Source organism: Aedes aegypti, chromosome 2 (genome assembly GCF_002204515.2).
Source record: "Aedes aegypti strain LVP_AGWG chromosome 2, AaegL5.0 Primary Assembly, whole genome shotgun sequence".
NCBI lineage: Eukaryota > Metazoa > Arthropoda > Insecta > Diptera > Culicidae > Aedes > Aedes aegypti.
In genome coordinates this window covers 422,451,827-422,683,973 of record NC_035108.1, presented here as the reverse complement: position 1 = coordinate 422,683,973, position 232,147 = coordinate 422,451,827, and the positions used below count along the sequence as shown (strand labels likewise).

The 232,147-nt window shown below is 38.0% G+C and overlaps 6 protein-coding genes and 5 non-coding genes across 11 annotated transcripts; 3 read left to right on the top strand and 8 right to left on the bottom strand.

Moving 5' to 3' along the window:
- Window positions 1–8,087: 8,087 nt before the first annotated feature.
- LOC5568919 (brain-specific homeobox protein) lies at window positions 8,088–40,585 on the bottom strand. The gene is made up of 5 exons (XM_001658191.2): window positions 39,889–40,585; window positions 24,596–24,798; window positions 24,229–24,397; window positions 23,951–24,084; window positions 8,088–8,797 (listed from the first exon to the last, which is right to left on the bottom strand). Exons 1-5 carry the CDS (start codon window positions 40,380–40,382, stop codon window positions 8,373–8,375), a joined length of 1,425 nt encoding a protein of 474 aa, XP_001658241.2. The 5' UTR covers window positions 40,383–40,585; the 3' UTR covers window positions 8,088–8,372.
- A 10,691-nt stretch (window positions 40,586–51,276) lies between these two features.
- Window positions 51,277–51,348, top strand: Trnac-gca. Its single transcript has one exon. It is a non-coding gene; the product is annotated as a tRNA-Cys (tRNA).
- A 126-nt stretch (window positions 51,349–51,474) lies between these two features.
- Window positions 51,475–51,546, bottom strand: Trnaq-uug. The gene has a single exon. It is a non-coding gene; the product is annotated as a tRNA-Gln (tRNA).
- Window positions 51,547–54,316: 2,770 nt separating this feature from the next.
- On the top strand, window positions 54,317–54,388 carry Trnaq-uug. The gene has a single exon. It is a non-coding gene; the product is annotated as a tRNA-Gln (tRNA).
- A 416-nt stretch (window positions 54,389–54,804) lies between these two features.
- On the bottom strand, window positions 54,805–54,876 carry Trnac-gca. The gene has a single exon. It is a non-coding gene; the product is annotated as a tRNA-Cys (tRNA).
- Window positions 54,877–60,425: 5,549 nt separating this feature from the next.
- On the bottom strand, window positions 60,426–60,497 carry Trnaq-uug. Its single transcript has one exon. It is a non-coding gene; the product is annotated as a tRNA-Gln (tRNA).
- A 1,356-nt stretch (window positions 60,498–61,853) lies between these two features.
- On the top strand, window positions 61,854–73,270 carry LOC5568923 (E3 ubiquitin-protein ligase RNF123). The gene is made up of 11 exons (XM_021847502.1): window positions 61,854–62,201; window positions 62,291–62,531; window positions 62,929–64,119; window positions 64,175–64,484; window positions 64,540–64,630; window positions 69,316–69,679; window positions 69,744–70,511; window positions 70,567–70,755; window positions 71,935–72,427; window positions 72,485–72,662; window positions 72,812–73,270. Exons 1-11 carry the CDS (start codon window positions 62,104–62,106, stop codon window positions 73,011–73,013), a joined length of 4,125 nt encoding a protein of 1,374 aa, XP_021703194.1. The 5' UTR covers window positions 61,854–62,103; the 3' UTR covers window positions 73,014–73,270.
- LOC5568918 (splicing factor 45) lies at window positions 73,183–76,394 on the bottom strand. Its single transcript, XM_001658193.2, has 4 exons — window positions 76,143–76,394; window positions 75,137–75,657; window positions 74,676–74,994; window positions 73,183–73,585 (listed from the first exon to the last, which is right to left on the bottom strand). The coding sequence occupies exons 1-4, from the start codon at window positions 76,287–76,289 to the stop codon at window positions 73,313–73,315; spliced, it is 1,260 nt and encodes a 419-aa protein (XP_001658243.1). The 5' UTR covers window positions 76,290–76,394; the 3' UTR covers window positions 73,183–73,312.
- Window positions 76,395–86,799: 10,405 nt separating this feature from the next.
- Window positions 86,800–129,377, bottom strand: LOC110677032 (short stature homeobox protein 2-like). Its single transcript, XM_021847501.1, has 4 exons — window positions 129,049–129,377; window positions 110,510–110,567; window positions 88,128–88,381; window positions 86,800–87,213 (listed from the first exon to the last, which is right to left on the bottom strand). The coding sequence occupies exons 1-4, from the start codon at window positions 129,295–129,297 to the stop codon at window positions 86,971–86,973; spliced, it is 804 nt and encodes a 267-aa protein (XP_021703193.1). The 5' UTR covers window positions 129,298–129,377; the 3' UTR covers window positions 86,800–86,970.
- A 31,329-nt stretch (window positions 129,378–160,706) lies between these two features.
- On the bottom strand, window positions 160,707–188,237 carry LOC110675233. Its single transcript, XM_021839659.1, has 4 exons — window positions 187,693–188,237; window positions 170,816–171,600; window positions 160,819–161,109; window positions 160,707–160,756 (listed from the first exon to the last, which is right to left on the bottom strand). Exons 2-4 carry the CDS (start codon window positions 171,450–171,452, stop codon window positions 160,707–160,709), a joined length of 978 nt encoding a protein of 325 aa, XP_021695351.1. The 5' UTR covers window positions 171,453–171,600; window positions 187,693–188,237.
- A 17,530-nt stretch (window positions 188,238–205,767) lies between these two features.
- Window positions 205,768–229,784, bottom strand: LOC110677031 (coatomer subunit gamma). The gene is made up of 8 exons (XM_021847500.1): window positions 229,510–229,784; window positions 229,288–229,418; window positions 214,386–216,021; window positions 213,718–213,902; window positions 213,480–213,654; window positions 213,234–213,419; window positions 213,020–213,172; window positions 205,768–206,431 (listed from the first exon to the last, which is right to left on the bottom strand). Exons 1-8 carry the CDS (start codon window positions 229,547–229,549, stop codon window positions 206,301–206,303), a joined length of 2,637 nt encoding a protein of 878 aa, XP_021703192.1. The 5' UTR covers window positions 229,550–229,784; the 3' UTR covers window positions 205,768–206,300.
- Between the last annotated feature and the right edge of the window lie 2,363 nt (window positions 229,785–232,147).

The following is a 232,147-nucleotide window of genomic DNA, read 5'->3' as shown; positions in this document are numbered from 1 at the left end:
CCATGTACATATTCTGCATTGGTATTGGTGTCAGCTTTAGCTTCATTCATACGCTACAGAATGTGCGCGGTGTTGACATTCTGTTAGTTGTTGTTCGTTTGTTACGCGCGATGAAAGAGTATCGGGACTTCGTAATTAAGCGTTTTTTGAACGGTGAGCGACCCGGCGATATATTCCGGCTGCTGAAATCGCATGGGGTCAAGCGGAACTTTGTCTACACGACCATCAGGCGATACCGGGAGACGTCCTCGACCAATGACCGTGCGAGATCCGGTCGGCCGCGTTCAGCGAGGACGCCACGGGTCATCAAGATCGTGAGGGAGCGAATTCGGCGCAAAAAGAACCGCTCAATCTGGAAAACGGCTGCAGATCTCAACGTTTCCATTGGAACCGCTCACACCATACTCATCAAGGACCTTGGTTTCAGGCCTTACAAAAAACGTAAGGTCCATGGCGTTTCGGAGGCTACCAGCAAAAAGCGGTTGGATCGAGCTAAGAGGATCCTCTCTCGGCACGCTGGTCAGGAGTTTGTTTTTTCGGACGAGAAACTGTTCGTGCTGCAGCAGCCGCACAATGTGCAAAATGACCGGGTGTGGGCGCCATCGAGGGACAGCATTCCTGAATCCAATATAAACATCCCTCGGTTCCAAAGTGCCGCGTCGGTGATGGTTTGGGGGGCAGTATGCAAACGTGGTAAGCTACCCTTGGTGTTTATTGAAAAAACGTCAAAATCAACGCGGCGTACTACAAAACTGAGGTTTTGGAAAAGGTTGTTGCCCCCAGTCTCCGAAGCCTCTACGGCGATGAGCACTACGTGTTCCAGCAGGACGGTGCACCAGCCCATACGGCAAATGTGGTTCAAGCCTGGTGTCGGGACAATTTAACCGATTTTCTGGACAAAACTTTGTGGCCTCCCAGCTCCCCGGACTTGAATCCTCTCGACTTTTTTGTTTGGTCCTATATGATGGCGAAGCTGAACGAATACAAGGTCAGCACTTTGGACCATTTCAAGACGGTAATTCTCAAAATCTGGGACGAAATGCCCATGCAGTCCGTGCGTGCCGCTTGCGACGCGTTCGAGAAACGTTTGAAGCTCGTTAAGGAGTACAAAGGGGGGGTCATTCCAAGAGAAATGTTGTAAACGTTCCTTGTAAAGGGATAAGCGCTCAACCTTTTTATCACGGGACCGAAAAGTCGGGCTTAGCCAAACAAGCCGTTTTCATTTATAAGACTGAGAAAACCATAAAATAACTACAGGTCGGACTCGATTATCCGGAGTATCAATTTTTTTTTTCACTCCGGATAATCGAATCACTAAGAAAAAAATTAAAATCTTCGATAAAAGAACATACATATTATCTTTTTTCGTTGTTTTATCTACATGATACGGTGGCGTAGCCAGAAATTTTTTCTGTTCCTGTAGGGGTCTTCACAAGAAAAAAACGAATTTTTATCAGCATACACAAAAAAACACTTTTTCAAACCCTGCATTTCTTAAATACGTTCAAAACTGCAAAACCATTCATATTGTATGTTGCAATACCAAATTATCTCAGATTTATGCATAAAAATTGAAAAACAAAAATATCAAAAAACATATTCCGGATAATCTAGTCTAAAATTCCGGATAATCGAATCCCGGATAATCGAGTCCCCGGATAATCGAGTCTCCGGATAATCGACTCCGACCTGTACTATCCTCCCAGTCGCATCACCATCACTGTATATTTCGATCTTATCATCTCAGAAATTTGAAATTTTCTGCAATAAAACATGTTATAATTTAGGACTTTAGGGTCGATTTCACCCGAACATCGGTGTGTTGATTGATATCAGCTCTGTTAAGCCTGAAAGAAAAGCACACGTGTCTTTCTTGATTTCTTGGACACAGTAGCGACCATTAGCATTTGTAAATTTCTGGATGAGTTCCAAATTACTTGAATGAAGTTTGGAAAGAAAAATCACAAATTCTCATCTATCTCATACTGAATATGTTTGGGTTTTAATTATATTAAAACTAAATCTACTAATACTACTTTCCGAGTAGGACACAATTTTTTCAACTTAACTCTAGGTTTTGGTACAGATTTAATTTATTAAATTGCCAAGAATTTCGGTAAAAATCTCGGTAAAAGTTCAAAATTTAGATCGTACTGCAAAACTTATAAATTAAACCAACTGTCAAAATTTGACGACTATATCGGTAATCCATTTCCGAAAATCTCGGTACATGTACAAAATTCAGCGAAGGAATACTTATTGTTTTTGTTTTGAATGAATGAAAGAATACATACATATTATAAATTTTGGAGGAAAACAAATTAACACTAAAGAAATTACAGCGACACAAATGCATAAAGTATTACCACTCAAAATATCTCACTTTACCATCAATCGGATTTTAATCCTTTTCTATGCGAAGTAGATTTTGCCTGCTCCCATTGCCATTTTTACTGTACTTCAATGACAAGACGAATCATTTCATGAAAATATAATAAAACTTACTTCACCTATTGTTGGCTAGTCTGAATATATCAATTAGAGGTACAATTGTACATGTACTCGTCCTCTATAATTCTCCTATCCAAGTCTTAAACATTTCAGACACATATTGATTTCCGCAGCTCTCGATTTTGATGACAGATGCGCTTTGCCGAAATTCAGTGAAAATGTTTGTTTGCCGATATAATAAATTAAAACAAAATTCTTCAAAAAAAAAAAAAATACCACGATGGCCAAACAAAAATCTTGAAAACTTCAAAACACATCATATCGTAATTTTCAGATATCTCGAAGAATACTTAACAGATTAATATGATTTTTTTTTCAGAATAGCTCCTTATTACCTGGAATTTTATGAAGAACATCCGAATAACTGAGAACTTGTGAAAATGGGGCAACAATATTGAGAAACAAAAAAGTTTTTATTTTATTTTTGATAAATTGACCAAAAACAAAATGGCCGCAAAAGATATTTTATATGGAGAATGTCGGTCCCCCAAGGAACATCCGAATAACTGCAAAACCAGATCATCAATGATTGATATCGACACGTATTCTTGAACTAGAAGAATTTTTATTTTTTGAGAACTTGTGAAAAATGGTGTACGATATTGAGAAACAAAGAAGTTATCGCGATTTGAATATTTTTTGCGGTAAAAAATGAAGCTGCTGATAGAGAGGGATTAATAATAAAAAAATACAGACAGAATTTTTATTTGAATACAACAATTGCTGCAAGTACTTGATGATTCTCAATAAAATATAAAGACTTTCTCCAAATTATGTTTTATGAATATCGTTCATTGTATTTGTGTATTGTTCTGTGAGTTTATAGAAAAAAATGTGTCTCTCATCAAGACTAGTCCTAGATGAACGCATTTAAAAATTGTGAAAGTTGTTTTCGAAATAAAGTCTCTTTGTTCTTTCATAGCCTCATTCTTCACCACAACATTTATTCAAATCCCAAAAACTTTTTTGTTTTTCGATATGTTTGCACCATTTTCTCACAAGTTCTCAAAAAACACTCCTTTTTTGAATTTTGATCATTGGTCTTCTGGATCCGGAGATATTCATAAATTCCTTTGGGAGACCGGCGCGCAGCAATAACCCAGGTTTCTAGAAGACAACTTAATGATTTGTATGATTTTTTTTAGTGATGCTCTCATTACTTGGCATTTTAAAGGCCACATTTTTTTTTGACGAATTGACTAAAAACAAGGACCCAAGGAATAACGGAATATATTCAAAACTAAATGAATATTGGTCAATATCGACAATAATTCTGAAACTTCAATATCAACACAAATTCTCAGAACAACTTGTGAAAAAATGGTACAAGAATATTGAGAAATGCAAAAGATCATCAAAAATATCAATTGATTTCAAAATATTTGCAGTAAATATTTTTGACCCGAATAGTAAGGGTTAGACCGTAACAAAACTTATTTTTTCTTTGCGCATGAATATTATTTATCTTTATTTGAGTGTATTTCCGCCCTCGGCGAGTTCACCATGCTCTTTGCACTTGAGTTATCACAACCTAGACAACCAGAAGTCGCTTAAAAATTAATTTCTTTATTCATACAAATTATATCAAACCCGCAAAACAGTGGATAATATTGTCAGATTGATGAGTTTCTTCGCATAAAACGCCTTTTTCTGAGTTCATTTGTACATTGTGTCTCGTCCCTTACACTCGTACAAAGGAAGTCGAATCAATCCGTAGCAGCTGTCAGATCAAGATTTGTTATCATAAGTTAAGTCGCATAATATCATAGATTTGTTCGGTAGAAAACTTATAAACTCGCATTGTATACCATTATTCAGCACATAATATATGAACGCCTCCTCTTTTTACGTAGAAGGCCTGTTTGCGACATCTTATTCGTGGAACTTTGCACATGTAAGCCTCGCATAACACAAAAGGTGATTTAGTTATACGCACATTTTGGTTGACCGGTTAGTTAATATTATTGAGTCAATCTGTGTGCCGTTTTTATGCAATTGATAATATTTGGTGCGCAAGTTAAAATTTATTAGGAAATAAAGTTTCAAGTAAATTTATCATATCCGACGGGAAACTGATCAAATTTTTCATTCTTCAAAAATAAATATTTCATATCTCAACACATACACTGCAAATCCAATATTTTTAAACTACAAAGATTGTGACTTAGTATTTAACATTTTGAAAATCGAAAAAAAAAACACGTTGAAAAATGTTTAGTTTTACGATTTTGTAATTTTTTTGTAACTTTTATCACCAATATAAAACTCAAAAGTTTAAAAATATAATTTCAAACTAAACGCTTGATCTCTTATACGAAGGGTCCATGATCCCTTAGTAGGCAGTCCCTTGCAGCGGTTTTCATATCGTGCTCCGCGGAGCAATCAGCGAATTGAAAATCTCGAACACCCGTATGTTTTTTTACGAACACGTTCAACGTTTTCGCTAAGATTTTGTTATTGGATGGTTAAAAATATTCTGTCGGGGAAAATACGGCTCACAACAGCGTCTGTTCCACATATCAGGGGCGGCTGATCATCGTCCGAGTGCCAGAGAAGGACTCTAAGCTAAACTGTGCACTATGGTCCTCCGAACATTTAGGGGGAATGGTCCTCCGGAAATCTAGGGGGTTGGTGTCAGACCCTGCAAGCCAGCCGTAAAAAAATCAAGCAACGAATAATCAACTAGAGAATACGAACCGGAACAATCGGCGAAGACCTCAGCGACGTAAAGGTACTAGCCTTTGGAAACTCGGTACGTGGAACTGTAAATCTCTCAACTTCATCGGGAGCACACGCATACTCGCCGACGTGCTGAAGGACCGCGGATTCGGCATCGTAGCGTTGCAGGAAGTGTGTTGGAAGGGATCAATGATGCGAACGTTTAGAGGTAACCATACCATCTACCAGAGCTGCGGCAATACACATGAGCTGGGAACAGCTTTTATAGTGATGGGTGATATGCAGAGGCGCGTGATCGGGTGGTGGCCGATCAATGAGAGAATGTGCAAGTTGAGGCTCAAAGGCCGGTTCTTCAACTTCAGCATAGTAAACGTGCACAGCCCTCACTCCGGAAGCACTGATGATGATAAAGACGCTTTTTATGCGTAGCTCGAACGCGAGTACGACAGTTGCTCAAGCCACGATGTCAAAATCATCATAAGAGATCTAAACGCTCAGGTTGGCCAGGAGGAGGAATTCAGACCGACGATTGGAAAGTTCAGCGCCCACCGGCTGACGAACGAAAACGGCCTACGACTAATTGATTTCGCCGCCTTCCAAACTGATACACCTGGAGTCCACCACAGCAGACAGAATCACAAATCGACCACGTTCTGATTGATGGACGGCACTTCTCCGACATTATCGACGTCAGGACCTATCGTGGCACTAACATCGACTCTGACCACTATCTAGTGATGGTTAAACTGCGCCCAAAACGTCAACAACGTACGGTACCGACGGCTGCCCCGGTATGACCTAGAGCGGCTCAAGCAACCGGATGTCGAAGCGGCAACGCGCAGCACCTCGAGGCTGCATTACCGGAAGAGGTTGAGCTGGATAGGGGTCTCTCGAGGACTGCTGGGGAACAGTGAAGGCAGCCATCAACAATGCAGCTCGGATACGTGGGACGGAGTCGACGAAACGATTGGTTCGACGAGGAATGTAGATGTGTCCTACTAGCCACATTTTTTTCGTTCTATGGTATTGAGGAACAATCAATGGTTTATGTATCAAAACTAACCATGCGACTCCTCAATCTTTCTAGTTTGTCGACTATGTGCTCGTGGATTTCTACTAAGACATTTTCTAAAATATAAACATAAATGGAACCCTCTCTAGATTTTTTCATAGAATTATCCAGCCATAGATTTTAACAGCCATGGCATAAACACTTCCACAGAAATTAATTTAGCAATTAAAAAAAATATATGAGAAATTTCTACAAAAATTGCTTTTAAGATTTCTTTTGCAATTTCCTTTATATTGAATCTAGGGAATCACTGACATTTTTTTTTCAAGCATTGCTGCTGAAATTACACTGGGATATTCACCAGAAAAGTTGCCAGGATTTTTTCCCTTTCTACTCAAGTTGAGGGAAATTCATTGGAAAATGACACTATATTGTTCTCCAAAAATTTCCCAAGAAATTCTTCCAAATCATTTCTTCAGCGATAAGATACGCTGTTATTCTTTCAGGTATTCCTAGAATAATTCATCTCTCTAGTTTATTTCAAGAACTCTTTCGATGATTCGGGATTTGTTAAAGAAAAACACGGCTACAAGTGAAGTTACAATTCCTCATAGACTTTTAGACTTTTATAAGGATCCAAGATTTTAAAGAAGATGTGATACAGTCAACTCTACATAATTGGGACCCAGATGGCCGTAGCGGTAAAAGTGCAACAATTCAACAGGGTCGAAGTTTTGAATCCCACCGGTTGCGGATCTCTTCGGGTTTTCAATTTCTTCGACTTCCCATTGTAGAAAGAATCTTTGTACATATACGAATACGAAAATTGTCAGTTGACAAAGAATGCTCTCAGTTAAAACTGTGGAAGTGCTCAAAAGAACAATGAGTACACTGTCCCAATTTGGACGTGTCTAACGGAGTTCAAAATCGTATGAAATTGTTTTACTTGCTATACGATTTGTAAATCAGCCAAATTTGTGAATGTTGATATATAATTTTCAAATTTTCAATACATATCAATATCTTAAATTGGAACAAAAAAAGCTCCCTGCAATAGGAGCTTTTTTTGTTCCAATTTAAGATATTGATATGTATTACCATAACTAACAAAACTCTTCAATATTCTGAACAAGCCAGGCCGCTTGCTAGTCACCACATTATATGACCAGAACAGCTGGAACGACGCTATTCATTTCTCCCCACAACGGCCTCATCATCGATCCAACCTGCCATATCTTCATCAAGCATAATTGGACCTAATGAGCAGCAGCAGCATGTCCCCACGGACGGACAGAATCCAGAACCGACGACGACGACAACGGCGTTCAGAGTAAAAAAAAAAAATAAGAATAACATGACTTGACGACACTGATTGCTTGGTAAACGGTCGTGTGCTGACTTCCCCCTCTCGGACTTATCAAGCGACACAAAAAAATAACGACATAAAACAGTATAAATCCTCTTTGGAGTTTTTTTATATAAGCATTCTTACCATTATCCTTTCTTATATATTAACAGAGACATCAGGACTTGGCTCGCTTGTGTGGGTAGAAGTCTGCTTCGGGAACGTACATAGCCGAAGTCACATAGGAACGACATACGCATACGTTTGTAAATCCCGAGGCTCCGCCTCGCATCGATCCATTTGAATTGTAGTTGTGGTGAAAACCCCGAAAGGACGAGGGACCTATGCTTTTCCCTCGCATAAACGATACATGCAATGTATGAGAGTGGGAGGACAGATTTTCCATGGTGATGTGTCATCATGGTAGAGGCTCATCGCTATATACATTATCAGTTAGAGTTAATAAATTGGCCAATTTATCCGCTTTTGTGGTCGGTAATTATACGAAGCTACCAAGTAATGAATAATTAGTGTATTGAATAGGCTCTAAGTTGTGACTGGTTTATTTTAGAATTTCAGAGCTGATCTCTTTACATGCAGAAGATTTTATACAATGGCACCACTCTTATCTGGTTGGAAATTTACAATCGTAAAAATAGTAAAGTTGGCTAATCTGAGATCACACCAAATAACGATCGTTTTTGTACAAAATGGATTCTGTTTCGCTGTACATTGTTTTTCAAGAGAAAACACTATTAAACAAACCTTGATTGGGGACTAGATAATGATAGTATTTTTGATACTGAATTGACTATTGGTCTACATCTACGTCATGTAGCCTTTCTCGTCCCCGACAATATCCACGTCGCTGCAATCGTCTTCGGAATCATTACCGTAGTCATCGTCCTCGTCACTGAGCAGATCTCCCTCATTGATCGGAGCTCGCCGTACCAAGCTGAACGAAGAGTTTGCCGAGGCGTGCAGTCCTTTTAGGATACCTCCCATTTGTGGCGGTGCCGGACCCAGTGGTTTTCCCGGTTTTCCACCGTGTGGGTGGTGGTGAAGATGGTTGTTGCTGTTGCCGCCGTTGCTATTGCTATTGTAGACTGAAAATGCTTTTTCGCTGGCTCCGCTGGAGTTGAGTCGGTTGGCGGTAACTCCGGAGGACATTGATTGATTGGATGCATTCGGACCGCCAGTTCCGGATGCTCCACCATTGGTAGACTCGTTCCGTGAGAAGTCAACTGGTTCTGAAAAATATATATGTGACATGTTATCATTTTGAGTAGGTGTATACTAAAGATAGTGAATCATTCAAATGTGTTAACCCGTAAATTTGCAGAACGCCTTACGTTTGCAAAAAATGATGTAACTGTTTCAGTGCGCATCGTACCTTCGTGCTATGCGTACACGAATTTTCTCTGCTCTTGGAAGTTTTTTTTTTTAAAACTACATAAAGCAATAAAACAGTACTTTTCAGTGCTACAAAAACAGTACTTTTCAGTGCCAAAATTAAAACGGTACTTTTCAGTGCTACTAAAACGACTCTATGACACTACCCCGAACGCCACTATCGCGAAAGCCATTACCCCGAACGCCACTACCCCGAATGCATAACATTTTGAGACTTATTCTAGTTAGAGAGCGAGGAGATAATTGTACATTGTAATGCTCTGAAGGGTAAATTTATCATGAAAGGGATAGCTATAATATGCACAAACTTAGGATGTAGTCAAGTCTATTATTAGACGTCGGTACCCACTTCCTTTACGCATTTGTGTAAGTGTCGGTCTACTAGCATTAAGATCTTCTTAAAGATTTTGTTTCGTAAACGATGGTAATGGAAGATCACCCTGAGATAGTCGCTGCAAGTGTTGTTCTATGGACCCGCTTAAGGACCATCCTGATAGGTAACCATTCCGCTATAGCAAGGAAACGTTAATACACTTGTACATGTTACAAAAACGGCGGCCTCTGATTACCGCTACAGTAAAAACTTTCGTTGGTTTGTAATATCATTAATTAAAATTTCGATGAGATAACCACATTTTTTTTTCGAGCCAATGAAGAAATTATGAGGCAGAAAAGTGGTGAGCAAATCCATAAGCGACCAGTCTGTTTTAATACAAGTAGGTAAAAAAGGGAAAAATTCTGATTAGAATTATAGCAGGATTCACTTTAGTTAATGCTTTCAGGACATATTCCTTTAAAAAATAGCTGTTTTATATGGAAATACCGTGACCTGCTCTAATTCCGTGTGTTGCCTAATACCGTGCAGTAGCGTAGCTATGGGGGTGCGGTGGGTGCGGTCCGCACCGGGCCCCGGATTCTTAGGGGCCCCGAAATCATGGTGGAAATATCTCATAGCATTAGACATTGATAATAAATCTTCGAGCTGTTTAGTAGAATACCTATAAGTAGATGAAAAAACCGAATTTAGTACTATACCATTTAAGGCTCAAAAATCCATTATTCATCAACAATCATCAAAAATAAAAAACCAGATCCTCATGAAAATCTATCATTGCATTATAGATAGCAAGTGTAATGCAATGATAGATTTTCATGAACAACAAATCTGGTTTTGAAAACGATGATAGTTATTTTCCTCTTAATCCCACTAGAGTTTGTATCCTTTGACAGATACGCGTATTTCGACCTCAACTGTAAGGCCGTCTTCAGTGTCGTGTACTAGACTCGCCTTTTTTCATCTATTTATTAGAAATTGAGTTTTGACAAACTAACATGTATCGGGGCATGGAAAATCAGGTTTGGAGGGGCCATGAATGAGTTATGAGTAGAGGCCCCTATATCAGCTAGTATATTGGTAAAGGTAGTGTTCGTTTCAAAATTTCAGAACAGTACATTTAAACTGGGCATCATGGTTTTGGATTCAAAAATACATTGTTTTATTACTCATCGAATATCAGGGGGCCCTCTATAGCTTGAATCTTAGGAAGCCATAAACAGGTTGAGAAACATTTTATTATGAGCCATATGCTGAACGAAATGGGTATTTGTGAACAATATTTTATACACTCTTGAAAAGTACCAAAGCATATTTCGAAAACGCAAGCAAAGGTGAACAAAAGTCTGTAAAGTCTATTTTTTATGGAAAAGATCTAATCTATGTAAATTGTGCTTCTTATTTTTTCGCATTGGAATGATTTTTGATGTAAATACTTGAGGCTCCAGGTTTTACTACGCAACTACTCTATAGATTTTCATCCACAGGGATTTTTCTAGACATTCAATAAGGATTTTCTTCAGGTATACGTACATAGATTTATCCAGGGATTCCCACAAGAATTCTTATGGACATTCTTCTAGCAAATCTCCCAGGAATTTGCCTTGAAATTTCCATAGATAGGATTTCCTTCAAAATTTGTTCCAGAATATCCTTCAGCAGTCCAAGAACGAAATTACCACGAAAATATAATCTGAAATTGTTTTAACGATTTCTCCAGGTATTACACTGAGGTATCCACAAATCTTTCAACAGAAATTTTTGCAGGAAAATAACAAAGGTTTATTCTACGATTGGCGTAATTCGTATTTTTATATATACACTCTTAAAAATATGAAAATTACTGTGGACGTAATTCATAATATGACTGAATGACACATGATGTAAATGATAAAACGACACAAAAACGTGTCCATGAAGATGTATTAGCTTAGCTTAGCTTAGCTTAGACTGACTACACATATCAATGGTTGCTATTCCGTGATTGACCGAAGTCAGTGAAAATGCACAAAGAATCAACTAGAAGATCGGCTGGGGTTGGCCATAATCTTCTTCAGTGTGCATAATTCAGTACCTCTATTTATGCATGGTCAATAACGGCGCCGGCCACGTCCTTGCAGTCAGGTGGGATTGGGGGAAGGAATGTTACTGTGTAACCTTTGCTATTTGGATACCGTGTTTGCCTCTGCATCTCCACAAAGGTTACTGGGAGGGATATTTGTTAATGGGGAGGATCGTTGGGTCACAGGATTCACTTTGATAAGCGATTAGACCATGATAAATAATTATTGGTGAGATATAAGCATGCTAATATGTAAATAAAATATATTCATTTGATATGAACAATACCTATGTAGAGAAAAATTATGCCGACACTTGAGGTGACGAACCTTTCAAAGTTTGTTGAATAAAGTGAACCTTTCGCAAGTTTACATTCGTAGTGTCGAACCATTCATAGTTTTTTTTTAATTTTAAAAATAAAAGTAAAGAGAAAAAGGTGTTTTGAAAAAAAATAGACATAAATAATTTATGAATCAGAGTTTATGTCGACACGCACAGTGACGAAACTTTCATAGTTTTTTGAAAAATCATATTTTCATATCACCGTTGTAACGATTAAAGATGCAGTCATACATATTTTATAGATTGGAAATAGTAGAATGAAACGAGCTCACCAATTGATCCGTCATCCTTGAGCAGCAACAATCCACTTTCAGCTTCACTCGTTTGCTCAGCTATATAAAAGCACTCAGAGAAAATAGGCGCGCGACCCGAGAGGGAAAACAACTGACGACTTCTCGGGTTTTCTTGACGCACTGCCCAGGAGCAAGCGTCAACGTCGAAAGATCAAAAAGAACTAATCGAACGCGGCACTTTTTCACTTTACTCGACCGATGCGTGACATGTTCGATCCTGCTCTCATCGCCGGCCCCCGCAGGAGCAAGCGTCAAGGTCGAAGGATCAAACACAACTAAAAAAAAAACGTGTCCAGAACGTGTTGAACAAAAAATGTAATTTTACTCATTAAAGGACACGGAAACGATGTCACTATGATCGGCATTTCCCGAATCAGACGCTATGGTATTTGAAATGTGACATAAATTCACGTCAAACGGCTCGTTTCTTTTATGTGCATCCAAAAATAGGTAAAATCACATGATTTTTTCGGAGTGTGTGTAATCATAGAAGAGTTCTTCGAAATTTTCTCATGGCAATTTTTCAGAAATACTTCCAGCCATTTTCAGAGCCAATCCTTCAATAATTACCCCACTGATTATCCCAGGAATTGCTCCATAAATTCTTTCTGGGATTATTCCACAAAATCTTTAAGGATTTTTTCAGAGGATTTCACAATAAATCTAACCAAGTATTCATCATAAATTTCTCCATGAATAAGGATTGCTTTTAAAGATTTCTGGAATTATTAAAGAAGTAATTTCTACTTGGGTTCTTCAATTTAAAAATTTATTTGGATTAAATACAAAATCCACAAAATGTTACAGCTATTATTGATGCAGTTCTTTGAAGAGTTCCAGTCGAGATTTTTCAGGGGTTTCCTTTTGAAAATTTTGGTTGGGTAAGTTATGAATATTTGCATCAATATTTTTCCTGAATACTTATCCAAAATTTTCTCAAGAGTCCAGAAGTTATCCGGGAATCTTTGAATGATTTTTCTCTTGTAGGAATTTACCACGTATTTCATCAGTGATATCGATTTCGTTTAAAAGTATATTTGTTTTTTTTAAGGAATCTCCTTTAATAACATCTGAGAGCGAGTAATGGCGCTATAGCCTAGGCTCTAGAGCCAGGACATACGGGAAAATACCTATGTCCCATCCCAGGAAAAGGATTGGAAACAACAATGGAGTGCGCAATAACTTTCTTAGCAACGCCACTTCCAACGATTTTGCCTATCTCCCATTATGGAACGGTTATTCATTCGTGAATAATCTGATCGCCTTAATTTTTCGAATTTTCTTCAAAACCACAAGTCTGCACAGTGGGCCTGGCCATTTTAGTATTTGTATCAAATCACTGATATGTTGCAAATATTAATGCTGACAAGAAAATACTGGAAGCAATTTCAGTATTTCCAGGATGCTTTTCAATATTGGCTGTGCAAGCACTTAGATTAGATTAGATTAGATTAGATTAGAATCCCCTTTAATAACATCTGAAAAATGTCCTTAGCATCTTCTTTGACAAAATAATAGAAAAGTCTTGAAACAATTCCTTTGGAAAATTTTCTGAGGGAATCTTTAAAAAAAAAAACTGTGGGTATCTTTGGAAAAAGTTCTTGTTGAGTTTATCAATGTACCTCGAATGAAAATTCTGGAGGAATTCCTTGGAAAGTCTGCGAAGGAATCGTTCAATGTAATCCTGAAGAAATCTTTGAATTAATAGTTGAAGCAAACTTCTAACAAATACTTCAATTACATTCGAATGAAATTTCTGGAGAAAATCACTGAATCCCACAGAAACCTTTAGAAAGATGCTTTCAGAGTTGTCTGGTTGAATTACTTGAGGAATCTATATCAAAATGAGTTTTTCCAATCTCTTATTAGTTTCATTTTTCAGGCATGACACCTCTAATGTTCCTTTTTTTAGACACTTAGCCACTATCAGCCCTGAAGTGATCGTATCGGTATATTACTCTTCATTATTTGACATTTTGGTTACTAAACAAAAATCAAACACAATTTCATCAAAAAATGAACACAAGATCCAATATTTTCAATCCTAAATATTGATACTGATTGAAAGTATATCATTGTTTCGATTAATTGACTGTTCAACTGGTACATACCCTTATTTGGAAGGGCCCCCGAATTTAACTCCGCACCGGGCCCCGAAAACCCTAGCTACGCCACTGATACCGTGTATTTGGGAGTTGTGTGGATTTCCAGCATATTATATTACTTATTTTTTAAAATGATTATCATAAACGTTAGCACATTAAGTAGTATTTAGAAAGCCATGATAAACTTGAACTAAAGTTGCACACACAAACAAACAAAAATAATGTTAGAATGTAATCGCCTGGTGCCAATACACGGTATTAGGGCACGGTTGCTTATGTGTTCCAAATACCGTGTTTCAGTTATAATTTCAAAATGGCGAAGTGAAATATATATTTTATTTCCCGTATCAATCATGCACACCTCAATACGTTGTTTGATACAAAAGTTTTATTTTTGATGCGCTTCGCTCGTTCAATTGAGAGATGTTTCAAAATGTGACCCGGCAGTCGGGGTCAGATGCACGGTATTTGGAACACTGGTATGCTTGACAACATCAACTGTAACTATGGTTAAAATTTTCAAAATGGTTCAAGTCATATTTTTTATGCAAAGTATATAAAACGGTCTACTATATAAAACATGAAAGACTTGAAAATAATCATACGTTATTTTTATCTGATCGATTGAAACTTGAGTTTTTTTAACCTCACGGTAATAGAGCATGTCACGGTATTAGTGACTAGCTTATCCAACGAAATCTTGAAAGAACAGCCTATTTGAGAAAGAAAGGCAAATTTCTGGTGAAATGTTTGCAGCTATGACGTGAATGATCACTGTAACAACGTGATGCTTTGGCACAACCTATATTCAAGAGAAAGGAAAATATTTGTTTAAAAACAAAATTGAAATATGGAAACCACCAAGAAATACAAATACCGGTGAGCACGCAGCTGTTCAGCAAGACCATATTGAGGGTTATGGGCGTTGAGCATTGCCTTGGCAACACTGGGCATAGAGGCACATGTATAAGAATGGTAAATTGTCAAAGAATTCCCTCAGTCAATAAAAGGCTTATTTTATTAAAAGCCCATTCACAAATTTCGTAACGCTGAAGGGGGCAACAAATGCTGTGGGTTGTCCTCAAAATGTTACAGGCCATACATAACATGTGAAATTTCCATACCAAAAATGGTACGAGGGGGTGCGTAGGTGTAAAAAATAGCAATTTTTGGCGTCATGAAATTTGTGAATGAACCCTTGAACTGCGAAGGTGCCCACTGAGTTGATAAAGAGGCACTCTCTCAGAAATAATTAGAAGAAGGTAGTTGCTAACAAGATATTTCGAAAGAATAGCTGACATATAAAAGAAGGGAAAATATATGATGAACATTTTACCGACGAATTTTACGCGCCATTAATTACCAGTTTTCATTAGAGACACATTTTCGGCCGCAAAACAAGAAACTTCACTGTATCTCATATTATTCGGGGTAATGGCTCATTCGGGGTAGTGGCGTTAGGGGTAGTGATGTTCGGGGTAGTGGCGTTCGGGGTAATGGGATGGAGCCACTAAAACAGTACTTTTCAGTATTATTTTTTCTACTGTTGATCCCTTTACGATCCGTTTGGACCCGTGCCTTCGATTTTCGTTGGACCCGTTGGCGAAAGCTAGCGGTGGTAATCCTTCTTGGACACCGTCTTGGGAAAAAACCTCTCGAAGGTCACGTCTTCTTTCGTTTATTCACTAAACATGGTATCAACAACTAACAAAAGGAAGGGTGAATCACAACTTCTTTCCAAAAAAGTGGGGTTTAAAACTGTCACTGAACGTGGCAAGAATGGAAGAAAGGACGTTTCCCCGGAATGCGAACTTTCTTCCAAGTGTGAAATGAATAATTGTATCGAAATGAGCAATCAGTTCGATGCTCTAGACAAATTTTCCGAACACCAAATCGAAGCAGCCTTTAGCCCAGGCTCTTTGATTCAAGTGAGGAAGCAAATAGTACCGCCTATCGTGGTCAGTTTTTCCGAATTTGGGGGATTTAGGCAGGAGATCTTGAACTCCATTAGGGAAATCGCAAAGAAAGGAGACTGTCGCGTTTTGCCGGAAACTCTTAAAGATCGCGAACTTCTTCTCAAACATCTTGAAGAGAAGAAGCACAATTTTTTTACTTATGACGACAAAACTGAACGTTTGTTCAAAGTTGTCTTGAAAGGTCTCTCAAGTGACTATAAGTCACCTGAAGAGATCAAAAAATGGAATAAACGATTTACTGTGATTTTCCCCAGTCCAAGTAATCATTATGTAAAAGAGAACCCAATCTGGCATTGTTCGGAAAGGGCTTTCTCAAGAATATTATTTAGTTCACTTTAACAAAAAAGAACTAAACAATATTAAAGCTTTAGAAAAAGCAAAACTCATGTTCGATGTCCGTGTGACGTGGGAACATTTCCAGAAACCTGGAGGAAATAACCAGAACCCCACTCAGTGCCGTCGGTACTAAAAGTGGGATCATGGTACAAAAAATTGTCGCATGGATGCTAAATGCAGGATTTGCGGAGAGTCTTCTCACGCCAAGGACGTCTGTCCAGTGATGGAAGATACCGATAAGTTCTTATGCGCCAATTGCAAGGGCAATCATAAGTCAAATTTTTGGTTTTGCCCTTCGCGCAAGAGAGTCGTTGAGGCTCGTGCCAGGCAGATGAAAGATAATATCCGTCACGATAACGGTCGTTTCCGGAATTTTCCTGATAGAGTATCGAGCAAGGCTCATTTTTCAGTTAACGATCGCTTGATCATGAATCATACCCATCAGGAAGATCATAATCATGCTCATTCACAAATTAATTTTAATCCCTTGGGTAGCCGTTCGAATCTTTCAATCTACCCACGGAAAATCCTTTGCCGATATTGTAGCAGGTAATTTGAACTCCTCCCCTATTCGTACTATGAGTACCCATTCTACTTGTTTCAAATCAAAAGGAAAAAAACCCTACCGCCACAGGTAACTCCTACTCGGCTTCTTCGTCTACCGAAAATTCTAATGGGAAATCATCAGATAATGTTCCCACTTCAATTGATATGTCTGCCTCTGATTTTAATTTTCTAACTGAACAATTGAATCTAATGATTGATGCAATGTTCAAAGCCACCACTATGACTAAAGCAGTCCAAGTTGGTGTAAAATTTACAAATCAAATTGTTATTGGATTACGTTTTTCTAATGGATCCAAATAATAATTTAAATATTTCAAATTGGAATGCTCGTTCTCTGAATGGTAAAGAGGACGAGCTGTTTAATTTTCTTACAATTAATAACGTGCATATAGCAGTTATTATCGAAACGTATTTATAACCTGGATCTAAACTCAAAAGAGATCCTATCAGGTATCAGAAGGCCGGCTCCAAAGGCACGTTCCCCACCAGTTGGGAGATTTGTGCCATCGCCATATTTGAGCCTATTTCATCATCTACCCGATGGGAGAGGAAAGGGAAGGGAAAGATGGGAGGAAATAGAAGTGGGTCCCTTGAAGAGGGAAGATCGCATAAGCGAAATGAGAGCATGTAGCTCCATACCACAATGGGTTCGAACAGCGCCCTAAAAAGGGCACTGCAAAACGCGTGAGCGTAAAGAGAGCCTATAGCTCATTACCACAGCGGGTTAAGAATAACAGGATGTCCTGAAGATTCAGGCTTCTGTATTCAGTTTCACTTAATAAGTGTTTACCAAGTAATTGGAATCGCATTTGCGCAAAAACTGGACAGTTACATATCAGGTGATACGAAGTTCCATAATCGGAGTCACAACTATCACACACAAATGAGTCAGCACGCTGAATATTTGCCATGTGATAGTTGAGTCGGCAGTGGCCTGTCAACGCTCTGACCAAGAGACTGCAATTCTGCTTTGACAGATTTGTTAAATACTTCGCCACCTTTGGAGATGGCTCAGTAATATACAATTTTGTTTGACGACACGACTCCAAACTATTCCAATATTGCTTGTGCTGAGTTGCCGCCCAAGAGTTTATCTGAAGCTTCACCCAGCACTTCGAAATTGGAATAGCCGGCTCAGGGCCAATGAAGTCATGCGATGCTCCATCGCGAGCTAGCTCATCAGCCAATTCATTTCCAGCGATGGAAGAATGGCCAGGTACCCATACAAGGTTTACAGAGTTGACTGAATTCAGTTCCTCAATTTGAGTTCGACATGCGATAACAAGCTTCGACCTTGAGTTGGCCGAAGCGAGAGCTTTTATAGCAGCCTGACTATCTGAACAGAAGTATATGACTTTACCCATTACGCGCTGTTGAAGTGCTGATTGCACTCCACACATAAGAGCAAATATTTCCGCCTGAAAAACGGTGCAGTTTCTACCAAGTGAGTAAAACTGATTCAGCCTTAGCTCACGAGAATATACTCCTGCACCAGCTCTACCTTCAAGAAGGGAGCCATCAGTGTAACATACTATATTGTTTGATATACTTCTTTCCAAATAGCCAGACGTCCACTCTTCCCGTGAAGGGAATTGTGTGGTAAATGTCCTGTAAGGAAAGTTACAAGCAATTGTGAGATCACTTGGAGCAAGGACAATTTTGTCCCAATTCACCAAAAGTGGAAACAACGAAGTGTGTGTAGATCTACGATTCACTGGATTTTTCTCCAGTAGATCCAGTACCCATAAACGGTAAGAGCAAGAAAGTGCTTCTTGTTTAAGATATATGTGTAGTGGCGCAACGTCGAAAAGGGCCTCGAGCGCTGCTGTGGGAGTTGTAGAGAACGCACCAGACATCGCCATCAAGCACATCCTTTGGAGATGGCCCAATTTTGATTGGATTGTTCTCACTTCGCCCTTTTGCCACCACACAAGACATCCATATGCCAATATTGGTCGAACAACTGTTGTGTAAATCCATTTGATATATTTGGGTTTGAGGCCCCAAGTTTTACCAAAGGTTCGCCGGCATTGACCGAAGGCCATGCAAGCTTTTTTGACTCTGAAATCAATGTGAGGTGTCCATGAAAGTTTGGAATCTAGAATGACTCCGACATACTTTACTTGATCAGTCACATTAATCTCAGTGCCAAAAAGACGTAAAGGTCGAATTCCATCGCGGTTTCGTCTTTCCGTAAAAAGAACAATAGATGTTTTATTCGGGTTAACCGAAAGGCCATATTGGCGACACCAACTCTCGACTACCTGAAGAGCACTTTGCATCAGGTCGAATAGGGTGCTTATGCACATACCAACTATCAGAGCTAGATAGTCGTCGGCAAATCCATAAGTTGGAAAACCGCAATTATTGAGTTGCCTCAATAGCGTATCTGCTACGAGATTCCACAAAAGTGGTGACAAGACTCCCCCTTGGGGGCATCCGCAAACACTCAATTTTCGAATCGCTGATTGACGCAATGTCGAGAAGAGATGTCGGTTTTTGAGCATTTGATGAATCCAATTGGTAATCATTGTAGGTAGCCCATGGTTTCGTGCGGCTTCCAATATGGCATCGAAAGACACGTTATCAAAGGCACCCTCAATATCCAAGAAAACACCCAAGCACGATTGCTTCTGAGCGAATGCTTTCTCGATATCGTATACAACTTTGTGTAAAAGAGTCACAGTGGACTTTCCAGATTGGTAAGCATGTTGATTCACATGAAGAGGCATGTTTGCCAAATAAACATCACGGATGTGATGATCGATAATCCGTTCCAGACATTTCAGAAGAAAAGAGGTCAGACTGATTGGTCTAAAACTCTTCGCTTCCTCATACGACGCACGTCCTCCTTTTGGGATAAACTTTACAGTAATATCACGCCAGGATTTGGGAATGTACCCGGTAGCAAAACTGCTTACAAGTAGCTTTTTCAAAACATGTTTGATAAACTCAAATCCCTTTTGGAGCAGAACAGGATAAATCCCATCCGCTCCTGGAGATTTGAAAGGAGCAAAACTATTAAGTGCCCATTGAATCGATTCAGTAGTTACGATACTGCGAGCCGAGGCCAGAGACTCGTAACTACATGAAAAGACATTTGATTCATCCGTAGATGCTATGTCCACACATCCGGGGAAGTGTGTATTGAATAAACATTCTAAAACTTCTTCATCGGAAGAAGTAAAGTCACCATTAGGTAAGCGAATTTCGTTCACTTGGAAATCCTTAGATTTTGCAAGAATTTTGTTCAACCGACTGACTTCACTCAAACTGGAAACATTTGTACAAAGGTTTTTCCAGCCGGATCGTTCAGCAGAACGAAGAGCCTTCTTGTAAGCCTTGCGAGCTGACTTGAACGACTCTGATCCAGCTGAACGGCGTCTGTTCCAACTCCTTCTACATTGTTTCCTGAGTCTAGTCAGATCGGAATTCCACCATGGGGTCCCTCTTGTAGTCTTTACAGACCGCAGAGGACATGCTTCTTCAAAAGCTTCCATAATGTAGGATGTTGTAGTATCAACGGCATCATCCAGATCACTTGGATTTTCAATGGACGGAGAATATCCATGAAATTTGGTCGCAACCAATTCAATGTAGAGTTCCCAGTTTGTTGACCGGGGATTCCTAAAAACGCAAAGTCTGCGCAGTTACATTTGAATGTTCAAAGAAGATGTAGCGATGATCAGATAATGATTCCTCATCTGATACATGCCAATTCGTCAACTCGTGACTGATTCTATTCGAGCAGAGCGTTATGTCTAACACTTCTTCTCTATTAGAAACCATGAAGGTTGGGCGATTGCCTATGTTAAGTAATCCAAGGTCTGTACTACTTAAGTATTCCATCAGACTGGAGCCTCTCAAATTGATATCCGAGCTGCCCCAGATGATGTGATGAGCATTGGCATCACTGCCCACAATCAGCGGAAGGCCTTTTGTTACGCAGTGTACGACAACTCGTTTGAAGTCATCCGTTGGGGATGGTTCATCATGTGGTAAATATACCGAACAATAGACGTATTTCCTGTTGAGGTCACCAACAGAAACATCGATTGTGACAGCACATACATCTCTGGTAGTTAACTCAGAAATGAGTGTAGCAACGATTGCTTTATTAACGAGCACGCATGCGCGGGGCATGGAGCGCGAGTTTGCCATTTCAAGCTTGCTAAAAGTAGCAAAAACTGGGTCCACAAGGTTACCTAGATAGAAGTTCCCTCTACGAAAGTAGGGTTCTTGAACTAGCGCCACTTGGGCTGCACCATTTTGCATGAGTCTGCAAAGATTGATCGTTGCTGTTCTTTTATGCTGAAGATTGATCTGAGCTAACCTAACCGTAGCCACTACCCAAACTAGGCAGGATTGAGCTTTTTGCAATCTCAGCACGAAAAAGACCAGCAACGAAAAAACCAGATCGGTATCTATTTAAAGTCGCCAAAGGCGAAAGAGCACAGAATACACTGTGTAAAACGCATAATGCGAATCCATATAGGTGATAATTTAAATTAAATGTCAACATATTCATAATCCCACCCTTATTAAGCCTCAAGATAGAGACTGAAGAAGGGCAGCCGATTATCTCGGAGAAACACAAGGTCACCTGCACCATTGCTCCGGGTAGCACAGGAAGGACTCAATACTGTGGAGGGCGCCCTGGTACCCCACAGGCTCCGTTTGCGGTTAGGTTTTATTTAGACCCCCCTAACCATTCATTCTTAGGCACGGTACGCATCACACCATAAATTAGGGGTCACCTGTGAGGTGGACTTTTACCACCGGAACAGGCAATCCGTAGTGTTAATTCTTAGCCAGTTGAAACAACCGCTACCGACACTACGCGGCTATCTAGGCTGCTCGGGAAAAGGAGGTTAATATTGATGATTAACTCCTGACGTGCCCAAGCAGCCACTAACAAATTTTTGGTTTTGCCCTTCGCGCAAGAGAGTCGTTGAGGCTCGTGCCAGGCAGATGAAAGATAATATCCGTCACGATAACGGTCGTTTCCGGAATTTTCCTGATAGAGTATCGAGCAAGGCTCATTTTTCAGTTAACGATCGCTTGATCATGAATCATACCCATCAGGAAGATCATAATCATGCTCATTCACAAATTAATTTTAATCCCTTGGGTAGCCGTTCGAATCTTTCAATCTACCCACGGAAAATCCTTTGCCGATATTGTAGCAGGTAATTTGAACTCCTCCCCTATTCGTACTATGAGTACCCATTCTACTTGTTTCAAATCAAAAGGAAAAAAACCCTACCGCCACAGGTAACTCCTACTCGGCTTCTTCGTCTACCGAAAATTCTAATGGGAAATCATCAGATAATGTTCCCACTTCAATTGATATGTCTGCCTCTGATTTTAATTTTCTAACTGAACAATTGAATCTAATGATTGATGCAATGTTCAAAGCCACCACTATGACTAAAGCAGTCCAAGTTGGTGTAAAATTTACAAATCAAATTGTTATTGGATTACGTTTTTCTAATGGATCCAAATAATAATTTAAATATTTCAAATTGGAATGCTCGTTCTCTGAATGGTAAAGAGGACGAGCTGTTTAATTTTCTTACAATTAATAACGTGCATATAGCAGTTATTATCGAAACGTATTTATAACCTGGATCTAAACTCAAAAGAGATCCTAACTTTTTTGTTTATCGTAATGATCGACTTGATGGGGCATGTGGGGGAGTTGTAATCATCATTCATAGGAGTATAAAACATCAACTGTTTTCGTCATTTGAAACTAAAGTTTTTGAATCTTTAGGTGTTTCAGTTGGTAAATATACTTTCATACTAATATAATATACTATTTGCCTTTTCAATGCTCTGAACAGCAATAATTTGCTCCGAACTGACTTGCGAAAATTGACTCGCAATAAGTCAATTTTTTTGTCATTGGTGCCTTTAATGCCAAACATTGGTCATGGAATAATTCTCAAAGTAATTCCAATTAGCCAATTAGTTACTCATGCTGATTTTGATTCTGATCATGTACCTGTTACATTTCAAATATCCCATGAAGCGATTCTCAATCCTATCAGCTCCACTTTCAATTATTTTCGAGCCGACTGGAATATATATGAAACGTATATTGACTCTGATCTTGATGTTAACAATTCATTACAAACTAAACTTGATATTGATAATGCTTGAAACTTCCCCAGTTATTAGCTGAGAGCTTTCTTTGCCAAAGTTGCCATTTTCGTATTCGTATATCGTGTGGCAGGTACGATAATACTCTATGCCCAGGGAGTCAAAGAAATTTTCAATACGAAAAGATCCTTGACCCACCGGAAATCGAATCCAGACACCTTCAGCATGGCTTTGCTTTGTAGTTGCGGACTCTAACCACTTGGCTAAGGAAGGCCCCTCTCCAAAGGACTAGTAGTTGTAATACCAAGAAGAAGGTCCTACAAACGATTGAAAATAATTTTTAAGATAGTTATGAAGCTGCCACCTCGGTAATAAATTACATAGAATATTCAGAGGTGAAATATTGGCGCTAATGTCAAATAAAACTATTCATAATTTTAGACAAAAGCCGTTACAAATCTCTATTGCCTCGAAAAGTGTTCCATATGATTAGGTGGAGTTAGGCTTTTTTCTTACATGTTTTTGATGTTAAATTCACATGATTTTCTAATTTCGTAAAATAAGAAACATCAAAAGTATGTGATTAGGACTCCAGTTCCTAAGGAAATAACTCTTTTCTCTCTAGAAGAATGGTCAACTAGTAAGAAATTCAATTAATTATCGTCTTTTCTTAGAAATAACCCAGAAGCCCATTCAACTAAACGAAAACCAGCTTCTTTGCTTCGAATGCACAAAAGCCCGTCTACTAAAAGTCCCTTCCCACAACAATGGGGCCAGAACCAGTTTACAACTTTCAAGACGTTCTTCTTAATTAAATTACTGCCGCCTCCTGTTAAACATGAAAGGAAGAACTTACGATTCGGAAACTCACCAGCATTATTGATTTCTCGACGCCGGAGCTGCTTTTTGTGCTTCATTCGTCTATTTTGAAACCACGTCTTAACTTGGGTCTCACTAAGACCCAAAGCCGACGCCAGCTCCACTCGCTCGGGGGTCGATAAATATCTAGGATGAAGAGAAGAAAAATACGCACATATCAAACAACTCCTGCTCTGTGGGTTTACATATATAAATTGATTTCGATCATATCATAATTATAAACACATTATCAAATTTTGTGCGAAAAATAAAGAACACATCATTACTCACCGTTGAGCTTCGAATCGCTTCTCCAGTCCGGTCAGCTGGGGGTCACTGAAAACGGTTCGTGCTTTCCGCCTCCGACAGTGCCTCAGTGCGCTCATTCCCATGCCTAGGCCAAGTGCTATGTCCGGACAACCACCTCCCGGGAACAAAGGAGATCCGGCAAAAAGGCCCGCTGGTATGCAGAAGTAAAAATGAAAACCAAACCAAAAATCAATTTCGATCGTAATTGAATCAACACAAAACACTTTCGTCCGATTTGCACTTACTCTCGTTCGAGCATATGCTGACCTGTGCTTAAAACACAGGAAAAACTTTTCCAACAATTAAATTAGGCAGGAATGATGTGACACAATCAATTCCCGAGACTTACCCTGGGAAAGAAAGTATGGATCTACTGTTTTGTAGCCACTGGCCGATGGAGCCAGATAGGCACCGAGTGCCATTTGTAGATAGCCTGGATCGCCATACGGTCCTCCTGGATAGATGACAGTCGGGTTTGGGGTGCTGAACTGGGGCCCTGGTGGACCACTTTGTTGGGGACCACCTTGATTGTTCAGAGGAAGTTTGTTGTACCTAATTGGGAGAGAGATTTTTTTTTAATATTTGCTCTATATGAGTTGCTCCAAATTCCAAATGTCATTGATTTTATAGATTGATAACTTGTTTAATTTTTTATATGTAATATTAAAATTAAAATATCAAAGCGTAATAAAATTGTGTTTTAGGCATGACAATTAAAAAGAGTCATGGAAAAGGTACTGATCTAGGCAAATAATCTAGCTATATTCCTTCGAATATGAGTCTTGAGACCTGTAGGTTTCAGGGATTACTCTTTCTTTTATGAAAAACTTAAAATTAGAATAAATCCAATTTTAACTTCATATACGATCCATGAACATTATGGACGAAAACGGGTTACTCGGGAAACGGACAAGACTGATAAAGGCTTTAGTGGATCTCAGCCTTCTGGTGAAGCCCGTAGATACTAAGCAAAGCTATTATTTGCGGGTGTCTGGGTTCAATTCTCGGTTGGTCTAGAATCTTTTCGTAATACACAGCTAAAAATATGTTGTAAATTTCAGTTTATTTTCATGCACATATTTGGAGCATCAAAATAAACTGAAATGTCAACGACAAATCGCTAATTTTTCAATCGAATGTACTTTAATTTTACATGATCATGTAACATTCAAGCATCTTTAGTTGAAAATCAAACGTGATGCTGTAGCAAAACATGAATTTGATTTACTTCTACTAAGCTCTTCTGTTTACGTTACATAAAAACTTAAATATTTTTATCTGTGTAGAATTATCCTAGACTTCCCTGAGCATAGAAGACGAATTCCATCCAGAATGAGTCGAAAAAATAAAAATCGTGCTCGATAGTCTTTGATTTGGATTAAATTTTGCGCATGTTTTTGGCATGGCAGAATAAGTGCTTTCCATAAAAAATTGATCATTTTGACTCAAGTATAACTTTTGAAAATGGCCTATACATTTTTGAATGCAACTTATTTGAAAAATGCTAACTCCAAAACTGTTGATTTTAGAGACAAATGTTCTATGGTGCAGTTGTAGTGAACCGTTTGGACTATAAGAAAAAAATATGCACTGAAAAAATATTTTATTTATTTTCATTAAAAAATCAAAAATAAAACTTAAATTTTAAATTACACAAAAACCCCATTTTTAATATTTTTTAAATTTTTACCATAGAATCTTGAAAGTAAACATATGTTTGTGACAAAGTTTCATGATGGAAAATTTTTAATAAAAAGGTTTTCTAAGAACAACTTTTTAACGATTTTCAAAATTTGGATTTTTTGTCAAAATATATACGTTCTTTGGATACAGTAAGCATCTTGAATTGATTCTAAGCCATGATGATTATATGAATAATTTCTCTAGAAGTAGCCATTTTAGATTTATATCGAGTTTAATGCATAAAATATTATTTTAATATTAAAATAGGCCATTTTCATTGATTGATTGATTATTCTCGATTTACATCAAGGAAAATAAGTAAGTGGAAAGAAATATGGTCTTTACTCTCGAAAACGTATTATTATTAATGGAGAAACGCGAATAACTTATAAAAATGGCATATTTTTATCTTTAAATAATATTTTTTGCATTAAACTTGATATAATTCTAAAATGGCTACTTCTAGAGAAATTATTCATATGATCATCATGGCTTCAAATCATTTCAAGATGCTTACTGTATCATCAGAACGTATTTACATTGACAAAATATCAAAATTTTGAAAATCGACCATAAGTTGTTTTTAGAAAAACTTTTTTTTTTAAATTTCTCCATCATGAAACTTTGTCCCAAACATCTGTTTACTATCAAGATTAAATAGTGAAAATTTGAAAAATATTAAAAATGGGGTTTTTGTGTAATTTAAAATTTAAGTTTTATTTATTAATTTGTTATGAAAATAAATAAAATATTTTTTCAGTGTATATTTTTTTCTTATAGTCCAAACGGTTCACTACAACTTCTTCATATAACATTTTTCTCCAAAATCAACAGTTTCGGAGTTAGAATTTTTCAAATAAGTTGCATGCAAAAATGTATAGGCCATTTTCAAAAGTTATACTTGAGTCAAAATGATCATTTTTTCTATGGAAAGCACTTATTTTACCATATCGAAAACATGTGCAAAATTTGATCCAAATCTAAGATGGTCGAGTTCTGTGACTGACCGATTTGCCATGGAATTCGTCAGAAGTATATCGTGTCTGCTAGAGATGGGCAAAATGATCAAATTTTAAGAGCGAGTCGTAGGTGACTCACTCACAAAAGTGAATCGACTCTTTTGATCGATTCGGTGACTCTTTTATAAAACCAAAAATAAATCATGTATTTTACACAAGAAACAAAAAGTATAACAGTTTTTGAATGAGAATATTTTTCGTACAGTGGCTTTAATTACACAGCGTAACAAAAATGACACTTTCGCGTGTCTCAAGGATCAAATTATGTGTCTCTAGTAGATTTTGGGTCGCTGAATCTGATGCCGTTCTCAGAAATGTTCCAGCACGTCACAATTTTTAGCCACAGGTCGCCAAAGTTGTATGAAACACTGGTTTTATTGATGTTTACATGAAATTTAAAGTATGATTTATCAAACTTTTTTGTGATATAATCTACCAAACATGCTAAATAAGACTTGAACTTTTAATTTAGATACAAATCAGTTGAAATTTTACGATAAAATTTAGGTTAAATCTATTTTTTCAACATGTTTGCAGTCTTCATATAAAATTCTTCGTTTCCCTTATATGGCATAATACAATACTTTTCTGAACCACCAAAAAATAACATTTTACCATCGAAAATATTATGTACTTCGTTGATAATTATTGTTCTATGCATAAAGTTTGAATTCTGTGACAAATTGAGCAAACGAATTGCCGTACAAGTTGGAAAACTTGCATGCAAGTTGGCTGAAACAGTCAAATTTAGCATTTTCAACCGTCAATATCTCAAAAACTAGACGTGCCATGATATTTCTGAAAACGGCAATGGACTCAGCAACCCTTAATTTAGTAAATATCGGTATTTTGGTTCTTGAGACAAAACCGTGTTCCGCAGTGTTATTAATACATGTTCGAATTGTTTGACTATGACAGTTGCAACTCGAAAATTTGATTCCTAGTAAACTTTTAAGCCCTCTTCCAAAATATTAGGTACAAATGAATCATGACTCTTTTGAAAAGAACCGTGATTCGTTCACTCATTTTCGAGAGTCGACTCTTTTGAATGATTCGTGAGTGAGTCGCCCATCTCTAGTGTCTGCCCACTGAGTCGAAAAGAACTTAGTAACATTCAAGATATGATCCAAGCTTAACGCATCTTTTTGTATCCAAGTTTCTGGCAAACATTCTGTTGCGACGGATCAGCAAGTGTTTTTAGTGAAATTGGCGACACTGTCATCCAATAGTGTAAAGTAGTTTAAGAATTAATTGAGAGATTTATAGCTTGTGTGTAGTGTATACAATACATTTGGTTGGAGATTTTGTGTCATAAGACATTTAAAACGGTATTAGCATGTAGAGAAATCAATTAAAATATGTTATTACAGCATTGGAGCTGACGTAACATATACGCTGCTTTAACTATGAGTTTCATCGAACTAGAGACGAATATCTCCAACACATTCCAAGTTATATATAGTTTAAGATAGTACAATAAGTTTCTTAAGAAGATTTGTTGTATTGAAAATAAATTAAGTTGTGGTCACTTTCTTCATTTTTATTTGCACAAAATGTGATTTTTTAAACATTTTCGGGCAATTCATTTATTAAACATTTAGCTTTTACCTTACAAGGTTGAATGTGGGTATGTTTTAAAAAATAGGAGCTTCAAAGACCACATGCTTGAAAGAAGATACCAAGCAAACTGACCGAAAAGATACTAGGATAATTAGATTATTAAGATAATTAGGAACCAATGAAAGAAAACTAGAAACTAGATACCTAGAAAAACTAAAAAAGTAATTTTATAAGGATTTTGAAAAATGATTCGTCAAGAATTCAACTAAACCCTTCTCAAAGGGCACATATATTTCTCAAGATTTCTTCGAAAAATGTTGTCAGGGATTATTCTCGGCATTTTGACATGACTTTTTCCAGGAATTTCACCAGAAATTAATTTAGGAATTTGTCCGAGAGACTATTGGTAGTCTACAAGATTTCATTAATTTAATATTTCGCCGCGTTGCCTGAGAAATCTAGAGATTTTTGTTTAGGATATTAAGAAGAAAAAAAATCAAGAACGCCCTAATTTTTTTTGGACTGTGTTCAATGATTCTTCTATTGAATTTCGTATTATCCCTAGCTCAAAGGGGAAACAATAACCTCAGGTATTGGCGTAGCTAGGATTTTTTTCTGAAGGGGGCATAGGGGGGGCTTAGCAAATACTTGTTTTACAGAAGTAACGTCGGTCGCAATAATCAAGATTTTCACAAATTTCGTAATTTTAACAGATTTGTATTGTTTTATTTATTTGTCTCATTTCGTGGTACATCATTTATATTTATAAATTTCAATTTTCGCTACGGAAAAGATTCATTATTTCTGTAATCCAGTATAAAATCCTTTAAGAATTCTAACAAAAAAAAACTCACAAGGAATGTCTTTTGTGATGCTTCCACGATTTTTTCAGGTAATCAACCATGTGCTTTGAAAAGATTTCCCTGTGAATTCCTACGGGAATTTCTTCATGAATTATTTTCGTACTTTTCAGTGCTTTCTCCATGACTCCTTTACCAGTTTTCACTGAGTTCGCCTGGGATTACCACAAAAAATTATACCCAGACTTTATGATCACCAGAAAACTCCTCGAAAACTCAAACGGGGTTGGTGGTCTAATGGCTACCGCTTCTGCTTCATATGCAGAAGGTCATGGGTTCAATCCCAGGCTCGCCCCTTTCCTCCTACTTTGTAGTTGTATCGCTAGAACCAGAAACGGACAAGAAACCGTTTTCCTACGCTTCACTCTAACATCATTATAGCATGCCTTTCCTTACGCCTGATACATAGGCAGTCTGCTAACCAAATAGCAAACCTCTCTGCCATGCCTTTGCCCCAACCCCTCCCGCATGAACTGGCGTAGATGCAGTGGAATATACGGTCTACATGGGAGCCAGTTCAATGCATCATCAATTCCTCCCCCTTCCCTCATTGGTCTGCATTCTGACGTGGCAGGCGCTATTGTTGCCTCAAAATAGAAGATCGCCAGTACTTATACACTGAGGGTGTCTGTTAGTCCCAAACAGTCATTCGGTTGGTTCCTTGTGTAACTGCAGCTGATCTGGCGATACTGGAGTAGCAACCACGGGCGGCCAATCAAGCTCAAGCTCAAGCTCATATAAATTCTTTTAATATTTTCGACTGGAAGGTCCTCAACGTACTTGTTACAATTTACTTTTTATCAATTGTTACTTTAAATTATCCTCCAGTTGTTCATTAATAATTTGTTAATGATTTTCAGGAATAATTGAGGAGTTCTCCAAACAAAATAGTATACTAAATTCTAGAAGTCTCACCAAAAATGTCATCAATATCACCAAGCAAGGATTCATTCCACGAATTCTTCAAAGAGTTCGCCAAAAATTCATGCTAAAGTTTCTCTTCAGAAGTTTTTAAAAAAATCGCAGAAAAAATTATCCAGACTTCCTGCAAAAAAAAAAAAAGATTCTTCCAGGTGTTAATCCAAGGATTCCTTGTAAAATTCCACAAGTATTTCATAAGTAATTAAAAGAAATTCGATAGGAAAAATGTTTCTCAAAGAAGTTGTCCGCAGATCTATCAGCATTTTTTCACAGATAATATATTTTTTTTTTGATTTCTCCAACATAAATTAGCAACATCCAGCATTCCTTCAAAACCCTCTCGAAAACCCTGACTAAGAAATATTTATAGAATTCTAACTTTCCTATAAATTTTCTAGCGGAATATGTTCAACAGTTCTTTCGAAATCTCTTCTGTGAAAATACTCTAAGATTTCCGGAATAATTTGTTCAGGGATTTCTTAGAAAACTACATTATTGTTTCCTAAGATTCTCCCGAAAAATTTACCAGAGATTAATCTAAGTATTTTCCAGTGAATTTTAAAACACACTAACCATTCTTTTAGGAATTTTTGAAGAAATTTTACATCAAATCTACTAAGATTTTGCAATTCATTCTTGAACTTCTAAAAAAGAATTCTCCTATTCTATCAGGTTCAATAAGTAAGCCCAATAGTAATTTCAGATTTCTTCCATAAATATCATTTAAAAATGTATACACTCTTTATTTTTTACGCCAGGAAATTATCAATATTTTAAGGGATTGCTTTACAAATTCCTCTACGAATCACTCCATATCAGATTTCCAGAGAAATACATGTAAAAAAGGTTTGAAAGAATTTTGCTGGTAGATTTTTGGTTAATTGCAGCTTAAATATAATTTTTTTAAAAGTTAATAAATTCCTGCCGTAATATTCAAGAATTAAACCGTAGAATTTCTGAAACTTGTTGACAATGTACCTCACACAAAAGCTTAAGTGGTCCTTGTAGGATTTACTACTGTAGGATTTACTACTGTAGGATTTACTACTGTAGGATTTACTACTGTAGGATTTACTACTGTTTTTTTCATCTTCAAACAAATTTTTTTAAAGTGTCTATTATCGATTATTTTGTAGCACTGTAGAAGTTCAACGCGAAAATATTTCCGGTTTTTTAAGAGCACTACCAAAGTTGCATTGAGGTTATATTTGTAGTGTAAGATTTTAATCAATTTAAATCTTAGGAGAAACTTTTGAATTACTTTGAAAACTTTTTGAGGAATTCCTGATGGACTTTCAAAAATCAGGAATACCACTATGAGAAAGCCAGAAAGCCTCTAGAAATTCTGCCCTCGTATCGCACAAAAATTCAAACCAAGAATATGGATTCTGACAATAATTGGTTACATTATTTCTAGAGAAGTGTTTTAAGGAAGATCAAAACAAATTTCTTTATGAATATCTTAATAAATGCTTTTCCTCTTCCCAGTTATTTCGGTACACGTTTCTCTACAGATTCCTTTACCACTATGCTAATTTCGGAAGCAAAAGTTTTCCTGGGGTTTTCCAACAAATTTCCTCTGAAGATTCGAATGCAAGAGACATTTCAAAAAAAAAAAATTTCTTTCAAATTCTTAAATAAACCTGAAAAAAGCAAAAAAGTAGACATAGAATGAATGGATGTTCACCAGGAGGAATTGAAGCTTTGAAAGTATGAACATATCCCACAATATTATTTGACTAAGTTCCAAAAGATTTGCAAAACTTCTGAAGACACCTTTTAATATTCCTTGAGGATTTTGATCATACATATTCTATTAATAATAAAAAACAGGTTAAATTACTGCCATTCATCTGAAGAAAAGTTGGCCATGTCGAAATTCCTTGAAAGTTAAGCCTTATTATCGCGCTATGTATTGTCTGAGAAATTCCTTTAGTAGTTTTGTCTATTTTTTCGGACATTATACGAGTTGAAGTTAATGTACTTGTATTTGTAATCTTAGTAATATTCAGTGAATTCTCATAGGAAAAATCAACATCACCGAACACATGAGAAAGCACAATGCAGTGAATATGCTGCTTAATGCTGAATCAGCATTATTTGGATTATTCAGAAAGAAAAAATAATTTCAGAAATCAAATTTACAGGATATTGACGTTTTTTCGTACCACGGTATTTTAGCAACGAAGATGTCGAAAAACATGCGCTTATCGCATACAATAAGAAGCTACTTCTAATAGTAACCAATCGATCGACAGCCGGACGATTAAGCTTTCGGTTGTCGCGATATTCCAAGTCAGAACCGCCACGCTGATGTTGTGTAAGTTAATCGAGGTTTTCTCTTAAATAACGCAACTACTTACAGAAGAGATTTTTGTCAATAACAAGAGCCAAAAGTTTTTGATTCGTGTTATATTGTATTTTTTTTATTTTAATTTTTATTAGTATCAAAAATTCTTGGGGGGGCCTGGATGATCCTGGAGCGGGCCCCTGTTCCTACGCCAATGACCTCAGGTTCGGCATGCTTAATCTTTCCGGGTTTCACGAGGCAGGGAATGATCGAACTGCCATACGTAAAAACTCACGTCACATATCCTACTCTAACCTGTCCTTTTCCTCTCTCTCCTTCACTTCTTCCGGGCCCGTCTTCTTCCACCATCCATCACCATGACTTTCGTCGCCCGATTAAAGGATACCAACTACGTCCTGACCATCCCTCTGATGCTGGGTATAGAAAGCTCCTATAGTGTTGATGGTGGATGATGGCATAGTAAGGTTGACTGTTCTACTATGGCCTAACATGGGACTAACTGACGGAGAACAAAAATAACGAGCGCTACCTGCACTGTATTTTCACATAAATCCACGATATAATTGCAAACAAAACCACAAAAAAACACTCCACACTAAACTACGAACACTTACATCCATGCCGGGAATTTTTTCAAAAATACATCTAAAATTTACCCCAGAGATTTATTGAATTTCCTCCTGTCTTCAATCAGTTTATTCAGTGATTTTCTTGTTCATGTTCCAAATATTTCCTTCAATATTTTCATCCAGGACTTCTTTAATAATTGAACTAGTCATATCTCTAAAGATACCTCCAGAAGTTACTCCAAAGATTTCTTGATGAATTATTTCTAGAATTTCCACAGACATTCTTACATAAATTACGTTGTAAGTTTTTTTAGCTTCTCCGAGAATACCTCCAATACTTTGTTTATGATTTCTTTGAGATTTTAACCAGTAAGTTCTTTAGAGAAACCACGAAGGCGTCCTGCAGAGATTTTTTTTTCCAGAGAACTTCAACAGAATTGTTAAACAAATATATACAAAATAGAAGAATGCTATATCCTAAAGTAATTGCTGATAAATTCCAGCGAAAAATACCCGATGAAATTATGCAGACGAAAACTCGTATAAGAATCTCTGAAGAAATCCTTGAAACCCTTTCGGATCCTTGAGATATGGTCTTGGAGCATTCGTAGGATGTACTAGAGTGATTCCACAGACAAAAACACGTAACGGTGATTCCTCTCCATACAAAAAATGGAAAAAAAGTATTGAAAAATATTTCTCATTATCTAATGAAGTTTCTTTACACTGATAGACCAGATAAAGCATTTTTTGGAACTATTTATTATCATCGCATGGTAAACCAATTTTAGGTATTTTTCAAACATCAATATTCTATGTTATCAACGTGTGATATTGGCTTCATCAAGCTATAAGGCACTTGAGCCCAGCTAGTAAATGGTTTGAAAATAGAATCGTTATCTTAGTATCGTTATATTTGTATCTTATTAAATGATTTTTGAACAAAAATGCCTTTTTATGGGCACCCAAAACAGAAGTATTTATCACACTCATCAATATAAGATCGTACTCAGTATTGTCGCATCCACTCCGGTTAGTCAAACGACAGAAAACCTATGTTGCGCAAGTTTGCGCAAGATGAGGTTGAGATTTATCGAAACTTGACAGATAAACCTTCAAATTAAGACTAGTGTGGTATGTGTGCGAGTTTGTGCTCCTATTTCAAAAGTAAGTTGAATTTCATTTGGTTTGGGGACCGTCCAAAAATGACGTAGCATTTTAGAGGGGAGGGGGAAGTCCACGATTTTGCTACGAGCCATGTATTAGGTATTGGAAAATAGGCTACAATGGGGAGGGGGTTGTCAGCATTTAGCCATGGACGAGACGCTGCCTTTTCTCATATATTTTACAAAGGAGCAAAAAATGCAATTACATCGGTCATGTTCTTTAAAATGCTCTAATAAATTCAATTTCCACTCAATCTTCATGACATTTTAATAAAAGACTTTTAAATTATCGTAAAGAAATACAAATATTTTTGGAATAAATAATGAAAGTAAATTTTACGACTTTTTTCCACACTCGCATCACTGTGCATCGAATCACACTAACACGTTCTGCTGATTTCGTTGCTTAAAACAAAACAATACTTCGAGCAACATGCTCACCAGATGATAATGGTGTCAATTGGACGAGGGATTTTAAAGAAATTTGTTCTAAGAAACTCTGAAAATTTCAAACAACTATTTGGATCTCAGTCAAATATTTGGCCCGTGTACTAATAACTTACAAGACAATACTTTTGCCCCATTTTACTCTACTAGATTTTCTAAAAGGTTCTATTTCAAGAAATATAACATTCATGGTGGTAAGCTTCATCGAAGTTAATACGCCAATCGCGTATTATCCTCGATTTTACTATGGTAAAATCGAGGATAATACGCGATTGGCGTATTAACTTCGATGGAGCTTACCACTATCAGTATCACAGATAAAATGCGAACTTCAACCCCATAGTAGAGGCAAAAAATTCGCATTGTACAGGACAAAAGTTCGAGATGAGTAAACGACAACGTAATGACGTTGTTTATGATGGCTCTTTTCACACTCATTTGTTTTCCCTGAAGAGAAACTCTTGGCATTACGTCGCAAAAGTTACACAGGCTGTTTTTCGATCCCTTCCAAAATTAATTTGAAATTCCCCGCCATCAGTTTTGTAAAGTTAATCCATTTCCAGTAGTCAAATTGAAAGCGTTGAAAGGATTTTGATTGTTTTGCTTTGAAAATCTAGTGCAAACATTTGTCCCACGGCATCTGCGAACCGCAAAGCCGAGGTAAAAACTAAAATGTCTCCTACTGAAAGTACTTAAATGTTTACGTTAAATCAAATCAAGACCAACAATTGAAAAGGCCTCAAGTCCAAAATGTAAACAAATCGGTTTTCTGCTGATTTCAGTGTATAAGAGCCTATTCTTACTAAAACATGCAATAGTCATTTAAAAATATGCATAAAAGTTGAAAAAATTACATTTTTCTAAAAGGCCCCATCTCATTTTCCGCTAACCAGGATATTCATCGCAAATGCGGCCTTTTCTCAAAAAGGCCTCATTTCTATATCTGACGGAAACCAAGTTGAGGCCTGTTAAACAAACATCACAATTGCAATGTAGATTGCGAAAAACGTTCCAAATTCACTAAGTAGATGCAGGTTATACTACGGAGCGACTGCTCCTTGTATTATTTTATACAGTGGTTGTCTAAACGGCGAACATTATCGGGTTCCTGTAGACTGATGTATTTTGTATCATACTACCCAATAATACCTGTGTCAGCCTGTCTGTACTTCACAAATTAACAACAAAAACACGATTTGGTTTCAATTGCATGAAAAATAACGTTCAATTGCAATATTATTTCAATTGAACCAATATTTCCATACATTTTCTCGACGACAAACTCGCGTAGCACATACATACACGCAGCGAACTGGACTATCGAATTTCATACATTTTGCCTTATGAAAGGTGGAACGATTATTGCAATACGAACGCTTTATGTATCGTTTTAGCATCACTCCACATCAAGGCGTCGATAGGCGCGTGGTGTGCGCTCGGGCCTGTCGATCGCAAGGTTCTTGGTTCGATTCTAGGTTGCCGCGTAAGTGTTTTTTGTTTTCAAATTCTGGTTTCATAAGGCAAATTTATGAATTTCAACCCGATTTCTTGTGGCGAATTTTCATAAGGGGTTCCTATGTTTATCGATAGTCCATTTGCCTGAGTGTAATGTTCATGGATGACGAAGGGTTCAATCAATCACATATTTAATCGACCACACGAATCTTCTCTTGCTGTAGGGATCTCCATATACTTTACTTCACCACTTAACACTCTTCTACACTACAAATTTCTTATTTCATCATCAATTTTGAATGATTTTCAAAAGGCCACATCAGAAGATGACGAAAAAACAAGCCACAACTAGAAGGCCTCAACACATTTTAGAGTAAACAAAGGCGTCAACTCACAGGCCTCATCAGCGTCGGCCGGCGTCTATGGGCACAAATGAAAACTGCACAGCTTTTGGTGAAATAAAAGCCTGATTTCCTTTGACTCGTTTTTTTAGCAGGATTTTTTGCTAAAATGATAGTAATGAATATTCATAGCTATAAATCAGTTTATCCATCGACTTTCTGGACGATAAAAAAACATACAATGCTTAAATTCATAATTTAAATTTGATTTATTGATTGACAAAACAAGATTGCATTTTTCTCATTGTTTACTTTTTGGAGATGAGGCCTTTTGAATTGTTAGTCTTGAAATGCATCCTACAATCAATTATAATGAGCAATTCTCGCTGAGACCGGCCCAAATGTTTAAATTTATGCTCATTCGAAAGTTCCTGTCGAGTAAGTAAAGAAACTGCATTCGTTTGATCAAATGTGTAGACCCCTCGGTAGTTATAATGAAAGCATTCAATAAGAATTTTTTATGGTAAGAGATTATAAAATCTAAGAAATTATAGTAACTTTTTGGGTGTTATATGGTTATATTGAGTAATTCTCGCTGAGACCAGCCCACTATTTACATTATTTTTCCACATTTCATATGTGATGCAAGCATAAATCACTACTGCACCGTTATATGACCGCAAATTGCACCAGCGCAAAAATGCTCTACCTTTGTTTTTTTTTTTCATATCTCGTGTAAAACTAGCTCAGCTTTCCAGTGATGAGAAACTTTTTAAGTCGGTGGTTGCAAACACCATGAAATTAAGTTTTTCTGATAAACAGATAACGTTCAAATTTACACTCAAATCAACCTTATTCTTATGAAAATCCACCGGAGAACTTCGATTACATTGTTAGTCAGCAATTTCACAATATTTGGTTTGGGGCGCATAAATACAGATATTTGATCAGTTTTGTAAATGAAACTACTCATAATTAGCATTTTTAGGTGGGTCCATAATTAGCACGTCGGCAGCGAGCCGGATTACATGAGATTTAAATGGGGGGTCCATTATAGGAAACGTCAAATTTGTAAACATTTTATTATGGACCCCGGGAGGGTCCATAATAAGCTTTTGGACAACAGTTTTCCAAATGTACATTTCGCTGGAAAAATCGAATGTGTTTGTATGAAACGCGTACAATAAAGTAAAGACATTATACTTGTTATTACTTACTCCACAAAACGTATATCTGTCTGAGATATCATTGCGGAAAAGCATCGAGAATGAATTTAAACCTAAGGGGTCCATTACTAGCATTGAAACCCTACATGGATTTGCAAAATGTTTTAAAAAAACTGGTCCATTAGACAGCAACCATTTATTACGTAACGCTAAAATAGGAGGATTGCTGCCATTTTAACAATTCTTGACGCATTACTTTTATTTTCACACTATCAAATCGTTTAAATTTAGTTTTTAAGGCGAAGTAGGCCGTCATTGAAATTTGTACGCGACGTTGATGATTGTTGCTATTTCATCTCACAATTTCGAATCAAAGAAAATCAGTTGGTTATGCACTGACACAGCTGAAAAAGTATCAGCATACTTTATGTATGGTAGCGCGTATAGTAATACTTTTTCGAGTCAATAATAGTTCGAAAAAGGCTGAATTTTATCACTTTGAACTGCAAGCTGAAAAGTCATCATTGTTGCCAAAACGAATGACAGGCTACTTAGCCTTAAACGATTATTAGAATTGTAGAAAAGTCCACTGGTTTTGATTTATTCCGGTGGATCACTGGATCATATCGAATAAAAATGACCTAAACTTACTTTATCGTCAACTTTCACCCAAATAATTGAAATAAATCTGACTCCAAACGAACTTGTTTTTTATAGTTTCGACTATGTATGTCATGTGAGAACTCAACTAGGCAATGGGCCCAGTTTTGACATAGGGTATTTTATCAGTTCTTTGTGGGACCTTCATGGAACCGGTCCCAAATAGGTCAATTTCATTTTCTTCTAAACTGAAAAGTTTGGGTTTTGAATTTCATTATTTTCAAAAGCTAACTCAAATATGGTTGTGAAAAATCATTTCAAGTATGTTGGCCACCTAGATGACAGATTCAGTGTTTTTTTTTATAAAAGGAAGAGATTTCTAACTGAGGGCATGTTGTCAATTATTCTTCTATATGTAGATGTCCAACACACTACAATTAATTCTCCATAACTGGATATTGAAGGGAGTTATGGAGGTATCGAGTTATAGAACACAAAATTAGTGGAAATGCGATCCGAGGGTCCATAGAGGTAGCCATTAAATTCAATTTTTACTGTGGTTTTTTAACTCGATATCGAGTAAGGAAGATTAATCTATTTGTGATCGGTTCCACAGTTATCGCATAGAGATCCGAAAAAAAAATACGTAAGGCCAAATCTGGTCCCATATTCCAATTTGGCTCTTACATGACATCCATAGTCGTAAATTTGTAGTTAAGTTCAATTGAAGTCATGTTTTACAACTAAATGGGCAAAAGTCGACGAATAAGGGAGGTCATTGTTATCAGATATGACCCAGAAACTCTGAACCGATGGAATTTTTCAGTGGTCTTCGAAAACCTAGACATCCATACGATTTCACTCGACCTAATTCGCCAAAAATTGCCGCAATGCACTGTGTTATAGAGGTCTAAACTACCCCTTGAAAAAAGAGTAATTCATGAATAACTTTGTTACTTTAAAAGATAGAGTGATGATATGTTCAGCAAAAACACGGGTTTTTTTCATGACAAATAACTTTGTAGAAAACGCAAAAAATGTTAAAAATCTTGGAAAAATGTTATGATAAAAAATATGATTTTTAGGGGCTATTCACATACAACGGCATATATCTCAAAAAATATAAGAGATAGAAAAATCGTGTCTTCGACAAAGTTGTTTCAAATAGCCAATTCTACAACTTTGCCGAAGACACCATATGTCTATCTAAATGTTTTAAAAAAATAGTTTTTCTGTCTCACTGCTAGGTGGATTGATCACAAAACTTTTTTCGTCAAAAGTTGCGCTTCAATACACCAAGAAACTTCTCCGAACAAACTATATCGCTAAAATCAACGGTTTGGGCGCTATTCGAAAAGCGCATGAAATCGAGAAAATAATACACAGTGCAATGGCAGCAATGCGATTTTTGTTTTGTCATTTGCTGGGCGGATACGTATCAACACAATTTTCTGGTTAGGTTTTTGGGGTCAAGCATATTCCAAAACAGCATTTAAGACAGACAGAAGGTACGGTAACGTTGCTGTTAAGAGTTTTGAACGAACCTTTCTGTTGGCAACGGCTTTCGGTAATCCTCTTCACATCCACTTAATCCATTCAATACGGCTGGCCCATGGTTATTGTTTCTATTGCTATCACTGCGTATCACGTTACTATCACTAAATTTACTACTATTATTGTTGCAGCTGTTTCCGTTAGCATCACCACCTCTGAATTGGGGCACTTTGCGGGGACCTCCACAGGAGTCCGCCGAGGCATTGCTATTATTACTGCTGCTGCTTCTACTATTGCTACCCCCAATACCACTGTCGAGCACTTGCGACCCAGAAGGAGACCCTGGGGGTTTGGCCGATTTCACATTGAAATTAGCACTAATGTTATTGTTGTTATTCGTTTGAGTGACGGATCCATTTTGAAACAGTATATCCTCAATGGAGAATGGGACCTTGGATGCGATCGTGCCGCCGGGTGTCACACTACCGAGCACCGTCGGAGATTTGTTCGCCGTATCCTTGTAAGACAGCGGATGTAGGGCCATATTCCAAGTAATAGCTAAGAGTCACAACTATTTCACAACCGACCGATGCCTCTCCAATGGGACATTGAGCTATCAACGGAGAATAGTGTTGCTTCCGATTCAAACGAAGGACCTTAACGAACTGAGCGACGTTTCAAAACCGATAACCGTTCTAATCGATGCTTGCCGAAGGACGTTTAAAAGATTTATGAAGCCCGGAGAATTTAACGTGGGAAGTGCACCCATCGTGTGCCACATGCCCTCTTTCCAATCACGCGGAAAGGCTACAGGCGCACACACACATAGACAGCAAACGAGTCGTCAATCGCGGTGTGGCAAGGATAATGAGAATGTGTATCCCTGCGCCGCTTGCTGCTATAGTAACAATATAAGAGCACATAGAGCCAAGGAACGCGTCCCCGCTTGTTATCACATTGCATACTTGCAGCAGGAGCACGTAATGACCGTCCGGGAATGCTACGGGGCGGGATAGAAGCTGCCAGGGTGGGCAGGAAAAGACCGTTTATGTACAGAGATGGTAGCGACCGAGTGTCTCAACAATAGGAACTAGAGACTACAAGGAGATGAAAGTATGCATAAGAATTGTTCAGATTCAGAGTTTCCAGCCATTACATTGAACGGAATCCACGAAGAACTTTGTAAGCAAATGAAAAAGATATTTCAAAAAAATTGTATTGTATATAATCGCTTTTGGAACAGCATATCGTCGAAAAGTATTGCATTTTATTAATAATCATTTGATAACGAAAAACAACAATGCATTGAAATACAACTAGTGATCTAGTGAGGACATTGGTTGGTATGACCTGGAAAGTAAAATGTACGAAAGTTTTTGTTCGACCATAGATGGTGATGGTTCTCGGGAAATGTGGGAATCCCAGGAAATCTTATTTCCCGGGATCCCTAATTCGTAAGAATACTTCAAGAGGAATTTAATGAGGAATTCCTGGCCGAAATTATTGAAAAAATCCTATAAGACTTCTCAATAGATTTCCTGGAATAATCCCTAGATAAATATTCTAGCAAATAACAAGCAACAGACCAGCCGTGGATGAAAATATAAGAAAACGACTGGAAAAAGTGATGTAGGAATTTTTTGATGATTGCTTGTAAGGTTTCCTGAAAACATTAATTAAAGAATTTCTTTCAAAAATCTAGAATAAACCATTGATGTTTCTCTTTGAAAAACTCCTGCAGGAATCTTTGGAAGATCTGCTAGAGTATCTACTGGAACAGCAGTGGAAGAATAGATGGAAAAATCTCTAAAGGCAGTCCTGGAATAGAATCTTGAAAAATTTTCAGAGTAATTTTTGTGAAAATAACAAGAGATAGTTTCGTTGGAAATCCAAAGCGAATTGTGGTGCATGCATAGCATAGACTGACTGTACATGTCAATGGTTGCTACTCCGTGATTGATCGGAACTGGTAAGAATTGCACTACGATCCAAATGAATAAGGGATGGGAGTTTCCGCTTACTAGGGGCCCACATAGCCGTAGCGGTAAACGCGCAGCTATTCAGCAAGACCAAGCTGAGGGCCGTGGGTTCGAATCCCACCGGTCGAGGATCTTTTCGGGTTGAAAATTTTCTCGACATCGCAGAGCATAGAGTATCATCGTACCTGCCACACGAGATATACACATGCAAAAATGGTCAATTGGCATAGAAAGCTCTCAGTTAATAACTGTGGAAGTGTGCTCATAAGAACACTAAGCTGAGAAGCAGGCTTTGTCCCAGTTGGGACGTAACGCCAGAAAGAAGAAGAAGTTTTCGCTTGCTCTCGAAGTGCACTTTTAGCAGATCTCATATTATTGATCAATTACGGCGCCGGCCAAGTCCTTACAGTCAGTTGGGATGGGGAAGGATGTAAGGGTGTAATGATTGTTGCTTCTAGAGACCGAGAATACCTCTGCATCTCCACAATCATTACGGGAAGGACGTTTATTAATGAGAGGAAAGATATCTGGGAGTCACCTTTGGTCGGTGATGCGATCCATGGATAGGGAGAAAAAATACTATTTTTACTTAAAACTAGTTTTGTATTTTTGTCTTGTGAGTTTGAAGAAATACGTCGACAATCTAAATACCGAACTGTTCAAAGGTTATTTTTAGTAATAAAAGAAGCTATGTATAATAAAGCTATATAAAAAAAAAGGTTAATGCCGACACTTGAAGTGACAAACCGTCCATAGTTTGTTTGAAAATTACGCTAATGTGACGTTCCGACGATAAAAAAAAAATGCGTTATTAAAAGCATGGAACGAGCTCACCAGTTGGTAATCTATCCTCGACTGAACAGGTATATCTACTCGCACTCACATAACATGAATCACACATGACGCCACTAAAAGGAAACAAAAACGCAATTGCTTTGGCTTCTACGACGCACTGCCCAGCAGGACGCATGCAATTGGAGGAAAAGAAAATGAAAATGACGCCACGACAAAACAAAACAAAAACACGATTGCTTGAGCTCCTACGACGCACTGCCCAGCAGAACGCAACACGATTGCCTGAACTTTCACGACGCACTTGGATCTTTTCTTTATCGTTGCATTGTTGAATAACGTGTAAATCCTTTCGTTTGCTTGGTGACAACAAGCCACACACTCGTTTATCGATGGCCTTCAGGGCGAGATCACAAGTTATACGAGTTTTGTCATGTTTAATAAAATAATAGCTGAGCTAACTTCAATTTATTTCAAAGTTGCAGTGAAAAGTTCAAGCCAATCGGAACACTAGAAGCCGAGATCCAAGTATCCAAACTTGACCATTTTGTATGGAAAAATTACCAATGCCTGTTTTATATTCTGTGGACAAATTTTTAAAATATGGACCAATATTCTTTGAACAGAGCGTTACTCTTGTACCTTGAGCTTATTTTTTTGGGTAGTCTGATCTCTCCGTGTAATGGGAAGTGTTGAGAAGTTACCAAATTATTTGTGTGACGTAATGAATGGACGTTCCCTACTTGGCTGGGAAATTTTATGGATAAAGCTCACCTCTTCAACGCGCAAGATCCGTCGAAATTTTCTGTTTCTGCACCGAGCTTTGTATCATAGCTTTGTATACATCTTTGGAGTCCTATTTCAACTGAATTGCGATGGGCTCCCAAGACGACAATTCGTCCGGTGGGGTGTGCTGCTGTCGTCATGATGATGGTTGACGAGAGCAATGTCAAACCCATACATGGTTTCAAAACATTCGGAACAAAATATTTATTTTCACCGCTCAAGTGAAGATATGCACGAAATTGAATGAGATCCAATGGTAGAGAATTCATTTATCTACCCAATGATATTTTTAGGGGCAGCGGGGAATGTCCCGAAACGTGTTTTATTCAAGCGCAAAAATCGCTCAGGCGAAAGTTCCAATGAAACTAACCTCACATATCCTGGTTTTCCAACCTCAAACTAGTGCTCCTACCAGCCGGATCTCAATTTTTAAGAAAGTAGTGCAATAATACAAAAAAACAAACGTATGTAGAACATAGAGAATGGATATTCCTACCTTTTCCGCCTAACTATTTCACTGTTAACCGTCTTTAATCAGGAAAATAAAACATTTTTCCCCACAGCGGCATGTGATAGATGCGTGAAAAATCAAATCTCTCATCATCTGACTAGTTGCGCTACCAAAGTATAGATGGCTAACAGTATGTTGCGTTTCGCGATTGGGAGCGTATAGGCTAGAACGATCACTTCCACATCTGGTGGCTAGTAGGGAAACCGTCATAAAAGAGGTTGGGTTGAGAACGCACCGTGTGCAGCATAGGAAAGAGCACACATATTACACTTTTTCTCGGAATAGTTATGTTGTAGACGATCAGAGAGCATTGAAAAACATGATAAACATTTTTTTCCTTTGAAAATGTACAGATCCGGTCAGTGCTCATGTACGATTAGTGGGATAAAATTGGAAAATTGGTGTTTGGCTACATCGGTTATAAACTTCCGGATTCTTTGTTTGTGGTTAAATTTGTTATGAAATCACGCGTATCGCAAGAATAAAGGGTCGAAATGATTATGGCAATGGAAAATAGTTCTCGCATACTCTGAGATAACGCCCTAAAAGCCATTGGTAGCCACGAGTGTAGCTTGTTGTTTCTGAGCAAAAGAAAGAATAAGCATCCAAACCCACTTCACGGGCAGGTAGATGATAATGATCCTTTCTTCCCCATAGCGTTGTTAAATAGCATGAAAATCCATTCAAATGCTCAGAAACAACGAGCTACACACATTGTTACCAATGGCTTTTAGGGCGAGATCAGAAGTTATGCGAGAGTTTAATAATTAATTGATTATGAGCTAATTTTTGGGTCAAAAAATTGAATTTTAGACGTAAACAAACATTCCCAATGACATTTCTCTCCTTCTTCCCTAGCGACCTCTATACGCTTCCAATCGCAAAACGCAACATACTGTTAGCCATCTATACTTTAGTAGCGCAACTAGTCAGATGATGAGAGATTTGATTTTTCACGCATCCATCACATGCCGCTGTGGGGAAAAATGTTTTATTTTCCTAATATAAGACGGTTCACAGTGAAACAGTTAGGCGGAAAAGGTAGGAATATCCATTCTCTATGTTCTACATACGTTTGTTTTTTGTATTATTGCACTACTTTCATAAAAATTGAGATCCGGCTGGTAGGAGCACTAGTTTGAGGTTGGAAAACCAGGATATGTGAGGTTAGTTTCATTGGAACTTTCACCTGAGCGATTTTTGCGCTTGAATAAAATACGCTTCGGGACATTCTCCGCTGCCCCTAAAAATACCATTGGGTAGATAAATGAATTCTCTACCATTGGATCTCATTCAATTTCATACATAAGTGAAGTAAGCGGTGAAAAAAAAATTTTGTTCCGAATGTTTTGAAACCATGAATGAGTTTGACATTGCTCTCGTCAACCATCATCATGACGACAGCAGCACACCCCACCGGACGAATTGTCGTATTGGGAGCGAATTATGGTGGCGCATTAAATTTGCCTATTGAATTTTGTAAAACAGGTTTTCACATAAAAACATAATAATATTATGCATTATTATGTTTAAACTGTTTTCGCGTTTTTTTGCCGTTGGAAATCCAAAGCGAATTGTGGAGATATTATTCTACACATCTCTTGAAAAATGTATGGTGAGAAATCTTCGAAGAGATGGAAAAAAGCCTGAAAGTGTTTCAGAAGAAACCTCTAGCAGACTTTCTGAAACTTGACTTGCATCGAAATAGTGATCATGTCTCTGAAAAGAGAGCTGTTACCAGCCCTGTATGTACGATAGTCAGATTGCGAAGGTGGAAGCAGTGTGTAGTCATTGCTAGGTTATGATTTGCCTCTCCATCCGGTTAGTTCCAAGCGTCCTCATACAGGGGGAAGCATTCTGGCGCTGATTGTTGTATCCTTCATTTCTCAAGGATGCTATTGCATTACATAGACCATTTACTGAGCTCACAAATACATGTTGCTGCTGTTAGGAAAATGTTGGCATGACACCGGAGAAGGCAATTACATATTTTTCGTAATGAATCGTACACCATAAGCGCATAAGTTGTCTACCTTAATTGTGGCAATATCAGGTCCTTGTGTTATGTAACTAGGAAATTAAATTCTGGGAATTTAGCTAGTTAGATGTTTCTGCTAATAGTCAACATGATAATTACCAGAAAAATGAGATACCATGACAAATGAAGCTTCCATGTTACAACAAAGAAATCAATGTATCATATTTTCATACGATTTACTGGTATATCGGCGCTTATTTCAATCACCTACCATTGAGAGCAAACCACAAAAATTGGACTATCGGGGTCCAGGGCGGTTACATACAACCATTGTTTTAGCTCCTATGGCGTGCTCGTACACAGCTATAATGGAATTAATTATGGGCTCATTAAAATGGTAATGAGTTCCATTATTTTTCAGTTGGTAGTTAATGTGCTCCATTGGTCGCGTGGGGTTTCAATCACTGCCATAAATAGAATGCACAAATTATTCGTCGAATTGTTCACATCATGCTGGGCGTATGTCATTATCCAGTAGATCGCAATTTGTTCGGGTCATCAGTATGTTGCGACGGTAAAGTGTTCAATGTTGTAATCAAGTCGTTTCTGAACGATTGAAATAACTACTCCTAATCAAACAATGAGGACTACAAAAAAGAAGAAATCTATAGCCTTAAAAAACGGGTTTAGATATTTAATAACAGAAAATTGTGTCTAGAGGTTGTGGGTTCCTAAGTGACTATCTCCGGGAATGAATTCGATCCCAGGTCCTCGGCGTGAGAGTTTAAAAATATGCTCGAGATAATTTTAGTTTAACAACACATTACAGTTAGAATTAAAAAAAAAAAAAACAAATATGTAAGTTTTCTGAAAAACATTACTATTACTAAACTAGTGTATCCTACGTGGTCCTAGTCAAGTACGAACGGAATTGGGAAGCATAAAACCATGTCTGACGAAATATCTATATTCAATTTCGGCTGTGGTTTAGAGGATCTCTTCGTTTTGGTAATTTTGCGTTGCATGGATTTATGGCCCAAGTAAAAATGGAGCAAATGTCAAAACTGAAAGAGCAGTTTTCGGCGTTAAAATCGTTAAATAGAAAAAAATAAAAATACACGGCTGTTTTATTTCGTAAATAAATCAGTGTGTTTTTATTTTCTTGGATTTGACGTTTTGGAGCAGAAAACTGCTTTTTCAGTGTTTACATTGCTGTTTGCGTTTGACTTGCGAATCCACTCTAACTGGGCTTCAAAGTTACCAAAGGATTCTTAGCAACCATGATCCATGTCACCACCAACCTAGCAAAGAAAGTCAATCTTTGACATCGCCTTCCTTGTTAAAAATCTTACCGCGTTTGGTGTTCCTGCATTTGAAATTTGCATTTCAAACGCACACAGCAATATTTGCTCCATTTTTACTTGGGCCTTAACTGTTGGCCCTTGTTTTTGTTGGCTAGCCCTGTATAGATTACGTTTAACTGCTTCAAAAACTGTTGTAGTGCTCCTGAATTTGAACAGCTGTTGTAATGTTGTTCTTTTTCACATGAAGCTCTAACTATTTCTATAGATTAAATAATAATAATTAAATATGTCAGGGGTTATAATAACAACAATAATAATAATAGAATAAGTCAGCGGTTAATGGGTGATCTTGTATGATTCGAGCCAAATCTAGTAGGTAAGCACTTTACTTCACTTGCAAAAAAATCGGGTCTTGCGCTTTGGGTCTTTGGCATACTGTAACCCATACATATCTCTCAATGGTGTCCCTCCAGCGTTGACTTCATCGGTTAGGCCAGTGCTTCCCAAACTTTCTCAACTTTCGCCCCCTTGAGGCCCACATTTATCTGGAATCGCCCCCCTGATATTTGATTTCAATATTTTATTTTATTAAGTGCTGTACATCAAAAAATGTCTTCGACTCGCATATCTACAGAATCTATTCAATATCCACAATAACTATTATGTACATTTAAAAATATTTTCTTGCATATCGATTTCTCAAAATGGTTAGGAATGATTTACTAAATGCAATGTATAATAGCAATTTTAACAATATTTAGCTTGCTTTACAGGCTATTGAATCAGTTTTCGATACAAGTTCGGCCAAGTTTGAACTAATTGAGTGTAATATATGCATAGGCACCTACTTGTGGCGTAGTTGAGGGATGATTTGTTAATGGTGGTTTCATACTGATTTATCTCTTATTCCTAAAATTACTGCAATAATTTTCAGAATTTTTTTTTATTCAATCCAAAAACACCAAACAAATATATGACAATCCATAATGTTTTTCAACTCATATTTTTTGTAACAACAAGAAATTGATGTGTACCATTAGAAATGATAAGAAACCGTGAAACCAAAACATCAAAATGGGCACTGTAGATTTTATTTTTCTGTAAAAAAGCTGGATGCCAATGAAAGAAACATTAGCTTCCTAACCTCAGAGTTCCCACATGAAAAAAATCCTTATATAATATATTGGGCATTTGCAAAAAGTTCTAAAAATTCTCAGATTCATGTTTTGTACATTCAAAATATGTTGTGTTTTAAATGTTATCTGTGGCTAATCATCCGACCTTGTGAAAATCTCAAGTACCGGCCATACTTAAAACTCACATGATATTAAAAAACCTGAATGCATAACTTGTGCTTGACAATTATAAAGTGTAGTCTATCATTATTTTAAAATTACCCTGATTGGAAACATATCGATCCAAGGTAAAATATTCCTGGAATTAGTTAAGTTTTGAATTGATTAACCTTCAGATGTGTGTCCTTAAAAGATTATGAGTAATTATTTTCAAATACTCCCGTGTTAACCTTTTCGCCCCCTTTCTGGATTTTTCGCCCCCCAAATTCTGTTTTACAAATTTTCGCCCCCTTGGGCTTAAAAATCGCCCCCCGGGGGGCGAATTCGCCCACTTTGGGAATCACTGGGTTAGGCATTCCGCCATGTTTCGCATATCTTGTTCGGTATTACGAATCCCTTCTTCTGATAGCTTCGCCAAAGATTGCCGACATAAGCTTTGCAGCCGAAGGATGTTCTTCAAGTCAAGGTTGATTTAATCATATATTAACCATATAGCTGCATCCAGAACTATTCCTGTAGTAAAACAATTTAAATTTATTAAGTTATTCCTTATAATGAATAAAATAATCCTACCTCATCCATGAATAATACAAAACATAAATAGTATGATTAAAAACAAAAACTGATAGAGCTTCTAAAAACTGCAAAAACTTACATATATTTATTAAAAAACAGAATAAAACAATCACGATGAGACCATTCACTGAAAAAAAAAAAAAATACAACAACAAAAGTAAACAAGACAATTGATGTTCGCAATTATTGTTTAATATTTTCATCATCTGATTTCATACTTACATCAGGAGCATCATCTGGAATATCGGTAATGAATTTCCTCCATAATTTCGAATGGTGCTTGCAAGAATTTCTTCCCAAGTCTCAGCCAATCATCAGTTGCACTGCACAGCTGAATGTTAGTGTTTTTTAACCGTTCTTCCATTATAAATTAAATCAGTTCTTCATTACTTTTCAAGCTATCCTCGAGATCGTAATGACTATCGAGTAAGTTATGCACACTTAAATTATTTCACCGACCTCAGTAAAACTTTTCGCCGAGAACCCAACAGCTGAGAATTCGGTAATTTTTAATGCCGAATTTCGGTACTTATTTTACCGAGATTTCGGCAATCCAAATTTTTTGCCGAGATCTCGGCGAACCGGGATTCGGTAAACGATTGGTGATCTAACGCAAAGCTAAAATGCATAGATGGCGCTCTTCTAGAATAGGGATTAGTGCATCTTAATCGAAATTTCCAGTGATAACTTTGGAAGAAAAATTACCAAAATCATTTATCTGACAAGATTTTTGAAATTTAAGGTGACACGGGAGACCGTGCTATTTTCCCAATCTTTTGTCTTTCTCTAACAATTATCATCAAAACTTTGTGGAAGCAAATCTCGAGTTTTAGTGAACCGATGAAGCTGAACATTTATTGGGTTGTGCACTACATATGTAGAATCATAGTGATACATTTTTCGCATCGATGTATGGAGTGGTTCTTGGGATTTGCTTCTTAAAATGGATAGGGTGATTATGATGACGTCCCGTGCGGCCATCCCGCCCTTAATATCCCGTGCTTTTTGTGGTGTCGGACAAAAAGCAGCAATTTTGTTTACATGTTTATCTATGTTTACAAAATCCGAAAAATATTGACTTCGCAGTACCAATCTGGAGTTCGCCGGTTGGACTTCCGAAGCGAAGTTTTGAACAAACTAACTGTCATTGCTCTGCCGGCTAATAAGAATAAAAGTGGCGATAAACAGGCAACTTTATCGAAGTTCTGCGACCCGGATCGTTTTTCGGATTCTACGCCCGTGTTAAGACCAGAACGGGCAAAATTCTGTATGTTGACTTATGCTGCCTATGCTGTGGGCAAGTTAACGAGAAAACGGAACACAGTTAACTCCTTGAAAAAAAAGGCACAATAAATGTGTCCGAAACGTCGGATGAAAACTTAAAATCCGTTTTTGAGCATAATAGACTGAAGGACATAACCTACAACACAATCATCACAGTCGTATCCCCGAGAAAGTTATTACAAATCTATTTGATACGACATTGCAATAAACCTATGGGTTATCTATAACTGCGGGTGATTGTACTTCATTTTCTTTATTTCTGCAAATATATAGTAATGTAACTCAAACATTGAAATGGCACTTACGTAACTCCGTGAAATTAAGGTAGAATAACGACATTGCAAGTACCCCAGAACTTACGACATGTACAGCTTGAGTGGCTCATTAGTAGAAAGCCGTATAGTACACGGTGTGACCGCTCTTGATTAATTATATAAATTAATGAAACAATTGGTACAATAGTTAAACTTAGCTTCCAAGATGCAACATCGAGTTGTTTCAAACGATAGACAGCTCGGCGCTTTTTGATGACATAACCGAAACCAAAATGTAGTCTCATTAGCAAGTAAATAGTTAATTCACATTTCCTCATGCTATCCCCCCTATAATGGAAGTAAAACAAACCGCCATGTCGTCAGCTGCAATAAATTACACCTGCCAGCGTGGCAGTGATTGCTAATGCAAAAGGCCACAATGTTACAATTTTTTGTCCCAACCGATTTTCCCTACCTGCCTACTTTGTCCCCTGCAAGGCTTGAAATGTTTAGTAAATAAACTAAACCACGCCCATTTATTCGCATGTGCATCAGTGTAGGAATGCTGAAGCTGAGCAACGCATGCCCTGAATACCAATACATAAGCACCAATTGAATGGGAAGGGGAAATTAGAGTAAGAATGCTTTTGTATGTCTCTGAACACCGGTTTATCATCACGGGGGTATAGCTCAGTGGTAGAGCATTCGACTGCAGATCGAGAGGTCCCCGGTTCAAACCCGGGTGCCCCCTCTGAGATCTTTTTGTCGATGGTCAGGTTATAGTTCTTTTAATATGGCGCCGTCCACAAACTACGTATCAAAAATGGCCATTTTCGGCGTTATGAAATTTGTGAATGAACCCCTTCCCTAAAAAACGAGGTTCCACCGAGATTTGAACTCGGATCGCAGGATTCAAAGTCCTGAGTGCTAACCGTTACACCATGGAACCGTTGCATCTTCGCTCAAAAATTAAAAAAAAAAACTTAGATCAATCCACCTATAGGGCACTGCATGATATTTTGATTTTGTATTTTCGACTTTGTTTACAAATTTTAAGAAAGTGGGAAAGTGAAAAAAATATCTGTGAAACATTATTCAAACATAATCATGTCATACAATAAATTTTCGAACTGTACGATGGAATATGATGGAACTGTACGATGGAATACATATAAGTAAATGAAAACGGAATGTCAAATATAACCCGAGGAGGAACAAATAACTCCCCAATAACTTATGCATACCATTTTTTGGTATCATACCAAAATTAGGTATTGTTCAGTTGTTAATACCTCAATTTGGTATTATAATGGTATTGAAAAAAATCTTTAAAACAATTAAGAATACCTCATTGAGGTATTAAACAGCTATTGAGGTCTGCTGGAGGTATTGAACTCTAATTGAAAAATTTCATTTTTATATGAAAATCCATCAAGTATTATTGAGGTATTACAATACCTGATCTAGTTATCAGTTTGGTGTTCGTAGAATATGCTTGAGATATTATTTGAGGTATTTTACCTCTTATGCAGGGCTAATTCATACCTCATTCAGGTATGCAGTATTGGAAATTGTCTGGTATGGAATACCTCAATTTGGTATTCAGTAGTTATTTTCTTCTGCTCGGGAAGAACGAACACTGAGACATTCAGATGGAGACAAAGAAATATTTGGACTGCTGTCAGGCGGCATCCACAAATTACGTAACGCTCTAGGGGGAGGGGGGGGGGAGTAGGCTGAAGCTTTACGGCTCATACAAAAATTTAAGAATTTTCATACAAAAAGCGTTACGTAGGGGGGGGGGTCAAAAATTTCCAATTTTAGCGTTACGTAATAAATGGACGCCGCCTCAGATGCCAGTCAAATATTTCGAACCGGGTACTGATAGCTTACATTCCTTCAGCAAATCAACAATTTGATGATGCCTCAGTAATCAGTGTATTAAGGTGTAGGTGGACTGTCTCCATATCTTCGAATATTCTACTTTTCTATAGAGCAAATCAAACGATCTGGCACTATTCGGTTTAGTCGTCTTACTAGCATAAGCATTGATGACCGTACAATTATTAGTTGCTACTCCGTGATTGACCAGAATAATCGTTATTGTACAGGGAACCAACAGATGTAGTTTGGAAGTAGCATACCATCTTCAATGTACAGTTTCAAGGACTCTAAACATTGTTATGGCAATAACAGCGCCGGCCACGTCCTTACGGTCATCGGGGAAGGGAAAGAATGTTAATTTGACGTCCATTGTTACTAAATACCGAGATAACCTCTGCATCTACATAGTTTTCACAGGAAATAGTTTTGTTATTGGGATGGTTTCAAAGCTACATGATCAGAATTTACCAAGTGATACATAATCAGAATCCAGGTGAGCTATGCGATTTATGTAATCTCATTTTAAGAAGTTATCTATCTGTGCGTCGACATTTTAAATGTCGAACTATTCAAAGGTTGGTATCTCGAACTTGTAAAAACGTGAACAAGGCCTTATGCCGACACTTATATCGATGAACCATCCATAACTTGTTTAACAAATACATAAAAGTAAGGGTTGCCACATTAAAATCCATGTTTTTTTTAGGTTACCTGTATTTCTGTATCCTGAGCAAATTTTCTTTATTTTAAATTTACAGTATTGGACAAAACATACGCAACTTTTTCGATTTTCAATACAAAATGACCAAATTTGGTAAGCTAGATCTCAGTTTTTTATGGACCGATTAGAATGGAACTTTCATAGAAGATCAGACATAACTTAAATTCTAACATATATTTATGAACAAATTTTCCAACCACGAGATTAAATGTAATAACGATTTAACTAATGTGAAATTTTCGACGAAAAATTCAAAACCATTTCTCTGAAAATCTAATAGCCCTACACAAAAACTGTCTTCAGCAAACTTGTTCATCTCATCAAAATACCCTGAAGCTATTCCTTCAATGTGCTTAGTTATGTAAATTATAAAAAATCGTCAAAATATTGACTTTAGTCAAACCGTTACTGCTTTTGAACTCGTGATTGGAAAAATCTCAAAAATATATGTCAATATTCAAGTTATGTCTGATATTCTGTGAAAATTTCATTTCAATCGATCCTTAAATGGGGCTCTGTACTGTTTTGATTTTGTATCGGATTTTGACTTTTACTGGCCTTGTTGTTTACTAATTTTATGAAAGAGTAAAAGAGAGAGAAAGACTTTTGTGCAAAGCCCCATAACCGAGATCTAGCTTACCGAAGTTGGTCATTTTGTATGGCAAATCGAAAAAGTTGCATATGTTTTGTCCAATATTGTGTATCTCTAAAACTTGAAGTTGAAATAAGAATTTACAAAAAGGTTTCAGAAATACCAACTATAAATTGCAAAATTACCACATCTCAGTTTAAATTTTAATCTTTATTTTTAAACCTGTATATCTGTATTTTTCCAAAATATCTGTAATCTGTATATACAATTTCTTGGGCTGGCTATACAATAGAGAAGTACCTGTATATATGCAACCATGTGCCTAAGCGACTGAAGAAAACGGAAAAAACCGAGTTAGTTTAGTACACCAGTGGATAAGACCATATCTGCTGATTTGGCCACAGTGCACTGTTGCTTCTATTAAGGGCGCGTTAACCCTACCGAATTTATTGCCTCAAACTACTTCTATAAAGTAGTAAAGGCTGCAGAGGTACTAGCCCTTTGAACACCTAAACGTAACACGGTTCCATGGTGTAACGGTTAGCACTCAGGACTTTGAATCCTGCGATCCGAGTTCAAATCTCGGTGGAACCTCGTTTTTTTCGTGTCACTGCTTATTTTTTTCTGGTTTTAGCCGTTAGAAATAAATGCCACACAATGTGATAAGGGGTCGTCCAATAATTACGTAAGGGTTTATGGGGGAGGTGGGTTTGAGATTTCTTATGCACCATACAAATTGTTTTTAATTTTCATACAAAAAATCTCACTAAGGGAGGGTGGGAGATATTCTAAGCTGCCAAAATTGCCTTACGTAATTAATGGACATAACCTTTTATTGTATGGGGCTCTGCACTGTTATGATTATGTATTATATTTTTACGTTTACTAATTTCAGGGTGAAAGAGAGAGGAAGATTTTTGTGCAGAGCCCCATAGCTTGGTGCATATCAAAACAGTGCAGCATAGCCCCATATGGGACCAGCACAAAGTAATTCTCTCAAAAAATCAGCGAGGGGGCACCCGGGTTTGAACCGGGGACCTCTCGATCTGCAGTCGAATGCTCTACCACTGAGCTATACCCCCATATGTGGGGGACCTTGGGGAACACTTGAGTTTTTTATATGCATTCGGAAATGAATGAATCAGTGAATAATTTCGATTTAAGGAAATGGTGCATGCATTGCCTTTGAAAAGTTTAGTCACTAACTTTATACATGTTCAACTGCGATTCATGGTACAGATGAAGCACGCCGTAAAACATTGAATTAAGGTGAAAAATCTCGGAATCTAAAGATGACCGTCACAATGGCCGACTTGTGACCCTACTCACGCTTTCAAAGACACTAAACTGGAGAAAAATTCTCATTTTTATTCGAAGAAGTTACTTTTGATTCAAAAGTTTTGAATAAGCATGCATTGATTCTAGTAAGATTGTTGTCACGATGAATGAAATGCGAAAATATGTTTTGATCAATTACGCGTTTTATCTGTCCATTGTTTATTTGCTGTTACTGTGAGCAGGGCTCACTTTGACTGCAGAAATTTCGTATTGGTTTTTTCCGGATCGTGACTAGGAAACCCCTCTGAGACCCATAATACAGTGAAACCTCCATGAGTCGATATTGAAGGGACCATCGACTCATGGAAATATCGGGTCATGGAACAGCAATGCTATGAAAAGCTGTTTTAAGGGGCCATCATAGTAACCTTGAAATTTTGTTTCTAGTATGGTTCCATGAGTCGATATCGAGCCATGGAACATCGACTCATGGAGGTACAGGCATGTTCCGTTTTTATCACGTTCCGATTTTGTCACGCTCCGATTTTGTCACGTTCCGATTTCGTCAACAAATTATTCCGTTTTCATCAACACAAAAAAAAATTTTTTTTTTTTTACATTTTTTAAATGCTTCAAATATAAACTGAAAACTTATTTTGAAGCTATTAAATGTTTTTCAATAGCCTCAGGGTTGAATTTTCGACTTTATGTAAGTGTTGATCACCTACGATACATAATAGATGTCACGTCATATACTATTCAATAAGGTTTGACTGCTTCCTATCCGCTAATCAATTAGAGTTTTCATACTTAGCATGGGCTCTTGGACAAGATTACGCATCTTTCAACAGTCGAGAGTTGCTCTGGCCACGTCCTAGCAACCAGGCTTGACAGAACTCCTCTGCGATACAAAAATGAAGCGATTTTGATGTTTTAACACAGATCTTGATGATTCAACACAGATCCTCAACCGATTCGAGTGAGAGTGCAAAAAAAATACGAGGATTTTTTCTGTTACTCTTTCTCTCTTGTTGCTAAGCTCACATTTACTCACACTTAAAAAAAACTCTTGAGTGTCCCGCCCGAACAAAATAGCCCTATTAGAGTTGTATTGGCTCTCTTTTTTAATCGAATTTTGCTCTGTTCTGCATCTTCCTCGCTCTTTTTTCATTACCTCTCTGTTTATATGTTTTTCGCTCCCTCGCAAAGAGGCAAAAGCAGCACGCTATTTTAGAGTATGTCACCGAACTCTGATGATGTTGTGGAGTATTATCAAGCCTGCTAGAAACAACTGGAATTTGTGATACGTACTGAAGAGAGTTGTAGAGACCTCTCCTTTTTCTTAACATGGCATAATAGAATTTTCGATGTGAATGTGATAGACATATATCAATGAGTTATCAGTTTTTTGTTATATGGGTCAAGAGATGTTCCTGAGAATAAATTCAAAAATGTTTTAGTAATTGCAAGGGACATGATCGAGTTCATTTTATTTTTGATAAGGCTATCGACCCCGTCATATTTGGTACATCACCAATCTTTTATCTCTCAAACTCTATAACATTGTACAGATTATAGCAACAGCTATTGATTAGGTCTTGTTGCAAGGATAGGGGAAAAGGTCAAGCAAAACATAACAATCTATTGAAATATTTGGAATCTCCATACAATAAGCTTGCATCAAGAAGGAGGGAAAACGACTGAAATAAGTGACAATATGAGAAACTGTTGATACTGGATGGTCCCACGTCATGCACTTTCCATTCTCATTTTTTTTTGGAATCTTCGCGCGGAGACCAAAAGTTCAATAATGAGCTTATACCAACTGCAATACGCTTATTCATAAAACTTAACAAAAGAAATTCTAATTTGGTTATACTTGTTCAGGAGTTTGTACATTTTTGTGTTTTTGATAAATCTATTCAATATTGTTTTATTAAATAAAACACTACAACATTAGTTTAGTTTAGTGCTAGCCTATTCGTGATCTAACGCAGAGCTAAAAGGTGAAGGAAGTACTGTTCTAGAATGACTATTAGTGCATCCCAGTCGAAGTTGGTAGTGATAACATTAGAAGAAAAATAACCACAATCATTTTATAAAATAGATTTTGACAATCCAAAGCACATGAAACCGTAAATATTTATTCAAGCTTGCAAAACTCTTGCAACATAACCCCACATTTAATCGCTAATTGGGTGTCGAAAATGCAAAAAATGTATCTTGACAAAAAAAAAACTAGTTGATAACTGCGGAAGAGTTTATAAGTAAGCTGAGGAAAAGGCTCTTCCTCAGTTGGGATTTAACACCATAAAGAAGAAGAAGCAAAAGGATGATGATAAAGAGAAGAAAAACAAAGTTGTTTCTTGTTATGGTGATTATAAAACGAAGCCAAACTTTGAATTTTCAAGTGCACAAGACTGGAGAATCTGACAACAGTTCGCGTTGAAAATCAATCAAATGACTTGCTTGCTGGTGGTGACCAATGGGATAAATTTTCAACACGGAGCGCTGTTTGATTCTCAAGTCTTGTGCTCTTGAAAATTTGAGGCGTGGCTTCGTTCTATAATCACCTTAAATCTTTCTTTAAAAAAGCAATGGTCAGCGTGACCCACTTCCTTATAGTTATTTTTAAAAATATGACCTATCTCATGATGCAAAGTACATTTATGTGATTATCGTTTTATTATTCCATATTTCATACATTTAAATTGTAACCAAGAAAACTTAAATTATTATTAATAAATCGCATCAATTTACCATATTGATTGATTAGAGTCTGCAATCCACCTAATTTACGAACTTATACGAATGAACAATCTTAATGCTAATCAAAGCTCCTAAACATCAATACTGTCCATTATTATGATGAAATTGTGTATTATCCAGGCAAAACTGCAATTTTATTTTAAAATTTGTAAAATATTTTGTCTAAGAAAATTATTCCGTTTTTGTCACGGTTCCGTTTTTGTCAACTGAAAACTGCCGATCATGTTGATAAAAACGGAACATACCTGTATCACTGTAAATGTAACCAGCGTACTTTGCGAAGAGAATTTGCCCAGGATCACTTTTCAGAATGCCTTAAAGGTGATACTGGCGGCTCTTTATTGCTACCCCAACGTGTAGCTCAGGCCTGCCCAACCTTTTTGAACCGCGGGCCATAACTCAGAAATAATATTGTGCGGCGGGCCAAACTTTTTTAATCCAAAAATTTTGGCGAGATGAAGTAAAATTAACATTTTTTTTTGCAGAAAAATCAAGTAGTATTTGCTACTATGATAAACTAGATAATTCTGTGAGGATTGTGCTTATGATTACGCCTAAGCCCAGCGCAGGATTCTTTTAGAAATTCTTCACAATTTTGTAAGAATGTTTTTAGGATTTCATCATTCTTAGAATTCTATCTGAAATTTTCGTAACTTTCTGCCAGAATTACATCTAGTATTGTTTGAAAACCTTGACCACAGTTTGATAAGATTGGAGCCCTGGATTTTACGATAATTTAGTGAAGGATTCTGTGACAATTTTCCTTAATATTCCATAGAACACCACTCTAAAATTATTATAAGATCCTGATCTAGAATCTGGAAAATTATGTACTACTCAGAGTTCTGTAAAAAAAATATGAAGGAGCCAAGCCAATTTAGCATACTTATATCTATTATTCGGTGACAGTCATTGCTATCGTTCTGTGAAATAATACAAGGATTCTGTGATAAAATTGCTTTTCATGAGAATCTTGCCGTAAAATTTATCTAAGAATGATGTCTTCAATTTTAAAAGCTATTACCCAGCGTCTTGTTTTACCTTATATTGGTTATAATCTTTTTCATGTATAAAATTCATGCTCGACAACTTTTGTTCAAACATGATATAAATTCAATGTTGTCCATATAATAGTGAATAATTCGAGATTCCTCATACATTTTTAATCCTCATAAAATTTAGTATTTTTTCAAATGAAACATTTTCCACAATTTAAAAAAATCAAGAAAATTTGTATGGATAATAAACATGTATGTATCTACAAGTATATCTCAAAACAAAATTTAAGAAACTAAAGATTGAATAATCAGCGTTGATTGTCCAAATATCTAGTTCCAGAGTTTCTAGAGCAGTGAAGGGGCCAGATATAAGGAAAATCTTTACGCTCTTCGCGGGCCGCACAAAATGAAGCAGCGGGCCGGATGCGGCCCGCGGGCCGTACGTTGGGCAGGCCTGGTGTAGCTGGTTCTAAAATGTAAGCAACCATACAAAATTACGACCAAACAATGGTGAAGGCGTAATCAATTTTGGCGAAAACATCCATTTTGGGAATTCAGCAGAATTTTCTGATTAAATTGCCAACATCGCATTGTAATAGCACGTTGCAAATAATTGTTTGCAAAAAATATCCATCACGCGCATTTATTGCCTGTAATTTTCGCGTTAAGCCTTGAAACAGGTTCTGTACTTAGGTTGGCGGCTTTTCAATTTAACTCCCATTTGACAGCCGCCCTCCACCCTTGGCCCTTGGGTGATACAGTAGAGTGATGCAAATTTTGAAATGTTCGTTCCCCTTTGAAAAGCTAAAAGCTAAAACTAAAACGATTTTAGTTATGGTAAATTGCATCCTCCCAAAGTTTGAAATGATTCGGAAGAAATTTAACTGTGCACACGCCAATTGAAGTTTATATGGAGATTACTATGGAAAACGCCAGTCTTTTGTGTTCAGCTCACTATTTCTTCGTCATAATATTTGATGGCAAAATGAACAAATTCTTCCAATGCGAAATCCTCCCAGCTACAACTTTGCCAACAACTTTGAAGACCAATTTTTGATTAGAACTCAGGATAAATTGTTATTGATCATCATAAAAATGGTTTGCATGTAGCATGCTTCACCAACTGTTCAGCAGGCAACAGTGGTGCTCCTGGCGGGAAGCATAAATCAAAGTAGTCCAGGCTACTATGTTCTACAGCAGGGGTTTTTAGCCTTTACGACTCGTGGAGCACTTTTTGAAATAAAATAGCTACGCGGAGCACCTGTTCCTCATCACCACTTCGTTTGAAATCTGGTTTCTTTTACACTTGAATGATTATCTCAGCATGATTTAGACTTTGTTATCAATAATAATAAATTATCCTTACGTTCCATCGAATTTCATCATAATTGACATCGTTAAACATATAGGGGAGCAAAAGTTCAAAATTTGCATCAGTCTTGGAATCCAAACATGGCTGTCGCAATGGCCGGTTTGTGCCAGAGCGTTAATGATTAACGGGTCGCAATGATTGATTAAGTGTTTAATGATTGAAAATTCAAGCTGTTTCACCTTAACATGAAAATCAATCCATTTGCAAAAAAACGAGGTTCCACCGAGATTTGAACTCGGATCGCAGGATTCAAAGTCCTGAGTGCTAACCGTTACACCATGGAACCTATACATGCAAAGCGATTCTCAAAGGCTTTAAAAAATGCGGGCCATGTGTTGCGGTACTGGTGTGAGTATCGAAAAACGCAATGCTTTGCACCTTCCCATTGCTCGACAACACCGTGCATGCGGCGGTGTAAAAATGCGGAATGCACGGTAACGGTTAATAACGCACACGGAAAGAAAACAAATTTTGAAAATGAACCATTCACAAAATATGTCACGCCGGGCCAGCAGGGCCATATGTCCATATTAAAAATAATATTTCTAAATTGAAGTTTTGTCTTGTTTATTTCAAAGTTGCAGTGAAAGTTCAAGTCAATCGGAACACTAGTAGCCGAGATCCAAGTCTATAAAGTTGACAATTTTATATGAAAAAAAAGACCAATGCGTGTTTTGTTGTGGACAAACTATTGAAAGTTGGACCAACCTTGAACTTATTTTTTGGGTAGTCTGATTTCTCCGTGTATAGGATTGAAGGCAAACTATCTAGTGGGGACCTTGGTAATATGGACTTATCCACGGTCTTCTTTTATTGTCGATTTTCTTTTTCTTTTCCACTCTAAATGCGGGCCGTGTTTACATAAAATGACATCCGGACCAACATCCAATGAAGGAATGTTCATCGAGTGAACATGGAGTGGATGAATGTGTAGCAAAATCGTTCATTTTCTATAAAAACAGCCCGCATTAAAGGTTTTCTTCCCGCTGGAAGTTGCAGCGTGATGTCATTTAGATTAGTTCATAGTCCATTTTACGAAACGACGACACTGATGTTATTGCTGTTACTTTCACACGTTACGACACCGCCTTCTGTCAAAATTTCATTCATAAAATAAGCGATCAGCTGTTTAAAAACGTCTCGTAAAATGGACTATAGCCAAAATCGAGTATTTGAACTCAACTGCAGAATTGCGTCTTGGCGTACGAAATGTGGGGTGTTGAGAAATGACCAAATTATTTATGTGTGACGTAAATTATGGACGTTCCCTATTTGGCTGGGAAATTTTATCGATAAAGCTCACCTCTTCAACGCTCAAGATCCGTCGAAATCTGCTGTTTCTGCACCGAGCAATCATAGCTTTGTATGCACCTTTGGAGTCCTATTTCAACTGAATTGTGATTAAATTTTGTTGAACAGGTTTTTACATAAAAACTTAATATTTTCCATGGATGATACTTTTTTAACTGTTTTCGCGCTTTTCTCACTTGCATTACTATGCGTTTCTCTACGCTAACTCTTCTGGCGTTACAGAAATTTTTTTGTGCAGCATAACGTCTGCTGTATGTTTGTAGTGGTTATCATGCAACATAAAAGGCGCCGGTTTCTTCGATTTCGTTTTGTTCGATTCGTAAACAAATTTGTGATACGCAACAAAACACAGTCGCACTTTTCACTACGCGCAGGTGTAGCATTCTCCTCTGGTCTCCGCTCCCCGCGGGCCATCCATGAAAAAAGGCGCTGCTGATCTGATGGTCAACATTTTTCATTCATTAACATATGTGACCTCTTCGCAGTGGAAAGGCAATTTTGTGTGCAAAGTGAATTGTCAAAATCTTAAATAATAATTATTGAAGAAAAAATGTGACTGCTGGTCGATTTCGGCACAGGATATGGACTTCTCGAGTGTGTTGTCCAGCGTTTTCGGTGGGGAGTGTCCGATCAAAACGGATTCCAGAGAGGATGACGATTCCTCCACTTTGTTGTCGGGGTAAGTTCATCACGATATGAAAATAATATAGGTAATATCGCATCGTTCAATGACCTTGGGTGTTAAATTTTCTTTGTGTTTTGGTGAAGGTATCTGGTGGAAATCGGATCATGGTTGGAAGAAAAGCTACAGAGTCATCCCTTCCCGGAAGATAGCAGTGATTTGGATACGGCCATAGCGGGACGACTGGGTCCCAGGCGAACCGTATTCGATGCCACGGATGATGGGTCCATTTTGGTGTCCAAGGACAAGTTGACCCTGCAGTCACAGAATGCCTTTTCAACGGTGAAGGCCAACTGCTGCGTTTACTCCGGACGGTGGATGTACGAGGTATGGCTACCAGTCAATTCTCGATGGATTGTTTTTAGGGGCGAGGCTGTTAATTACGATATGGGGTTTATCGATTTTATGTTAAAGTGATTAGACGTCCCGCTTTTTGCGGGATGGATCCAATTGATTTCGCTAGAATTTCATCCAAAGAATTTGTGTAGGACATTTTTAAGAACGCAATAGTTTCTCCAGAGAAGTCTCCACTGATTTCTTACGATTTCCTCCAGAATCGTCGTTTAATTTTTCAAAGATTTCAACCAAGAATTTGAGCTAAACTGTGTGTTTGTAGCTTCCTAGAAATTATTAAAATTTCTAGTAAGTTGCTACCATTTTTGTTTTGTAAAATGTGAGTTTTATACCGCTTTGTAGCAAAATAAATCTGTTCACTTTATTTTAGGTCCAACTTCGGTCCAAAGGTGTGATGCAAATTGGATGGTGTTCGGCGCATTGTAAGTTTACACAGGATACGGGCGTTGGAGACACTCGATACAGCTATGGCCTAGACGGAAGCAAACAACGAATATGGCACGTTTACACACAGAAGTATGGCCCATTTTGGAGATCCGGTGACGTGTTTGGTGTGTGCGTAGACATGGATGAAGGGCGAATAGAATACTATAGGAATGGCGCTGCGTTGGGAGAGGCGTTCAAGGATATTGAAAGAGGACCGGGATTGGCCTTGTACCCAGCCGTTTCGCTAGCCTTCAATGATAGTCTTACTGCCAACTTCGGTGGATCTCCATTGAAGCATCCTGTCGAAGGGTATCGATGTCTACAAGATGCCCCAAATATCCTTCTGTACCAGGCAGAATGTCTTCTCAAGTATATCGTGAATCTCTCAGGTGCAATTTCTCGCCACACTCGCAGCGATCAAGACTCTCCCACAATTGACAACGCATTCCCCTCGTTCGAATCCATCTACATGCTGATCGCATCCATGTTGATCGAGAAAATTGCCCCTTTACTGGCCAGTTCTTACGTAGTGGAAGACAAAGTGTTCAAATACATGAAAGGAATGTGTGTACTACGAAGTAACACTATGAATGAATCCCCAATCCAGCCAGGATCTCCGGAAAGCACCTTGGGAACTTTCCTCACCCTGCTGTGGACCTATTTGGAACCGGAAGAAATGAAACTGTTCTTGAAAAAAATGCTCAACTTCCTGGCCAACACGTACAAGGAAACACCCGTTGATTTAGACTACGAAAAACAACGAAAGATCATCGTCATTCTAACGTGCATCTGCCAGCACCCACAAACGCGAAAGTATCTTCTGGAGTATAAGTTCTTCAAGAAAAACTGCCTACCGCTGTTTCTGTACACGAAACCACCGGATGAATCGACGCTGGAGCAACTGCTGCCAGATGAAGCCATCTGGACGGAGGGTTTAGGGGGCTCCAAGCAGGTTTACCTGCTGGCTTGCGAGAAGCTTAAGGCGCACACCGGCGTACTTTACACGCTGCAGAAGAACCTGATACACATCTTGCTCAACAACCGAGACGGCGAGGAAGGCTGCTCGCCTTCGAGTCGGATGATTTTCATGGCCAAGCTGAGGAAGTTTGTGATGGACAATAATGCGGAAATGAGGGTAAGAACAGTGGTTGTCTTGCGACATGGTCATCATCTTCGACCATCTTTTCTAGGGCTTGTATACGTCTTCAACCCAACCGGCGATTGGCCTTTCATTCCTTTGCACCTTGCTGGATGTGGCCCGTACGCTCTGGAATGAAGAAGTGTCAACTGCGACGACTTCGTCCACTTCGTCTCAGTATCCATTTATAGATTACCGTTACTTCTACGATGGTACTTTCAAATACACCAACATCGATCGCATTGGAGGTGTTCTATCTTACTTGAAGAAACATTTTCGACAGCAGTTGGTCGAGAAACTTGGCGAAGACCACGCTAGTCTGGCAGCAGTCGATCAGCAATCTGATTTGAGAAATGAAATAGGTATTTTTGTATGTTTCACGCGATGCAATTGAACTAAACATGGATTCTATTTCAGCTGCCTTCAACGTGTTCTTGGACTCGGCCATTTTCCTGGTATCTGGAGGTCCCAACTCTACATATTCGTTTATATCTAGAGCGGCGTCCAAGTTAGTGCAATTTGTTTATCTTTCATTTGTTTAGGTAACATCCATACAGACCACATTGAATCTACTCATTCAGAAAACACTAATCTCGGCCGCAAGGCGAACCTAGTCGCTCTCAGATTCGGCTTCTAGCATTTCGCCTTCATTTTGATTTTGATACATTCATCACGGTTATAAAGGTTTTCCACCTTTTTAAATGTTTGGCCGACAATGTTCATATCATCCGCGAAGCAAACAAATCAATTGGAGTTATAACACTAGCCCGAGTGACACATCTTTTCAGCAATACATATAACGCGAAATAATAGCATATGTTTAAAAAAGCTGACCCTTTAGTGGCTTGTGGCACCCAAAATATCCATTTTTTTACGAGCACTAAGCCACTAAGCACTAAGCCACAAAGAAGCTCGCTTTCTGGCAGGGACTAGGCGATCTGACATTTGACTTGGGTCGTTTGAGAGCAAATCGATAGAATCGATCAAAAAAGGATCGATTGGCTGTCAAACGACCCAACCCAAATGTTATATCATTTGATCCCTACCAGAAAGCGAGTCTGATTGTGGCGGCCATTGACGCTTGTAAAAAGCTGGATTAGGCCCGGGAAGCCGATAATTGAGAGAAGAAAAAAAAATACTGATAAAATTTAAAATCATTTTTTCCGGATTGTCCATTCAGATAAGTGGTATTAAGACTAGGGAGCTATGGATATTCAGCTTTACGTGGACGATACTATCGACTGTCGCTTTGAAACCGATTGATAGGTGCTATGTTGGCGTCTGGTAATCACAGCATTTTTTTTTAAGATTTTGCCGTAATCTGGAAGATGATCTTTGTATGTCGAGTTTGAAATGGAAGTCTCTTGAGAATTGTCACACTCCAGCTTGTCGCCTTTTGTAGATGTGGGATATAACTTATTCCTTCTCATCACTCCTCCGGTAGCTGTTATGTTTCTCTGATTGTGCCTATTAGCCAGTATATACATTTTTTCTATTACTGAACGGGCCACGAAAAGCCGCAATTATATAACTTAAATTTAATGGTACACGTCACAACTTACAAACATTTAAAAAATCAACAATAAAAGCTTTAACAAACGTTAACACACTAAGCCCAAAAAAAAAACTAGCTGATTCTCCTACGAAGCAAATAGCAAGACAAATTGAAATCAAACAATGCGGAAACTATGATAAAAATTCTCTGCATGCCGTTGCTAGCAGCGAGTGTGCTATAATTTGTCGCTGCAGCGGCAGTTGTAGTGTTGAGCTGTGCTTAAGGGCACTCAAGACGAACTGTTCTCCAGATAAATCAACTTGCAACGACTTGCCTTGACTGACACGTTCGTTTTTTATTCCTGAAAAACTATAAGTGCACTATCTGCTGTTTTTTGCACGAAAACGAAAAAGTTGTTCTTCTAGAAGATAACTGTCTTTGATGGATCCGAAACAAAAGTACAATTTAAGATCCGCAAACGATAACCGAAGTCTCTCAATTACCAGGTTCACATCATTGAAATAGATCAGGGAGATCAATGGTCCCAAATGTCTGCCTTGCCTGGAATGACTATGGCCAGTTGACTGAGAAATGACTGAAGCCATTGGAGAACACGGCCGTGTATCCCAAGTTGACCAAGTTTAGCGACAGTCAGATGTTGATTCAGCTTGTCGATGGCTGCAGTCAAGACGGTGTAGATTACGTTAGTTCGAAAGCGTTTTAATATACTCTCAGTTGATTGTATAACATTTTGCGGTAATCCACTTCGCAGTAAACCATTTCGCGGTATGACGTTTCGCGGTTAGTACCGTTTAGCGGTATGCCATTTCGCGGTTAGTACCATTTCGCGGTGTACCGTTTCGCGGTTTGTACAGTGATGTATGTTTCACATCACCAGTGTAATTCGAAGGAACAACCTGTGTTCAAAAGAAGGGAAAATCACTGATGAAAATGTTATCAGTGATATTGCCAACAAATAATCGTGCAACTCGTACGAAAATCCTTTGATCAAAAAAAGGCAAAATCATCAATTACCTGTATGTAAACTCTTGATGAAATTGTTAAAAACCTCAATGGCAATAATTATGTGAAAAGCAAGTTTTGGAAGAACAGCATATGATCAGAAGAAGGAAAAATCTCTTATGAAAATGTAAGCAAGTGTAATACAAATCATCGTTAAACTAGTATAACTACAAAAAGCTGCTGAGGACTTAAAAAATGTAAAATTGCCATTGAAATAAAGCGAAATTTTGCCTCAAAAACTCAAAAGAATAGCTTATGTTTAAATAAAAAAAATACTGATCAAGTTATAAAAAAAAAATAGTAGGATTACTCATTGGGCCAAAATAAATCGTACATATCAGCGTTGTAGCTATCTGATTAATTTTAAGTTCGCAATTCAAATTGCTGTCAAATTGCTGGACGTCATTCAAAATACAGTCCACTCTGCCTTACTCGATATCGAGTTAGATCCGAGATGAGTCAGCATCGGGCTGCAAATCTCGTTAATAAAGACAATAATAATAATCGAGTTAGAGAACCATAATAATTGCTGGTTTCACTACTAACTGCGATGGATCGCAGCTATACTGGTGTTGTGTTTTTTGACTCGATAGCTCCCTAACTCGATGGTCTTTTCAGTATCGAGTTAAAATGGCATACCGCGAAATGGTACAAACCGCGAAACGGTAAATCGCAAAATGATACTAACAGCGAAATGGTACACCGCGAATTGGTTGACAACGGAATGGTTTACCGCCAAATGTCGGACAATCCTCTCAGTTATGTACGCAGTTGGGGCGTTCCTTAGCCGAGTGGTTCGAGTCCGTGGCAGAATCATGCTGAAGGTGTCTGGGTTCGACTCCCGGTCGGTCCAGGATCTTTTCGTAATGGAAATTTCCTTGACTTCCCTGGGCATAGAGTATCATCGTACCTGCCACACGATATACGAATGCGAAAAATTGATTCGAAAAATGAGCATCAAAATATCATTCTTTCCACTTTTAATGTAACATACTACCCCGGGTGAGGCAAAGGTCTCACTTCTCCTTGGTCGTCAGTCGCTTGTAGATGCTGTTGTTAGTGCGGACCGTAACCACACGTACAACTCCGTCATTACCTGGATGTGTTTCAACAATGCGACCCAACTTCCAGGCCTTGGGTGGCATGTTGTCCTTTTTCAGAATCACAAGCAATCCAGTTCGCAGCAACGTAGGGTCTTTGTACCGTTTGCTGTGCTTCTGAAGACCCGTCACGTATTCATTTGACCACCGTTACCAAAAATGCTGCATTCGTTTTTACACCTCGATAAGCTCGTCTCCTTCAAATGTTCGTACTATGGTTCTGCTACCGCTGTCAATTCCCGTCCGACTAGGAAGTGTCCTGGGCTCAGCGCTTCGTAATCGAAGTGATGATACCTTATATTTGGATCAGTAAAGTGGTCAACTCTTCATAGATCAGGTAGCTTTCGTTTAAAGTCTTGCACAGATGGGACTTCATGCATTTAACGTTAGCTTCCCAAATACCTCCCTCGTGTGGGGCCTTGGGAGGGTTGAAGCTTCATTTGATTCCTCTGGACTAGCAGAACTCGTCCACTTTGTCGGCCAGCACATGAAATTGTAGCAGATTCAGTGGTTCGGAAAGTTCTCGGTTAGTTCCGTTGTCAGAGAACAGCTCAGATGGATTTTCTCGTCGGTTAGCAAATCGATGAAGCGCTGCCAGGAAACCATCAGTCGTCAATGAGCTCACCAGTTCGAGATGTATGGATTTGGTGGACATGCATACGAAAAGACACACGTACACCTTCAATTTAGCTCTCATTCGTCCTACCTTAATGAAGAATGGTCCTGCGGAATCAATTCCAGTCCTGGCGACAGGTTGAGCAGCAGTAACTCGGCAGCTCGGAAGATCGTCCATATACTGCTGTACGTCGCTGGGATTTGTCTGGAAGCAAACTACACATTTCTTCAGGACTCGGTGAATAGTTCGCTTCGCGTTCACTGGCCAAAATTTCTGTCCGACCACCGCACATGAAGACGCTCACGATGCAAAGCTTCTATTAGCACCTCCGTGAAGTGGTTGTTCTCCAGCAAAATCATCGGGTGCTTCTGGTCCTTCGGCAGGTCGGAATTCCTTATGCGACCGCCGACTCGCAGCAGCCTTTCGTTGTCGTCGTACCGTGATGCTACCATATTTCGCGAACGTTCCTGATTTCGCTCCCTGACATTTTACCCATATTTGTTGATACATATTGGACTATATAATTGCATGGTATAAAACCATGGCTGAAGTAGAATTATTTAAAATACAACGAAAATTTCTTACGCCAAACATGTTTAAAATGTCAATGAACAAAATTAGGAACGCACGCGAAATATAAGTACTTTACGATACATTGGATTCAAATTGCGCAGTTTTCCTTTCACTGGTTGGTTCGCCTGGATACAACCAATTTCGTCCTTATAGACCATTTAGTGGACAATGAGCACCATCGCCTTTTGTGCTTCGTTGTAGTCTTCACTATTTAGCGCACCACTTCTATGCGTCGTCTTGTTTCCCTTCAAGCGGCTGTTGTGTACGAAACGAGCCACGTACCCAAAAATACGCTGCAGCTTCCGATAGCTGCTGTACCTCGTGATCACATCGTACGACTCAATTTGTTTTCTCTAAGAAAATCTCAAATTGTTATCATTTTATAGCACTGGAGCCGAGTTACATCACCAGGAAGGGGACCCGTCGCTTGGGCCGAGTCGACCCGGGGGCAGCGGTGGACCCATCAAAGCCGGCAACATGGACGAACGGCAGTCGATCTGCGAACTGCTGGATTGCGCAGTAATTTTCTACTACTCGGTAGCGCACAAATACGTCGTCATGATTGCCGACCTGCGGGACAACATTTGCCATCTGTCGGATATTCTGCTGGAAACGAAAACCAACTGTGACGATGTGGTGCACAATTTGGAGGAGCTGAAGCGCTCGAGTACGGTTGGGTTCAGCAAGGCGCACGAAGAGCTAATGCAAGAGCTAGACACCCGCTTCGGTCAGCGGAAAAGCATATTCGCGGTGAGTGTGGTTGAGTCACAAACGTCCAAGATTTGATTCAAAACCGAATTATATTTCATTCCAGAAACGATCCATGGAACTGGCTCGCAAGCAAGCGTGGTACCGTTCTGTGGCACTAGGGTCGCATCGCAGGTCATTGCTCTGCTGGCTGATGGGCATCGTGTTCGAAACATTGCGACGCTTCAGCGACGAAGATGTTCTGTTCTCTTTCTTGCCGGAAACATACATCAACGTGATTCCGGTACTGTTGGACACGATTTTGGATTTCAGTTATCACGACACCGGTATGCAGCATGACCTGTCAGCAGATGGAGAACTCATCAATTTGGGGGCCAATTTCCTTGCCTTGCATCTTGCGGACACGCGAGTCATCCTCGCTTCTTGTAAGGACGCTCTTATCCAAGCGTTAGGGTCACTCACTTGCCATCAGGCAGGAATCTATGCATTAGAGCAAGCATCACCGAGGAGCCAGCAAGCTTTCGTGCGAGCACTTCTGCGACCTTACGAGAATCGAGCTTGGGGCCAGAGTAATTGGCTGCTCCTGCGCTTCTGGCTAGGAGACGGATTTGGATACAGAGAATCTCGTCCACCGTGTGTCTGGCAAGGTGGCAAACAAGCCGGACGATCCCTTGGCCTCTACCGAAGTCGGGCTAAGAACGGGTCCCACACCGGATTGCTTCATCTAGTTGCGCCAGCTTGCCCCTCGAAGCACTTTCAACAAATGATCAGTGAGATACTGAGCAAAGACGAACCTTACTGTACAACTTTCCTGAACTCGGTGCTGTCTCAGCTGAATTGGGCCTTTTCAGAGTTTATCCACATTCTGCAAGATGTAAGCCAACTCCAGTACTTTTTGAACATTCTTTATATTTTGCTTCGCCTTTCAGATACAAAATGTGTCGCAACGGGATGAGCAGCAGGTGATCGAAACAAAACAGCTAAAGATTTGCTCAATGTGCTTCGAGCTGACCGTTTCGTTGATGCGAGCCCTCGAGATGATCCTGACGATAACGCCGGGACTGTTGCAGGACGCATCGAGAGCGAACAGTGAAATTATTCTCGGTAGAATCTGCCAGGTGAGTCGTTTAACCCAAGTATCGCGATTCTTTAACATTCCTCAGAAAATACCAGAACCAGAAAAACTTTGAACCATGACTGCTCCCAAATCTGCGCAGTTTTACTAAAATACACAAAATTAAGTATAATACCTACGTGTAAAACCTATAATATTAACTTTATTTATTTTATAATATTGCGAAACAGTAGTCAAAATGTTTGCGATTTTTTTTCCAGAGGCTTCAGTAATACCTATGTGACTCCTCCACAGATTCTTCAGAAATTACTTCACTCGAAGAAGCACTCCACGAATTATGCCTGTGATTTCACCAGATATTGCTTCATGAATATATTCAGAAAGTACCTACTACATAGGTTTTTCAAGGGGTGCTCAATTGGATTTTTTCAGGAGATGCTATAAGAGTCCGACACTTTCCCAGAGATTCTACCGCTAATTATTCCACAATTATTTCCAATTCTAGGAGATCTTTGGGAAATTTATCAAGAAAGTTGTCGAAGACACGATTGGACTTCCGAAGTCGAGTTTTGTACACGACACCTAAGACGGCCTTAAAGTTGAGGTCGAAACACGCGTATCGCGTAATAATAATAATAATAATATAACAATACTTGGAAGAAAAACTGGGCGTAGGAACTCTTGAGGCAATTCTTGTAGGGTTGCCTGAACAAATACATAAACGAATTTCTTTAAAAACCTTTGAAAGGTCTCCTAGAGTAACATCTAGAGAAATCTGTGAAAGAGACAAGTGAAACATCTCTGGAGGAAATCCTGGAATAGTGCCTGGTAACATTTTCAAAGAAATTTCCTTGTGGAAATCACTTGAGGTAGTAGCGTTGAAGTACTCAAGTATTTCTTTGATTGAATTCTGGAGAAATTGCTCTAAGAGTTCATTGAGAAATCGTTGCGGGAATTTCTGGAAGAATCGGTGAAGGAATTCATAGAGGAATTTGTGGAGTAATCCCTGGAGGAATCCTTGAAGTATTCCAGAAGAAATTCTTAGAGAAATCATCAATTCCTTATGAAATTTTAAATAGCTTTTTGTTAATATTTACTATCGAAAACATTGATTTATAGATTTTAAAGAAATGGTCCATTCTGAGGAATGATTATTTGAATAATGTTATATTATCAGTATTGCAAACGAGGTACTATAATCTCCATGGCATGTTTGTTACAGCTTGCTATCCAAGTTCTATCCCGGGTGACGGTTCCCCCTGGTTGCTTCCAACACGTGATGGATCTCTGCTTGCCGGACTTAAGCAACGTAACTCATTTTGCCATCATCAGTGCTGCCATCGGAATTCTGTTAGCGCTGATGAAAAACGAACTGATTGAAGACGATAGCAACACTGCCAGTGTCAGCAGCACAAGCACCATCGGTACCAGCAATGGCAACGTTGTCGAAATCTCGAAGATTCCTCGTATTTCCAAGCACCTTCTGACTGATACCAGTTTTCACATAACTAGTTTGGAGTTTGCCTTGGGAGAAATCAAAACCCCGATTGCGGCCAGCAGTCAGCAAGCACCGAGGGGTAACTTCGATCCGAAGATGAGGGCGCATATCGATCCTCTGACGAATGAGGTTCGAGTACCGTCACCATTCCGGGCGATTATTGGCGTAAAAGAGATCGTACCGGATCCACCGATCATCAAGTTCAATATGGCGGATTGTAAGTTGGGAACATTCACTGATAAGACCCTTTATTAATGTATTCTAATCTTTCAAGATCCGAATCATGTCACCAAAGAGGAGCTGAACAAAGTTCGTCGTCTCATAGAAATTCTGCAGTTGCGACAAACTCTTCTCTCGGAAATTACGGTGCTTTCGGAGGATTCACTTTGCCCTATCTGCTATGCCAAACAGAACTCAGCCGTATTTGATCCTTGCCAGCATCAGTCTTGCGAGTAAGTATATCCACAATAAGATGTCCTATTTTTATACGGGTGTTTTTGGGGGTGTAACTTAAAAGTTTTGCACTTCAGTAATCATGGGCAACCCCAATCCACAGCTTATAACAACTATTGTAGATGTTACTTATTATTTTAACTTGCAGGAACTGCATCATCCAACATTTGATGAACAACAAGCAGTGCTTCTACTGCAAACTGTCCATTGCGAAAGTGGTACGTGCAGATGGAGCTGTGATCTACGAGAATAGCCTCCCGCTCAAGTTATCCTCAACGGTAGTTGGATCATCTCAAACAGACGATGTATCACAGGCAGTCGATGAAGGCGATGGACCCAGTGGTCTTTAGAATCAACATTTCAGTCAAACTTCTTCGCTTCTGCTTCATGAATACGCTCAAGCATTGAAATCCCTTTCGCATGAATCTAGTCACAATCACGAGTAACTAAGCACGCCAAATTGCAAGTATCTCGTATTGCTAACAGAAGGTGATATTACATAACTATCTCGAAAAGACATTTTTACATCACATTATTATATTTATGCTTTTGCTTACGATTTTGCTCAGGAGATAGCAACACTAAAATTAATCAAGTACACTCACAATTCATGGTACCCTTCACTTACATCCGAAACCACCGTGTCTACTCACCCATCGAGATCCATGCTGTCGAACCTCTCCTGGTTGTAGAATCCAGCGCGAACTTGACGACCACCGAAGAACCGACCATTCAGATCCACAACGGCCTTGATGGCGCTCTCCATGCGCTTGAACTCGACGAAAATGCGAACCGTTTCCTCCGGGACCACTTTCGGTATCTCATGGATCACCACGGTGATGACGTCACCATATTTGGTATTACATTCATCCTTGACCTCCGGTTCCAACTCGTCGTCCACATCTCCTGGACCGACCATATTCTGGAATAGAACAAATTCTTGGTTCAGCAATCACACTTGAAAACAGAGACCATACAGGAACGAAGAAAATAAAAAAGATTCCATAAGAATAATGAGGCAAGAGAATCATGAGATCCCCTTTTCAATCGGAATCTAATTCTAATTCAGATATTTGCACAAAATTTTGGCTCTAAGGGGGGGTTTTTGGCTGACAAAACGGAAGTCAGTTTCTCTCGGCCGCTTCAGGCATACCTTTTTGTATAATGGTTTACTTTGACCCCCCAAAACCCCCTTCTTTGGTTGCGCTACTGGGCTAATGGATTATGACCTCCCATCGCGGCAAGATCGCATAACCAAGGGGAGTACTGGAATTACTGGAATAATTACTTCAGTATTTACTAGTGTGAAATCTTAAATGAATAATTCAATAACAATTATTGTTGAAAAATCCATGGATTTCTTACTTGAGAAATGCTGGAGAAATTTATGGCAGAATTTAATTGAGGAATTCCTAGTAAAGCAATTTAATTCATTGACTCCTGGAGCATTGGATTTGGAGGATTTTTCTGAGCAATTCCTGGATGAAACCGTATATTATTTGAAGGAATCCACATGAAAATGTTTGGAAGAATAACTGAAAAAATCGGCGATAGAATTCTAGAACAAATCGTATATTAATTTCTTCAAAAACTCTGGAATAAACCTTTGTGAATTTTCTTGGAAGAGCTCTTGTAAGAATCTTCAAAAATCTCTTAGAGTAAGAATTTAAATTTGTGGAAGAAATAGTCGAACAATATATTGAAGAAATTTTGAGCAAAATTTTAGAGTATTTTCTGGAGGAAGTACCGTTGAAGTGCTAAAGGAATTCCTTGCGTTATTTAAAGATTGGTAGAGGGATCTCTAGACAACTTTCTGGAGGGATCCCTAAGAGAGTCCCTAAAAGTATCTCTTAATAATAACGTATAAGTCACTGAAGATTTGTGAAGGAGACAGACAGTTTTGTGTACAAAGAGATTTTAGAGACTATTGATTTTTTTATAGACTTCCGATAAAATATTGAGCAAGTCTCTAAAAATAGACCTGCTACCATCTTTGACCTTAATCGACCTACCCTGAGCAGTACCACTTTGCTTGGAGATTTCATGATTTCCGTTATCGAGGGTTCTGATGCGAACGACGAGGCCTGCGATGTTGAAGCCGCTGCCGGTGCCGCACCCGCTGTTGCTGCTGCTGGAACCTCACCAGGAGGAGGCATACTTATGTCCTTTTCGTGCACAATGCGACCGCCCCGTTTGGAAGTTTTCTCAACCTGCAAAGCCATGGACATGCCTTGTTCCTGTTTGCCCAATCCTTGGCCATCCCGGAAGCCGTACTTGGCCATAATCTTAGCAGCAACCGAGCTTCCACCGTAAGCGGTAAGATTTGGCATTCTGAAATGAAACAATTCTGTAAAATATATTCCATTCAATCCGAATCAATCAATCCTGAACCAGGGTGTTCATTCCAAATCACTTTTCGAATTCCCGGATTTTTTCCAGAAGCCCGTATGAATGGACACTCTGTGGAACATACTTTGAACCGTCCGGTATTTGTGCGACGGATTCCTGCAACGATGCCGGTGGGGCAATGGCCGCTCCAGAAGTCTTCAAACCAGGCCGGAATTCTTCCTCGTCGTCAGACGATGGTCGACCGGCAAATCCACTCTTTTTGGCTCCTGGTCCATCATCATCGCCACCTCCACCGCCACCTGCTCCTCCTCCCCCTCCAGCACCACCCCCACCTCCATGCATCTTGTTCAGATTGAGGCCACGTTTATATTCCCGTCTGCTCCGACCGCCATAATTGTTCAGCGGTTGTTTCGGGGGTTCCTTAGCCTTCCGGTCCTTAGTCAGCTTTTCGTACTCGTTTGGCCACAGTGGATTGTATTCGTCAATCACATTCCAGCTGTAGGCGTCTCCTCCACTGACACTCGTGGGAACGGATGTCGTAACGGTAATCGGTTTGTCATACGAAACCTGACTGCTGCTCGACGGTATTCCAAACAGATCGATATTCTCCTTTTTCGCTTTCAGGTTGACTACCGGTGTTAAACCCTAAAAATTATAAGAATACGTTACATCTACTATGAGAAACTATTTTTATTATACAATATAATGGATGAATTAAGAACTTTTTTATACCAATCGCAAGCTTTCGATCAACTCTTTAAAGTAAAAATATAAAAGTTTTGTTTAAATACGGTTTTGATTTGCATTTTGCCAACGCCTTGAAGCTAGTGCTACTATAGGAACACAAATTAGAAATAGTGATACTATAGGCACATGTGTCCCTATAGTGCCAAAAACGATATTGAATACAAAAAATGCGAGTTTTCGTAGTTTTCATATTTTTCCACTACTCAGATAAAAAGCTCTCAGATGAACAGATTGAACTTTTACAAGGCACTCCACGAATTTTGGCGCCCTCTTTGGTGGTGGCCAACTGTACACTACGCCTCTGCATAAACGATATTCAAGTTATTCTTAAGGTGGCCAAACTGCCCCACCTGCCTCACTTTCTCCTATTCCATTCAACTTACGTGCTTCCTCAGAGCGTTCTTCGGCTGAATGATGGGTTGCGCCGCTTTCTTCACCTGCAGCTGCGTCTGGAGAAGTTTAATTCCAGACGACCAGCCGGCGACCTTGTCCGGCCCCTGTTTGGTATCCAGGTCGTCGTAAAGGGCCATTCTGGAATTGATTTGATGTGAATTTTCGTAAAATTGTTGAGAGCGCACTGAAACGCGGTATCAAAACAATGAAATTTTTGATTATTTTTCTCTGCGACTGACAGCTGAACGCCAAAGTATTTTGATGATAAGGTTTGTACCAACAGAAGCGAAACAGAATTAGTACAACTTTAGTACATATACAAAAAAGTGACGTCACGATATTGCGCATTTCACTCTCGCAAGTCCACTCGCAGTAGTTCTGATAAATGCTGAAACGCGCATAAAAGTACACGATTACCAGAGTTGTTAAGCGATAAATTAACGTTCGATAACTCAACGTTAACTTGAAGTTTCTCGTTCTCTGTTGACGATAAACAAGCGATAAACCGGCACGCTGATGTTCAAATTGGTATATCGCTTTTTCACTTGTCAATACGATTATTGACAAGTGGATAAGGGGCCATTCTAAAATTTATAACGCTGGGTGTCCTTAAAATGTTACAGCTCATACACAATTCTAAAAATATTGATACAAAATGCGATACAAGGGGGTGGGTGGGTGTAAAAAATGGACATTTTTGGCGTTATGAAATTTGTTAACAAACCCTTTTGTATACAGCTCAACATGCTTAATTTAGGCTCTCTTAGTTTGAATCTTCTTCTTTCTGGCGTAACATCCCAACTGGGATAACTGGGTAGATGGATGAAAGTGTCATCCATTCGTGGAGAGTCACCGAGGAGTATGACTCTAGTTACACGCCTAATATATGTAACTCGTTTATTATCGCGCTTTACGAAAATATTCTATGCCCTTGGAAGTCGAGATAAGTTCCTTTACGCAAAGATCCTGGACCTGTGGGATCCAAACCCACAAAATACATTCGTCTGATAAGTAACAACAAGCTACACACTTGGTAACCAATGGCCTTTAAGGGCGAGATCATAAATTATGCCAAAAATGGGTAACATGATTGACCGCCTGCAGATGATACTCCGTTATTGCAAGAACAGCTGTACTTACACAGGGAAACTACAGACACTACTCGAGATCAGTAGCATCCTCAATGTGTAAGTACTGGTGCTCTCATTATTATAACAACAGTAGATAACGAAGAAAGTCATTTCATTATTTTTCCATATTCTACAAAACGTAATGAGCGAGTGTGAACGTGCTCGTTTGTCTTACTTATTGCGCTTCTTGAGATATATTTTAGTTTATCTCTTTTTTGTGACTGTCAATCAGTTATGCACCAGGGTGAATCTCTTATCATGGACAGCGCGCTTATTTTCCCTGCTAAGAGCAAATCTGCCCTTAATGGTAGGATTAGATCCACACAACACTGCGCGCAACTACATGGCGCACAATTAATAATACCACAGAAAAATTAAGAAAAGTTTTCGCAACGTTTGTATCACAGTCAATTTCTATTTAAACGGATCAAAATTAATACCCGTACCTTGCAGCATGCATAAACACTTCACAACGGTCAGCTGGTAGACCAGTTTTGACATTTGTCCTCGTTTTCGTTGGCCACACACAATGGATCTGGGCAGCGCGTAACCCTGGCGCGTAACTGGCCGGCGCGTAACTAACTCTACGAAAGTAAAATTTTACAAAATATTTACAATATTTATCACAGAAATAATGCTACAAAGCATTTACAATGTTAATCAAATGCATCATTGCTTGACAGTTCTTGAATAAATGCATGATAACATTATTAATGCAAACAATGTTGACCTTCGATCAAATTAATGCAATGGTATAATGCTTGTGATTACTTGGGATGGTCGATTGTTCGTCAGTTTACTTAAACCTAGTTCGAAGGTAGGCAATTGATACTTGTAACATAGAAGTTATTGCAAATTTTATTTTTGATGAGGAGTGACACACTTGACATCCTTGACATCCACATGACACTGTGGATACGAGTATCTGACACTGAAGAAGACTGCAAGTGGTAGGCGAAATACGCGTATCTGTCAAAGATAAGCATTTAGGAGCGGAATTTAAAGGTACACGGTACTCCATCTACTTTTGAGTTTCTCTATTGAGATTCTGCTCAGAGGATTCGAATACATTAATAAGAGTCAATCTTGATAGTTTATATTGACTTGAAAAAGTATCACCGTACGTGCTAACATGTATAAAGTATGCTGATACTTTTTCAGCTGTGTCAGTGCAAAACCAACTTATTTCCTTTAATTCGAAATCGTGAGATGAATTAGCAACAATCATCAACAACGCGTACAAATTTCAATGACGGCCTTCTTCGCCTTAAGGCTCAAGAATCCAACATTCAATCATCAGCAATGATCATAAATTAAAAAAAAACAGTTTTTTGAAATCCTGTCATCGTATTACAGATGGCACATGCTTTTGTTGTCCTTGAGGTCGTTGATCCACCTAGTTCTTTGACTTTAAAAACGTTAAGATCCTCATAGAATAAACAGTTAAAAAAATCTGTTATTCTCCTTTTCATTTCTTTCTAGGTTTCAAGGTTAATGTAAGTACTGGTGCTCTCATTATTATAACAACAGTAGATAACGAAGAAAGTCATTTCATTATTTTTCCATATTCTACAAAACGTAATGAGCGAGTGTGAACGTGCTCGTTTGTCTTACTTATTGCGCTTCTTGAGATATATTTTAGTTTATCTCTTTTTTGTGACTGTCAATCAGTTATGCACCAGGGTGAATCTCTTATCATGGACAGCGCGCTTATTTTCCCTGCTAAGAGCAAATCTGCCCTTAATGGTAGGATTAGATCCACACAACACTGCGCGCAACTACATGGCGCACAATTAATAATACCACAGAAAAATTAAGAAAAGTTTTCGCAACGTTTGTATCACAGTCAATTTCTATTTAAACGGATCAAAATTAATACCCGTACCTTGCAGCATGCATAAACACTTCACAACGGTCAGCTGGTAGACCAGTTTTGACATTTGTCCTCGTTTTCGTTGGCCACACACAATGGATCTGGGCAGCGCGTAACCCTGGCGCGTAACTGGCCGGCGCGTAACTAACTCTACGAAAGTAAAATTTTACAAAATATTTACAATATTTATCACAGAAATAATGCTACAAAGCATTTACAATGTTAATCAAATGCATCATTGCTTGACAGTTCTTGAATAAATGCATGATAACATTATTAATGCAAACAATGTTGACCTTCGACCAAATTAATGCAATGGTATAATGCTTGTGATTACTTGGGATGGTCGATTGTTCGTCAGTTTACTTAAACCTAGTTCGAAGGTAGGCAATTGATACTTGTAACATAGAAGTTATTGCAAATTTTATTTTTGATGAGGAGTGACACACTTGACATCCTTGACATCCACATGACACTGTGGATACGAGTATCTGACACTGAAGAAGACTGCAAGTGGTAGGCGAAATACGCGTATCTGTCAAAGATAAGCATTTAGGAGCGGAATTTAAAGGTACACGGTACTCCATCTACTTTTGAGTTTCTCCATTGAGATTCTGCTCAGAGGATTCGAATACATTAATAAGAGTCAATCTTGATAGTTTATATTGACTTGAAAAAGTATCACCGTACGTGCTAACATGTATAAAGTATGCTGATACTTTTTCAGCTGTGTCAGTGCAAAACCAACTTATTTCCTTTAATTCGAAATCGTGAGATGAATTAGCAACAATCATCAACAACGCGTACAAATTTCAATGACGGCCTTCTTCGCCTTAAGGCTCAAGAATCCAACATTCAATCATCAGCAATGATCATAAATTAAAAAAAACAGTTTTTTGAAATCCTGTCATCGTATTACAGATGGCACATGCTTTTGTTGTCCTTGAGGTCGTTGATCCACCTAGTTCTTTGACTTTAAAAACGTTAAGATCCTCATAGAATAAACAGTTAAAAAAATCTGTTATTCTCCTTTTCATTTCTTTCTAGTGGGAGTGCAGAAAAAATATATTTGTATCAGCCCCAGTAATGTATGTAGGGTTTGAAATGAACATCTCTAGATTTGCGATATGCAGAAAACAATTTGCCTTGAGTTGAATTGAATTGAGTGGTCGGTAGGACAGTTGTGTAAAAGTAAGCGATAAAATAGCAGTTGTTTTGCCGGTATGGCGGAATAAAGTTGAAGCCTGTTACTTGTGCGTGTTTGCACTGCTCTATCCGAGAAGTCATTACCAGAAGTCATGGCAGTTGTGGTCCAGGATCCCAGGAAATCAACAAATTGGGGGCTCAACCAGGATGCAGCCAAAGACAAATTAAAGACCCCCATGTCCCTTGCAGTTGCCCAAATTTTTATGGCTCATAAGGTAATCTAGAATGCCGTTCAAAGTGTACTGCGATCTGTCAAACTTGGGTACCTTTTGCACTACCGAGGGACCAAATGCAGTACTAGAAGTGGTACCCAATCTGAGCCCGAGTGGGACGGACCTGATGCAGCAGCTGCGTTATTCGGAAGAAAAGCTTGTAGTTCACGACACTAAGGATAGTGACATGGAAGTTATCAATATGTTGAATCCCTAATTAAGTGCAATGGTGCACATTGACTCCGTATGATCTAAGCTATATTAAAAGTGTTGTAGTTAATTATTTGGCCATTCAGAATGTTCAAATTTCGAAATTATGATGAGAATTAGTGGAAATGCAAAGAGAACTGTAGGAGTTAAAACGTTGTAATAATGAACTGAAATAGAAACTTAGTAGTTTTGGTAAAGATATACCATTAGAAAACCAGTCAGTGTGTGTGGAGCTTAATGACAATGGATCAATGCACGCGTTCACTCATTGACGTTTGAGCGGTGCCGTGTTATTTAAGTGACCATGGAAACTAGTGAATTCGGCACCGCTCAAACGTCAAATTCGTGAACTCATGCAGCGGTCCATGGACCGATGCACGAGTTCACTTTATTGACGTTTGAGCGGTGCCGAATTCACTAGTTTCCATGGTGACATAAATAACACGGCACCGCTAAAACGTCAAATAATGAACTCGTGCATAGGTCCATGGACCGATGCACGAGTTCACTAATTTGACGTTTGAGCGGTGCCGAATTCACTGGCTGCTATGGACACATAAATAACACGGCACCACTCAAACGTCAAATAATGAACTCGTGCATTGGTCCATAGGGGCAGTGAAAACAATGATTCAATTACCTCGCCTAACGACACCGTTCATGATCAACAAATAGCAGAAAACCAATCATCGCCAAAACCCGTACATCTGAAGAAGGAAATTTGTCAAAAAATGTCGATTATTAAGCTGGAGAAAAGTCGTAAATTAGAATCAACCAAAATCCCCAACCAAAGCCATTGGAAAAGCCACTCGAAAGGCAACAGAAGTCAACAACATACGTGGGAGAATAATCATTAGCAAAAAAGTAATAAGTATTTGAAGAGAGGTAATATGTACAAATCGTATGCAATACACAAATTCATTCTGCTAATGCCAAATGACCGTACTGCTGGATCTGCTGATGCTGTGGCCAAGGAAGAGGCGTATGAGGACGATTCACCATCCGAGCCGGATGGCGGTCAGGATGGCCGATTGTTGGGTTTGAAATGAACATCTCTAGATTTGCGATATGCAGAAAACAATTTGCCTTGAGTTGAATTGAATTGAGTAGACGGTAGGACAGTTGTGTAAAAGTAAGCGATAGAATAGCAGTTGTTTTGCCGGTATGGCGGAATAAAGCTGAAGCCTGTTACTTGTGCGTGTTTGCAATGCTCTATCCGAGAAGTCATTACTAGAAGTCATGGCAGTTGTGGTCCAGGATCCCAGGAAATCAACATGTATCAAATTTTATAATTTTTTATAAGTTAATTTAAAATATTCTCTATAACATAAAAAATAACAATAATCTGAAAAAAAAAACAAATTTTCCTCAATTCATGCCGGCGTCTTCGACACATATCAATCTGATGTTGCTATAACTTATTTCTGGCACATGTTAGGGCCTACTGAAGAGTTCAAGACAAATGAACAAGATATTAGATACCTAATGTTAAAAGTCCACGGTTTCAAATATTTGGCTGTTATCTGACAGCAGTCCAAACACTTGCTGGAAATTATCAAAATTTCTATAGTATCTAAAAATGTCAAATATTCGACACCGTGCACTACGAGTAGTAATAAGGACAAAACCTGCTTCTCAGCTTAATATTCTTTATGAGTAATGAATGAATTGTCTGTATTAATGAGACTTTCAGCCCTTGGCTGGTTCGTCTCTTACTCTTTATGAGTTTTTCCACAGTTATTAACTGAGAGCTTTCTTTGCCAAAGTTGCAATTTTTGCATTCGTGTATCGTGTGGCAGGTACGATGATACTCTATGCCCAGGGAAGTCAAGGTAATTTCCATTACGAAAAGATCCTGGACCGACCGGGAAGCGAATCCAGACACTTTCTGCATGGCTATGCTTTGTAGCCGCGGACTCTAACCACTCGGCTAAGGTAGGACCCTAGGTGCCATTGCCTGTATTTATCAAGGTCAATGTTGAACTTAACAGAACCTACTTTGTTTGAAAGTGATCCCTAATTGTGGAAAACTTTGTTCCTGGTTCATATTATGGATCACTTGTTGGAACTGCTAACATACAGATTTTAGAATCATGAATCAGGAGATATGCTGTTCAAAGATGAAATATTATCCGTAATTTTGGTTGTTTGGGTGGAAGATCATTTAGAGTAGATTTCCTTCTATGACGAAAATTGATTTCATCAAATTTTGGATGACGTGAAATAAGTATTAAGCATATTGCTATAGCGTCATGCGACTCGAAGGTAAAGAGAGTCTATAGAAGATTTTTGCAAATGATTGAAATGAATAGGTGGATAGGCGTCGCAAGGGAGCGACAAGATTTAAATTTTATTAGGTGGTGAAAATTGAGCAAGCAATTTTAAAGGCAGTAAGCGTCCTGTATTCTACCTAGCTTATTTACTGGAGAAGGGTTGGCTCAAAGTTTTGAGCTTTGCTACCAACTTTGCCTGTCTTGGTATAAAATGTTGGTATAAATGCATAATGTTAAAATATGACAATTTACATCGAAAATGAGCATTTTCGATATATTGATCTGATAGACCATCTAAAGATTTTTTTGATGTTGAATCAGGAGAGAAGTAAACTTTTATTTACAATTTATTTGAAAATGTACTTGTTGCAAGTATTATATTTTTAAATCCGTACTGGTTTGGACTGGTTTTGGACAAACAGGCGGATTAGGGGCATAATTAACACGGAGCGAAGTAGACACCTTCTTATTTTCCGAGTATATGCATATTTCAACAAAATTTCATGCATTGCATGAAATCTGTATTGTGGGTGCATTGTTTGACGGTATAAACTCTGTTTGCGACAATTGTACTTTGAAATTTGATTTTGAATTTCGTATTCTCAGATTCAAATTGGAATATAATCAAGGCGGTATATCTAACTCATTTTTGAGAAAAGTAACAAACCCATAAAAGTTTTTTTCCTACTAGGTAGTATGATTGTTGGGGTGTTCGTTTACAGTAAAGTGCTATTGACACAGTGTCAATGATACTCACTAATCACTGAAATCCATGACAGTGTTCTTTTTCCCCGATATCTTTTTACCAGCCGCGTTTTCGACCTAATTTTTTCACTTGTTTTTCTGACATTTGGTGTAATTTTTATCATCATGAATAAATGTATCAGGTCGTAGAACTTGAAAACTAGCCGAGGGAAACAAAAAATTGCCATTTTATAGTCTTAAATAAGTTTTTGCTTAAGTGTCCATTATGCCCTAATTCTCGAATTATTTTTTTTGTAGACTATGTTTTGCATTGATAACACAGTGTAACAAAAATAACACTTCTGCGTGTCTCAAGGTCGTCAAAGTGGTACAACTGGTACATTGATGTTTACAAATTTTGAAATTTAAAGTATCGAACATTTTTGTGATCTAACCTACCAAGCACAGTGCTGTTAAATGTCAAAATTTTGAAAAAAAAAAATAAAATGCTTATAGCGAAATATCACATAAGCAAATATTGGCAATTGATAGTAATTTGGAAAAGGTCACCCGGGAAAAACATTTTCCGATGACTTTTTCCACTAGGAGCGATGATATTAGCAATATCCAAATGTCAAAGTCAAGTGAAATTCATGACATTTAACAGCCTTGACCAACCATGCAAAATAGGACTCCAACTTTCTTTTAAGATATAATTTGGTTAAAATAGCACGACTTAATTAAGTTTACATTGACTTTTTCAGTATGCTTGGCGTCTCCATGCATAATTCTTCGTTTCTCTTATATGGCAGAATACAATATTTTTCTAAACCAATGAAAAAACCGAATTTAGTACTATACCATTTAATTCCACTCAGTAAACTGAATTATTTGGTATAGTACTAAATTCGGTTTTTTCATCTACTTATAGGTATTCTACTCAACAGCTCGAAGATTTATTATTTTCTAAACAATTACAAAATATATTTTGAGTATCGAAAGTATTGTGAACTCTATTGATAAATATTGTTTAACACATGTAGTTTGGATTGTGATGCAAATTTAACATATTAATTGCCGTGCATGTAGCTTAGTTGGCTGAAATTGTCATGTTTTGTATTTTCAAAAGCCTCCAAGTGACATTGGCAGTTGAATAATAGCTTATTCAGCTAAAATTCTGTTTATACAGCCTCTTTCCAGACTAATAAACTGTTATTCAGTTAACAATGTTACCTGGCCAATACCTCACATACTGGAGGTGCTAAGAGATTTTTAAAAAAGGCAATGGACTCAGCAACCATAAATTCAGTAAATAGCGACATTTTAGTGCTTGAGACAAAAAAGTGTTCCGCAGTGTAATTGTTCTAGCTGTTTTGTCTGTCAATTGCGGTTCGGTTATATTGAAAAAACAAAACCGTTTCTTATTGAAGCCGAAAATGAAAGTCAAACTTTTACAAGTCATTTAGTTTTTTGATTTATTCAAACATTAAAAACACCCTGAATTGCAGATACGCCCATTGGTATGGATTTTTTTTTTAAAGAAGATATTGCATTCTTTGTAGTACCGTTAAAAGTAGTATCTTTGATAATGCGGGAAACACAACATAAAAAATTAAATAACATAATTTCTGTTGAACAGCTAAGCAGAACGAATATAAAAGTAATCAGAACATCACAAAAGTAAGCAGAACAGAATAATTAAAACAGTAACATTTTCGTTCAAAAAACTATCAAAGCTACCCTGTTTCATGGTAATTTATAATTTTTGTCAAGAATTATGACAACGAATTCTTTTTAGTGATGTCATTTTCAGTAAAAACAGTATTTTCATTTCTTCTCAGAACCATCTTCGGTGCACATAAACAAATGTACGGTAAAAACTACCATTTTGAGGGGTTAACTTAAGCGCTCGCACCGGCAATTTTCAGCAAACCAGAAATGAACTTGATTATACCATGTCTGTAGTCGAAATCAAATTGATGAAAATAACTTCTGTCAAATGTACCAGTAATGCGGTGGGATGTACCATAAACATAGTAATTTGTTCTGAAATTCCATGGTAGTTTTAAGAATGGGCGTAGTCAGCTAAAATAGTAGTTTTAACCACAGATTTTTTTTCCCGTGTATTGCCATCCGTACACTGAGAACAGCGTTGCGGTTGAAAATACTATATCAGAGGGTTAAATTAAATACACAACGCCACTTGATTTGTGCAGACTAAATTCGCATTTATTTAGAATATTTTGTGCATTCAATTTTACCCATGGCACCATTTGTATAGTAAAAATTACTATGTCATGGTTAAAAACTTGCAGCAGACCAGAATCGAACCGAGGATCTGACGATTGTCAACCGCGAACGCTAGCCGCTCGGCTATCGACGCGGTTGGATTGAGAGGGAACAAAACGCAAATAAAAAGCGTTCATTATAGCTCAATCGTGGTTGGAATAGTAAATTTGAAAACACGTTCATGGTTCTCATTACTGCAACGCTTGTTTCAGTGTAGTCATGCAGACCATTGTGGGATGGTACACAAATTATGTCACGCTAAATTTCAACTTTTTTGACCAACTCCCCCCCCCCCTTTGTCACGTTTTTTGTATGAGTCCTCCGAAATTTTTGTAAGGCTTGTCACGCTTGGCTTGACCCCCTCCTCCCTCAGAGCGTGACGTAATTTGAGCATGACCCCTGTTTCGAAAAGTTGAAAAATTAACGCATGAACAAAATTTAATTTAGATAGAATTATTAATTAAGTTTCAAAACATAGGAGAGAGAAGCACCATTCATGCATTGAAATTATTTCAACGAAAAAAGTAGATAATAACTTTTAACGAGGGAGATTCATTCCGTTCACGATAACAAGATCATATTATACCAATAATTTCGGCTTCGGTGTCTGGTGAGGTACCTTGCCTATCTCAGCTCTCATTCAAGGGTTGAGCACCATGGTTCTTTGAACATTGTTTCTTGTGTTGGACACCCTAATCGTGATGTAAAACTACTAATAATTTTGTACAATTTCAAATTAGAATCAAAACAGAACGTTTTACTTGGTTTTAGTTTATTCTTTTTATTGAAGCTATCGACAACTGCATTACGCACTATGTGCCCCACATGGGGTCTATTTCTTCTTTCTGAAGAATGTCTATCTATACTTCCGACAACGTCCGTGGGTGGGGATGAATTTCTTCTTCCACCTCGGTAAACCGACCTCCTTTCCCTCTACACTTTTACGACGATACGTTATTCACAATTTTCTTTTGATTCTCTTTGTGCTTCTCCGCCTTCAGTCGCAGGTCTACGATGCTGGAATTTTTATCATGCGCAACGGTGAATCCGGGCAGGGAAACGGAAGCCGCGGCGGCAGCAGCTGTTGCGGCCACTGCTGCCGCCGTTGCCGCGGAACTCGGTCGGTACTGGGACAGCGAGAACAGCCCCGTCGGTACGGTTCCGGAGGAGAGCGCAGCCGCGTACTGTGTCGATTGTGGAAATGCATGTGGGGAGATATGAGAGAATGAGAGAAAATTAGGGATGTGGTTGTATGCAAATCAGTAGATTGGAAAGTGGGCCCCAACTTGTTGGGTGGTAACTGTCGGTGTAAGCAAAATTCAACTGCGATAAAGATTATTTTTAACTTGTACTATGGTTCTCTAACTCGATATCGGGATATGGAATATCGAGTAAGGGAGAGTTGTATGTATTTAAACATTTATAAACACCTTAGACCGCAGTAATACGTCTTAATGTAAACGATTTTTTAAGGAAATTCTGCATTCTTTGTAGTAATTAGCCAATTTGGGCAATCTTTTGAAATTTTTGATTGTGAAATAGTTTTCGGAAATTTAATGTTTAGTATAAATAGCATATTCCTTGACTACATCTTTTACAGAACTCATAAATCTTCGGTCAGATTATTGATAACCATACAAATCATTGCATAAAAATTTTAATAAATATGCATGAATTCGACTCAATTGAAAAAAGAACTTGTTTTTATAAGCAAATGATTATAAGATAGACAAACACTATTCATACGTTGAAATGATTCAACGCAAACTTTGATTCGAACATATTATGAGGCAGGTCATGCCGATCAATTTCCGTTGATCAATGATACTCCGTTTTACGGTAATTATATTTATATTGTATTCATGGAACATGCGTACCACGGTTTCTTTCTTTATTTAGTGCCACTTATAGAAGTAAAAAGCACTAAATACCAAATACCAAAAACGGTGAAAAAAGTTTGTTCTTCGCTTGCGCTAAAACATAATAAATAATTTGTTTAACATCTTTTCCATATACCTACAACTACTTAAGTGATTAAATTTTGTCTGTGATCAAACGGTTCAACTTAAGTTTTATGAATTACACCCACAATAATTACCTGATGCGCAGCAGCCGAAATGAATGCCGAATCGAAGGCGGAAAACGCTGCCGCCGGGAATCCGGAATGGCTAGCGGCGGCGGCTGCAGCAGCGGCAGCAGCTGCTGCACTGACTCCCGGTGGAGACGTCATGCTTCCGGCTGGTGGACCCACGCTTCCAGCACCTCTTAGCGATGGCACATTCACGTACGGTGCTATCCGACACGGTTCCAAGGGGGTTGTCACCGGTGGGCTGTGACTGGATAGAATTATACCTGGAAAATGGATGGAACACCGGAGACGGGGAAAGAGAAGAGGAAAGATTTATGTTAGTGAAACTGTGAATGATGGGTACATAAATTACTGTCCAAGTGAAAATATACTGAGTGTTGCTGTATAAAGTTCAGAGCTTCTGAAACCAAGACTGAAACAATGCTTTCTATTGGAATGCACAATGTCCTCAGAACATGATGGTGTGATTATCGTTATCAAAATTAGATTTTGTTTGATTTGATTTGATATTAATGCTTTAGAATTTAAAAATTGAAACTGAGGCTTCATTCTATTTTTGTTATGAATTTCCACCCAAATGTATCAGAATCTTGAAAAAATGTATAAAACAGAAGAACAAGATGACAAGCTTTGATTATAGTGTATATTTTCATACAATTGTATTTTACATCGTTTTGAATTCAACTACGCTTCAAGAAACTCTGAACTCCTTCAAATATTGGCCTTTAGATCTGATTATGCTTGAAGACCTCACAATCTATATACAAATGAGGTCTTGGATAATCTAGAACGGTTGATGAACTCAAACCTTGATAGAGTACGATTAAATGACCCTGTATGGGTATCATTCTTCTTCAAAATCCTTTGAAAGATCACTGGTTATACATTTAGAACGCGTATAAGTTAAATGAATTCAACGAACGTTTAAAACAATAATTTGAATGAACATTTTCCAGAAGCATTTATAAATGTTTTTAATAAGCCTCCTAGAGTTCATTGGATGTGCTTGTACACTGAGGCAAAAAAACTTAATAATTTCTTAAGGATTAATTATGATTTGGCGCCACAACGATTATTATTGAAATTTTTAAGTTTTACTTATGATTTTGGTGAAAAATTTCAGTAATAAATTTCATAAGTCAATCAATGAAATTCGGAATTAAACGCAATGATAATAATTTATTTCGAATTATCAATCGATATTACTGCCCATAAAAGCATAACTGTCCCATATGGAAAAAGTAGGCATTGAGAAAATGGCACTCAAAGTTCGAAGTTTGGCTTCTCATACAAATGTTCATAATTTTCTAGGTTATTTCAACATACCATATTCATTGAACACAACTGCTCAGATAACTCATATTGCTTCTATTGATCAGGTAAAAATATAAACTTGAACGAAATTCTCGTTTTGCAATTGTTATTAGGGTCGACAGTTCATATAGAGACTGTTATGCCTTTATTTTTCAATATGGGACTGCATCAGCTTCATATTTTTCCACAACATTTTCAAACAAAGTGTGTTAATTTTTATATGCATAGTAAAATATACATTAAAACATGGATATTGCGTCGAAAAGCGGTGTTGGCTCCAAAATCAATATGGGACAGTTATGCTTTTATGGGCAGATTATTCTTCGCCTTTTATTTCAGGCGTGCTCAAAAATTGACATGTTTTGATAACATGTGTTCTGTTTTCGATTAACTTGTAGCCAACATCGAAAGCGGAGTAGTTCTTCTAGCGATTGCTATGATAATTATTTCAAGTTATTCTTGTTAAAGAATTCAAAGCTCTCACTTATGAAACTTATGATCCCATTTTCGAAATGTTTAAGCGTGCAATGAAACCATAATTTGGCTGATTCATAAGTCTTGATTTATAGAAAACCTAAGTATTTTTATCTCAGTGTAGGTCTAAAGACATGCACTTAAGAACTTATTGGATTATCTTGAATGGTCGTTGCACGTTCGACATCATGGGTAGGACAAACTTTGGCAAATATTTTGAGCACAGTGAATATAAGAAAAATGTTAACCCTGAACTGGAAATTGAAAGTTATAATATTTGAGAAGCAAAGGGATGTGAGTGACATTTTGGTCCGTTGAGAAAAAAAGGAAAATTTTGATGATGCTTCCGTTCAATAGAAAAAAAACATAATTCTTAAAAGAGTGACTTTTTTACTGACTCCCATACAATTTGTATAGAATGAAAAATTACTGAAAAACCTTCAAAGTTTTTCTCAATTTTCTCTAAACTAGGTTTTAGTCACTTACACCTTTTAGCTCATTTCCATGGCAGTAGTTACCACAAGACTAAGAAAGTTTCTCGTCTTTACAAAGCTTGTAGCGACTGAGTGCCTTAAAAATAGGGAACTGAAGATGTTTTGCCTAAAAAAGATATAAAAAGAAACAAAATGAGGCCGGAAAGAGACTAAACCGGAACAAAGAAAACAAGGCGAAACCTAATAAAGGATCCGGGAAATAAAAGTTGGATTCTTCATAGCATCAAATTCAGCAGACATTTATCTAAGATCTATGACTTTTGTCCTCGTGACATTACAACAAGTTGTCCTCGTGACATTACGACAAGTATATATTTTTTTGAACGAACTTCATCAGAAATTGATTCAAGTATTTCCCATGAATTTTCTTAGGGAATTTGTCCAAAAATTTTCTTTAGGATACACAAGAATTCAACCTGATTTTTTTCCAAAGAGAACCATGGAAATAAAATTTCACCAATGATGACATAAGAAGTTATCTGAATTCGTCCTAAAATTCCTTGAGAAAATTTTCAAGAAAGTCCTGACTCCTCCAAGATTTTATCCAGTGATTCGATACTGTTGGACGTCTTCCAAGATTCCTGGTCAAAAAGTCTTCTAATTCAATCAATAACTTTTCCAGAAATATCTAAGGATTTATTTTAAAATTGTCTTTCATAATTTATATAAAACTTTGCATACCTTCTGCCAATGCTCCAGAGATTCCTTCAATGATTTTTACAAAAAATCATTCTGTAATTCTTTGAGATTTTCTCAAGTAAGTCATGGAAGATGTTTTTTCGGGAATTCTTCCAGGATTGTCTTCTGGTGAATGCCAAGGATTTTTTAAATAAATCCGTGAGGTATTTCTTAAGAAAATCCTAGAGTAAATTCTGATAAAACTTGGGTAAGTTTCACAGTCTCCCTTCATAAACAAGAAACTCTGAAATATCTCCTAGACTCTTGAGGAAGTTTAAGAAGATTTCCTAGATAATTTGCTAGGAGAATCGAAAAATATATATCTCGGGATAGTGTTCCGTAGGACTTTTAAAAGATTTTTTTCGAAAAGCATTGGACAGAATCTCTATAGAAATTTGTGTAGGAATGATTGGAAGAAATATTGGAAAAAATGCTGTAGTATAAATGCATGGGGATAATTTAAGAATTTTTTGGTAAAACTGCAGGAGTAATACTAGAATAAAATGCTGTAAAAAATTATAGATGAATAGATATATTCGAAACCCCTCTCAATGAATTTTAGATTTCCACGAGGAAATGTGGATGAATTCTTACAGGCGGGGGAGTTCCTGCAGTTTCTTGAAAAAAAAAAATCCTTGAGCTATTTTTCAAACGAGAAGAAAATCTATTGAAATCTTTGGAAGATCTTTTAGAGTAACAACTGGAGACATCGATTGAAGGATTAGTGAAATAATATCTGGATGAGAATTTAGGATAGTCTTGGAAAAAAAAATCAAAGTAACTGAGCAAATTACTAAAGATATCAGCATTGGAGTTCTCAAGGATTTCTTGGAAGAAAATCCGGAGATATTCTTCTAAGCATCCTTTTAAAAATCGCTGAAAGAATATCTGGGAAAGTTGGTAAAAAAAATCTCTAGAAGAATTTTTGGAGAGATCCCTGTAGAAGACCCTGAAAGTATTCTACTTAAAATCACTCTGGCAATTCCTGAAGCTAATCGAGTTAGTATGTATATTGAACGGATGATAAGTAGTTTAATTAATATTCCAAGCTTTCTGTTGATCTTATTTTTCGTTGAATCAGGAGTAGGACAATCCTTTGACTTTCCTAGCCAGGTGTGTTTGTGCGTAGTACATGTCCTACCTGTCCTACCCACTTCCCGCGCCACTGGCAAGAATATAATTAAACGAGCCAGTATCTTAATCAACCTTGAAAGATTACTGTTTACGATTGTAGTCCTGAAGTCTCATTCTACGAAGAGCTCAATAGCCTTAAGCAGCTGTTAAATGTTAAATTATATTATTATCATGTACATTTCCGCTACTTAAACGCATATAATTGAGCATGGAATCTCACCGATTACACGACACTTAGCACAAATTCATGAAGGTGTGTAATTTGACAAATTTGTAGTGTAATTTTGCGATGAATCTAACATTCTCTTGATGTGCATGATTCATGGATGGTTTTCGGTCTTCGCCAACGTCAATGTTTAACTTATAATCAGTTCTTACAAAAGTGGTTGAATTAAAGAAGGATTTTCTGGAACTATAGTATGCATCTCCGTTAAAAATTCCTATGAACTCAGTATAGTGGCTGAGTCTTTTATAAATCTGGTATTTCATTCGATCAATGGTTGGAATTCTGAAATAGAATTCGTAGGAATCCTACCAAAACATAGATTCTTAGAGAAATATCGTCCCGAAGGAACCCACAGAATTTCATGGGATTAATAACAAAAATCCCATTTCCAGCCTATTCCAGCTATTGGACATAACAATTCCAGAATTATGATATTGTCGAATTTACCCCAAGTTCTACCATCACAAAAATGTGCACGCTCCCTCAAAGTGTGATAGCAGCTCAGGGTTACGTCGAATTATGATGGTGTCTTCGGTGCACTTGTTCCTTGATCCGATGCAAGCGTGCACTCACACTTCTTCTGCACTTTTGTGAAAGTTCCATTTGGGGTAAAATGTGCAAAAAGTCGAGTCTAGTAGACGACATTGAAGACGGCCTTACATTTGAGTTCGAAATACGCGTATTTGTAAAAAGATAAAACTTCTAGTGGAATTAAATGGTACAGTATTAAATTTGGTTTTACATTAATTTAAATTTATTATCGGGATCCCAAAAATTCCTGCAGGGATTCTGGAATTCCAAAAGAAATCTAAGAATCCTGGAATTCACACATAACATTCAGAATTTATAAAAACCTGCGCGAAAAAAATGAAATAGGTACTCAAAAAAATAGGTTCTTCTTCTTTCTGGCGTTACGTCCCCACTGGGACAGAGCCTGCTTCTCAGCTTATCTTCATTTGAAACAATGCGAAGAAATACTTACAGACTAAGTTCTTTTTACTCAAACGGCAGATCAATTCACTCAACTTTCAGTACTATGCCACTAACTCAATTTTGAGTTAATGCACTAAGGTTAGGTTCTTGAATTGTTTTGCCTTCCGCAATAAGAGTGAAAAACAATTTAAAATTAAGTTAAAAATACTCAACTATGGGTTTTTCATTCAAGGTGTTTGTATGGGTATCGAACTTTATCATTATCTTCCGAAAGTTCATTTTTTAGGCTTGTAGATCTGAAAGCCTGTACTCAGAGATGTTTTTGCATAATCTTAAACGATCGTTGAGCTCAAGACTTAATAGAACATTATTTCATGAGGCCATATGATTTAAAATTTTGTTTAGAAGCCGTTAAGTGATAACTGGTTACACTTGTAGTTTTGAAGACCTACTTTCTACAGAGTTCGTGGCTGACCCAGAACACCAAGGCATTTTAGCATATAGTTGACATAGCTTTACGAAAGCCTAGTCTCAGTTTTAGTCTGTGCGATGTTAATTTTTAAAATTGTATACGAACTGAATTTGTAAGGTGAAAACTCCATTTAGATAAAGCAAATTCCATTTGCGTAATTATTTGATTTACTCAATGTTCCATTTACGTAACCCAGACCGATTACGCAAACAAAGGTTTCAATGCAATTGTTCACAGCTTACAACCAATAGGGTCCTAAAATGTTTAATGAAATCTTATTTTGATTTAATAACACGAAAGAGCATGTTACTGTAACAACTTTAGCAATTTTCCCGCTCAAATAACGGATATATCATATTATAACTTTAATTTAAAAATTGGATCCATAAATGAACCTTGATACTTGAGGTCATGTTTGACGTTCGCTTAGTCGATAAAAATACCACAGGGGTTTTAGTTTTAACACTGGGGTTGTTCCTATCTGACATTTCGGATGTGTCATGGAAAATAAAATTTTAGTTTAAACCAAGGGGTGTGACAAAGTATATAAAAACATAAAAAATGTTTTTTTGTACTTAAACAAATTAAAAACACAAATGAGGAAACATGTGTTTTTGGCCTAAACTTAAGCGTTTGGCTCCTAGGACCCTATTGATAGCAAATTCTGTCTAGCAGTGGCTAGCAGAAATATACAATTTACACGCGTCCCCTCTTATAGAACAACCAAGTGTGAGACGAAAAATAACACAGCCACCTAATTCAATTATGTGATTACATTTGACGTAATCCCATAAATCCGGAAGACGTTTTTTCCCGCTTCACTTGTGGACTGGGTGGACGAAAACGGACGAGATGATTCCAGCAATCGCAACAGTTATAACCTCTACTGTAAACCTTACTGCACTGACTGGTATAGAGAGGTACGTGTAGATGTGGTGGGTGTCCTTCTTGATGTGTCCAATTTGGTCGGCTCAAACAGCAGTCCGGAAGGGGAGTTTATTAAATTATCATTCTGCTCTCTTTATTTATTGCCGCCTTGTGAGTTTGTTTTTTACGTTGTCGGTCCTCCAAGCTGGGAGACTGTCGTCGCTCGTCCGATTTGTAAATCAAACAATTTCCCTGTTTGGTGTCCTTTTGAGATCGATTTTTCTGCATCGGTTAGTGTGCTTTGTTTTGCGGCGTCAGTTAGAGACTACAATAATTTACATGCATGCATATTAGTGTAGTAAAGCTATCGATTTTAAGTGACATTTAAAATTTCAGTCCAATTTATAAATTTCTCACAGTTTGAGTTTGAATCGAATTTGAATGAAATGAACGGAGCATAAGCATTGATGACCATGATACAATCCGTAGTTGCCACGCCGTGATTGACCAGAACAATCGAAATTGCACAGAGATTCAATAGATAAATGGGGCTTAAGGTGATTATAGAACGAAGCCACACCTCAAATTTTCAAGAGCACAAGACTTGAGAACCAAACAGCGCTCCGCATTGAAAATTTACTCCATTTTTCGCCACCAGCAAGCAAGCAATTTGATTGGTTTTCAACACGAACTATTGTCAAATTCTCCAGTCTTGTGCACTTGAAAATTTAAAGTTTGGCTTCGTTTTATAATCTTATAACCAAGATCAGCTAACCATTCTCAATGTGCAAAAGATAATGGGTTAGTGGGATAAGATACGGATCTGGGAGTAACTTGTGGTCATTATTTATTAAACAATAATGACTCTTTTACGTATTCGAACAGTATTCTCAGCAGAATCTCAATAGAAGAACCTACTAAGGACTGTACATTTTATAAAGTGGACACCTTGTACAATGAAATCGCAATCGGTTTTCTGTACATCGTTTGACTAATGTTGTACAATATTGCGATAATAAAAAATCCACCAAAGTAATTAAATTTCACACTAATAAGGCACAAAGTTTGAAACAGTCGATTTTTGGAGGTTATCAAAAAAAAAATGATTATTGGAAATAGGCTGGAAAATTCGACAGTCTATATTTTTTTATTTTCGAAAAATGCTTGTTCCTCAAACGTATTATCAACCAGAAGCCTGCTGAAATATATCAAGTTATTTTAGGAGCAACAATTTTCCAGATGTTATAAAATAATTTTTCATCGTTCTTTTTTGAACAAAAATATTTTAAATTTAAATAAAACTGATATCAGTAGAATTTTAAGATTTAAAGTACGTCCTGACGTAAGAACTTATATAGTATTAATATGACAAATAATCTTCGACTTCATAGAGTTGCTTAATTAGCCCCACGTCACATTTAAATCCCAATAGAAAAACAAATACTTTATTTCCAGAAGACCTTCCAAGGCACAATGACAATCATCAAAGTTAGGAACACTGCTGTGACGAAATCGAATTGATTTTCCATGTATAATCTTTATTATATGTTATTGTGAGACTACCTATTAAACTATTTTGCTTACAATTGATTGTAGATCGATAAACATGCGTTCAGAATTATAAAATTATGATATTTTTTGATAAAACGACCATTAAGTTCGACTCCCACTTCAGCCCTTGAAATTTTTCGATTCATTTTTAAATATATCAAATCTAGGAACCATTGTAGGTATATATGCGATGCCAATGAAACGATTTAAGGCTCAAGAATCCATCATTCAATCATCAGCAATCATTGCGAATCAAAAACCAGTTTTTTTGCTCAAACTTGAAGCAATACTCATGAAAATCTATCATTGCATTACAGGTTTCAAGTGTAATGCAATGATAGATTTTCAAAAACATTGCTTTGATTTTGAGCAAAAAAACTGGTTTTGAAAATTTGTAAAACGATGATGGTTATTTTCCTCTTAAAGCTAATTCTGTTTCGAACTGATCAAACACGCCTCAGTGATCATTTTGAACCACGATATTGGTAACCAATTTCTAGAATTTTGAAAAATACGTTTTTAAAATTCCACGTGGACAATTGGTGAAGGGGTAGGGTTGACGAAATGATCACGTGGGGGATTGGGATTTTCATGCATGTGGGCGTATTAAACGTATATGAACGGCCACTTGTAGACCAAATTCCGCTTTTTAGTTTTTACGTACTTCTGAGTTTCCATGCACATTTTACTCAGTTGTCCTCGTTATCCTACAACACCCACACTTCTCCAACTCGAATAATCAATTTGTACTAAAACAGCATTAATTTGCATAAATTATGCTTGCTGCTGTGCTTCGATTGTTTACATTTTATTTGTCTGCCAATTTGGTTCAGCAAACAGCAGCACAGCCCTTTGCCATCGCTGTAGACGTCTCTTTCCTCGCATAAACAACCTTGTCAACTATGAATGTCGCAGTCGTGATGAGGCTACAAATAAATTCATTGAAGGATGCATCCATAAGTTCCGTCGTACTCTATTCGTTGTAGAGTATCCATCCCGCGATTTTAGAAATTTCTGGATTTCCCATTACCCGGGATATAAATTATGAATGTAAAAATCCTGGAATTCTCACGATGAACGTAAAATTTGATGAAACCCACTAAATTTTAATGCAATGCGATGACATTTTTCTTTTCGTATCGAACAAATAGCTTGTTACAAATTCAGTCGCTGAAATGTTACGTCATCATTGTACGGTCCCTACTTCACCCTCGCACTGTCGCCCACCCAGAACACCAGTCCTGCTGTTGTGACGGGCATGCCACACTGCTACCACTAAAAATGTGGTTTTGATTTGATCCTCATGCTGGTAGTTGTATTGATTATTTTGCCACTTGTTCCTCTCGGAAGATGAATTCCCGTTCCCGGGGTTGTTGGAAGCGAAAAGTTGTCTGTTTAACGATTCATTAGATTATGTCTGCTGTTTCTTTTGGTAAGGGAAACGAAAAGCTTTAATTTGACCTTGCTTCGTCGATCGATCGACCCACTCCGACGAACATATTCGGAGGCTTACCAAGTTTTTTTACTACCTCATGCCAGTCAGCCGGAATAAATCACTTTAGTTGCAACAGCAACAGATTGAGGGATACGCCCAACTTCATAATGGGTCCCCAGGGGAATCTTCGCTATTGGATTAAGTGTTTTGACTTGGCGCTTACCAGTATTTTATTGTGACGGTTTGCTGACTTTGAAACATCGATTCAATTTTCGCTTAAATCTGACGAGCTGTAACTCTATTACCGTAATTGATTCTAAAGCGGATCATTCCTTAACTAATATTGTCGTAACAAAAAAAATAATCATTTTTTTGATAGAAACTTTAATGGTAATGGTAGACAAAAACGCAGATTTATAACTGTGGGAATTACTACGGTAATAACAGAAGAATTAGTTGAAGAGGCACTGCAAGTTCCAGTAGAAGCAAATAACCAGGAAGAAAGGGGAGACCTTCACTCAAATATTGATATTTATCACCACGGCACAGCACAAATGCATAAACATACACGGTATTGTTTCACAAGACGCAATATTAGCACGGGGGAACAAAATAACGATTTAATGGTTACGATATCACAACAAAATGATCAATAGATGGTTATTCTTCGATATAACCGATATGTATATCGATCGTCAGAATCAATTTTGACTTACGTGAGTTACCTCAGGGTTGTCAAAAATCTTTGTTTGCGGATCACACAGGCCTCTCCGCAAAAGGACAAAACCTGCGAGTCATCTGTAAGTATGTAAGTATGTAAGTACCGTAAAACGGGGTAACTTTGATAGTTTTTTCGAAGAAAACTTGAATATTTATGCATGCTGTTTCAAAGAATAATAATTTATATTTTTAAAACAAGTACTGGCATCCTAGCTATCGATTGCAGTCGATAGATTTCCCAAAGATTTGTTATGAATGGATATATATTTTTTCATATAGTCGAAAGTTGGTTTTCTGTTTTGGGGTAACTTTGATAATGGAGTATAAATCGAACAAAATTGAATGAATAACGAACATTTGTAGGGCATTGCATACCTGTAGGCGTTTAACGTTATATGGAAATTTCTGACTTAGATTATAAAAATGATCCCAGTTTGTGAAAATGCATTTCGCTAAGAGATTTGAGACCGTATTCAAGTTCTATGATAACTAGGCTGTCAAAGATAAGTGGCCAACTACGCAAAACTAAATCAAATAGTGATCGTAGAACAGATTGTTTGTAGGCGTTTCGAAAATGCTAAAATTGTGTCAATTTTTATTATTCGCATAAAATGCCTCAAATGCACTTGATTCCAATGAAAATAGCTTTGACATGAAGTGTCATACTACTACTCTTTACTTTTGTATTTGTTTTGCTTAACTGATTAACAGAAACTTCGTTATTTCGTTTAATATGTTGTGGGTCTCGCACTATCAAAGTTACCCGCATTATCAAAGTTACCCCGTTTTACGGTACTTGCAAAAATGGAAGATTTCTCTAGATGCTTCTAAAACTCAACTGAAAATATTCCCACATAAACCAAAAGCTCTTTATTTGAAACCTTGAAGCACATATTGTCACGATGAGAAGGATTCCAATAAATTGGTCAGATGAAGTTAAGTATCCAGGGCTCACGCTAGATACAAATTTAACTGTCAAAAATCACATTGGCATTTAAGCCAAATGTAAGGTACCGTTGGGTAAGTGGATACAGAAAAATCAATAGTTGATAAGCAGGTGAAATCAACTCACCTGTAAAAAAACTGAACTGCTACGGCAAATGAAATGTAATATGTTGTTAACAAAATGTTAATTAAATCTTAAATTTGTTTTACCAAATTAGGATGATAGTGTTGTCAAATAACACAGAACACCTAGATATAAGAAATGAATGTAATATTTGGAATGATACTAATAAAGAAATTAAAAAAAAAAAAAAAAAAAAAAAAAAAAAAAAAGATAAATCAATAGCCAACTTCATTGTTATTTTCAGCAAACGTGAATAATGAAATTCTAACTTTTTTCTGTGGATAACAAGTGAGGAACTAATATACTTCGAATCGTTATTTGTTTCGATTTTTCTGATTGTTATGTATTCAGTATGAGGGACTTGAAAATTTGCGCCAAATGATCCACTTACCCCATCATGGTGGGGTAAGTGGATCACCTATAAAAAAACTCTATTCTCAAAACAAATGTGATGTAATCATGTATAGTAAGAATGATATTACTGTCATTCTTGTTATAAGTGCTATCACACTAAGCTTCTTTTAACGGAAATCGATGAATTTCACCGTAATCTCAACAGCTGAACAGTTCGGTGAAATAAAACACCGTAACTTCGTCGGAATTCAACGGATTCCGGTGATTTTTTACCGAATACTGTAAAAATTTACCGTACTCTCTTAATTTATTTTACCGAACCGTTCAGCTGTTGAGATTTCACAGGAATCCGTAAAATAATGATATAATTTTTATTTATCATAATATTGTGAAAAAAAATATTTGTACATTACCCAAGTAACCAGCCAGCACTTAAAACAGCACTCGTTCAGCATTAGATGCACCTTCAAGGCAAATCATTTAATGCTCTTAAATCGTATAGCTGCTGATAGTGCTGCTTTAGAGCAGGTTTTGGCGAAATAACGTGCTACTCCAATGCTGCACCTTCAGAAATGTTGATTGTCGCTGTCAAAATATGTAACGCCTCCAGGAGGAACAAAACAAAACAAAAATATATTTCATCTCCTCTCGTCATTCGTCTGTTGTGGTCTGCGAATCATTTTTGCCTTCCATTAGGTTTTTGCGATTCAAACTGATGATCTGGTGATTTCCGATGGTGAGGCTCCACGCTGCAAGCTCGGCTACAGCTGATGTTGTTCCAGGCTCTGATTTCATATCCTACATAAGGTGTGTTCTGCTCAAAAGTTCACCCAATTAGCTACCAACGAGCAGATACGTTGCGGAAATTTCTTATGCGAAACAATCATACCAATGTCTGATAAATCTGGAATATGAAATCTAAATCATTTGCATCATTCATCTCAATAAAATCAGCTGTTGAATCTATCGCGCGTCGTTCAATGAAGCATAATATTATTGCTTCATTGAAAGAATATTGCTGCCTGATTTTCGTCGCGGAAATCATGTTTGCAATGTTTGCACGGGAGTATGAGAGGGACAACAAGTGAAGTCAAACGAGTAACACATAATCTGCACTATTCTTTCATTGCATTGGAATAGCAAGGAAACAGCATTTGGATTGCTTGGAAATAAAAGTTGCCCACGCAGTTGAAATGCAACAACAGGGAGATTTTGACTAGCATTACTTCTTCTGATTCATGGCAGCTATGCAATCAAACTGCTTCCATAAGGCAGCAAGCAGGTCAAATGCTGTAAGCAGTCTTTCGTGCGGCTTATTTTAGTGCTTGGTGGTTACCTGGGTAGTTTACACCTATTTCCACTTATTCGAACAAAAACAAACACTGTAACCAGAATATTTTGGAGAAAATTCATCCATTTTATACACCTGAGTTGAAAAGAAGGTAACAATTATCAATTTCAGGCTACTTGGGAACGTCAGGAGTTAATCATCAATATTAACCCCCTTTTCCTGAACAGCCTAGATAGCTGCGTAGTGTCGGTAGCGGTTGTTTCAATTGGCTAAAAATTAACACTACGGACTGCCTGTTGCGGTGGTGAAAGTCCACCTCACAGGTGACCCCTAATTTATGGTGTGATGCGTGCCGTGCCTAGGAATGAATTGTTAGGGGGATCTAAATTAAATCTAACCACAAACAGATCCTGTGGGGTACCCCTCCACAGTATTGAGCCCTTTCTACACAACCAGGTGCAGTTGACCTTACGTTTCTCCGAGATAATCGGCTGCCCTTTTTCAGTCTCTATCCTGAGGCTAAATAAGGATGAGATTATAAAAATGTTGTTATTTGAATTAGATTATCACTCATATGTGTTCCCATTATGCGTTTTACATAGTGTATTCTGTGCTCTTTCGCCTTTGGCGACTTTCAATAGATACCGATGTGTTTTTTTTTTCGTTACTGGTCTTTTTCTTGCTGATATTGCAAAAAGATTAACCGTACCTAGTTTGAGTAGTGGCTACGGTTAGAATAGCTCAGATAATCTCCAGGATAAAAGAATAGCAACGATCAATCTTTGCAGACTCATGCAAAATGGTACAGCTCAGATTTTCGAGAGGCTCCAGTCTGATGGAATACTTAAGATATAGAATATGTATAATTCGTTTGTTGATAAAATTGATTTGAAGTTTGCTGCTTGTGTAACTTGACGGATTTTGTTTAGGTTAGCTCCACCCAAAAGAAGTGATTCTGATATTATTACTAATTGAGATACAGAACGTGTAAAGGTAATGTCGTGACCAAGAGGACAATCCTGAATTGCGACATGCCTTTTCCTTTAAATAAATAAATAAATTTGAAATAGTTATTCATCTTTTATACCGTTTTGACTCATATTCCGAACACTTAAGGAAAACAGTGACTTTAAATGCTTCTGATAGGCTTAAATTACCTGATATTTGTGAAAATTTTAATTTCTTCGCAAAGTCTAACTGTTAGCTGCTAGGTGTACTGATAAAAATATTATTTTAACTTGTCTAGTATTGTTTTTACGTAAAAGTATGGAACAACATTTTGATACAAATGCCGAACACAGTGTTCATTCTGTCTCATATTCCGAACACCTTGACTCAAATTCCGAACAGCATGAATAAATCACTCAGGCAAATGGACTATCGATAAACATAGGAACCCCTTATGAAAATTCGCCACAAGAAATCGGGTTGATTTTCATAAATTTGCCTTATGAAACCAGAATTTGAAAACAAAAAACGTTTACGCGGCAACCTGGAATCGAACCAAGAACCTTGCGATCGATAGGCCCGAGCGTACACCACGCGCCTATCGACGCCTTGATGTGGAGTGATGCTAAAACGATACATAAAGCGTTCGTATTGCAATAACCGTTCTAACTGCTTTCATAAAGCAAAATGTATGAAATTTGATAGTCCAGTTCGCTGCGTGTATTAAAATAAGTTATTTCGCAAATAAATTTATCTGAGCTAGTTCTACTGGTCTCGAACTAAATAATCATCACTACTCCCGAGCTATAAAATAGTTTGGAAGATGTTAAAACTGAATTCCAATTGACTGCCATTTCCTTGTAACTTTATGACATATTTCAGCGAAATATTTCAACCAAATCGTCATACAAAAAGCGAGTGTTCGGAACATGAGTCTGTTCGGAATTTGTGACAAAACCGTATTTCCTTCTGTCTCCTATCAATATCGTCACAAAACTGACTTATTTTTCTTTTCACCTCAAACCAATGCCTACTTGCCTAATCTTAATTCTGTCTATCAAAATGTATGTTTATGTACCGTTTTGATTCATATTACGGACAGCCTCAAATTCCGGACACTCTACTTTGTATGAGAAACATTTCACACGAAATGTTTCAATTTTTGCCGTTCAAAAGTTCTCACTTTCAAGGCTCGTTTTAATAAGCATTTTCCATAAATATTTATGCATATTTATAATGCCCAACAGGCTTAGATGTCTCTTTAGTGGATTTATGATTTCAATTGATGATTTGACTTTTCTATTTATGATTTTCATGAGCTGTCCGGATTTTGAATCACAGTGTCCGAAATATGAGGCACAAGTAAGGAAACGTCCGGAATAAGAATCATGAAAAGCCCACATATTTTCATTTATTTAAAATTATCTATGCTGCGGGATCAAAATCTTCAGCTACCATTCCAAAGTTTAATGTTTTGAAGGCTTGATTACGCGGAGAAATCGTACAGAATGATTTATTTTATATGATTTCTGATAAGCTATATTTCACTGAGGCCTTAAGTGTCCGTAATATGAATCAAAACGGTAACAGTACTAAACTTCTTAAATATCCTGATAATCCATTCATCTCATTCTCTACGGGTAATTGATGAAGAGGATTTCAAATTTTCCGGTTTTGTAAAAAAGCCTGATCAGCTCCTCTCTAGAAAAGTTATGAAAATCAGTTAGTGTTACTTATTGATTATGAAACTTATAAAAATCATTTTCTTAAAAAGTTATTTGTAATTTTGTTGTTGTTTTTTCTTGCATAAATAAAAGTTTATAGTGATAGATGATACTTTAAATACATAATTTGATTTTATATTTAAAGTTGATTTTACAAATAAATTACTACCTAGTTCTATATGGAATATTGACGTGAAGTTAAGTGTTCAAAACATGCAATGGATGTTGAACAACTTTGGTCACAACAGTGAGATTAATATGAAGAAGTAAAAAAATATATTTTTTCAGTATTTAGCATAAAAGATTTGTAGTGATACAAAATGTAAAAATTGGATTAAAAAAGTATCTATTTTCTTTTAACAAAACAAAAATAATTACTTGAAGTTTGATCTGAGTTTATAACAATAAAATGTAATGTTATAAAATTTAAATAAATATATATATATATAAAAACCTTTTTACATTAAAGAAATTCACCTTGCTAAGAATATTAAAAAGGAATTGAAATATGTAGTCAACCTTAAGTGTTGTATTTTAGAAATTTATATAAATCTCACATTATTAGAACCTTTTATTGTACCGCTTAATTAACACTCTTCAGGTATATGTGAAATTGGTAATGCCAATTCTAAAAAAAATACTTGTCTATTGTAAATGTAAAATAAGTGAAAAACTTGAAAAATTGTTATTAATGTTATTAACTAGTGGAAATCGACAATTAAAAAATGCTTACTGTTTAGCAGATTATAAATTCAACATTGAAGTGAAATGGCAGTCGATTGCAATTCAATTTTAACGTCTCCAATATAATTTATACCGCGGGAGTAGTGATGATTCTCTAGTTTCAGACCAGAAGAACAAGCTTAAGTAAATTTATTTGCGAAATTGTTCATTTGAATACGATTTATTCGTGCTGTTTGGAATTTGAATCAAGGTGTTCGGAATATGAGACAGAATGAACACAGTGTTCGGCATTTGAATCAAAATGCTGTTCCGTACTTTGACGTAAAAAGAATATTAAAGATAATTAAATCAACATTATTATCGGTACACCCAACAGCTAACAGTTAGGTTTTGCGAGGAAATTGAAATTTACACAAATATCTGCCAATTTATGCCAATCAGATGCATTTGAAATCACTGTTGGCCTTAAGTGTTTGGAATATGAGTCAAAACGGTACATCTAAAACAAGAAGCACTATCTTGCTCTTACCGTTCATGGGTACTGGATCTACTGGAGAAAAATCCAGTGAATCGTAGATATACACACACTTCGCTATCTACACACAATTGCATGTCACTTTCCTTACAGGACATTTATTACACATAAACATAATTCCCTTTACGGGAAGAGTGGACGTCTGGCTATTCGGAAAGAAGTATATCAAACAATATTGTATGGTACACTGATGGCTCCCTTCTTGAAGGTAGAGCTGGTGCTGGTATATATTCTCGTGAGCTAAGGATGAATCAGTTTTTATCACTTGGTGGATACTACACCATCACGGACAGAGCCTGCTTCTCAGCTTAGTGTTCATTGAGCACTTCCACAGTTATTAACCTTCCTTATGCACTAAGAAAAAGTTACACATTATGCATTAAGGGTCAAAAATGACCCATGACTTTGAAACGCTCTCAAATATTCATTTTTGAACGGATTTTCGTTCTTTTAGCTTTATATGAAAGGTATGACATCCTACAATAAAACTCTGGACAGTTTTTGTGGATGTGGCCGTTCTGGGCACAAGGACACCTGGAACCTGTTTCAGAAGGGAATGGTACATATCACATTTATACACATGTATTGTACGACAGTCCATATTTCTTGGTTTTTCATCCCGACTTTCAAGTGTATCAAGAGGACCAACAACTAGATTTAGCCGGATTTGGTCGGAGTATTCCGGAACCGGTTCCGGCAGGGGTGATGTGGACATTTCCAGAATGCGACAGCTCAAAATTCATGATTTTTCATTCAGATCTAAATAGGCAAAAATCAAACATAAAATTCTTGTTCTTGTTTCTGGCGTTACGTCCCAACCGGGATAGAGCCTGCTTCTCAGCTTAGTGTCCTCAAGAGAACTTCTATAGTTAGTTATTGGGAGTTTTCTTTGCTGATTGACCATTTTTGCATGTGTATATCGTGTGGCAGGTACGAAGATACTCTGACCAGGGATGTCGAGAAAATTTCCAATCCAAAAAGATCCTCGAAATTGTTGGCCATTCTTGGCACAAGGAAACCTGGAATCTATTTCAAAAAGAACTGGTACTAAACAAAAACTTATATGCATGTATGGTACGACGCATCAATTTTCATGATTTTTTTTTTTATTGCGTCACGGACCACTGAATGGTTTTGTCTGGAATATTCCGGATCCGGTTCCAGTAGGGTTTGGTGTGGACATTTTTGAAACATGACATGATGACAGCTCAAAATTCATGATTTTTCATGCAGATCGAAATGGACACTACACACAAACTGTAAATTTATTAAGTTCGGATAACCAGTAGCGGATTTTATACGAGCAATTCTGGAGAATTACATATTATAATAAATAACAGTCGGCGAGTAAAAATTCAAACCTATAAGAAAACTAGCTTACCCGACGTGGCTAGCCACGTTCCAACGAAATTTTAGAGCAAAATGCTACGTATGATCTTTCCTATCGCATGATACTGATGACCGCAAAATCGCCTACATTTATGTTCTGGCCATACTCCATCGAGAACGTGGGTTCAATACTGTTGTAGTGTTCTAATCTGAAATAATTATATCCTTATATGCTGTTGTAGTGTTTCATCTGATGTGAAATATTTCAAAAGTTACAGAATCTTCTAGCATGTTCTCCCGAATAGCTGCTACAAAGTACACTGAAACAAGCGTTGATGTAATGAGAACCATGAACAAGTTTTTAAATTTACTATGGACCGATGCACGAGTTCATTATTTGACGTTTTAGCGGTGCCGTGTTATTTATGTCACCATGGAAACTAGTGAATTCGGCACCGCTCAAACGTCAAATAAGTGAACTCGTGCATCGGTCCATTCCAATCACGATTGAGCTATCAAGAGCGCCTTATATTTGCGTTTTGGTCCCACTCGGTCCAACCGCATCGATAGCCGAGCGGTAAGCGTTCGCGCTTGACAATCCCAAGATCCTTGGTTTGATTCTGGCTTGCTGCAAGTTTTTAACCATGATATAGTAATTTTTACTGTCGAAATGGTACCATGGTAAAATTGAATACACAAAATATTTGAAATAAATGCAAATTTAGTCTGCACAAATCAAGTGGCGTTGTGTATTTAATTTAACCCTCTAACATAGTATTTTCAACTGCAACGCTGTTCTCAGTGTAGTATGATTCATTGATATTTTTCAAAATCACAGTTGTGGTGAAAAGACCATCGACTCAGGAAAATATCGAGTCAAGGAACAGGAATGTTTTGGAAATCTACAATTTGTTTTAAGGCGAAGTAGGTCGTAGGGGCCCAGATAGCCGTAGCGGTAAACGCGCAGCTATTCAGCAAGACCAAGCTGAGGGTCGTGGGTTCGAATCCCACCGGTCGAGGATCTTTCCGGGTTGGAAATTTTCTCGATTCCCAGAGCATAGAGTATCTTCGTACCTGCCAAACGATATACACATGCAAAAATGGTCATTGGCATAGTAAGCTCTCAGTTAATAACTGTGGTAGTGGTCATTAGAACACTAAGCTGAGAAGCAGGCTCTGTCCCAGTGGGGACGTAACACCAGAAAGAAGAAGAAGAAGAAGGTCGTCATTGAAATTTGTACGCGTCGTTGATGATTGTTGCTAATTCATATCACGATTTCGAATCAAAGAAAATCAGTTGGTTTAGCACTGATACAGCTGAAAAAGTATCAGCATACTTTATGCATGTTAGCGCGTACAGTGATACATTTTCATGTCAATATGAACTATCAAGACCGAGTTTTATCACTTTGAAATGCAAGCTGAAAAGTCATCATTGTTGCCAAAATGAATGACGGGCTACTTAGCCTTAAGTATGCATCTAAGAGTCGATATCGAGTCATTAAACATCATTGAGATTTCGCTGTAAATTAATAAAATCGTATATTTGGCGAACATTCATCTCATTCATCTTCATCTTGCTTTTAAATTTGTCAAACTCGTTTTTGAATCTGAGTTGGAACTGGAGAAACCCGTTTCACATTTTCAACTCCAATCCGATTCAAGTTCGACCAAATTACAATTTGCTTGAAGTTGATTTGTTCACGTTATAGGCACCAACCAAATTCCTATACAGACGACAATGATGAAGTGTTCGAGAATATTCCATGAATTGGAATGAACAAAGTTCCAGAGAACTCCAGAATATTCTGTCAAAAAGCTGTTGTAGTGCTCTACAATTTGCATTTGTAATGTTTCGATATTAAAATTGACCGTTGTAGTGCTCTTAAATTACTGTTGTAGTGTTCAACGAAACTTTTCGATGAAACATTTCAAAGCGTTACTGACAGACAGACAACGCTGGGATTTTATATATATTATATATATATATATATATATATATATGATACATAATTTTGGACAGGGTATCAGGAATATCTCCAGGAATTTTACCTGCTATTCCTCTTGGGATTATTCTATGAGTTCCTCTTTGGATTCTTCCAGGAATTCCTCCTGGGATTGTTCTAGGAGTTCCTCCTGGGATTTCTATAGGAGTTCCTCCTGGGGTTCTTTCAGGAGTTTCTCCTGAGATTCTTCCAGAAGTATTTTCTGGTACAGCAAAAAGAAGGGAAAGATGGGAGGAAATAGTGGTGGGGTCCCTTGAAAAGGGGAAAATCGCATAAGCGAAATGAGAGCATGTAGCTGCAGAGCAATGGGTTCAAACAACGCCCTAAAAAGGGCACTGTAAAACGCATGAGCTCAAAGAGAGCCTTTCATCATTGGCTCAATCATACGCTCAAATATGGTAATGGCACAAATCTCCCAATTTGCGGTGGGCGTACCTCTGCAACCGGCTTTCTGGTACACAAACAGACGTAACGATTATCAATTGAAAACATAATCTCGCGAACGTTAACGCCCAATGCTAAAAATACTGTGTTTTTTGCCAACCAGGAACTAGGTGGCGATAGTGCACAAACGTCAAACTCGAACAAAATCGATACGAGCGCCACAAGTGACCCGTCGGCCAACTACCAAATAATAGAATTGAGCGTTATTGTGCTGTACGATGAAAATAATTCGAGTGTTTCGTCTGTTTGTCTGTGTGTTTAGGATAAGTTAGGTTAAGTAAATTGAAAGCGTTTTTTTTTTTGCTCTTTCTGAACTGCTATGGCAAATGAAATGTTAACAAAAGCCTAATATACTTTTACCAGATTAGGATGATAGTTTTTTTAACATGTTATTAATGTAATGTTTGGAATGATATTAATAAAGGAATCAAAAAAAATGTTTACAAGATGAATAATTTTATAACAATTCAAGTCATTATCATTGAATAGTTCTAAAAACATTATTTTTTACCGTCACTGTGAAATTAACTACTGAGAATCATTTGAGTCGATAGGACAACAGTTGAACTATTTCGGTGGGAATAAAAGGCAATGAGAATATATACCAAGGTGTGGAAAAAAAGCAACGGCTATGTATTAATAAAGAGAAAATACGTAAACAAAAATAACTATGTCACTAATTTACACGACTTGGAGCTCGCTTGCTTATAGTTGTGAAACATTTTGCACCATACACAGATGTCACACACACTAAATGTCTTCTTCCTCACCTCGGTATATATTCTCATTGAATAAAAGGGGTAGTAGCGTGTAATAGGAGACCTGACTGTATCTCCTATTCAATATTGTGTTAATACAGCAACTGTAACAGAACCTATCCGAAGAAGATTTGCATCTTAAATCATCGATGAAATATGAAGGGTAAAATTCAATAAAATTTTCATAGAGCTCGAAATTAGATTACGCTTCAGAATACTGAACACTCAGACACACGCAGTTATTTGTGACTAAATCCTTCAACGACCGACTACAACTCTTCGAATTCAACATATGCCATTATGCGGCAATGGCATGAATGAATGTTCGCCGATGAGGGGCCAGTTTTCATTTTGGGTGTTAGAAAGTGTTATTTATTCAATCTTTCTGCGGTTACCGACACTGGGCGATACTCTGAAGCGTGAACCGAAAAGGAAACCCCTTTTCTTTCGATTTGATATGATTGCTTTCGCAATGTATAAAACGCAAAAATGCCCAAATCTAGCCTTTCGGAATGTATATTATCCTCCCTCGATTTTTGGGATAGAGTTTTGAGGATGGTGCTGGCAGCGAGCAGGCAAAATTGCCGTGAAATTCGAGTGGTGTTCAGATGAATAAACATAAATTCCGTTCGCTAATAAATTTATCGAATTCGAATATTGAATGTTTACATTTGCAATCTGGCTTTTGGACACGGTTTTGCACCAGGCAAGGGGCCGACGCGTATCGTACTGACATGGGCACGTGCAAAAGGAAGCACACCCCTTGTGTGTTCTCGGCGCGTTTTGATGTGATCAGTAAAAGGGGGAGAATGTTGATGTTGTTTGAAAATTTACGATTAACAAATCACCGCTTGCAAATCGAATTAGGCTGATTATTTAAATACTTAATGAACTGATTTGGAGCATGCGTGTCTTTTTGTGCTGTTTTTGCATCATATAGTTAGGGCTCACCTTTATGCAGTTGGTTCTCATGTTTTCGACATTTGGCGCGTCGATTCTGAAACCAGACCTGGAATGGAAATAGATTCGTATTAGATTAATGGACAAGTGTAAAAAAATGTGGGTTCATTTCGAATAAAGACGTTTGGGCAACAGGCAATATTTTGGAGAAGACATGCGGCTTTTGTCGTAATGTAATGTCGCGTCTAATCAAATGTACGCTTACGTAAAGTCCATTCACATTTACGACCCGTTACATAAATGCACTTAATTTTATCAGAGCTATGCAGCATTGAATCATGCATGTAATAATAATTACATAAGGTACCGTGAGGAAAGTGGAAAAGAACATCGCAATATAATTAAAGACTTTAAATTATATCAAGGGTCATATTTTAGATTAACTCCCACCAATTATATGCGGTATTCTGGAATTTCTTCTCTCATCATAGGACAGCAATTGCATTTCTGTGTTGTAGAATTTCTACCACTCGTATTTTGTTATTAAGAATATCGGATGTGACGTTGGATAATCACTCTGGAGAAATCATTCCTCGGCACGGAAACCTTAAATAAAATATTTAGAACTTTCCATATGGGGATAAACCAAACCCTCCTTTTTACATTTTTTTAGTAAATCGTTTTTTGTCAAAACATTAGAAAAATCGATCTATTAAAATGTCTAAAAGTTATCACGACTCGAATTTGGTTCCAAGGCACAGACATCATGACTTTTTACATAAGGTTGCAAACTAAGCTGGCATGCATTTTCTGTCTCAGTTAGCATTGAATGCTTTAAAAAGAAAAACATTAACTGATGTGCATTAATTTCATAAATCCATGCAAAATCGAATTCAAAGGAAGCATTCGGTATACATTACATGTCTTACTTCCAAAGCGCACAAGATGTTCCATAAACAAAATAGCTATAAAGATGTCACATTAACACTGTCGCTCTCTTACAATCCCATTATCGGTCTTATGTTGCACATCCACCGTTCTCCCCCTGGAACAGAATAAACAATCCAACTCCTCCTCAGCTTCTGCCAAATCTCAGCTCGTGTAAAAAGAGCCATTCAATTAAATTAATTTGCTGAACATTATGTAGTGAATTTAGCGCGTTACGTAAATCGGACATTAATTTTCCACTAATTGATTGGATTGCTTCTTCCATAGCTTACGTTCTCTGCTTTCCACTTCCATTGGTGTGGCTATGCTATTTATCTGCTGCCATTCTTGAAAACACTTTTCTATCTGCAGTCGACCGTTGGTTGTCCTTTTTTTCTGCACGGAAAAATGTCACGGGACTTGTGCTAAGCGTGAATCCTCATGCCTATAGCTGGAATCTTTATACGGTTAATGCTACTTCGAAGTTGATGTGTGGAGGATTATTTATTGTCCAGTGATGAAATGGCTATTTTCTCGTTTCGATGGAGAAATCTATTCCCTTGCCGTTCATCTCAAAGTGAGCAGGTCGTTTATCTTCGCAGATTTTGTTTCTCGCAATTAGCTGAATTATAGTGACCACTTGACGTTGCTTCTGGCGAAGAAGTTTAGTCATACTAGAGCGAAAAAAGGGAACGAGCATACGAACGGTGGTGGCCGACCGATGATGAACAAAGAAATCGAGTTTGAAGCAATTTATATCAATTTTCGTGCTAGCTGTTAAATTAACTGTGAGTTATGGGTCAGCGGGAATCATAACTCCTGAGTGGGATGCAGTCAGTCCTAGCCATAGGGCTCTTAGTCTTTCGTTGCATAGCTTCGTGGGAGGAATCGGAAAGTTATGTGGATGGAGATGGAAAACTGACTGCCGAAGCATCCACCACTCATTCCAATACCATAATAGGAGGGCAAATGAACTTGAATGAGTTGAAAAATTCAGCTCTAAAGAGCTTGTGTAAGAGGATTTATGTTCAATTTGAAGCTAATAAGTGGTCAAAAGTTAGGAGCATTTATTTTCTAACAAATTGAAAGAAATATAGATGTTTAGACTTGAAATATAATTGTGTCATGCTCGTTTCCTATACCCGATGCAATAGCATTGATAATCCATTGTAGAAACCTAGAAACAAAAAGTTAATCTTAAGTAAACTGAAACACGTCTAGCTTGAAAGTATTCAAAATTTTGGATTTCAATTACTTAAATCTTCAAGTATATATACACGCACGTTCTTCTGACTGAAAAACTAAAGATTAGACCTGTTCATATTTGAAAAAAAGTCTGGAAATCTTCCGGTCAAGCAGTATTCTGAATTCTCATGCTAAGAACAATGTCTGGTCAAATTTTCAGCTCATTTGTTAGAGATTACACTATGCTTCAAGTTGAAAATGTGTTTTTAGGCTTATTTTAAGATTTGAAAAATCATAACTCAATACTCATAAATCAAAATCACTTGCTATTACCACCTATTGAAAGCTAATTCTATTTTGGTAAAGTTTGTCAAACACGCCAATAAGATTAAATTAAGTTTAAACATTGTTTGATTGAGATTTGTTCTCCACGGTACCCAGCAATCACGGTTTTCTAAATATGTATGCTATAAAAAAACATATAATGGCATTATTTTTCCAGGCGTTTGTCAACAGGAAACAAACATAATAAATCTATGAAATCATTAACCATTAACAGCTTACATGTTGCTTTAGGAAATAAATTACAAAAAATGCCCAAAGATCCAACAACCCATCCCAACCTGATGATAGTTAAATCGTGCCTGACACATGTACAGTCGAATGAATGAATTGAACAAGTTAGCATTGCTTTTTCTTTCCGAGCGATGATTGTTTTGATCGTATTTCACTGACCATTCAGAACGATTTGAAAACAATCATTATCATCGACTGAGAAAAAGCAGTGCTAACATGTTCATTTTTTACGTTCCTAGTAGCTCATGGTGGTGTTCTTGGCTCACCTTCAGCGGATTTACGAATGTGCTTCCTAATAACCTATTTTTTACAATTTATTTTCGTAAGATAGAGGGTATCTTTAAACGGGATTGAGTTTTAGAAATGCATAGTCATCATGTTCTGGAAAATCAAAATCCAAAATTTTCATACAGGTATGTTTTTCAGGGAGAACACTCCCCAAAACTAGTGATTTTCTAGAACCTTGAAGCACAAACCTCAACCAAACTATGTTTAAACTTGCTCCAATCATAAAACCGTGTTCGACAAAAGTTCGTAGAATTGAATAAACTACTATGTAGAGGTATTTTCGAAAATTTTTATTGTTTCGTTCAGTAGTTTCGAATTTTTAAAGCTTAAAAATAGTCACAAACACATAATTGATTTGAAGCACATCTAAATTTTCTCCAAATTGACTGAAATTTTGACCAGAAGTTCATTTTGTCACGAAAAATCAAAATATTGGTTGACTGAGGAACTTCCAGACATTTGAATAGGTCTACTAAAGATTCATCTGAGAATTTCACCAGAAGTTCCAAGAATTCTTCTGAAGAATTGGTTACTAATTCATCAACAATACCATTGCCATCTGCAATAACATCAGAAATTACATTGTATAAATGAACGAAAAATCGATTTTTTTTTCCTGTTCGGATGCGCCACTGCGACCAGTATTTAGATCTAGGGTAACCAATATATTTTGGACCCCTATATATTTTGGACCCCCTTGGCCATTTTCCTGCAAATTTCCCAGTTTAAATCGAAAGACCAACTCAATTTGCATGCCATTTGGAAAGATAGGACTATTCCGCACTTGCATCAACCGTTTGTACAAAGAAAATGTGTTTATTTTATCTGAAATTAATTTAATTTAATCGGTGCATTCATGCAACCGTTACAACCCGTTACACACATAAATTGAAGCTTCAGAAATTTTTCAAATGTAAACAAAAACTTTTTTCAAATTTCTGGACTAAAAGCGTAGAGTTTCTTCGCTTATCCATTGTCAATCGATTAATTAGACTATGAGCAAGCATATTTTACAACCAGTATAGTAGACTTTGTCCCCAATCGATAATAAATGCCGGAGGTCCAAAATATACACTTTGAGGGTCCAAAATGTATTGGTGTGTCCAAAATAATGAAAAACAGTGCATCACAATTGAATTATTTTCGACGTTTTTTGGATCCTACATGACCGTTTGGGCATTTTTATCTTGTAGAGGAAGTCTTTCTCTACATTTTGACATGTTCTTTGACTTGGGTACGCTGTGCAATTGATTATTTGGGACACAAAACTAAAATCACTTCCTTAGGGGGTCCAAAATACGACCGTTACCCTATTGTGGCATTACCCGTATGTTTAGTGTATAGGGTAACGGTCGTATTTTGGACCCCCTAAGGAAGTGATTTTAGTTTTGTGTCCCAAATAATCAATTGCACAGCGTACCCAAGTCAAAGAACATGTCAAAATGTAGAGAAAGACTTCCTCTACAAGATAAAAATGCCCAAACGGTCATGTAGGATCCAAAAAACGTCGAAAATAATTCAATTGTGATGCACTGTTTTTCATTATTTTGGACACACCAATACATTTTGGACCCTCAAAGTATATATTTTGGACCTCCGGCATTTATTATCGATTGGGGACAAAGTCTACTATACTGGTTGTAAAATATGCTTGCTCATAGTCTAATTAATCGATTGACAATGGATAAGCGAAGAAACTCTACGCTTTTAGTCCAGAAATTTGAAAAAAGTTTTTGTTTACATTTGAAAAATTTCTGAAGCTTCAATTTATGTGTGTAACGGGTTGTAACGGTTGCATGAATGCACCGATTAAATTAAATTAATTTCAGATAAAATAAACACATTTTCTTTGTACAAACGGTTGATGCAAGTGCGGAATAGTCCTATCTTTCCAAATGGCATGCAAATTGAGTTGGTCTTTCGATTTAAACTGGGAAATTTGCAGGAAAATGGCCAAGGGGGTCCAAAATATATAGGGGTCCAAAATATATTGGTTACCCTAGTGCTCGCTTTACTCCATTTCCATTGATAGGTAATGAAGCATCGATTTTGTACAGTTCTTGTTTTGATTCCTCAGATATTGATAAAAATCGACTATGATGAAAAGGTTCCACTATTTACACCCTTCATAGAAATTTACATCTCAGCGAAGGCGCGCCCCTTAGCAAATATAATAGATTAAATTTCTGAGGAACCAAATCCGTACTACTGATATTTGACCATACAACGGAACTCTAGTCACATAATTGTTTCGCTTTCAGTTTAGTCCCAGAAAAATACTAGAAAAAAGGGGCAGCAAAACCGAATCAAGCTAGAAAATTTGTTTAGTATTCAAAATTCACGTGAGTCCTTGAATTACCAAAGCTTAACAGTTCTTGTTGAGTTAATACTCATGATAGTTATCCTGGCTTCAAGTGTAGTCTCGGGACTGACCAACTCCGAGTCTTTAACCATCTGCCAAGTAAAATAGATTAATTTTCAGAAACTGTTGCCAGTAACAAGGATTTTGTACCGCGAATCCTTGAATTACCAGAACATATTACCTTAGCCCGACAATCAAGATGAGACTAGGGTTGAAATTGGTAGATCTTGCCCTGTAACGCACCACGAAAAGGTGATCTACCCGCGTTACGAAATTAGTACTATACCATTTTATTCCGCTCGAATTACTCTAGTGGAATTAAATGGTATAGTACTAAATTTGGGTTTTCATTCATATATAGGTATTCCACTAAAAAGCTCGAAGATTTATTATACATCGTTGATTATTTCAGGAATTTCGCACCTGAGTTTCACAGGAATTCTTTTAGCGGTTTTTCCAACAATGTTCATAATTCGATCATTTTTTTTAATTCCTTCTAAAATTAATTAAGCACGCATCTTGTAGATGCTCTAAGATTCCTTCAGTAAAACAGCCAGTGATTCATTCGAAATTTACTACAAGTATTTATAGTATAAATTTTGTACATTGGTGTAACGAAGCGTTACTAAGCTTGGAGAGTCCAAGCCCACCTGGAAGATTAAAAACTTAAGCTAAGTATGCACGTATGCGCAAGAATTTTAGGATCGAATTTGACAAGCCTCCTTAACTTTGAACTCAAGTTACGCTAATGTTTTTTTTGTATAGAAAGATGCCTCTGAGAACAACTCCATGAATCATCTCGGATTTTTCAATGAAATGCCTTATTAGTGAAAAGATTAGTTTATGTTTTCTTCCAGAATTCTAGCAATGATAACTCTTTCGAATTAAGGATTGTACTCGAAAAACAAAAGCATGTCTGAAAAAGGTGAAATTTTGCGTTAAACTAGTGTCCGCCAAACCCACCAAAACTTTGCGGAGTATTCATAATCTGGACGATATTATGAAGGATAAACAGAAGAGATCTTCATAAAATACAAGGGTTTGGAGAAAAAGAATATGAAAGTGTGTAAAAAAGAACGCGCTAGTGCATATAATTTGATGAGTAATGTCAATTTCAAGGTGTGTCCTTTAAACCTAGTAGAAAAGGTTGAAAAAAAAAAAAACAACTTTCCAAAAACATAGCTAACATGTTTTTATTTATTCCCTAAAAGTTTCAAAAATCTTCGACTTTAACCCTTCAGTCGTCGCGCGGTTTGCCACCACCAGAACCGCCACGCTGATGCTGTGTACGATGAGCGAGGTTTTTTCACCACTGTTGTACAAAATACAATAGCGCGACGACTGAAGTGTTAAATTAGAGAACAGTCCGATGTACAAACGATCACATTTTTGTGGCGAAATTATGGGCATGTCCAAAAATATCGTTTCTTTTAAATGTCCTAAGATAGGAGCTAAGAATTTCTTCTAAAGTTGCGAACCACTAGGGGAAAAGCACCAATTTTCGACCCATTTTTACGTTTTTGGCCAACTTCGTATGAAAATCCGAAAATTGGCACAGATTCCTTGTGGGTCGAAAATTAGTGCTTTTCCCCTAACAGCAATGGTACAATTTCGACTGAGGTGACGTCACGTCGGAAATAAAGGATGTTACGCGATCCTGTCAATAGTGCAATCCAGTTCATCGGAAATGCAAGGGTAGTTGAAGAAACTCGAAGCGGAAAATAAGAAGCAGAACCGTAGGATGGACAGAGAGAAGATCTTGGACCGGAAGCGACTTGAGATGCAGCAGGAACTGAACGAAATGCACGAACAGCTCGAAAAGGAGAAACGGGAGATGAAACTGGAGTTCGAAAGGGCGCAAATAGAGAAGAAGATCGCCGAAGAGCATCAGAAGAAGCTTGCTGAGATGCGGACGAAGATGGAGGAAAGGCTGAAGTAATTGAAGCTAAAGTGAATTGAAGTGCCAATAGAGGCTGAACGTGTCAACAGAGGCAAAGAAACGGTCACTGAAGACGATGAGACCTGAGAAAGCGAAGCCAGGAAAAATGCTCGAGAAAGTAAAGTCGGGAAAAATACAGCCTGGGAAAGCAGATCCGGCAAAAGTCAGTCCAGTGATCCTAGATGAACCTAACGCAAACATTCGACGCCGAAAGTCACCAAGAAGCTCGCGAAAAAGTCGTTGGGGGATGAAGGTCGATCAAGTTTCAAGAAAGTTTCCTGATCGGGCGCGATGCGGATGAAGCGTCATTCGGACATCTGTAGATTCTTATGAAGGACAAGAGAAGCACGGTAAGACGATGCAGAAGCTGGTAGAAGTTAGAGATTCGGAAAGTGAAGAGAGTTGCGAAGAAGAAGAAGAATGAGAAGAGTTATCAAGAGAAGCTGAAAGCAGCGAAGAAGAAAAAAATTTCGACGAGGAAGAGCTCCGAGGAGGAGGAAGATAGCTGACAAAAAGATAGAGTTGCGAGGAATAGTGTCGTACTGCTACGGTTGCGTCCGGCTGATAGGATCTGTTTGTTTTTCCAGCAGGTGTGAGTAATACTACCATACGAGGATTGATGCAGACGATATACTGTTTAATTCTGCCAGAGATACTTGCTATCACTGTGGTCAAGTAAGTGGACGTTATTCGTTGTATACACATTGGGGGATGAGGTTCTTCCGGATATAAACAACGACGTGCAGATAAACCGAAAGTCGTGTATCATGATGAGTTTTGACAGACATACGGCTATATCAATGTGCGTGAGGGATTTATCTTAGCAAATAGTCAGTATAGATCAGCAAAGTGGATTGATTATAAAACCTAGAAGCTTTTCGTAAGAAAGATCAGCACTACAGACTATGTTCTCTATAGAAACCGTTTTTCTTGGTACGATCTCATCCAGTCTGAGTTAAATGATTGTTTGTTGGGTGTTGCGCCAGTAACCGTTAATCAAAAATCATTTTCAATTATTTCAAAGATCGAGAGAATGAGTTTGATCTGCGTTAGGTATAACGTGATCTGCAGCTGCTCAATCAAAGGTGTGCTATTACTCTATTCGAGAAAATAATTTTGTATAAGTTGAAGAAGCCAGAAGTACACAGGAAGGAGTATGTTGGAAATGATTTCCACTATTATTTAGTGTCTACTTATTTATTAGCGTTGGTCTATTTTGAGTATGATGAGCTTGAGCTTGATTGGCCGCCCGTGGATTCTACTCCAGTATCGCCAATCAGCTGCACTTACACAAGGAACCAACTGAATGACTGCTTGGTACTGACAGACACCCTCAGTGTATCACCCTAAGTGCTGGTGATCTTCTATTTTTAGGCAACAATGGCGCCTGCCACGTCAGAATGCAGACCAATGAGGAAGAGAGAGGAAATGATGTTGCACTTATACTGGCCCACTGTAGACCGAGGAGTCCGACTGCATCTACGCCAGTTTCATGCGGGAGTGTATGGGTTAGGGAGGGTTAGGCATGGCAGGCATGCGAGGTTTTGCTCTTTGGTTATCATACTGGCTAGGGTAGATGTACCAATAGTGGAGGTACTAAGCACGACTGAACTTTATTTAACCGCCTTAATTCAAGAAGCACAATTAATGCACATGTTGATGTTGTAACGGGAAGTAACGACCTTTAACTTAATGAGAAAAATGATTTCATCGTAGTAATCCACGGCATGTCAGTGAAAAATAATACCTCCACTATTGGTACACTGTTCCTTTAGTTGCGGTATATTTTTAATTTGTGTTCCTATAGTTGCGGTATCCGTTGTTTGCTTATGGGATCCTCCACTATAGGAACACTTTACCGCAACTATTGGTACAGTTTTAGCAATTTTAGTGATATTTCATCAGTTTCAAAGCAATTTGAACGCTCTTTTCAACTATTCCGTGTATCAACAAGCCAATACGTCGATTGACAGTGTAGGTTCTGTGGATAGTGCAATAAAATCAGTGAAACGGCACTACCGCAACTATAGGAACACCCACAACTAAGAGAACACTTACCCTATGTATCAGGCGTAAGGAAAGGCGTGCTATAATGATGAGAGAATGGAAGCTTAGGGAAACGGTTTCTTGCCCGTCTCTGGTTCTAGCAAATGATGTGAACGAATAAGTGTGGGATTGTGAAAGATTGAAAGTGGAATATAGAACCAAGTGAAAGAAACAGCTACAAAGTACAAGGAAATGGACGGGCCTGGGATTGAACCCATGACCTTCTGCATATGAAGCAGAAGTGGTAGCCATTAGACTACCAACACCGTCATTCTTTGGTCTTTTTAGAGTATGATGATATTTAAACAGAATTTAAACAATCGAACTGTGAAACTACGATAGGTATAGCTTTGATCAGTGAGTTATGTAACTAATAACATAGGCGAAATTAGGGAAAATGTATCTCGGAGAGATAGCCGTGAAACTTAAATGGAAGTAAAATGTAATATATTGTATTATAAAGAAATTATGAAAAAAATATAGTCTTGAACAGGCGTTGCAGAATTCGCTCTCATTTGAGAATGAAGCACGATCAAAGCAAGCAAAGAAAAACATCCCATCTGTTGCGGTCCACGATCGTCATTGTATCGCAAGGTGTAACAAGTCTGATAAATGGAAGCAGCGAGCGAGAGCCCCAACGAGAGAGCGATGATAAAATCCATTTTTCTCGCTTGTTTACCGTTGGGGATAGATGTTTTTCTTTACTGGCACGATAAACAATCCACGAACTTCCAATAACAACAGTGTCCCCCAGGCTTGGAGCATGTTTAGAGGGGTTTTATCATGCACTAGTATCCCCCCAATCTGATCAAACTTGTAGCAGTATACGATAAACAGTCTCTCATAATGTGCAGCATGTTATGATAGTTACAGAGAGCGATACGTGAGCGATTCTCTCAATTTTCTCAGGATTCAATCCCTGGTCTTGAAGCTGCTGGATATCTAAGCTGCTACCGAAAGGTTTCCATTGCTCCCGAGAAAATAACATACATAACAATATTTTTCGAAGAAAAGACTTTGCTTTGCTCAAATGTAGAAATACAGTCCAATCTAAGTTTTACATAAGCTTTATAAATGGGCTTTACATTCAATTTGGAGTTCAATTTAAGATATATTATCAATGACGACATACCGATTAATTTGTGATACTTCTAGGGTAATTTCTTGCAAACAATCGACAGAATTGGTGATAAAACGACTTTTTGTAGCGTTCTTACATGTACATTAGGGTGCCAATGGAATGTATGGGAAAAATTTTGCCATCGAATTTCAAAAAAAGGTAGTGCTCAAAAGTTTTGTCTCCTCGAAAAAAGTCCCCATGCAAAATTTGAGCTCAATCGGACTTCATTAAGTGGACCCCCAAAGCGGTCAAAGTTTGGCTTTTTTGACCCATGAAAAATCTCCCAAGGGGGGGGTACATGAAATTTCCGAAATCGAATTTTTTTTTTTTTGATGCCAGATGTCTTAGAAATGCATGAAACGTCGAGATCTGGTGTTATCTGGAAAAATTTTTTTTTGAAAAAATCGAACTTTTGGGACTTAGAAAATTTTTGAGTTGGGGGAGTGAATTGAATTTGAAATGAACGATTTGAATTCAATTGCTGAGAAATTCAAGGCAATAGTACTGAAACGTATCCTATATCATTGTTGGCCACTGAAAGCATATTATATGTGATATTTCATTAGGGTGGTTCATTTACTTTCCATTAGGGTGGTCCTTTTTGTTGAAAAATTAAAAAAAAATGAATTTTAATTGAATATTGAAGACAACAGTATTGGAACATCTCTCACATTATCGTGAGCCATTTTCTACATTTGATATGTGGTATTTTATTAGGGTGGTTCACTTTTTTTCCATAAGGGTGGGCCTTTCTGTCGAAAAATCATAATTTGAATGGGATATTAAAAACAGAGTAAAGTGGGGCAAAAGTTCGAGTAGGGCAAGAGTTTCTTTTCAAGATTTCTAGCTCAATTTAAAACAAAACTTATAAATGTCATGGTGGTTCGAATGCTATTCAAGTAAGAGACTTTCACACCAAATATCATAAAAATCGATTGAGATTTGGAAAAGTTATGGCTATTTGTTGTTTTTCGATTTGAATGTTGTAATTTTTAATCAAACTTTCGTTGCATGGAACCAATTGAAGATAAAATCTTTTTCAATATTTTATGTAAGGGCGTTTCTAGGCCTATCATAAGGATGCTTTGAGGTGTATTAGTTTTTGCATAAATGCTTGGAAACAATTTCTGGCCCATAGTGGGGCAAAAGTTCGAATCAGAGGGGCAAAAGTTCGACCCATGTATAAACTCACGGAAAAATGTGCAAATTGCCTAAAATCCACATATTATCTTCAAATTTAGCAACATTTGTCCGATCGTGCGAAAAATGTCACCAAAATTTAACATTTCCATTTAGTTTTGCGAAAAACTGCTATTTTTGAGTATACTACAATAAACCCTGTTTTGAGCAATTTTTTGATGAACATTAAGTGTGTATTTTTCGTCAAACTTAAGTTTACGGCTGGTGTAAAGTATGCCTGTCGTAAAAGTATCGATATCTTGTGTTTTAGTCAGCGAACTTTTGCCCCACACCGGTGGGGCAAAAGTTCGTTTAAGACAATCAATTTTGAAACTGTTATAACTAAAACTGGATAAATATTTTTGCACAAGTTTGTTCAGCAAAATTACAGCCAATATGTTGAAGGTTCACTGTATGGTATTTGTTTTGTTTTAACTACTATTGTTTTCCTGGAAACTTTGATTATATCACTAAGGTCGAACTTTTGCCCCACCTTACTCTAGTATTTTATCACCTATTTCATCATCGTAGGCCATTTCCTTCATAAGATTCGTGATATTTCATTGGGAAGGCTCACTTATATTACATTACAGTGGTCCTTTAAAAAAATGAGAATTTGAATGGAATAGTAAATACAAGAGTAATTAAACATCTCCTATGTCATCGTAGGCCACTGTTAACATATAATATGTGATATTTCATTAGGGCTTTTGTCCTCGGTTTTGCATAAGGGTGATCATTTAATTTGCAAATTAAAAAAAAAATATTCTCAACAGATCTAACAAATCAACTTTGTTTGTATAGTTTTGAATCATGATTCTTTATTGGCATGCAACTCTTCGTTAAGATATTTTCATTAAGGTTTTCTTTTGAATAGTTAAAATAAAACGTTCCACTAACAATAATCAGTGAATTCAGTGAAGCACAACCCTAACTGCCATTATCAAAATACAGATAAAAAAGGAATGAAATAATTTTTGACGTATTCAAATTATGACAATAGCTTGATGGGCGACGATGAAGGGCAACAAAAGTGTTTACACGATTACACGATACACGGTACACGATTATATTTTCAAAAGAGATTCTCAGCCTTGGGCTCCTTTATTCCCGAAACAAAAGTACGTTGCCTTCTGCTTGCTATAGTACACGCGATTCGGTTGTGACAACGTAGGCAATTCCAGTTTTAACAATCAGTTCTCGTTTATTCTTTGTTGTAGCGAAAAGCTCCTGCTTTTTCTACCTACATAGAATATAAGTTATACCTAAAGTGAAGATAATCAAATCGGTAGATTTTTGTCTATACCTAAGCGTGTTAAAAATAGAAGTTCCAAATAAATTGTATTTCAGTGGTGAATAAGAAAAGCAATTCGTGTGTCAAAAAAATTTATCAAGGCGTGTGCAAGCGTTTTTTGTTAAAAATGGAGGATATTCGGCTAGTTGGAAAATATCTACCTTTGTTTCCCGAATCTGCAAATTTGCCGACATACAGTGAAGTATTCCGGAAATTCATGTTTCATTTGCGAGCAGAGAAGCAAAAGCCTAGAGCTAGCGCCCAGTTAACAACACAAGCTTTGAAGACATCATGGAACAAAAAGCATTTGAACCATTTGATCGACGACGTGACAGTGAAACAAAAAATCTTGCGATACTATGAAACTTGGAAAAGCTTGCAGAAGCACATACTAAGGATGTCGGCGAAAGAAACTGAAAAGAGAAATGAATTCTCTCATTCATTGCGGAACCTTTTCGACATCGCGAAGAAGTATAAACCAAAAACTAAAGAGGAGAAAAAAGCATCTCAGTATTTGCAAGAACAACGAGAACAATCCACTCTTCCAACAAAAACTGAGACTGGTCCAACGGAAACTATCTCATGTAGTGATTTTGAGGAGGAAGCTAATCTACAGGCAACAGAAGAGTCTAATCCACCAACTAGTGAGCAGAAAGAAGCAAGTCTACAGCAAAAGAAAACATTGACTGGTAGTGATTTTGAGTCCTCATCTCAAACCCAGAGTGAGTCCTTTACTTCGATCGGTACTATCGGCTAAGATTTACAGATACCAGGTAAGTGTGAATTGAATACATTGCAAATATGTTTTAAAATGTTTTTCATGGATTCTTATATTTTTGATTTTTATATTTTCTTCTAGGTCCTTCAAAATCATCTTCAACTCCTAAACCACAATTAAAAAACGTTATTACTGTCGATGTGGCTGCTGCTTTGGACCGCTGCAAAGTGAGTGATCGAAATGCGGTATTTCTAATTTCATCTATAGCGAAATCTTTGGGGCACGACGTTTCAACATTATTGTTGAACAAGGAGTCCATTAGTTATTCAAGAAAAAAAAATCGTGAGCAAAAGCACCATGAGCTTAAAACACCATTTAAGCCACAGGTTAACTTAACAGTTCACTGGGATTCAAAGCTGCTTCCTAGTATATTGTCGTCTAAAGCTATCCCCAAAACTGAACGATTGGCTATAGTTGTATCTGGTGATGGCATCCGTAAGTTGTTAGCTGTTCCCCCCATCCAAAATTCAACAGGAATAGAACAAGCAGTAGCAGTTTATAATACAGTTGTCGATTGGGGTCTTGAAGACAGGTAAGTTTTTTTAGCTTCAATTTTATTATTGATAATTTCTAAAATATAACGTTCGTTTTTTAGGGTTATGTTTACATCATTTGATACCACTGCATCTAACACTGGTCGAAAGAAAGGAGCGTGTCAACATCTAAACAATATGTTTAAAAAACAGCTTATTGGACTTCCCTGTAGACATCACATACACGAGCTGTTAGTTGGCAAGGCATTCAAGGTACTGCAATTTGAAACAGCACAATCTCCAAATGTTGAGATCTTTAGGCGGTTTCAGATGGAATGGCACCGCTTAGAAAAGAGTTCATACCATTCTGGTTTGAATGATGCATTCGTTAAATCATCAATAACAGACAACGAGAGGGTGATTCTATTAGAATTTTTTGAGCGGCAACTAATAGAACATCATCACCGCGAAGATTATCGTGAAGTTATTCAGCTTACGATTATATTCTTGGGTGGAAAAATTAATGAAAACTTTAAAATAAGAGCTCCTGGTGCTTTCCATAATGCAAGATGGATGGCTAAAATTATTTATTCTTTAAAAATGTTCTTTTACCGATACACTTTTGCGTTACCTAAGGCAACTAAAGATGGATTAGCACGATTTAATGTATTCATTGTGAAACTATATCTAAGAAACTGGTTTCTTTCTTCGTGTGCTGCAATGTCTGCAAACAATGACCTCAATTTGTTAAAATCGCTTGAAATTTACGAGGCTGTTGACAAAGAAATTGCCGAAGCAGTACATAAAGGGTTCTTGAATCATCTGCAGTATTTGGATAGCAATCTCATCGGATTGTGTTTGTTTGACGAAAAGTTGGATGTAGCAGATAAAAAAAGAATTATGGAAGCCTTACATACATCAGGTAAATACTTTGTTTAATTTGTTGTACAGAGATTATTATTTTTCTAACAATATTTTGATTTTCAGATACCCAAAATATTGTACCTGCTAAATCCATAATCGAATCAAACGATGTTTCAACACTCGAGCTACATTCGTTTGTACAAGGATGTCAGGATACTAAAAAATTGTTCCATGCTCTAGAGATTCCGGAATCCTTGTTGGAAACTGATATTACGCAGTGGAATTGCAAAAAAGTATATGAAGATGCCAAAAGACGTATTCAAAGTTTGGAAGTAGTAAATGACAATGCGGAACGAGGTATTGCATTAATTAAAACATATAATTCGAAATTGTCAACCGATGAAAATCAGAAACAGTACATTTTGCAATTAATCGAAGAACATCGAAAAATGTATAAAAGTCCAAACAAATCAGATGTAATTTAGGAAATATATGCGATGTAATGTACCAAAAACAACCAACATGATATTTTTTTAATATCACAATTCCTTTCCTCTCCCTTTCGTTGCTTACCTTATTGCTACTAGAACCATTGCAAAATCTAACAGTTCCCCATCTTAAGGGCCCCGGGGTTACAGTTCAGAACCTTCTCACCAATCACTCTGATTTTTTTTTATCTGAGCTTGCACAGATGGTACAAAACTGAATTGGAAAGGTCACTGAGGCTCAATGCTTGATCTCTGAGATGAGTGCATCTGAAATCACGAATTAGCAAGCGGATTTTGTATGAGACGAGGACTCCGAACTGGTTCAGCTTAGTGAATTGTTGCATTCCAAATGAAAATCACGCAAAACTTTTCAAAAGGACCTTTCTGACAATGAGAGGCTTTCTAGAAAACTCTTTTGTTGTTAGCTAAGTTACCTTTACATTTTTCGTCGAACATTACGCAAATATTATGTAGTAGTCCACACCATAATCTTTCGGTCTGTAGATATTAAGGTTGAAATTTTTACAATGACACCATAATTAAGGAAAGTGGACGAGACTTTTGCGAGAAATCATGGTTTCAAACTATACGAAAAATGATGCACCCTAATGGAAAATGAGAGAAACTCCCTAATGAAATATGTTAACAGTGTCCTACGATGATGTCGCATATCAAATGGAACTAGAGGTGAATGAATTCAGAGGAATTTAAAGCCTCTCTAAACAAAAATGATGACAATGGCCTACGATTATAAAAGAGGTTTTAAAATACTATTGTGCTAAAAAAGGATCAAATTCAAAATTTCTTGATTTTTTTTATTTAATTTTCGGCAAACACCAATGGAAAATAAGTGAGCCACCCTAATAAAATATCACGAATCTAATGAAGGAAATGCCCTACGATGATGAAAGAGGTGATAAAATACTATTGTTTTTAATATCCCATTCAAATTATGATTTTTCGACAGAAAGGCCCACCCTAATGGAAAATAAGTGAACCACCCTAATAAAATACCACATATTAAATGTAGAAAATGGCTTACGATAATGTGAGAGATGTCCCAATACTATTGTCTTCAATATTCAATTAAAATTCTTTTTTTTTAATTTTTCAACAAAAAGGACCACCCTAATGGAAAGTAAATGAACCACCCTAATGAAATATCACATATAATATGCTTTCAGTGGCCAACAATGATATAGGATACGTTTCAGTACTATTGCCTTGAATTTCTCAGCAATTGAATTCAAATCGTTCATTTCAAATTCAATTCACTCCCCCAATTCAAAAATTTTCTAAGTCCCAGAAGTTCGATTTTTTCAAAAAAAATTTTTCCAGATAACACCAGATCTCGACGTTTCATGCATTTCTAAGACATCTGGCATCAAAAAAAAAATTTCGATTTCGGAAATTTCATGTACCCCCCCCCCCCCCTTGGGAGATTTTTCATGGGTCAAAAAAGCCAAACTTTGACCGCTTTGGGGGTCCACTTAATGGAGTCCGATTGAGCTCAAATTTTGCATGGGGACTTTTTTCGAGGAGATAAAACTTTTGAGCACTACCTTTTTTTGAAATTCGAAAAATCGATTTTCATTGGCACCCTAATGTACATATGAACAATATGTAATCCTCCATATAGGATAATTTTACTTATAAAAGTCATAAGTTTGCTGATAACATTCGTTGAACTATTCATAGACGGACACTTCATTTTTATGGATCTTATGCCACCATCCAAGGTATTATTTATCGCTGTAGATTTATACATGGATTCCTACAGGAATTCATCCAGAGATGAATCCAGGAATTCCGATTGAAAATTCTGTAGAATTCAGACTGATATCAATAAATCGGTTGCACATTTTTCATTATATTTAAATTTTATTTTTCGATAAATGGAACTAAAATTAATTTTGAAATATGTGTTTGTAAAAATATTCCTTTTAAAATGAAGCGTACAATTTCTACACAAATCCCTCCAGCAACAATTCGGGAGTTTTTCACGGTTTATTCTAAACCATCCATCATGATTTTGACATCATACAAAATCATCGTGCTACGAGATGAGGAGAGAGTGGGCAGTTTAGTAAATGGCTGGGAAAGCCCACAATGCGAAGGAAAACATCCAGGTTTCATCAGTGAAATGTATTTGAATTAACATGAAAAGTTGCACGAAAATAACGATACTGCAATCTAACAACAATGTATTGCAGTTTGGAGCGATTCGTTTAACTTGGATTCTTATTCTAAAATGAACCTGCAGTACGAATACAGCATTCAAAACTGATACAACAAAATCCCTTCTCCCTCATTTAAACGATTCACAAATCTGCCATTCAATTTGTTAAAGTGGTCTATAAAAAGTACAAGCATTTCTCACCCTTTTCCACACCCCGAAGCTTTTAACCCCGTCATGTAATCCCCTCTAATAGTTATAGCCAGTCAATAAAACTCAATTACCACCTTCCTGACAACCAACCGAGGCAACCCCCTCGGTAAAGCTGATCAGTAACTGGTACCGTTTTGACTCATATTCCGAACACTTAAGGCCAACAGTGACTTCAAATGCATCTGATGGGCATACATTAGCTGATATTTGTGAACATTTTAAATTCTTTACAAAGTCTAGCTGTTAGCTGTTAAGTTTGCTGAAGAAATTGTTTATTTGAACTAGTAAATTACTGGTTTTACGTTAAAGTATGGAACGACATTTTGATTCAAATGCCGAACACTGTGTGCATTCTGTCTCATATTCCGAACATCTTGATTCAAATTCCGAACAGTACGAATAAATTGTATTCAAATGAAAAAAATAACGAATAAATTCATCTGAGCTAGTTCTACAGGTCTAGAACTAGAGAATCATCACTACTCCCGAGGAAGAAAATAGATTGAAAGACCTCAAAACTGAATTGGAATTAATTGCCATTTCCTGGTAATTTGATGACATATTTCAGCGAAACATTTCAACCAAATCGCCATACAAAAACCGAGTGTTCGGAATATGAGTCTCTTCGGAATTTGAGACAAAACGGTACATTGTGTGAGCCTGCATTCTGAATTCCACTTACTTGCACCCTAGCCTCGCTCAGTCCCAGCCGTTGACTAAGTTCCTCCCTCATGAAAGCATCTGGATAGTGCGTCTCCTCAAACAGTCGTTCCAGTTCGTTCAGCTGCTCCAGTGTGAAATTGGTTCGCGAACGACGTTGCTTGTTGTTGGCCAGACTGCCCAGTCCTGTTCCTCCGATGCCACCGTTGAGAAGCGAATCCACCGATGCCGATGGCCCCGGGGACGACTTGAGCTTGTCGTTGTAGTCCATGGTCGGGTCGTTGGAATCCTGGTCCTGATCTGCACCGCGGTCATCGTCCGCTCCTGGCGAAATTGAGTCACGTTTTTCTGTGAGGGGAGGACGTGACAGAGATTGAGATATAGATGTTTGAAAAATGTTTGTTCCTTGGTGGAAGATTTGATTAATGATTGTGTCGGCGGTATAAAACTGTAATTTTTCTGGAGTTGATAATCTTTCATTTCATGAGTACACGCAGTTATGACCTTTGACCGCAAAATTCAGGTCGTATCAATATAATCATTAGTCATGCATTTCAGCCAGTTTGTTTTTGAAGGTATTAAAGCAGGAGTTTTCAGACTTTTTCACTCGTGGACCGGTAATTTGTTGCGCTAAGCACCTGTTACCATCTGAAATAAGGAAATTTTGGACACGCGTCTATAATTTCAACGGAAATTATGAAATGTAAAAATTGTTCATTATAAAATAATAAGTATATCTGGCAACACTGTCATTTTACATTTGGTTGGAATAGCGTTTTTGTTTAATAAAACACACGGCTAGTCTGAAATAATATATAATGTCTTGTGAAAATATTATAAACTGGCAACACTTGCCATTTTTTAATCGTTGAAAGGTTGTGTAATTCTTTAATACATTACGTTAACTTTGCGTAGAACTATAATCTTTTTGTCAAAATGCAATATACTTTGAGATTTTCAATGGAAAATTCGAACTTTTTTTAAATAAAAAAAGTACTCATTCGAAAAAATTTGATTTGGAGTTTAAAAATTGAAAATAATTTTATTTATTTGGAAACATTGTATCTAAAACATATAGTCGTTCAGGACTCCTCAAACGATTTTAATCAAACATATTAAAGGTATTTTTCTCTATGTCTAATAGATTTGAAGATTGATATTTAAAAAGGTGAGAAAATAACAAGTTTTGTCAAATTTGCAATCACTGGGGTGGCCCGATAGGTGTTTTTTTGCCTGTTGTAACATTTTGTCGAAATCGGTGATGGTAAATAAGATGTTTATTCTTCTTTTTTTGCGGAGACTTGGTATGGAACGATTATTAATACAATCTCCTGTCCTAATAAGATTCTGAAACGGTATGGTATGCATACCGGCATTAACTAAATTTTATGTAAATTCAATAAATGAACACCAGCTATACGTTTTCCCTCTTCATGGTTATTGCAACATAAAAAAGCATCCCTCCCCTCTCAACTGCACGAGTAACCTAATCAAATTGATTACAGTCGAGTTCATAAACGAACCCTTCCGTACCCCGCGTAAACCCCTTTCAAATCAGGAAAGAAAAAGAAAACGAGTTAAGTGTTGCAGTAAATCCCCGGCCCATCCCCCTCCTGGTGAACCAATTTTATTTGAATGCCGACGGAAGCTGGAAATCACTTCTTTTACCGCTGTACTTCCTGTGTACCTTGATTTAGGGGAAAGTGACTAAAATGCGCCTTTGAGAGAAAACTTTATGTCTAAGGAATAATTCGTCTCTTTATTCTGCCTTCATCATTTTTGAAGAAATAATTATTTTAATGGCGTATAATAAGATAAGGTATCAATTTATCAACCCCTTCTCCTAACTTCATTATAAAGCGGAAAGGCATGGTGCCCCGCAGGCGATCAAAGCCAAACACCGACTAACTCTGGGTGTGAATGAGGAAAAGTCTTGGATACAGCGACAAGCACACCGGTCTCGAAGAAATTATGTCGATTTCTATCTTCTTCCACTTGCTACTTAAGTGAAGGTTTTAGCCAAAGAAGACGTTCAATTTGCTTAATTAATTAATTGGTTGAACCGTGTAAGATGACTTAATTAAATGAAGAGCTACGAACTCTCTGCTGCAGAGCGGAAGTGCTTCTAAATGAGACGGAGTTTGAAAGTTTAATATTTTTCAGATAATTGTAGAATATTCTGAGTTTATTCAAGACAGCGAGGGTATTTAGGAAGGCAGAAACATTGTTAGGCAAAAACTACACGTTTTTCATGGTCATGGGAAGTAACTGAAGGTTTACAAATATCTTTGGTGAAATGTTTGTGCCTAATCGTCGAAGGCTTAGAATTGAGGGAAAGTCCAAGCAAAACGGTGCGTTTTCGGGATGCCGAGAAGTTTCGCTGTTTGCGTTGTGCGAGTGTGAAAAGATATTCGTATTCAGTCGAGGATGGTTACCAACTGGTGAGCTCGTTTGTTGCTTATGATAACACATTTTTTTATGAACGCGTTACTTTTATGTAATTTTTTTAACAAAATATGTATGATTCGTAGGGCGATCCAAATTTGAAAAATGTTGTAAATTCCAAGCTCCCATATGCTGCTTACCACCCTTACCATAAAAATAGTGTTATGTGAAATTTTCAGCTTTCTAGGTGGTGATTTAAAGGCAATGTAGGTTTATCTGGAAATTACTATGGAGGAATTTTGATAAATGTTCCAAACACGTTAGTACTGTAGTACATATAAGTAGAAACTTATCATCCCATATTGAAAACTCATTCTTCAAATCTTTATGAAGTATGTTGCTGAAGAAACAAATCTCTTTTGAGCTAATTTAGATTGGGATTTTGTACATGTTTGCAGGGCTATAATCCCATATTAAGCTAAATAATAGCAAACTAACTCATGAATATCTCTTCTGCTATCCTTCGGATTGAATTTCTCTCTTGAGAAAATTTCTTTATTATGGTTTTAAGAATGAGTTTTTACTATGGGATAATAAGTTTGTACTTACATTACAGTACTAGCGTGTTTTGAACATATCTCAAAATTTCTCCATAGTAATTTCCATATAAACCTACATTGTCTTTTTGGTAGAATTAATTGTCAGGCAGAGATGATACTGCACGCCAAATCTCTTAGGCGTCATCCATTTATTACGTAACGCTAAAATTTTAAAATTTTAGACCCCCTCCCCCCTTCGTATCTGCCACAGCTCATTTCTTTTAACTAAAAAGATGATGAGTTTGCAAGTTTTACCCTTGGAATTTATCTAGGGTCATTCGCATGGTAATCGTCTGGTGCGTTGTTGGACGGCCCTCTTGTCGACGAAGGACTCCTCGAGTAGCCCTCAGTCTGTTAAACAGGATGCGCGACAGAATTTCGTACTCCGAATTCATCAGGGTAATTGGCATACTCCAGTTTGTGTTCTTCCATGTAGATAGGGCGTATGAGGCCATCTAATCAGCCGGTGGGCTTTTCTTTGTCCTCCCATACCTTCAGAAGTACTCGGTGGATCGACTGGTAAAGCTGCTCACTTCCGTGCTTGAGAGCTCGATCGGGATCTCGTCCTTCACAGCAACTTTACAGTAATTCAGCTTGCTGATAGCCATTTTAACCGCATCTCCTCGGTGGGTCTACAGTATAATGATGCAAATTTTGAAATTTGGGCTCCCCTATGCTTAAACAATTTTTATTATGGTAAATAGCATCCTCCCAAAGTTTGAAGTGATTCGGAAGAAATTTGACTGTGCACACGCCATTTGAAGTTTATATGGCAATTACTATGGAAAACGCCAACCTTTTGTGTTCAGCCCTCTATCTCGTCGTCATAATATTTTATGGAAAAGTGAACACATTCTACTCATGTGAAATCCTTTCAGCTACAACTTTGCCGCAGACCACATTTTGATTGGACGTCTGTACTGTAACGTACTGTAATATAAGTTAATCAAATTTTGGGAGAATGATTTTTATCGTAATTGACATAGTTTGAGCATTGAGGTGCGGCTTATTTTTCAAAAGTTCTCAAAACCAAAAATTCGTATGCTCTACTGAATTCTAATCACATTAAAAGAGAAATCTCAAAATATGAACCAAAAATATTAACATTTAGAGGTGGCGCAAGCGTCTTGAAGGTGAATTTTCAAGTTATGAAAAATGTCCTTCAGTGAAATTAACATAACTTTGTAATTTTTCAACCAATTTTGAAACTTTTAGCATCAATACCTTAAAAATTAAATTTGTAAAAACTTTGTACAACATCGAATTTGCCTAAAATCAAAAGTAGTTTTAGTTAAAAATACTTTTATCCAAATTTTTCCTCATTTTACTAAAAAAATCATTTTTGTTTGACCATAACTTCATAATTACTCAATCGATTCCGAATCTTTCTTCATGTTTCTGAAGCAAATTTATTTGTTTTTAAATTGTTCATACAACACATTTTTCTAAAAAATGGTTTTGACTTAGTAATTCAACAAGAACTATCCAAAGACATGATTTTTCAATGAAAAAATCAAATTTTTTTATTGATTATTTAAGTTTTTTTTCGACGTAAATTGCATTTTTTCTATTAAACTTAAATTTATAAAGCATCTTGCCTTAATTACGAGTTGAATTGTGCATATATATTTTAATATACGCAAAAATATTTTTGTTGCAGAATTTCTTAAAAATTATTGCAAAGTCATTCACAAAGGTTAAACAAATGAGAAAAACCAGTTTCAGCTTTAGAGATAATATTTAACTGGCAAAAAATTAAAAAAAACTGGCATTTTTCGTTAAAAAATCATGTTTTTGTTCAGTTTTTGCTAAAAAACTTGGTCAAGACATTTTTTTAGTAAACTGTATTGTATGAAAGGTTTAAAACCAATTGAATTAGCTTCAAAACCATGTAAAAAGATTTGGAATCGGTTGAGTAATCATGAAGTTATGGTCAAACAAGGTTGAAATTTTTAGAAAAATGAGGAAAAATTTTGAATAAATTACTTGTAACTAAAACTATTTTTGATTTTAGACAAATTTGATGTTCTATAGAGTTTTCATAAATTTAATTTTGAAGGTATTGATGCTAAAACTTTCAAAATCGGTTGAAAAATAACAAAGTTATGTTTACTTCACTGAAGGTCATTTTTCATAACCTGAAAATTTACCTTCAAGACGCTTGCGCCACCTCTAAATTTTAATATTTTTGGCTCAGATTTTGAGGTTTCTCTTTTAATATGATTAGAATTCAGTAGAGCATACGAATTTTTGGTTTTGAGAACTTTTGAAAAATAAGCCGCACCCTATTGAGCATAGGGGAGCAGAAATTTCAAAATTTGCATCAGTCTAGTCTACAGCTTGTTCCTCATCATCAATGTTCATTCTGTTTCTGCTGCATTTCAATTTTCACCGTTCAACAATTGCCAAAAGTGCTCCTTCCATCTGGCTGCCATCGCCGTTTTATCGGTCAGCAAATTCCCATCTCGATCATTGCACATGGTGGGCACTGGTACGGTACTGTGCCACGTCATTGGCCGTTACATAAAATCTCCCCATATCGTTCCGGTTCATGCTATCTATCCTGAGCGCCAGCTACCACACTCTCTTCCTGCTGAGTTCTCTTTCTGTGACGGATTCGCTTTTCTTCGGCTTTCTCTGCCGTGTACCGCTTTCTGTTCTGTCGACATTCATCATTTCTGTCACTCTCTGGCACTCTTCATCGAACCAGTCGGTCGTTTCGTCTTCATCGTTGATCAGTGCCAATAACTACGCACGCCGTTGTTGTCACAGCTTTGTTGTTAGGGTCCTACAGGCTGTCAACATCTCCAAAAACGTTGATTCTACTGCCAACTGCTCGTCTAGCTGCTGGTGGTACTGTGCAGCTACCCAATTTGTCGACAAGCGTTGGATATTGAAGTGTATATCGAAGTGTATAAATCGTAGAATAAGTGCGCTGAAGACATCAACAAAACGGGCGTATTTTCTTAAGTTTTATGATATTAAGGCGATCGTCTAATGGGTTTGAGCGATTTGAAATTTGTATGGGAGTGAAGGCGTTATGCTGACTTTAGACCATTGGTCTGCTTAAACCTGGCCGAATTTGGTCATATAAAACCTTTCACGCTACGAGGGATCATGTTTCCTTCAAATCGTGGAAAAAAGTTTTCCAAAATTTTCCTTGGTTTTTCCAGCTTACTTCGGCGAAACAAGCAAAGTCGGGAAAATTTTGCCATTGAATGACTTTCCACGTGTATTGCTCAAAAATTATCGCGGTGACCTATATATTTTTGGACATGAAATAGTTTGTATGAATCATTGGAAGCTGATTGATGAGTTTTCTAGAGAAATAGATATAGTTTTCCCGGAAAATTCATGGTTTTCCATTGCGTGCCAAAACGAGAAAATACAGCATATATTGATACTAAAAAGTTTAACACAATTGCCCAAAACAGAATTTTGAAGTATAAGCATTTGATATCAAATGAAAACTGAACTGTATTTTCAGCTTTCCTCGTGGTTTTCCACGATTTTCCCAAATAAGAGTAATATTTTTTTATCATAACTCCTGCCTGTTTGTATATGTGAGTAGTGGTACATGGTCTTTGTCCATTGATTTCTCTGAGAAAATACGATATTTGATCAAATTTTTTTCGATGTTTCCATCGATCATAATGTCCTCCACAAGATTGTGGCGAAAAACCTGTTGGTTGCATATAAAATATAGCTGAAAACAGTAATCATAATATTGTGCAATTTTTTCGCCCATGAATTTATTTACGAATGGGAGAATCAAAGCTGAACCATAAAGTAACGCCCGTTTGTTGCGCGACAAACCTCACATGTATTGGTATATACGAGGGGATGCCTGATAGTATTGCGCTCTGAAACAAATATTTGGAACGTCATGACTCTTTCTATGCAATACTTGACATGCATAAGAGATGCTTTATTGTAATCAGACTCCTATATCAGGTTGAATTGAATTGTACTTTGCAGTCATTCAAATAGTGGATCGATATTGACCTGAACATAACATGTAAAACCCAAATTTTTGTCAAATTTTGGTTGATGGATTTCTGCTAAAATATTGCAGGTTTTGACTGCCTTATCTTTCACAATATGATAACGAAAAATTGATGGACTGGTTTTGTACGTATTGTACGGTTACATTAAATACATTGAAATAAATTTGTCATACATAGTCACATGTTGTTGTTGTTTATGCTTGTGATTTGTGTCAAGCCAGGAGCTAATGTCATTGACTCAACGGAAACTCGTTTGTAAAGATCAAGAAACACATGTTTTTGATATGTAATTCTTTGTTCGCCAGTATTATAAATAATCCATCAACTCACCCCTCATATGCTGCATTATGTTGCATACATCCGCTGCAGCATCTCGATGCAACGGCTTTTGTCGCACGCAAACAACCATACAAAAGAAAGGCATCTCCTTTCATATGGGCCTGACTCATTTTGTACAATATAAGTTTGCTATATTATGAACAATTATTTTTCGGAAATTGTGTCGTAAGAGTGAAACAATTGATAATTATTATCGTTAGTGATGTTTACAGGGTTATTCTTATCAGATGAGATAATTTTGTATAGGCATTGACAGGAAATTGTTAAAATAAATTACGTCCTATTCATATTAGCTACTGTAATCGTGTCCTGTGCTCTACGGTATGGCAATGGCACGGCATGGCACCGCGAGATACATCGCTCGTTGAAGCTTATTCGTACTTTCGAAAACATGCTTTCATTTTCATTTCAAACTATACGCTTAGAAAAATATACCACCGCGTTTGTTATTTTCGCTCAGAGATAAGTAAATCCATATTTGGGGTCGTGATGTGAAAGAACAAAATAATTAGCCTCGTTCTGAGTGAAAATTACAAACTCGATGTGTATATGTTTGAAGGGGGTGCAAAATTCAATTTAAAATATAATGTTTCTTGTTAAAATAGCAACAGAGCAATAGAATTGACAAGCTTTTTTTCGATTGCTTTAGTGTTTCTTCACCGAGGCAGAACCACCTTCGCAGTTATTGATTGAAACCTATCTGTTACAAAGTTGCCTTTTTTGCGTTCGTTCAACGCTAGAAACTGATTTCTAGGAATTGCCATTACCAAAATACTCTAGGGTATAGACCATCCGGGGATCGAACCCAAACACACTTTGCTTTGCGATATATCCACGAGCGTAGACTTTTAATTACTAAGGAAGATACTTTAATTATTATCAGACTTCTAGAATTTATTCAACTATTTATCAATCGAAATCCTTATAGAAAAGCCAGTGTGTCAGTAAATTGGATTTTGTATTAAAACGTATACCTATCTCCGATGAATACGACATTTTTTGTCGCATAGATAGCCTCTAGTTTAGTCAATTTGTCAAATTTCAGCTTCAAAGTGATAATATTGAGAAGTCAAATAAATAACTAAGTTTACGCAAAACAAATAGCTCCCTTATATTTTCCTATTACCATTGATATCATGGTTTTTATCTGTTTGTTTCCATTTCTACATCGACGGAAATATATCTTCCGAGGATTTCTGGAATACTTTCATTGTTGCGGACTTCCACTTGCATATTCTATATTCATGCAAACAGTATTAGAGGGTCTTGTCCCGGGAATCCCGGGACAAAAATCCCGGGAAATCCCGGGATCTAAAAAATCCCGAATCCCGGGATATTTACGAAAATCCCGGGATTTCCCGAAATTTCATGTTGTATCGATGTATTGATTTTTTTTTCTGGTATGTTAGGAAAGTAATTTTCAATAAAATTTGGCAGGTTTCTCAACGGTTTATTTCATTTGTCAACAAATGCTTTGGTGGTTGAATTTTTCATTATGTTAAAATTTTACCGATGCCATTTTATCTTCCCGTAACCGTTTTAGTTTGCCCGATGTACCTTACATTTTTCCAGGACTTACATGCCAAATAAATAAAAAATAAATGAATAAATAAATAAATAAATATATAAATAAATAAATAAATAAATAAATAAATAAATAAATAAAAATAAACAACAAGGTAAATAAGTTGCATAGTCATTGGAGTAGATTTTAGTAGAATTTGTAAAATTAAAGAGTGATTGGTATCATCTGTATCTTTACTTTATGCATTACGTTTCGTTTCAAATTACTTTAAAAAAAAATGCCCATTGACTTCAACTGTAAATTGATAAAATATTGTTGAACGAAATCTGAGATAGCATTGGTTTTGTCTATTATAATTTAACTTAACCTTCAAAAACAGGTTTGGTTATTATGACTCTGCTCTATAAAACTAAACATTGCTGCAATACCCGCTCCGGCCGTTCTAAAGTCGTTTTGGAAGCATTTGATTTTTGTCCCGGGATCCCGGGAAATCCCGGGATTTTGAAAAATAAAATCCCGAATCCCGGGATTTTTTCGAGCCCGGGAAACAAGACCCTCTAAACAGTATATTTCTATAACGAAGTATGAAGAAGGACTGCTGGAGATCTTCACAGCCATATCTGACAACAAAATACTGGTGATATTCACAAAAATGTGGTATTGAAATACCCATCATTTTTTTTTCTCTTTTCCTGAATTTACGAAATACTGGTAAAAGCTGAAGAGTTCTATAACATATTTGAGCAGGACGGGAACTTCTGAGATTATTGAAGTTTTTTTGGCAAATGGTCCGTTCATTAATTACATGTTTTTTTTTCTATATTTAGACCCCGTGGTCTATTGTACTTACGAGTAAAAAAACAAATGTGTATGGAACGCGGTCTTTGGCCAGATCCCTCCCAACCCTTCTCTCGAGAAAAGGCCGAAATTGGACTGCCCGAAATTGAATTTATCATTTTGAACAATCATGACTGTAGAGAATTTCTCTGGGCATTTATTTATTTGAGGATGTTTATAATCATGAAGAATATTTGACTCTACGGAGTGCATTTTTAGATGCTGAAGAAATCGTGTTTAGTTTCGCAAACCTTCAAAATGTTCTTCAGTCTTCAACCTTATTCTATATTTGATCGTGTGTGTTGCTGAAAATTTCGAAAGTGGTTTGTGGCTGCTAATTCTAGAATGGTTCCTCAACTGATGAGTGTAATTCATGCTTTAGTTTCATATGAGTGAAATATGATAAAAAAATATTTAAACCTGATAGAATGATCAAAGTATTTTGGGCAGACATTTACGCGTATATAATTCGGCCATTTACAGCAAAATCAAATGCAGGTGGCCAAATTATGTACGTGTGTAACACCCCAATGGTACCAATATATTCCTCACGGGGTTTCCAATGGTTCGACACTACATGAGCTGACATGTTTTAAATTAAATCAAAATATACATACTTTTCTCCTAGTAATTTTATATATTTTGTTTTTACGATTTTTTTTTTTTGATTTTACGATTTTTTTCAAAGGCTGATGAATCGCGTTATCTACCATGGTGAATCCATATGCGTGTAACTTTTGATCCCTCTCCATATATATTATATAAAAATATTAAATTGGGGGAGATTTCATTAAGAAATTCCTTCGGGGATTTTATCCAGAGATTCTTTCGGTGACTTCCTCCAAGAGTTCCTCCGGAGATTTCTGCCAGGGATTTCTTTCAGGAATTCCTCTAGAGGCCATTTTTATTCTGGCGATTTGCTCCAGGAATTTTTCTGGAGATTTTTAAGCAAGATTTCCTCCGGGAATTTCTTCAGGAATTTCTCAGGAATTTCCACTTGCAATTCCTCCAGGAATATTAAGAAATTTTTCCGAGGATCTCTAGCAATTCCTATTTCCCTGGAGAGTTGAATCAGGAATTTCTCCAAAAATTTACTCTAGGAATTTCTTCAGGATTTCGTCCGGGAGTTTTCTCCATAAATTCCACCAGAAATTCCTCCGAGGATTTTATCCGGAAATTTCAAGAACTTTACCGGGGATTTTCCTTGATAATATATAACATATTAGGAGGATTTCGTGCAAGAATTCCTCAGGGGATTTCGTTTAGAAATTCTTTCGGGTATTTCCTACAGGAGTTCCTCCGGAGATTTCCTTTAGAAATTCCTCTGGGGATTTTCTCCAGAGATTTCTTCGGTGATTATTCCAGAGAATTTATCTGGAGTTTTTCTCCAGGAGTTTCTCCGAAACTTCCTCCAGGAATTCCTCCGGAGATTTCTTCCAGGAATTTCTTGCAGGAACTCCTCTAGAGGCCTTTTATGTTTTGGTGATTTGCTCCACGAATTATTCCTGAGATTTTTTCCTCGATTTCCTCCGGGGAATTTCTTCAGGAATTCCTCAGGGGATTTCCAATAGCAATTCCTCCAGGGATATTCAGAAATTTTTCCGAGGATTTTCTTTAGAAATTTCTTCGTTTATTTCAAAGATTTTATCCTGAGATTTCCTCCAGAATTTCATAGAAGAGTTGAACCAGGAATTTCTCCGGAAATTTACTCTAGGAATTTCTTCAGGATTTCCTCCGGTAGTTTTCTCCAACATTACCTCCGGGGATTTCCTCTGGAAATTTTAAGAACTTTACCGGGGATTTTTTCTGGTAATCCCTCAGGGTATTTCGTCCAAGAATTCCTCTGGGGATTTTGACCAGAAATTCTTTCGAGGATTTCCTACTGGAATTTCTCCTGAGATTTCATTATGAAATTCCTCCGGAAATTTTCTCCAGAGATTCTTTCGGTGACTTCCTCCAGGAGTTCCTCCGGAGATTTCTGCCAGGGATTTCTTTCAGGAATTTCTCTAGACGCCATTTATATTCTGGCGATTTTCTTCAGGAATTTCTCAGGGGATTTCCACTTGCAATTCCTCCATGAATATTAAGAAATTTTTCCGGGGATTTTCTCTAGAAATTCATATTTCCCTGGAGAGTTGAATCAGGAATTTCTTCAGAAATTTACTCTAGGAATTTCTTCAAGATTTCCTCCGGGAGTTTTCTCCAGAAATTCCACCAGAAATTCCTCCGAAGATTTCCTCCGGAAATTTCAAAATCTTTACCGCGGATTTTCCCTGGTAATCCCTTAGAGGATTTCGTGCAAGTATTCCTCAGGGGATTTTGTTTAGAATTTCCTCCGGGGATTTTCTCCAGAGATTTCTTCGGTGATTTTTCCAGAGAATCTATCTGGAGTTTTTCTCCAGGATTTTCTTCGAAGCTTCCTCCAGGAATTCCTCCGGAGATTTCTTCCAGGAATTTCTTGCAAGAACTCCTCTAGAGGCCTTTTATGTTCTGGCGATTTGCTCCAGGAATTATTCCTGAGATTTTTTCCTCGATTTCCTCCGGGGTATTTCTTCAGGAATTACTCAGGGGATTTCCAATAGCAATTCCTCCAGGGATATTAAGAAATTTCTCTGAGGATTTTCTCTAGAAATTTCTTCGTTTATTTCAAAGATTTTATCCTGAGATTTCCTCCAGAATTTTAGAAGAGTTGAACCAGGAATTTCTCCGGAAATTTACTCCAGGATTTTTTTCAGGATTTCCTCCAGTAGTTTTCTCCAAAAATACCTCCGAGGATTTTCTCCGGAAATTTTAAGAACTTTACGGGGGATTTTCTCTAGTAACCCCTCAGGGTATTTCATCCAAGAATTCCTCTGTGGATTCCGTCCAAAAATTCTTCCGGGGGTTTCCTACAGGAGTTCCTCTGGAGATTTCATTAAGAAATTCCTCCGGGGATTTTCTCCAGAGATTCTTTCGGTGACTTCCTCCAGGAGTTCCTCCGGAGATTTCTGCCAGGGATTTCTTTCAGGAATTCCTCTAGAGGCCTTTTATATTCTGGCGATTTGCTCCATGATTTTCTCCGGAGATTTTTCAGCAAGATTTCCTCCGGGAATTTCTTCAGGAATTTCTCAGGGGATTTCCACTAGCAATTCCTCCAGGAATATTAAGATATTTTTCCGAGGATTATCTCTAGCAATTCCTATTTCCTGGAGAGTTGAATCAGGAATTTCTCCGGAAATTTACTTCATCCAAAAATTTCTCTGGGGATTCCGTCCAGAAATTCTTTCGGGGGTTTCCTACAGGAATTCCTCCGGAGATTTCATTAAGATGGGATTTTATCCAGAGATTCTTTCGGTGACTTCCTCCAGGAGTTCCTCCGGAGATTTCTGCCATTGATTTTTTTTTTAGGAATTCCTTTAGAGGCCATTTATATTGTGGCGATTCGCTCCAGGAATTTTTCTGGAGATTTCTTCAGGTATTCCTCAGGGAATTTCTTTAGGATTTCTTCCGGGGGTTTTCTCCAGAAATTCCTCTGGGGATTTTCTTCGGAAATTTCAAGAACTTCACCGGGAATTTTCTCTGGCAATCCCTCAGGATATTTCGTCCAAGAATTCCTCTGGGGATTCCGTCCAGAAATTCTTCCGGGGGTTTCCTACAGGAATTGCTCCGGAGATTTCATTAAGAAATTCCTCCGGGGATTTTCTCCAGAGATTCTTTCGGTGACTTCCTCCAAGAGTTCCTCCGGAGATTTCTGCCAGGGATTTCTTTCAGGAATTCCTCTAGAGGCCATTTATATTCTGGCGATTTGCTCCGGGAATTTTTCTGGAGATTTTTCAGCGAGATTTCCTCAGGGAATTTCTTCAGTAATTTCTCAGGGGATTTCCACTAGCAATTACTCCAGGAATATTAAGAAATTTTTCCGAGGATTTTCTCTAGCAATTCCTATTTCCCTAGAGAGATGAATCAGGAATTTCTCCGGAAATTTACTCTAGGAATTTCTTCAGGATTTCCTCCGGGAGTTTTCTCCATAAATTCCACCAGAAATTCCTCCGAGGATTTCCTCCGGAAATTTCAAGAACTTTACCGGGGATTTTCTCTGGTAATACCCTAGAGGATTGCGTGCAAGAATTCCTCAAGGGATTTCGTTTAGTAATTCTTCCGGGGATTTCCTACAGGAGTTCCTCCGGAGATTTCATTTAGAAATTCCACTGGGAATTTTCTCCAGACATTATTCCAGAGAATTTATCTGGAGTTTTTCTCCAGGAGCTTCTCCGAAACTTGCTCCAGGAATTCCTTCGGAGATTTCTTCCAGGAATTTCGTGCAGGAACTAGAGGCCTTTTATGTTCTGGCGATTTGCTCCACGAATTATTCCTGAGATTTTTTCCTCGATTTCCTCCGGGGAATTTCTTCAGGAATTCCTCAGGGGATTTCCAATAGCAATTCCTCCAGGGATATTCAGAAATTTCTCCGAGGATTTTCTCTAGAAATTTCTTCGTTTATTTCAAATATTTTATCCTGAGATTTCCTCCAGAATTTCATAGAAGAGTTGAACCAGGAATTTCTCCGGAAATTTACTCCAGGAATTTCTTCAGGATTTCCTCCGGTAGTTTTCTCCAAAAATAAATCCGGGGATTTCCTCCAGAAATTTCAAGAACTTTACCTCAGGGTATTTCGTCCAAGAATTCCTCTGGGGATTTTGTCCAGAAATTCTTTCGGGGATTTCCTAAAGGAATTCCTCCGGAGATTTCATTATGAAATTTCTCCGGGGATTTTCTCCAGAGATTCTTTCGGTGACTTCCTCCAGAAGTTCCTCCGGAGATGTCTGCCAGGGATTTTTTTTCAGGAATTCCTCTAGAGGCCATTTATATTGTGGTGATTTGCTCCAGGAATTATTCCGGAGATTTCTTCAGGTATTCCTCAGGGAATTTCTTTAGGATTTCCTCCGGGGGTTTTCTCCAGAAAATCCTCTGGGGATTTTCTTCGGAAATTTCAAGAACTTTACCGGGAATTTTCTCTGGTAATCCCTCAGGATATTTCGACCAAGAATTCCTCTGGGGATTCCGTCCAAAAATTTTTTCGGGAGTTTCCTACAGGAATTCCTCCGGCGATTTCATTATTGCTCCGTTAAATTTCTCCGGGGATTTCCTCCAGAGATTTGTCTGGAGCTTTTTCCATGAATTTCTCCGGAACTTCCTCCAGGAATTCCTCTGGAGATTTCTTGCAGGAATTCCTCCAGAGGCCTTTTATATTCTGGTGATTTGCTCCAGGAATTATTCCGGGGATTTTTCCAAGGGACTCTTGCAAGAAATTCCATTAAGGATATCGTCCAGGAATTCCTACGGATATTTCATTGAAAAAAAAAAAAAAAAAATCATGCGAGGATTTTCCGCAGAAATTCCATCGTGGATTTTTCGTAAAATTTATTCGGAGATTCCCTTCCATGGACTATTGCTTAGAATCCGCGACTACAAAGTCATGGCTGAAGGTCGGTCGGTCCAGGATCTTTTCGTAATGGAAATTTCCTGGACTTACCTGGGCATAAGGTTCATTCACAAATTTCATAACGCTGAATGAGGTGGTTGGGTGCCCTTGCAATTATACGACTCATAAAAAAAAATGTAGAATATTGTAACAAAAAGCATTACGAAAGGGTGGGTGGGTGTCAAAAATGGCCATTTTCGGCGTTATAAAATATGTGAATAAACCCATAGATTATCATTGTATTTGCCATACGATATATGAATGCAAAATGGCAAATTTGGTAAAGAAAGCTTTCAGTTAGTAACTGTGAAAATGCTCATAAGACCACTAAGCTGAGAAGCAGGTTCTGTTCCAGAGAGAACGTAATATCAAGAAGAAGAAGATCCAGCATCTCTCCTGGGGATTTCATTAAGAAATTCTTCTGGACATTTTCTCCAAAAAATCCTTCGAGATTTTTTCCAGAGTATTTATCCGGAGATTTCCTCCAGGATTTTCTCCGGCAATTCCTCCGGGGGTATCCCCCAAGAACTCCTCCGGTAATTTTCTCCAGGAATTCCTCACAAGATTTCCTCCAAAAATTGCTCTTGGGATTTCCTGCGGGATTTTCTCCATAGTTCCTACAGGATTTTTTTTTTCGGAGTTTCTATAAAAACATATTGCTGGAGGAATTAGCAATTGCTTCGGAGTCCCTGTAGGAATTCCTTTGGAGAATCTTCAAAACATTTTCCTGAGATCCTCGTAGAATTTCTCCGTAGTTCATCTGGGAATTGTTTTGTAACGCCACCGCTATTTTTTTCGAATTTCCTCTGTAGTTCCTCCTGGATTTTTTTCGGAATTTCTGCAGGAATTCTTCAGAGTTCCTCTAGTAATTCTTTTGGGATCCTTCAATTACAAATTTTCCAGGAGTTACTTCTGAAAATTCTATACATTTCCTCCGGGTAATCCTCCAGAGTTCTTTAGGCAATTTCTCATTAATTCCTCCGGAAATTCCTCTAGACGTCCTCCTGTGATTCCTCCGAAGTTCTTCGTGGTATTACATCGGAGTTCCTCCTGGATTTTTTAAGTTCTTCGAGAAATTCTTCTGTATTTCATTAAGCAATTCCTTGGAACTTCCTCCAGAAATTCCTGCATGAATTTATTCGATGTTTCTCTAGAAACGCCTCTGGAGTTCCTACGGAAACGCACTCGGAGTTTCTTCAGGAACGCATCGGGAGTTCCTCTAGGAACTCCATCTAGAATTCCTTCGGAATTCCTCCGGGAATTCTTTTGGCGTTCATCCGGGTATGCCTTCGGAAGATTTTTTCCATGAAATTTTCCGGGATTTTCTAACAAGAGCTCCTCCGGGGATTACCTCCATGAATTTCTTAGGGGATTACCCAAAGGATTCTCCCGATGACTTTTCCAAGAATACCTTCAGAGATTTTCCTTCAAAAAACATTCAAGGATTCTCTCCAAGAATTACTCTGGGGATCTCACCCAAAAAATCTTTCGGGGATTTCCTAAGAGGATTTTCACTAGACATTCCTTCGGGATGTTTTCAGAGAATTCATCCTGAGTTTTCCTTTAGGAATTTCGCTGGGAATTTACACTAGGAATTTCTCCGGAGATTTCCTCCAAGAATTCCTACGGAGATTACAATGATTCCTCAGGGAATTCCAGTAGCAATTGCTCCGGAAATTTTCGCCAGGAATTCCTCAGGGGATTACCAACTGCTATTCTTTCTAGCAATTCTTTTAGGAATTCCTCGGGAAATTTCTTTAAGAAATTCCTTCGGCATTTCCTCCGGGGATTTCCTCTTCTCCAGGATTTCCTACGGGAATTTCAAGGATTCCTTCGAAGATATCCCCCAAGAACTCCTTCGGACATTTTCCCCAGAAATACCTCAGGGGAATTGCAGTAGAAATACCTCCTGGGATTTCGCTCAAAGCTCCACCGTGAATGCTTCGAAGTTCTTTCGGGAATTCCTTAGGAGCTCCACCGGAAATTTCTCAGAAGTTACTTTCAAAAAATTCATCCGGAGTTTTTCACGGATTTTTTTTCCGGAGTTCCTCCAGATACTCCACCGTACTTCCTTCAGGAATTTCCCCGTGAGTTGTTCCAAGAATCCCGCTGGCAGTTGCACCAGGAATTCTACCGGAGTTCCTCCAGGAATTCCCCCTCCATTAATTTCTCAAGGAGATCCTCCAAGAATTTCTGAGGATTTCATTCGCAGGAGATCCTCAAAATTTTTTTATCGGGAATTCCATCAAGTATTCCTAAGTCCGTCTCCTAGGTCGTAATTCCTCCGGAAATTATTCGACAAGTTCCACCACTACGCAGAGATAAATACGCAAAACGTCAAGAATTCCTAAGTCAGACAATTCCACAATGAATGAACTCTGCCAGGAACCGCATTCCCTGTGTTCTTTTGATCACACAAAGCCTTTAAATTTATATGAACCGTGATCTTTATTCAGGCCCCAATACCCTTTAAATAATCACGTGGTTTATGGATCACCTCATTGACAAATGATAATTTCTGCATTTGTATTCCGAGCGACAAGTACAAATATATTCTCGAGGAAATTGCTAACCCGAAATGATACCCGGCTTGTGGAATTAGAACCTTTACGAAATTTCATCCGAGTAACGTTTGTTTTCCTGTGGATTCAATATAGAATTGAACTTTTAGTCGTAGATAAATTAGATATAACGTAAAATTTGATTCAAAGAATCTCATACCAGGCCATTGTCGTGAATTACAGGTACAATTTATGTCGAAGATATGACATGTAGATTGGGATGACCAGAGCTGGGTTTCGTCAAAATATACATTGACAAATTCAATTTCGGTCATTTATCGAGAGAAGGGTTGGGAGGGATCTGGCCAAAGACCGCGTTCCATACACATTTGTTTTTTTACTCGTAAGTACAATAGACCACGGGGTCTAACCACTGACCACTGACCACCTGTTTGTCGGTTGTTCAACCTGTCGTTGTCGGAAGCTGTTTTTCCGGATGCTTGGAAAGTTGCTGCCATAATGCCCATTCACAAAGCCGAAAATATCCATGACGTGAAAAACTATAGACCCATCTCGATTCTCTGTTGCTGTACGCTGCGGCTATGCCAGTAATATCGCAATATCAGCACGGCTTCGTGAAGAATCGCTCAACAGCTACTAACCTCATGGTTTTTACTAGTGCTGTGAACTCTAGCTTGGAAAAACGCTGCCAAGTGGATGGCGTTTACGTAGATTTTTCCAAAGCTTTCGATAAGGTGCCCCATGAGTTAGCAATGCGTAAACTTGAGCGGCTAGGATTTCCCGACTGGTTGGTCAAGTGGCTACGATCATATCTACGAGACAGAACCGCCTTTGTTAATCTACGATCCACCAAATCAACTAGTTTCGCTACTCCATTTGGCGTGCCGCAAGGTAGCCACCTCGGTCCTTTGATTTTCATTTTGTTCATCAACGACTTGAGTCATCGACTGAACTCGAAGCACCTTATGTACGCAGACGATTTGAAATTATACCGTATCATCAGTTCCATGGTCGACTGTGCTGCTCTTCAGCAAGACATCGACGCTGTAGCACGCTGGTGCGTAATGAACGGGATGGAAATGAATGCGTTGAAGTGCAAAGTGATAAGCTTCACTAAATCACGGTCGCAATTGAGCTTCAACTACACTGCAAATGGTGTCAGCTTTGAACGTGTAACGTCGATAAAAGACCTGGGAGTGATAATGGATCGTAAGCTGAATTTCGCTGAACACATCTCAAAGACAACAACGAAAGCTTTCGCTATGCTGGGTTTCATTCGTCGTAATGCATCCGACTTTCAAGATGTGTACGCCCTGAAGACCGTTTACTGCGCAATTGTTCGCAGCCTTCTCGAATATGCTGTTCAAATCTGGGCACCATATCAAGAAACGCATATTACTCGCATAGAAAAGGTGCAACGTTGTTTCATGCGTTTTGCGTTACGGAGACTACCATGGAACGATCCGCTCAGACTGCCTCCGTACGAGAACCGCTGTGAACTTATCAAGCTCGAGCCTTTGCGAACACGTCGTGTATTTCTCCAAAGAATGTTTGCTTTCGATGTCTTGACGATTCGGATTGATTGCCCTGATCTTCTGCAACAAGCGAACTTTTTTGTTCCGGCTCGGAGATCCCGCCCACGTTCGTTGTTCTGGACCGCAAGACATCGTACGGTATTTGGAAAAAATCACCCGATGGAAAGATGTTTTAACTTGTTAAATGTTGATGTTTTTGACTTTGATGTGAGTAGAAATAAGTTCGAAGCTAGAATAAGGTTATTGCATTACATTAAGACCAATACAGTCTGTACAGCAATGCTGAAGACGAAGTAAATAAATAAATAAATAAATAAATAAATAAATAAATAAATATAGAAAAAAACATGTAATTAATGAACGGACCCTTTGCCAAAAAAAACTTCAATAATCTCAGAAGTTCCCGTCCTGCTCAAATATGTTATAGAACTCTTCAGCTTTTACCAGTATTTCGTAAATTCAGGAAAAGAGAAAAAAAATGATGGGTATTTCAAAACCACATTTTTGTGAATATCACCAGTATTTTGTTGTCAGATATGGCTGTGAAGATCTCCAGCAGTCCTTCTTCATACTTCGTTATAGAAATATACTGTTTGCATGAATATAGAATATGCAAGTGGAAGTCCGCAACAATGAAAGTATTCCAGAAATCCTCGGAAGATATATTTCAGTCGATGTAGAAATGGAAACAAACAGATAAAAACCATAATATCAATGGTAATAGGAAAAATATAAGGGAGCTATTTGTTTTGCGTAAACTTAGTTATTTATTTGACTTCTCAATATTATCACTTTGAAGCTGAAATTTGACAAATTGACTAAAGAGTTCTTTTTGATCTTTCGACGTTGACGCTTGCTCCTGGAGTTCTGTTTGATCTTTCGACCTTGACGCTTGCTTTTGACGGAGCGAGCGACGAGGGCAGGATCAAACATGTCGCGCGTCGATCTCGTAAGTGAAAAAGTGGCGTGATCGGGGAGTTCGGTTGGAGTAAGTTAGGAAGTGCCGCGATCGGTTCGTTCGTTTTGATCTTTCGACGACCTTGACGCTTGCTCCTGGGCAGTGCGTCAAGAAAGCCCGAGCTGTCGTCCGTGTTTTTTTTTCGGGTCGCGCGCCTTTTTTTTCTGAGTGCTAGCCGAGCAAACGAGTGAAGCTGAAAGTGGATTGTGGCTGCTCAGTCAAGGATAACGGATCAATTGGTGAGCTCGTTTCATGCTACTATTTCTAATCTATAAAATATGTATGACTGCACATTTAATCGTTACAATGGTGGGATGTAAATATGATGTTTCAACAAACTATTGATGGTTCGTCACTGTGAGTGTCGACACAAACTCTGATTCATGATTTATTTATGTTTAACATTTTTTTTTTTCGGAACACCCCTTATATACCTTTATTTTTGTAATTAAAAAAACTTTGAATGATTCGACACTACAAGTGTAGACTTGCGAAAGGTTCACTTTATTCAACAAACTTTGGATGGTTCGCCACTGTAAGTGTCGGCATAAGAATAAGAGTGTTCTATGATGTCCCAACCAATTGAGTCTTTTGTTTCTTTTCAAATGAGTAAAATATAATAACACATGCTTTCGTACTGACAGCTGTAGGAATGTTACATTTAGGTATTTGTTCAACAAACTCTGAATGGTTCGTCACCTCAAGTGTCGGCATAATTTTCCTCTACATAGAAATTATATGAACAATTATATTTACGTATAAGCATGTATATATCTCACAAATCATTGTTTACCATGGTCTAATCGCTTATCAAAGTGAATCCTTTGACCCAACGATCCTCCTCATTAACAAACATCCTTCCCAGTAACCTTTGTGGAGATGCAGAGGCAAACACGGTTTCCAAATAGCAAAGGTTACACACTAACATTCCTTCCCTCAATCCCACCTGACTGCAAGGACGTGGCCGGCGCCGTTATTGACCTTGTATAAATAGAGGCACTGAATTATGCACACTGAAGAAGATTATGGCCAATCCCAGCTGAACTTCTAGTTGATTCTTTGTGCATTTTCACTGACTTCGGTCAATCACGGAATAGCAACCATTGATATGTGTAGTCAGTCTAAGCTAAGCTGAGCTAAGCTGAAATTTGACAAATTGACTAAACTAGAGGCTATCTATGCGACACAAAATGTCGTATTCATCGGAGATAGGTATACGTTTTAATCCAAAGTCCAATTTACTGACACACTGGCTTTTCTATAAGGATTTCGATTGATAAATAGTTGAATAAATTCTAGAAGTCTGATAATAATTGAAGTATCTTCCTTAGTAATTAAAAGTCTACGCTCGCGGATATATCGCAAAGCAAAGTGTGTTTGGGTTCGATCCCCAGATGGTCTATACCCTAGAGTATTTTGGTAATGGCAATTCCTAGAAATCAGTTTCTAGCGTTGAACGAACGCAAAAAAGGCAACTTTGTAACAGATAGGTTTCAATCAATAACTGCGAAGGTGGTTCTGCCTCGGTGAAGAAACACTAAAGCAATCGAAAAAAAGCTTGTCAATTCTATTGCTCTGTTGCTATTTTAACAAGAAACATTATATTTTAAATTGAATTTTGCACCCCCTTCAAACATATACACATCGAGTTTGTAATTTTCACTCAGAACGAGGCTAATTATTTTGTTCTTTCACATCACGACCCCAAATATGGATTTACTTATCTCTGAGCGAAAATAACAAACGCGGTGGTATATTTTTCTAAGCGTATAGTTTGAAATGAAAATGAAAGCATGTTTTCGAAAGTACGAATAAGCTTCAACGAGCGATGTATCTCGCGGTGCCATGCCGTGCCATTGCCATACCGTAGAGCACAGGACACGATTACAGTAGCTAATATGAATAGGACGTAATTTATTTTAACAATTTCCTGTCAATGCCTATACAAAATTATCTCATCTGATAAGAATAACCCTGTAAACATCACTAACGATAATAATTATCAATTGTTTCACTCTTACGACACAATTTCCGAAAAATAATTGTTCATAATATAGCAAACTTATATTGTACAAAATGAGTCAGGCCCATATGAAAGGAGATGCCTTTCTTTTGTATGGTTGTTTGCGTGCGACAAAAGCCGTTGCATCGAGATGCTGCAGCGGATGTATGCAACATAATGCAGCATATGAGGGGTGAGTTGATGGATTATTTATAATACTGGCGAACAAAGAATTACATATCAAAAACATGTGTTTCTTGATCTTTACAAACGAGTTTCCGTTGAGTCAATGACATTAGCTCCTGGCTTGACACAAATCACAAGCATAAACAACAACAACATGTGACTATGTATGACAAATTTATTTCAATGTATTTAATGTAACCGTACAATACGTACAAAACCAGTCCATCAATTTTTCGTTATCATATTGTGAAAGATAAGGCAGTCAAAACCTGCAATATTTTAGCAGAAATCCATCAACCAAAATTTGACAAAAATTTGGGTTTTACATGTTATGTTCAGGTCAATATCGATCCACTATTTGAATGACTGCAAAGTACAATTCAATTCAACCTGATATAGGAGTCTGATTACAATAAAGCATCTCTTATGCATGTCAAGTATTGCACAGAAAAAGTCATGACGTTCCAAATATTTGTTTCAGAGCGCAATACTATCAGGCATCCCCTCGTATATACCAATACATGTGAGGTTTGTCGCGCAACAAACGGGCGTTACTTTATGGTTCAGCTTTGATTCTCCCATTCGTAAATAAATTCATGGGCGAAAAAAATGCACAATATTATGATTACTGTTTTCAGCTATATTTTATATGCAACCAACAGGTTTTTCGCCACAATCTTGTGGAGGACATTATGATCGATGGAAACATCGAAAAAAATTTGATCATATATCGTATTTTCTCAGAGAAATCAATGGACAAAGACCATGTACCACTACTCACATATACAAACAGGCAGGAGTTATGATAAAAAAATATTACTCTTATTTGGGAAAATCGTGGAAAACCACGAGGAAAGCTGAAAATACAGTTCAGTTTTCATTTGATATCAAATGCTTATACTTCAAATTTCTGTTTTGGGCAATTGTGTTAAACTTTTTAGTATCAATATATGCTGTATTTTCTCGTTTTGGCACGCAATGGAAAACCATGAATTTTCCGGGAAAACTATATCTATTTCTCTAGAAAACTCATCAATCAGCTTCCAATGATTCATACAAACTATTTCATGTCCAAAAATATATAGGTCACCGCGATAATTTTTGAGCAATACACGTGGAAAGTCATTCAATGGCAAAATTTTCCCGACTTTGCTTGTTTCGCCGAAGTAAGCTGGAAAAACCAAGGAAAATTCTGGAAAACTTTTTTCCACGATTTGAAGGAAACATGATCCCTCGTAGCGTGAAAGGTTTTATATGACCAAATTCGGCTAGGTTTAAGCAGCCCAATGGTCTAAAGTCAGCATAACGCCTTCGCTCCCATACAAATTTCAAATCGCTCAAACCCATTAGACGATCGCCTTAATATAATTCAATCCCAAATATCTTGAAGCGGTAACTTATAGGAAGATCATTGATATTAGAATATTGAATTGTTTTTGGATAAAAAATCATATTGCAGCATCAAAACGCCTTTTCTATAACCAGAAATTGAATTTTCAGAAATACACTAAAAGTTGCCCTTAGAAAAACTTTTTTATTTTAAGTTGCACCATGTTGAAACTGCCCTTAAAACATGGGATATTAATGTGGAAAGAGATAAACGTAACATTGTTGGTGGAGCATCTGGAGTAACTTATGAAACGGGCGTATTTTCTTTAGTTTCATGATATTAATACAATTGAATCCTAAATATCTAGAAAACGGCTAGTTTTAGGAAGATCATTGTTATTAGCATTTTGAATTGTTTTTGGTTTAAGAATCATATTACAGCTTCAAGACGTCTTTTCTACGTCCAGAAATTGAATTTTCAGAAATGCACCAAAAGTTGCTCTTAGAAAAACTTTTTTATTCTGTGCTTAAAACATCTGGTTTTACATTGAAATTTTACAGAAAAAAATGAAAAAAATCGAAGATACCTATTTTTTGCAATTTGTGTTTTAAGGTTTAATTTTGATTTTTTCATGAAAATAAAAGTATTTTTTTTTCAGTGTATATTTTTTTTACGAAGCCTATTTGATTGTCTACCATCCCTCCTCAGACACTATTTCTCTATAACAAACGGTTTCCGAGGTACAATTTTTTTTTAAATGGTGGTGCCAAAAATACATACGCCCTTATCAGAAGTTACTCTCGATTCTAAACGATCCCCAATTATATGAGATAACTTTCGTTTCATATACTTAATACATCTGCGCAGTTTCATCCAAATCGGAATGGTACATGTCAGATTTCAGCATTTTATGGACGATTTCGCGTGGAACCGCTCTGACTATCTTGACATCTTGTTTTGGGCACTCTCCGTAGGCCTTATCCAGGCTCTCATAAAACTCATCCTTCATGTCATCGGTCTTTTTGTTCGTTGGCGCTGATGAGGCAATGGTTGAAGAACTTGCCCTTCATTTTCAACACACAGATTCGGTCTCTTACCGGTTTCCACCGAATATCTCGCTTCATTTGCTTCCCAATCACTATGAAGCCAACACCACGTACTGCTCTGTCGCCGTCGTAGTAGATGTGATACTTGAATGAAGTGTTGGCGATGGGATTCACCGCTCGTAATTCACGTTCTTCAGTTTTCGGTCAGCGTATTTCACGCCAACATTCCGCAGTTCACGAGCCAGAAGCCCAACACGCGTGGGTTAATTCAAAGTTTTCACGTTCCAAGATCAGACTTTCCAATCGTTGTAATTTGTTCGTTGCCGTGTATGATGCCGTAAAATCAATCTGTTTGCTACTTTTGTCTTTCACCAAGAAGGTGAAGAGACTTCGAGAGGCCACCTAACCAGAATTGCGCTATTACATCGAACTAGAAGGACTGCCTCTTTAGTGCTTGCACGATACAGCATACCGTTTGTTCTTTACATGATGACCACGGTCATATTGATAGCTATGACCATCCACCCTCCACCTTTATCAGGGCTCCAAACCAGTAGCTCAATAGTTTCAAGTTTTTTCAGACATGCGCTAGCGGTGTAAAATTAATTTAGGAACGCCTGGGGCAAAGCGAAACAGTAAATTTTTATGGTGTTACCTAACTGGATAAATTTCCTACTGGAGCATCTACTTTGAAGTTTAAATAAACTCAGAGTACAGGAAAGTTTACTAAAATATATTACCATTATTTCCGAAATGTTGCATTTAATTTAATCTCACTCGTCTCAACTTGCCTCGGTATAGGGGAATTCGGGGTAAAACCGACACCCTAAGCTTGTTGATAAAATTTGTGTACTTTCGCTTGTTAAACGAACCTAAAATTGTTGTAGAATCACATATTGGTTATAAATCTATCAATCCTTACTATCGCTGAATGATATATAAAGGTTATATATTGATTTAAATCAAATTGATATTTCATCATTTTTAGCTGAGACAATTGAGAGTGCCGGTGAGATCGACAGTGTCGATTCGATACCCTGTTGGGGTAAAACCGACACATCCACTTTGGGTAGAATTTATACGTTGTGAACATTGCCATCACAATGCATTTTTAAAAGAATGCTTAAACATGACTTTTATGACTCCTTCCTCCAAAGGATTACTCACATATTACGTAAAATATTGAGGAGAGGCCAAAGATCTACTAAATATATGTAAATATTTCAAATGTCCCATGCTAAGATTATGAAGTTGGGGTGAATACACATGGATATATTTAATTTGCGTTCATGGAATGCTTACGAAGATGAAGTTATAGCGAATGATTGGTTGTGAAAATAAATACTGTTTTATTTTAACAAAACAGAGAAGTGTAATTATTTTTAGATAATAAAAACTGTCGAACCTCATGGTTTGTAAATAAACAATAAGATTAATTTATGTGAAAATATTTTTTTCGCTTGCATAAAATTCTATTAATTCTTCAATTTTAAATGAGAAAAATTTCTTCAAGCTTCATCAAATAAGTTAAAACGTGATAACATAGAAATATATTTTTTTTAAGCCACAGGCTATAAGTCATATAGTGTCATATTTTACATGTTAACAAGTTCGCCATCCGTGAATTTCACTGTAATTCGAAAATAAAGGCTCACATAAGATTCCCTGAAGTAAGATTATTAAGCAAAGAAAGGTGTTGATTCTACCCCAAATGAAAGTGTCAATCTTACCCCGAGTGGACATTTATTTTTCAATAGAGTTTTCAGCTGTAGAAAAACCGAAAAAAAATTCTCCTTTATGTTGTATCAACGTAATAATACACGGATAAAAATCTGATCCCCACACCATGATTTACAAATCATGAAATTCATAAATTGATTAGGTCATAATATCAGGATCACAAATCATGGTTCCTGGAGTTAGGGACGTTCCGATATTGCGAAGTATCGATATTTGATTCGATACGATTATCGAATCAAAGTATCGATACCACCGATATATTGATTCAAAATATCGATATATCGGAATATCATATGATATATTTGAATGGAGCAAAATTTCCTTTATCGCTTAGTGACCTGTTGTTTAGTTTCCAAAGATTCAAATTAAAATCTTCAAATATTCAATATTATTGGTATTTTAACCGTTTTGGACTTAACCCCTCTACAGGCAGCTTCATTTTTTACCGCCAAAAATGTATTCAAATCACGATAACTTTTTTGTTTCTTAATATTTTTGCTCAATTTTTCACAATATCTTTAAAAACTCTTCTAATTTGAGAGTACGTGTCGATATTAATAATTGGTGATCTTGTTTTGGAGATATTCCGATGTTCCTTGGGGGACCGACATTCTCCATATAAAATGTTTTTGGCGGTTATTTTGATTTTTATCAATTTATCAAAAAAATAAAATAAAGCATGTACTATACAATACCAGGTAATAAGGAGCTACCCTGGAAAAATCATACAAATCGGTTCAATATTCTTGGAGAAATCTGAAAATTACGATATGAGGTTTTTTGAAGTTTTCAGGATCTTTATTTGTCCAGCGTGGTACAAGAAACATAAATGCTCATTACTCAGAGACGGCTGCACCAAATTGCTTCATTTTTTCACAACACACTCGCATTACATGTATCATTCCTAGGAGTGAATATCCGAATACGCTAAAAATTATGTAGCCTGAGATATTTACGTGAGTCGTGGCCACGCGAAGAAATTTTTGAATCTCTGGATCCAGATGACCTTTTATCAATATCGAAACTAGGAGAGTTTTTCAAGAACTTGTGAAAGAATGGTGCAAAAATATTGAGAAACAAAAAAGTTATCGTGATTTGAATATTTTTTAGCGGTAAAAAATGAAGCGTCCGGTAGAGGGGTTAAGCATCTTCTGTTAAGGGACATGACAGTACAATTTGAACGGTAACTGCTTTTTGAAATACTAAAAATAAATTTTAGGGTGCAGAACCCCTTGGGCACTTCCGTGATTCACTTTGGCATGGAGGGTTTTTCTCGGCCGAATTGTCTGAAACTTTGCAGAAAGATGCACTTCAGTAAGACGCATCTTGTGGCCAAAAATGAGCTTTGTAGCTTTTAAAAAACCCCCCTGCTCAAGTGAATCAAAAGTGCCAAGAATTGGATCTGGAAATTGTTTCCCTATATTTGCGTACGATATATCGGAAGGAAATATCGATATCTCCGATATATTGAATGGGAAATATCGATACCAAAATATCGAATATCGAAAGCAAAATATCGATATTCCGATATATCGAAAGTATCGAAACGTCCCTACCTGGAGTCATAATCATGATTCCTCATAAGCGTAACATCCAGTGTGAAAACACTAAGCGGCGCACTTTGCTTCATCTCATTCGTATCGATCACTCTCAATTCAAGATGACGAAGTGGTTGAGTGGTTGAGTACGTGGCTCACAATCGGAAGGTTCTTGGCTCGAATCTCAATATATGCTATTTTTGACTTTTTTTTTATTTTGTCGATCATAAACGGATGCGCGACTCAGCATTTTTGGCATTTGAATCATGATTCCGAGCAATCAGCTACAAAAACCTAACGCGTGTGTTGCGTTACGGCAATCTGACTCATGATATCATGAGTCCAAATCATGGTGTATTTTCATAAGACGAAAACACGCTGGAATCATGATATCATGAGTCATAATCTTGTTTTTGGATTCTGATTTCTATCCGTGTAGTAAATGGTGATGTAGACGGAGAACAAATAATGACATTTGAAAAATTCCACATGCGAAATAGCTAAAGAACAATAGCGAAATATTGCAACTGCTGTTGCTTCTATGTTATCCAATATGATTTTGTTGTTTATTGGTAGCGTCAGTTGTAATGTCATTTGAAACACAACATTTCACAAGTTAAGATAAAGCGTGGTGGAAACTTTATAAAAAACTGCTCAAAACATGAAAAAACAAAGGGTGTCGAGCTTACCCACAGTGTCGGTTTTACCCTGATTTCCCCTACCTTAATGCATTCCGATCCCAAACATCAAATTGTTAATTTTGAATTGATAAATTAGACATTATCGGAATATTGAATCAAATTTGATGAGCTTTATTCTGCTTGAATGATAGTCAACTTTGTGTAACTTTGTTTAAGCGTTCAAACTTCGAAGTGTTAGATCTGGCCTTTTAGTAATAAAAGATTTCAGCATAAACATCCAAAATTCACGGTCGTTTCATATCAACTTTACGCAACGTTACACTCTAATCAGATCTTTCAACTTGCCCCAGAAATCTCACCACTCCAACAAAAAATAAATGTCCGTCCGTATTGCTGGTGCTAAATTTTCCAACAAACTAAGGGAAACAGTTTCTTCTGATACTAGCAATTCACGCCACGCATGTAAGCAGTACCAACCGAGCCAGATCAAAATATTTTATTCATGATGATTTGTAATGCAATTTATATCAATTTAGCACAATAATAGTCTAAACTTTGGCCCGAAGCTGAAGGGTATGGGACGGACAGAGTATCGCTACGTCTCGCATTCTTCGTACATACAAGTTGCGAAGGGGAAATTTTTTCGAACAAGGTTACTTTATAGACGCCAAAAAGTTGATAAAAACTTGATTTAAAATTCGTACCGAAAGCAGCCGGACTACCCGCTGGTTTGTCGGAGAAGCTGTGCACTTCATGAAATGGAAAACCAGAAGACAATATGCTTGTTCGGTTTGCGTTTTCGAGTTTTATGGGGCGCCAAATACTGAATGGTGTATCAATTACAACAGTATACACGCATTTTCGCAGCCATTCGCACCATGGGATATTAACTCCCGGTTTTAAGCGGAGGGTGTAGAAGTTCATCGAGCAGAAATAGGAATTTGAGAACAACGGTAATGAGGGAATGTTTATGGGTTTTGAATTTGAATATAGCGCCGGTGAAGAAATTGTAATCACTGGCCTAATGAAATTATTTTCTCATCAACGAAGGCCATAAAACTTCATTCTGCAGCAATTTGAGATGCATACTTAATAAGGTTTAACAAAGTATCTCAGTGATTGCGTGCATGATTCATACACTAGTCTTGTTCAGTACAAAATAGAAATTTTTCGATGTTCAAGTGCGGAAATGTTCTTTTGTAGGATAATCAATAAAATAAAATACCTAATTATGTGCCTAGATTTCTAGAAGGGAGCCGCATTCTATTCTTGGCACATTTGATTTATTCCGGAAAGTTTTTAAGTTATCGGGCTCATATTTGGCCACACTATGATTCTTATTGCAAAGTTTCAGATAATTTGGCAGAGAAAACCCCTACTTTCCAAAGTGAATCATGCAGGTGCCCAAGTAGTTCTTTACTCTCTAATACAGCGGTTTTCAGACTTGAAGAAATCCATCGTATATATAATAATATGCTTTTACAATGGGTTTTGATTTGTTTTGATGTTTTCTTAGTTTGATATTATTTGAGATTATTTACAATTCATAAAATAAAAAATAATTTTATTTCATTTCCAATTTCCAATAATTTAATAATCTTATTTAATTTCCAAGTAGATTTGAAAACATTAACTTTGCCTTAAATATTTAATTCAAAATTTAAACTTTTATCTGAACGATCTGCATATGGTGGGGTGTAAATTGAAAAGAGTTCAGATAAAATGAGGTGAAACTAACGACAATAAAAAAAACCACTGCATCCAAGTTTGTCTGGACTCCTCAAAAGATTAGCTTCAATTATGCTGAAAGTCGTATATCGCTATTTCTTATAGTTTCGGAGATAAAAATTTAAAGAGGTGAGCAAAATTATGTTTTTTTTTTGTCAAAAAACGGGTGATCACTTGGGCCGAGGGTAGGCATAGAAATTTGGCTTTCTGCATGTTTCAAACAAATGTACATTTGGCCAGAATTTGATCTTAATCGGTGACCATCGAACGCAAATGCTGTGGACATTTGGGGTTGAAAAATCCGTATTTAAATGCCATGAAAGGTAACAATAATATTTTATATTTTGTCTTATTTTATTTCTTATTAAAAATCCAATAAAAAACCTCATATTAAACACATATGATATGTTGTTGATATCTTATTTAGTTTCAAGATGACTCGAAACCCTGTCTAACATTATTTGAAATGAAACAGAGTAATGATTTTAAGAAATACTTAAATCTGTAATTTATTTCAGGAGAAAATGTTATCATGCCCTAGGAAAAGAGCCACCATCACTAGTCAAAACTAGTAACAATGACCAATGCAATAATTGGGTATGAATTAGTAATAAAAAATCCAAAATGAAATTTAATAATATATTCTTTCGTAGACCTTTTCCGCCGAATCGTGAATAAGGCAACAAAAATCGAAAACTAGCATTTTGCATTAAATATTTTTCAAGATTAACTTAACTGAAAATAAGCACTAAAGTTTTCAAAGGAAAAAATATGAGATACCATTCAAAATGTTATAAATAGCAATCAGTTTTTGCATTTTCCACTTTTTATTTTGAAAGCTTATTTTTATTTTTGCATTGACGTTTTTTCCAATTTTTAAATGCTTTGTTTTGATACTTATTGTACAATTTTGATTATTTATTGCTTGTTTCATTTTTTCTTGAAACATTATAATGTTTTCAGTGATATTTTTTTTGTTATATAAAATTTGTATAGAAATTTCAAATGTTTATTTTCAATTTATTGCTGATGTTTATAAATTTACCAATAAAAATATATTTTTGGGCTATTTCATTTTTTCTATTGTTTCAATGATAAAACTATCGCTTCTTTCTAATTATTTAATTGGGTACTTATTCATGAAACACAGAGTGTTCCCTTTTTTGTTGATTTTGTTGCCAATTCATTTTACATATGAAAAGTATCTTGAACTTTTGTAACTCATCTTTTGCGCTTTCTAATTGATGACTTAAGACAGATCTAATATAAATTAATTTGAATTCCCTACCCATCCCACCCCGTTAATCCGCGCTTCCTGAAGAACGGTTAGCAATTTGCCGAGTGGTAGGTGCTAATTGATTAAATAAATCATGCTTTCATTTTGATTAAGTCAAGACATTCTCGTTTGCCTACCTGTGTCGGAATCGTTGTCGGTGTGGTTGCCAGTGTGAGTGCGATGCGATGGATGATGGTAACCGTTGCCGTCGTGCTCGCTGCCCCCTTGTGCGGGTGGCGGGATAGGTGTCAGTGGTTGTGGAGGGTAGCTGTGACCACCGCCGTTGATTAGATCTACGCTTTGTTTCAGCAGTTCGGAGGCGGGTTTCGGTCGGACTAGCAAACTCATGTCGGATGATTTGTAGCTGGGTTCGGTCTCCGAACGGACCAGGTTTAAGGCAACGTCTTGTTTTGCTTTGGGATGTTTGTCTGAAAATATGGATAATGATTAGTAGAATAAATTTGTTGAACAAATTAAAAAAGTACATAACTGATGTTTTTAAACATTTTAGTCATAATAACACTTAGTAGAATATTGTATCACGATTTGAGTGTCCATTTTCCGGCCATTTTGCTTGTCCAACCACAAAGTTCGGGAAAAAACGTGTTTCGGACTAGAAACATTTAAAAAATTGAGTAAACATGTGTTTCTACCCTAATCTTCAGCGTTTGGAACTTAAATTGAGACAGGACTTTAAGACCCTACTCTTAGATTTTCTAGAAAAGATTGGGGTGGGTAATGTCTGTTACATTACCGCGGGGTTGACGTAGAACTACTATGGACACAACTTCGGTCCATTCTGGGACTGACTCTAGCAACAGTGCGATAGATTTTTGCAGATGATAGGATGATAGGCGCTGTGATTGTGAGTATTCATTACGTTAAGGTTTTAAGGGAGATCTGTCATTTGGTTTGGAAGCTTTTTCCGAATTTTGGATTTCAAAGTAAAATACTTCAGTGTAAAGTGAAAAAAATCAGTGAGTATTGTGTACAAGACACGACCGCATGACGTTAACTACGCCGTGTAATTGGCTGCATTTGATTTTAAGTCAATTGTCATAATTGCAACTGAGAGCTTTCTTTGCCAAAGTTGTCATTTTCGCATTCGTACATCGCGTGGCAGGTACGATGATACTTTATGCCTTTAGACACTTTCAGCATAGCTTTGCTTTGTAGCCGCGGACTCTAACCACTCGGCTAAGGAAGGCCCCTATTGACAATTGGTAATTATTCACAATTCATTCATTTTCAGCGACAGCGACAAAACATCGCCTCGATTTCGTTGTTGTTTCGCTGCTAGTACAGTTTTGCGAGCGTGCCCAAGCCACGGAGGCATGATTTCGATGCGATTTTCTCCGCGTTGGTCTAGATAGCATCATATACGAGTGCTTGCAGAGACACAACGACGGAATCACTGCGTTTTTTCGTCATTGAAAAAATTGCGTTGATTTGGGAAAGCCTTATAGCAAGTATGTCATAAACGCATTTATGACATAATTGCATTGCTGTAATTGGTACCAATAAAAATACCTAAAATTTTCAATTCATCTTTTTCAGAGACCTTCTGTGGTTCTATCACTCAATTATTAAAACGCAAAAAACCTGACTTCCGTAAATTCAGCATTATTCCAGCGAATTTAGGGAAATAATTTAAATTTCCCATCACTGCATCAATTTTATGGTCAGATCTAATGATCAAAGTCAAATCATCTGCAAAAGCAAGAACACGTACAAATCTGTTCAAAATCAGAATTCCTGATAAACTTTTATCTAATGTCTTATTAATGGGTTAATGTATAACGTGAAAAGTAACATTGACAAAGGACAACATTGTCGTACTGATTTCTCTATTTCAAAGGATTGTGTCAAAAACTAGAGTTTTCAGATTTCCCGGGAAACGGGAAATAAATTTGCCATTTCCCGGGAAATCCCGGGATCCCGGGAATTTTAAAAATCGTGAATATAATGCAAATTTGATGATTTTTTTTAAATTATTCGTATTTTTGTTATATTTTTTTATACCAGTAAACTTGTATGGTACCTACCTTTAAGTAATACATTTATGTTTCTCAAAAAAAATCTATTGATTTCGTTGTGTGCGCTAGGCTTCAGAACAACACAAATTATGATATTGAGTCCATGTGGAGATTATTCTTGACAAATCGTATGAAGAACAAATAATATGTACAGGACGGACTCGATTATCCGGGACTCGATGATCCGGACATTTAGACTCGATTATCCGGAGTTTATTCTTTGATATTCTTGTTTTTGAGATTTTATGCATAAATTTGAGATAATTTGGTATTGCAACATACAATATGAATGGTTTTGCAGCTTTGGATGTAGTTTAAAAAAGGGTATGAAAAAGAGGTGTTTCGTATGCCGGTCAAAATAATTTCTTCCCAAGACCCCTAATGTTCCTAAAAATAACTTCTGGCAACGTCACTGCATTATATAAATAAAACAACGAAAAAAGATAATATTTAAGTTCTGTCAATGCAGATATTAATATTTTTTTAGTGATTCGATTATAAGGAAGATTCGATTATCCGGAGTGAAAAAAAATCCATACAACGAATAATCGAGTTCGACCTGTACCAACATTAAATCAAACCTTTCAAGCACTTGAATAAAAACCAACTAGAGTCTAACGATGGAAAATGTGACGGTTAAATCCATGAAAACTTTATGAGCGTACTTAATTCATGGATGATCCCTCGAAAAATCCTTGTATAGCATATAATCTTTTTGTATAGCATATAATCTTTTTTGAAAAAAAAAACATATCGTCAAAAAGCTATCCATTTTAACAACAACTATTTGATTACAAAAAAAAAAACAATCAATATCTTAGTATAAATAGTGATCTAGTAAGGTAATTGGTTAGAATTATATGAAAAGTAAATTATACGTTTTGGTTTGAAAATGGATGGTCAATCCTTTTTGAATAGAACTACCCGGAAAATACAGAAATCCCGGGAAACGGAATCCCGGGAAATCTCATTTCCCGGGAAATGTTCCCGGGATTGAAAACTTTATCAAAAACCCGTTTACTAAAACTTTAGAAAAAGCATTTTTGTATACTGCCCGTTATACGCATAATTGTCCCATGTTACATTTTGTCATTTTATAGTTTTTGTAGCCAAAAAGTCTATTTTAACCTATATTATTAAAAAACAATATAAAAAAAATACTTTATTCGAACACTCTATGAAAAGCATACCAAGTCAATTTGTCCTACTGTTGAATTTCTACGCATAACTGTCTCGTTACTGAATTTCTACGCATATCTGTCTCACTATGTATTTTCCAGAAACTGATGCAAATAAAATCCTACATTTATAGGACTCATTGTGCTGTGTCAAATTGTTATTTAACATCTCTTTTCTTTGGCTTTACATCCCATGTGGAACACTGCCTGTTTCACTCAATAGTGTTCTAAAACAGGTGTTGTACAGGGGATAGGCTAAATTATTGAGTTAGGTGAATTTTTTCCTAAATTCAAATGCTTGAAACTTTTTGAAAAATGAATGAAATTGGATGCATCCAGAAGCATTCGACGGAAAACTTTATCTAATTTCAGCAACTTGCTTGACTATGTATATATTTTGATGTTTGTGGTTTTCTGAGCTCATGTCTTAATCACAATTTTTCTGTTGCTAGTATTTTTGTGTGGTATGACGTTGCATTCATGTTAACAATTTTTTTTTTCAAAACTACAACTAATTGAAAATTGAAAGCCACATTATCGTTTGGTTGGTAAATACTGGGCATGGCGTACCATTGGTACTTCGCGTACCTGAAGGAATAAAATATACCCCTTCGTGTGGTCCTCAACCTACTGCCCTATCCCTAACTCCTCGTGGTAATGGCCGGGGTTCGAACAACCTAAGAGATGATGGGGTAATCAACCCAGATGAGAACTTCGGTCATGTGCTGACAGGGAGGCCCCCTTCCCCCTCCCCTCTCGGTTTGCTTCTGCAAACCTTGAGCGTCTATTCCCCATGTCAGGGGCGGCTGATCATTATCCAAGTGCCAGAGAAGAACTCTAAGCTAAACTGTGCACTATGGTCCTCCAAACATTAGGGGGAATGGTCCTCCGGAAATCTAGGGGTGACAAGCCCTCCAAGCCTGCCGTAAAAATACATCAGCACAGGAACATTTATAATTGGAGGCTATGAACCACTCAAGGGGTCTATTTTATTCCTTCAGGCACACAAGGTACCCAATGGTACGCCATGCCCAGCATTTACCAACCTGTATAACCACATTGACTCACATACTCATATACTCTAGACCTGTTCACTTTTTGAAAAAAGTTTCCCGAATCTCCATGCCACATAAAATTCTGAACTTATTTATCGAAACTAGTTATCTGTCCAAAAATGAGCCAATTTGGTAAAGTTTTAGAGGTGTATCAAACAAATTTTGTGTTTTTTTGGACCTTTCCATAGAAATTCGTTCCTGAAACCCAAAAATATCATTGAATTTTTTTCGAGTATACCACTAGCCTGTTGCTAATATGATAATCTATCACTTTGCTGAAGAGACTAGGGTGTTTTTATACTTTTAACGTAATGAGTCAAAAAATCTCGAAAAAAGCAATATATTTTTCCAGTTTGCCATATATATTGCGATAAAAATCTTATTATATTTTGTATCTAATCCAACTATCTATTTCATCCAAGTGTTACAAACATATCGTTCATACATCATTTTCATGTAGGAATTAATTTTCACTGCGAAATAATTGAAAGTGTATCACCCTATACCCTCAAATCGCATAGGGTTGCCAACACGAATGCACTCTATGAAAACCACAGTTACCCATGATTAAGGCGTCACATCTTTGAACCATGCAGTTCATCATTATCGGCTCAAAGTAGAGTTGATGGTAAGGTTTGGGCCTAAGGATCAGAAGATCAACGGTTCAAGCACAATAAACTTTTTTTTTCGCATAATCAAAGGTAATCGTAGGTTATCATCACTACATAATTAGTGAAGGAACATTACCACTGGTATTTTGTTGTTTTTAGTAACACATGTCGTTGTGATATTATCATTCTATCCGCTGTTCATCCCTCCAAATCTTCTATCACTGCAGTTACCCTTGCCCTATTAAAAATCAAGCATTATTTGCAAAGAGTTTGTTTCTAGTTAAGAAAAAGTTAGTGGAAAACAACAATTGTACTAAATAATTTTATAAAATGAAGTTTAGCACGAATCCAATGTAGTTTGATGGACATTTTAAGGCAAAAGAACATTATATATTTTTCAAAAGAGGGTGTTTTCTAGCAATATGCTCAGATTAAATTTACAACAAAGATTTTCCTTCTTTTGAAAGAAGGCTGTTCTTTCATGTAATGCCATAAACTTGATGTTTGACATTATATCTTATAATACATTCATCAGTAATTTTACATTCTTTTTAACATAGGCTGTTCATTCAATATTTGCTTATATGTACTACTAGTGACCCCGGCAAACTTCGTCTTGCCATCAAGTAGGCTGTTGAAAAATGGAATGCGATCTCTTATACAAAATGACAGATTAGTTTTCTTCCGTTTTCCCGACTATTTCAAAAACTTTCGCACACTTTTCCTACGCACAAACACGTCGGAACACTTGAAGAACCCAAATATAGAAGAATAAGGTAAGTCCGTTGACTCGTTCTCAAGTCATTTTGTGACATACGAACACCATTCCATTTTTATTTATATAGATTAACGTTGAAACTTTTGAAGGTTTGATTTTTATTAACTTTTTCTGTAGTGATAATGAACGTAACAGATAATTTGATCTCTGTGACAATGACTCCCTTCTTTCAAATATCTGCGGTTCTTTCGAATAAACACCAGCGAGAGACCAATCGATCAAGTTTACAGCTTAAACCATCGTTTGGTTCTCTAAAATTAAACTCTTGAGGTTTGGCTACGATTCATCTGCACCTTAACTTATGCTCCAAACGTAATCACCTGAACCTATTGCTTCTAACGTGCTGTCATGTGCCTTTGTGAAAAAGGGACATGCACTTTCTATAGTCACATCACGTGCTTTGTATTCGCCAATGTGGTTTGAAATCAGATTTCATCACTTTTTGTTTTACATGGCTAATTAACTTTATACTCTCACATGAACACAATTTCATCATGGTTTGTCAGGGTCGAGCATTGTGTTTGCAACTATAGTGAGCTATTTGGCATGAATAAGAGATATACAGTTGTGTTCAGAATAATAGTAGTGAAAGCCGATTTTCATACAAAATGCACAACTTTGGCATGCTGTAACTTTGTTTCCATAAGAGCAACCGGTATGAAATTTTGGCAGTGAACTACAAATATACTCAATTTCATTATCAGAAAATTTGAAAAATTTTACACTACCTGCTAAAAAGTTAAGCATCAGGTGAAATCGCTCAAAATAATAGTAGTTTTTCTTTTGTAAATTTTTGTTCAGCAACAATTTTATAAAATATTGGCTTGTTTATACATTTATAGCTTGGGTGGAAATGGTTGAAACGAAAAAATTAAAAAAACTCAAAATACAGCAGATATTTAAATTATTAAAACTACTATTATTTTGAGCGATTTCACCTGGTGCTTAACTTTTTAGCCGGTAGTGTGAAAATTTTCAAATCATGTGATAATGAAATTGAGTATATTTGTAGTTCACTGCCAAAATTTCATGCCGATTGCTCATATGGAAACAAAGTTACAGCATGCCAATGTTGAGCATTTTGTATGAAAATCGGCTTTCACTACTATTATTCTGAACACAACTGTACATCCAATCAGAAGAAGCAACACGCTTATGTGCTATTGTGTATTGTTTGTGTGTATTGTATTGTAATTATGTATTGCTTTTTCGGAATCGTTGTTCTACATGCACCATGAGATAGATCATTCGACGTACCGTAATTTCGGGTGAAATTGATCACTTTTCACGGTTTTTCGTGTCTGATTTCTATAATGTTGACAATGTCAAACAACTGAATGCAGGAAAACAAGTATGAAGGTGAGCCTCATTGGCTCATGTACCGAAATTTCCTAACACATGTAATTTTAGCGCTAAAAAATATCTCTAAAATAAAAAATCGAGAGATCTCATTTCAAGGTGAAATTGATCACTTATCAATGCGATTGTTGTTAGTTTTCAAGACAACTCTACATAATAAATTTTAGCTTCCTGAATCCGAATATGCTTGCCAAATTCTTAACAATGCAATATTTATATAAATAACGAATAGTTAATTTTCAAGAATTACGCGGAAAACGCCTAAATGTATGCAATTTCCTAAGGAATTCAATGATATCTAACAGAAATTCAATTATTTCAACCATATGAGCTAATTGGTACGAGTTTTGGTGATGAAATCTGGTCTGGTGATATATCTCAAGCATCCTCACAAAATTTGAGGTTTATACCATGTTCAAATCCTTGCTTATAAATAGAAGTTCAAAGCTGTTTGTCAATACTGCACCGTGCATGATTTTGAAATTTTACGTTATTGTTATATTATACTCATATACGGCTCTACTTTGCTACATGCCACATGAGCCTTCGTTTGGACCCGCAACATTGGTTTTACAATACACATCTTCCATTTTCGGTATAAAACTCTCGTCAAAGTTCCCATCAATAGCAATGTGATTGGTCTAATTCGGTCTGCTACAATTAGTGGGACTCTTAAGCGTAGAAATTCCCCCAAAACGCGGTATTTCTAGGCATAACCGTCCCACTTTGAATTTAATAGCGAAATTCAAATTTTTTCGCTAAAACAAATTTTTGACTATAAAGAACACCCATTGCCTCATATTATTATGAAGAAATTTTTCAAATTTGTCATAACCTTCACCAAAATGAAGCATAAATGTGCGAAAATCTTTAATCGCGTTTTTCTCGGTTTCATATTTTGGAACATGGGACATTTATGCGTATAACGGCTGTATAGCTGTTAATGCAGTTTACGACTTGTTGCGGTATATCAAACTTAAGCATGATTTCCCACAAACGTTCATGGCAAACCTTGTCAAAAGCATTCTCCAAATCTAGACTGAGCAAAGAAAATTTGATTTTTTTATTGTTGAGCTTTAATTGGTGACATTTTGACTTCGACCGTTTCACCACTTGAATACTGGAATACGTGATTCATGAATTCATTCCTCGGAAATCTTGTAGCTGCTCTCAATTGTAAACTTATCCGCATCGAACGATATGACGAAACGCGCAATTTCCACGACGCTTGGGCCGGGAGCACCATCCGGAAATCTGAACATCAGCTTATTCTTCATGAGATCGTCCATTGTCTAGCTATTGTTTCACTTTGTTTCCAACACAATATATAACCACTGTTAACCAAATCTTTTGTGCAAAGCCTCCGATCCAATAGAAAGCGTCTATACTGAACGAGATCTGATCGTCAACTGCTACTAATGTAGTTGGAACAAGACCTATTATCTTCAACCAGCTGACAGTCCTACTACGTTTTTAGCATAGTTCTAATCAATCCTAACCAATTAAATTGCCGACAACTCAGCAAACTCGGATGTTTAGCAAAGTTAGCGACACCAGTTTTACTCAATGTTATATGTGAAATACATTTTTGGTGAAGCTGTAAAAATTGCTCGGAATGAAAAAAATATCAATGTTTTCGACCGAACAATTTAATGATAGATAATTCTAATGATTTGCTAATTACTTTCGATTCAATAACTTATTTTGTTTACAATGTTTTTCTGATGGTTAGTTAAATATCATAGGACTTTTCAGAACTGTGATGATATTTTTTTTTTCAGGGATTCTCCAGTCCAGGAATTGAAAGATCTCTTTAATCATATCATCAGAACTTTTTAAAATTCTCAGAAGTATTATATCAAGAAGTTTAAAACTGTCTCCAGAAAGCTTTCCTAGCATTCCTTGAAAAATGTCATCTACAACAGCTCTAGAATTTTCTTAAAATTTATTGATACTCCTCCAAAAATTTCGTCTGTCGGTATCCCGAGAATTTTATTAAAAGATTTTTACAATTTATCTCTAACTTCTTATTTTTTTTTCTTTTATCTGGCTTTATCTCTCAAATGTTAAAAGCTTGCTTCTCAGCCTAGTGTTCTTGATGAGAAGTTCCACAGATAATAGCTGAGAGCTTTCTTTGCCGTTTGATCGTTTTTGTATTTACAATATATATGTATGTTGTAAGGCAGGTATGAAGATAGTCTATGCTTATATAGAAGTCGAAAAATGTCTAACCCAAGAAGATCCTCGAGCGGTGGGATTACAACCCACGACCCTTAGCTTGGTCTTGCTGAATAGGTGTGCATTTACACTATGGTTATCTGGGCCCCAATATTGATTTTTTTATGCATAAAAAATAGTATCGTAAACCGGGGAAAAATTGATCAGTATTTTTGAATTATGGACTTGGTTTGTAAATTCATGAAGTTTGATGGATCACAAGCTATGTTTCGGAAACACCTACATAGTGGGTACTTCCTTCGGAGAACTGACTATCCGGAACAATATGTAGGAGGTAAAACCGCGGTAAAGAGCTACCATAATTTGAGAATCGATGGTTCTGTTTCCGAAATCTAGAAAAATTTTTGATATTCCCTGAAAACATGCTCCGGCGACCGACATTTTGGCTTCGACTGTTTCACCACTTGAATACTGGAATACGTGATTCATGAATTCATTACTCGGAAATCTTGTAGCTGCTCTCAATTGTAAACTTATCCGCATCGAACGATTTGACGAAACGCGCAATTTTGATTTACCGCAACTAGGTTTTAAAGCCGCCAATGTTTCTACGGGGAATCGTTTTGTCCTTCAGACGTTTGAGCATTCGAAGTTTTGTTCGACCCAACCGTTGTTTAGATGCGGATTATGAAAAATTGAAATGAAATTTGTGTACAGTTCCAATGAAGTACACCGTAGAATTTAGTAAAAATTATGCCATTATAAAAACCAGGCCAAAATTTAAATGTTTTCATTTTTTTTAAATATCTGTAAAGCACAATGAAGTTTGTTTTGTTTTAGAACCATAATATGGTTGATGAACCTGTTTCCAACATATTTTTCAATATCTAATTTGTTTTAAATTACATTTATTTGTAATCTAATCGAAATATAACTTACCTTGTTTTTCCTCCACCAAGTCAGCAATCAACCAATTCTTTGGAACATGCTTCTTATTTGTAATGGATGTTCTAGTTAACTCCATTTCTTCATCTTTTGAATTATCACGTCCAATCATCAGCAACTTATTATCATGCTTTCGAATAACACTAGTTTCATTTCTGTTGCTGATGACACTGTCATTATTATTATCGCTTCCATTTCCGGAACCGAATGCATTTTTCACAACCACCGACGAAGATACCGAGGAAATCGGTTTGACTCTATCGCTCTCGCCGACACCATTCATCATGGCATTAGCTCCACCAGCACTACTGTACGACAAGTCCGTAATTTCGATATCGATCGATTCCTCATCGTCATTCTCCCCACCGCCTGACCCCACCGAGTTCTGTCTCTGTGCCAACGTGTGGCTGTGGATTTCCTCCTCGAGGTCGCCATTTTCACCAACACTAGCAACACTACTGCTGTTGTTCGACATCAGTTCCGGGTCGGAGCTTCGACTGTGGAAATCCTCTCCCAATCCAGCCCGACTGTTTCCACCCCCGCTGCCGATGGTTCTCATGTCGAGGATGTCCAACACTCGACTGTTGTTGTACTCGAAGGATTTCGTCACGAAATGAGCCAACTGTTCCATTGTTCTAATTGATTCTCCTTACTTTGGATGGATTTTCTTTTGTTAATTCGACTTTTCGGATGTCAATGTCGCATTTTCACTTCTATTGATGTCAAACACAGGTCAATAGATTTCAATCCGATATTATTTCGCTTTCGTTTCTATGGTTCTATATATAAAAAGATGAAACTTCGTAAATATAAAAACTTTTGGAAAACAGCAAAACTTGTTTGAAAATTGAATGTACTTTTAACATGAAATTAATATGTATGCATTCAAAGTGTGTGATTGATTTTGTTTTCAGGAATGTCAGACCACTTCTTATACAAAGTTTTTTTTTTTAATTTGATAGGATCGTGGTCTTTGGCCATACCAAACCTTATCCCCCTTTGTGTCGAATATGAGTTTATGAGTACTCTTAAATAAGTCATAGGGAATCTAATTGAAAGTTGCAACTAATGCATTTTCATGTATACAATGTAAGCGATCCCAAATATTTGATTGATACACACTTTGGGTGCTGATCCCAAGCTTTTATCAGATGACCTCAATGTTAGTGAATACTCATTCCGATTTACCACCATGTTCTGTGAAAAACATTTCATATATTATTATATTACCTCCATTAACTGAGAATAAGAACTGTATCGAAAATAACTCACAAAATATTTTTTTTTTCTTTTTATTTGGACATATCTTCAAAAGTATTTGGATATGACCAAGGTAAAAATTTAAAAAATTCTCGATTATGTTGAAAATCAAGTTTATTTTATAAAAAGAGATTTAAAAAATTCAATAGTGAGTTGTGTTTGATCCTTTGACCTTGACGCTTGCTCCTGCGGGGGCGGGCGATGAGGGCAGGATCAAACATGTCGCGCGTGTGAAATGCAAAAGCGCCGCGGATCGTTAGTAGTGTTTGATCTATTGACCGTGTCGCTTGCTCTTCCGTGGGCGAGTGACGAACACTTGTTCGGCGTACAATGCTGACAATCGCATTATATCGCGAATCTGATTAGGCATGATTATATCATGAATCGCATCACCAACTCCCAGATCTTTACCTTATCCCACTATCCCAATATCCTATCCATGACAACTGTGGAGATGCAGAGGTATACTCGGTCTCTAGTCACAACGGTTGTCTAACTAACATTGTTTCCCTTCCCCGATGACTTTAAGGACATGGCTGGCGCCGTTATTGACTGTTTAAATTTGAGCTCTCGATTCATGCACATTGAGAATGGTAAGCTAATCCCAAGCCCCATTCATTAAATCTCTGTGCAACTTCGATTGTTCTGGCCAATCACGGAGTAGCAACTACGTACGGTCATCTATGCTCAAACGAAAATACTGAAAAATACAAGTGAACGAGTACTCAATTTTTAAAATTACAATGATATCATGCTCATCAAACATTCTCCAAACGAAAACACTTACTTCTCTCAAGTATTCGAGTCGATATCAAAAATATCGTTTTTATTTTATTGTGAAAAATATTTAAAATCAAACAAGAGCTTGAGCTTGAGCTTGATTGGCCGCCCGTAGTTGCTACTTCAATATCGCCAGATAAGCTGCACTTACACAAAGAACCAACCGATAAACAAGGATTAACAAGGAATCATGGGATTAACAGACACTCTCAGTGTATAAGTACTGGTGATTTTCTATTTTTAGGCAACAATGGCGCCTGCCACGTCAGAATGCGGACCAATGAGGGGAAGGGGGAAGAATTGATGATGCATTAAACTGACTCCCACGTAGACCGTATATACCACTGCGTCCACGCCAGTTTATGCGGGAGTGTATGGGTTGGTGGAAAGGCATGGCAGAGAGGTTTGCTCTTTGGCTAGCAGACTGCCTATGTATCAGGCGTAAGGAAAGGCATGCTATAATGATGATAGAGTGAAGCGGAGGGAAACGGTTTCTTGTCCGTTTCTGGTTCTAGCGTTTGCTATGAACGAGTAGGGTTTGAGTGTGATAGATTGAGCGTGGAAGATAGAAGCAAGTGAAAGATACAAGTACAAAGTTTGAGGGAAAGGGACGGGCCTGGGATTGAACCCATGACCTTCTGCATATGAAGCAGAAGCGGTAGCCATTAGACCACCAACCCCGTCTTAAAATCAAACTTGCAAGAGCAATTAAAAACTTAGGAAAGGTTTCAATTTATTTGAATTACATTCAAAGATTTAAGATAGCTAAGATATACCGTTTTGTTTAATATTACAAACACCTGAGGCCTAACCCAGCTAAAGGTAAATAACAAAATAATTTTAAAATAAGAGAGCAAAACATACAATTATAGCAAAATTTGCAATTGTAAACTGATTAGACAAAATTGACTGGCTTATTGAGCTTTATTGAATTCTGAGATAATTGTGACTTTTACTTGTTTAGTGTTGTTTGAAAATGACACGCTAAAAATTTTTATTTAACGTGAAGATGCATCGAAGCCAAAGCTTGAATTTTCAAGAGCACAAATCTAGAGAACCAGACAACCATTTGTGCTGAAAATGCTACTCACTAGTCACTCGCTGGTGGTGACCAATCGATTAGATTTTCAGTACGAACAGTTGTCAGGTTCTCTAGATTTGTGCTCTTGAAAATTCGAGGTTTGGCTTCGATGCATCTTCACCTTAAGACAAGAAAAAGTTTTTGTTTTTTTAGTGTGGGCCTCGAATGAGCTTTTTTTCAGTATGTTTATTTAAAAATTTAGACAATTATCTACAAGTTATCTATACAACACTTTTTGTAAGAGTTGCAATTTTTCGATTATATTTTTTTAAATCGGGTAAAAAGTATTGCCCTTTCCAAAAGGTAGCCCAGGTAACTTTTGGAAAAAAAAACAGTATGCAAAGTGGCTTAGTTAGTCATGGAAAGAATGTCCAGAAAGTTGCATTAAAATCTGAGAGGGTATTACCAACATCAGTTTGAAATACGTCTAAACAATTAATTGCTAATTGGGCATTTCAATACATTTGCAAGGAATTATTATTATTATCACAGACAAACAGACGTCACACTCTCACCGATGTCCATCGACCACCTTTTTAACGGCCGATTCAAATATACGGTAGGTGGCCAATCCACCACCCGCAGCGCTCGCATCGTTTTTGTTCGTGTTTGACGTTTACACACTACCGCCATCTGTTGGTCCATCGGCCAAACACATCGATTTTAGCATTGGGCGTACATGTCCTCGTGACTATGATTTTGATCGCGATTTGTTCAAAGTGTTACGTCTGTTTGTCTGTGTTATTATTATTATAGAGTTTTGGCACCTCAGCAAAAAATGCTGGAAACTTTCACCTACCCCGGGCAATCTGTATGCCAAAGGGGATTAGGCTCTGTGGATCTCATTGGTCGGTTTAACTTATCCTAATGAGTCTGCTGGATGAGCTTCTCAGTTATGGTGGTTCAGGAACCGTCTAACTATGCTGCAGGTTCCAAGAATCACCGCTTTTTGGATGCTCGTCAATTCCAGCTCGTCTAGGGACCTTAGGAGAGATTTCGGGACAATTCCGGTCGCTGAGAGGACTACCGGAACTATACGGACGTCCTCTAGGTGCCACATCTGCTCCAACTCCTCCGCCAAGTCGTGGTACTTCGCTATCTTGTTAGAGAACGTTGATTGGACATTGTGGTCCAGCGGTACAGCGATGTCGATGAGTGTAACTCGTTTCATCCTTTTGTCGTAGACTACAATGTCGGGGCGGTTGGCACGGATGAGGACGTCCGTTATGATCTCGCGATGATTTTTGATCCATTCTATAACATTAAAAAAGTTCCCTGGATGAAAGGCCCTCACAAAATTGTGGTCATGGGGCCCCTACATTTGTAAATCCGGCCCTGCAAATACAACTGTTCGACAATAGTTATTTATGCAACAAGTTGCAAAATGATGATTTTTTCAGCACGAGTTGTACATTTATCCAACGAGGCTCGCCGAGTTGGATAAATACAACGAGTGCTGAAAAAATCGAGTTTTGCAACGAGTTGGATACAACATTTTTTGCTATTACGAAAAATCCATTTAAGCTGGATCATTTCCAAAAGCACAAACAAACATTTCAACAGAAACCACGTGGGCGTACATCCCTACACATATCATTTCAGTATTTTTCAATCGCGTAGGCTGCGACCTAGTAGTATCTACGAACGTCACAAATGTTCTCGTTCACTTCATACAGACCCATATTCCCTACTGGGTGACAGAACAGATGCGTACAGTCGCGGGTTCTTCTGTCACCTCTTAGAACGCTGGACGATCCGTTCCCAAACAAGTATTGTCGGATCTGTCTGAAAATGCAGTTCGCCTAAAATGGATTTTTCTCGGTATCCATATAAGATACCCTGTTTCGGAAGTAGGGCGTATTAGAGCGCATCCGGATGCGAATCGAATGCACCACTTCCGAAGTTAGGTATCTCGCATAGATTCTGAGAAAAATCTAACTTCGGCGAGAAACTTATTCTAACTTTTTATCGCGCCGACAACATCACCAGTCTTGTATCTGGATCACACATCACATAAAATCAGATGCTAAGTATGGCAGAATAGACTGGGATATTTGGTTGACGCCTTCCAAACAGCATCGAAAAGTGCTACTTTTCAGCACCAAAAACAGTGCTGAAAAGTAGCACTTTTCAGCATTGTTTTTTTTTTTGTAGGAAAAGCAGGCTATTATGTAGTGTATCTCATCAATGAAAACTTGATTGGTTTGCAACGGAATCGCAAAAAATATTTTTTGGACGGATCAAAGACGTGTTTATATGGGTCTTACAGTGCAAGAGAAGTGTAGAAAGAGGCAGTTTTCAAATAATTTCCAGCACCCTTGGATTATTTTTTGACAAAGTTTGAAAATTTTGCATTTTCAATTACAAAAATATATCGAGCAAAAATCATTATATTTATGCAACCATTGAATTTGTTAAACCAATATTGTTTACCACATAATGGCTGCAGGGAAAAGTGCATCTATTTAAGAGAATATTAGCATATTATATATTATATGAATGAAGAATGTTAATGATAATTAAATAACCATGTAAGGTTGTGCTCCATATAAATAACATTATTTTTCTATTTCACTCATCTGCCTCATTATATAATAATTATAAGAATATTCTTCGCTGCATTTTGTATAATCAAATAACCCTAATAAGCAATTAAGCTATAATTCATGAAAAGTTACGTTGTACATATTGCATTCCTATTTTTGAGTAAATTTCAATTAACATGTTTTGTGCAAATTAGGAGTGTATTTTTGCCTCAGCTATCTTTTGCTTCACACTAGATTCGAACTCTTATTCCACCGGTGTGACAAAAGTTCGCTTAAGACAATCAGATTTAAAATTATTATAACTAAAAATGGGTAATTATTTTGACCTAAGTTGGTTCAGCAAGATTGTAGCCAATTCGTTGAGGGTTCACTGTGTGAAATAAATCTTTTCAACTGTTATAGTTTCTCTGGAAACATTCATTATCCCACTAAGTTTAAACTTTTGCCCCACCTTACTCTAATGCAGGCCTGTCTAACCTTTTTTTAATCACGGGCCAAATCTTAAAATCAATAATGTGCGCAGGCCAAATTATTTTAATGCAATGATTTCATTGTTTCTTTAAACATAAAAAAACCTATTTATTTGAGTCAAAATCTTGCCGAAGATAGTGTGAGATTTGTTCTCAGATTATTTTTTTTAAATTCTGCCCTGAACCCTGACAGAATTTTGTACAGGGATTTATAAGAAACATTCGCAAAATTCCATCAGGAAATTTTCATAGGAATTTGTCTGAATCTCATCAGGCATTATTTGAAAATCATGTCCATTGTTTTCTAATCATGAAACACCAAATTTTGTGAGAATCTAGCGCAGTCCTTATAATTTGGTCAGAACCCCACCCAAGACACATTTTTAAATTCTGTTCTAGAATCTGGATATGTCTGTTCTGCTCAGAATAAATTAATGAAGGATTGTGTGAGAACCTCTCACAGGATAATTTCCTGAATTCAATGATAATCTTATAAACATTTTGTAAGACTCCTGCCTAAGTTTTCTGTGAAATTTATTTTAAAATCCCATGTAAAACATTACAAGATATCAATATGCCTTTAGATCTGTCAAATATTTGTTATTATCTTACTCTTGTACAAAATGCATGCTAAGGAGGATGATTCAATAAAATTGATTTCTTTGCCTTAAGCTCGACAACATTTGTATGTCCATTTGAAAGTAAAGAAAGTTACTTGAGGGATTTCTGGCATATCATACTCAAACAATTTAGCTATGTTTTGTGTATAAAACGTATTCAATAGACCTGTTCATATTTTAAAAAAATGTCTGGATATCTACCGGTCAAGTAGTATTCGGAGTTCTCATGCCAACAACAATGTCTGGTCAAATTTTCAGCTCATTTGATAAAGATTTCAGTATGCTTCAAGTTGAAAATGTGTTTTTGGGCTTATTTCAAGGTTTGAAAAATCATAACTAGCATGTGGAAAATCAAAACCACTTGCTATTACCACTATTTGAAAGCTAATTCTATTCTGTTAAAGTTTGTCGAACACGCTAATAAAATTAAATTGAGTTTTAACATTGTTTGATCCAAATTTGTTCTCCACAGTACCCAGAAATTAACGTTTTCTCAATATACATGGTATATAAAACACCCATTGGCATTATTTTTTCAGGCCCGTAGTCAACGGGAATCAAACATAATACATTTATGAATTTATTGATCATCAACAGCTTATATGTTGCTCAAGGCAATAAATTACAATAAATGCCCAAAGATCGAGCCCGCATCGCAACCTGATGATAGTTAAATCATGCATGACACATGTACCGAAAACGAATGAATTGAACAAGTTAGCATTGCTTTTTCTCTCCGAGTTATGATTGTTTTTTTCGCATTTCACTGATCATTTAGAACGATTTGAAAACAATCATCATCATCGACTGAGAAAAGGCAGTGCTAACGTGTTCATTTTTTGTATTCTTTGAAGCTCACGGTCGTGATCTTGGCTCACCCACAGTGGATTTACAAATGTGCCTAGTTTTTACAATTTATTTTCGTAAGATAAATGGTAGCTTTGAACGGAATTGACTTTTAGATATGCATAGTCATCATGTCTGAAAATAAAAAATCCGAAATTTTCATGCAGGCATGATTTTTAGTGAAAACACTTCCCGGAAAAAGAGATTTTCAAGAACCTCGAGATACAAACCTCAACCAAACTATGTTAAAACTTGCTCCAATCATAAAATCGTGTTGGGTAAAAGTTCGTAGAATTGGATAAACTACTATGTAGAGGTATTTCCGATAAATTTTGATGTTTCGTTCGGTAGTTATGATTTTTTAAAGCTTGAAAATAGCCCAAAAACACATAATTGATTTGAAGCACAACTAAATTTACTCTAAATTTAGTGAAATATTGGCCAGAAGTTCATTTTGCAATGAAAAATCAAAGTATTGGTTGACTGGGGAGTTTCCAGACATTTTTGAAAATATGAATAGGTCTAGTATTCAATCATCAAAAAAATCAAGCAAATTGCAAAGGATGAAATTTTAATGTAAAAAATCTGAATAATAAAATAACATTAATTTGAAAAATCTTAAGTTGTAATAATTAGCCTTCGACCATTCAAACCTCATATTAGCAGAGCAGCAGAAGGGCTACTTATAAGAAGGGATTCCAAGCACTTTGCGTTCCGCACAAAATGAGGTGACAGGCCTGGTCTCTTGTATAAACTTTTGTAATTTGGTGACTATTCTTATTGCTTAGTGTAGCAGCTGCTTGGTTTCGAACCAGAAAGCTCTCTAGCTTCGTATTCTAAAACCCAAAACAATCGCCCGAAAATCTGTAGAAAACAACTGATTTTTCTCACATGGTCTAATATTGGCATTAGTGGTGTAGAAAAGCAAGATTATATCTTAGTATTATAGTGGCACGCTATTTAGCCTTTTCTGGCATATGCGTATATAAAGCAGTCAGAAATCAAATAACTTCCGTATATCATGGGTTGTACTTACACATCATTTTTAAGGTGAAGATGCATCGAAGCCAAACTTCTAATTTTCAGGAGCACAAACCTGGAGAACCGGCCAGCCGTTCGCGCTGAAAATTTGATCGATTGGTCACCACAAGCGAGTTAAATTTTGAAGATCTAGAAAACTTCTTAAAGGTGTGTGTTGAAAAACATATTTTTTGTTGGAAAAGTTCAAGTTTTTTACTACCAAGGAGATGAAAACTTACGCTTACTACAAAGGGTCCAGAAAAAGCTAAGAATCCAACTTTGACAATGCATATCTCCGTCGTTTTCCAAGCGATTTTTCGAAATTTTTGCAGCAATACAATCAGACGGCTTCTAAGACCAATATCCACTTAAAATTTATTTAAATATATAGTATACCCAAAGTTTGTTAAATGAAGGTACCGTTTTGATTCATATTACGGACAGCCTCAAATTCCGGATACTCTACTTTGTATAAGAAACATTTCACACGAAATGTTTCAATATTTTCCGTTCAAAAGTTCTCACTTTCAAGGCTCGTTTTAATAAGCATTTTCCATAAATATTTATGCAAATTTATAATGCCCAACAGGCTTAGATGTCTCTTTAGTGATTTCACGATTTCAATTGATGATTTGACTTTTCTATTTATGATTTTCATGAGCTGTCCGGAATTTGAATCACAGTGTCCGAAATATGAGGCACAAGTAAGGAAACGTCCGGAATAAGAATCATGAAAAGCCCACATATTTTCATTTATTTAAAATTATCTATGCTGCGGGATCAAAATCTTCAACCATTCGAAAGTTTAATGTTTTGAAGGCTTGAATACGCGGAGAAATCATACAGAATGATTTATTTTATATGATTTCTGATAAGCTATACTTCACTGAGGCCTTAAGTGTCCGTAATATGAATCAAAACGGTACTTCCTAGTTTTAATTGTTACGAATTTGTGGCACAAATTAAACAATATAACTATGTTTATGATGATAAATTATAGTTTTCTTGATAAAAATAAGTTTCTAAAACCTCTCTAACATGTATGGGTTGAAATATATTTTTGTTGATTACACTAAAAATTTGTTTTACTTAAGAAACCACGAAAACTCCTTTTTAACCTGTTCTCCTATGAATCAAAATTAGACCCGGTGACATGTAGTTTTTTTTTGACTCTATGACACTACCCCGAATGCCACTACCCCGACCGCCACTACCCCGAACGCCATTATTCCTTTATTCATTTTTGTAGGTGTCGGGCTACTAGCATTAAGCCAAAGACAAATTAAAGACCTCCATGTCCCTTGCAGTTGCCCAAAATTTTATGGTTCGTAAGGTAATCTAGAATGCCGTTCAAAGTGTACTGCGATCTGTCAAACTTGGGTACCTTTTGCACTACCGAGGGACCAAATGCAGTACTAGAAGTGGTACCCAATCTGAGCCCGAGTGTGACGGACCTGATTAAGCTCTTCTTAAAGATTTCGTTTCTTAAACGATGGTAATGGAAGATCACCCTGAGATAGTCGCTGCAAGTTTTGTTCTAGAGTTAACTGACAGCTGTCGAGCGATAAACATCATTTCATCGTTTCACATCACAAATCAATTATAATAATTTTCGTTTGGCCAATGGTTACCCCAGTCGTTCATGGGGAAAACCATAAAAGCTGATGGTGTGCCTTCCGGACCCTCCGACGGCGGTAGTCGGAGTGGCGTCCGCAAAATAAGTAGTATTCTGGAACGTCGTAGCTACGATAAAGGAAAAACAAAAGCGCAGCTAACCTCAACGCTGCAAACCGACTCATCCGATCAGATAGTGGTACCGGTGGTGGAACCTCATCTAAATCGCTCCCGTAGTGCATCTATGTCCGACTTCCCGGTTTTGGAATCGGAGAACTCTGGTGGTCCAGCACAAGTGTGTCCATCAATTCCACTGCGAAACAGTTTCGAGCTCTTGGTGCAGCAAAACAACATTGATGACGTCGAGAACGAGATGACGAATGTGAGCCAGAACATTCAAACAAATTCTGCTCGTTGTCCTCCTATCACCGTATGGAAGATGTCCGTACAGGACATTAACAAGCTGCTGTATCAACTGAACGGCGACGGAAAGTTCGTGCTGAAAAATTCGAAAGGAGCAGTTCAAATTCGAACAAAGTGTAGTTCACTGTTTGTTGACATCCAAGAGGCACTCAAACAATTAAATGCCGAATTCTACACGCATGCAACTCGTGATAATGCATCAGTGAAAATCGTTCTTTCGGGTCTCCCTGTTTATAACATAGAAGAAATTAAAACGGAATTGGCAAAGAACAACATCTCTCCCCGAGAAGTTAAGTTGCTGTATAAAACAAGGGATAACAGTAATGTACTCTACGTACTAAACTTCGCTAAAGGTACAGTTAAGCTCAACAAGTTGAGGGAGGTCCAGTACCTATTCAACGTTGTAGTCAGCTGGAGACACTGGACACGCAGAGTAAACGATATTCTCCAATGCTTTCGTTGCCAACGCTTTGGCCACGGTAGTCGTCACTGCAACATGCAACTGCGTTGTGTTAAATGCGGTAAGCAGCATACATCTGGCGATTGCACCATTCCTAAAAAAGCATCGGGTGGAAGCATATCCAAAACACACAAAGACATCAAATGTGCTAACTGTGGTCAAAATCATGCAGCAAGTTTCAGGGAATGTCCTTATCGGCTGGAGTTTATCAAACGACAAGTGAGCAGTGTATCTCGTCAAAACCCAAATGGTGGCCAGGCGATTAATCCTCCGTGTAAGTTTACTTCGAGCTGGGTGACCCAAAACCGGTCGTTTGCCGAAGTTGTCTCTCGCCCTACTACATCGGAAATGAGACCAGAAGCTGCTAACATGACTACCGAGAGAAATAACACCAATCTCTTCACCCTTTCTGAGTTTCTCGGGTTAGCTAGAGAAATGTTCAACCGTTTTAGGGGATGTACTTCCAGAGAAGAACAATTTTTCGCTCTACAGGAGCTTATGGCGAAGTATTTATACATTCACTAGCTTACAGAAAGTTAAAGTAATGAACTGGAACGGAAGGTCCGTTCGCAACAAAACCCTGGAATTGTCGAATTTTATTCAGTCGCATGAAGTAGATATTGCAATCCTGACGGAGACATGGTTACAGCCCAATGCATCGTTCTTCATACCCAACTTCTCATGCATTCGGATGGATCGTTCTAACTCAGTGGCAGACCGCGGAGGCGGTGTAGCAATTCTGATAAGGAATGGAATCGACTACAATATGCTCAATTGTTTAAAAACCAAAATCATTGAATCTGTCGGGGTTCGTCTTCATTCGACCATCGGAAGTATTGACATAATAGCAGCATATTTTGCGGGCAGCCGGTCGAAAGACGAACTACTGAAGTTCAAACACGACATCAAAACACTTACTAGACGTTCCGAGGCATTTGTCATCGCTGGAGATTTCAATGCAAGGCATCGTATGTGGCACTGCAGCAGAGTGAATACAGTTGGTAACACGCTGGCAGGTCTAATACAGTCTTCAAACTTCTATGTACACGCCCCTCAGAGTCCTACATACATCCCGAGTGGTACAGGAAGACCTTCAGTCCTGGATCTCGTGCTTTCTAACAACCTTGTTAATAGTTAAAAGTTCCAATAGTTCATCACGATCTCTCATCTGATCATCTTCCAACAATCTTCGAACTTAATACCGGTTCCAGTGTCGTCGTCCGAAACACACAAGTTCGCTGCTACCAAAGGGCCGATTGGTCCCTCTTCAAAAATGTAATCAACTCAAAAATTGATCTCTCCTCGGAGTTAATCAACAACCTACACAGTGTAGCAAACATTGACGAAGCAATCAACAATATAACAACAGTTATATCAGAAGCAGAAGATCGCTCAGTGCCGCTGGTCAGTCCTCCAAACCCTGTTAAAATCATCGTTCCTGACTGTATCAAACTGCTTATACGACTCCGTAACTGCAGACGGCGTCATTTCCAAAGATCAAGGGATCCTGCTTTAGGCCTGATTGTCAAGTCACTGAACACTAGAATCGAAGATGAGCTTGCCAAAATTCGTTACAGGAACTTCGACAATACAGTCCAAGAATTAGTCAAAGGAGGTAAGAAGTTTTGGAAAATTTCCAAGCACTTGAGAAACAAAGTGAAATATAATCCTCCCCTACAAGTTGATAGTAGTTTGATGATATCGCCTGCGGAGAAAGCGCGGGTACTAGCGGAATGTTTCTCCGAAGCACACAATAATTCATTGCCTGGTGTCCCTACTATTAACAGCGAAGTGGAAGAAGCAATAGCTGATGTTGAGGCGCAACAACAAGTCAACGACGACTGGACTACGTATACCAAACCGAAGGAAGTAAACAGCATTATTCGGGGGCTGGCAGCAAGAAAAGCACCTGGGATGGATGGCGTAAAGAACATCTGTATGAAACAATTACCACGTAAAGGCCTTGTCTATTTGACAAAAATTTTTAATGCATGCATAAAGCTTTGCTACTTTCCGCAACAGTGGAAACATGCTCAGGTGATAGCTATCGCAAAGCCAAATAAGGACATCACCAAACCTGAAAACTATCGTCCAATAAGTCTTCTCAGTACTTTGAGTAAAATATTGGAACGGATCATTTTAGCCAGGTTGAATCGACACCTTGAAAATCATGAAATAATTCCAAACGAACAATTTGGATTCAGGAAGGCACACTCAACAAATCATCAGCTGGTTCGGATAACTAAAGCCATCAAAAAAGTCTTCAGCGATCGGAAATCAACAGGAATGGTGATGCTCGACGTTGAGAAAGCTTACGATAGCGTGTGGCAGGACGCAGTTGTCTTCAAAATGATAAAAGCCAATTTTCCGAACTATCTCCTAAGATTGGTACTATCTTTCTTGAAAAACAGAAGCTTCCAAGTCAAAGTGCACGGCGAATTATCTAGACCTTGTGAAATACCATTTGGTGTCCCCCAAGGGTCGGTACTAAGCCCAACCCTGTACAAAATCTTTACAGCTGACGTCATCAAGGTGGATGGAGTCACGTATGCTTTCTTTGCAGATGATACAGGATACTTAGTGACCCATCGCGACCCGCAAGTTATCACTCAAAAGCTTCAAGAAGCCCAACATAAAATCGAGGAATTCCATCGCAAATGGAAAATAAAAATCAATCCTACGAAGACGCAATCAGTCTACTTTACGCGCAATCGTTCTCCTCGGCTGCTCCCAAATGTCGAGATCAGAGCAAACGGCCACAGCGTTCCGTGGACTCCAGAAGCAAAATATCTCGGATTGATTATGGACTCCAAACTGAAGTTCGATAAGCATATCAATCAGACATTGGTCAAGTGCGATAGGCTTATCCGCTCGCTTTACCCACTGGTAAAACGCAGGTCGTCCCTCCAACTTCATAATAAATTGCTTCTATACAAAGGCGTCTTTTGAGCTATACTTACGTATAGATCTCCTGCTTGGATGAACTGCGCTGCGTCTCATAGAAGGCGTTTACAGGTGAAGCAAAATAAGCTGCTGAAGATGATCTTCAACCTTGACCCGTGGTACCCCACTGATGACCTGCACGCCATTGCAAAAATGGAAACTCTAGATGAATTCATCAACCGCATTGGTGAAAAGTTTCTTCTTAGTTGCCAACTGTCCATCAACCCATTGATCGAAGGCATCTTAACAACTTAAATTACTGTGATATTATTTAACACTTAAATCGCTTGGTTTTTTTCTGTTTTTCCAAGAAATTGTTCAATGTTTGTTATTTCGCCCCAAATGTTATCGTAAAATCTAGTTTAAATTCGTAGTTGTAAATCAAATTTGTGTGTCTCTACTATGTCAATAAAGCTTAAAAAAAAAAAAAGTTTTGTTCTATGGAACCCGCTCAAAGACCAACCTGATGGACAATGGCAGAAAAGTGGTGAGCAAATCCATAAGAGACCTGTCTGTTTTAATAAAAGAAGATAAAATAAAAGAAAAATTTATGTTTAGAATTATAGCAGGATTCACTTCAGTGAATGCCTTCATGATATATTCCTTAACCCGTATAGGCTTGAGTGAAAGCAAAAATACTGAAACCCTCACTGCTCAGCGAATTCTTAATGGATTCAAATGATTTTTTGTCAGTATACTGGCACACATATCTAGTTTCTAAAAGTGGACAGAGGAATGCAGAAATATTCCTATGGTCGGAGTTATTCCTGTGGATCACTGGGTCAGGTCGGGTGAGAAGGGTACTATGCGTTTGTGCCCCTGGATGTAGGCAAATTTCAAGACACAGATAATTTCCGGAATCGGTTATAATGTGGCCACTACATGATGGAATTTTAAGAAAATTGCATCGGTATAAACCTTTTGAGAAACGATTGAATTGGATAACTATGAGTTAACGATAAAGTGGCCAATTTATATCTGAACATCTGTGCCAAGCTTATGGGAACACATTTGAGTACACAATTACGTTTGATTTCTACTTTTCGAGCATTGAAATGGTTTAGTATGCAACAAATCTATAGCCGGTTCTTACGGGTAGTACGTCCGAATGGCGACATCTGGTTTATTGTAAACGGTGCAAAACTCTTCATTTATAGTGTTGAATATCAGATCGTAATGATTTATGCAAATTAAAATGATTGTCATTGCAAATAAATAAAGGTAACTTATCATGTCCCAAAAAATACCCCTTTTTTACCCGACTTGACCCAGTGACCCACAGGAATAACTCCGGCCACAGAAATATTTCCGAGTTTCTCTGGCCACTTTTAGAAACAAGATATGTGGGCCAGTAAACTGTCAAAAAATTATTTGAATCCGTTAAGAATTCGCTGAGCGGTGAGGGTTTCAGTATTTTTGCTTTCACTCAGGCCTATACAGGTTAAAAAAAAAGCTTTTCTATATGGAAATATTAGTGACTAGCTTATTTAACAAAAACTTGAAAGAACAGCCTATTCAAAAAGAAGGGCAAATATCTGGTGAAATGTTTGCAGCTATGAGGTGAATGATCACTGTAACAACACGATGCTATGACTCAACCAATATTCATAAAAAGGTAAATATTTGTTTAAAAACAAAATTGAAATACGAACACCATCAAGAAGTCCAAATACCGGTGATCACGCAGCTGTTCATGGCTATTTTTGGTGTTATGAAATTTGTCAATGAACCCTTGTACTGCGAAAGTGCCCACTAAGCTGATAAACAGGCATTGTCTCAGAAAAAAGAGAAGAAGGTAGTTGCCAACAAGATATTTCGAAAGAACAGCAGAAATATAAAAGGGAAATATATGATGAACATTTTACGGACGAATTTTACGCGCCAATAATTACCAGTTTTCATTAGAGACCTATTTTTGCCCGCAAAACAAGATACTGCACGGTATCTCATACTATTCGGGGTACTGACCCATTCGGGGTAGTGGCGTTCAGGGTAATGGCGTTCGGGGTAATGGGATGGAGCCGTTTTTTAGTAACCATGAAATTTTTTTTTTAGTATGGTTCCATGAGTCGATATCGAGTAAAGTCGATTCACAAAGGTTTCAGTGTAGTTTGCTACAAATCCAACATCAATCAAAACGAACGACGGCCTTAAAAGCTTGATTAAATGTTATTTATCTATAAAGTTTTGTGAAAAATTTATCCGATTTGGCATTTAAATAATAGCCCGCCTAAGTAATTATTTTGTTAGAAAATCCCATAAAAATGTATATGTATTGTCCAATGCTTTATGTTATTTTTAAAACCAGACGTTTGTCTTTCAGATTCACTTTTTGTAATCCTATTTCGAATCGGTTTACCGGTATGTATATAAAAATTCTTTTCTCACAAACAAGTTTCTTCTCCAACTTCACACATATGCTTTTCCAAGCGGTTCACATATTTTCACATGCCAGACCAACTTTTCGACTGTACAAAAAATCGTAAACTAAGTTTTCTTATATCACAAACAGTGTATCCGTATGAGCTTCGTCGTTCACAATTGTAGCAAACTATCTGCAATGTCACCAGAAAACTTCTTCGAGCATATGTGCTGGCTTCGTACGATAGCGAAGAATATCCGCAGGTAAATGCACACAGTTGCACAGTCACGTCGAGTTATCGTCCTATCATATCCCGTCGCTGATCGTTGCCAACAAACTTTCCAACTGTGCACAAACTTCCTTCGAATCGCGTTCCGAAGGGAAACACTAAATTCCACAAATGTTGAACCAACTGCCGCGGCTCACCAAGCGATAATGACACTCACTCCTCGGAGTCTGCACTTCAGAAGCTGTCCGCAACTCCGTTACGGGACGGTTGACAATTTCCATTTAGCACCATCCGTCTCCAACTCCTCCCCCTGCACATTCAGCGTTTTCCCATTTTCATCCACCGGTTAACACGTTCACTCAATTGAATGTTTGTGTAATGATTATTATAATAAAAAGTAATCAAATTGAGTGTCGTACAATCGACCTTAACTCACGCACACACACAAACAACGGAGTAGAACCGAGCGCGCGCCGAATATCTGCCTTGACACGGACACTTGAAATATGCCGCAAATGTACCGGAACCCAATATCCTCCGATTGTTGTTCCAGAGGCCGCGATTTCCATTTCCCCGAGGGAAAATCACCCGGTTGAGGGAAGCTTGACTCGGTATATAACAAAAAACAGCCGACGGATCCACGGGAAAGTATATGTATGATGTGAATTTCCGCCCGGCGGAAAACTTCGAACGCAAACGCCGCAGCACGCTTCCTAGTTCCGATTGGGACGATGTACGCTATAAAATGTGCTGTTAAACCGATGAAAACGATCCTCTGAATGTGGTAGCTACTGTCTTTTAGCATCCAATCAAAATCCAATATTCATGGTGCGCTCTCTTCGAATCCGTCGCTAGGATGGGTCGGGATTTTCCTCTCTCTCCTCATGGGGAAGGAAAATGCTCGAATGCGCGCTTTACGTCTTACGGTAGTGCATCCATTAGTGCGGAAGGTGAATAATAGCCGAATGTAGGTGAATATAGCCACTGCGATTTGTTAGATTTTTTGACGTTGGATAACGTCTTACGGCAACATATGGGGGTACAATTCAGAAAAACGAAAAATTGAGCATGTAACGAAAAATGGTCAGGTTTTGACCGCTAATAACTCAGTCGTTTATCGATAGATTTTCAATATTTATCCATGAATCGATTGGAAATTTATCTACGCGTCGATTCAAATGGAGGACCCTATTGATTATTAGCAACAAACTATTGAAATATCGTAAAACGTTGACCCCTTTCTTATCTAACCAATCACGTTCAAGCACATTTTTCGGTTCCGCTTCCCACTATAAAAGCGCACCGCACCCTGCTTCTTCCCTCATTCTTCTTTTTGCCGTCAGACTGTGAACACGGTCGGCGAGCAAATTTCGAGAGTCATTCGCGTCCTCAGTTCAGTTTTCAATAGGACGCGAATACAACACGCATTAGAACCGCAGAACCACGCATTTCGGAGCCGCAGCAACTGAAGCCGCTCATTTGAGTGCACCAGCCAGCATAATCGTTTTCGGCCAGAAATCGTCGCTACCAGCCAGTGCTCCGCTGTCATTGCCATGCGGGAGGCTAGCGCGGTCATTCTGGTTCATTAGATCGAGCGGCACAGCCGTCACCGTCCGTGTAATATTCCCTAATTTGTACGAGATGGCTGAAGAAAATCGACCAAAGCCGCTTGTTGAAGCGCACATCGTCATCAGCACCGCAAATCTCATCGGGCGAGGAGGATTGCAACCAGTGCGCCGTCAAAGTTTGTCTGTGTTACGCAAATTCAACAATTCAATCGGCACTTTTCAGAGCCAACAAATGTGTTTTAAAGAGTTGATTGTGTAATATTCTTTAATTTATTCGAGATGGCTGAAGAAAATCGACCAAAGCCGCCAAAATGTGTCCGTGTTACGCAAATTCAACAATTCAATCGGCCCTTTCCGGAGCCAACAAATGTGTTTTAAAGAGTTATTTGTATAATATTCCCTAATGTGTTTACCACATACTTGCTATAACCTCTTAATTCATCTCATAGCATCATACAATAGTTGATTTATTACGAATAATTGACAATACGGCAATTTGAAGCTGTTTCCGAGGATGCTGCTGCAGTACCGTCGGGTTGCAATAACAGCATAATGCTAATCTGTACATCCCTTACCCAGACATCAGTTTCATATAGCCTATTTCCCAGATAAGAAAACGAAGAATATGAAAGGAGGAGCATCACCTGCTATTCTAAGGGTATAAAGCATCCCTCCTTCGTTGAATCTGGTTTCAAGGGACGAATGACCTTCGGGTTAAAGTCCCTCTCAAACAACAACAACAACGAATCTGGTTTCATTCTGTTTTCGCTTTCGAGCTGGTAAGAGCTTCTCCAAACCTGCTCAGCTCCTCGCCACCAGAGGCAAGCTGAAGAAAGTCGACCAAAGCCGCTTGTTGAAGCGCACATCGTCATCCGCACCGCAAATCTCATCAGGCGAGGAGGATTGAAACCAGTGCGCCGTCAAAATGTGTCCGTGTTACGCAAATTCAACAAATCAATCGGCCCTTTTCAGAGCCAACAAATGTGTTTTAAAGAGTTGATTGTGTAATATTCCCTAATTTGTTCGAGATGGCTGAAGAAAATCGACCAAAGCCGCTTGTTGAAGCGCACATCGTCATCCGCACCGCAAATCTCATCAGGCGAGGAGGATTGAAACCAGTGCGCCGTCAAAATGTGTCCGTGTTACGCAAATTCAACAAATCAATCGGCCCTTTTCAGAGCCAACAAATGTGTTTTAAAGAGTTGATTGTGTAATATTCCCTAATTTGTTCGAGATGGCTGAAGAAAATCGACCAAAGCCGCTTGCTGAAGCGCACATCGTCATCCGCACCGCAAATCGCATCGGGCGAGGAGGAATGAAACCAGTGCGCCGTTAAAATGTGTCCGTGTTACGCAAATTCAACAACTCAATCGGCCCTTTTGAGAGCCAACAAATGTGTTTTAAAGAGTTATTTGTATAATATTCCCTAATGTGTTTACCACATACTTGCTATAATCTCTTAATTCATCTCATAGCATCATACAATAATTGATTTATTACGAATAATTGACAATACGGCAATTTGAAGCTGTTCCGAGGATGCTGCTGCAGTGCCGTCGGGTTGCAATAACAGCATAATGCTAATCTGTACATCCCTTACCCAGACATCAGTTTCGTATAGCCTATTTCCCAGATAAGAAAACGAAGAATATGAAAGGAGGAGCATCACCTGCTATTCTAAGGGTATAAAGCATCCCTCCTTCGTTGAATCTGGTTTCATTCTGTTTTCGCTTTCGAGCTGGTAAGAGCTTCTCCAAACCTGCTCAGCTCCTCGCCACCAGAGGCAAGCTGAAGAAAGTCGACCAAAGCCGCTTGTTGAAGCGCACATCGTCATCCGCACCGCAAATCTCATCAGGCGAGGAGGATTGAAACCAGTGCGCCGTCAAAATGTGTCCGTGTTACGCAAATTCAACAAATCAATCGGCCCTTTTCAGAGCCAACAAATGTGTTTTAAAGAGTTGATTGTGTAATATTCCCTAATTTGTTCGAGATGGCTGAAGAAAATCGACCAAAGCCGCTTGCTTAAGCGCACATCGTCATCCGCACCGCAAATCGCTTCGGGCGAGGAGGAATGAAACCAGTGCGCCGTTAAAATGTGTCCGTGTTACGCAAATTCAACAACTCAATCGGCCCTTTTGAAAGCCAACAAATGTGTTTTAAAGAGTTATTTGTATAATATTCCCTAATGTGTTTACCACATACTTGCTATAATCTCTTAATTCATCGCATAGCATCATACAATAATTGATTTATTACGAATAATTGACAATACGGCAATTTGAAGCTGTTTCCAAGGATGCTGCTGCAGTGCCGTCGGGTTGCAATAACAGCATAATGCTAATCTGTACATCCCTTACCCAGACATCAGTTTCATATAGCCTATTTCCCAGATAAGAAAACGAAGAATATGCAAGGAGGAGCATCACCTGCTATTCTAAGGGTATAAAGCATCCCTCCTTCGTTGAATCTGGTTTCATTCTGTTTTCGCTTTCGAGCTGGTAAGAGCTTCTCCAAACCTGCTCAGCTCCTCGCTACCAGAGGCAAGCTGTTGTACGAGATGGCTGAAGAAAATCGACCAAAGCCGCTTGTTGAAGCGCACATCGTCATGCGCATCGCAAATCTCATCGGCGAGGAGGATTGAAACCAGTGCGCCGTCAAAATGTGTCCATGTTACGCAAATTCAACAATTCAATCGGCCCTTTTCAGAGCCAACAAATGTGTTTTAAAGAGTTATTTGTATAATATTCCCTAATGTGTTTACCACATATTTGCTATAATCTCTTAATCTCATTCCATCATACAATAATTGATTAATTACGAATAATTGACAATACGGCAATTTGAGGCTGTTTCCGAGGACGCAGCGTAGTTAACGTCATGCAATCGGGTCTTGTACACAGCCCCCTTTGATTTTTGTATAGAAATAAAAATAAATTAAAATATAAATTGCATGGCGCGTGAGAAATCTGAAACCCCCTTCCCCCCTGAAACTTTATGTAATAAATGGATGGCCCCTAAGGATATTATTTCCATCTATTAAATGTAAGGACTAAAGAATATGATTATCTCTGGGATTATTCATAAGGAACGGTCGCATTTCCCAAGTGATCCATTTTATTCATAATTTTCTTGTCAATTATCGCAGTCATGATCATTGATTAGTTGCGAGTTTGGTGATGCATTCCCTATTACGGACATCATTTTCATACTACAAACAGATCACCCAAAACTCTTTCTCTGTTTATTTGGAGAGCAAAAGTTACCGCCCATGCTTCTTCTTCCATCGACCGGTTCTATCGGTGTTGAAGTGTTAACCGAACCAACCAAATAATAATACTCAATATCCATAATAGATCAGAATTGACATGCAACAAATAGTTTGAAAATTGATTAGATTTTTAGATTTCTAGGTAAATCTTTCATAAGTTCGTGACGGTCCTAAATCAGGAAATAGAAGAAGCTAACGTTATCCAACGTCAACTTGGCGGTCGTATCTCGGAAACAACCTCTTACTTTTTTATCAAAATTTTATACACGGTTTCTATGTTTCAAATAGATATATGCAAAACGATGAAAAAAAAATTTTTTTGAGCGAAGTAACAAACTTAGAAAAGTTTTTTCTTACAAAGATTATTGAGGACGAGCACCCCGATCAGCGGATTACAACAAAATTGTATCACAATTATATCAAAACTGGTTAAGAATTACAGATTTTGTTTTATTTTTGTTATAGATTTAATTCAAAGGTTTTGTTCTTCACATAATTGTTACACAATTTGTTACGACGAATTTAAAAGCAATTGCTTGTACATGATCAGTTTCATTCCATGTAAACATCTGAGTTACAAATACTGTAATAATGCTGTCGATTTTGCAAAACTTGAAGCCGTCTGGATTTACACGCAATTCCTCAAACAATGTTTAAATAATGTATCGAAGAATGAATGCAAGCTTACATAATATAATTTTATCTTCAGTTTTATAAGTTTAAAAATCGTAAAACTATGTGATAAATAATACCGCACTATTTTAAGAAACGCTGTAGCAGGCTTTAGCATTCATTCCAAAATGCAGGGCCTGCTTGAGCACAAACATGACAAAATCGGTTCACTACGTAGTAGTGAATTAGGCGATTCCTACATTTTGTTTCGAGCCAAAGTAATAAATTTAAATTTCATCATTCTTCCAAAACCTTTAGCATATCATTGTTTGCTATCGATCAACAAATTTCGTTCAGCCGGCCCTGTTCATCAGCTCTGCAAGGGTGGTGGGTGGAAAAGTGCCGATGCACCCAATTCCAATTTTCACCGAGAGAGCGAGAGTGTGTTCGTGTACACTGACGATAACTGCAGTTATCCTTGTTCTGCCACTTTATGGTGATGTTACGATGATAGAGATGTTCGTTTTATTGCTTTCATCTCTGTCTGGTGGTAGCTTTGGGAAACATCCCACCTTACTTATCGACGGATGTAGTGACAGGAGGGTGTGAAAGTGATTTCCATAATGGGTGATTTTTCTGCCCCGGAAGTCGATGATGGGTCGCATTGGGATCGTGCTGATACCGTTTTAATCAGTGCTGATAGTTTGACCCGGATAATGGAAAAGACGATTTTTCTTATTCTCCTGTTGCGTATCTTCATCTAGCGAGTCTTGAGAGAGTGGCGGTGAGATTAGGTTTGGTTATGAATCTGAAATGTTTATCTTTCGATGATGAGTTGGAAACAACAGGTCCGATTGATGACGCTGAGAATGATGAATCTTTGCGGGCTAAAGAGAAATAAATTCCTTTTTCGTGTTTCTTTCTATAAATTTTAAATTCTTTGTCTTAGCTTAAATGGTAAATCGTCTCTTTACAATAAATTGAACGTATTGATGAATATTTTGGGTATCTTTTTCTGATTAACCTTTACGTTACCGACCTCCGACAAGGCATTTTAAAATAGCTGCCATTTCGTCAATTTCTATTAGATTTTTTGGAAACCACCCTCAGTTTAGTTTGAAAAGGTTTCAGTTATCTGTCATAAATGGACAATGCTGATTTCAGAACCATGCCGAAGATATTCCGGGTTGTACTGGGGTCACGAGGGTGCCAAATTCGGGAAATGTGATTTTTTTTTATTTATTGCAGTTATACCATTGAAGTTTTTATGTAAAACGTGAGATAATCATCGATTGTCATCATTTCAACATAATTTGAATAAGTGTACCGTTCCGGAACATCGTAGCCGGTTCCGCCACGGCCAGTTTAGGGACATTTCCGTTTCATGTCCAAAACATTCCGTGCGACGTCTCAATCTTCTTGAAATCGAAAGAACATGTCAATAAAGGAAGAATAAACTAAATATCAATAAATGTGGCCACTCCAGAGCACCTGATACAGGTTCCGTCAGGGCCTCTTTGGGAACATTTCCGTTTTTTTGTCGGAAACATACCGTGTGACGTCTTAATCTTCTTGAATTGGAGGGAACATGTCAATAAAAGAAGAAAAACTCAGTACGAATAGATGTAGTCATTCCAGATCTTCAGGAACAGGTTCCACGAGGGCTTCTTGTGGAACATTTCCGATTTATGTCCAAAAACATACCGTGCGACATCTCAATTTTCATGAAAATAAAGAACTTGTCAATAAATGAAAAATAATACGATAATCAAAGATTTGGCTACTCCAGAGCTTCTGGCCCATGTTCCACAAGGGCTTCTTTGGCAACATTTCTGCTTTTTGTCCAAAACATACCGTGTGACGTTTCAATCTTTGTGAATGTGTCTATAAAAGATGAGTCAACTTATACACATCTGATGTGGCCACTCCATAGCTTCGAGCACAGGTTCCGCCAAGGCCTCTCCTTGGGGATATTTCTGTTTTAAATCCAAATAAAACCGTATGACGTGTCAACCCTCGTGAATTCGAAAGAGCATGTCATTAAATGAAGAATGACCTCGCTACCAACAGATCTGGCGATGGGACCGGAAACACAATCGTTTGGCATGCAACTCGTAATCGAGTTATATCGGGAGTCCAGTTTTTGGCGTGATTGTGTCATAGACCGCATAACCATTATCACCACCTGTTCCCACTAACCCGATATCCTTTACAAGACAACAACTGTGGAGATGCAGAGGTATATTCGGTCTTTGAACTCTCGATTCGTGCACTTTGAGGATGGTTCGCTCATTTAAGGTGAATATGAATCGAAGCCAAAGTTCAAATTTCCAGGAGCACGGATCTGGAGAACCAAACATCTGTTTGAGCTGAACACCTTATCGATTGCTCACCACCAGCTAGGGACCAATCGATTGAGTTTTCAGCTTAAACGGATGTTTGGTTCTTCAGATCCGTGCTCTTGAAAATTTGAAGTTTGGCTTCGATTCATCTTCACCTTAAAGCCTCATTCATTAAATCTCTGTGCAACTTTGACTGTTCAGATCAATCACGGAATGCAACTACGAAGCGTTCATCTATGCTTGAGCTCATGTTCATTTTCCGCAAGGGTTTTACTTACAAATTCTACATGCATTTTTTATTTTTGAAGCTTGAAACTTAGTTAGCCAGTTCACCTCAATTCAAATTGTATTGCTCTGGAGTGGCCAAATCAATTGATACTTAATTGATTCACCGTTTATTGACAAGTTCCCTCGAATTCTTGAAGATTGAGACGTCACACCAAAGACAAATTAAAGATCTCCATGTTTCTTGCAGTTGCCCAAAATTTTATGGCTCATACGGTAATGTAGAATGCCGTGAAAAGTGTACTGCGATCTGTCAAACTTGGGTACCTTTTGCACTACCGAGGGACCAAATGCAGTAATAGAAGTGGTACCCTATCTGAGCCCGAGTGGGACGGACCTGGTCACACGGTACGTGGAACATGTGCCACGATATCTGGAGAGGCCACATCTGTTTGTACCGAGGTTTTTCTTCCTTTAATGACATGTTCTCCCAAGTTCATGAAGATTGATACGTTGAGCATTTTACATGAAGATCGACATGCGCTGCTATTAACAACACTATGATTCATGGATGTATTTCAATTTCTGCTCTTATGAAAATCAAGCGCGCAGTACAGTGCATGCAAATTTTAATCATTTTTCACGAGGGCCCCACATTTTTTAAACTTCTCTTCTTACTTATGGTTTCCTACGGATGTTTTCCCAAGACATATTTGATATTAAAACCATAAAAAATGAAAATTTTGAAATTTAAAAACATTTGAACTCCATATCATTATTTGTACCTCTTTTTTAATGTAACAGTGATGGTAATAAATTTTTGAGCTGGTAATATTTTCACAGTAAATCATGCATTAAATACGGTCAAAACTCTGGGACCCCGCCAAAACCACGATATATTGGTTTTATCGCTTTGGTCATCCACGAGATTTGGATAATTTTGACGAGAATTGCCATTGTCCATAGTTACAGCATGCTGTCCAACCGATTACGTTACCGCTTCTGTTTCGCTGCCTTTTTAGTGCGAAATATGACCAAACTTCCTACCTCCACTATCGGAGCTACCTCCAATAAGTGATCATTTATGTTATTATTCACATTGGGCAATTTTGCTCCGTCGATTCATTTTGCAACATTGTCCCCTACTCTATTTTCCTTGCAAACGCTTTCTCCAAATCCACCATCACCAATCTTCTTCGAGTGGCATTTGTCACCATTCGTCAATCGTGCGCTAGGCTAGACTAGAACGACCATGATGCAATTGGGGAAAGCGCCATTCGTGCATTCCGACAGAGCCATCGATTGGAACCGATTGAACACTCACACAGATACCTACGAATCAGCGGCTGGCGTGTAAAAGATGGAGAAACAATGCGCTTACGCTCTCGCGTTTGCATTCGTGCATTCACCATTGGTCGATCGGTGGTGGCGCGGAAAGCGACAGACTCTCTCGTGGGTGGAGCTTGTAGAGCTGATGGTTGCGGACGGAAAGGAATGGATATATTTTCAATCAGACCAATATGGTGGTGGACAGTTGTGTGGGACGAAACGGCAACAGGGCATTAGCAGGTGTGAGAAAGTATGAATGGAATCGACGGAGAAAGCATATTCGAAATTGCACACGTACGATTCGAGCGAATGCTTTGCGGGAAATGAATGGGAAAAACTTTGCGGGCTATTAATATTGATTCAAAGTGTTTCGCACTTTGCAGTGGGGATCAAAAATAGTCCACTTTATTTCAATGTAATACAGAAGGAAAGTTGGTGAAAACAACGATAATCGCTACACAGCGGTTACCGTCGATTGCTAACAGCATTTCTCTTTTTATGGTTATTGATGATCGAGCATTTTTATGACGCGATAAAACTTGGTGGTGTTAAGGAGTTCATGGAGGGGGATTAAAGACATAATGAACTATAATGGGACGATTTTTTTATATAAGAAGTTTCATATTACATGGATGGAAATCTACATGATTATGAGCAATATATTTTTTCTTCAATAATAAGGGCTAGAGAATAAATATTTTGCTCATAAACTTTTTGAATTCAATTGATAAATTGTCACTATAATTTTCCATCGAAAATTGATTTCTAGTTTTTGTTAGCTTCAAAACAGATTATAAACAATACAACAAAGAAGCAGATTGTTTAGTGAAGTAATGCAAGCAAAGTCCTTCTCACAAGCTAGCACTGTGCAAAGTGCGATTATTTTTCGCGACGATAATTTTGAAAAACTCTAAACATGTTTTTAGATCGCCAAGTTACTTCAGTAATGATCGTGCAGAATGCACTAAAACGATCTGAAGTAACTGCGACGATCTATAAGCGATTTTTACAAGATCGTCGGCGCGAGAATTTTTTGCGCCATGCATAATGTGAAAAACAGTCAACTTTCCACATCTCGATATCTCTCACTATGTCGATGATTTCTTCATTTTGTATACAATTTCCCTCTCCACATCTCGATATCAACATATCTCGATGTGTTTCTGTTAATTTTTTGCTCCCATTTCCCTCCATATGTCGATATGATCAATATCTATTGATATCAATATCGAAAGTTACTGGACCAATTTTTTGGCATTCTAAACAAATTAGGAACGCGTCGTCTCACCTCACACGCCGCGCAGAATAAGCACAATTATCTCCCATATCTTCTCTACCATCGATGGCCATCCATGCGATAAAAATCGTGTTTTAATGATATTTTAGCTTTTTCGGTGGTGATTTGAGGAAATACTGGAAATACTATGGAGACTTTTTTGAAATTGGCTTGCTATTATTTAGTTCTATATGGGATTATAGCCCCACCTCAAAAACCAAAAAAAAATAGTTCAAAAACAGATTTCAGCAATTTTTTTCAGATTAGGGTTTAAAGAATGGGCACTGTGTCCGTTTGATTTTGGCAGTAAGCCCAATTATTTTTATGTTGTAAAAATCGAACTGTGTCAAAATCTAACAATGTTCCATGGTGCACATTTCTAACACGATTTACTGTGAATGGAATTAGAACAACCTTCGTTTTGATTAAATTGTAGAAATTGTTGATAATTATTGCAAACATCTAACTAATTTTGGAAAACCGTTTGATGTTGGCACGATGTAAAAATGTATGTTGCCGGACGATATGTTGCTAAAATCAAACGGTTTTGTGTTGCTAAAATCGATCAGGCATAACCGTCCCATATGTATTTACGAACCAACACCTTTGTTGATTGCAACATTCATGCTTCCATAAGTATAAGGAATCTCTGGTAGAATCCTGATATCAATAAGGAACATCTGCAAGAATCCTGATTTTTTGACGAAATTCCTGAAAGATATTGTTGTGGAATCTGCAAAAGCAATTGTGATGATTTCTCTAATAAAATAATGATACACTCAAGATAATGTCTCCATTTGATTCATGTGCAAACCTACATGGATTTTTGCAATGGGGGTTTGCATATGCAAAGTATGTGCTGAATCAATGAGTTAACGCCAATCTTTATCCTCATTGAAAGAATGATGTCTGCACATATAATCCATGGACTAGGCACATACTTTTCAGGGGATGCATCAATGGAATATATTGATCTACCTTATTAAGATGTTTACAATGTTTTTTCATTCATAAAACACATGGTATTCAATTTTGTTTTGTGAATCAGATATATTTCGAACATGTACTATTAGCACAGATTGATGCACAAACCATAAGCATGTTTATTTTACAGTTTAACGTCACCTCGTTTAATTTGCTCTCACCAAACTCTAATCCTTTTCTGCTAACTGCTAAAACTCACCAGAGCATCTTCCAGTTGTGATAGTTGATGGGAAAGTATTTTCACACCTGCAAAGACGATATGTGTTGATGAATTATCATTTCTAACATTTTTTCATAAGATTTATATTCAAATAAATACCTTTAAGTTATCAATAGAAAACGATGTAATTCTTCTTCGGCTGCTATCTTCGTTTATACCATGTGATATGGGATACACATAAGTAAATTCTACACATACCTTTAATATGACCCAGATAGAAAGTATTCGATGAGAATATGGTGAGTATGTGGGCCAAATAAATCTAATGGAAATCAAAAATTGAGCTCTGTATATGCAACTGCACATATATTTAAGGGAGCTATTATCTTGAGTGTAGGATTTCCTGGACAAACCTTAAGTGGAGGATTTCAATAAGCGAATTTCTAACGAAATTGTTTGCATTTCTTTTTTGCATAATTATTTTCAAATGGTATTCTATTAATATAATGTACAACAAATTTTGGAAAACTGTTCACATAAATTTCTAGGTTATGAGCTTTTAATATTTGCCAGGCTGTTATGTTTTGTAGGAACTCCAGTTGAGTTTCATCTTGAATTTCCTTAAGAAGCCTTGTAGATTTTCTTTAGCATCAAATTATTTAAAAAAAAATGGTAATAATCTCAGGAGAGAGTTTTGAATGAGAAAGCTAACGAGTTACGCCCCTTTGAGGTGTAACCATTGAAAACACTTATTTCAAATAGATTAATTAGGCATTCTTGTGCTTATTCTGCGCGGCGTGTTAGTCGTGATGAGTCGCTCTCACCGCGAGTGATGTGAGTCGACTAATGTTAATGAAATGGGAGCAAATAGGGTTACCATCCGTCCTGATTTAGCAGGACATGTCCTAATTTTGAGATTCTTTCAAGGCGTCCTGATTTATGTTTTATATTTCATGTTTTGTTCTGCTTTTTCCTGCATGACGAACACCTTGGAATATTTCAAATAAGGAAAAGCTATCATAATAGGTAGTCACAAAAAAAAACATTAATTTTCAAATGGCATCTATCCCAAAATCCATCTATGTGGCTTATAAATCAACTTTAGCCCCATAGAAAGTTTAGAATGAGGTTCATATTGTATAACAATACCTTCAGATTCAGTCGATGTTTGGCGATTCTGGTGTTGTTAATAAAATCATTTGGGCTAATACTTAAACAAAAGCTTTCATCTTAGAAGTATTTTAATACAGTTCTATTGCTTTCATAATGAAATGCCGATTATTAATTCAGCACAGATGGTATCAATCATGGGAACATAAAACTGTTACCTATCTCTGTGCAATATTTGCATCACAGCATGGCATTCTCTCTTTATTTTGACATATTTTTCGAATTCAAATAAATATCAAATGAGATAGCTTTTACGAGTGTTGTCATCATTAAAGATGTTCTCAGAAAATACAATTTGCAATTCCAGATGCGTTTTTTTTTCAGTATTGGGCGTTTTATCACTGCGACCATTTTGTTGTTCTTTAAGTGGAGTTAATATTTATAAAAACCATGGCCGAAACTACAAAATTAAACTAAGGTAGCACGACCGCCTAGCATCTCGCACTCCATGAGTACTGCAGAAATTCTTAACGATCTTTAGCGAATAATCACTAGTTCTTAATGGAAACATAACGGACGCTTTTTTGTGAAACTTCTAAAGAGATTCTTAGCAGATTCTTTGTGAAGCCATGATTCAAAGAATTTAAGCGGCATTTTCTTGCATCATCCTTAATAAATCTTGGGAACTTGGGGCGATTTTCGAATATCTTTTTAGATTCTATTAAATATACTTTTGACATGCTAAGGCTGTTTTACTTTTGACATTATTAGTAATTCCATAGCAAGATCTACAACAGATACCAAGCAGATTGATTTAAAAATCATCGGTAAATTGCTGGATTTCCTGGACTAAATAGATACATACATATTTAGAATCGGTAGATTCTAGAAGAATACCTGTTCGTAGATTCCTGACGAAATGCTTGATGTAATTTTAAGCGGCAGTCGTGTAAATAGGATCCCTACTGTGGTTTTTGGCAGACTTTAAACAATAACCTTGAAAAAATACATGTCAGATACCTAGCAAAATCAAAAGTCAAAACACACTAGTGTCTTCGAAATGGTGTTAGATTCTTGTTCTTGCAAGATACTAGTTATATTTCTGAATTTATACTTATGTTCATACCCACTAATTAAAAGCTTCTTATGATCGTGCATTAAAAGTCCTCAACATGAACAAACAAAAAATATTATAGTAATCGTTGCTGTTATAAATTTGAGACAAAAAGGAATTTGCATAGAAAAATTGCAAAATGTCCTGATTTCGAATCTGCAGGGAATGGTCACCCTAGGAGCGAATCGACAATTTTCACCTCATTCGACTCGTCTCACCTTACACGCCGCGCAGAGTAAGTACATCTAGTACCGATAAACATGTTCAAATAATTTTAATGACACATTGCACTTACACGTCGCCAAAGTCTTTCACAATTGGGTCCTAAAATGTGTAATGAATTCTTGTTTTTATTTAATAATACGAAAGAGCATGTTCTTGTAACTACTTTAGCAGTTTTCCAGCTCAAATAACGGCTATAACATATTTAAAATTTAATTTTATAAATTGTTCCAAATATGAACCCTGACACTTTTGATCATGTTTGACGTTCACTTTGTCGACAAAAATGCCACAGGGCTTTTAGTTTTAACACTGGGGTTGTTCCTATCTGACATTTCAGAAGGGACACGGAAAACTAAATATACCCAAAAAATTGAGTTTAAACCAAAGGGGTGTGACAAAATCCCAAAAACAAGAAAAAAATGTTTTATTGACTTTAACCAACGAAAATCATTTATAAATTGAGTAAACATGTGTTTTTGGCCCAAACTTAAGCGTTTGGTATCAAAATTGGGACAAGGCTTTAGGACCCTATTGATCAATTTTTCAAAGGCTCGCTCAAGCGTTGTAAAGCATTACGGAACCATTTTTTGTTTTATTATTATCATTCAACAAACTTGGTTATAGCGCAACTAGCTACTTCTTCGGCTGTTTCTAGTTTTTATGTTTTTATGCATAAATTTGAAATAATACAGCATTGCAATACACAAATTGAATGATTTAGCAGTTTTGGGCGTAAAGGCTTTTTTTGTGTATTCTGCTCATTTTTTTTTTTCTTAAGTCGCCTAATGGTCCTAGCAATAATTTCTGGCTACGCCACTGCATCATATAAATAAAACAACGTGTTAGGAGGAGTTCGGGTCAGCATATCGATAAAACTATCTCTTGATGTACTGTTTTTCGACACACTCAAAAGAATTTAGTCTTCGAATTACAAAGCCTTCTAATCTCCCTACAAAACGTTCTAATATCCCTACAATGTATACCCTGAATTGACACTGAATAATCAGAATAATTATCAGGTTGTATATTACGGTATGTAACAACTTGTGCGCTATTTCATATAATCCTTTGTTCCAACTTCAGCATCAATAGTTCTACGGCTTCAGTAAAAGTTTAGCTAGGTTTAATGAATAAAAATTTTCTACTTACTATTTCAATTCAACAATTAATTTCGGTAACAATCCTATTTCTCTAGTATTTACAATAAATCTTCGATAAATTCAATATTCTTACACTTCACTTTCAACGCTTCCAACTAGCATTTAACTAATATGTCAGCGCCCTACGGTTTGACAGTCACGCTCTCAGCTAAACCTACGTTTTCATGGTCGCGTCCACGGAGTCCCTTTCCCTTCCCGGCCTAACACAACTAAAAATGATAATATTTTAGTTCTTTTATCGTAGATTTTTTCTTTTTTTCAATGATTCGATTATCCGGAGTGAAAAAAAATCGATACTCCGGATAATCGAGTCCAACCTGTATTAAATATGATAAAAACAGAGTGGTTCATGGATTCTACGTAAATTCCAGTTTTGATTAACAAAAAATCGTAAATTGTTCTGTGGCCCTGTTAATTGGTCTACCTTTTATAAATGGTTTGAATCCTACACCATTAGTCCGACTCTTGTTGCTTCGCGTTTTAGGCGGGTGAACAAATCTGCCACCGTTTCAAATTTTCTCCCAATAATATCCATGTCGTCCGCGAAGCAAACCAATTGTCCGGATCTCGTGAAAATCGTGCCTCGACTGTTAAGTCCGGCTCTCCGCATGACACCTTAAAGTGCAATATTGAACAACAGGCACGAAAGTCCATCGCCCTGTCGTAGTCCCCGCCGAGATTCGAACGAACTGGAGTGTTCGCCCGAGATCTTCATGCAGTTTTGCACACCGTCCATCGTTGCTCTGATCAATCTTGTGAGCTTCCCAGGATAGCTGTTCTCGTCCATGATTTTTCAGACTATCGTATACCGCCTTGAAATTGATGAACAAATGGTGCGTAGGGACCTGGTACTCACGGCATTTCTGGAGGATTTGCCGCACGGAAAAGATCTGGTCCGTTGTCGAGCGGCCGTCGATGAAACATGCTTGATAACTTCCCTTGAATTCATTTGCTATACGTGATAGACGACGGAAGATGGGATAAACCTTCGTAGGCGGCGTTTAGGATAGTGATTGCACGATAGGAAGATTACTCGAGAAATTCATTACATCATTGAAAAAAATCCTTTATACTTAAATCTCTTCAGAATCTGCAGTGCAAATAATCTATCAAGATATTTTTTCCAAGATTCAGGATTCTTCCAAGTAAAATTCTTCAAAGATTCTTTCACAGATTTTTTTATGATTTTATCTAGAACTTTTCAAGAAGTTCTTTGAGTTCTTTCTTCTCTAAATGTTTTTCAGGGTTTCTTTCGTTTGTCCAAGTATACGCAATTCATCCTCCGCAGGGGATTATTTATCACTGGAAAACTTTTGGCAGCATATGTCCAATAAATCGACTATTCCGCTGCTGCATGCATGCGCGAACGTGTTTAATTTATGATAATTTTCTGTATATTTTAATTTTGCTGCAGCTCGTTTGCCTCGTAGATTTGCATTATACGCGAAGCAAGACAATTCACAAACGACTCGACCTCATCGGCGGACGATATCATTTGCGGCAACTTTCCACATTAGAGTGCCATCTCCAGCGTGGTTGCCCTTTCACACTCCTCTACGGAAGGTTAAGTGAAACCGCATACACGATGGTGAAGACAGCGAATGTTGCCGTTTGAAACAACAGAACTAAAAACTCTATACCTACATTGAGTACGGTGGTAGAGGACTATAAGGCAAGATGGAGACTAGGGCGTTTCAAAATATGTATAAAACAGTTTTGATAAATCCAATCTTCCATTGCTTTAATGTTCTGGTAAATTTTCAGCATTTTCGGTGGTAATTTAAAGACGATGTAGGCGTATACGGAAATTACTATGACGAAATTTCGAAAAACATTCCAAACACGTAGTACTGTAATGTGGACACAATCTTATCATTTCAAAGTGAAAACATATTCTTCAGAGCAAAGTAAAGGTAGTTGCTGAAGATTGCAATTCAATCTGATGGCTTAGGAAAGATTTATCCAAGAAATTGAATTCTATTATTTAGCTCTAAGTGAACTTCTTCAAAAGTCGAAAACAGTTAATTCAAAAAGAATATGTTTTTACAGCAACTTTCTTCATTAACTATTAGGATTTTATAATTCAATCTATAATCAAAAAAGATATGCCAGTTCTACTGGTATTGGAATTATTATTTTAGTATTTTAATATAAATTCAACGTCTAAACCCTCACTAAAAAAGCCGAAAAATAGCAGAGCACTATTTTCATCACAAGTATTGTAAGGAAGAAATGGAATTGCCCTAATGGACAACCTCAATTTTTGCCACAAATTTCTAAAATTAATTCAAGGATTAAAAAATGCTCTAGAATGTTTAAATTATCAACGAATAGTTAATTTTATCTAGCCCTTCCACATACGCCAATGCTTAGGCTGGCCATCTTGTCCCACAATCCCCTTCGCTAGGCTAGAGCGGACTCAAGCGGGGGACACGATATTTATTTCACTACATTAAACAATTTGGCTGTGCGGTTTGGCAAATTTTAATATAATTGTTGTTTATCACTTTTTATGCAATGTTTCGGCTGTTCGTGGTGCTCTCTCGGCCTTCGGGCCTTGATTCAGCACACGAAGGATGCAAATGTGAACACACATTATTTGCCAGAAATTTATGTGCTCGCGTTGCGTTCTGCTTATCCCGGGATATGCATTGGCAACTTTCTGGCGTAGAAACACCAGAGCACGTTTAAACGAGAGTTGTTGGACATCGCAAACGATTATCATTCTGGGGGTAAACGTCGCCTGGTGGTGCATAATAAATGTTAAATATTGTTTAATGTTTTATGCAAACGGGCCATGCCCGTTTTCAGGATTTGCGTCTACGAGCAACGTACGATTGCTCTCACCCTGTCAAGATAATGCATCTTAAAACTATGGTCATTTCTCTTGGTGGCATAAATTTCCAAAACTCTCCATGCTCTATTTTCTGATTAAAAGAAAATGATTTATTATAACTTTCATCATTCAGCATAGTTACTAATACAGTTATTCACATATTCGTTCCATCATATTATACTCGTCATTTATACTCATATACTTTTAATGTTGGTTGATTCCAATGGCATACAAGTGCCCTTTGTAAATCTATTGAATGTGGTTTGACTGCTCAATCTAGTATCTTTTTATAACTTTTTCTTCAACCCTTCTTTTTCTTCTAACATAGTCACTAACGAATGCCGACGAAAAGAAAACTTAACGCTAATATAAACCACCATCATCGGCGGCATGTATGTGTGTATAGATACTTTTCAATGTTTATAACATAAAAGAACAAACTCTCATTATCAGTTGCACTACAGTTAAGTTAGTGTTCGTGTGTGTGTCTGTGTGATTTTGGGGGAGGAAGGATAAGTAAGAGTATGCAGTTATCGGTCTCTGTGTATGTATGTGAGAGTGTGCTTAGTTGATGCATGATCCCGGTGCGCACTAACGCATGATCCTTTTGTTTTGTTTAACCCACAGCGGAAGTAATTAATTCTGCCACGTCCGAGTCCGTTGATCGTACGGTTAGGTGCATCGTTACGCCATCCGAGACGGCCAGCTTGGCGCGAACCATCACTTCTACGTCACCACGGAATGTGCCTGTGAAAAGAAAATGAAAAATATGTCAGATAGTGTAGAATTTGAGTCTTTCGGACTAGAACAGAGAACGCGTCTGTCTCAGTTGCTGGTATGAAGAAAACTCATTTAATGCCATAACGTAACGGTCGCATAGAAGGTAGTCTTTGACAGTGTTGCTAGGATACTCAATGCCATTTCAAGGTATTTATATGAAGGTGTTCTACAATACTACAGATAGGATACAATGAATATCTCAATTCTTATTTAAATCTAAAGTATTGAATTTGCCGGGAAATTTACTTATCATCAAAAGTGCTTTCTTTGACTTATCATTCGAAGCTTATCCAGGAATACCTCTCTCTAAGAACAGCCTAGACAATTGACCCACATGAAATTTTTGGTTTCCATATATTACCGTTCCAAAATTAATATGAATAATGTCTGAAAATCTAAATCTTGATCTTGAGTCTGAAAATCTAAATCTAGATCTTGAGAAAAACTCGAGAAAAAAGTAAATGTGAACAACAAAAAATGCTCGAGAAATATTCTGAATAAAAAAACATAAAAAATATTGGTAGTTTCCCTGAAATAATTTCTGAAGGAATTCCGAGTGTTATTTCCGAACATTGAGAAAAACTCGAGAAAAAAGTAAATGTGAACAACAAAAAATGCTCGAGAAATATTCTGAATAAAAAAACATAAAAAATATTGGTAGTTTCCCTGAAATAATTTCTGAAGGAATTCCGAGTGTTATTTCCGAACATTCATGAGTTCATGCCTTGAATTTTTAAAACATTCAGGAGTGTAATGACGAATTTCATGAAGAGTGCAAAGTACCCGGAGGTATAACTGAAAACAATTCTGAAGGAATTTCTACCGGAAACGCAAAATATATCCTCGGAAGAATGTCTGTCGGATTCCCTGAAGAAACAATCAAAAACTCCAATTCCGTTACGACTCCGGTTCGTAACCTTTGGTGCATGGTACGTCCGTGGAGATGGAGGACGCCGTTCGACTCCACGATGAAGCCAAGGTGAGACTGCTGTTACGGAAGTTAGGTCTGTCGGAACACGAGAGGTACACCAGGTATATCCTTCCGAAAAGTCCCAACAAGATCAAGTTCGACGACACGGTGAGCAAGTTCAAGAGCTTGTTCGGCATGCCAGAGTGTGTGATCAGCAGACGGTATCGATGCTTGCAAGTCAAGAAGCAGGCCACCGAGGACTACAAGACGTTTGCCTGTCGGGTAAACAAGTTGTGTGTCGGGTTCGAGCTAGGGAAACTGTTCGTTAGCCTGGGACACGGTTATATGAAAAATTTAGATTCTCGCTCCAGTCCACTTTCTGGATTGCATTTAGGTCCCATACCAAGTGTGCAAAATTTCAGCTCGATCGGTGAAACTATATTTACGCGCCAGCCGTTCAAAGTTTGTATGGGATTTACTATGGGAAAATTTACTTTTGCAAAGAAAAATCCTTCTCTATAAAAATTCTGAATGCAGATTATCCGATGCTTGTGAAAAAAGTTATTAAGCATAGACTATTCGGAAATTTTGCTCAATTTTGTTATTATTGCTATTCCTTTACGTGTTAATCAATGTCGCCTTGTCAATAGATTTTCATTGAATAACTTTTTTCACAAGTGTCAGATTGTTTCGCGGTCTTCGGCACTATGCTTCATCATACCTACCCAGGTCTGTGTTCAAATTTTTTTGTAGAGGTCAGTGGGCGACCTCTGGCGATTTTTCTTTGCAAAAGTAAGTTTTCCCATTGTAAATCCCATTCAAACTTTGAGCCATTCAAACTGGCTCGTAAATATAGTTTCACCGATCGAGCTGAATTTTTGCACACTTCAAGACTAACAAATCAAAAGGCCTCATCTCCAAAAAGTAAACAATGAGAAAAATGCAGTATTGTTTTGTCAAACAATAAATCAAATTTAAATTATGAATTTAAGCATTGTATGTTATTTTATCGTCCCGAAAGTCGGTGGATAAACTGATTTATAGCTATGAATATTCATTACTATCATTTTAGCAAAAAATCCTGCTAAAAAAACGAGTCAAAGGAAATGAGGCTTTTATTTCACCAAAAGCTGTGCAGCCCTTTTCATTTGTGGCCATAGACGCCGGCCGACGCTGATGAGGCCTGTGAGTTGACGCCTTTGTTTACTCTAAAATGTGTTGAGGCCTTCTAGTTGTGGCTTGTTTTTTCATCATCTTCTGATGTGGCCTTTTGAAAATCATTTAAAATTGATGATGAAATAAGAAATTTGAAGTGTAGAAGAGTGTTCAGTGGTGAAGTAAAGTACATGGAGATCCCTACAGCAAGAGAAGATTCGTGCGGTCGATTAAATATGTGATTGATTGAACCCTTCGTCATTCATGAACATTATGTATGTGCTACGCGAGTTTGTCGTCGAGAAAATGTATGGAAATATTGGTTCAATTGAAATAATATTGCAATTGTACGTTATTTTTCATGCAATTGAAACCAAATCGTGTTTTTGTTGATTGTCTGTGAAGTACAGACAGGCTGACACAGGTATTATTAGGTAGTATGATACAAAATACATCAGTCTACAGGAACCCGATAATGTTCGCCGTTTAGACAACCACTGTATAAAATAATACAAGGAGCAGTCGCTCCGTAGTATAACCTGCATCTACTTAGTGAGTTTGGAACGTTTTTCACAATCTACATTGCAATTTTGATGTTTGTTTAACAGGCCTCAACTCGGTTTCCGTCAGATATAGAAATGAGGCCTTTTTGAGAAAAGGCCGCATTTGCGATGAATATCCTGGTTAGCAGAAAATGAGATGGGGCCTTTTAAAAAAATGTTATTTTTTCAACTTTTATGCATATTTTTAAATGAATATTGTATGTTTTAGTAAGAATAGGCTCTTATACACTGAAATCAGCAGAAAACCTATTTGTTTACATTTTGGACTTGAGGCCTTTTCAATTGTTGGTCTTGACTTGTTATGGGACCTCAATGCAATCCAAAAAGTGGACTGGAGCGAGAATCTAATTTTTGTCCCACACTACTGTTCGTCTGTGGGCTGAAAACGGAAAGCGATGCGGAGATCAGAACGAGATTGCTCAGCCATATTCAAGAGCGGGGCGACGTAACGCTGGAGCATATTTCGGACGAATTTCAGCGGCATCTCATCATCAAGCACGACACGGCGATAACAGAGGCAGCGTCTTCGTCGGCAGCAGTGCAAGCAGTGAAGAAGCAGTACAGCAAAATGAGTTTCCGTTCTGGAAGAGGATCGCCAGAGTCAAGATCCAGCAGTAAGAAGGATGTCAGACCAGCAACTCCGTATTGCAACTGCGGCACCATGCACTATTCGAAGGATTGTCCATTCCGGAAGAATCGGTGCAGGGTGACCACAATCAAATGGGTCACAAGGACGGATATTGCTCCAGTGCGAAGAAGATGATATCTCCAAGCAAGCGGTACACATCGAAGCAAGCAACGACGAGAAGCGTGCAGATGAAGAACATCCGGAAGCGACTAAGATTCACCAAAGCGGACAGCTCAATACTGCGTCGAATAGCAACAGTGCAAGCCGTAACAGCGTCTGGCAAACCGCTGAAGCTGAAGGTTCAATGTAGCTGCGAAGTTAGCATCGAGAGGGAGAAGCTTATAGGTCAATTCTTCGTAATCCAGCAGCAGCTCAACATTCTCGTGTCGGTGCCAAAGGACAGCTCTGCAACCAGACCCGCAGTTCCCGACGTCCATCAGCTCCCTCAAAGCAGCTTTTCCGGAGGTCTTCAAAAAAAAAAAAGGCACACGTTAATGCTTTCATTGGACGATTTGCTCTTTGACCACACTGAAAAACCAGTGGCACAGTCGAAATACATTTCTGACGAAAACTTTTCCGGACTGAAGCGGAAATCGAACCCACCCTTGACGCACTAGGACTGTGTACGAAGGCGAAAGTGAAGTTCACGCTGAAGGAAGGAAAAACACCGGCCAAAGCGACCGGTAGCGTATGCCATGTAAAGAACTGTCGACGCCGAATTGGGTCGGCTTGAGAAAATGAACATCATGACTCCAGTCAACTGCTCAGTGTGGGCAGCTCCCATTGTCGTCGTTTGTAAGACAAGCGGTGAAGTTCGCAACTGTGAAGACTACTCTACTGGCCTCAATGAAGCTCTTCAAACACATCAATACTCGCTGCCGCTTCTGGAGGACGGCAGATGTTTAGTCAGATCGACGTGTGGATCATGTGGTGAAACACTCCCATCTTATGCTGGACCGAATGAATCGATGTGTAGGGGATGACTCGCTGGGTGTTTGTAGGCTTCCTATAGATTTCGAAATGTAAGATAAATTTTCTTCCCTGGTGATAAGTAGATCCAAAAATTGTAGTTTTCCATACCTCTCCTCCTTGTGGGTGAACTTGATATCCTTTTTTACGCTGTTGATTGTATACAAAATTTTAGCCAGATCGTTCCACTTGATAACACTGAAAATGTCTTCGACGTATCTTCACCATTTATCCGGTAATACTCCTTGTTTTTTTTAATTTTCATCAAAATTCGCCATGAATAGTTCGCACAAAAACGGGGAGAGAGGGTTTCCCATGGGGGCTTCTTTCGTCTGCTTGTAGAAATTTCCTCGAAATTGAAAGTAGCTCTCGTCCATGCACTATCTTGCCAACCTCATGTATGTCCTGACCTTCCCTTTCCATGCTGCATCCGTCTTTTGGGGTAATAACCAGTCCTCGAGAAGATTTAGGGAATCCTTTACTGGAACGCTGGGGGAAAGAGCCGCTAGAGCCGCTAGAGCCTCTTCGTGGAAAGAAACCATCATCTCGTCATCCTCGATGTGTCCTGACTCTAATAGTTTCTGGGAGAACTCTTGGGGAGTGTTTTTAACTGACCTAGTGGGAAATGGATTCGGCATACTCTGGAATTCCTTGACTAACCATTTCGCCAGTTTATGAGTGGAGGATCCGTCGGCCGAAATGATTTCTCGCAATTTCTTTTCCCGGCTTGTGAATCTTTGGTAGTCCTTTAATCCGTGGAAAAATGGGGTTGACTCCTTCAAACGAGCCTAGCCAATAATCGTTTTGCAGTTTTTCAGAAATTTGTCCGTAAGCTTGATGAGTCCGGGTAGTGGATCCACTCTCAAATGCCGGTAGGGGCCTTCTTTTATCTTTTTCGCCATTTGTTCGTCGTAACCCGTCTTGTCCGGACTTTATCCGCTTTGATGTAGACCACTGGTTGCGTTGTCCTGTTGTAATGGCCTTTGCTACGATGTTCTTTGTTGTGTTCTGGTCCTTTATTGGTACGGTTTGGATAATCACATTTCCATGTCTAGGATGATTTGCTCCACGTCATGCTTCGTAGTCACCGCATATCCTAACCCCTTGTTCAGGTGTGTCAATGGGGTCTTCAATGGGTTCTACAATCAGAGCAGAAACGCGGTTACCTTCCGTCGTCTTGGGTCGCATGGTGACTAGTTTTTTTTTTCCGGTGTAGCCTTCCTGTCGGCTTCGCATTCTTCCGCTTGTTTAACCTTGGTCAGGAATGATGGGAATCCTTCCGGACATTGCTGAGCTAATTTTAAATCGATGCCGTGAAGTACTCTTTCTCGACTGTCCTCGCAATATGTTGTGGAATATGGGGGTCCATCTTAATCCTATGGCTAATGGGTGTTAGCTTTTCTTTCAGACATTTCTTCACAAATGCCACGTTCTTTTGGGTGCTTACGATGGATGGATATTTGGCATAGCCAGAATGATATCCTTTATATCAAAAGATGCCTGTTCTTGACAAAAAACGACTCTGAAAATTCTGAGTTACTTAAACGAACAGGGTAAGTTACTTAACCCTCTAACACCCAAATTTTTATTTTCGATCTAAATATCATTTTCAGTTATCTACAATCGTTCTAAACACGTTTTGAGCAATGATTTATTTTTATTTGCAAATATGAATTTTGGTTTTTGATTTTTATAATTTTTATTTTTGAACATCTCTATTCTTTTTCATTGTTTCTTGAAGACTTTTCTAGTTACTGATTTGCAGCAATAATAAAAATTCAAGTTTTTACAGTACTTTTAAAAATAAAATTTTTTTTTTTGTTTTTTCCGTGTAATTAACGGAAAAACAGGTTTGAAATTATTTTAATGCCACTGAGCTCTTCTTCCGTGATAGGTTGATCGTAGAAAAATGTAAAAGGTACGGTTTTTTATATTACACGTTAAATGAACCCCAGGCATTTGTAGGTTACAGGTAAACCTCCATACTCGACTCATGGAACCATATTGAAAATGAAATTTCATGGTTACTAAGATAGTCCCCTCAAACGGCTTTCCATAGCATTGCCGTTCCATGACTCGATATTTGCATGAGTCGATGGTCCCTTCAATATAGACTTATAGGGTTAACTGTATATAAAAATACAATTTTTCAAGCAATTTTCAAAACTTTCCTTATATTATGCGTGTCATGAGTCAAAGATTAAACCAAAAATAAAATCATTTTGATTTCCGTGCTACGAAAAAATACACAAAAATTCCAAAGTGAACTCCGTCAAAGGGCGGGATTGGGTATAAGAGGGTTGAAAGATAATTTTGTATTGCAAACTCACCTGAGCACAGCAGCTGATGCGTGTGGGCACCGTCGGCAACCTTCTCCGACAGATTGGCAGGGGCAAGACCAAGGAATTTTAGAATCGTATTCACCGCTTCCTGTAAACTGCTGACGGTCGACAACACAAAGGTATCCTCTGCTTCAACCCATTCTAATAACAAAATAAATCATCGTTAGTAATAGTCCACGGGTCTAACATTAACCATACCAACCTTCAGTATCTGCACTGTCCCAAGCAGCGTTGAAGTTCTGCTTCTTGACCTTCTGTATCTGGTCGGCCACGGTAATTTCGATGTCCTCCAACATGTACTCATCATCGTATCCCTCATCCGAGTCGGGCAGCCCTGTGGTTGGATCGCAATCCTTCACGATAAACCTCAGGGTAGCACCAAATGCAGCTGAAACATACATAATCTTAGTATGGATACCATTCGCCAATTTCTTCGAAGGGCACTCACCAATTGAGTTGGGCAAATCCGGTGGGAATTCTACGATAACATAGGTGGCTTCCTTTTCGCCATAGGGTAGCTTCGGGCAGGGAATGACTGCTCGCGTTACAAAGCCATCCGGTAGAACCAGATCGACTCGGACGTTCTCCAGCAGTTGGTCCGACAGGGTGTTAACGCAGTCGAACTGAAAAAGAACAATCAAGATTATATAATGGTTCGATTGATTGCTTTACTGGGAAATATATACCTGGAATACGACATGATGTCCGAAGCAGTGTTTGATGCAGGATACCGTATATTCCGTTTCGCTTTCCGTGAGCTGCACCGGGGGCGACGATTTGTGGAGGGCACCGAGTCGGTGGATGCCAGGAATCTGCAGCAGTTTCTCGGTGTTGGCCTCTTCGCGCGTGATGCGCGGAATCTTCGGGACAGCTGGAAATGTGAAAAAGGTTCTTTTGAGGTAACATCTGATTTTTCCGATACAATGTATTCAAAATATACAGAGTAAATGCTTGGACATCACATCTTTTGGATGCTTAATGCATCTATTTGAGAATGAGGAAAATTCGAAATATAAGGAGCCGGATTCTATTCTTGACCCTTTTAATTCATATCCGCAGTGGGGTTTTTTGAAAGCTACAGAGCTCATATTTGACCACAATATGCGTCGTACTAAAGCGCTTCTTGTTGCAAAGTTTCAGATAATTCGGCTGAGAAAAAAACCCCATTCCAAAGTGAATAATGAAAGTGCCCAAGTAGCTCTGCATCCTAACAACTTGATATTGATATTTAATACCAATGTCAACCTTTTTACATACTTTAAAATATGTGTTGATGTATGTACTATATACTATATAGTGTACTGAAGAGCAAAATTCAACGGTGTTCTGCGGCATATTATAGCATCATACTTACCATTGTTCATGATCATAACTTCATCGGTGACCTCCGGTTGCACGGTTTGCGATTTCGGTACAACGGATATATCGAACTTCTCCGTCAGCGGTCCATTCAGGTGTTCCTTCAGCGATTTCTCCAACAGCGGCAGCGACACCATACCATTTTCCGTTATGTACGATTTGTTCAGCTCGGGATTGCTCTTGCACAAGATCGTGTAGTAGTAGGTGGCTCTATCGCGAACTTCGTCATCCGAATCCATTTGGCAGCGATTCAGCAGCACCAACACATTAGGCAGCAGATCCGGACAGGATGCTCCAAACTGAGCAATGGCAGCAACTGCTGCGGCTCTAACGGTTGCGTTCTCCAGAATGACTCGATTGTAGATGAATCGAATGTAACGCGAGGGTAACTTTGAATATGGACCCTCCTTGCCCAGGAGGTGCAGAATACGAACAGCCAAAGAGGTGTGCTCACAATCTTCAATGAATTCGCACAGATGCGATAGGCCTGACTCTTTAGCTTCGGGGTTTTCCTCAATAATCAGTATGATCGTATCGACGATGGAAGTTTTGTACTCTAGGCCTCCTTCTTCGCGAAGCATTCCGCTGAGGAAGTTCATCATGACACCGTGCTTGCGGGGGAATTTAGAGCAAAGCGCTCGAATAGCTTGAACGACGACCACTTTGAACTCGTCGGAGATTTCTGCTACGAATGTGGCAATTTGCTTCATGAGACGCTCAACTGAACTCTCCGCACCGGTTTTGAGTAATGTAGTGATGGCCAAAGTGGCAACAGAGCGATTCGAATCCGCAATCAGGCCTTCCAAGTCGAGATTACACACGTTTACAGCAGGTGGGTGAAGCATAGCCACTTTGTTCATCGTTCTCACGGCAGCAAATCTCAGAGTTGCTTTTGAAGATCCACAGAATAGCTGCAGGATGCTGACCGCCGTTGAAAGCTCTCGTGGGTTGGTCCTCTTTAAATTGACAAAAGCGTGGGCAGCTTCATATACGACCATTTCACTCTTGTTCCTCAGACAAGATTCCACGAAATCGAACAGCGGAGATTCGGCATTGGAGTTACCCGCAGCATCTTCCTCTTCTATGATTTTGCATGCAATTCGAATCAGGAAGCAAACGGCATAGGGGCTCTTCAGATTCTGCTTCGTCAGCTTGTTCACCAGCTTAGTGACGGCCAAACGGTCCGCCTTACGGATGTGGTACAACAGTCCCAATCCATGATACTGCACCATAATATTGTCGCTGTTCAACGCTTCCTGGGCCTCATTTGCCCACCGTTTGACAACGTCCCCGGCAGTGCTGGCCAAATGAAGGGCACTGACCAACGCTCCGCTCGAAACCGGAGCATTCCTATCGACGATGCATTGTTTCATGTAACGTTCCACTGCCTGCAGCATCGTATTATCTGTGATACTGCACAGCGCACGGATGGCCGGGGCTCGATACAAATCCTCCTTGCCGGTCATGTCCTTGGTCAACGAACTGGTCACGATAATCACATCCTCCGCAATGGGACTCAGCTCCTTGATGCCCAAGTAAACCATCCGGCGCATAATGACGTCCTTCGATTGGAACAACTTGGTCATGGCGAAGAAACATTCGGTGGCCTCTCTGGAACCCAGTTGTTCTCCCTAAAACGAAATTTAGTTTAAATAAAAGTAATTTAAAAATATATGATTTTCGTTGCATCATTACTCAGATCCTACCCCGAGAGGCCGGAAACTACAAAGCGGAAGTGCCGTAATTCAGCGTAACTAAGACTTAAATTCCGTGCTATTTTGAAAATTTCTGAAAATTTTAATCTATGTATTACTTTAAAAATTTTTGTTGATCACGATAATTTTATAATAAATCTTAGAGCTGTTTAGTAAAATACCTATAAGTAGATGAAATAAACTAAGGAGTGTATCGAAAAGTAGTCGCAAACATTCAAAACAGTCTCAAAAATATTGGGTTGAACCCACAACAATTTTTTTGATCAGAAGTACTTAACAATGTATTTGAAAATCATTATGTAGTGATATTGTTTCAATAAAGTGGCATTTTGTATGATAATTTTTCAAATTACTAACAGATGTCGATGAAAATCTTGCACACCTCTGAAAAAATTGATTTGTTGAAAAATGTGTTAAATTTTAGGATAAAATGGTTTTTATTTATGCTAATATATTCTGTGCCACAACTCTCATGACATAGTGCAAACAATATATTGAAATATACATTAACAAGCATTTGAGAGCAAATACAAAAACCGAAAAAAGTCAATTTTTAAGGACCTCGTTTTTTTATTTTTTCTTTCTACACGTTAATGATAATTTAGAACGATTGGAACGAATAAAAAAAAAATTTGATTGGAAAAGTTTCTTTGCATTTTTATGAAGTAAAGGGAGCAAAACATGGTACTTTATTCCATAACCGCTGTATATGACAGAGCTTCCAAAGTTGATTATACAAAAGTGACTTTCAAAAACCGACCTTATTCGAGCAAAAGGGGCTTTCTTAGCGTTAGCGTTAGCGTAGTTACGGTATACTTCGTAGATTGGATACTAGCAACATTCATGTTTCTTTTTAATAATCTCATCCTGACTACTTTCAAGAACAAGGCAGGGGAGTATACCTTGTTCAAATCATAAACAAGAATACTAAAAGCATGAATATCGCTATTCCCGGCCACGCCCATCTTTACCGTAACTTGGGATAGGGTAAGGAAATGTTGATGTAGCACTTACTTAATGAGAGGCCACCGACTCAGCGACACCCTCATAAGTGCTACGGAGTTGGAGGTTGGGGAAGGTATATTGTCAGGATTCGCCTGGAAAGCTGGCGATAGACCATAAATATTTGTTGTTTAAGCGTTTTCAAATTAATCTTTTGAATGCCGGCAATCAAAAGAGAAAACAATAGCTTATTTATAGTGTTGAGGACAACCCTATCGCGGTGTACTATGAAGTACTACGCACGCCGCTGGGCTCGCACTCTGCAGCATAACTGCTAATGTGTGATGCTGGAGAAGCGCATCAATGAATGATTTTAATGTGGTTGTCATCGTATTGTATCTGTGTACTTCAGTTAGTTTGTTTACGTCCCGTATCGTTTCGTACCTTTTATCGTGTCGTAATAAATTATGTTTTAAATTGTTACGTGCGCGTTTAATTCCCTGATGTAGGGACGAGTTTAGAGAACGACCATCGGGGTATTTCCACGGTACAAAAGTGGCGACGAGAATTCGCGAGTGAGGGTAGTTTTTCCGTCGATAAAAACTCACCCAACATTTCGTCACCCGCGCGGAAGAAAAGAAAGTGGAGTGCGATGGCTGACGGTGATAGTGATCGAAACGGGCAAAATGGTGTTGACCCCCCGGGAGTGATAAATCGGCAGCAATTAAACCAGCCGATTATCCCCGCGCCGGCGGCTCACCAGCAGCAGCAGCAGCAGCAGCAAATTTTCGTCCCCGTTGTGACTACACACCAGCAGCAGCAGCCATTCGTTCCGGTTTCTTCAGCTCCACAACAGCAGTTCTCAACCTTCCAATCCCACCAAACACCGCAAGCCCAAGTAAGTACCGATATGCTCATGCAAATTATGCATATGATGCAGCAATCGATGACCCAGAGTCAGCAGCAGCACCAACAGCTTATGGGGCAAATTATTGCGCAGCAGCAGCAGTTCCTAAGTAGCGTCGCGTCGTCAATAAATGTTCAAGTGCCACCCAATCCGGAACAAATCCTTGACTCCTTGGCCAGTAATATCAAGGAATTCCGGTACGAGGCCGAAAGTAATGCCACTTTCGCGGCGTGGTACTCTCGCTACGACGACCTCTTCGAAAAGGATGCTGCGAGGCTGGACGATGAGGCGAAAGTTCGCCTACTTATGCGCAAATTGGGTTTATCTGAGCATGAGAGGTATGTAAGCTATATATTGCCTAAATTTCCGAAGGAGTTTAGCTTCGCACAGACAGTTGCCAAACTCAAAAGCCTGTTTGGAGCGAAAGAGTCGGTGATTAGCCGCCGATACCGATGCCTGCAGATTGCGAAAAATCCCACGGAGGATCATGTGGCGTTCGCATGCAGGGTAAATAAGGCTTGCGTAGAATTTGAACTAGGAAAGCTCACAGAAGAGCAGTTCAAGTGCTTGGTGTACGTTTGTGGCCTGAAATCGGAGAATGACGTCGAGATCCGCACTCGTCTCCTCACGAAAATCGAGGACAACAACGACGTCACGTTGGAGCAGCTCTCCGAGGAGTGTCAACGCCTGTTCAATCTCAAGCATGACAGTGCGATGATCGAAGCTCCATCTCCGTACAACCAAGTGCAAGCGGTGAGGAAGTTTGGTGGGAAGAGGTTCGACAAGCGTGATCGCGAGGCACAAACACATTTTTCCAGTGACGCCGTCAAGAAGCCAACGTACCCGTGTTGGCTCTGCGGTGCATTACACTACGCCCGTGATTGCAGCTACAAGAACCACAAATGCTCCGATTGCGGCCAATTCGGACACCGTGAAGGTTACTGCGAAAGTGCCAAATCCCGGAAACCGGGAAGCAAACGCAAGAAGCGAGTAGTCTCGACGAAGGTGGTGGTTGTTGACGTGTGCAGCGTGCAGCAGCGACGCAGATTCGTTTCCGTCGGCCTTTCTGGAACGAATATCAGACTGCAACTCGACACCGCCTCAGATATCACCGTCATCAGCAGGGAAAGTTGGCAGAAACTCGGCAGCCCAGCATTATTGCCTGCAACGGTGAAAGCGAAGACAGCATCCGGCAACATCTTGTCGCTCGATGGGGAATTCGAGTGCGACGTCACCATCGGAGAAAGCACACGGCGAGAGCTCATCCGTGTCACCGGGAAACAACTTCAGCTACTCGGTTCCGACTTGGTGGACAGCTTTAATCTCTGGTCCGTGCCCATGGACAGTTTCTGTTGCCACGTGTCAGGCTCTCCTGCGTCACCCGCTGCACTCAAGTCGTCTTTCCCCAACGTTTTCAGCGAGCAGCTCGGCTTGTGCAGCAAAACGAAAGTTAAATTGGAGTTGAAAGAAAGTGTTCGACCCGTTTTCTGTCCGAAGCGTCCGGTTGCGTACGCGATGTACGATGCCGTCGACCAGGAACTCGATCGGCTGGAAAAGCTAAATATCATCACCCCGGTCGAATATTCGGAGTGGGCCGCTCCGATCGTCGTCGTCCGCAAAGCCAATGGTTCCATTCGAATTTGCGGAGACTATTCCACGGGTTTGAACGCTGCGCTCCAACCAAACCAGTATCCACTTCCCCTGCCCGACGACATCTTCGCCAAGCTGGCTAACTGCAAGGTCTTCAGCCAGATCGATTTGTCCGACGCCTTCTTGCAGGTGGAAGTTGACGAGCAGTGCCGTAAGTTGCTAACCATCAACACTCATCGTGGTCTTTACTCCTACAACCGCCTCCCGCCGGGTGTGAAAGTTGCGCCTGGTGCGTTTCAGCAGATCACCGATACAATGTTAGCCGGTCTGGAATGCACTTCCGGCTATCTCGATGATGTTATCGTTGGCGGCCGAACTGAAGAGGAGCACGACCGCAATTTACGGGCTGTTTTGAAGCGAATACAGGATTTCGGCTTCACCATCCGACCCGAAAAGTGCACGTTTCGCAAGCAGCAGGTGCAATACGTGGGTCACATCGTCGACAGTCGCGGGTTACGTCCGGATCCGGCCAAAATCGAGGCGATTACGAAGCTGCCGCCGCCTACAGATGTGTCCGGACTACGATCCTTCCTGGGGGCCATCAACTACTACGGCAAGTTTGTTCCCAACATGCGTAAGCTCCGATACCCGCTCGACAATCTCCTGAAAGACGACGCAAAATTCCAGTGGACTCCAGAGTGCCAGAAAGCGTTCGAGCAGTTCAAGGCAATTCTCTCCTCGGATCTGCTACTCACACATTACGATCCGAAGCGGGAGATCATCGTTTCTGCCGACGCTTCTTCCGTTGGGCTTGGGGCAACAATCAGCCACAAGTTCCCCGACGGTAGCATCAAGGTCGTCCAGCACGCTTCCAGGGCACTCACGAAGGCCGAGCAAGGCTACAGCCAACCGGACCGTGAAGGTTTGGCCATCATATTTGCCGTCACGAAATTCCACAAAATGCTCTTCGGACGGCACTTTCGGTTGCAAACCGACCACCAGCCTCTGCTCCGTATCTTCGGCTCGAAAAAAGGAATACCGGTCTACACTGCCAACCGGCTCCAACGTTTCGCTCTCCATCTGCTGCTCTACGATTTCGACATCGAGTACGTGCCCACCCACAAGTTTGGCAACGCAGACCTGCTTTCCCGGTTGATCAACCAGCACGTCAGGCCCGAAGAGGACTATGTCATCGCGAGCCTCAACCTGGAAGAGGATCTCAGGTCAGTTGTTTCTAATACGGTAAAGGTTTTACCTCTCAATTTCAGAGCCGTCGCGCAAAGCACCCAAGCAGATCCACTGCTCCGCCAAGTCTACCACCACGTTCAACATGGCTGGCCCCAGTCAAAGCTTTCGGGGTCCGACATTCAACGGTTCCAAGTCAGGCAGGAATCGCTCTCCGTGGTAGATGGGTGCGTCATGTTTGCCGAACGGCTCGTCATCCCGACGCTGCTCCGCAAGCAGTGTCTCGAACAGCTTCATCGTGGCCATCCCGGCATGCAGCGTATGAAGGCCCTCGCCAGAAGCTACGTGTATTGGCCCAGTTTGGATGCCGATATCGTCGACTTCGTCAAGGCATGTCGACATTGTGCGTCCGTAGCCAGATCGCCTCCTCACTCTCCACCGGTGCCGTGGCCCAAACCAGCCGCTCCATGGCAGCGCGTCCACGTCGACTACGCCGGTCCAATCGAAGGCGACTATTACCTCATCGTCGTCGATTCCTTCTCCAAATGGCCGGAGATCGTCCAAACAAATCGTATCACCTCGGCGGTGACCATTTCCATTCTCCGTGGTTTGTTTGCTCGGCTGGGTATGCCCGTTACACTGGTCAGCGACAACGGTACCCAGTTCACAAGCGCCGAATTTGCCGATTTCTGCGCCTCCAACGGCATCGAACACCTCACGACAGCCCCATTCCATCCGCAATCAAATGGCCAAGCGGAACGATTCGTGGACACTTTCAAGAGGGCCGTGAAGAAGATTCGAGAGGGGAGAGGATCGATACAGCACGCACTGGACATTTTCCTGCTCACGTACCGCAGCACACCCAACCGGGCTTTGCCAGATCAGAAGTCACCATCAGAGATCATGTTCGGGCGCAAAATCCGCACGTGTCTCGAGCTTCTGCGTCCTCCGCCGATACGTACACCAGTGCCAACGTCCGACGACCTCAAGAAATCGAGATCCTTCAGCCGAAACGACCCTGTTTACGCCAAGCTCCACAGTCGTAACGGTTGGAAATGGGTTCCCGGTACAGTCGTCGAAAAGATCGGAGACGTGATGTATAATGTGTGGATCGACGATCGCCGAATGTTGCGCTCTCACATCAACCAGCTCCGGAGTCGTCATGCTGCTGACACGACACCGAAGCCTTCCATCGGTCAAGCCACCTCTAACCAGCATTTGTTGCCGCTGGACATCCTGTTGAGTGCCTGGAATCTTCCCAGCCAACCGGCCGGCACGCCAACTCCTTCGCTTGTTCCGAGCGCCTCGTTATCGTCACCTACGTTAGCGCCTGTCTCCAGTCCCGAGCCTACCTTGCTAGGTTCCACGCCGGCCCGTGCATCGTCTACGCCACGACACGAGGTTCCGGCTGTCCCGTCCACCTCTTCATCATCAACGACATCAACATCACCCGAATTTCAATCCGCAATCGAAGTTGAACCGGTGGTAGATCTTCCTAGGCGATCTTCACGGACTCGAAGACCGCCAATCAGGTTCGACCCCTACCACCTATATTAAGAGGGGAGATGTTGAGGACAACCCTATCGCGGTGTACTATGAAGTACTACGCACGCCGCTGGGCTCGCACTCTGCAGCATAACTGCTAATGTGTGATGCTGGAGAAGCGCATCAATGAATGATTTTAATGTGGTTGTCATCGTATTGTATCTGTGTACTTCAGTTAGTTTGTTTACGTCCCGTATCGTTTCGTACCTTTTATCGTGTCGTAATAAATTATGTTTTAAATTGTTACGTGCGCGTTTAATTCCCTGATGTAGGGACGAGTTTAGAGAACGACCATCGGGGTATTTCCACGGTACAAAATATAGTATAAATAGTAATTCGCGAAATGCTTGTCGATTGTGCAGTAATATTTTTGCTCAATAACCAGTAAAAAGAAAAACCGATCCCTCCAGGGTCATCGGATTGTATAAAATAACGATACACGTAAAAAAAAAATCACGCCTATTGAAAAACTGAACTGTGCCCATTGAAAAACTGTACTGGGTGGTACTGTATTTTTAGATAATCCAAAAACGAAAGGAAGCGCGTTCGAACTAAACACCCTAGGATAACACAGTCGGTTTTTCTGCTCAAAATTATACGAAGAGCAGAATCGATCCCTCCAGGGTCATCGAACGGTTAAAAAGCATCCACAACCGATTGTTAGTTGCGTAACACTCGCCCGGACAGAATGCGCAATCTGAACATAATTATCAAACTCCGAAAATAACATTTTCCGTTAAAAGAAACGATCAGAAGTTCCACGACGCGGACAAAAACGATTCGGAAGGCTCACAAAAGAAAAAGTATAATACTGGAACAAACTCACCGGATTGATTCTCTAAATTTATGTGCTGCCTGTCACTTCCGGATGGTTCGGTGAACTTAGGGCAGCCAAAAACCAACAGTACTGAGGACACAAATCAAACAAATCACTTTTTCATTTTTCACTTTTCACTATTCCATTTCTGAATGTAAAAACTGTCCTGCTTGGGCATCACGAAGCATTACCCAGCAAGACGCTCCAAAACAGGAAAAAAAAATCTCCGGCGACGAAAACATGCGCGAAACCGTGAGCTAAATCTATCGGACGACGCAAAACCGAACTGTCCTGCTTGGGCTTCACGAAGCACTACCCAGCAAGACGCTCCAAAACAGGAAAAAACAAAGAAAAAAATCTCCGGCTACGAAAACATGCGCGAAACTGTGAGCTAAATCTATCGGACGACGCAAAACCGAACTGTCCTGCTTGGGTTTCACGAAGCACTACCTTCGAGCAAAAGGGGCTTTCTTAGAGCAAAAATTTATTTTTTTGAAATCCGTTTTACATGCAGTATAAAGTAAACATATTTTCCCATAGAATAAGCTTTTCATCCTATTTTGTTTGATATAAATTTTGTTTAATACGAATCATCGAATCTTCAAAAGACACTTCAAAAATGTAATTTTGTGCAAGATTTTATTTTCTATGCTTTATAAACCTTGTTGTATTTATATTAAAACAGCATATAGGGTAGGTGTACCAGTTATGGCCATAGTGGTTCCCTATTTGGCAATATGTGACATTTTGATAAGTTTCACATTTTAAATCTTTTTGAATGTTTTAACATCAAGATATATCTTAAATCTAACTACTACCACACACAAAAGTTTTCAAAATTTAAAGACGTTAAAGTTATCACGTATGGCGAAATAGGGAATCACTATGTCCATAACTGGTACACCCACCCTAATTCAATATTTTTTAGTTGCTTCAAAATTTGATGACATTATGAAGATTTGCGTGAAAAAAGCTTTTAAAAAGATGAACTATGCTCTGAGATATAACGTTTTGAATGTTTGCGACTACTTTTCGATACACTCCTTATTTTTGCATCATGTCTTGACAAATAAAAAAACTTCTATTTTTGGAATCTGTGCTGATTGTGATCATCGCGGTGATATTTCTATGATCTTTGGGGTATCTCAACTCTGGATATAAAGGTTTTTTGGTTGCTATTTTGTTCATACAGTCAACTATCCACAACTCAATATATTATAATCACAAGATAAGACACCGACACGTTAATGCTTCCAGTGGACGATTTGCCCTTTGAAGGAAGCACCACACTAGACAACGGACTAGCATGCAACGCCCAGTGGCACAGTGGAAATACATTTCTGACGAAAAGTTTTCCGGACTGAAGTGAGAATCGAACCCACACCCCCTGACTCGATGCGGCTAAATGCTTGGTAACACTAACCGTACGGCCACGAAGCCCACGTCATGAATATTGAAGGGATCATCGAGATAGGGAGGTATCGAGTTACAGAACACAAAATCAGTGCAACAGCGATCCAAGGGACCATCGAGGTAGCCATGAAAACCAACTTTTTCCATAGTTCTCTATCTCGATACCGAGATACAAAATATCAAGTAAGGGGGAGTTGACTGTAGTTATTTTATCAAAAATAATTATATATGAGCCATGCTACATACTACGAGGAGCAAATCGTCCACTGAAAGCATGACAGTGTCGGTGTCTGTTTCAAAGAAATGCTGAAACTGCAAAACGTTGCTTTTTGAACTTATATAGACCTTTAACGGCCAGAGGGTACCAGATGTGGAAATAATCATTACTTAAAAACGTTTGCATCAATCTGCTTCATTTTTTTACGCAAAAAAGACATTTGTTTTTCAAGTGTCAACCTTCTACATTGATATCTTTTCTGTCTTCTGGAATTTTCTCTATTTTTTTAATTTACTGTGTCTTCTGTATTTTGATATTCTGTAAAAAAAACGTTAAATATATATAGTATATAATTTTTGCATGACCTAATAGTTATTTGGCAAATCGTCAAATAATAAAAAAGAGAAACTTTAGTGCTTTATGTCATTTTTTTTCAACATCTTTGTCAGACAAAAGTTTATTGACTTTTAATACTAAAAAGTCCATCAGTCAATCGTCAGCAAACATCAAAAATTAAATACCAGATAGTAAATCTCGCGTTCAGTATCATAAGGACGTAACTGCAATGATCGATTTCTATTTAGTTAATTTCTCGGCCGGGTGACTATTCACGACTGCTTTTTTGATTCAGTAGAAAGCACTCATCGCCCTTCGTTGTGCTCCATCGTTAAATGTTACGAAATTCGTTTGATTTTCGCGCACCAATGCAAAGAGACTAATGCAATCGACGAAGAGAAATCGATCACTGCAGATACGCCTGTATGAAACAAAACGCGAGAAATGTACTGCAATTATAGATTTTTATGAGCATTGCTTGGGTATTGGGCGAAATGGTTTATAAAATCGTAAAAACGATGACATCTATTTTTCCTTTTGAATAATCTCCGCATTAGACAACGGTGCAGCATTTATTACCCACTGACAATTGAGAAACGTTTTTTCCATATGGAGATGAACCAGCCACGGGCTGATAATCTCCCTAATAAAGCTAATAATAATAATAATAATGAGAAACGTTCCTCACGAAAAGCTTTCCGGTCTGAAGTGGAAATCGAAGTCAGACTTCTTAGAACCAACGTACGGCCTGCGAAAAGTTTGAAGATTCCTCTCATATCTGGCCCGTTAAATGTACTACTAACTTGAAGTTAGAGCGAAATAAACTAATTTATTTTCTTTTTATTTAATTTTATTTTATTTTCAAACAGAACTTTTATCTAAAATTTCATATTTTTTGAATTAGTGAATATTCAGTAGCTGGATTCTATGTACTCATTAGAACTGTTCTTCATAATAATTTAGTTTGAAGTTATAAAGCTCGTAATGATACAGCCCATTTTAGAAAAAAATACACTGAATTTTAATCGAACTTTAGGATGATTATAGAACGAAGCCACACCTCGAATTTTCAAGAGCACTAGTCTTGAGAATCAAACAGCGTTTCGCATTGAAAATTCATACGATTGGTCACCAGTAGCAAGCAAGCAATTTGATCGCTTTTCAACGCGAAAGGTTGTCAGATTCTCCTGACTTGTACACTTAAAAATTCAAAGTTTGGCTTCATTTTATAATCATCTTAACAGTTTTAGGTCAAATTGATCAGACGAAATCTCACTGGATTCTCACAAAATCCTGGGAGTTAATTTCGCACAATTCTGGGAAGGTTTCAGGCTGCTGCTGGACAGGATTATCAGAAGTATAAATATGATTTCACGAAATTTTTTTAGCATGATTCTCACAAAATCATTGACATTAATTTTACGGAAAGCTTACGCAGGATTCACATGAGTATTAGGCTGGATTCATACAGAATCTTTAGCAGCATTCTCGATGAAATAAAAACTCAATCTGAAACATAATTCTCACCAAATTATGGCCAGGGCATTCACCTAATCCTAGCTAGGATTTTAGTAGTGTAACAAACTAGACAACATATTCACAGATTTCTAGACAGGGTTGCAAAATAAATCTTGAGCAAGGTTCTTACATAATGCTATGCACAATTTACATAAAATATCGCGCGTAATTCTCATTTAGTCCTTCCCAAAGGCTCGCAAAATCGTGAGTAGATTTTTTATAAAATCCAGAACATGATTTTTTCATAACGCAGTTTAATGTTTAAATGAACAATAATTCTCGCATAATTTGTAATCTTGCCCTAAATGTCATTTGTAACCAAGTGTGTAGCCAGCTATTACTGAGCAAACGAATGGATTTACACGTTACATATTTAACAATGCTACGATGATGAGAAGACACTCCTTAAAAATCTCCCTGCGGTGATTGTTTTTATTTTGTTCTCTTCTTTTGCTTAAAAACAACGAGCAACACACTCGATTACCGCTGGCTTCCGATCATAAGTTATGCGAGAATTTTACCCCGCTTGTTAACTATACCCACTCCTAAATCGTATTGCTGAACTTCAATGCAGAACGCGGAAAGCTGGTTTTACTGAAACTCAGCAATTTTAGATACACTGATTAGGTCGATACCGTGATAATTTTATTTTTTGTTATGGCTATATCGGTTATGCGACTCAAAGGTGAACGGAGCCTGAATTGGTAGAACAGCCCACAGCTTTGAGCCAACCTTACTCCAGTAGAGAAGTTATGCAAAATGCAGGTTTTTTCAATGCTTATTGGTTCCCCGATGGCTTGCTCAATTTTCACCACCTTAATAATTTCAATCTTGTCGCTCCTTTGCGATGCCTGTCCACATATTCATTTCATATATACTGCTTCGCGACTAAAAATGGATGAACCAACGTGCGAAGTTCGATTTTTGACCAACTTCGCTGCGTCGCAGCTCGATTCTCAATAGTGCGCATAATGCACACGGCGGAAGGCATAGATGCGCACTATAGCGAAGCGACTCGCGACGCGGCGAAGTTGGTCAAAAATCGAACTTCGCACGTTGGTTCACCCATTTTTAGTCGCGAAGCAGTATATTTGCTGAAAAATCTACAAACTCCCTTTAACTTTGAGTCGCATGACCGATATAGTCAGCAATTTAGTTCCCCGAATACGACACTTCCCCGAAAATCAGTGATGCACTTCAAGAAATTCTTCAAGGAAGCTTGCGAATTTGAACCTAAAAGTTTTCGGCTAAATAACTACTAGTATTCCTGTTAGTGATTCTTCATTCTTTCAGTCATCGGCTGTTCTTTCGAGGTTGTATAATGGCAGTGTAAAAGTTTTAATCAATGATTTTGTCTTCTTTTAGTTATAGGCTGTTCTTTCAAGTTGTACCGTTTGAGTCAAAGTTTGAGCGATAGCTGTAAAAAATCGACTGACACAATTGTCTTGAGCGAAATTAAAAGTTGACAGGGACTTCAGACCTGCAACCTCGAAAATTACCCCCTGCATTACTTGTCTATATTACAATTTCCAACAAAAGATTTGTTCATCTTTCAGTTATCGGCTATTCTTTCGGAAGTTGCACTAGCAAAGTGATTGTTGGCATCATAATTATTGACGCTTTCTTCAGTATTTTTTTCTTCTTTTATCATAGGTTGTTCTTTAGCGATGTGGTCAGTTAACATCAATTTAATATCAGTTAACATTTTCATCTGACATTTTTCAAACCATAGTCTAGTGCAATTTTAGAATATGTTGAACTCGTATTGCCTCCAGCAATATAAAAACATATTTATGTATTACCAAATAATATAACGCTTTTGAAAGAGGGCGGGAAAGATCTCTAATATTAACATGGCAGCATTATCATCAGTTCGAAAAATGATTTATTGCTGTGGACACAACCATTCTCACAAAATCAAGTACATGCCTGTGAGTGAGAATTTGGTTCTTACTTGGCCCATGAAGATTAAAAGATTAATGAATAAATGATTAAAAGAAGAATAAATATTTGATAACAAGAACATGAATTCAAATGAAAATCAAAATTCTTTAAAATAGGTAGGTATATGGGATTCATTTGTCGGATCTTCATTTTGAATTTTTCGTGCCAAGAAAATTCGTGGTTATTATCCATTCTGGGAAATGGTATTCGGGGTAACGGACTATTCGGGGTAATGGATTTCGGGGTACTTGACTTTCGGGGTGATGGTTTTCGGGGTAATGGTATTCGGGGAAATGTTATAGGATCATATTTTAATACCCTCTTAAATCACATTAAAATGCATTACGCTCCCTCTAGACACCATTATGATCCCCATCTTAGACCATTTAATATATTTTCGGGAAAGCGAAAGGGTGTCCAAAGGGGTTCTTGAGGGGAAGGGGAACAATTCGCGTTCCGAGGCCGTTTACGGTTTCATTTCATGAGAGGCATGCTGGATTCCAGTAGGGGCGTAAGTGGGTTTCGGGTTGTCCCCCACCTTATTATTTTCAAGTTTCCTTTCAAATCACCATAACATCCAGCGAGCCCCCCTCCAGTTCATTTTCCGCGTTTCAGTACTTTCTGCGTATTGATTAAGGCAAAAGGCACAAATTTTAATATTTTTAGCCTAGCTCTGGTTTTCATGCCATTTAATATTCCGTCTTCTTGCATTCTGCCTTATGAATTTTCAGCCTTACGGGATTCGACCTCAGCCCGCACATTACTCACCTGATTAATCAAATACAGAATCTTCGTCAGGATGTGGGTACACTTGCGGGCATTGACCGGGGTCTCGTTAAACATCCGCGTTTCCTGCAGCACGGACGTTTTCTCCAGGTTTGTGAAGGGGTTGCTACCGCCTAGAAAAACAAATCCGTGAAAATCCACACAAAAACATCATTCATCCACCATCTCGGAGGAGGTGTTATCATCGTCAACCAAGGCACTTACCTTCCTCCTCTTCTTTTTTGTCTCTCTTGAAAGAGCTCATTTTCAGCGAGTTTCACCGACAAATTTCGCCGTCCAGCGTCCACCTAGATTGTGAGGAACCGTGCGGGACACAAGTTGCACCGAACAGGGACCCGAAAGTTGCGCAAAATTCCACTGGCACCGACAGAAATCTCCGGTCGAAAATTTTCACCACGTCACAACGATTGATGTATCTCTGGCGAGCGAGTAGTACTTCGCGAACGACGAGATGAAGGCGTTTTGACAGTTTTCAGTGACAGTTTGCTGGAGCTGCGCAAAATAGGGTGACCATCGGAGTGCATAATCATTGAGCGGGGGAGTGGAAAGTGTAGTGTATTCTGCAGTTCTTTTATATACGACCTGTGAGCCATTGACTGTTTAACAATAAACTTGCGACGATCGACGCGCCATCATATTTCATACAACGGAGGCTATTAGAACTAACTTGGAGGTGATGATTTGGAGGTTATTTGGCAATTTAGAGGTTAAAATCACCTCCAAACACTAGCGATTTAGCGGTGGGATGTTGACGTTTGATCACGAATCGCCGCCGAATGATTTATCGGCGGCGTGCCATACGCCGATCAGCTTCTCGTTACGGTGCAAGAAAATATGAAGCAAATGTCAAAAATGAAAAAGCAGCTTTCGTCCTTGAAATCAACAAATCGGAAAAAATAAAAACACACAGCCTTTTTATTTAGCAAATAAAACAGCTGTGTGTTTTTATTTTTTTCAATTTGTCGATTTTAACGGCGAAAACTGCTTTTTCTCTTTTGACATTTGCTCAAGGGGGTGGTCACTCTGCACAAAGCTGGCGCATCAATTTGCGCCAACGTTTTGTTACTGTGCCTTTAGGTGTGCCGAAGTGCCCTGATGAAAAATTTCACCATAAACCTAGCAGCTATAAAAAGAAACTGAACTGAAATTTATAGTAGCAATCAAAGCATTCCATGTATTTGTTGTCAACAGAACGCCAGAAAATAATGTTGGGCTTGACCTTCAAAATCCAGAATATTTTTGGCGCACGGAGACCACGGAAATCAAATTTTGCCGAATTGGGGGAACATACAAAATTTACGTTAATTATTTGGGGAATAAGTGAGGGAACACTAAAGTATAGTAGTGCTAGGCATTGAAAAAAGCGAGACAGATAGTAGAGGGTCCAGAAATGTCCTTTTACCCTTGTAGGTAGACAATTTTTTGCCGGTTTTGGTTCCCCGGGGCACCTAAAATTTCATTAAATGTGAACAATTTGTTTTTAAATATCTAAACCAAGCTTATGTGAACACATTTTTGGAACGATAATGAAAAGTTCAAGAAGGTTTAGTGTCCTTCAAGACTGTAGCCGGTTCTTCGGGGATTAAGTACGGGTAGCCACATCCTTGCTAAGCGTGGGGCACTCAACAACCCTCCCTCTTATCAATGACAACGTGTCTACGACTAACCACTTAAGTTGAGAGCTGCATCGATCTAAACAATTTTCCATTTCCTCACATTGTTTCAGTCATTCTTACAGCCATTCTTCCCGCTTGTGGAATTTGGTATATGTTCCAGATCTTCAATCTAAAATTAAAAGAAGTGGTTAAATGGAAAATTAACATGAAAACAGTGCGTGTTTTTGCTGTAGCCCACTTCAGTTTTTCCATCAGATGACAGAACGCACACATGTAAAAATTATCAATGATTGCTGAGAATGAAATTTCAGTTCATTCTAATTTTTATAGCAACCCATTATGGAAAATAGTGCCACTCCAGTGTGCCGAGATGTGCCTGTGCTGTGCTAGGCACACTGTGTAGAGTGACCACCCCCTTGCATTTGCTCCATTTTTACTTGGGCCTTACCGTTTTGGGATTTGCACGCCGTAGGGATTGTTCGAATATTACGTAACGCAATAGGGGAACGGAGGGGGTCTTCGGTAGTGTTATGGTCCATACACTCAGGCAAATGGACTATCGAAATACATAAGAATCCCTTATGAAAATTCGCCACAAGGAATTTGGTTGAAATTCATTGATTTGCCTTATGAAACCAAACTTTGAATACAAAAAATGTTTAGGGTTCATTCACAAATTTCATAACGCCAAATATGGCTATTTTAATACCGTAACGCTTTTTGTATGAATATTTTACAAATTTTGTAAGGGCTGTAACATTTTGAGGATGCTTAACACAATACAAGTAGAACCGAAATAAATTTACTTTATTTTTTATACACGCAAAAAAAGTGTGCGGTAAAAACTACCATTTTAGGGGGTTAACTTTGGGCCCATTCACAAATTTCATAACGCTGAACGGTGGGTGTCCAAACGATGTTACGACCCATACAGAACTGAATAATATTCATACAAAAAACGTTACAAAGGGGTGGGTGGGTGTCCAAAATAGCCAATTTCAGCATTATGAAATAAATGAATGAGTCCCTTAAGCGCTCGCACCGATAGTTTTCAGCAGACCACAATTGCGCATGATTTTACCATGTCTGTAGTCGAAATCAGAAAAACAAAATAAATTTCTATCCAAAGTACTAGAAAGACGGGTGGGATGTACTACAAACATAGTAATTTTCTCTGAAATTCCATGGTAATTTTAAGAATGGGCGTAGTCAGCTAAAATATTAAT

Bases quoted from the DNA above. Each gene is read 5' to 3' on its own strand.
- LOC5568919 (XM_001658191.2), bottom strand. From the start codon at position 40,382: ATGGCCCTACATCCGCTGTCTTACAAGGATACGGCGAACAAATCTCCG. The intron at 24,398-24,595 runs GTAAGTCTCGGG...TCTGCATACCAG, and splicing joins TCCATACTTTCTTTCCCAGG to CGGGCCTTTTTGCCGGATCT. The intron at 8,798-23,950 runs GTGAGTTTCCGA...TATATTTTTCAG, and splicing joins TCGAGAAATCAATAATGCTG to AACCAGTTGACTTCTCACGG.
- LOC5568923 (XM_021847502.1), top strand. From the start codon at position 62,104: ATGGACTTCTCGAGTGTGTTGTCCAGCGTTTTCGGTGGGGAGTGTCCG. The intron at 64,631-69,315 runs GTTAGTGCAATT...ATCATTTTATAG, and splicing joins ATATCTAGAGCGGCGTCCAA to CACTGGAGCCGAGTTACATC. The intron at 69,680-69,743 runs GTGAGTGTGGTT...ATTTCATTCCAG, and splicing joins AGCGGAAAAGCATATTCGCG to AAACGATCCATGGAACTGGC.
- LOC5568918 (XM_001658193.2), bottom strand. From the start codon at position 76,289: ATGGCCCTTTACGACGACCTGGATACCAAACAGGGGCCGGACAAGGTC. The intron at 75,658-76,142 runs GTAAGTTGAATG...TATAATTTTTAG, and splicing joins AGAACGCTCTGAGGAAGCAC to GGTTTAACACCGGTAGTCAA. The intron at 73,586-74,675 runs GTAGGTCGATTA...GTTCTATTCCAG, and splicing joins GCAAAGTGGTACTGCTCAGG to AATATGGTCGGTCCAGGAGA.
- LOC110677032 (XM_021847501.1), bottom strand. From the start codon at position 129,297: ATGGACTACAACGACAAGCTCAAGTCGTCCCCGGGGCCATCGGCATCG. The intron at 88,382-110,509 runs GTGAGCCCTAAC...TCCATTTTCCAG, and splicing joins TGAGAACCAACTGCATAAAG to GTATAATTCTATCCAGTCAC. The intron at 87,214-88,127 runs GTAATTATTGTG...CAATCGACACAG, and splicing joins TTTCGGCTGCTGCGCATCAG to TACGCGGCTGCGCTCTCCTC.
- LOC110675233 (XM_021839659.1), bottom strand. From the start codon at position 171,452: ATGGAACAGTTGGCTCATTTCGTGACGAAATCCTTCGAGTACAACAAC. The intron at 161,110-170,815 runs GTAAGTTATATT...CCATATTTTCAG, and splicing joins CTTGGTGGAGGAAAAACAAG to ACAAACATCCCAAAGCAAAA. The intron at 160,757-160,818 runs GTAGGCAAACGA...TTAATCAATTAG, and splicing joins CGACAACGATTCCGACACAG to CACCTACCACTCGGCAAATT.
- LOC110677031 (XM_021847500.1), bottom strand. From the start codon at position 229,549: ATGAGCTCTTTCAAGAGAGACAAAAAAGAAGAGGAGGAAG. The intron at 216,022-229,287 runs GTGAGTAATGTG...ATTTCGTTTTAG, and splicing joins TTCTGTATTTGATTAATCAG to GGAGAACAACTGGGTTCCAG. The intron at 213,903-214,385 runs GTAAGTATGATG...TCACATTTCCAG, and splicing joins AGTTATGATCATGAACAATG to CTGTCCCGAAGATTCCGCGC.